General features: G+C 43.3%; 4 protein-coding genes and 2 long non-coding RNA genes across 16 annotated transcripts in view; 1 reads left to right on the top strand and 5 right to left on the bottom strand.

Annotated features, from left to right (window-relative positions):
• LOC309332549 overlaps window positions 1–26,759 on the bottom strand; it is a 28,107-nt gene extending 1,348 nt beyond the window's left edge. The window contains exons 1-2 of the long non-coding RNA XR_014152162.1: window positions 26,584–26,759; window positions 5,347–5,626 (exon numbers count right to left, since the gene is read on the bottom strand). This is a non-coding gene — a long non-coding RNA (uncharacterized lncRNA). The remainder of the gene's footprint in view (window positions 1–5,346; window positions 5,627–26,583) is intronic.
• LOC309332550 overlaps window positions 1–40,003 on the bottom strand; it is a 55,135-nt gene extending 15,132 nt beyond the window's left edge. Inside the window, exons 1-3 of one of the 4 annotated variants that reach the window (XR_014152164.1) lie at window positions 39,202–39,964; window positions 36,782–36,922; window positions 28,635–28,787 (exon numbers count right to left, since the gene is read on the bottom strand). This is a non-coding gene — a long non-coding RNA (uncharacterized lncRNA). Of the gene's footprint in view, window positions 1–28,634; window positions 28,788–30,980; window positions 31,245–36,720; window positions 36,923–39,201 lie in introns of those variants that run through there. The other 3 variants (XR_014152166.1, XR_014152165.1, XR_014152163.1) reach the window with 3 other exon arrangements.
• On the top strand, window positions 37,291–45,865 carry KCNV2 (potassium voltage-gated channel modifier subfamily V member 2). The gene is made up of 2 exons (XM_081845239.1): window positions 37,291–39,034; window positions 45,283–45,865. Exons 1-2 carry the CDS (start codon window positions 37,670–37,672, stop codon window positions 45,562–45,564), a joined length of 1,647 nt encoding a protein of 548 aa, XP_081701365.1. The 5' UTR covers window positions 37,291–37,669; the 3' UTR covers window positions 45,565–45,865.
• A 12,262-nt stretch (window positions 45,866–58,127) lies between these two features.
• PUM3 (pumilio RNA binding family member 3) lies at window positions 58,128–87,686 on the bottom strand. The gene is made up of 17 exons (XM_081845142.1): window positions 87,507–87,686; window positions 85,846–86,028; window positions 83,899–84,034; window positions 82,612–82,687; window positions 81,092–81,185; window positions 80,945–81,011; window positions 78,829–79,003; window positions 75,729–75,832; window positions 74,807–74,885; window positions 74,157–74,255; window positions 72,129–72,182; window positions 70,731–70,811; window positions 68,917–69,059; window positions 66,882–67,104; window positions 64,928–65,015; window positions 63,711–63,801; window positions 58,128–59,284 (listed from the first exon to the last, which is right to left on the bottom strand). Exons 1-17 carry the CDS (start codon window positions 87,592–87,594, stop codon window positions 59,149–59,151), a joined length of 1,917 nt encoding a protein of 638 aa, XP_081701268.1. The 5' UTR covers window positions 87,595–87,686; the 3' UTR covers window positions 58,128–59,148.
• A 10,677-nt stretch (window positions 87,687–98,363) lies between these two features.
• Window positions 98,364–155,843, bottom strand: LOC309332263 (histone-arginine methyltransferase CARM1-like; the record flags this gene model as incomplete). 4 transcript variants are annotated; one of them, XM_081845319.1, is made up of 13 exons in its annotated part: window positions 155,654–155,843; window positions 138,641–138,766; window positions 135,411–135,550; window positions 135,160–135,264; window positions 129,144–129,254; window positions 121,138–121,315; window positions 119,148–119,238; window positions 111,228–111,309; window positions 108,304–108,389; window positions 107,562–107,651; window positions 106,011–106,148; window positions 100,279–100,368; window positions 98,364–98,964 (listed from the first exon to the last, which is right to left on the bottom strand). In XM_081845319.1, the coding sequence occupies exons 1-13, from the start codon at window positions 155,826–155,828 to the stop codon at window positions 98,955–98,957; spliced, it is 1,422 nt and encodes a 473-aa protein (XP_081701445.1). In that variant the 5' UTR covers window positions 155,829–155,843. The 4 variants fall into 4 exon arrangements, with proteins under 4 accessions (XP_081701445.1, XP_081701447.1, XP_081701446.1 ...); XM_081845321.1 differs by having other exon boundaries at window positions 98,365–98,964; window positions 135,444–135,550; XM_081845320.1 differs by lacking the exon at window positions 98,364–98,964 and having other exon boundaries at window positions 100,275–100,368.
• Window positions 155,844–174,410: 18,567 nt separating this feature from the next.
• Window positions 174,411–287,803, bottom strand: RFX3 (regulatory factor X3). 5 transcript variants are annotated; one of them, XM_081845039.1, is made up of 17 exons: window positions 287,499–287,802; window positions 232,258–232,382; window positions 223,070–223,167; window positions 219,758–219,848; window positions 210,337–210,411; window positions 203,584–203,765; window positions 199,644–199,763; window positions 194,790–194,911; window positions 193,317–193,429; window positions 191,958–192,073; window positions 191,374–191,528; window positions 184,343–184,440; window positions 181,606–181,755; window positions 179,019–179,227; window positions 177,227–177,380; window positions 175,596–175,638; window positions 174,411–174,709 (listed from the first exon to the last, which is right to left on the bottom strand). In XM_081845039.1, exons 2-17 carry the CDS (start codon window positions 232,372–232,374, stop codon window positions 174,438–174,440), a joined length of 2,115 nt encoding a protein of 704 aa, XP_081701165.1. In that variant the 5' UTR covers window positions 232,375–232,382; window positions 287,499–287,802; the 3' UTR covers window positions 174,411–174,437. The 5 variants fall into 5 exon arrangements, with proteins under 5 accessions (XP_081701165.1, XP_081701161.1, XP_081701162.1 ...); XM_081845035.1 differs by having other exon boundaries at window positions 219,590–219,848; window positions 287,499–287,801; XM_081845036.1 differs by having other exon boundaries at window positions 174,411–174,676; window positions 219,590–219,848; window positions 287,499–287,799.
• Between the last annotated feature and the right edge of the window lie 555 nt (window positions 287,804–288,358).

Here is a 288,358-nt window from a genome sequence, read left to right as displayed (position 1 = left end):
AAAATCATCATTGTGGTCAGCATTGTGAAGTGCAGCATTATGGAAGAGTAAAACATCAGACCGAATTGAGGATTATTTTAGATTCCTCCTGAAATGGGGGCAATAACAGCAGATTAAAGGCTTGGGACATGCATATTTTTATGGTTGTTTTTTTTAAAAAAAATGACTGCCACAATTCTTCTGGGTAGTCTAGGGGGATATTTAACTTGAAACTTTGGCACCATCTGTTTTTGGGGAACTATAACTCCACAGAACATGAGAATTTCTGTTTTGGCATTTCATGGATATCCGTTCAACAATACTGATGTGCTGCAGAGCAGAAATAAAATACCTCGCTGCCTCTTGCTGACTTCTGAGCTGCAGGAGGCTGAGTAAAGTGGCATCTCACAAACAGCTGTTCTAGGGCAAGTGATATTGAGCACCATATGGACACACCCTCTTCACTATTAATCAAACGTATTCTCATCGAGAAGGACAGCGTTCTGCCCTGCTCTGTTGTATGGCGATGTCTGGAATTCATTCTTTCCCATTTAAATGAACATGTCTGGTCCAGGAATATTCTGAAACGTGCAAGTGTTCAAGGGAACAAAACACCCCGGTCCACAGTGTACTCTGAGAATGGAAATCCTTTCCTCTTTGCAAAAAAAAATTTTCTGTTTGCTTCTCTCGCATGCAGTCTCACTGACTCACTTTGATACAAGTTTCTTTATTGGTTAAAACTACTACTTTTTTCCCCATTCTGCAGCTCATTTTATAAAGTTCTTGGTAGCTATTATACAGAAGACATATCTGCTACTAGGTTATTCTTCCTTGTAGTGGACTCTAGTTGCGACTGCTCTTTTCTTCCATAGATGGATGTGGTGGTTTTCTTAAACTTGCTGGGGGCATTGATTTAGGGCTGGCTGGCTACCAGTTTGTTGTTCTTGTCTTGTCCGATTCCTGAACCTAAAAACCAAGCCCAGATGCTCACTGTTCTCTGTCCACATTTAATGTAACATCACATACTTCAATGGCACCTTCTACAGGTCGGTGAAAATGGTGCGGTTAAAATCAGCTGGGGGAGGATAGATTTATTATCTGAATTATCCTAGCACTATTGCAATAAATTAGGGACATGGGTGGCACTGTGGGTTAAACCACAGAACCTAGGACTTGCCGATCAGAAGGTCGGCGGTTCGAATCCCCGCGACGGGGTGAGCTCCCGTTGCTCGATCCCTGCTCCTGCCAACCTAGCAGTTCGAAAGCACGTCAAAGTGCAAGTAGATAAATAGGTACCGCTCTGGCGGGAAGGTAAACGGCGTTTCTGTGTGCTGCTCTGGTTCACCAGAAGTGGCTTAGTCCTGCTGGCCACATGATCCGGAGGCTGTATGCCGTCTCTCTCGGCCAATAAAGCGAGATGAGCACCGCAACCCCAGAGTCAGTCACGACTGGACCTAATGGTCAGGGCCCCTTTACCTTTACCTTATTGCAATAAATTACTTGTGTTCTTTATAAGACTAGCTGTCTTCCCTGACCCTGTCATTCTTTCTCCACTTTCCTGAGAATCCTGGTGATGTGGCCAAATGTTTGCAACCCTTTGGTTTTCTGGCGTGGTCTTCTGCCATGTTTAATAGCTGATTTATGTCTATTTTTCAGCACAGTAATAAAATGCCATTACAGTGCCTGCCTTTCCAACTTAGGCAGTGCTCTGAGGCTTTTCAAGGCTACTTAAATTAAAGTTGTAATTTGATTAGATAAAAGCTTCTTCCTTACCCACTCTTCCCCCTTTACTGCTTTCTCTTGTTCAATGCAGCTGAGGAATTAGTGATTAATTGCTCCTTGGTCAGTCAACTTGAGTTCCTCATTGGAGAAGTGGCCTTGGTTACTCGTTTCCTTTCAGATAAGTTTTATTTTGCTATAAGAGGGGGGGGAAATGCTATCAAATAAAAATTGATGGGGAAGAGAAAACAAGTAATAAAAGCTGCATGTTGGCAACAGATGCTGACTAAGGGGCGGTAAATTATAAATCCCCCAGATGCACTAAATTAAAAGCAAAAAATAATAATAATGGGCAGAATCTATAAGAAAGCTACTAATTAGCATTGCAGGGGGGCTTAGTTAAATGGGATTTGCGAGTGAACAATAAAAGGATTTTGGCCTTGGAAAACAGACTGCAGGATAAAATAGCACTATATGTAGTACTTTTTGAAACTACCATTTTAATTCTGCCATTAGGCAGCAGCAGCCAAGAAGTTGCTGCCACTGCTGCTGCAGCAAAACAAAACAAAAAATGCCTTCATTGGGAGCAGAATATTGGGGCAGTGAACTTTGGGGTTTCAGCAGCAGGGCCCATCAAGACCCACAGTCATCCTTAATGTACCATAGGGCACTTAACACACATAAAAATGCCCTTATTAGACAAATTGGCAGATCTAAAGGACTGCATAGCTCCCTCTGTTTCCACACAAGGCCTTTGTGACATGTGGGGTCCTCCTGCGCCACAAAGCACAGGTAAGTAGCGAGATTTGCCCAAGTACCGTATTTTTCGCTTCATAAGAAGCACTTTTTCCCTCCTAAAAAGCAAGGGGAAATTTGTGTGCATCTTATGGAGCGAATGCAGGGGGGAGGCAGGCAGGAAATGCCCCCAAGAGGGAGAAGGGACTGACGTGGCCAGTCAGTCCCTTCTCCCTTCTCGTAGAAAAGGCCACAGGAGCCGTGTGCTCCTTAAAGGGTGCGCGGCTCCTGTGGGCTTTGGCGGGAGGTGGGGGTATTGCCATAGCCACACGCAGCCCCTCTGGCCAGGAGAGGCTGCACGCAGCTATGGCTTCTTTGCTCTTTGGTGTAGGGGGGGAACCTGGGCTTCCCCTGGCAGCCCCAGAAGCTCTGGGAGAAGTGAATAGGCTGCGTACAGCCTGTCCGCTACTCTTTGGGGCTGGGGGGGGGATAAGATTTTTTTTCTTTATTTCCCCCTGTAAAAACTAGGTGCAGTGTGCCTTATGGTCCAGTGCGTCTTTTGAAGCGAAAAATATGGTAATTCTGGGGAGCCTGTCCAGAAACTCCCCAGCAATTGCGGGGGTGATCCTTTGTGCCCAGAAGCCTCCAGAGATCAGAAACCTGTGCTGGCTAATCAGTTCCTTTGTCATCCTAGACCTTGTGCCTGGTAAAATCCCGCCAGCAGCAAGACCCGGCTGAACCGCTTTGCCGACTTACAGAGAGGGAGGCCAGCACTGAATCTGGATGTACTGTACCGACCTGACCATCTGTTGCCACATTAAAAGAGGCCGCAAAGAGCAAAATCTGCCACCGGGTTAGCCCCCTAAAAACTCTGGTTAGCCCCCTAAAAACTCTGAGACCCCATTTTTAAAATATAATATACCCCCATAGAGACTCCTTGTTGTTGTTGTTTAGTCATTTAGTCGTGTCTGACTCTTCGTGACCCCATGAACCAGAGCACGCCAGGCACTTCTGTCTTCCACTGCCTCCCGCAGTTTGGTCAAACTCATGCTGGTAGCTTCAAGAACACTATCCAACCATCTCGTCCTCTGTCGTCCCCTTCTCCTTGTGCCCTCCATCTTTCCCAACATCAGGGTCACTACATTTTAAATGATTCTCCCAAGCTTGGTTGGTCAGAGTGTGGTGCTGATATTACCAAGGTTGCAGGTTCAAACCTTGTATGCGACAGTTGCATATTTCTGCATTGAAGGGGTTGGACTGGATGGTGCTCAGGGTCGCTTACAACTGTATTATTCTAAGTTACAGGTGAAACTCAGAAAGGCATTGCTCTGTCTCATGTCTCTCATCTGTCTCTTGGCAATGCCCCATAGATTCTCTATGGGGTTCAGGTCAGGTGACTTTGCTGGCCAATCAAGCACAGTAATCCCATGGGCACTGAACCAGGTTTTGGTACTTTGGGCAGTGTGGGCAGGTGCCAAAGTCCTGCTGGAAAATGAAGTCAGCATCCCCATAAAGCTCATCTGTGGAAGGAAGCATGAAGTGCTCCAAAATCTCCTGGTAGATGGCTCTGTTGACCCTAGACTGATGACATGGCTCCCCAAATCAACACAGACTGTGGAAACTTCACACTGGACTTCAAGCATCTCGCATTGTGTGCCTCACCATTCTTCCTCCAGACTCTGGGTCTTTGGTTTCCAAATGAGATGCAAAAGCTGCTCTCATCAGAAAAGAGATTTGGAGAGCCATGTCATCAGCTGGTGTTGGTCCACTGTGGTTCATCAGCTGTATGCCATGATCATCACAATTATAACAAATAAAGGCTTGACATATCTCGCTTTGCAAGTCATGAGTCTATCTCATATATTAGTTTCACCTTTTAAGTTGAATTACTGAAATAAATGAACTTTTCAACGATATTCTACTTTTCCGAGTGTCACCTGTATTTGCTGTATTTTAAGCTTTGCTGCCCAAATCAAGCATCTTCTGACATTCCCTCAGTCTTCAAGAGAAGCCTAGTTGGCAACCAAACTGCTTGTGCTGGACAAAGACGGCAACTGCCAGCAGAGTCTTGGCCTTGGGCTTCCTTTGGGCTCTAAAATCACGAGGAATAGAGGCCAGCATTAAATATTGAGAGCTTTTGACTGGCAGGTATTGCATTCATCTTCCAGCATGTCTCCTGTCTCCTTGCTCAGATGCCTTGCTGTTCTCGTTTCTTGTTTTAGAACCTGAAGACAATCTCCTTCCCATGTGATGGGCCCATGTGTTTCTTGGATCTCGGCCAATGCATTGACCTGTTATAAGAAGCCTCCACAACCATCACTGACTCTTTATCCATCTCATTGCTGCCTTCTGACCTTTCTCCCTTCACACATTTTCTTCAAAATGCCTCTGTTTATGCCTCTGTAAACTCACAGAAGTGCACAGCAATGGCTCCATAGCAGCTCTAAACCTTCGCTTTTTAGAGTATGCAGCACTTAAAAAAACGAAGACCCAGAATTGTGGTCCAGTAAGAAGCAGAAGAAGAAGGGTGGCGCTGTGGGTTAAACCTCAGAGCCTAGGACTTGCCGATCAGAAGGTCGGCGGTTCGAATTCCTGTGACAGGGTGAGCTTCCCTGCAGCTCTTGTTGCTCAGTCCCTGCTCCTGCCAACCTAGCAGTTCAAAAGCACCTCAAAGTGCAAGTAGATAAATAGGTACCGCTGCAGCGGGAAGGTAAACAGCATTTCCGTGCGCTGCTCTGGTTCGCCAGAAGCGGCTTAGTCATGCTGACCACATGACCCAGAAGCTGTACGCTGGCTCCCTCAGCCAATAAAGCGAGATGAGCGCCGCAACCCCAGAGTCGGTCACGACTGGACCTAATGGTCAGGGGTCCCTTTACCTTTAAGAAGCAGATGGAATAAGAAAAGATCCCTTACTTTCCTGTATAAATGGCATTGGATTCAGCTGCAGGCCCCCTTGGAGGAAACAGATTATCCGGACCTATGTTAGCAAAGATTTAGGACTGAGTTTGGTGAGGAATCGGCCTTGGTCACCCTGGCAGGTGACCTCCTTCAAGGGAGAGGTGGGAGGGGGCCACACGAAGTCTGGCTTGGAGATCTCTCAGCGGCTTTTGATGCCATGGACCACAGCATCTTCCTGGGGCCTCTCTGTGGGTTGGGAGTTGGAGGCCCCATGTTGCAGCAGTTCAGCTCCTACCTGTATGACCAGCACCAGAAAACAGCCTTGAGACACATGTCTACCTCTTGTCTACATCCTGGCAGTTTCCCTGTGACATGCCACCAAGTTTGATTCTGTCCCCACTGCTATTCAACATCTGTATGAAGCAGCCATCGGGCGTTGGGGGCACAGTGTTATCTGTATCAGTTTGCATCCCCCCCCCAAAAACCCCCGCACAATAATCCACCAGCATTTTAGTGTGTGTTACTCCTAGCATACCAATTTTTATTCAGTTTTGCCTAATATACACATTTTTACAAGTGCAGTGGTACCTCCGGTTGCAGACGGGATCCATTCCAGAGGTTTGGCCGGATCCCAATGTTTTCGCAACTGGATACACCGCTTCTGCGCATGCACACACGGCAGTAGAGCACTTCTGCGCATGCATGTGCAGCAAAACCCCGGAAATATACTTCTGTGTTTGCCGCTTATGTATCCTGAAGTTTACGCAACCGGAGGGATACATAAGCAGAGGTACCACTGTAATTTTACCTAATGTTTTTGAGGGTGTTATTTTAACCAATCTATGCATTTTTGTACACATTATTCAGCTGAGTAACTGCACTGCCAATTTCAGGGCAGTGTGAATTTTGAAGGATAGCTCCTTCTTCATGTGCTGCTTTAGAAAGTGCATATTGCATTAAAATGTGAATTAGACTGAATTTCTTCCCCACTGCTAATGATGTATTTCCAAACACATTTGTCTCTGTATAATTTATAGGTTTAGATCTATACATAAATTTTTAGGTGTGCATTTTTTTTAATGCAATATGTGAAACAGTTCCCAGGTTTGATTTCTGCTGTGATTATTGTGAACTGCACAAAATAGACTTTTGAGATTCAGCTTGTAATTCCATTGTATTTCTTAGAAGAGAGTATTACTTTTTTTAAACGCACCCCATGCAGTTTGAACCATTCTAGTGTTGCTGTAATATAAGGGCTGTGTAATACTTTAATTTCTACAAGAGATACATTATGTAAATGAGATCCTCATGACCTCTGGAATAGACCTCTTTGTTCCCTCATATAATAAAGTGAGTCATTAAAATGTCACTTAAATTTTACAGCATGCACTTCCTATCTTGTTTAATTATAAGAAATTTGGTTGAGTGTTCTGCGAGGGGTACAATGCAACCTTGTACAACAGGCAATTCTAGATTCAACTCTAAAAGGTCTGGAGAACATAGGGCTCATTGCCTAACCATTTAATCTGCTTGATTTGATAGGTTTTTAGAGGAGTTTAGGAAATCATCAAAGCTTTAAGGCCCTTATCTATAAAGCTGAACCATACATAAAATTTCCCTAGAATTTCATAGAATTGTAGCCTTGGAAGAGATCATGAGGGTCATCTGGTCCAGTGCAGGAATCTTTTGCCCAACGTGGGGCTTGAACCCACAACTCCGAAATGAGGAGTCTCCTACTCTACTGACTCTCAAAGGAAGGAAGGAAATTTCCATCTGCCTGAAGGCACGGAAAACAAAGATGTCATTTGAGATGTTAGTGACTTAGAAGAACGCGGATGGAATCATGGGGAAGAGGCATAGGCTCCAAGGCTGAAAATGCTGTTCTAGTTTATTGTTCTAGCATCTCAGATTTAATCAGTGGAATCAATGGAAGACAGCACTAGTCACAAGCTGATTTCTGGATTTCTCAGTACACTTTAAGGTTTTTTTCCCAAATCACTCCCTATAGAACACTGAATATAGGTTTCTTAATCTCTTCCAGTATAGTTGAGAAATGGGGCAGCGTATAAGCACGTTTATTTAGCTTGAAGGTTCTTTATTCACTGGGAAGCTAAACGAAATGTACTTCTTTTTATTTAAAGCAAAACAATTAGAACGGTAGATCAAAGATTACATTTATATTAACATCCAAGTTGAATTTCAGATTCATAAAATGAATAAATGGTAGCCAAGGTAGGGGGTTGTTAAGGATTTGCTCTTTCTTTCAGGATTTGCTTAATTAATAATAATAATGATGATAATAATAATACAATTTATTATTTATACCCCACCCATCTAGCTGGGTTTCATTTGGTTTGGTTTGTCTTGGCAAGTTTCCAAATTTTGATTCTTTCCATTAATAAATTCTGGATCAACTTTTGTTCTTTTTGTTCCATTCCATCCAAAAGCTAAGGACAATATTCAGTGGATTAAAGTTAAAGTTTAGTCATGACTAATTACAAATAAAATCTTTTTTTTTCCCAGAATTTTTCACTATATACATAAACAGTAGCTTTCAATTAGGCACACCTTCAACAAATAATAATAATAATAGTTTATTATTTACACCCCACCCATCTGGCTGGGTTTCCCCAGCCAGATGGGCAGCTTCCAACAAAATATTAAAATACAATATGCCATTTCTATCCCTGGTGGGTGAAGACCAGCTGAAGAAAGATATTTTCCACAACCAGAGCTGTGCTTTCCGAACAGCCCTGTGCATACACAGCTGGAGCAAAAGATAATCCTGTACTTATACACAGTCTAATAATTTACTTATCCTGTTCGCGTAGCAATTTCAATCAGCTGTGCCAGTGATGACCTTTGCATGCTAGTTTCTGCTGCTTTCCCCCATTTTACAAACCAAAGCCGAGTTTGAGCGTCCCTTATCTGGGTTGTGTGGTAGCACTCACAAAGCCACACCAGTGAAATCTCACCAGAAACCAGTGCTGCTGCTGGCGCCGCTTCTCTGCCGGGTGGGGCGAGTGGGGGCAGCAGTGGAGCAAGCTGATCAGGCATCTGCAGCAGGGCCAGACAGGGCAGGATGCTCCGCGGGGCCTCCAAGGAGTCTGCCTTCCTCCTCCCACTCAGCCACCCTACAGCTGAGGGGGAGGTGGCAGGCGGACCGTATAGGGCAGCGTGGAGCCTGGGGGTGCCCTAGCCACTGCGTCACTCCCAGGAGAGATGCATGGCTGAGGCGCACTTCAGGTCCTGCGGTGAGTGCCGCCCGGCATTTTGTCACCCCTCTCAGAGATGGCCTGGCCCCACCGCACCCCCCTTCCTCTGCCCCTGGGTGGGGGTCCCATGACTTCACTGCCCCTTTGGTTTCTGCCACCTGAGGCGGCTGCTTAACTCAGTCTTCATGGGTAGCCCAGCCCTGTTTCCCACCTCTCTGCACTTGGGCTGATAAGCACTGTACATTTATTAAAAAATAAATTTATTAGTATTTTCCACACAACAACAACACGAAAGATATCTAAAAATAACAGTACACAACACACAAAAATCAACATTCGAAAACTAAAGAAAGCAACAACAACAACACTATACATTTAAAGCCCAGTTCAAGCATCCTGCAAACTGTCGTTTCTTTTTTAAAAATATTTTTTATTGATTTTCTTTTCTCAGAACAAATATCCAATATCATTACTTAAAATTCATTTTCCTTTTTTATTAGGTTTTTTTTTAACATATCATTTTCAACGGTAATTAAACATACTTTTACATCTTATTCAAATATTTGACTTCCATCAATCCTGTCTGAAAATTTTCCAATCTAATCTCTCAGTATGCATTTCTTATTTTCCCTATTACATTTCAAACTCATAACCAATCTCTCTCTCTTTTTCTACTTTGTGACACTTCGTATATTTCTCCTTACAAAACTTCTTGTAGTCCTACTAGCGTAATTTGTTGATTACAGTTGCTCTTCAAATAACTCATACACTTCTTCCAATCTTCTGTAAATCTCTGGTCCCGCAGGTTTCGAATCCTTCCTGTCATTTTGTCCAATTCTGCATAGTCCATTAATTTTGTCTGCCATTCTTCTTTCGTCGGAATTTCTTCTTGTTTTCATTTCTGGACTAACAATACTCTTGCATTAACATTCATTTTCCAATTTCCCCCCTCCCTGTTGACTTCCCCCAACTTCCATTTCTGGTTTATTACATCAGTTGTTACATTCTACTCTTTGTACATAATACTTTGTTATCACCTGTTATATTTCTTGTTCTCGCAAACTGTCATTTCTTAAGGGTACTGGGAATTGCAGAGCTGAGGTGTCAACTACATTTCCCAGGATTCTTTGCAGGAGAAGTCACATGTTTTCAACATGTGGTGTGTGCAAAGCCCTGGTGTAAGGAAGGAAGCCCTTCTCGTCTGACAAGGCGATGCAGCTTGCCTGGATGTAATTTGTCTGGCATGGTCTGTTATCTTTCGGGTTTAAATAAAAATGTCTCATCCATGGCTCGACAGCGTTGCCATAGAAACATCTTGGTGTAGTGATGGCTGGAGTAGAAAGAGGCAAGGCATGCCAGGGGAGCAAAGTGATGGGGAGACAGAGACAGCAGAACAGACCGCTCACTGGCTGGCCAAAGTTGTTGAGCTTTTTGGGGGGTTACAGGGTTTGGGTCCTGAGTGTTTGTCTGCTTGTTTGCTCGCCTGCCTCCTTCCCTTCCCGTCCTCTCCCCGCCAGCCTCCTCCAGCAGCCCAGGAGCGCGGGGCTGTCAAAACGAAGAGGGGAAGGCTGCCAGCAAAGTGGCGCAGCTCCCCCTCTTCCCCCGATGGCTTGGGGTAGCAGGGAATCATGGGCAGGTGGCGCGCCGAATGTCACGCCCCTCGGAAATGGCACCGAGGAAATGTAATGAAAATGATGTATAGATAGTATATCACTCTGGTTAAGTTAGCGAAAATGTATAAATCTAGCAGTAAATGTTGGAAATGTAAAGCAAAAGAGGGAACATTCTATCATATGTGGTGGGAATGCAAAAAGGTGAAATGTTTCTGGGAGGTGATATACAATGAGTTGAAAAAAATGTTGAAATACACGTTTATAAAGAAACCAGAAGCATTCCTACTGGGAATGGTGGGAAGTGATATAAACATAAAAGAATGTAAAAAAAATTATATGCAGTAACAGCAGCTAGAATATTATTAGCCCAAAAATGGAAGCAAGAAGAATTGCCGACGATTGGAGAATAGAGAATGAAGTTGATGGACTATGCAGAATTAGATAAATTAACAGGAAGGATCCGAAACCGATGGGACCAGAAATTTACCGAAGACTGGAGTAAATTTATGAACCATATGAAAAGTATTTGTGATGATCAAATGACGTTTGTAGGTTTGCAAGAAGTTCTGTGAGGAGTATTGTTAGAAACATTGTAAAATTGGAGAAGGGGAGATGATATGTTAAGAGAGGTAAAGACAATATAAAATTAAGTAATGCATATAAAGTGATTAAGACGGAAGATCAGCGGAGGTGCTGAGGGAAGTCCAAAAAGACTGTATTTGTAATAATTTGTGTGGTACGTTTTATAAATTGTATGTCAAAACTAATAAAAATGTATTTTTTAAAAAAAGAAAAAGGAAATGACATCCAGGGGGGTCCGCACTCACCGCCCCCACCTTGCTCTGCCCCTGTTTTCAAGCTGCCACTGGAAAATGTAATCTGCAGCCTACTTGTTCCTAAGTCAGCATATGTTGGATGCTCCTTGACTTTCCCAGGTGGGGTCCCAAAGGCCACCCAGAGGTGCCCCGTCTCTGACACAGGTAACTGCTGCCTGCACCTATGAAATTCTCTTTGCCACCTGGCAGGATGCAAAGAGCCCAGAAAGCCAACTCTGTTCCAGGTTGAGCTCTGTTGGGCCATGGGAGTTGAGGCATCGGTGCTATTGGCTGCCAAGAGGATTTAAACACACATTAGATGCCAATACCTGGAGGAATGTGTGGTTAAACAGGGGTAGCCCACAGCTGGCCGGCCGAGGCAGCTGCTTCAGGTGGCAAAAGCTCCCAAGGCGGCAGCCCTGCAGCCTCCAGCACAGATTTGGGCCAAATTCACACCCCAAATTACACAAGTTCTTGCCCAAATTGGGTGACGTGTTGCCTGAAATTGGCACTGGTGCCAGGGACAATGCCAGCAAGTATGGCAGCAGTGGCAGCAGCAGGTGGCACTTCCTGTTTCGCCTCAGTGAAACAGAACACACTACTCCTGGAGCAGCCTGCAAAACTTGGGAAGATATATTTAGTGAATAGACCTGGCCTGCCGAACACAAGCAGCGTTAAAAGGATGGTTAAAATAAGCTAAAAATAGCTTGCAGAACTTTTGGACGCGATATATGTTCCAAAACCTCTGCAAGGATTATTGTTATTAGCTAATGTTGATGTTTCAGCACAGCCCGTCTGAACCCTTCCTCACCCCTGTCAGCTATAACTTGTCATGGAGCAAATATTGACAAGTGAGAGCATTATTACTTATCCTTAAAGCATTGCAGTCAACCATCAATCCGTTTAAAGGTCGCACTCTGGTGCTGCCGGAGACATAAATAAATATTTGTACAGCTCTGGTATTAAACCTATTACACAGCAAGGTGCTCTTACTATAGTCTGTGCATATCATTGCCAATAACGAATGCCAAGTACTGGTCAAAATCACTGCAGTTTTCCATAATAAGTTGCGGTGGGGGGGGGGGGGATGATGGCTGAAAAGCAAGAGGGTTTTGGTCTCTGAGAATGCACCATCACAAACGTCCATTCCACATGCACAAACAATTATTCAAATGGGAATTGGACAGTTTAAAGAGGGGGGTAGTTCTAAGAAAGAAGATATCTGAATACACGCAAGCAGAAGCAGAGGCAGACCCGAGCCATAGAACCCAAGGACCCTTCGCTCCTGCAATAAAATATTTGAGGAGACCAAGGTGCCCCCCCCCAGTTGATGGGCACTGCCATGCCAATGGGGTGTCTGTGAGCAACCTCTTGTGATCAATCGCTCTACAGTGGTACCTCGAGTTACATACGCTTCAGGTTACAGACTCCACTAACCCAGAAATAGTGCTTCAGGTTAGGAACTTTGCTTCAGGATGAGAACAGAAATCATGTTCCAGTGGTGCGGCAGCAGCAGGAGGGCCCATTAGCTAAAGTGGTGCTTCAGGTTAAGAACAGTTTCAGGTTAAGTACGGGCCTCCGGAATGAATTAAGTACTTATCCCGAGGTACCACTGTACATGCTAACCTCAGTTTGCTAGGTTGGGTGACATGACAAGCTACAACTGACCAAAAATGGAAGCAAAAATGGAAGCTTCTAAACTTCACCTTTTGCCTGTACCAGAGATTTCCACATATGAACCTCAAGGGAGGCTAAGCTTCTCACAACAAACTATGGTTTATCATTACACCCATCATACACCAGCCATAGTGTAGCACGGTGACTAAGGCTGCAGTTCTTTGCACGCTTAACTGGGACTAAGCCCCACTGAATGTGGCAGGACTTCCTTCCATTTATGGTCCAGAACACCTGCTGATACAGGAAACCCCCCGTCTTGCTTCTGCCTTCAATTCTTTATGCACTTTCAGGGAATCTGTTGCGACTCAGCCCCACCAGCTTCAGCATGCAGATAATAATCCCGATCTGCCTTACGAGGTTGTAAAGTTTTGTTTTTATTTAACAAAATGTACATATTGCTAGCCAGTAGTGATGTTTGGAAGTGAGAGCTGGACCATAAAGAAGGCTGATTGCCGAAGAACTGATGCTTTTTAATTGTGGTGCTGGAGGAGACTCTTGAGAGTCCCATGGACTGCAAGAAGATCAAACCTTTCCATTCTGAGGGAAATCAGCTCTGAGTGCTCACTGGAAGGACAGATCCTGAAGCTGAGGCTCCAATACTTTGGCCACCTCATGAGAAGAGAAGACTCCCTGGAAAAGACCCTGATGTTGGGAAAGATGGAGGGCACAAGGAGAAGGGGAGGACAGAGGACAAGATGGTTGGACAGTGTTCTCAAAGCTACCAGCATGAGTCTGACCAAACTGCGGGAGGCAGTGGAAGACAGGAGTGCCTGGCGTGCTCTGGTCCATGGGGTCACGAAGAGTCGGACATGACTAAACGACTAAACAACAACAACATATCACTAGATTGTAACCACCTAACGGTTTACAAAAATAGGAAACGAAACATTGAAATTATTGATAACAACAATTGATAACAACAAAAGATTGTTACAATCAACAGTAGCTAAAAAGAAATAACACACATGCAACTTCCACATGTCTGGAACAGCAAAGTACAGCGGTGTCAACAGGTAGGGAGTTCCAAAAGGTAGTTGCTGCCAGACTAAAATACTGATTTCTTACAAGTAAGGAACAAGCATTATGTCCAGAATTTCCCAGACATAGGTGTCAAAAATGGCATCTGGGCAGAATTTCTGAGAAGCAGTAAAAATGTGCGGGGAAACCCAGGCATATGGCAGCCCGTATAGGAAGTGTTGATTTTTGGGGTGATTTCCCTAAGAAATAGGGGAAAACTTCAATATTTTAAATGGAGATTTTCACAAAAAAAACTCAACAACTTTGCCAGAAAAAGCTCAAGCCTACATTTTGTGCACCTGTAACAGTGCCAGTTTTGCAAATTGAGTGTGCTCTTTTGGGGTAAGGCAATTCTGCAAAAGAAAACGTATGCAAAAGTACTTGGAGCACTCTAAATCACAATTCCCTGCCATAATCGTCCTTATTATCTCACTATTTTTTTACCACTCCTCAAAGGCAGAGATCCCCTCCCCCGATTGATTCATCTCACCACATTCATTCCGCCAAGTGCAAAAGACTATGTTGGGTCTCATCAACGTATTAAGTGTTTCATTGCACTGTGCACAATATAACTCCAGGGTGATTAATTAGCTGGAGTACTTCAGATCTCAGAAACACTGCAAACCGTTAATGTAATTGAACTTTACAGTCAGCACAACAAATTAAGAGGGAGAAGCAATTTCCCCCCCTCTCTTTGCAGTTCATTAGTTAGGGCAGAATCCCTCCTGAAAACAAGAGAGAGCCTCCTTATAAAATGGAGTGTGGCATTTTTTACACAGTTAAGAGCCCACCATCTTATTAGGAAACACACAAAGGAAAACGCCCACCCACCCCTTTTGTAAATACCCTTAGGATTCTTTGTTTGTCTTCCCACAAACACATGGGCTATGAGGAACCCGCAAATGTTGGTCTGTAGCACCAAAAAGAAGTTGTTTCATCCAGATGAGGACCTGGACAGAAGAGTCAGCAACAGCGAAAACTAAGAGGGCTGGGGCTGGAGGAGTTATTTTGTGCATTGAAATAATAGCTCAGTAAATGTTTTCCACTCCTTCAAATCAGTTTCTATCTTAGACGTGTACTTTTCTGAAATATACTCAGAGTCAAGAGTCGATTTCATTCTCTTTATTCAGCTCATAGTGGTGAAGAGGAATGGAAGTTCCCCCAGAATGTCTGCTTTATATACATTATTTACACAATGGGCCCCATGTGATTGGCTAATTCCGGGATTCTCCTGCAGGCCAATCAGGTTGCGGATTCACTTCCACTTGAGCTGGATTGGGTGGCTCCTGTGGACCAATCAGACTGCTGCATTATGGACCCTATTGTTTTAGGACCAATCAGACTGCTGCATTATGGACCCTATTGTTTTAGGACCAATCAGACTGCTGCATTCTGAATCCTATTGTTCTAGGGCCAATCAGACTGCTGCATTCTGAATCCTATTCAACGGGGGCAAGATGGCGACGAAGGTAGCAGCCTAGTTAACCTCGTCTGCTTTTAGATATAGTTTTAAGTAGTTTTAAGTAGTTTTTTCAAACCCTTTGGGGGTTTATCTTTTATCTTATCTTTTAATTGTAATGAGTTAGTGGCTGCGTCATCTCCTCAACACTGCCTTCGCTTTTCTTAGCATTAGCGTTTTTATTGTTTTATTGTTTTATCACCGGACTCGAGCTTTAGTCTTGCTGCCTTGCCGCACCCCCCGCCGTACTTTGGTGCTGTGGAGCTGAGTAATCTCTTGAAACGAGTGAGAGGGGAAGGAAAAGAGGTCTGGCCTGACTCCCCTGCCGTGAAGGGACCCCGTCACTGAGAAAGAAAAAACTCAAGGTGGGTGATCGGAAACACCGTAAAATGGGGTTGAAACAAGTCCCCGTTCGAGTCCTGCCGGAATGAGTAAGAGCGTCTTCAGCAAATTAGGCTGATAAGAGGCGCAGCTTGAAAAAACCCCCAGCTTCTATCAGCTTCTATCAGTAAAAGGACACTGGGAGCCGACGGAAGAACTCTCAAGCTTTCCTCCCTTCCTTCCCTATCCAGCCCCAGCAAAGCCCTTCTTGTTATCTTAATGTCCGGAGGGTTTACTCCCCACGCCGCCACTCTCCTCAAGTCTGTCCGATAATAAGGAAAACGGGTGACAGCTAATTTATTGCCAACTCCGTGTTATGCTATGAACTATAAGCTATCAAATTACAAACAGCCACCCCAAATCTTGCCTCAATTTGGACTTTAGTCTACAGCTGGGTGGAGTTTTTGACTTCCTAAGAGACATAGTTTCTGAAACAGGAAGAATAACCCCTGACTGGTAACAAAGATTTACAAATGGTACTTACTAGAAAGAAACGTAAGGACCTGGGGATAGCGACAAGTCCATTGTTCCAGGAGTGTTATGAGAAACAGAGTAAAATCACGCAATACTTTTCACATACAAGGGACAACGAGAATGGAAATGGAAATGAGCAAAAGATGGCTGAGATGATTGAGTTGAAGCAGGATGAGGCCCTTCTTTTTTCCTCTGCTGCTCAAGATCACTCAACCTTCTCTAGAGGAATACAGGACTCGGAGAATAACAACCAAAATAGAAATACAATGAGCCTGGCCCATGAAATAGTCCTGGCTGAGATATTATCCTCAGAGTTACAGGAAGAAACCCGAAACTCCCAGAAAACCCAGACTTCATCTATGGGCTCCCAGACGGAAAACAATGACTGCTATCCTCAGGACTGGCTGCTCTCTATAAATCTGGATCTGGCAGCTATGAAAAAATATTTAACAATAACAAATGGGCTGCTCCTGACACTAGTGGAAAATTATTCCCTCCAAGCTAGAGGCTCAGAATCTCATGGTGCTGACCCACCAACCATCCCTCAAGAGTCAGAATATACAAAGCAACCAGCAACCAGCAAGTGCACACAAGGATCATCAGTGGAAAATCATTTACACCAAGGAAAGGACATAGGGTTGTATGTCTCTGTCCCCAAAACTGAATCTCCTACCCAAGTAAATCAAAAGAAGCGAGGTATCAGTAAGAGATCCCATAAGAAGAAAGCTGAAACTAAAAAGAAAAGTAAGAACATAAAAACTACAAGGAAATCGGTCATAAACCGACGTGCATGTAAAGTATGTTGGAAAAGACTATATAAGCTGATTCCAACAAAATCAAAAACAAACTCTAACAAACCTGCTACACACGGCAGCAGAGAGAACAACAGTGTGGATCCAGGAAAAAAGATCCAGCTGAAGTCCTTGAAAGAAACACCATTGCTGCCTAACAAAACAAGTGAGGAAACGGAATCACTACCCGGGTGCTCTATGCTGAAACCTCAAGGACCCATAAATATTAAAGAAGACTCACCCCATACCATTGATTATGGCAGATCTCAAGATGAGCCAGTAGCAGGGCAAGATCTGTCCCAGGATAAAGGATGGAAACTGATACTGGCAGATAGGAAGTTGGCTTTTCTAAACTACCCGAAGCCAAAGGGCTTCCTCACACAGAAAGAACGCTCGGTGCATTTTGTGAATACTTTAGATGATATGCTGCCAGGGAAAATAAAATTAAATGACATTATCTCAGTAGATTTCATATTCTACAATGGATACTCTCTGCGAGTGATTGCCTCCTTCAAAGATCAAAACTTGGCTAAATATATATATAGATCAAGACATTTGCTGTTAAAGAAAAGGATAACGGTAACAAGATATTTTGAAAACAGCACATGTTTGAATTTGTTTTCTGATGATCTTACGACAGCTGAGACAAGATTTACTTGTAAAGCAAAGGAGGAGAGAGGACACTCAAAAGACAAACTGGAACATACTGAGCAAGGGTCCTTGAAACTAAGACAGGAGATGAGACTGCCTAATGAGGGGACTGATAACTTCTATCCAGAAGAAAAGGCATTAATAAATCAGTTCGGATTGTTGCCTTTCCTTGCCCAATCTGAGATCTTGGGAAGATTGGAGACCCTTAGAAATAAGCTAACAGAGATGAATGTTCAGGAAAAAGTAAGAGAGAAAGATCCGGCAACGGACCAATTAAAGAAAGAGAACCTCCCTGAAAAAGCCAAGACAGACCCCATGAAAGATTACTCCTATAATACCTCTGTAACTGCAGAGATAAACCTGTTAACAATAGATCTAACACAGAGCGCAAGGGACAACAACAAACTACCATCTAAGAAGGAAACCATCCCTATGGCAACCATGAAAGACTACCCTTACAATATCTCTGCAGCTGCAGAGATAAATCTGATAGCAACAGATCTAACACAGTGCGTAAGGGACAGCAACAAACTACCATCTAAGAAGGAAACCATCCCTATGACAACTACAACGCGCTCTTGGACTAGCATGAGATACCTGGATGAGGATGAACTTGGTATCAGACAAATAGAACACCCTAAGGTAGATTCGCCAAAAAAAGGAGTACTGATCACTAATGTTAGCACGTTGCACCCTTCAATCGATTTCATTGAGTATCTGGGCGATAATACATCTATGGACATTGCCAAAATGAACGAAATTCAACCAATAAATAAAAAGATAGGCCCTAAAAACCTTTTAAAGGCAAATTGACTAAGATCAACTTTTGGCAAGACAACGTGCAACCTTGCCCTGCTAACTTGGAATATTGCAGGTTGGCAAAAGAGGACTTCCGACCAATCCTTTGCTAAATATATTCAGAGACATGACATTGTGTTTCTCCAGGAGACCTGGAGCACAAGTGAAGTGGAGTTAAATGGCTTTTCTGCGTTCTCCCTCCCAGGTCTTTTAAGTACTAGAGGGGGGCGAGTTAAAGGTGGGTTAGTTACTTTAATCTCAACAAGGCTAAGGGCCATATTTAAAAAACTAGACCCACTAGACCATCTGGCCACAGCTGTGCAAGTACAGTGGAGAACCCACAGCTTGCTGCTGATTAACGTATACCTACCCCCACAAAGAGAGAAAAGATTGATAAGAAATACCTGGGCTCAGTTAGAACAGTATCTTGACAAACTATCAAATCAATTTCCTGATGCCTCTGTAGTGGTGGCAGGCGACCTAAATGCCAGAACTGGACAATCTGATGAGGCCTTGTATGCCCATTTCCATGAAACAGCCCCCATTATAGAGGAAGCCCACTCAATACCAGCCAGAACCTCAAAGGATAAAGGCTGCAATTATGCCGGCTTATGCCTATTACACTTGGTCAACAAGTTGGACTTGGTTATACTGAATGGCCGTACTGAGGGGGAGAAGGTTGGAGAATTTACATTTATATCTAATAATGGCGCCTCCACAATTGATTATATAATCGTGTCGTATGATCTTCAAAACAAAGTTTTGGAATGCAAAGTGGAGGAGCGCTTAGACAGTGACCATCTGCCATTAAGTGCACTCGTAGTTGCGGGAAAGGATTTATCCTGCGCTGAGAAAATCGAACATTCGAGCCCTACAGCTTTGGAGCTCAGATATTCTCGTATCAGATGGACAGATGAACTGCATAAGGAAATTTCAAGTAGGCTGTGTTCAAAGGAATTCCTCATTAAGAGAGATAACCTTATAACTTCCTCAAGCCATGAATTAAAAATAAATTTATTTCAGGAGTTAATTTCACTCCTTCAAGATTCCCTGAAGGAAAAAAGGAACAGCTCAAGTAGGCAATCCTCAGTATATAAAAACTCCAAACCCTGGTTTGATCAAGAATGTCAGGACATGAAGCTAAACTTACTGAAAAAATACAAGAATTATAGATCTGCCAACTTACCCCAACTCCCCACGGTCTGGTTTGAAGATAAACGAAATTATAAAATCCTGATCAAAAACAAAAAACTCCAGGCACAGAAAAGAGAATGGAAATGCCTAATAGATGCATCCAGAGAGAGAGACTCGGCCACCTTCTGGAGAATGGTAGCAAATGGAGTGCGATCTACCTCCTCAGAAGTGGAGTATACTATACCTGCAGGGACTTGGGAGGCATTTTTCCAATCTTCATATTCAGCTCTGCCTTTGACACAGCCACTAACACAGTGTGAGGCAGGTGACGAGTGGCCTCCGGTGTCGGTTGCGGAGGTCAGGAGGCTTATTCAGGCACTCAAACACAGAAAAGCCCCGGGAGCAGATAATATCTCTCCTGAGCTTCTTAAAGCCAATATTGACTGGTGGGCCCCAGTCCTTGCCAGCCTATTCACCAGCATAGATCAAACAGCAATAATACCAGAGGACTGGGGATTGGCAATCATCGTTCCCATATTCAAGAAAGGCTGTAAACTTGATCCAGCCAATTACAGACCAATCAGTCTCTTAAGCATCATCAGCAAACTCTATGCAACTCACTTACGTGAAAAGTTTGCGGACTGGCTGGAACGGGAGCACATCCTTAAGGAAGCCCAGGCTGGTTTCAGGGCACATAGATCAACTCTAGACCAAGGACTGGTATTGCAACATCTAGTGGAGAAATACACCTCAAAGAAAGGAGGCTCCCTCTATGTAGCCTTTATAGACTTCAAATCAGCTTTCGATTTGATACCCCGGCACAGACTTTGGGAAAAATTAAATGCCACAAACATCGACAGACGTCTTTTGCTTCTTATCCGTAGATTACATGAAAATACTCGGATCCGTGTTAGATGCGACCGTTATGGGAACCTATCAAAGGAAATCCAAAGTTTCCATGGTGTCAAGCAAGGCTGTGTTCTTGCCCCTATTCTATTTAATTTCTATATAAACTCCTTAGTCGGAAAGATGGAGGAAGCAAGTACTCACCCCCCAAACCTAAATAATATACCAATTCCAGTCCTTTTGTACGCAGATGATGCGGCACTTATTTCCTTCTCTTGTGTGGGCCTAAGAAAACTTTTACGAGCTCTTACAGAGTATTGCGAAGCTGAAGACCTAATAATAAATTACACTAAATCAAAAATTATGGTGTTCTCCAAGAGAAAACTCCGACATAAATGGAAAATTAATAACCAACCTATTGAGCAAGTAACATCTTTTAGATACCTTGGAATAATCTTTGACGAGAAGGGATCTTGGTGCCATCAGATTAAGAATTCCATTGCAAATGCGCAAAGATCTTCTAGAGCTATCATAAGATTCTTCTACAGAAAAGGAGGTCAATATGTTCCTGCTGCCTCCCAGGTCTTTGTCGCAAAAATACTTACACAACTGATGTATGGCACCCAGATATTTAATTGTCAAAAACTTAAGTCCCTGGAATCTGTACAAACTAAATTTTACCGCTCCCTACTAGGGTTACCTACCTGCGTTTCCAACGCAGCCATTAGGCTGGAGGTAGGTCAACTCTCTATTAATGCCAGGATATGGATCTTGAAGATTCACCTCTGGCTAAAACTCATATTTTTCCCAGTGGGAGTGGCTCCATTGACTCTATTAGACCCGTTCCAGTCTAAATGGAGATTGTCACTTTATGAAAAATTGAAGGGCCTGGGGCTTTCCTCACAAGAACTTATAGCCTCAGGTTTTGAAAAGGCTAAAAGGATGGTGAGCCAGCGAATAGGAGATGTAGAGCTTCAGGATCATATGAGCAAGATAGATAAATATCCAGCTATCCAAGATTATGGAAAAGGGTTTAATCTAACACCATATTTGCTGGATCTACAAATCGCAAAATACAGGCGGGCGTTTACCCTTACCAGATTTGATGTACTGCCATCTGCCTTACTAAAGGGCAGATACGAGGGCAAACCCTATGTTGAACGAGTTTGCCCATGTGGTCTGAAAGAGGTGGAAACGGCTTCACATGTGTTGCTACACTGCGACCTTTACGGGGATATTAGGTCACTGTTTATCTCCCCCATCGTTCAGAAATTTCCAGGTCGATCTGAACTTCAGCGGCTGAAAATTCTACTAGGAGATAAAAACCCAGAAGTAACACTGAAAGTGGCCAAATTTTCTGCGGCTGCGATCAAGCGGAGGGCATTAGCTGTAAAAAAGTAAAAGACTTGACCCCTGGACAAGCCCCCTTATCTTTTAAGCCTATACATATATTGCAGTGCATAAATGTGTATATATGTGTGTGTGCATATGTGTTGCTTTTTATGTATAATTTTACAATTTTTTAAATTGACACCATTATTCCCTTTGTAAACTATTGTTGTTTTATGTTTCTCTGGTCTATGACCGTAATAAACTCAATTCAATTCAATTCAATCCTATTCAACTCAGTACATAACATTTTCTCTCTTTCTTTAGTGGATCATGTGGGTCTCCATAAATCAGAAGCGCAGGGGACGGCGATTGAGCAAACAGACTGCCCTGGCTGAACAAATTTGCTTACAGACAGCACTATTTTATGATTAATTAATTAAATTTCTATATCGCCATTTGTCTGAGGATCACAAGGCAGTTCACAATATAAAAACACACAGCATAGTAACAAAAATAATAAAACTACCCCACTCCCCAGTTTAAAAGGCCACAGATGGTTATATTAGCCAAAGGCCTGGGAGAAACACCTGGCACCTTCAGATATGGAATGAAGGCGCCAGGCAAGCCTCATTGGGGAGAACATCACACAAATGGGGAGCCACCACAGAAAAGGCCCCTTTCTGTGTTGCCACCCTCCAAACCTCTCACAGAGAAGGCACATAAAGAAGGGCCTCAGATGATGATCTCAGGGTCTGGGTAGGTTCATATGGAAAGAGGTGGTCCTTGAGGTATTGTGGTCTTGAGTCATTTAAGGCTTTACAGGTCAAAACCAGCACTTTGAATTGCACCTGCAAATGAATTGGTAGCCTGTGCAGCTGGGCTCAGTTAGTGCAGTGTTATGTACTAAGGTTGGATCCTAGAACAATAGGCAGGTAGGGTCCTAGAATGCAACAACCAATCAGGCTCCAGGAGGGAAGCAGAATCAGCCAATTAAACGGAACTCATTGTGTAAATAATGTATATAAAGCCTGAGGGTTGCGGGGGGGGGTTCATTCACTGTTTTACGAGCTGCAATAAAAAGCATGAAATCACTACGCTGCTCCGAGTATATTTAATTCTGTATGCTCAAACCAGCTTGCCCAGGTGAGCAGCCTGGCTGCCGAATTCTGTACTAGCTGAAGCCCTATGTATAATGCACTGCAGTAATCTAACCTAGAGTTACCAGAGCATAGACAACAGAAGTTAGTCTGTCCCTGTCCAGATTGGGGCGCAGCTGGGCCACCAGATGAAGCTGATGGAAGGCACTCCGGGCCACTGAAGCCACCTGAATTTCAAGTCAGCAATGGATCTAGAAGCATCCCCAGGCTATGTCCCCGCTCCTTTGGAGGGATTGCAATCCCATCAAGAGCAGGCAAGCTTCCATCCTTCCGATTGAGGAAACGACCAACTAGCAGGGCCTTAGTCTTTTCTGGACTGAGCATCAGTTTGTTGGCTCTCATCCAGTCCATTACTGAGGCAAGACATCAGTTCAGCACTTCCACCTTGTTATGTACTGAGTTGAATAGGATCCAAAATGCAGCAGTCTGATTGGTCCTAGAACAATAGGATCCAAAATGCAGCACTCTGATTGGTCCTAGGATCCAAAATGCAGCACTCTGATTGGTCCTAGAACAATAGGATTCAGAATGCAGCAGTTTGATTGGTCCTAGAACAATGCAGCAGTATGATTGGTCTGCAGGAGCCACCCAATCCGGCTCCAGATGGAAGTGAATCCTCAACCTGATTGGCCTACAGGAGAATTCCGGAATTAGCCAATCACGTGCAGCCCATTGTGTAAATAATGTATATAAAGCAGATACATTGAGGGGACATTCATTCCTCCTCACCACTATGAGCTGAATAAAGAGCATGAAATCCACTCTCGACTCTGAGTATATTTCACACCTGCAGATCTGTCCATGGCAAGGGACTCCCCAAATCACAGGATATGTGCAGAGTTCCAGTTGAACTCAGCTAACTGGCAACAAGTCATCTGGACATGTGTTAACAAGTGTTTGTGTGCAGTTTACAGTTTCCTGCATGCAGCAGAAAAACCAGCCTTCCTAGTCCTTTACATATAATATTTCAGTTCTTCTTTTTCATTGACAGTTTGCCTTCAGTTCCTTCCTCTGTCTTATCTTGTATGCAATGTTGACAGCAGTTCCCTGGACGATGAGTTAACACAGAGAAGCTTCCCTCTTTTTGACTTCCACTTCAAATCCACCTCACAACACTTGCCCATTCAGAACCCTGGAGGTTTGGAGGCCCATCTGCTGAAATGGAGACCGACTGTCTAATCCAAACAATTGCTTCTTGTGGCAGCAAGCCCTGTGCCGCTCCATGAATGCAAAAACTCTCCCTCTCATGGCACCATCTGCACAGCCATCAGCTAATCCCCAGTCGCCTTTCTCTCCTTTGAATTTGCTCTCTAGAAAGATTTGCTAAGACCAGTCACCTGTGTTTATCTGTCTGGGCTTCACTCCCCTCTGGGCTTCTGGAGTTATGCGAGATTAGATCGCCTTTCTTTTTTCTCCCAGTGTACTTTATTCCGGCTTGAACGGAAACTGCAGCCAGAAATACCAGTCACTGTAGAGCATTAGAGGAAGACGCCTATTTGTGGGCTTTGGAGATGCATTTGTTTGGCCACTGTAGGGGCAAAGAGGGTGGAGAGGCGTCTGTTAAGTTGTGGGTGAACATATCAGACGACACAGCGATTCTCCAAACAGCTCTTGTTTATTCACAGGTCAGAACAGAACTGAACTGAAGGGTTCAGCCAGCCTGCTTATATAGAGCTCCAGTACAACGTAACTGTAACAACTTTCTGTAACTATCCAATCACTGAACGTCACTTTCGATCCCTTATTTGCATATGTGGACCTGAACTATATACATTATCCCCCTGCTGGCCCAGGGTGAGAACTTCAGTACATAACAGCATCCATGCCTTAGATGTGAGCAACAGGGTTCTACACCCAGCCTTGCTAAGGACATCTGCTTTCTAAACACCCAGAAAGCAACACATCATCACTTTAAAACACATTACACAATTCTGGTGACTTTTAAGGAAGCTCACATCAACATGAACTTCTTTAGCCTTTCTGCTTATTTAGCAGTTATAGATTTTTAAGGGGGGGGGAGACTTCTGAGAAATGAAAGATGAAACAAAGATCAATGCTTGTGATCCTAAGCATTTCTGCACCTGTAAAACAAGTGGTCCGGTATACAGGGATGCGGGTGACGCTGTGGGTTAACCCACAGAGCCTAGGACTTGCCGATCAGAAGGTCGGTGATTCGAATCCCCGCAACAGGGTAAGCTCCCGTTGCTCAGTCCCTGCTCCTGCCAACCTAGCAGTTTGAAAGCATGTCAAAGTGCAAGTAGATAAATAGGTACCGTTCCGGCGGGAAGGTAAACGGGGTTTCTGTGTGCTGCTCTGGTTCGCCAGAAGCGGCTGAGTCATGCTGGCCACATGACCTGGAAGCTCCCTCGGCCAATAAAACGAGATGAGCTCTGCAACCCCAGAGTCGGCCATGACTGGACCTAATGGTCAGGGGTCCCTTTACCTTTTACCTTATACAGGTTGAAGGGTATAATTGTTACTTAATTGTTACTGCACAGATGGGAGTGCTATAGAATGATCCTTGCTCAGAAGTAAGTCCCATTGAGTTAAGTCCCAGATAAGTTCAGTATCACTGTTTTTGTGTGGTTTTCCTGAAATATAAGTACAGTGGTACCTCAGGTTACATACGCTTCAGGTTACATACGCTTCAGGTTACACACTCCGCTAACCCAGAAATAGTGCTTCAGGTTAAGAACTTTGCTTCAGGATGAGAACAGAAATCAGGCTCCGGTGGCGCGGCAGCAGCAGGAGGCCCCATTAGCTAAAGTGGTGCTTCAGGTTAAGAACAGTTTCAGGTTAAGAACGGACCTCTGGAATGAATTAAGTACTTAACCCGAGGTACCACTGTGCTAGCCTCTTGTGGTAGAAGAGAAGTACACTATCTTGCCTCCTCACCCATTTAAAGTTGAGGTATTCCTCAATGAAATGACAAACCTACCTGCATGTACAAATACCATGAACTGAGCACTTCACAAACCTTCCCACGTGTTGCGATTATGAATGGAAGAGAAATTCAATTCAGTTCACATTTAAAGGTGAACTGACTTAATTCCTGCTTTCTGAAACATTATGCAAACCAAGCCACAGCCATCCTTCAATTTTGCCCTTACCTGAATTTTGCAAGGTTGTTCTGCAGTCATGTAACATGCACTGACATGCTACTAGGGTAGGATGTGTATTCAAAGGCATACAGGTTTATAAGTGAAAATAACATACAGAAATGCATTATATTAGGGGTAACTACTTTGCAAAATGTGAATATTAGGAGAAACTCACATTGAAAAGATGTAGAATTTTCATGTGATGATGTGGAAAACTAAACTTAAGGTTGGAGAAATGGGAAATGGAGAAAAGCCAAACTTGACATATTCCCCCACCCCTAGTTATGATACAGGGAGCTATCCCTTTCCTTATCTCCTGAAGTAAAGAAATTTATTTCTGGCAAGGCAAGGTACCCTGCCTCAAACAATTAGGGTTGCCTAATGAGAGGAGAAGACTCCCTGGAAAAGACCCTGATGTTGGGAAAGATGGAGGGCACAAGGAGAAGGGGACGACAGAGGACAAGATGGTTGGACGGTGTTCTCGAAGCTACCAACATGAGTTTGACCAAACTGCGGGAAGCAGTGGAAGACAGGAGTGCCTGGTGTGCTCTGGTCCATGGGGTCACGAAGAGGTGGACACAACTAAACGACTAAACAGCAACAACAACATGAAAGTGTCCATTGCTCAGCCATAACATCAAAAAGTCAGTTAGCTGTTTATTTCCTTGACAAAGGCAAGGGCCTCTAGATTACTTTTCCATAAAGTCATGCTAGAAGTCTCCAAAGAAATGACAATCTCCCGGGCAGCTCTCAGAAGCACTTCCAAATATCAAAATCCCATAGAATCTTACCACATTGCTTTCTGCATGGATAGGGCCCCTGTGACTTTCGGAGCAGCATGATTTGGATAAAACCCACCGGGGAAGCTTCCTTAGCCCTGCAGTCCTGGGCGAAGAGGCATCTGTCCGCGTCTGTCATGCCACTGGTAACAGGCACAAAACCTCTGACCTTTTTTTAAAAAAGGCAATGAGCCACATCTGCTAGTAGTTCAGCTGCAGGCTACCTAGAATTCAGGGGGTCCACATAACACACCACGTAACGTAACGTAACGTAACGTAACATGTCCTCTGGGAAGTGCAATTAGTTCTGGTGGCAGATTCCTAACAAATGCAGCCATTCTCCTTTGCTGAAGACAAATGCGAAGGAAACTTCTTTTTCATAAAAAAAAGAGATGTTTTACAAAAACTTTCTCTTCCCCTCCTTTCCATTAGGTGCATTCACTGATCCAGCCCATAATTAACAAAATGATAAGATTAAAGTTTTCCCAGCTTACTTGCTAAACGCTGTCTGTCAGGCAAGCTGTGAGTATTTAGCAGCGTGTGAGCGAAGGAGGTTTCTTCTTTAAATGTCAAGAAGCAGCTGCACCCACAGGCTGCAATCCTAAAGCCACTTACTTGGGAGTAAGCCCCATTGAATTCAGTAGGGCTTACTTCTGAGTAGACATGGTTAGCATTGCGCCCTTTGCTTTTAATGCCACAGCATGGAAACTAGCACTTCGTTGCATTAAAAGGACAAGGTTGGTGCCTTTCCCCAGCAAAGAAGAATTTTAAGTGGTTTCCCCCCCCCCTTGCATGCTGTTTGATAATATTAATAAACAAGCTGGCTTGGTATGCTAAGCCCAGACACTTTCCCATGACCTTGTGGAAGCATTTAAGCTGCAGCCCTGGAGCTGCCAATAACCACTGGCAGGTCCTGCTTACTGGACAGTCAGAGACGTCTTCTCTGAGTAGTGTTGTAAACAAAAAAATGCCCTTTTCCCTTATGGGGTATCCAAGAGCCCATATAGAGTCCTTACATAGGTTCCCTATTGGTAGGAGAGAATAACAGAGGCCAACCAGAGAATATTGAGAAGCAAAGCAGCTAGTAAGCTTGATCTTTATTGAACTGCTGCAACAGGGTGCTCCCCTCACCCGCAGGAGAGGAAGAGGAACCCAGAACAATGGTGCGCAAGGCGTTATAAAGACTTTTGAAATTGCCACCCTGTAGATCAAGACCACCCCTCAGATACATCATACCTACATCACAGAAAAGGTGGTCTAAAACAGAAATCTGAATGTTGTTTTTCTCTTGTCATTGTTTCTCTCCTGTCTGGCAGGTTACTTGATTGGATTGCCTGGGGAGCCTGGCCAGTCTTTTGTAATGATAAATACTTAGTTCCTGGGCCAGGTCACAGGCTCACACCCTATTCATATCTTAAATGTGCCCTTAAGACAGGATTTGTGAAGGAAAAGACAATGGGGAGGCTTTTCCATTTTCCTTGACCTTGCAGAGAAAACATTTGGTCAGTTTGGGACAGTTTGGAAATCAAAGATGGTTCCAGGTCAGTCTTCCTGTGCTGATCTATGTATGTGTTTGGTTGGTACACTTATGAACCTTACCATATATCTAAGACCTCAAAATTCCTATCACAGTAGACCCACTGAAATTCATGGATCTCAAGTGCCCACATTCCTTACTTTCCATGCGTCTTCTCTGAGTAGGACTAACTTTGGATGCAGCCCGGATCCAATGCAGGCTACCGTATTTTTTGCTCTATTAAGACTCACTTTTTCCCTTCGAAAAAGTAAGGGGAAATGTGTGTGTGTCTTATGGAGCAAAGGCAGGCTGCGCAGCTATCACAGAAGCCAGAACAGCAAGAGGGATTGCTGCTTTCACTGCGCAGCGATCCCTCTTGCTGTTCTGACTTCTGATATTCAGAGTATTTTTCTTCTTGTTTTCCTCCTCCAAAAACTACGTGCGTCTTGTGTCTGGTGCATCTTATAGGTATTTCAAAATAATGTAGAGGACCAGAAAGAACACCTCCAAAGGCTCTATGTGAATCCACAACACACATGTTTGCCTCTCTGCAAATTGATGCTTTGTGCTGCTGTCCGTATTGCTGTTCATTATGCAAGATTTGCTTCTCACTCTTGCGCTTTATAATTTATGTGTAAGCTGCCATGAGTTCGATTTCATCACAGCAAGGCAGGCAGGCTATCAGTGCCCAAGTCAACGCCTGCAGAAATGGAAGTATGAATGGAATTTCAGCAAAAAAAGAACCAGTTGTCCTTTAGCGTCTCCCCACCCCAACCCCCTTTCTTTGGCAGTGCCATGAGTGCAGAGGCATGGTGAATCCGACAGGGAACTTCTCAGAACAATGCTGTGGTCTAGCCTGAAAATCAGATAAGCAGCACAGGGTGTTCAAGCGAAGTCTGAACGATAATGCCAAAAACCTGTCTAAAGTGCAGGCTGACAAACTCCCATGAACACCATGGTCGGAGTATCGGCTGTTAAAGGGATTTGCAAACAGAGCATAGTTTTCCTGCTGATAATAATGCTGAGAACAGGTTTTATACAGTGCCGGATTTATGTATAAGCTAAACAAGCTCTAGCTTAGGGCCCCACTCTCTTGGGGTCCCCCCAAAAAATTTTAAGGAGGGAAAAACTGGATGTATATTTCCAAAATAAAGGATAAAAAAACAAATAAAATAAAAGCTACATACAGCAGCAGTTTTTTGTGTTGTGTATGGACCTATTAGGTCCATAAATTACCATATAGTTGTATTCATCACACAAAAACAGTGACAATTTGTTGTTGACAAAGGACAGCTGGACATATAAAGAAGAAGAAGAAGAGTTTGGATTTGATATCCCGCTTTATCGCTACCCGAAGGAGTCTCAAAGCGGCTAACATTCTCCTTTCCCTTCCTCCCCCACAAAAAACACTCTGTGAGGTGAGTGAGAGATGTGTGACTAGCCCAAGGACACCCAGCAGCTGCATGTGGAGGAGTGGAGACGTGAACCCGATTCCCCAGATTACGAATCTACCGCTCTTAACCACTACACCACACTGGCTATAAAGGGCCCCATTACCTTCAGGAGCTGCTGAGGGCCTCATCAAACCTCAATCTGGCCCTGGTTTTATATGCTGGTTTCCCCTTTCAGCAGGAGCCCTTTGTATCTCCTGGGATGCTGCTCTGCTGAGTCTCTTAGTACAAGGAGCCCCCTGTAGACGTGATCTCTGAAGATCTTCCAATCTCCTCTTTTGCTGTGCTGCTTACCTTCAATCTCCTCAATGGTCTTTCTGCTTTCCTTACACTTTTTCTCATGAACATCTCTCTCTTGATGGCTGTTCTCCACTGTTTGACAGTCGCTTGTTCTCTCGAATTCTTTGCCCTTTCTTCCTCACTGCCCCGTGGGCTTGGAAGTGCCTGCTAGGAGGCCTGCCCTCTCTCTCACGCCCTTCCAGTCCTTCTCCAAACCCCACCCTTTCCCCGAAATCTTGGACTCGACCCCCTTTGTGCCCATGCTCTGATTCCGGAAGCAGCCAGTGTTCTGCGCTACAGATGTTGCTGCCCTCTGCCTACCATCATCCCTGACCATTGGGCTTCCCAGCAGAGGCTGGGAGGTGTGGGGGACTCCCTGGTCCTGAATGGGGCAACTGTGTTCCTGAAGGACCAGGTGTGCAGCCTGGGAGTCATTCTGGACTCACAGCTGTCCATGGAGGCACAGATTAATTCTGTGTCCAGGGTGTTTGTCTACCAGCTCCATCTGGTACACAGGCTGAGACCCTCCCTGCCCGTAGACTGTTGCCAGATTGGTACATGCTCTGGTTATCTCCCGCTTAGACTACTGCAATGTGCTCTAAGTGGGGCTACCTTTGAAGGTGACCCAGAAACTGCAACTAAACCAGAATGCGGCAGCTAGACTGGTGACTGGGAGCAGCCACCGAGACCACATAACACTGGTCTTGAAAGGCCTACACTGGCTCCCAATATGTTTCCAGGCACAATTCAAAGTGTTGGTGCTGACCTTGAAAGCCCTAAACGGCCTCGGTCCAGTATACCTGAAGGAGTGTCTCCACCCCCATCATTCAGCCCGGACACTGAGATCCAGCGCCGAGGGCCTCTGGCAGTTCCCTCACTGCAAGAAGTGAGGTTACAGGGAGCCAGGCAGAGGGCCTTCTCAGTGGTGGCGCCTGCTCTGCAGAATACCCTCCCATCAGATGGCAAGGAGATAAACAACTATCTGACTTTTAGAAGACATCTGAAGGCAGCCTTGTTTAGGGAAGTTTTAAATGTTTGATCTTTTATTGTGTTTTTAATATTCTGTTGAGAGCCGCCCAGAGTGGGTGGGGTATAAATAACAAATTATTATTATTATTATTATTATTATTATTATTATTATTATTTATTAATATCATCATCATCATCATCATTGGAGCTGGAGTCCAGCATCACCTTGAGGATACCAACTGGGCACCCAGGCTCTGCTTCTGCGACTCAGCCTAAGGATTTGAGAAGGAAAGAAGCACAAGGTTCCCCTCTGCCTCTGCTTCTTCTGCTGTCTCCCCCCCCCCCCCGTGTCAAATTTTAGAGTTGATGGCTGCACACAGAACGATGACAAGCCACAAGTGGGACAGAGACCACATCTCTGCTTTGCCTGTTTTGCATTTCACACCGTCAGCCTCCCCCTGGTGGTAGGAAAAAGAGAGCAAAGCTGTATTTTCTTGAGTACTGCTTGGACAACGATTGCAGAAACAAGAAAGTCTCTCAGTGCACACCCTTAGATTAAATGGAGTAATTCTTCCTCCCACACAAATGTACATTTTTGAAGCCAAGTGTGAGGAACCTTTGGCCCTCCAAATGTTGCTGAGCTTCAGCTATTCTCAACCCCAGGAAGTCTGGCCAAAGGGCAGGGATTAAGGAGCTCGAGGCAGGAGACCTAGTGCCTCCTGATTCTATCCTCAAAACAACCGTGCAAGGTAGGTCAGGCTGAGGGAAGGTTTGAACCTTGGTCTCACCAAACTTTGGCCAGCACCCAGATCACTACCTCACAGGGTCCCTTGGAATGACAGTGCTATGTCGCTGTTTTCATACTGTTTGCAAACCCCGAAACACCCCAGAATGTTTGGAACTGCTGAAATGAAGAGCTTTATCTTTGCTGGAATTAAAAGGGACCAGTGTGTGATCTAGCAACTCAAAGCACGCAAGAAAATTAGAGAATTCTTCCCGGCATTTTCAGCTGCATAGAACTTAGAACTTTCTCAATTCTGACATTTTAAAGCTTCAGTTTTTATTTATTTGGCTTTTTTTACCTCTTCAGATCTACCTGACATTTTCAAATATTCCTCTTTTAAAATGGAGGAATCTGCTCTGTGGGAACATGCACTGACATTTGCAGTTCGGTTTATCGTCCTCTTGCACTGATGTAAGCTAATCATGTTTCTCAGCTGAATGGCAGTAGGGGAATATCCCATTTGCCCTGAGCCTTAATTCAGAGAAAGCAATGTATATATATTTTTTCCCTGGCTTCTTTAACACCTGCTCACAAGTGTTTGCTGGCTCTGTGTCCTGATTGGTGGGCCTTGTATTTGCCATCACCATGTAGATAACAAGCCTTCATGCAGAGAATGATGGATTGTCTGGCTCCCTGGCAGAGCTCATTTAAAACTCTGCAGGGCAAAGACAAGTGTGTTGGGCATTGGTCTACTGCCTTAGTAGAAGTTTATGCAACACTTAACAGAGAAGTTGTCACTTTCCAGAGTCTTTAGCTAGTGAGTAACAGGCAGGACGTGGGTGGCGCTATGGGTTAAACCACAGAGCCTAGGACTTGCCAATCAGAAGGTCGGCAGTTCGAATCCCTGCGACGGGGTGAACTCCCATTGCTTGGTCCCAGCTCCAGCCAACCTAGCCAACCTGCCAACCTAGCAGTTTGAAAGCACTTCAAGTGCAAGTAGATAAATAGGTACCGCTCTGGCAGGAAGGTAAATGGCATTTCCATGCGCTGCTCTGGTTCACCAGAAGTGGCTTAGTCATGCCACATGACCCAGAAGCTGTACGCCGGCTCCCTCGGCCAATAAAGCGAGATGAGCGCCACAACCCCAGAGTCATCCATGACTGGACCTAACAGTCAGGGCTCTCTTTACCTTTATCCTTTACCCCACTATAAAGAGACAAGTACACCAGTACAAGCCCATTGTATTTAGCTTGGTAGCGTATAGCCAGCCAGTGCCATTCTTTCCGCAGTGGTATAAAGAGTGTTTGGAGGTGGGACCCAGACAACTAGAATTGACTCACTTTGCTAGGTCATGGAAACATTATTCCAGTCATTGAAAGGCTACACACACACAGCTAGGGTAACAAAAGACCTCCCTTTGATGAGCATAAAGGTAAAGGGACCCCTGACCATTAGGTCCAGTCGTGGCCGACTCTGGGGTTGTGGCGCTCATCTCGCTTTATTGGCTGAGGAAGCAGGCGTACAGCTTCTGGATCATGTGGCCAGCATGACTAAGCCGCTTTTGGCGAACCAGAGCAGCACACGGAAACACCGTTTACCTTCCCGCTGGAGCAGTACCTATTTATCTACTTGCACTTTGACGTACTTTCGAACTGCTGGGTTGGCAGATGTGTAGGGTACTTTCAACAGTGACTTGCTGATTCAAATAGATACTGCTAGGAAGTGTTCGTAAGCAGCTGAGAAAAAGCCCTTTTTCTCCTTAGTTTTGTCGAGTGTGAATCTGCAGTGAAACTGTACACCGGCTCCCTCGGCCAATAAAGTGAGATGAGCGCCGCAACCCCAGAGTCAGCCATGACTGGACCTAATGGTCAGGGGTCCCTTTACCTTTTTAACAGGCAGAAATTCAACAGGCAGAGCTTTCCCATCCCTGAATTGCCACACTCAAAAGAGCTTTGTTTGTTGTCTTTCTCTTTGCTTGGCAGCAGCTAAAAGCACAAAATCTTTACTGGGAAGAGGCAGTCATGAGGGACAAGTGAATCTGTCAGTTTAGGCTTCTCTCGGCTTCCTCACTTTCCCAGCCTTCAGTTCAATTCATCACTTATCCACATCAGTTTGTAATATTATTTTTTAATTCAAATCAAATATCTTTATTGTGGTCCATAGACCCACAAAACAATTTCGAAACAAAATACAGTTAAAATTACCAAACAACAGGCAAAAGAGAGTGAGGTAGTCATTTTGTTATGTCTAGAGTGTGATGGTCTGTTTCTTGCGACCTCAGAAATAAACTTTGCCATGGTCAGTGTAATATCATTTGACCTATCCTCCAGAAGGTATTTACCAATATGGGAGGCTTCAGATTTTCCCGGCAAGTTTGCTGGTAAGGCCATGAAACATCAGTTAAAAACATCAGTCGCAGCAACTAAATCATTCACCCGGCAGCGTAGCAAGAAAACAAACAGAATAATTCAGCACTAGATAAAATAGCAAGATAATAAAACTGATAAATAAAGATGGGGGACACCCCATCTTACTCTCCAAAGCCTGCAGTTGAGCCCAGGATCTTAGGTCATTCCCACTATGCGTTTGAAGCTCACCACTTCCCCCAAAGAATCTTGGGAACTGTAGTTTTCCCCTTGCAGAGCTACAATTTCCAGCTGCCTTAACAAACTACTTTCCAGGAATCTTTGGAGGGAACGTGTGTGCTTTCCATGTATGCTGTGAATGTGCCCTTTGAATCACAGAAGATTCACTCTCTTTGGTGCAAATCTAACAGGCCAGCTTTCATGTGACCCAAGAGATCAAATCAGCACACTCATTTTATAGGCTTGTGTCCAGCCTGGAGGAAAACTGCCCTCCCCAAAGCAAATGTAAGAAAGCATATTTATCCCAGAAGGGGTTTGTGTGACGTTTGAAAGAGAGGGAAAACAGCAGGGAGCATCACGGCACATGAAACAAGCAATGGGAGAACTGTCCTCAGCTCAGCTGAGCTTTCATGAGCTTTCATTGCAAGCCTTTTTGGGGGTTGGGGAAAGAAACCTAAACTGTGTCAAATAATTCCTTCCCTCCTCATCCTCTTGACACTTCTGGTTCTGTCCGCATGGATCTTATGGGTTTTCTTCTTTCCTTTTCCCCACATCTTGCTGACAGATGGGGCTTCCAGAGGTCCGAGGAGCTGATCAGCTCTTCAGCTGCTTAGCAGTGCTTTAGTTTCTGATTCTCCGTAACTATTCACTAGGCCAGTGTGCACCTTCTTGAATTATTTCCATTGCCAAGTCACAGTTGCTTTATTTGAATAACGCTTCCCTATGTATACTACCCACAACAAAGCCAAGGGGGCAGGAAAACATCACCCATAAATCTCCCCACAATGCATTGTTATCTAGAGCATCTCTCTGGGGCAAAGAGCCACATGGAAATTCAATGCCTCCCCACCCAGCCCCACTGCCAAAACTAAACAAACACACCCAGGAGCGTTTTAAAATCTGAGCGGGGCAACAAAAACCAAGCAGACTCTTTGCAATGAACAATTCAACAAGAACTGGCCCAAACAGAGAGAAGATAGGCACCAAACAAAAGGGCACTTGCATGATCAGATATTACAGAGTTCCAGGTTGTTTGTTCATGGCAAGCATTTGGGGAATTGTGCCAGTAAATATTTGACATTCAGTCCAACCCACAAGTCAGATTTAAGCTGCCAGGGAGCCCAGTCTCCGCAAAGCAGCTGTGTCAGAGTGAGGGGGGAGAAGGAGAAAAGCTTGCCGTCCGCACTAAGTCCTCGTGCACAAATATAGTTTTCCATCAAAAGCAATGGGGTGGGAGAAAATTCCCTTCCAGCTTACTGTATTTTTTGCTCTATAAGACTCACTTTTCCCCTCCTAAAAAGTAAGGGGAAATGTGTGTGCATCTTATGGAGTGAATGCAGGCTGTGCAGCTATCACAGAAGCCAGAACAGCAAGAGGGATTGCTGCTTTCACTGCGCAGCGATCCCTCTTGCTGTTCTGGCTTCTGAGATTCAGAATATTTTTTTCCTTGTTTTCCTCCTCCAAAAACTAAGTGCGTCTTGTGGTCTGGTGCATCTTATAGAGCAAAAAATATGGTAATCCTATGACACACTCTGCTACTGCAAGCAGAATATCTTTGATAGAATATGGCATACAAGTTTTGACACAAAATTCCCCCTGAGCCAGAGCTCAGCAAAACAGCCTCATGCCACCAGTACCAGGACTTTCGCTAACCGAGATCTCCACCGAAATGGATCCCTAGAGGCAGCACTGCCAGGGATTCTCACCTGAGACTTTGGAGAGGCTCTGCTAGTTAGTGTAGAGCATCCTTTCCCAATCATAAATTCACTTCTCCACATTGCCACATCAGTTTGCAAAAATAATAATAATAATAATCAAATCCTCGTAAAAATTCTTCATGCAAATTTCTCCTTCTATAACTCAACGCTGTCTGCAATTCTGCTTAATGCACATGTTTGCAATTATATATATATATATATATATATATATATATATATATATATATATATATAATTTATATACCACCCTTCATCAAAAGATCTCAGGGCAGTTCCCAGAATAGAATACAGGATAAAAATAATGCATTTTTGTATTTACTCTCACTAATATATGGATTTTTATGCACAATCTGCCCCAGTGTATGCATTTTCGTGAGATTCTGCACTGCACTGCAGATTTCAAAAGATGTCTGCTCATGTAACTGCTTCAGAACGTGAAAATCTGGCAAGCTCACCTGTAAATGAAACCCAACTTAAATCCCCATCCCCTAGCTGCCATATACGGAGTCAGGCTGTTGGTTCATTGAGCTCCATACTTCCAGCTCTGGCCGGCAGCTGCTCTCCAGGGTTTCAAGGAAGAGTCTCTCCCAACCGGATCGGGAGATGCCAGGAATTGACCTTGGGACCTTGTGCCTTCAGAGTGTGTTCTCTGTCCATTGAGTTCTGGCCCTTCCCTTGTGCACGATGCTTGCCTGCCACTTCGGATGCTTCACCTTGAGGTGTTTTCTCCAGGTGGGCAACTTCATCTTTAAGCTCCGTTAGGTACACACAAGGGGTTGGATGATGATCAGAGCACTGTCTCCTCAGCACACAAACAGACACACACCCTGGAAATTCAGAAGCAAGTTAATCCAAATTCCGAGAAGCGGAATTGTAATCCTTTATAATTAAGCAAGGATGCATATAATGACATGCTTTGCATAATTTATTCACCCTTTTGCAAGTCAAAGCAGGGAGAAAAGAGCTACCTTTTTGCAGCTCCACCTGATGAATCTGACACTGGAAATTCTGGATCGTCGGCCTCTGGCCTCTGAGATTTGACCAGGCATTGTCAAATCGCTGTCAACTTCAAGTCTTGTCTTCATAGCCTTGACGTCTAGAAACCTGATCTAAAAACAAAAGAACGAAAGCTGGCATTTTGCAGTTGCTGAGTTCTGCAGTCAATGTCAATTTATGCGCAGCAATGTTTGCTACCCTTGTTTTACATAATATTTGACATTAACACTTGCACTGACTCTCAGGAACCCCAGCAAATTTAAGTGTTGGTTTTTCTGCCTGTAAAATGGGCTGTAAACATAAGGAACGGCTCTAAGAGCAGTTGATATACAGAAGAAGAAGACGAAGAGGAGGAGGAGGAGGATGAGGAGGAGGAGGAGGAGGAAGAAAAGATAGGAAATCGGGGATGAGATGAAAGTCTCTTGGATAATTCTGAAAAATATCCATTGTTGCTCCTTCTTAGGAAAGTCTTTTCTGAGTATATGCTATAGAAGCCCTTTGATTTTATTTTTATTAGCAGTAATGACTCTGCTACACTTATTATTATTTTTCGACTGATTATCCACAGATTTCTGGATCCATAATCATTCACGTCACAGATAGAGGGAGCGGAGGCTGAAACAGGATAATAGCCTTTAAATCCCCTTCTCTAAGCACTCAGATCTTCCCTGTCAGCAAGATTAAAGCGGTCAACAGCAGTCCCCATGTGCCTGGATCCCACACTGAGTTTTTGCAACAACTGGAGCTGCTGGTCGGTCGGAAAAGAAACGTAAAACGGCTCCGGCGGCAGATGCTTCGGGCAGGAAGGAGAAGGCAACCAGAAGAAGCTTCGCACCCACCACCGAACACTAAGGGGAAGCATGTGGAACCTTAAGCAAAGAAAGCAGCCTCTGATCTCGGACTATAAAACTGAATCTCGCCCGGGGGCCACCTGGGATGCAACCGTGGGAAGGAATGAAACTGGTCGGACTGGGGGCTTTGGTGCTTCTGACTGGGGATCCCCATTGCAGTTGCCCCAGGACGTTGAGAGCAGCTACTCCTGCTTGGAGGACGAGGAGGAAGAGGGCGAGGAAGAGGAGAAGGGGCTCCCCTCGATGTTTCCCTTCAGCCCAGCCTTCCCAGCTGGAGCCACCACGTCGTCCTCCGTCCTCAACATCAACGTGGGCGGGCAAAGCTACCGCCTGACGTACCAGGCAGTGGCCATCTACCCCACCACCCGCCTGGGCCGCTTGGCCACTTCCACCGACCGCTGGCACCAGCTGGGCCTCTGCGATGACTATGCGGCACAGGGAGACGAGTACTTCTTTGACCGGGACCCAGCCGTCTTCCAGCTGGTCTACAACTTCTACGCCTCCGGGGTGCTGCGGGTGCGGGACGAGCTGTGTCCCCGCAGCTTCCTGGAGGAGCTGAGCTACTGGGGGGTCCGCCTCAAGTACACGCCCCGCTGCTGCCGCATCTGCTTCGAGGAGAGGCGGGATGAGCTGAATGAGCAGCTCAAGGTGCAGCGGGAGCTGCGGGCCCAGGCGGCTGTGCAGGAGAGCGAGCACCTCTTCCGCCACATGCGCTACGCCGAGCATCGCTGGCGCCTGTGGAACCTCATGGAGAAGCCCTTCTCCTCCACCACGGCCAAAGCCATGGGGGTGGCCTCCAGCTTTTTCGTGCTCATCTCGGTGGTGGCGCTGGCTCTCAACACGGTGGAGGAGATGCAGCACAGGGACAAGGCCACCCAGGAGAGGAGGCCCTTGCTGGAGCACGTGGAGACCTTCTGCATCGCCTTCTTCACCCTAGAGTACGTGCTGCGGCTGGTCTCCACCCCGGACATCCGCTGCTTTGTCAGCAGCGCCCTCAACGCCGTGGACCTCATCGCCATCCTGCCCCTGTACCTCCAGCTCCTCCTGGAGCGCTTCGTGGATGAGGACCAGCCTCGCGGGCAAGGCTCCCAGCACGAAAATGACATAGAGAAAGTGGGGCGGGTGGGGAAGGTGGGGCAGGTGTTGCGCATCATGCGCCTCATGCGCATTTTCCGTATCCTGAAGCTGGCTCGCCATTCGACGGGCCTGCGTGCATTTGGCTTCACGCTGCGCCAGTGCTACCAGGAGGTGGGCTGCCTCCTGCTCTTCATTGCGCTGGGGATCTTTGCCTTCTCCGCCATGGTCTACACTGTGGAACACGATGTCTCCAGCACAAACTTCACCAGCATCCCCCATGCCTGGTGGTGGGCTGCCGTAAGTACCTCCCTGGCAATGTGATGCTCGTTCCTCCCCCCCCCCTCTCGCTTGCAAGCGTGCCTGTTTTGGAAGCGGCAGGGTCCCCCCCCCCCCATGCCTGGCTTTCCAAACATCTGTTCAGAGTGTTGACTTTACAGAACATGCATGCATGCACACACACACACCCGTCAGCTGGATGCTTTCCTATAGTAGATCAGGCTAAAATCAGTGCAGCTAAGCTTGAACCGGAGAGCTCTTTGCGGCTGTGCCACAGACTTTGTGCTGCTTCTCGCGGAGAAAGGGGAAGAAGGAAACGAGAAGGGCAAGCACATGTCTGCCTGGCCTTAACTTTGCCGTGACTTATCTGTGCCTACTTGACAGCTTGCTGCTGGTATTTTTGTAGCAGATACATAAGGGAGGCTGTGGGGGTGGTTTCACATTCCTTCCAAAGTGAGTTTACAAAAGCAGCTCTGCTCAGCGGTTTAGCGATGCAATCAGAAGGGGGCACATATTAGCTCACACCCAGCAGTTAAAAAGATGAGGCTGGGAATCTGGGAAAAAGGTGAGGCTGGGAATCTGTCCCTACAGAAGTTTTGTTTCATTTCCAAATGTGCCTGTGGATGAACAATTTCGAGATAGGAAAATAAGAGCAGCTGACCGTCACAAGGCTTTCCAGACAGCTGGTGATCGCAGCTACAGCAGATCCCAAAATGATTTTTTTAAAATTGCATTTGCCCTGAGCCAGCCACAGACAAAAATAACAAAACGGGAAGACCCTCTGGCTCAGTTGCTTGTAATGCAATATGGAGCTTATAATTTATAGGTCTCTAGTTGAAATGCATCCTAAGCCACCAGGGATGGGGAAATGGACATTCCTTCTAGCGCAGCTGGAGGAATCAGGAGGTCTTAGTAGCCCAAGGACAGAGGCTCATCCTGCAAATAGTTCAGCAATAAGAGCACAGGAACAAAGCCTTCCATTGACTGGGACATCGAGCTCAGGGTTGACTACACTGGCAGCTGATCTTCAGGCTTTCAAACAGGGTCTCTCCCCATTCCTACCTGGAGTTGCCAGCACCAAGCTGCATACAGAGCTCTGCCCCCTGAGTTTACGGATTTTCCATATTGCTTTGGTGTCCAAAGTCTTTGCTGAGTCACCAGCACTAATCAAATATGAAGGCAACAAGGCGACCACTTAACTAAAACAAAAAACCCTGTTCCTTGTGCCTGAGTCCACATTCTTCCCATGGGAACTTCCCTGCATATGGCAGAATGTTGGCACGTGTGAAAGATGGTGCATGGGATTCATATAGTTTTCAGCAGCACAAACAGCTCCTGTGATCAAACTCATTCTGTGTGACGTGACCTTGATTGACCCCTTTGGATAGGTAAATAAATCCAAGTTTGGAGCAGGTTCAGGGGGTGTTAACTTTGGACAGCAGATTATGTAAACAGACTTGTGAGCAGAAACTAGAAGTGCTACAGAAACTAGAGAAGCTATAGAATATAAATTGCATCCTGCCAATTTATGAAAGCATGTTAGAGCTTAGCTGGAAAGCTCTTCTAATAACCCTTCCCCTTTGAGGCTAATATATATGGTGTGTGGGGATAGATAGATGATAGAGATAGATAGATAGATATAGATAGATAGATAGATATAGATGATAGATAGAGATGATAGATAGATAGATAGATAGATAGATAGATAGATAGATAGATAGATGATAGATAGATAGATGATAGATAGATGATAGATAGATATAGATAGATGATAGATAGATAGATAGATAGATAGAGAAGAGAGAGAGATGATAGAAGAAGAAGAAGAGGAGGAGGAGGAGGAGTTTGTATTTGATATCCCGCTTTATCACTACCCGAAGGAGTCTCAAAGCGGCTAACATTCTCCTTTCCCTTCCTCCCCCACAACAAACACTCTGTGAGGTGAGTGGGGCTGAGAGACTTCAGAGAAGTGTGACTAGCCCAAGGTCACCCAGCAGCTGCATGTGGAGGAGCGGAGACACGAACCCGGTTCCCCAGATTACGAGTCTACCGCTCTTAACCACTACACAACACTAGATAGACGATAGATGATAGATAGATAGATGATAGATAGATAGATAGATAGATAGATAGATAGATAGATAGATGATAGATAGATGATAGATAGCTGATAGCTGATAGATAGATAGATGATAGATGATAGATAGGTAGATAGATAGATAGATAGATAGATAGATAGATAGATAGATAGATGATAGATAGATGATAGCTGATAGATAGATAGATGATAGATGATAGATAGATAGATAGATAGATAGATAGATAGATAGATAGATAGACAGATAGACAGAGATAAATGATAGATAGATAGATAGATAGATAGATAGATAGATAGATAGACAGATAGACAGAGATAAATGATAGATAGATAGATGATGATAGATAGATGAAAGAGAGAGAGAGAGAGAGAGAGATTATGAAAATGGTCATCCATTAGCTGCTAAGTATATTCATTTTAGGCAATTGTGATTAATCTAGAAAGAAGTATATTGTTTCCACAAATGAACCCTCAAGTCCTGCAACATCGGGGGGGGGGGCACTGTTCTAAAGGGAGTGGCCTGCTTGGAGGTCAAAGGTTTCCCACCTCTGGCTTAGCAGGTATTATTCTGGGAAGAAAAACGACAATCACACGGTAACTTGCAACCACCCCATACATTGAAAGCACTCTTGCACAACTTTTAACAGTCAAGGCTTCCCCCAAAGAATCAGGGTAGGAGATGCCCTCTTAGAACTGTGATTCCAGCACCTATAAACTGTTCCCGGGGTTCTTCGGGGGGAGGCAGCACTCTGAAAGTGGTAGAAGTGTTTCAAATGAATGTTGTGGGTGTGACCAATGAACACCAGCAATGGGAACAACTCCAGCATGAGGCTGCAGGCAGAGCTTTTCTTCTAGGAAAAAAAGTGCTGGTATTGCATGTCCTTGAGAAGCCCCAGAAAAAAGCACTGGTTGCAGGAATGTCTATCTATACCCATCTTCTCATGATAATCCTGCTGGTTGGTCTGGGCTGGTGGCTGTTGGCTGTTGGCATAACGAACCCTCCCAAACTCCAAATCCCACTCTCCTTCGTCTTCCCCATGCTCCAACAGTGGAGCAGATGCCCCTACCCCATGGTTGAATCCTGCACCGCTGCAGACACCTGTAGACAACAGCAGCACCTAGTTCTGCGTGCGTATTTTTCACTTGGCCCAGTCAAGGTGAGGAGGACCAAAGCAGGTGCCAAGAGCCGGGAGACAAGCTGGGAAAAGAGAGCGGTGCCCAAGTGGGGGAAAGTGGCTGGGGAGGGAGGCACCAACTTGCAGAAAATATTGGGGTCTAACCCCCCAAAATATTTTATTGGGAGGCAAAGGGACCAGGGCCCCACAGAGTTGATGCCTATCCTTCCTCCGATCCTCATCCCACCAAGGCATAAAGAAACACACATGAAAAATTCCCTACCAGGACTCCTGGCTCTTTCATCTGGCTGTTTATTTTCGGAGATCTCCTGCATTAACATTCAATTCCAGTGAGTTAATTTCCATCAGGCCACAAAACTAATCCCTTTTAGACCATCAAATGCGCCAGGTGCATCTGACAAATAAGCTTGCTTGCTGCAGGCTCAGGGAGGGAGCAGGACGTTTCACTCATCTGAAACATCAGGCTCCTTTTTTCTTTGGGGGGAAAGAGGAAAATGCCCTCCCCACTGTATGGCTGCCTTTCCAGTGAATATTGCACTGGATGCTGCCAGACAGAAGCCAAGGCACTAAAAAGGGAAGGAGAGCCCAATGCACATTCCATCTGGAGCCATTTCTTTCACTGTTTTCTCAATATCTCTATAATACCTTGGCATGGGCTATAATAACAATTGCAGGATAAGGTCAGCAGAAAGACAAATGCAAAGTGAGACGCCATTCTTCGGACAAAACAGGTCAGTGCCGGGTTCCCAACACTCGACTCTTCCACCACCATCCACCCATCTCTGCTTTCCCCCATCTCTTGCAGCTTTAAGGGTCCCTGAAAACAGGGGGGAAATTCAGCTCCTTGTTTTGTTCTGGCCTCGTCTTCCTCCACCAACCCCGTCCACCCTGCAAACATTCCTCCCATAGGTAGAGCAGAGGGGGAGAGCCCAACGTGTACTTAGGGAGACAGCAGAACCAAGAACCTTGACAGCCTGGATACGGTGACTGGGAGTGGCCACCGGGACCACATAACACCGGTCCTGAGAGATCTGCATTGGCTCCCAGTACGTTTTCAAGCACAATTCAAAGTGTTGGTGCTGATCTTTAAAGCCCTAAACGGCCTCAGTCCAGTATATCTGAAGGAGCGTCTCCACCCCCATCGTTCAGCCCGGACACGAGATCCAGCGCTGAGGGCCTTCTGGTGGTTCCCTCATTGCGAGAAGTGAGGTTACAGGGAACCAGACAGAGGGCCTTCTCGGTAGTGGCGCCCACTCTGTGGAACACCCTCCCTTCAGATGTGAAGGAAATAAGCAGCTATCTTCTCTTTAAAAGACATCTGAAGGCAGCCCTGTTTAGGGAAGTTTTTAATATTTAATGCTGTATTGTTTTTAACACTTGATGGGGAGCTGCCCAGAGTGGCTGGGGAAACTCAGCCAGAATGGCGGGGTATAAATAATAAATTATTATTATTATATTACGGGAAGGAGGCGCTGCTGCCCTGTCATTTTTCATGAATGAGAGACCAGGGAGAAACAAAAGGTGACTGGCTTGTTGTTTATTACATTCCTATGTGAATTGCCCTGTGGCCTTTTTGGCAAAAGGTGGCAAATAAATGTCTTAAAACAAATGACTCATAAAATAAACGAAGCTCCACCATAATTCTGAAACAGGCACATGGAGCAACATTGACTTCAATGCCAGCATGGAATTGGTTGCAGTTTTCAACCAGTATAGACCAAGGTAAAGGTAAAGGTAAAGGGACCCCTGACCATTAGGTCCAGTCGTGACTGACTCTGGGGTTGCGGCGCTCATCTCGCTTTATTGGCCGAGGGAGCCGGCGTACAGCTTCTGGGTCATGTGGCCAGCATGACTAAGCCGCTTCTGGCGAACCAGAGCAGCGCACAGAAATGCCGTTTACCTTCCCGCCAGAGTGATACTAGCACTTTGACGTGCTTTTGAACTGCTAGGTTGGCAGGAGCAGGGACCGAGCAATGGGAACTCACCCCGTCATGGGGATTCGAACTGCCGACCTCCTGATCAGCAAGTTCTAGGCTCTGTGGTTTAACCCACAGCGCCACCCGCGTCCCTACTCACCAAGGTACGGTGGTCCAAACCTAAACAATAGATCTTGAAAAAGACACTCGGGAAAGACATTCCTAGGACCACGGATGGGGGGGGGGGATAAATGGTCTGAGGGGCCTGCTCCTGTCACCCCCAGCCCCGTCCACCACTGCCTGCTTGCCAGAAAACCAAGGTGTCAAATCAGCAGCTGACAAGGAGCGATGGGGGGAACATTGGATTCAGTTCACATTTAAAGGCGAACTCACCAAACGAAAACACAGCTATCCTTCGACATTTGCATCAATCCGAATTTTGCAATGCAGTTCTCCAGCCAAGTAATTTGTGAAAATGGCATACAAAATGTGTTATATTAGTGGAAAAGGCTTAGTAAAAAACAAATGTAGATTAGGCAAGTTTGTATATGAAATGGTATCACACGAGAAAATTGCAGGGAAATGCTGGTGAATTTTCATGAGGATTTTGTTTGTTTGTTTGGAAAATTCACAAACTGATGTATAACTATAGAGAACTGAATTTAGGATTGGGGAAATGAGAAACCGACATTGACGTGCTTGGCCATCTTTACTGAGGACACTGCTGTGGCTCAGATGTTTCTCAGACACACCATCATTGATAGAAAGAGATCATTGTCACGTAAGGGAGAGAAAGGCAGCTAAATGGTGTGCAGTTTATGCATGCATGAGTTCACTGTGTTGGGAAGAAGTGGCAGTTTGAGAATCCCCCCCCCCCATGGGCAGCTTCCTCTGTGCAATCAGGACAAACGCCATCTCTGGTCTTCAGGGATGGGAAGAGCAGAGGCAGATTCTTATATCTATTGCAGAGGAATCTCTCTTTCCAGCACTGAAATGGAGAGGAACAAATTTCGCCTCTGTCCTTCAAAGACCAGTCTCTAAATGACCCCTCTGTCCTCAGCATAGAAAGGTAGCTTGGATGTTCTAAGTAACTGCCTTGTTTTGTGTTTGCTTTTCAAGGTAAGCATTTCTACGGTTGGATATGGAGACATGTGTCCAGAAACCCACCTCGGACGGCTCTTTGCTTTCCTCTGCATCGCTTTCGGGATCATTCTGAACGGAATGCCCATCTCCGTCCTGTACAACAAATTCTCAGACTATTACATCAAGCTGAAAGCCTACGAATACACAGCCATACGCAAAGACAGGGGCAAAGTGGATTTTGCACGGCGAGCCATAAAGAAAATGTCTGAGTGCTGTGGAAACAGGCCAAACCGATTACCAAGAAACAGATACAATTAATACGTTGGACAGAAAAGAGGGATTGGGAGTTGAGAGGTCAACAGATTCCCTCAGGTTTGTCCACAAGTTAACTGGGAGGAAAAGACTGACGGGGGTATAGTGCAAAACTTTTTCTTTTTTTAAAAAAGATACAAATGAAGATAATCCTTCTTAATATTTTGTCTGATAATTGTTATAGCCAGTGTCCAAGCAGCCTCTGGAATCAATTGTATTGTGATCCAGTGAGTGATTCCAAATAAGGATCCGCTTGAGGAAATGAGAAGGAATGCAGTCTTGTTTATTTGATCTGCAAATGCTGTACCACCACTTAGGCTAAGCACCATTACTAGGAAGCAAGAGCCAGTTGATCCTATGAGGCCTACATCTGAGTAAATGTGCAAAGAATTGTGCTGCTTTTTCTGGGTATTTACATATTTGCCAGCATGATGGATGTTGCCTCAAAATCAGAATTTAGTAGACGTTCAAGTAGGAATATATTTGTGTCCTGTACCAGAATTTTATTATTGTCTTGAGGGTGCGTCAAGCACCTTTTGTCTTGTAAATGGATCCGCAGGTACCAAAAACAAGTCATTGTATGAAACTTGAGTATTATTAATGCAGTGGGGAGAGAAGGAAGCAAGTGCTGGTAGCCTCCATTGAGTTGCCACTGCTTCACCCTTGTTCGTTCGTGGGGAGGTGGAGTGTGTCCATTTCAGCTTCTACTTTTCCCCATCTTAAGTTGCTTTCTCCCCATTTCCATATCGGTTTGCCATTAAAACAAACAAAAAAGAGCCCTGATGAAAATTCATCAGCGTTTTCGTTTTTCTTCTATTATACACATTTCTGCAAAGCAATTTCTCCTAATCGATTGCATGTTGTATGTTGTGTTATTTTCACTTGGCGTGTGAATTTTGTGCACACTACTTGGCTGGAGAATTGCATTGCAAGATCTGGAGAATTGTGAATTTTGAAGGACGGCTGTGGTTTGGTTTGCATTTTGTTCCATAAAGTGAAAATTCAGCAGATTTGTCTTTAACTGAAAACTGAATCGGATCCCCTCTCCCTGCCTGCCTGTGCTCCCATCCCAACTCTCTTAGACACCTCCAGCTGAGAGCAGCTTGTCTGTTGCAGCTTGGTGGCTTAAATCAGGATGATGAGAGCATTTCTGCAGATAATAAACAAATATTGTAGGGGCCAAAGACCCCTCGCCCCCCTAGAGTTGGGATGTCTGTCTCCATCATGTTATTTATCCCACAAAGCACAGGGCTGGGACTTGGTTTGTTCCACAAGACCTCCCAGTCAACAAGAACTGCACAACCTGAATTTGCCAGAATTTGATTGAATCCCACACAAATTTAGCCACAGTCTGGAGGCCCCCAGGGAGGGATCTTGTAGGCTAAGTCCTTCTGAGGAGCTGAGACATCAGGTTACAACTTGGGATTCTTGAAGGAAGATTGAAATATGGTTCCTATCCCTCATTTCTTTCTCTTTTTAAAAAAAGATGTCTGGCTTGTAACCCAGCTCTGTAAACTCTGTGATGAATATTACAACAGTCACATTGTAATTATTTTTATTTTTGAATACTCTCCAAGTGTCCATTTTCCACCCAGCTGCATCTCTGTCATTAACAGGAATTATGCTCATTGGTATCCAGTATCTTATGATGGGAGGGCAGTTCAGACATGACAAAGATGAGCATTGTGCTTCTACACTCCCTGCTCTTCTCCTTCCCACTGTAATTTCAAGGTTCACAGGACAGCCAAACAGAGGACTCTGTGGTTTAACTGTGAAACCAAGCCAGGATTCTTGCTAGTGGCCTAGCATGGGTTGCCAGTGCCCAGGGCAAGGCAAGTGCTTGGCAGGGGGTTGGACTCAATGGCCCTTGTGGTCTCTTCCAACTCTATGATTCTATTCTAAGTATCCTCAGTACCACCTGCCGGCGGGCTAGAACAAAGGGGCAATAGCTTGGCAACTGACCTGAGTGGCAACTGCGTCACCCCATGAGTGTTGAGTATGATGGAGAGCAGGATGAGGGACTGGTCGGGAGCGATCCTTCTAAACCCAATGCAGAGGGCACCCAAGCAACCATTCACCGTGCCCAATTCTGCTCCTCAGTCCATCCACATGGACATTAGGAGATTCCCCTTTGGAACTTTGTAGTGCCCCTAAGAAATTTGCATCCAGGGCAATTGCCTGTGTGGCCCCACTGATGCCCCCCTACTGTATTAGATATCTTGAGTTGCAAACAGAGGTTAAACCACAATTTCCTGATTTGGCTATAACAGAAACCGTGGTTTGACAAAACACAACGCTCCTTCTCTGTCTAAGAAATCCAGCCAATATTTATATAGTAAGAATTGCATGTTACCATCTCCCTGTCAAGCTAATAGATGGTTTTTGAAAGTAAAGAGCCTGAAAATCGCAACCCAAGAAAGAGGTAGCAAGTAGCCATTCCTTTGCATCGTTGCGGTATCACTAAAAACTGGGGTTTGTTTGCAACACACTCCTGTCCTCTAAAGTGCAACGGTGAAGGCACCATATAAGCTGTAGGAACTGATGATAAGCGAGAGTGCAAAGAACGGATGCAGAAAACTGATGGGGGGACAATTTGCCAGAAAGCAGGAGGGTGATTATAAACAGCCATTGTCTATTAATAAGCGCAGAAGCAGAACTGATAGGCAAGCAGCACAGGCAAGCCGTACGCATTTCACATTATTGAATTCACTTGGAGCTGCTGAATCTATGTCATCACATTCTAGAAATTAGAATGAAGCACCGTCCGGAAGCCGAGCAAAGACAAGAAATGATGCATCAAATGCAGAATCAAATGCTGTTTGGCAGACAGCGGGAGGCGACACTCGTCTATCAATGGGAAGCAATGAATTAAACCAGCATCACCTCTTGTTTTACCCCAAATATGGCCATCTGCTGTTTTTCATGTCAAAAACAGCACACGGAGGGATGTTTCTGACAGAAAGAGCTGGAGGACATCTTTGTGACAGACTGGGATCTTCTGAATGGGGGAGGATGGGTTTGCAAGCCGCAGTGACAAATATACATCTATGCAAGTGCTGATTTGATTTTGTTCACAGGCTAAGTTGTGCATTCATTTGCACCTGCAGGCACTGTAGAATCTGCACATGTGTTGTTAACTCCCCTTCCAGAACCTGCACGAAAAGGCTACAGAACTACTGTTATCCCCTCGAGTTTCACGGCTGTTTGGCATTACTGTTTATTATGCCCCACCCCATAATTATGTATATAGCTTTCTTGCCGCTGACGAGAGTGGGCTCCAGTCCACAGAAGATTATGCCGCAATAAAGCTTTTCATTTTTAAGGTGCCACAAGACTCTTCTGTTCTCAGATGAAGAAAGCAAAACTCTCTCTCTTAAAGCCCCTCTAGAGCAGCTTAAATGGAGGGAGAGCTGGTGTCTGTTTCAGCAGCTAGGTTCACATCTGGCACTCACATATTTTCGACAGACGAGAACAAAATGTTTGTGACTTTTCCTGAATATATTTCGGGTATTTATTCATTCATTTATTTATTTATTTATTTATACATACATACATACATACCCTGCCCTCTGGCTGGGTTTCCCCAGCCACTCTGGGCGGCTTCCAACAAAACACTAAAATACAATAACCTATTAAACATTAAAAGCTTCCCTAAACAGGGCTGCCTTTAGATGTCTTCTAAAAGTTTGGTAGTTATTTTTCTCTTTGACATCTGGTGGGAGGGCATTCCACAGGGTGGGTGCCACTACCGAGAAGGCCCTCTGCCTGGTTCCCTGTAACTTGGCTTCTCGCAGCGAGGGCGCTGGACTTCAGAGTCCGGGCAGAATGATGAGAGATTTGTCATTCTGCCCGGACATATAAGCTACTGGACAAGGATAACTGTGACTTTAAAGATGAATGGGAACCCTTTACAAAGTATTTGAAGACGCAACAAAGTGTGTGTGATTCGTCCCTAACCCCCAGTGTGAGCAGAAGCCCTGAGAAAGGACTTGCACAATGGGGGTGTCCACCAAGTGACTGGCAGGAGAGGGGAGCAGAGCAATCCCCAGAACAGCAAAGGGGGGGGGTGAAGATGGGGGCATCATTCCATGTGGTAAACCGGGATGCTTGTGCAAATGTAACAATTGGAAGAGTGAGACATTTGATTCCATCCACAGACAAAAGCATGAAATGAACAGTCTCCTGTAGTTGTTAAAGTTTTGGTCTAGGACTGGAAAGAGCAGGGTTTAAATGGTTGCTGAGCCATGAAGTTCACCGGGTGATCATGGACCAACTAGAGACTATCTCACACTATCTTACTGAACATCCTAAACACATTTTACAGCAGAAATTATTCTGAGTAAATATGCACAGAATTGCATATTGAGAAGTTGACAGTTCAGGTAGATTTTGGCATGTCCATCACAGCTTGCAAACACACAACCAAATTGTGGTATGCTGTGTTGTAGTTCAACCCTGCTTTGGAAAACTGTTCTGGGGCACAAAGGCAATTTGTTATGCCCCCCACCATGGAAAAAATGATTGTCATGAAATTTGGAAACTCTTCAGTCATGCATGGAACACACAAGGGTAATCTGTCAGATAGTGGGAAGGTACCAGCATGGTTTTTTCCCAGCACAGCACACCTGCACGTGTCCAATTTGAGAATCCACAAATGCGCCTACAAAGACCAAATTGATTTGCACTCGCAGACATTCTCATGGGGGTGGAATGATCGCATGTGCGGTGGCCCCAGCCTTCCTCTAAGGAGCTCAAAGGTAATTGCATGAGGATAGCTGCATACATTCTCACGAAAATGTCATGAACTTCCGGGCTGGGCAGGAGTTGAACCTGGATTTCTTCACGACTTTAATTGCTGCGTTAGGCTAGTCAATGTGTACATAGTGATTTCACAAAGTGTTCCTGTTTCACAGATCAAGGCTGGAGGATTGTTTGCTTGAAGAGCTTGGGAAATGTACCAGTCTGCAAAACAAGGAAATCCATGCCTCCTATCATAGTTTTGGGGAAAACCATGACTGACCTGTCTGCATTAAAAGTAAAATGGCCTGTTGAAAACAACACATTCCTATTTACTATTTTGCACAAATACAGTTAACATTGTGGATGGTTGATGCAGTGCAAAAAATGACATTAGTAGATAGGGTTTTCTTTTAAAAAATCAGCTATCCAGAGAAGCATTGGACAGGATGGAAAAGCACTGGGGTAAAAACAGCAACTGTAGTACAAAAATGTTGGGCTACAACTCCCATCATCCTTGGCTCTACCACTGGCAACTGAAACCCAACATGCAAGTGATAGACTACATGGAGATGGCAGAAATGACTGGCAGAATCCGAGACCTGGGAGAAGAGTCGGTGGAAGAGGACTGGAAGAAGTTCAAAGATTATCTACAGAAGTATTGTAAATTGTTTGAAAGTTAAAATGATGTTGGATATAAAAATAATTTGGCATTAGTGACATGGTTAAAAGGAGTATGCAAAGATGATTAAAAAGAAAAAGGGGGAAAGACCAGAGTAATATTATGTCAAACCTGATATAAAGTGGCACAAGGGATTAAGTTATAAAGAATAGGTAAACTTTGATGTGAAAAGAGGAGAAAAATTTGAGACATAATAGGTTGAAACTTATAATTATAAATGAGGTTTGAAAGAGGGTTAGAATTTGCTGAACTTGATTGGGTAAAGGGGAACACAAAAAAGGGAGATGTGAGGAAGTCAAGAAAGAGGGTTATAGAATTATGAAGTTGAAAATTGGATTTAATCTTTGTTTCTTTTTTAAATGTTTATACTGTCTCTTTTTTTGATATATCTGCTTTTGTTGTATTTTTGGCTCATGTATGTTTTTGTTTTAAAAAATTTGTTTTGTAAAATTTCAATAAATATTTATTTAAATAAATAAAAAAAGAAACCCAACATCATGTGGAGGAGAACATGCTCCCCCCCCCCCCGGCTGTTACAAACTGGAACTTACTGTAAGGTTGGAACAATGAGAAATGGAAAGACCAAAATGGACAAATCTGTCCACTCAGCAACCGGCATTCAGACATATTGCCTCCGACTGCCACAGATGTAAGGAATAGATGTGTAGGAACACAAAATGCAGTTTTGAAAAAGAGCTGGTGTGTAGGTTGGGTTGGGTTGGGTTGGGCAAAGGAATCTTCTACAGCAGATCACGACCAGGAGAGCAGTCCTTCATTTTCTGAGGCCGCGTCCAGAAGAGGAGGACTCAGACATTCTGGGACAGTCCTCTCTTTCCTGCAGTTCTTGTCATGGTGCCAGGATGAGTGCTGTGGCCCTTAATTCTTATCCTTAAGAAAGGAAAGCAGGCACCTAGTGTCAGGACCTGTGGTCCGGCCTTGATTCCGCTGGGTGCTGAGGAGGCCGGACTGAGCTGAACATACGAGTGAGAAAAATAGCGTTCTTGCCAAGGATTATTACCGTATTTTTTGCTCTAGAAGACTCACTCTTTCCCTCCTAAAAAGTAAGGGGAAATGTGTGTGTGTCTTATGGAGCGAATGCAGGCTGCGCAGCTATCCCAGAAGCCAGAACAGCAAGAGGGATCGCTGCTTTCGCTGCGCAGCGATCCCTCTTGCTGTTCTGGCTTCTGGGATTCAGAATATTTTTTTTCTTGTTTTCCTCCTCCAAAAACTAGGTGCATCTTGTAGTCTGGTGCATCTTATAGAGCGAAAAATACGGTAAATACTGACCAGTGATAAAAGTGTCCTGTCCCTTTGAAGAGGGAATCATTCTTAGAGCTTATCACAGTCTACACCATACAATCTACGACCCTTATATTCTCAGGGTCATCCATCAAACTACACAGGATGCAGAATGGACTGAAACATTTTGTGTGCGGAGGGAGAAACAACTTTGAATGCTCATGTGCAGGGAGAGAAGCCACACACCTTCAAAGGAAAAAGCAGCATATTCAAGCAGAAGGATAAGGCTGGGCATTCGCCCAACTCTGCTTGCAAGCAGCTTTTAATGGAGAGCATCCCAAAACATGATCCCCACCTGTGTTCTGAAATGGCGCACTCTATGTTACGTCCTCCTGCTGCAGGTGTAGAGCAAACCACCTCACAGGTGGGGTGGCAACCTGTGTCTGGAATGTACCACTTCAGATTGTGAGTAGGGTCTCTTGTAATGGGAAGAAAACCCCTGAAAAGCATTGACAGGCATAGAAAATGAGCATGCCAGAGTAAAGCTTAGGCTACCACCCTCCTCCAAAGCAGCTGGTTTTCTATATACAAGGATTTAAAAAGAAAAGTGGAAGAGCTTTTTATCATGTGATTACACGCCAGACACCGGTTTATTGCCATTTGATGTTGGGATTTAAAAACAAAAGATCAACATGAGATGCACAACATATGCAAGGCAATGCCTTTCATTAGTTCAGCTGCCAAATCTCCCTATTTCTCCCTGCCTCCCAAATAATACCCAAATATAACGTATTACTTCAGGCAAGCATGGTTACTGTCTCAGTGAACCAACAATGGAAAATTAACACTGTGATGCATTTTATGACCATAGTTAAGTTTGTTTGTTCTTTCTTTTCTTTTGCAGACTAATGAAACTCTTAAGAGACACTAAGATAATAAAGTCTAGCAATATAGCTCACTGATTCTGGCTGATCGTCTTCACTCCAGGCAAAAGGAGAAGACAGATGTGTTCACGATGGAAAACTTTCAGAAAGGATGAAATTACCGTATTTTTCGCTCTATAGGATGCACCGGACCATAGGAGGGGGACAACGGGGGGGGGGATTCTCCCCCTCTCTGCTCAGCGCCCCTTCAGCGAAGTGGCAGGAGAAACGGAGCCCCTTCCATTTCTCCTCCCACTTCGCTGAAGGGGCGCTGCGCAGAGAGGGGAAACTGTGCAGCGCCTCTCCAGCAAAGCGAAGCCTGGGGAACAAGAGGGATCGGTGTGCACTGACCCCTCTCGCTCTCCAGGCTTCAGGCAGCTATCCGCAAGCCTTCGGAGCGCAGCGGGAACTCCTGCTGCGCTCTGAAGGCTTGCAGATAGCTGCCTGAAGCCCCTGGAGCGAAGCCTTTGAAGCCTCCGCAAAGCAGCGGGGTGAAGGCACCCCACTGCCCTGCGGAGGCTTTGTGCAGCTAACCCTAAGCTAGAACAGCGAGACGGAGCGCTGCGCAGCACTCCGTCTCCCTGTTCTGGCTTTGGGCTTAGCCGCGCAGCCTGCATTCGCTCTATAGGATGCACACACATTTCCCCTTAATTTTTGGAGGGGAAAAAGTGCGTCCTATAGAGCGAAAAATACGGTAATGCATGTTGTCCTTTCCTGGTGGCGCCATTGGAAGCCCCCCTCTAAAAAGGGGCTGTGGCTGAACTGGGGTTTGCCTAGACACTGTACTGCAAAAACACCCCCCCAGGGGAAAGAGGAGGAGTGCATTAGGCATCCCAGTTTGGAAACCTGGCTGCTGAAGGAGTGCTTAAAGAGCAGCCACGGTTCACTGGGCATCTGGCTCTATCCGCAGAGCCCTGAGGCAAAGAGTAACATTTGATCCTAAATCCTGCATCATTTTTAGCTTCAGAACAGCAAAAGCAGCTGTGGCCTAAACACCAGGAACTTCAACACTCCGGACAGTGTCAGAATTCTGGGCTGCAATCTCATGCGCTTGTTTTAAACTTGGTTTAACAGCTATATTTAGAACCTTGGGTTTTTGTCCCATTTAACTTGCAATGCACAGAAATACTTGGCTTGCGCTGATCCCCTGTTTACATAACCTTTATTAACTTCTTTATGCAGTAGTACAGAAATTACACAACATACCAATGTAATCTGCCTTTTTTATCCCGGATTACGGCTTCCAAATGCTACAGGAATCATATTTTAGGAATATGTCTGTTAAGGCAATTTAAAACGGACACACAAATGAACAATGAGTTGTAAGAGCAGAGACAGAAGTGCCGGACATATTGCTTTAAAGCACACAACCAACTGCTGAGTGGTCTTTTTAAACTTACGTTCTCAGTTTCTGAAAATACATATTACAAATATGGCCCAACCCCAAGGCAACATTCCACGCCTATACATTAAGCAGGTTTGCAAAGAGCTTAGGGTTGGTGACACCAGTTAAGTGCCTTCTGCTCTCTGCCCTAACTGGTTGTCCCAGTGAGCCATGGGAAGCTGGCGGTGGGGAGACAACATTGTCCTTTCCAGTGGAATGAATGGACCATAAACGGCTGAACTCTGGGCTGCATCTCCATGCCCACGCAGCTCCCACCACCCACAACTCTTGCCAATAGCTTTTCACACCTAGTTTGTGATCTATTAAATCGGGCGCTTTCCCTTCTTACTCATTGCTATCATAATAACAATAAAAATTTTTTTTATTTATACCCTGCCCTCCCCAGCCAGAGCCGGGCACAGGGCGGCTAACACCAGTAAAATTACAATAAAATCATAATAGGAAAAAAAGACCAAATTAAAATACAGGTTAAAATGCAATTTCAAATGCAGCCTCCTTTTAACAGTAGCCCATAGATCAAAACCATAAGGGGAGGGAAACATAAGGGTCAGACTGAGTCCAAACCAAAGGCCCGGTGGAACAGCTCTGTCTTGCAGGCCCTGCAGAAAGATGTCAAGTCCCACAGGGCCCTAGTCTCCTGTGACAGAACATTCCACCAAGTCGGGGCCTGTGCTGAAAAGGCCCTGGCCCTAGTGGAGACCAATCTAACCACCTTGCGACTTGGGACCTCCAAAGTGTTGTCATTTGTGGACCTTAAGGTCCTCCATGCAGAGTGGTTACCCCATTATTCACCCTGGATAGCTCAGCTGGTGAGAGCGGGGTGCTGAGAACACCAAGGCTGCAGGTTCGATCCCTGTAAGACAGTGTTTCCCAACCTTGTGCCTCCAGCTGTTTGTGGACTACAATTCCCATCATCCCTTGCCACTGGTCTTGCTAGTCAGGGATGATGGGAGTTGTAGTTCAAAAACAGCTGGAGGCACAAGGTTGGGAAACACTGCTGTAAGAGACAGCTGCCTATCCCTGCACTGTCGGGGGCTGGACTGCATGACCCTCAGGGCCCCAACTCCACAATTCTGTGATTCTATGACCACAGTAGGGACACGGGTGGCGCTGTGGGTTAAACCACAGAGCCTAGGGCTTGCCGATCAGAAGGTCGGCGGTTCGAATCCCCGCGATGGGGTGAGCTCCCGTTGCTGGGTCCCTGCTCCTGCCAACCTAGCAGTTTGAAAGCACGAAATGCAAGTAGATAAATAGGTACTGCTCCGGCGGGAAGGTAAATGGTGTTTCCGTGCGCTGCTATGGTTCGCCAGAAGCGGCTTAGTCATGCTGGCCACATGACCGGGAAGCTGTACGCCAGCTCCCTCGGCCGATAAAGCGAGATGAGCGCCGCAACCGCAGAATCGGTCATGACTGGACCTAATAGTCAGAGGTCCCTTTACCTTTATGACCATGGTAAAGCTCCAGATCTGAAGTCACACAGGACGTATGCATGACACTGGCACGGTTGAGTCTTGTTGCAACTTTGCCATCTCAAAAGGAAAAATGGACGTATGCGTGACATTGGCACGGTTGAATCTTGTTGCGACTTTGCCATCTCAAAAGGAAAAATGGGTGGTCCAGAGATGGTCAATGGGTGCGGGGATTGACATGGCTAAGAAAGCATCCTAATGTCAGCAGCAGGATTCCTATTCCACCTGCATGGCGGCAGCACCAGAAATTTCTAGGACACAGCCCTGTACGTTTTCTCCCAACACCATGAGCTTCCATTTCACTTCTCTGACTAAGAGCAGTTCTTAAAGATATCTAAACCAGAGATATCCAACACAGCAAAAGAGTCACAGAATCAAGTCCATTGCTAAACACTGATGAAAACTGATCTATTCAAAACAAATAGTTTCATGTCCGTGTTTATGTCCGGGTAGATGGACAGATCATTCCATGATCGCAGAACAGACTTGCAAGTCCCACTTTGTCCACATCCAGATTTTGGAAGGCACAAAATGTACAATGCCAACATTTTTTCCTTGGATCTTTGATGTGTCTGTAGGAAAACTTATTTGGATTAAAGCAACATCTAAAAGGTAAATAAACACACGCTGCTTTCCTGAGTCTGGAAAGGGCAGAAAAAGCAGTTACAACAACAGACAACTGAGATAAGAGCTAATGAAAGCACACAAGTTAACCATCATTTAATTACTTGTTAACAAAACTGCATGTTCATAATCTGCTGTTTGAGAAGCACACCTCCAATATTTACTTTCGGCTAAATTAAACTTTATTTGGCTCCTCCACATAGGACGGGGCCACTGAGTAAACTTTATGTTGATATTTTGGAAAAACTGCATTTGCTCTGGGACTGCAAATCTGAAGGGGAGCTCAAAACTTCCTTCCTCAAAACTGCCGCCACCCTTTGTCCCAGCCAAGGCCATTTTTGCTGGCCTTTAAATTGGTTATCTGATGCTAATCAAAGTTATCTGTTTCACTGTCACAAGAGACAATCCTGTTAGGGGAACTGATGAGCCGCAAGAGCGGCTGTGTGGGCAAATGCTTTTTGTCACTGCCAATTAGATCGAGTTGAGATTAACCTTTAAGTGTGACACAGGGTAATGATGCTTAGGCGGATTGGGGGAGTGCAGTCGGCACCACACTGCCCCATCAGCAGACAAGGGCTTTCCCTGGTCCCCCTCCTTTTGGCAATGCAGCAGGTATATGTCAGGGTTCATTAGCAGACAGCTCTGAGCTTGTTAAGTGCCAAAGCAGCTCCAGCCAATCGCTTTGCAGGAAAGACCTCTCCCTTCCGTACTAAGAACTCCATCTACATGATCCACTTTGACAAGCTTTTAATATTTACTTCTAACTTACGGTATTTTTCCATGTATAAGACGAGGTTTCTTATTTTTTAAAAAATGCTAAACGGATAGTGCAGAGGTGGGACGGGCGATTGGTGGCTGCCGTGACACAGAGATTGTCAGCGGTATTTGGGCGGGTGATTGGTGTTTGTGGCAAGGTTTGTTGGTGAGTGGCTGCTGTGGGAATTGGGTGGGCGATTGGCGGCTGCTGGCGGTGAGTGGGCAGACGATTGGTGGATTCACTGATGCATGCGATTGTCAGTGGCAGTCTGGCAGGTGAGCCATTGTTAGCAACGCCCCCCCAAAAGCTCAACAACTCTGGGCAATCTCCCCCCATTTCCTCCCCCAAAATAGGGGTCTTATACACTGTTATACCCAGAAAAATACAGTACGTGCAGCACTACGGTCTGCAAGATAATATTTTCACATTATTAATTCTAAAACCACTGTGTTATTTCATATGTGTGAGTGCCAATTAAGCTTCTTTTGGACTCAAGTGGAATTGAATTGCTCCAGCTGAAGTATCGGGATTAAAGCCAGGCGTTCTCCTCTGTCCACTGAGTAAAGCAATTTTCCTCCAGGGAATTATGGCAAAGAGGGAGGAGAGTCACGTGTTGACACCTATGCATGATTAGTCCTAACTGGAGTACGGCACGCCCAAAGCTGTCAGCCAAACATTGAACTAGTTTTTAGCCTTACCATTCAAGTTCATTAACAGTCCACATACCTTCAGATTCAAGAAAGCAAATACTTTATTCCATAAAAGAACACTGCTAATAACAGTTATTCCACCAAACTCATCTTTTTAGAAATCTAGGAGCTGTGTTCAGCATTGTTTAAAAAGGTGTTTCCATAGGAACAGCATGTTTTTCTTCTGCTGAGATTGGAGAGGATTTTTTTGGCAACAGAGTGAAGAGGGACTTTAAACATGAACCACCTGCAAGCCTAGAGGAAGCCTATTCACTTAGTGCAAGCGTCATGCTCCTTGATTATTTGGGCAATCACCAGCACATGTCCTTCCTTGGCCTCCCGTTGCCCTTAGCTCTCCCTTCCCTGGTTAAGGAGAACCAGAGTTTACTGTGACAACTGAGTAAACTCAGGTTTCAGACTCCGAGTGTGTTGTAAGCGGATACCAACCACTCTCCCACTAAGGAGCATTCCAGTCCATCTCATAGCTCTGGCCTTGAAGAGCTCTTGGCTAAAGTGGGGCTCCTTTCACCTGAAATCGAGATGGAAAACGCGCAGCAGCCGTGGCACCAGTGGCAGAGACAGCAGAGTGGGAGGACGGGAAGCAGGCAACCAATGAAAAGGAGGAACTTGGAGACAGAAGGGGAATTTGCAATGCAGATCTGCAAGCATTGGAGGAAAGGTTGGCAGTCAAAAGGAGGAAAGCCAAACAGGTGGCTGGAACGATGGGAGACCAAAGGTGGGGAGGAAGAGAGAAGGAGAAGCAGTTGCTGCCTGCAGCTGAATGTGGACAAGGAGACTAAAATGATGACAGAAGGAAGGCACATGGTAATACAGTTTTCAGCTGCCCCTCTTCCCCTCCAGGGACAATTAAACTGATGCCAAAGAAGAGAAAAAAGATAACCAAACATTCTGAAAAAGCCTAAGTGCTTATTGACATATTGTGTGTTGTGTTGTTTTTTAAAAAGGTTAACTCATCTTTACCCCAAAAACCTGTCCTTTAGATGTATTAAAAGGAAGATTCACTTCCACAAACAGAAAAGTTGTCCACTTAATAACTTCTTTAGGTTATGACGATAATTTCTCCAGCAGTGCCTTTCCTCCTGCTGTGCCATCTTTAGTCCTTTTTTTAAGCTTTGGAATAATACTTTTTAGTCCGGCTTTTACTTCTGTTGCCACTTCCTGATTGGAGCTCTGAAGAAGGCTATAAACAAAAAGAAAATATCAAAAATCAGAATTACAATCGGAATGAAATGTGACAAGCAGACAGAGAAGTCAATGCTTGGCAGTCCATCTGCTTTGCCAAAGCATCCATTGGGATAATTGCCTAATAGCAAATAGCAGCAGTTTATTTTCTTAAATCCTGAAGCATTTAATTTTGACGTTGGCCATCTCAACACGGGCTAACATGGACACTGGGCTGTCAGAATACACAGGAAAGTGAGCAGCCAAAGAATTTACAAAATATAAATCATTGCTCTTCAAAACTGCAAAAAAGGGGGGAAAAGCTTCCAAGTATCTTACTTTTAATTCATCAAGGAAAATGGTTTTAAGAAGAAAATGTTTGCACTGACAGTAGTATTAATAGGGCTAAAACACAGCTGCAAAGGAAGATCCAGGCATAGTTCCAGGGAAAACCACACTGACCAGTTTGGAGAACTTTTTCTGTATCCCAGTTAGCGAGTGGCAGCCTCACATTTGACAAAGGAGCCCTGTGCCTTGATCGGAAGTTGGAGTGGCAGATTCATTTCGAACTGCAATGTTATTTTTATCATAACCTTCTGATTAAATGAGCACACCCACCCCGCCTTGCAGGGTTTTTTTTTTTTAGATACATAATAAGGATTATGTTGCCAAACCAAACAGAATGGGAGAAGAATTAATGTGGCTTGCGGAGTGATTAAAAATCTGTTTCTCAATGTGACCTAAAGCAGGATGGCAAGGGAGTCAAACTGTCCTGCCTTATCCCAAAAGCACAGCTTTGTTAGTTTGAAGTGCTATGCTGTGGAGTTTGCATGTCTTTAATGCCTTGGTACATTAGAGAACCTGCTTTGCCCTGGCCTGAGAAGAGCTCCTTCCATTTGTGGAAGTGACTCCAAGCTAGCAGAGGACCTCGCTGGAAGAAGGGCGGCAGGAAGCAAGGTGAAAGTCCGCTCCACAAAGTCCCCTTGCAGATCAGCGCACCACCTCCCCTTCTCTGACAGATCAACCCCTAACCCCCCAGGGCAGTTTCCCAGGGGGAAGCAGGAATTGTAAGCACCGCGAGCCTAAAGACCTGCTTCTAGTTTCACGTTATCCACTATTTGGGATCTTTTGGGGGGCGTTTGGGAGCGGATGAAAAAACCTGCTAATCAGAGGAAGCATTTCTGAATTCAACATTGGCATGCATGTCAGGCCACTATCCCAATAAACTCCCACAATGGCCTCGGTCCAGTATACTTGAAGGAGCATCTCCACCCCTATCCTTCTGCCCGGACACTGAGGTCCAGCTCCGAGGGCCTTCTGGCGATTCCCTCATTGCGAGAAGCCAAATTACAGGGAATCAGGCAGAGGGCCTTCTCAGTAGTGGCGTCCGCCCTGTGGAACACCCTCCCACCAGATGTCAAAGAAGAAAAAAACTACCAGACTTTTAGAAGACATCTGAAGGCAGCCCTCTTTAGGTAAGCTTTTAATGTTTAACAGACCACAGTATTTTAATACTTTGTTGGAAGTCGCCCGGAGTGGCTGGTGAAACCCAGCCAGATGGGTGGGGTATTAATAATAATAATAATAATAATAATAATAATAATAATAATAATAATAATTATTATTATTAACAACAGTTTTGCACACTGGTAACAAACACAGGCAAGAACCAGGTGCAGCAGCCCCAGAGAGAAGGTGGAAATGTGCCCCGCCATATGAGATATTGCAGCAGTTTTCCCCACCCCCCGCCATTGCCCCTTCTAGAGATTAACCGTCTCTTGCTAAGCAGAGGCAATGGGCACATCCAGGACGCCTGGTGCCTCTTTGGGCTTGCTATTAATCTTAGGGAAAGGGAAGCCAAAGCTGTAGGAAGCCAGCTGGTGACTTGAGCAGAGAGACAAGTTCACGTTCCCTTTTTGTGCCCTGGTGTCACCCCAAAGGAGAAACTGGCCTCTCTTCCAGAGGGCAGGAGGGGCGGGCTGAATCTGTACCTAGAGCCCACAGATTTCAAGCTCATGCTTCGAACCCTGTCATCAGTTCAGGATACTGCCCCAAGCCGTGCTGCCCTGCAGATCCTGCAATGAATTATGGTAAGGTTACCAGATTTTTTTCCAGTGAATCTGGGGACACTTTTCAACTTCAATAGGAATGGTAGGATTTTGCCAGGGGACTGATTTGTAAATCTGGGGACATCTGGTAACCTTAAATTATGGGCTGCGCCTCTGCTTGTGTTGCTCACCAACAGGCCCCTCACACCACACTGCACCCCCTCTATGGTGGCAGCAATACAGGGAGCAGCCAGGGGCTGGGGATGATGACAAAGGGGAGAAATACTTTCTTCCTTTCAACCCCCACCCTGCTGCCCCCCTGCCAGTGGTGGGGGTGTCTAGAGGAGTGTAGCTGTTGCTCTGGAAAGGCAAGGGAAAAGGCTGTGCTTTAAAATGCTGCCTTTTCTCGCTGCTTCCCAGAGGAGCAGCGGCAGAAGTTTCCTCCATCCCCTGCCTTACCAGCAGCAGCAACAGGGGCGTGGCAGCAAAGAAACACAACATGGTTCCTGCATTTCAGGGGGTTGGACTAGATGGCCCTTGGGGTCCCTTCCACAACTCTAAGATTCCAGGGTTCTATGGTCACAGAGGAACTGGCTTGGCCTGGCCTGCCTCTTCCTCTGTGGCTCACCTGGAGGGCCTGCCTTGGGACCCACCTGCTCATCAGACGTCACGCTGCAGTTCAAGCGTCGTACTGCAGTATAACAATCTTGAAATTTTATTATCTACTAACTAATGCATATGTACACACACACACACACACACACACACACACACACAGACAGACAGACACAGGTCCATTTGAAAACTAATATGACTTTCAGAAAAGCTGCTGCTCAGTCAATGGCAGCCCCTGCTAAGCTGCATCAGCAATCCACTGAAAGCAAGGAAGAAAGACTAGAGCTCTAAAAATGGAAAAGGAAACATTTGAGATGCAGCTGAACACCAAGAAACTCTGAAGACTGGCCAAATATCTTATGTGAATCAAAAATTGGGAGGATCACTCATTTAAAGCACACTCGACAGCCGTACTTGAAGAGGGCTGCAGGACAATAGGAATATACACATTCTAAGCAAAGTTCAGCATTTTTTAGCAGAGCAACTGAGCCATTCTATACCAGGATTTCCCACATCTCTGTAGAAGAAGAAAACTTCACAGTAAAGGTTGAAAGAGCTCTTCCCAAATCTTTATGCGACATCTGCATGCGGGATTAGAGATTTCAAAGGAATTAAGTGTGCTTGTCAAATGCAAGGGATCTGTTCCAAAGTGGCGTGCAAAAATCCCTATAGATCTATATTAGAAAGCCAGCAGCTGAGTGTTAAAACTCCACATTAATATAATAAACCTATCGGCAGACGCTTGATTTAAGCCTGCTGCATTTGTAGTGACCCAGGGAGTCAGGGAGGTTATTTTACTTTGTGTCAGAAGAAGCACTAAAAATGGGGGCGGTGAATTATGAGATAGGATACTGGAAAGCAAGGACTTATGCAGAAAGGGCCAGATCCGTTTACAGATGTCAGAGGAGCTGGTCACTTGAGGGCTTCAGTTCAACTGTCCCTCCAGCAGCACCTTTGCTGATTTGTGCCCTTTCAGTTTGCTTTTACCAGCTGACCCCTTAGACCTGAAGGCATCTATCTGCTTTGGGTAAAGAAGGGGCAAGTTAATAGAGGGAGCAATTAAGGAGCCTGCTTTAGTTGAAGGGGGCAGGAAGATGTGGCATTTAGTTCCCCTTCCATTCCTCCGTTTCTGTGATGCACTAAACACGTCCACCGATCGCTTTCATTTAACAGTACACGTTGCTATAGTGATCAACATCAGGAGCTGGGCTGCCAAATTAAGGCAAGGCAGAAATTAAGACCCAACTTGGAAACATCTTTGGCGGATTTGCTGTGAAAGGGAATTTCTGCACACAAAAGCAGGGGCTCATTAGCGCAAGTCATTCATGTGCCACCGATTACGGCTAAGACACTTTTGTGAGCGAGGAGGGGGCTCTAAATACTTCCGTTTAACTTGGCTGCCAAATGCAGTACCATAAAAAAAGCAAAGCGGCTCCTTTTGAGCTGCTTGCTTCAGGTGTGAGCCAACGATGGAAAGGGAACAGTTCAAAAAGGGCTGCAGCATCGCTCTGGGCGACACCCAAAGGTGCCCACCTGCTTGCACAATGAGAATCTACCGTATTTTTCGCTCTATAGGATGCACCCGGCAATAGGACGCACCTTGTTTTAGAGGCGGAGAACAAGGAAAAAAAATTCTCCCCCTCTCTGCTCAGCGCCGCTTCAGTGAAGCGGCAGGAGAAACGGAGCCCCTTCCATTTCTCCTCCCGCTTGGCTGAAGGGGCGCTGCGCAGCTCCCCCTCTCTGCTGAAGCCAGGAGAGTCTTGCATTAAATGCGGTACATACCGACACAAAATAATCGCACCACGATTGACGTTTGCCCAGGTCTTCAGAAGATCAATGCCCACGTGTTCTACGAGTATTTTTGCAAAACATTCTGTTAAAAATAAAGACCAGGTTAGACACCACACAAACTCATTTAAAACTTTTCATAAAGGGGTTTTAACACCTGTAAATTGTATATTCACAGATCACCTTAGAACCATTGACTATTCAATACATTTGTAATAAAGGTAAAGGGACCCCTGACCATTAGGTCCAGTCGTGACCGACTCTGGGGTTGCGGCGCTCATCTCGCTTTACTGGCCAAGGGAGCCGGCGTACAGCTTCTGGGTCATGTGGCCAGCATGACTAAGCCACTTCTGGCGAACCAGAGCAGTGCATGGAAACGGCGTTTACCTTCCCGCCAGAGCGGTACCTCTTTATCTACTTGCACTTTGATGCGCTTTCGAACTGCTAGGTTGGCAGGAGCAGGGACCAAGCAATGGGAGCTCACCCCGTTGCGGGGATTCGAACTGCCGACCTTCTGATCAGCAAGTCCTAGGCTCTGTGGTTTAACCCACAGCGCCACCCGCGTCCCACATTTGTAATAGTCAGGCCTTAATTTCTGAGTGATGCTAAGAAATAATCGAGACTGTAGCAGCAGAATCCTCTATCTCAATTTAATGGACAGGATACCAAGAGCTATTTCCGGTGTGGAGACCACTGAGACAAACTGAAACCTTCAGGCCCACAGAAGCGGCTTAGTCATGCTGGCCACATGACCCGGAAGCTGTATGCCGGGTCCCTCGGCCAATAAAGCGAGATGAGCGCCGCAACCCCAGAGTCAGCCATGACTGGACCTAATGGTCAGGGGTCTTTACCTTTAGGATGCAATCCTCTAAGCACGTTCCTGGGAGCAAGGACCACTGAACTCAGAGGGCCTTACTTCAGAACAGGTATATTGGGTTGCACTGCCACCAACATAACAGCTGTTTGGCCCACTAAGGGTGAAGGAGAGCCCCTTCCAAGCTGTGCTGCTTTTAAGCTTGGATGATGCGAAGTCTATAAAATCTCCTGGATGCTTCCAGGGCGGAAGCATGCATTTAAACACTTCAAGCAAAGCGATTCAAGGTTAACAGTTAGTGCAGACGAGCCTTTGCATCCCTCCCACATTGTCCCTTACGCATTTAGACAGACTGTGACGAGTGACTCCACTGTCTTTTGCAGAATTACTAGCATACCTTCCCGGCCGCTCTCCTTCATTTTCTTGTCTTGCTCAACCAGCCACTTCAGAACCAGGTGACCTGCTGGGTGCTCTGCAATATGAAGCTTTGAAAAGAACAGGAAAAGTCAAGTCCCTGCAGTGCTTTTACTTCCCTCGCTGTATCACAGTCTGTGCCTTTCGAAATGCCAGGAATCAGATAAAGGCTCAGGCATATTTAGAAATGCTGCCTACAAACAAAATCTGTTTTCTCCACATGACTATGTGGTACATTAAGTAATCAGGGGTGGCCAAATGGAAAGCCATTCAGAACATTTAAATAAGTTTAGAGGCCTGGCTGTTTGTTTAGACATTAAGCACTGGAGTTTCTACTAAATTTAAGCTACCCATCATCTTACTTTCACTTCATTAACTAGCTATCTTTCCTGCCTTTTGATTTCTTAAGCAATTTTAGTGCTGCAGAATTAAATATTTTAGGTGGTTAAAATACGCAAAAGTTTTATCTGCCAAGTGCTTACAATGACGTTACAAGCAGATATACCAATACAAAATTTAAGATATTGGGTATAAATTATATGCAATGCCCTCAGCTTCTTTTCTCCAAATGCGTTCCTAAAATGCCAGTGTGCTCCGAGGTTGTAGGAAAGTACCATTTAGGCAAGTGACAAAATATGCCACACGCTGAAATTATGGAAATAAATTGTATATTTGGCATAGTATAGTCAGTGGTTCACACAGGTGTAAAACCACAAAAGTAGTCTACTTACTCCAAGCTAGAACATTTACCTCATTTAACTACAAGAAACGATGTGGTTATCCTAAGTTTCAGGAACAGGTTAAAAATAATGGGTTCTACCCAATGCTGCATGAGCCGAGTTCCACTCGCACGACGGGGCTTCCGTTCCTTCTTCACCCCCACCCCTGTAAACCTTCTCCAGAGGGGCCCCCAGACCCGGTTTTGAGCAAGGGGAGAGGGTTACAAGAGAGAAAGAGGACCTTCTGTCACCTGCACAAAGCCTGCTGCCCAAGTGGAGCTGCAGTTCTGGACGCAGCCCAATAATTTGCTCCTTACAGATAGGTAGCCGTGTTGGTCTGCCATAGTCAAAACGAAAAATTCCTTCCAGTGTCCTTCAGCTCTCTATATTGGACAAACAGGCCAAACCTTACGCCAAAGGATGAACGGTCATAAATCTGACATCAGGAATCACAAGACAGAGAAATCAGTAGGAGAACACTTCAATCTCCCAGGACATTCTATACAAGATCTCAAAGTAGCTGTTCTATTACAAAGGAATTTCAGAAATAGACTGGAAAGAGAAGCTGCTGAATTGCAACTTATTACCAAACTTAAAACCATGGAGAGACCTGGTCTGAACAAAGACATTGGATTCTTATCTCATTATACATGACAAAGCCATTTTTCACCTTCTCACCCCTTGCTTTTTCCTGTAAGACCTATTGCAGTCGTTAAGAGTCGTCAACAGGCTCATCACCGCTATCTGCCAATCACCCATTCCCACCACCCTTCTGAGTAATACCCCTCCCCACCTTCTCACTATATAGAAGGGTCTGGTGACTTCTGTTTCAGTGTATCTGAAGAAGTGTGCATGCACACGAAAGCTCATACCTAGAACTAACTTAGTTGGTCTTTAAGGTGCCACTGGAAGGAATTTTTTGTTTCAATTTGCTCCTTATCATTTAAAAATGATCCAAAAATTGTACTTTTAAAAAATCTCATTATCTACTTATTATTCCTTCAGCATGGAAGAATTATTATGCAGTTCCTTCCAGCTGGATCCCAGGATCCTGCATGGGACTTGACAAGCCCTTCCCTGTAGTCCAGTGCTTGAATCAGGATAAATTGGTTTATCCCAATTTGATAGCCAAACTGCAGCACATCCCAGGGAGGGGCCCCCCAGAGAGGGATCCCCAATTCTTAACTCTACCGCTTGCTCCTTTTCAGGCACAGTTACCTCTCCATCTTTGCCCCCTGGAACCATCTCTCTTGCCGCGAGGCCAGCAATGGCCTTCATAGCTGGCTGGACATCGCCAACGGCAGCCTTGAGGATTCCCGTCACCACAATGAATGTTGCCTTGTCCATCACCATTTCTTCAGCATGTTCGTTCAGGTACTTTAACAAGGCGGGAGAAACAGCTTCCAGAAGTTCACGGCGGCGAACATCTACATCTTTTTTACTGTTAGAATAAAAAGTAGCTCTTTTACTGCCGGAATTTGGTTTGGTACAACATAATCCAGTCACTCCAAATTGTCCAATTTAAAATCCAAACATCTTGCTTTCGCCCCAGAACACACTAAATCTAACCTGCATAAATGGAAAATTGGTTACGCTTTTACACCTCAATTCAGAATGCCACAGAAGCATCGGTGATTATACACGTGGCAATGTTGCGATGAGAGGGAGCTGTTCAACAAGCACAAAATAAGCATGCAGAACTGCTCTTCTTTACATCGTAGCTGAGAGGTATGGGAGCTCCATGCCGACATTCCTTCCATCCCTTAAGAAATAGCTGGGTCTGAGGATTAACCTTCAGGAAATCATCAAAACACCTCCGGGTAGTCCTGTTCACATTAATAGCAGACCCTCGCCGACCTGCCACTGAGGGGGACAAGCCTGGCTGCATCTGCACAGAGAGGCCCCTTTTCTGAGAGCCAGCACTGGTTTTTTTTGGGGGGGGGGCTACACATGGGGCAGAGGCAAGTGCCATAATTGCAAGGGATGGAAAAACAGGCTGCCACACGCACACAGATCATGGTGGCTACATGTGGCCCTCATAGAGATAAACTAGTTATGGTTCCCTTATTCACAGGAGGGGACCTTCCACCTGTTGTTTGGGGGGGGGGTGCGCATACTCTGACGAGGGCAGCTTCCTTTTTTGTGTCTGGAGTACGTATTTTTCACTCCGTAAGACACACTTTTGTCTTCCTAAAAAGTAAGGGGAAATGTCTGTGCGTCTTATGGAGTGAATGTGTGGTCCTTGGAGCCGAACTGCCCAGGGGCAAAAAGGAAATCATGCTTTTTTTTTCTTTTTCTTTTTTTTGGAAAGAGGGAAGGGGGTGTTGAAACAAAGCCAATTGGGGAGAGAGATAAGGGACGCTAGAGATAAAGGAGGCTGCCTGGGAGTGGAGAGGTAAAGACAGTTGGTTTAACAAGGGGGAAAACAGGAAGACTAAAGCAATAAGGAGAGAAATTAGAAGAAGAGGAGGAGCAAAAAACTGCTCCACTAAGGAAAAGACACTTCACTAAGGCAAACAAGAGGGAAGGGAGTGTTGAAAGGAAACAGCTGGCCGGTGGGATAGGGAGAGAGATAAAGGAAGCTAGCAGAGGCTGCCTGGGAGGGGGGAGGTAAATGCCCATGGATCCTCAGGATTTTTACATTGGGTCACCACAAATTCACCATCAGATCATATAGCATGTCCATGGCTACATCCTGTACCAAAAAAATCACACACTCACTGTTGCGTGGGGCCGCAGTGGTGCAAAAACCTGGTTACAAAGCACGGATCCACAAGGATCCTCTGGATTTTTGCATTGGGTCACCCCAAATTCACCATCAGATCACATGTCTGTGGCCACAGCATGAAGCACAAAAATCATACATCCACTGTTTTGTTCAGAATATTTTTTTCTTGTTTTCCTCCTCTTAAAACTAGGTGCGAAAAATACGGTATTTCTAGCCATATTTATTGTGTTTAAATCATGGGTTAGCCACTCTTAAGGTGCAGCAGGGTAAACGTGTGCTCAATGCAAGACATTTCTACCTGGGTGCAGCCAGCCACTCCCACTCCCTGGGAGCAGATGCAAATGTACATAAGCAGTGTGAACAAATGATTATCTCATAGCCTTCCTCTCCAACCTCCACGGGCAAACAGGGAAAGCCCTGTTCTGCTAGTTTCCTTTCGTTCAAATAACTGCTTCTCTGCACAACTGGCAGACAATGTTAAATTTGAACGTCCACAAAACTGTGGAAATGGCATTTTCTGCTTACCTATAAGCATTTCCATCACCCTGTTCCAGGATTTTGATTATTGCTGGTGAGAAATACGCAGTATCCCTGGGACTTAACAGGTACAAGAGGACTTTCCTTCCATATTTGTTATTTACAATGCTGGTTAAGGAATCGCTAATTTCCTAAAAGAAGAGGAACCAAACACAGACAAAAACTGACTTAACCATGTGCACTAGACAGACAGTAGCCATTTCTTCCACCTCCTTCCCTTGTATTGTTCAGTAATTCTTCTCTTTTTATTTCTGCATGCTTAGAAAGGGGAGAGTGTATATATATAGAAAAACACCTTTAAGCATATCTGCAGGTACAGTTAGTATAAACTTTCTAGATGTGGATTAATGGGAAAATTATTTTGAGGAGTCCAGCTTTGTTCATCAATGCTTATTTTATTCTCAAGTTAGAGGAAAGGTGTTCATCCCATGTGCAAAGTCTAACAAGACATCTATTTTAACTTTTTCTATGAACACGTTCCTACAAGGCTCCAGCTTGTGATTGCTGCCTGACTTCCAGCCTACTTCCAGCCAGTGCTCTCTATTTTTCACAGAAGCCTGAGGCAGATGAAGTCACAACAGAACCGTGCCCCTTGACGTTGCCTGAAGATGGATTCATCCATTTAATCTAACACGGGTGGCAACGCTGCACTTATTAGACAGAGAGGTGAGGATAGTTTGGGAAATAGTGATGAAATATTGCAAAAGACATTCACGTTCCTTATTTTAATGAAGTAGCTGTCAATAGATTCATGCAGCGTTACCACCTTCTATGAATGATGTGGAGACCTCTTTGGGTGCATTTTGCAGTTATAAACTTGCCGAAGAAGTCAATGCACAGGAGAACTAGATTCTACATAACAAAATCATGGTCTGCGTGTAATGCTGACCCAAACCATGGCTTAGAACAAACAAGCAGGCTCCTGGAGAATCACAGCTTTGCTCCTCCTGCCTTGCAGGAGATCACTAGATGATCCCTGGGATGCTTCAAACTCTACAGTTCTGTGATTCTATGTAGGGGAGGGGAACCATGTGCTGCAACACCCTGTTTTTGATTGGGTGTACATTTATAGATAAGGGGCGCGGTTGGCGCTGTGGGTTAAACCGCAGAGCCTAGGACTTGCCGATCAGAAGGTCGGTGGTTCGAATCCCCACGACAGGGTGAGCTCCCATTACTCTGTCCCAGCTCCTGCCAACCTAGCAGTCCAAAAGCACACCAGTGCAAGTAGATAAATAGGTACCGCTCTGGTGGGAAGGTAAACGGCATTTCCGTGCGCTGCTCTGGTTCGCCAAAAGTGGCTCAGTCATGCTGGCCACATGACCTGGAAGCTGTATGCCAGTTCCCTTGGCCAATAAAGCGAGATGAGCGCCGCAACCCCAGAGTCGGCCACGACTGGACCTAATGGTCAGGGTTCCCTTTACCTTTATAGATAATGCACTACATCGGATCTTGAAATTTACCATATAGTCTGAAATGGTGCAAGCTGAAGTATCATGTATTTTGATACTGAAGAGCAGTATTGCCCCGGGAGGAATATTTTAATTCTTTGCATAATCACTCACTAGGCAGCCAAGCGATTCAGCATAGCTTGAGAGTTTCCAGCACACATACCATCTCAAATCAAAGCAGTGAGTAAATGGAGCAAAACCACCACAATGAAGTTAGTTTCGTCTTACAAGAAAATAAACCTGAAATGTTTGAAAACCAGGCCTAAAAACACGTGAGCATTTCCAGTGTAATTTACACCTTGTTACTAAGTGAAATGGGAAATCTTGAGAATTTTAGGAAGTCAGACTACTTACAGATACAGTTAGCTGTTTCACAAGTTTAGTGTCATCAATGCAGTCAAATGCCGCCAGTAAAACTAAGTGTGAGAATTCGCCCTGAAATAGGAACCATAAAGCAAGAACATCATAAGACATGGAAGCCCGATTAACCTGAAGGAAGACCAAATAGTGTATTTTGTGAAAATTGGTTAAAATTTGGATTGTATGATTATATTGGAAAACTAATAAAAATTAATTAAAAAAAAAAAGCCCGATTAACCAATCAGCTGGTCCAACATGTTCCAACAAGTTCATTTGCTAAAGATCAACAATGACTATTCATCTCACACAATAACAAGTTCCATCATACTAATTCTTATGCACAATTACTGGGAATTAAGCCTCACTATGCGGCAGCTAGACTGGTGACCGGGGGCGGCCGCCGAGACCACATAACACCGGTCTTGAAAGACCTACATTGGCTCCCAGTACCTTTCCAACCACAATTCAAGTGTTGGTGTTGACCTTTAAAGCCCATAACGGCCTCAGCCCAGTATACCTGAAGGAGCGTCTCCACCCCCATCGTTCTACCTGGACACTGAGGTCCAGCACCGAGGGCCTTCTGGCGGTTCCCTCATTGCGAGAAGCAAAGCTACAGCGAACCAGGCAGAGGGCCTTATCGGTAGTGGTGCCCACCCTGTGGAATGCCCTCCCACCAGATGTCAAAGCGATAAACAACTACCTGACATTCAGAAGACATCTTAAGGCAGCCCTGTTCAGGGAAGTTTTTAATGTATGACCTATTAGTGTATTTTTTGTATTTGTGGAAGCTGCCCAGAGTGGCTGGGAAACCCAGGCAGATGGGCAGGGTACAAATAATAAATTATTATTATTATTATTATTATTATTATTATTATTATTTAACTCTGAGAGACTTAGATCTGAGTAAATGTGCTGAAGGTTTCATTTGTGGGGAATGCTGTATTCCCTCAGTTGTTTCTGTGTAAAGCAGAGCTATTTCAAATGAAGAATTATCCCACAGAATAAAGTCTTATTTGGCATCAAGATTGGTAGAACACAAGTTTGTTTTAGTCGTGCCAAATGTCACAAACACAAGTTTTCAACAGAAGTGAATGTGTTTTCAACAGAAGTGAATGCTGCACAGAAGTCCTGCTTCTATTTTTGGCCCTTTGCTATGGAATTTGCTTTTTTGTCTAGGTTCAAATCTCTTCCTTAAAGTCATGTATATTGATGTTTCATACATAAGCCTGAACACTGGAGAATAAAACTTCTCAATCCGTGCAGTTCCAATTGAAAATAAGGCCACAACAGTGATATTTTTAAGCCGCACTCCTAAGACACACTTGCTTCTGAGTAAATATGCACAGGATTCTGCTGCTCAAAATTACCAAACACATCTTTAAAAATACTCACATTAGCTATTTTTTCAACATAAGTCTTCATGGTTTTCATAATGACTTTTCTGTCCTGACAAGAGAAATGAAGAAAAAGCAATAAATTAGCGTGTCAGGCCAACAAGCTTTAAAATGAACGCAGAGCCACTGCATAATGTCGGGTTTCTGACTTCAGAATGTGCAAATATACCCATTTGGAGGAGGCCAAAGAGTCCTTGAGAAGCTAGAGATCCTTTTGAACCCCACTTCTAAATGAAGGATGGAAAGCCGCCATGCAGATGACTGTTAAAGCAAAGCTTGCTGCAGAAGATCCCTTAGGTCACGGGTGTCAAACACAAGGCCTGCAGGCCGAATCCGGCCCACCAGACCTCGTCATGTGGCCCATGTAGCCGCCGCCGGCCTTCACCTTTTATTCTCGCTTTTTTTTTTTTTTGACACAAGAAAGCCGCCTCTTCAGCGCATGCGCGGCAGCCTACAAGCCAGAGAAGGTCTGCCCTCTAGCGGTGCCGGCCGTTCTACACAGGAAACCTCCACTTTACATGCATTCAGGAAACCTCCACTTGTTTTTATATTGAGCGCATGCCATCCTGTGATCCAACGGCTGCCTGAACCCTTCTCTCCTGTACTGTAAGTACATATGATGTATGGGGGGGGGGAGGGGGGTCTGCTTATTATTCTGCTTAAAAGTCTGAGCGGTAAACTTTGGATATACTGACCACTTCCGTGTCACTTTTGAGGGTGACCAAACTGCTGATGCGGCCCCCGATGTATTTGAGTTTGATACCCCTGCCTTAGGTGATCCCACTTGGATCAATTAAGCCTCCTGCGTCCATCAGGGTTCCGTAAGGAAGTACATCATGCAATATCCCATTTCTCCCCCCGCCCTCCCCATTCTCCTCTCTATTAACTGCCCCCCTTTCTCCATATTTCTCTGTAATCTCATCTCTGCTCCCACCTCCTCACTTCATTCTGTTTTTGTTGTTTATCGTCTCTTTACCTCCCCTTGTCCAGTTCAACTACAACATGCAATCTCTTCTCAGAAATTCACAGCAGGTCAAGGCAGCATGCCTGGCTGGCTGAGACATGCTGGAAAAAGACTGGGACCACGGCCCCGTTGCACCCCTGACCAGGGAGAGGAAGAGCACTGCAGACACAGAGGAAGACCTTCTTCTCCCATCTCTCCTCTCTTCGCTGATGGGCTTGGACACCTTTCAATGTTCCACAAAGAGGCATTTTAACTCCCTATGGCAGGAACATCCAACTCCCAAGAGACTGCAATCTACTCCCGGGGATGGGGTGGGAACTAGCAGTGATCTACCCATTTGGGGGGGATGGGGACCAATGTTGTTGAGCTTTTTTTATGGTAGCAAGCCAAAGGAGGCCAAACCAAAGTTGTTCAGCTGCTTGGGGGGGGGGGGACGGCAGACATTGCTAATCACCTGACTACAGTAACTCCCTCTTCCCTCTTTGCAATCGTGCGCAAATCAAGGACACAGGGAGTGGGTGGGGACAGATGCTCTCCCCCCCCCCACCAGAGGAAAATGAGCCCGCGATCTATTGCTAGCACCAGGGGATCGACCTGTCGATCGCAGTCGACCACTTGGACATCCCTGCCCTATGGGATGCAAAATAAGCAAGCTGAGTGCTGCAACCAGCCTGTAAGTCTTCAGTATTTTGGGAAAGCCCTGGAAGAGATCCTGACAGCACTTCAGCTTATGTACAAGTCTCAGCTTTAAGCATTTACATAATGAAGGCACAGCTCTCTCTCTCTGAAGTTTGAATTTTCAGCATGCTTGCCAAGGGACCATGATAAGCACTGTCATTTCATTTGAGGCGCAAGGCTAGTCATAAAGCCTCCTTAGTACCTTTTAGATACTAATTCTAACGAAAGGGTTGGGCATTTCCATTCTTTTATGTCTCACAGTCACATTTGTCAAAGTCAGACACAGCTAAGTAGCGAGGGGAAAAGGCTCCTCAGTGAAACTTTTTAGAAAGGTCTCACCAATTCTCATTTGATCCACACGGACCAGCGACTCTGCATACAAACCTTGGGGGTCCCGTGCCACAGGCAATGCATGGCGACTCTGGCTCCATCGTGCGTGTGTGCCAAGTAGATTACAGATTCTCTGATTGACTCAATCATTTCCTAGACAGATTTAAGGAGATGGTTTTAATGAATTTAACACAAATCAACTACCATAATATAAATGGTATTATTCTGATCAGCTCTGTGGGCCTGCGTTATCTTTCCTTACAACCAGGAATGGAAAGTATTTCAAATTCTCAGAACCAGAGTAACATAAGAGCAACTAAAGAGGAGAAGCCCGAGGCCACTGGCATGACAAAGAACAGTGTGCTTCGGTCACCATCATCCCAGGGCTACCAGCATTTAATAAGGAAGAATGTCTAACTTCAGGTATGCAAATGCAGCTGGAAGAAACTGAGTTGAGCACCCTGATTCAGCCCTGTCCTGCTTCAAGACATGATGCCTGGCAAGTTGTGCCAGGAAGTGGGAAGACCACGCAGATCCTCTGAAGTGCCTTCATTATGCTTCAGGTTCCTAATCCAGCTAGCGGAGGAGGCACATGAGCTGCTAAGAGGCACAGCTCTGCAGAGTAGACATGCCTGGCATGCACTTGTACTGTTTATTCGTTAACATGAAACCAGATCAAAACCCATAGCTGTGCCAATACTTACCGATCTCTGTTTTGGGGTAGCATGGATAAAGAAGTCCAGAAAGACTTTATGCACCAACGAATGCTTTATCACAGCCTCCCTGTAAGATGAAACAGGGGGGAAACAAACAGAAGTCTGTACTTACATAATACCATGACATGGAACTGCATGTGCAGAGAATTGTAAAGGAAGTTATAGATACATCTGCAGTTGCATCCAGAACAGGCTAGTTGTCAAGCCAGAGAACCAATCTGTGCACAGGAATTGGCTGCGTTCCTATGTGTCTCCTTCGCTCTCTCTCAGGCAGGGAGTCTGTGGCTCTCCAGATGTTGGCAGACCACAAGTCCCATCCGCCCCAACCCAATGGTCAGAGATCACGGGATTTGGGGCCCATCAACCTCTGGAGGGTCCCGTTTCCCCACTCCTTTTTTAAGGAGAGAGAGACCCAAAAGGCAAGAAGAAGCACTGGGGACTGATTTTGTTTTTGAAGAGCCTTCAATGTTCCCACATTAAATAAGCCATCTTGGAAAGATCTGCTGGGCTTTCACCAGCTTAAGTATTTACATTCAAAATGGAACAGTTTCAAAGTTATCTCAAAAGACGTTAAAAGTGATGAATTAATATGTTTAATTTTATAATCTGAAGATCTAAGGATGTTAATGTTTAAGTTAAATTTCATAAAAATTGGGATTTGGAAAACCGTTAAAAAGATATGCAATGAAATTCAACCAAGGGGAAGCGAGGAAGTCACTTAACAAAGTTAGTAACTGTAATTTTCAATAAGGCTATGATTTATGTTTGTTTGTCTTGTGTTTTTGTTTGTTTATAATATTGTGAAAAATAATAATTTTTTTGAAAAACAAAAGACGTTAAAAGGGATGAGAACACACTTTATGCTCCGCAGTTGGCTGTGATACGCCTCATGCTAAATTGTTGCCCTTACTTTTGCGCCATTGGAGTCAGGATCTGTTTCATTTCATCCAGAATGGCCTCCCGCTTCTCAGGCTGAGCCTTCAACACTTCCTCTAAAGTTGGGTGCTCTGATGACTGAAATTAAGAAAAGCCGCTACGATGAATTTTAATGACATTAAATAGCCAAAAGCACAATGAAGATTCTTCAGTATAAAGCAAGTCTGCCATCGTATCTTGACACTGTGGCCTCATTAGACTCAGTTGAGAGGTTCCATAAAGACACAGGACCTCTGATAAGCCACTGGCTTCCCTGTGACGGACCTCAGATGACCTGTGGATGGTCCAGCTGGCACCTCATATTTTACCATTTAAGAGGGAACTGAAGTCTCCAGAAAGATCTAGACGAAAGGCATTTTGTACCTAGTGACCAGAAAAGGACATTTTATGAACAGCCTTAACTGCACTCCATTTCCAAGGATACAGTGGTACCTCGGGTTAAGTAATTAATTCATTCCAGAGGTCCGTACTTAACCTGAAGCAATACCACTGTACATTTGAGAGAGTCTATCTTGAAGCCTGTGTTGATGCTCCACCTGGTCTTTCTGACATACTAGAGGTCCTGATGAAACATAATGTCAGGCTGGAGAGAAAGCAAGGTATATAAAACTATGCGACTAAAGGGTGAAACACACACACAGGTGTCAAATGCTCTGCCTGCCTATTTTAATACTGTAATTGGGACAAAAAGAAGGGAAATGCACTAATTCATTATATTTGTGCATTCATCCAGCCTCACTTTTGACCTTTTTTATCCATCCAGTTTTACCTATACAGAGGAGAATACTTCTGCAAATGAGAACTGCCCCATTATTACAGTGGTACCTCAGGTTACATACGTTTCAGGTTACATACGCTTCAGGTTACAGACTCCGCTAACCCAGAAATAGTACCTCAGGTTAAGAACTTTGCTTCAGGATGAGAACAGAAATCGTGCTCCGGCGGCATGGCAGCGGCAGAAGGGCCCCATTAGCTATAGTGGTGCTTCAGGTTAAGAAAAGTTTCAGGTTAAGAACGGAACCCAGAACAAATTAAGTACTTAACCAGAGGTACCACTGTATTTTGTTCAAGTGTGCTCTGCAAAGATCCATCCTAACTGGGTACAACTTTTTTTGTTCTGAAGAAATATGAGACACTCTTGCCTTATTGTTGCCTCTCAGTTCCAGCATAGAGACTTTGACTCATTCAGATGGTCAAACCTATGATATCCCAATTCAGAGCAATGCAGGGTTTGGCTTCCTACTCACACATCCCCAACAGAACTAGGGCAGCTGTGCCTGAAATTGAACTGATAGAGGAGCTGGCGGTTGCACTTGAGTGCCCATCAGCACCACAAATCAGGTAGTGACGAAATCTGACTTCTTTGCAAGCAGGTTAAGGATCACAGTGCAATTTGCAAAAGAGTCCAATTAAAAACGCTGAAGTAGCTCCTATTCACGCACAGCTTTTAAAAGGGTTAAAGCAGCAGGTATAACGGCTTCTTACATTCACTTTGAGCTACCGTTTCCAAAAGAAGGCAGTTTCTAATTAGTGTGCCAAGTAGAATTCCTGTTAATTGGTCTCTCATTAGCTATCCACAATGTGTGATCTGTGAGTCTTTAAGAGAATATGATGCAGCACATAATGAAAGGAGAATTCAAGTAATAGCGTATTAGTATTCGTGGTTTCAAAGCTTTTAAAAGAACTTCATTAAGCTTAATTTTTTAATAGGAATTGGAATGGCTCTATCCAGATTTTCAAACATGAAAATTCCTAATAAAACCACTCCCTTTCAAATGTAAGCTAATGATTACTTTTTAAATCCTTAAAAAGGGCAATGGGGGGCATGGAACTAGACCATCTCAAACTGAAGTCAAAAGTCAAACGTTGTATAGCAAGTTCAACTGTAAGACTTCTTTATACTGTACCTGAATAATCAATAATTGCAAACCAATCAACTTAAACAATGCTCTCCAGAGATCTCTAAATTCTGCAGGAATCAAATACCTATTTTTGTCTATAAAGCCTTTGCATTCAGAGTTTCACACCAGACAAATTAAAACATGGCGGCAGGCCTCTGTCATTTAAGCAGAACCAACTTCTCTTGATAAAGCCAACCCCCAGAGAAGGGACCAAGTAAACATGTGTTCAGATGCCAATACATTTTTGAAACAGCTAGCTTAGATCTATGCATCAGGTTGCTATGTATCCCTGTTTTAATGAAGCTATCAAGATGTTAACTAGAACCACGGGAATGCCAGGTTTGCTTATAAACAGAATTCCTAGTTTCCATAGTGGCAAAGTCAGCATTCCCAAGACCACCTCTTCATGGTGTAGATCAGACAGAGATCCTTTAGCCCCAAGTATGCTCTGCTCTGCTCTAGTGAAGGACTTCAAAGATAGGAAGAAAACTCTGTCGGGGCGAGACACAAACAGCACTGATTGCATGTAAAGGGCACAGATGCAGAGGGGCCCACCTTCAGAGCTCCAGCTCTGGAAATAAAACAGCAGTCCAGTGGTACTTTCCTGCCAACCTAGCAGTTCGAAAGCACAAAAGTGCAAGTAGATAAATAGGTACCACTCCGGTGGGAAGGTAAACGGCGTTTCCGTGTGCTGCTCTGGTTCACCAGAAGCGGCTTAGTCATGCTGGCCACATGACCTGGAAGCTGTACACTGGCTCCCTCGGCCAATAAAGTGAGATGAGCGCCGCAACCCCAGAGTCGGCCACGACTGGACCTAATGGTCAGGGGTCCCTTTACCTTTACCATGGTACCTCGGGTTAAGTACTTAATTCGTTCTGAAGGTCCATTCTTAACCTGAAACTGTTCTTAACCTGAAGCACCACTTTAGCTAATGCAGCCTCCCGCTGCCACCGCTGAGCAATTTCTGTTGTCATCCTGAAGCAAAGTTCATAACCCGAAGTACTATTTCTGGGTTAGCAGAGTCTGTAACCTGAAGCGTCTGTAACCCGAGGTACCACTGTATTTCCTTTCCCGTTGGCCACCCTTCCTTTTCTCTCCCACGGCACACTGCATCTAAAATCTAAAAACAATACTGTGGGGGAAAGCTGACAAAAAGCTGCCTTGATACACCACCTTGTAGACCTGGAATGTGTTCCCATACAGCTCCTCAGTCAGCATGTTCCTCTGCTCCAAAATGGCTTTGTCGTTATAGGCGTACTCCACCACAGCCGACGCTTCCGCATGGCGCAGCATCTTCCTGACCTCGCCTTTAAAGCTTTTGATTATCTCTGCAACTTGTGGCTTCGTTCTGTTTCAGGAATAAACACGGACAGCAGCTCAACGTATCGGAAAAGAAAAGCGGACCAGAGACTTCAAGCAATCACTTATTAAACGCAACCAATTTTTTAATTCTTTTTCAACGGTGGGGAGAAAAGAAAGACTCTGATCCAAACTTTTGACGCCACTAGCAAGGGGACTGAGCTGTCAGAAGGAGCGGCAACTTTTGCCACCTTCCTCTTCCTTTGCGGGACCCTGTGGAATAGTGTTGGGAGCCAGTGTGGTGTAGTGTGGTGTAGCGGTGGACTTGTAATCTGGTGAACTGTGTTCGATTCCCCGCTCCTCCACATGCAGCTGCTGGGTGACCTTGGGCCAGTCACACTTCTTTGAAGTCTCTCAGCCCCACTCACCTCACAGAGTGTTTGTTGTGGGGGAGGAAAGAAAAGGAGATTGTTAGCCGCTTTGAGACTCCTTCGGGTAGTGATAAAGCGGGATATCAAATCCAAACTCTTCTTCTTCTGCAGGGGGAGGGATGAAGCAGCAGCTGTTGCCTTCCCTTCTTGTGACAGCCGGATCCCTCTGCTGGATCAGAAGCTTTCTGTGAGCTGGAAGAGCCATTCCGTTCATGAAAGGCAGTCTAGATCCAGGCCACGTTTTATCTCACTGTGTGTGAGTGTCTTATGTGTATTAATATACATAGTTTCATAAGAGAGACAGAGACGCCAGCAGCAGGCCAATCACTGAGTGACAGTTTGGCTCTGCTTGGTAGCCAACCTTAGTTTTTGGTTGCTTGGTACAAATCCTGCCCCTCTCCAGGGCTTCCTGGCACTTGCACCAAACTTCAGGGAGAAGCAGAGTCTCATCCACTGAGCTAAGTCTTAGAGGTATTTGACTCCTGTAAAATTAGCAAAGATATATCACAACTGTGACAATCTATGTTGGAAATGTAAAGATAAGGAAGGAACCTTTTATCATATGTGGTGGACCTGTCCCCAGGTGAAAGACTTCTGGGAAAAGATTTATAATGAATTGAATAAAATGTTGAAATATACATTTATAAAGAAGCCAGAGGACTTTCTTCTTGGAATAACAGGTTTGGAATTGCACAAGAAAGAATGGCAGATGAAGATGATGGATTTTTCGGAGCTAGCTGACCTAACCGGAAGAGTCCGCAACCAGAAGGAGGAGTATCAGGAAGAGTAGATTAAATTTAATGATTACTTAGTTAAATATGTTAAGTTAAATTAACTGAAAACAACTTGAAGATACTTAATTGGCTTAGGCTTTTATTTATGTTAATGGATGAATTAATATGTTTAATTTCATAATCTGAAGATCTAAGGATGTTAATGTTTAAGTTAAATTATATAAGAACTGTGATTTGGAAAACTGTTAAAAGAATATGCAATGAAATTCAACAAAGGGGAAGCGAGGAAGTCACTTAACAATGCTAATAAGTGTAATTTTCAATAAGGCCATGTTTGTTTGTCTTATGTGTTTGTTTGTTTATAATGTTGTGAAAACCAATAAAAAAAATTTGGGGAAAAAAGAAAGCAGTTGCCTACAAATGACATGGCATGACTTTTTAACTTATGATGATGCTATGAGCTGCTTTAGATTCACATATCCAAGTCATATCAACCAAAATGGCATTTTTCAGACGTGGGACAGACATCAGTAGCATCCAGAGACTTGGAAGAGACGAAACCAATTTCTTTGTCTTTTGGAGCTAGAGGACTTTAGACACACAAGCATTTTCCAGAGCAGTGCCATGATCTCAGTGGGATCATTATCGCATTCTGTCAAAGCCCATCTCATCTTTTTGACAACAATGCGGCACAAGAGAGTAAGCTGAGCAAGGATTTGAAGCCAAGCACCACAGTCCAGCTCCCTCATTCTCTCCTTTACACTCCGTTCTCTGGCTTGACTTCCCTCAGAAGTGGAGAGAAGCGTAGGAAAAGGAAATACTTACCCATAGGCAAGAAGCTTCTTCACAATATTTCTGGAATACTTGGCTTTGCTTAGTTCGGTGAAACTATCTGTGGGATGAGAAACCACCATAAGAAGCTGTAAACACCAAGAGCTCTGAAGGCAAGCCATTTGTTTCTGGAAACTGTACCTTTCAGTTCTTCAAATACTTCTTGCCTTTGCTCTGTGTTGCCAAACTGAATGTAGCACTGGATGACACGGGTCGAATCGTGAGCAAACGCCATCTGTGGGGATAAACGGTTCCCTTGAGATGAATCCTTCCCCCTAAGTCATTTAGGCAGCATTGCATTTCAACAGATTTATCTTCACGGTTGGCTTTAATAAAATTCCTAAAATCTGTCTGCAGCTAACTAAAAGCTAAACATAATACACTCTCAAAAAAATGAACCATATGAGTGTGCTAGACACTAAACCAGCTAAACCAATTGGGGGGGGGAGAGAAATGCCTCTGTACTTTTTACCGTTCCAGCATTTGGCATTTCAAGGGCTCCTAAAGGTAAAGGGACCCCTGACCATTAGGTCCAGTCGTGGCCAACTCTGGGGTTGCGGCGCTCATCTCGCTTTATTGGCCAAGAGAACCGGCGCACAGTTTCCAGGTCATGTGGCCAGCACGACTAAGCCGCTTCTGGCGAACCGGAGCAGTACATGGAAACGGCGTTTACCTTCCCGCCGGAGCGGTACCTATTTATCTACTTGCACTCTGACATGCTTTCAAACTGCTAGGTTGGCAGGAGCAGGGACCGAGCTCACCCAGTCGCAGGGATTTGAACCACTGACCTTCTGATCGGCAAGTCCTAGGCTCTGTGGTTTAACCCACAGCACCACCCACATCCCTACAACCAAGGGCACCTACAACCTGCATTATTATTATGTATATGTAATAGAAACACTTGCAACACAGCAAAACATTTCCTTACAAGGTGCACCAGGCATCATGGGATCCGATTCTGGAGGGTTATTCTGGGGGGGGGGGGATGTTACTCGGTTGTTTTGTTTTGCTTTGTGTTTTTATATTGTGATTTCATCCTGTGAACAGCCCTGAGACCTGCAGGCATAGGGCGGTATACAAATTTAATAAATAAAAATAATACATTGATGATGGTGGTGGTAAAACAGGTGAAGCATTCCAGTACAATGCAATGAACTGGATCCAGAGAATGGGATACAGTGGTACCTCGGGTCACAGATGCTTCAGGTTACAAACTCCGCTAACCCAGAAATAGTACCTTGGATTAAGAACTTTGCTTCAGGACGAGAACAGAAATCATGCTCCGGCGGCGCAGCGGCAGCAGGAGGCCCCATTAGCTAAAGTGGTGCTTCAGGTTAACAGTTTCAGGTTAAGAACGGACCTCCGGAACGAATTAAGTACTTAACCCGAGGTAACACTGTATTCCTGCTTCCTCTTCCTACTACTGCTGAAAAGCTGTGTCCTGGGCTTGGAGACCTTTGAGATACTTGGCAGGTGATGCAACAGGTAGATGAACTTTTAGGATGACCCTTGGGCCTGGGAACAGACATTCCACTTGCCCCCCCCAGCCCCCATCACATGGAGGGGCAGCAGAACCAGACATGCCCTTTCCCCACCATTACAAAACCCCAACAAATCCAGCCATTTGAGAGTCATGTTTCACTGTATTCTATCCTTCTTACATTTTTTATTTTCCCACGAAGCAGCTCTTGGAGTTCACTCAACATCTTTTCCCGCTTCTCCTTCTCACATTTTTTCCTATAAAAACAAGAAAGTCTTTAGACAATGCAACAATTATTATTTTTCTTGATACAGTAACTGAATTATCTTGTACTTTAAGAAGCTAATTGGCATCTAATGTTGGAAGACTAACATGTTAAAGTGCCGTCCAGAAGCAACTGAGAGCAGCGTAAGAGATTACAGTATTTGCTTCTTGTCTGTTCCAAAGCTCATCCCCTTACTACAATCAAAAACTTTTTCTTTGGGGAGGCGGGGAATGCCTCCACGCAAATATGGCAGGTAAGAGGTTTGGTGCCCAACTTTATTAAGGACACAGTGCTGTATACCTTCCACGGGGAACTCTAATGACAAGGGCACCCACCCTTTTAGTGAAACACAGCATTGAGTCAAAGAATTGTAGAGTTGGAAGGGACCCCAAGGTCATCTAGTCCAACCCCCTATACCACATGACTGGATCCTTGCCACTTTGGTTGCAGAGTGGAGTGCAGCATGATCAGCGCAACGGATGGCTGAGGGAGGAGAGGAGAGCTCTCACAACCACCGAGTAAAGCAGATTAGGTGAAGAGATTGCCCTTTGACCAAGGCCATTTAGTGAGTTAAGACTGAGCAGAGATTTGACACCACACTTTTCAAGCAAAACCACTTGCAACAGGCATGGCTTCTGCCAATGAATTCTGGGAGCTGTAGCTTGTTAAGGGTGCTGGGCGTTGCCACGAGACCCTTATTCCCCTCTCCCGGAGTTACAATTCCCAGGGTTCTCTGGGAAGAGGGACGGGTTGTCAAACCACTTTGAGAACTGCAGCCCCCAGATTAGCTGGTGGGGAGCCATGGCTGTTTAAAACAGAATCATAGCCCTGCAAATGCAAGGTGTGGAGGCGGCCTGGGCTTCTACACTCAAGCCAAACACTTCACAGCAGGTGACAAACACTGCAGAGTGATCAACTCGCAGGTAGCTTCTTTGTCCAAAGGTTCTTTTGTAATATGTAATCCTTTATCCATGCTTTAATGAAGGACACATATTCATCTAGTTATGATTTTATTTTTTTAATGAACCTAAAACACTGACGTACAGCCTCAGTTTTATAATCCACACAGACAACTGCAGCAATAAACCATGTCTGTGTGCGCGTTATACTGAAGTCTAAGGCAGGACAAACTTTTTTCCTTCGTGAGGAGGAAAAACAAGTACAGTGTTAAGTTCAGGAAAATGCAGCGCAAGTCGTTCTTACTGCCTCAGAGATTCCCAAATCTGCTTTCCCTTAAGCACCACATCATAGTTGGCTTTGTCATTCAGCTGTCGGCTCTGCTTCAGCTCCTTCTTCTTCTTCTTGATGTCGTCCCATTTAGGCTTCTTAGGCGCCGACCCTGATGACAAAAATGCATTCATTTTGTAGCGCACTTTAAGACGCATCAAACGTCACACAAGTTAATTAACAAATAGCGCCAACTGTTGGATGCCGACTGCTCTGTCTCCGACAGCAATACTTCCCTAATCAATTTTGGTCAGCTGTGCCTTTGTTTAAAATTCCAAGAATGTCAGTCTGGAGGAAAGAACCAGCTTTTTAAAACTGTTACAGCTTATTCTGAAACAGCAGCTCGTTCATTTACATGATACCAAGTTGAACCATGGATACATATAGCCCAGTAGAGTAGACTCAGACAAAGGCTCTCCAGTGACTCTCCACCTTTTCTTAATCTCCAAATGCCAAAGGTTGAACTAGTAACCTTTTCCATACAAAACATCATGGAGCTCTGACCCATTTTATCCTGATATTGCAGGTGTGGGTTTTGCCCAAGGCAAGCTCTGAAAACTCAAGACGTAACTAAAATCTGAACCTCAGGCTCATAACTCATGCTCCTGACCATCCATCCTGCCATCAACCTTGGAGCCAAAATCGTGACTGGCTGGGTATTATTCCAGGAGTTGTGTGGCTATTGCTGCACCTTTCCTCACTCCCATGTTAGGAGGAAAGCTTGGGATGGTTTGGCTGCTGTGACACTGAGGCACAAAGATACAAGCCAAGCAGCAGCCAAACTGTCTAGTTCCCTGCAAGAAAGTCAGGCGGGGCCCGTCCTCACCCCCCCCCCCGTCCCCGTGGCCAAGCTAGGAGGAGGTGGGACCTACCAGTCAGTGTTAGAAACTCAGATATATAAGCTAGGTGCCAAATGGCTCCCTAAATCAAGGTTACAGCCACCCAAATGGAATGCCTAGTTGCCATTTGGGGGCAAGATGGCTCCAAAGTCTTATTTTTCAAAGGATGGACTGACTGTGATTGATTCTCATTTAAACAGCTGGCTAGTTCAGATGACAACCTTGAGCAGCGTTTAGAGCTTGGAGAAGCTAAAGAACAAAAGCCACGTGATCCAGGAACAGTCCACATATATATTGGCCTATTCCGACATCTTTTTCATAATGGTGACTGCTCCTGTTCAGGCGGCACAGAAAAAGCAGTTTGATTTCTGAAATTCCTTCTGCAGATAACATAACTGGTAGCATTCTACAGGATGTGTTGTTAGTGTGTGAAAACAGGTCAGATCCAATCAAGACGTCCAGGTACCCAGGCATCTTCACTGGGTTGCAAGTGGACAATATAATAATTTGAACACTGGGCGGGACCTACGAACCACAATGTTTTACTTCACTACCAAGGCCAGCATAGCACTGTGGGACCCTGCTTCAAACCACTGTCTCAGCTCTAAATGCAAGTTTTGTGCAGAGATGAATCTACAGCATGCAGGCTGGTCACAATTCACACATTCTTTAAAAGAAAACATTCATCATTAAGATGTGAACTACTTATAGCTCATCATCTGTATAGGTACCCGGGTGGATTGGAACACTTAAATTTTAAAAAATCACGCAATACAAAGTGATAAAACCATAAAAACACCTCAAATAGGAACAACTAAAGCTACTCAGTAAGCTAAACCAACTAGATAAAATACTCAAAAGCCTGAGCAAATAAGACAGGTCTTGAACTGGCACAAAAAAAAATGGCAACTTCTATGGGGATGGCATTCCACAAACAGGGCCAAGGGCAGAGAAGGCCCTGTCACATCATCAATAGATTGTGGACAGTAGACGCCTTCAAATATCTTAAAAGTAGCAGATTCACTGAGACATTTATCTTTCTTTGATCAATATATCTTTAAACAAACCCAAGTATTATTCTCACCTCCTTCTTTATCATCTTGAAGTTTGTGCTTCCTGGTAAATTTTTCTGATGGTTGTTTACTCTTGAATTGTTTCACTCCAGTTTTACCAGGCTTTTTGTTTCCTCTCTCAAATTTCTTACGTTTAAATTTCGGCTTGCCATCTTCACCACTTTTTCTATTTAATTTGGTTGGAGGACCAGTATCTATTTCAAGTTTTCAAAAGAGATAATTTCACAAAATCAACAACCAATCAGTTTGTATTCAATATGTATTATATTCTTCTCAGTCCAACTTTGAAATTTCAATTCAGGGAGGATTAATGGAAGGCAACATGCGACAAAAACCTTAAGATGGAAAATGCATAATGTACCTGTCTATTTTGTAAAAAATAAAATAAAATTACTTTTTTGGTAGAAACCGCTTGATTATTAGATTAGTTTTTATCTAACAATCCCTACCATTCGGTGGACTTACATACAGTACATAGCATACAGCTAATATGACAGAACTTTTTTCCAGCGGATATATTTTGAGTTACCCTTTATCCCTGCCACTGGTGTGCTTAAAGCAGAATTATATGCTAAAGTACAGGGAAGTGTTGTGAGCAACTTCACATCAAACAGTCTTCCACTTTGTTTGTAACAGTGATGTTAAAACAGTTATATGAAACATGTGGCTTGTCACTTCCTGGGGGTAGGGAACTGTATTGATTCTATACATTCATACCTTAATTTAATAAATAAAAAGTGCCTACATGATTTTTTAAAAAACAAAACAAAACACAGTCTTCCACTTTCCAAGTCAGGTTTCTTCATATAATTATGGTGACTAGAAAATGGCCCACCCTCTGTGAGAACGAATTCAAATTCCACACTGTCTATTCATCATTAGAAACGTAGAATACATAACAGGATACATTATTTAACAGGAACAGAATTTGGATCAAGTGGACATACTGCCACGCTGGAAAGAAATCAGCAAACAAAAACGCTGTCACTACTTCTGCTAAGGCAAAGAAAGGATTTTTAAAAAATAAAATCAGAGGGACTACAAATGTGGTATTCTATTATTATTATGGGATGTGGGTGGTGCTGTGGGTTAAACCACAGAGCCTAGGGCTTATTATTATTATTTGAATTTACCTACCAACCCCAGAGTCGGCCACGACTGGACCTAATGGTCAGGGGTCCCTTTACCTTATTATTATTATTATTATTATTATTAATTGAATTTATCTACCAACCCCAGAGTCGGCCACGACTGGACCTAATGGTCAGGGGTCCCTTTACCTTATTATTATTATTATTATTATTATTATTATTAATTGAATTTATCTACCAACCCCAGAGTCGGCCACGACTGGACCTAATGGTCAGGGGTCCCTTTCCCTTTACCCCACTATACCCGGAGGTCTGAAGGCGGTTCACAGAATTATTTCTGTATGTGTTAAATTTGTATTGCACTTTTCCACCAGATGGTACACAAAGCAATAATAATAATAGTAATAAAGCCTCCGCAAGATCTCGGCCTGCGACCCCCAACTCCCAGCAAGAAGTCTTCTCTCCCTCAGACCCGGGCGATGCGAGAGAGGAGCGGGCCCCATAAAACACACCCACGTCCCCCCCCCAACCCCTTTGCCTTCGCCCTCGGAGGGGAGGCCCGTTTCCCGCCCCCGCCTCACCCTCCTCCGCCTTCCTGGCCAGCTTCTTCTTCCCGGGGCCTCTTCCTCCTCCGCCTGCGGGTCCCCTCCGTCGGCGCTTGGCTTCCATGGGAGGGACAACTCGCTTCCTCGCTCAGCCCCACGTGCCGACCTCCCGGAGCAGCCTCCAGCCGCACTTCCGCTCTCTTCCCCAGCTCCTTCCGGCGGAAGCTCGCTCCCATTGGACAAGGGGCCTCGCGAGAACCGCGCAGCGGGACACATCTGCCAGCACTTCCGTTTCCCGTTGGAACGCCGGCGGGGTGGTCGGCAGGGGGCGCCTTCCGCCATTCTCCCGCTGTCCAAGGGGAAGCGGAAGTGACGGCCGTGGCTGCGGCTTCGGCGAGGCCCATAGACGTAGAAAGGAGACAGAGTGACACGCGCACGCCCGTCTTCCGGCTTCCCCCTTGCGCGGTCGCATCCCTTTGCGCGCTCCCTCCACGGGGAGGCTCCGCTCGGGGCTGCGTGGCGGCGGCGGCGGCGGCACCCTCAGGCGGCCGCGCTCGGAGCAATGGCTGCGCCTTCATCCCTATGCAGTTGAGCAGAGGAGGGAGCCTCCTCGGGAGTAGGGAGCCTTCAGGGGAGAGAGAGGAAGCACCTCTCCTGCATAGCTGTCAACTTTCAGATTTGAAAATAAGGGACCAGCAGCCTCGAAAATAAGGGATCAGCAGCCAAAATAAGGGATTTTAGTCAACCAAGTTAAAAGGGACCAGATACCGTGGTACCTCAGGTTACATACGCTTCAGGTTACAGACTCTGCTAATCCAGAAATAGTGCTTCAGGTTAAGAACTTTGCTTCAGGGTGAGAACAGAAATCGTGCTTCGGCAGCAGCAGGAGGCCCCATTAGCTAAAGTGGTGCCTCAGGTTAAGAACAGTTTGTGGTTAAGAATGGACCTCTGGAACGAATTGAGTACTTAACCCGAGGTACCACTGTAATTTAGGAGAGCAGCGCCGGTTTTTAGCCCTTCGTTTCCAGAGGTTGCTGCTCAAGACACCAGCTGATGAAACCCTGCAATTAAATAACTACAAGCAGCAACCACTTTTCGCGCAAAACCAAGTCCAAGCTACAAAGATGCGGCTGCAGTTCTGCATCTTTTCTCTCATGCTCCATCTGCAGCTCTCAGTTCCATCAGGCGGGGCGGGAGGAAGGGGGCGGAATAGCGCCCGAAGTACAGTGGTGCCCCGCAAGACGAACGCCTCGCAAGACGGAAAACCTGCTAGACGAAAGGGTTTCCCGTTTTGGAGGCGCTTCGCAAAACAAATTTCCCTATGGGCTTGCTTCGCAAGACGAAAATGTCTTGCGAGTTCCCACGGGGTTTTTTCCCTCCCCCCCCCCTTTTCTAAGCAGCTAAGCCGCTTATCAGCTGATCCGCTAAGCTGATAAGCCGCTAAACCGCTAATAGCGCTAATCCGCTAAGCTGTCAATGGGCTTGATTCGCAAGACGAAAAAACCGCTATACGAAGAGCCTCACGGAACGGATTAATTTCGTCTTGCGAGGCACCACTGTAAACCCGTAGATCAGACCATCTATGCTAGTTTACCACTACAAATCTATGAGAGAAGCGCTTGCGGTCCTTCCTCCGCTTTCCCCCTCTATGGTTAGTCCTTGGAACACCTTCCTGCGCCTCCACTTCTGCCTCCTCCTCTTCCTCCTCTCTCTGAACTGCTTTCTCTATGGCTGCCCTCGCTCTCCTCTCAAGGCTCCTCAGCAATGGCTGCCCATCTCATCCGGGTCCTTCGGCAGCGCAGCTGCAGTACAGCCTAGCGGGAGCGGCGGCGACAGGCAGAGGGGAGGCCTCAGGCAGAGATGCTCAGTTCAGCGGCTGCGAGGAGGATGGTGGCGGAAGGGCCTGAGGCTCCCGCCAGTCCTGGCGGGGAGGGGATCCCGGGGGCCGAGGCTGGTGAGAGGAGGCCGGAGGGGGGCGGGCCGGGCAGCCAAGAAACAAAGTTGGAGCCTCCCCCCTCCCTGGCCGGCAGGGAGGGAGGGAGAGGAGCTGCTTCCTTTGAAACCCGGGAAATTTAAGGGACAGCAGCAGGACACGGCACTGGGATAAGGGAGTTTCCCACCAAATAAGGGACGGTTGACAGCTATGCTCTCCTGTCAGCCAAGAGCCTCCTCCCCTTCATCCCAAAGGGGCCGAAGAAGGGGTCTTTTTTGGACTACAACTCCCATCATCAGCCCCAGCGGTGAGGGAGGATGGGAGTTGTAGTCCAAAAAAAAAAAAAAAAAGACAAACCCAGCTGGGAGTAGCAGATGGGCCCCCAAGGGGTGCCCAGCCTCGGATCGTGGCCATGGAGCCCAAGCAGGAGCTTCCAGCCGGCAGGCATCAGGTTCTGCCTTTGCATCGGATCCAGATCCCGGGATCCACTGGCTCATCTTTCAGGTGCTGCCGGACTCTCGGTCGCTTCTCCTGCCAGAGCCGAGGACACTGCCTTCCCTTCTGCAAAGCGGGTCTTGATTGCATCTGAAATCTCCTCTGGCTGCATCCAGACATTGAAAGTGCGTCCCTTCGTCCTCTCCTAGGATTTGTCGTTGGGTTGAGGGTGCTGGGAATTGTAGCTCTGGGAGGGGTGAACTACAGTTGCCAGGGAGGAAGATCAATGTATTCAGCCTTTCTTTTCATTATATTTAGATCCCAGCAGGAGCCATCCAAACAGAGGTGTGAAATAAACCATGACTAGAATTACCCAAGCTGGGGCATTAAGAGAAGGAGAAACTTGCCAGTTATTTATAAGTGTAAAGAAATATGGCTTATGTTAATGTAGGCTAATATCTGGACAATTAAAGCCACCTTCAGGTATAGGAAGATTCTCTTAAATGAAAAGTGTGGTGGGAAATTATCCAAAATAAACTTCTTGTTCATTGCTCTTTTGTTCTGCAGATGGCATCATTGGTAGTCAACCTTTAGAACCCTTCATTTCTTAGTAAACACTTTATATATTTATTTATAAGAATAAAGCAACCCCAGGATTCAATTTATAAGCTTCTAAAATTCTTCTGCAGCCTTCTCTACAGTGGGAAGAGAAAAGAGGATTAGTGGATTACTCACTTTGCTGTGATTATGTGCAGCCCTCTAGTACATGGCTTAAAGACACACACAAACACACCCCTTTGTGTTAATAGCACGCAGAACCAGCCAAGGCTGTAGCTGCATCAGACAAGGAAGACCCATGTACAGCAGACCTAGTTTTTATGGTTTTTTAAAAAATTATCATTAAGCAGTTCAGCAAATGTGAGGCCTTGGGCAAGATTGCACTGAAGACTAATGATTCCACATACTCCCTTTTGGTTGGCGGTGCAAAATATTGCCTGTTGTAGCTAGAAATGTAAATCGTTTGCACACTTTTGTCCCTTAGCAGGACAATCGGGCTGAGATTTCCTCTTCTTTTGCTTCATTTCTTGCTTAGTTTACAATTCACTGCAGATTCACACTCGACAAAACTAAGGAGAAAAAGGGCTTTTTCTCAGCTGCTTACGAACACTTCCTAGCAGTATCTATTTGAATCAGCAAGTCACTGTTGAAAGTACCCTACACATCTGCCAACCCAGCAGTTCGAAAGTACGTCAAAGTGCAAGTAGATAAATAGGTACTGCTCCAGCGGGAAGGTAAACGGTGTTTCCGTGTGCTGCTCTGGTTCGCCAAAAGCGGCTTAGTCATGCTGGCCACATGATCCAGAAGCTGTACGCCTGCTTCCTCAGCCAATAAAGCAAGATGAGCGCCACAACCCCAGAGTCGGCCACGACTGGACCTAATGGTCAGGGGTCCCTTTACCTTTATGCTCATCAAAGGGAGGTCTTTTGTTACCCTAGCTGTGTGTGTGTAGCCTTTCAATGACTGGAATAATGTTTCCATGACCTAGCAAAGTGAGTCAATTCTAGTTGTCTGGGTCCCACCTCCAAACACTCTTTATACCACTGCGGAAAGAATGGCACTGGCTGGCTATACGCTACCAAGCTAAATACAATGGGCTTGTACTGGTGTACTTGTCTCTTTATAGTGGGGTAAAGGATAAAGGTAAAGAGAGCCCTGACTGTTAGGTCCAGTCATGGATGACTCTGGGGTTGTGGCGCTCATCTCGCTTTATTGGCCGAGGGAGCCGACGTACAGCTTCTGGGTCATGTGGCATGACTAAGCCACTTCTGGTGAAACTAGAGCAGCGCACGGAAATGCTGTTTACCTTCCCACTGGAGCGGTACCTATTTATCTATTTGCACTTTGACGTGCTTTCGAACTGCTAGGTTGGCAGGAGTTGGGACAGAGCAATGGAAGCTCACTCCGTCACGGGGATTCGAACCACTGACCTTCTGATCAGCAAGCCTTAGGCTCTGTGGTTTAGACCACAGCGCCACCCACATCCCTTTATAGTGGGGTAGGAGAGTGGAAAATAATGTCGATATATTTAACATCTGGCAACCAAGGTGCCCCTTTTCTGTACATGGGTTGACAAGCCTAAAAAGCCCGGGATACAAATTTTTACAGCCCTCTACTGGGTATGTGGCCCATTCTCCAGAAGTCACGCATTTAGCGTTAACTCTGGAAGTGTCAACTCAATTCTGACCAAATTAAGCCTCCCGATGTATCTTTTGCTCTAGGAAGGCTTAATTTGGTCTCTCGGTAAGTAACATTTAACGAGCTCCAAAGACTGGTTTTGATGTGAAAAGGCCATTACACCCTCCTCACATGTACAATTTCTGTTGTTGCAAAGGCTGCTTCAGCAAATGAAATGTTCCTGATAGGTGCCTAGAAACGTCATGGTGCAGGCTTTTAGGTGCCGAAAGCTCTTTCAGTAGTCATTATTTGCCATTTTGATAGTCATTTTGATTGTGTTTTGAAAGCAATGCTTTTATACTTGATGGTGTGAGAGAACGCCCAGAGAGAGTTCTTGAAAGGGCACCTTCATAACACACCCAGATGTGGCGGCTGGTTGTGCTTTCTCTTGCAGCCATTCCATCTGTAGAGCTAAATATACTGTTTCAATCTTACCTAAAAGCTTTTGCAGGTTGCACTGAAATCAAAGTGCTATGGAAAGAATAACATGTTTGGGTGCCAAGGGCCTCCTTCACCCCATACATTTAAAGTGCTCTTACGCCACTTTAACAACCACGGCTTCCCACAAAGAATCATGGGGACTTGAGTTTGAAAAGGGGGTTGACTCCCCGGGGACCCAGTTCCCAGCTGCCTTAACTGCAGCTGCCAGGATTGCACCAGAATGCTTGGCATTTATGGTATGGGTGTGACCCTGGTGTCTCTTTTCCAAAGGAGAAGGTGGCTCCCTTTTTAATACAGCGGTACCTCGGGTTAAGTACTTAATTCGTTCCGGAGGTCTTAACCTGAAACTGTACTTAACCTGAAGCACCACTTTAGCTAATGGGGCCTCCTGCTGCTGCCGCATCGCCGGAGCACAATTTCTGTTCTCATCCTGAAGCAAAGTTCTTAACCCAAGGTACTATTTCTGGGTTAGCAGAGTCTGTAACCTGAAGCGTATGTAACCTGAAGCGTATGTAACCCGAGGTACCACTGTACACATTAGAAAAGGAAACCTCCTTTCTCAGAAGACTTTGAAACACAGCATAGACTCACGGCTCCCTTCGTACAATTAGCCAAATAATAAATGCAAATTGCATCATTTACTGAAGGTAAAAAAATGCAGCCCATCTGCTCTGGAGCTCATTATTCCAGGTCATTGCCTGTGGTGCTCACATTCCTGTTTTATGTCCCGGGATGTTTGTGATCAAAAGTGTACCTGTAGTTCTTTGGGGCACTTCATGCAGTTGCTGAATAGAGACAAAACAAGCTCACAGCAATGCTGTGTAACTGCCATGTGCCCCACTGAGGAGGGCAATGCCCATGGTAACTTGGATAAGGAAAACACACACGGATGGGGGGTGTGGAGAAAGAGGTGGAATGTGGATCTATCCATACAAACACCCTTGTACCAAGGGGTGAACATTTACTACTGGGGGGGAGCATGCAGCAAATTTCCCAAATTCACTACTAGCCCCCACCCTCCCCTTTTGCTCTCCCTTGGCACCTCCCTCTGGGTTCACGAGAGAACTTGGAGCAAGCCCAGTTCACACGCAGCCATTAAAGAATGCGACTCCAAAGGCAGGACTGGGGAGCTTGTGGTCCTCCGGATGTTGGGCTTCAGCCTCCCTCCGTCCAGGCTGCCATGGGGAGTGGTCAGGGATAATGGGAATAGCAGTCCAGTAACACCTCCCCCTGCCCTGAGCTATTTGTGGCTTTAAAGGGGGAGGCCATCTGCTTGCATGGTGCTGGAACATGGAGTGGCAGGCAGCGTGCTTGCTCAAAACAGGTGAGATATTATGCATCCAAAGGGACACGGGTGGCGCTGTGGGTTAAACCACAGAGCCTAGGACTTGCCGATCAGAAGGTCGGCAGTTCGAATCCCCGCGACGGGGTGAGCTCCCGTTGCTCGGTCCCTGCTCCTGCCAACCTAGCAGTTCGTCAAAGTGCAAGTAGATAAATAGGTACCACTCCGGCGGGAAGGTAAACAGCGTTTCCATGCGCTGCTCTGGTTTTGGTGTTCCGTTGCACCAGAAGTGGCTTAGTCCTGCTGGCCGCATGACCCGGAAAAACTGTCTGTGGACAAACGCCAGTTCCTTCGGCCTGTAAAGCGAGATGAGCGCCGCAAACCCAGAGTCGCCTGCGACTGGACTTAACTCTCAGGGGTACTTTACCTTTACCTATAATGCATCCAAGCAGTGATGTGCAGTGAAATTTTTCATGGGGAAGTGTTAGGGCCAGAGGCGCCAGCTTGCAAGAGTGACATGGAGAGGGGAACATTGCAGGTGATATATCACAACGAGCTGCATGTGAGCATTGCACCTCCTTCCCTAAGCCAGGCAGAAGCTTCCCAGAATTTGGGATGGAGGCGCCAGGAGAACATTCAGGGGCCTAGCCTAGCCCCCTAGTCCACTGATCTCACACCGCAACTACTAAGTAATTTAGACTCACAGGGCCTCAGAAGTTCTCAAGGGGGCAATTGTTCTTCAAAAAAGATTTGTATCCACCTACCTCCTGGTGACCAAGTTGATTCATGGGTTAAAATATGTATTGGGGTGTGTGAAGCCATTATTGAGCCGATACTTTCCTATAGATGAGTGATGCCGTGTTGACCCTATAGCCTAAGTGACCAACCACAGAGATACAGGACCAGTTTTCCCTTCAAAGCCAAGTTCTGAGGTTCACAGCTCGCAATCTGAACGGGAGGTAATCTCAGAAGGCCACGTCAAACTTCACTCAAAGAAATTCATCTTACAAAAGGTTCCTATGTTATTATTCTGGCTATAAATGTCAAGACAGAACCTAAGCTGGAGGAGCAAAAGTAGCTCAGCAAGGAATATGAAATGAAAGCTACAGCCTGGCTAGTTTCAGCTGCAGTCTTGCTCGCCTGTCTCCATTTTCAAAGCAATGAAGCTGAGACGGCAAGTTCTGCATCGGATTGAAAAAAGCAACTATGGAGCTGTGTCCTAAGCATATATAGATCTCACTAGATTGTGGATCAGATTGTAAAGGAGGAGAGAACAGTGGAGCTCATAGCGAAAGGGGAAGCAACATCAGCAGAACGTAAGACAAATTTATGGGCACCGCTACGAGTTGATATTAACTGTGATAACTGAATAAATTTCCAGGTACAGTTGCAGTATACCCCTGGACGCTAGTGGCTGGGGACCGGCTCTGAGCACTAGAGGGCCTAACTCTGAGCTTCCCAGAGGCATCTGGCTGGCTACTCTTTAGAAACAGAAGCGTGGACCGCATGGGCCCATAGCTAGCTCCAGAAGGGCTGCTCTTGTTTTTCTTTCTCATGTGTACAAAGAGGTAGCACATGGTTGGTGCCTACAGAAATGTTTGCTACGTAGCTCAGTTGGTTAGAGCATGGGACTGATAAGGCCACGGTTGCAGGTTCGAATCCCATTATGGGATTGCATTGAGGGGTTGGACTAGAAGATCCTCAGGGTCCCTTCCAACTCCACAATTCTATGATTCCATGAATGCTTCAACAATCCTAAAACAATTTACACCAGCACAACTGCCTATAATGCAGGGCCAGCGTGTCCCTGCAAAACTTCATGGTTTGCCTTATCATCCAGTGTCAGGGGTTCAGGGAGAGAGGCGCAGATGAGGGAGGAGACAGAGAGTGAGGGGGAAGGATTCCAGAGTGACGAGGAAGAGGATGACAATGACCCAAGATTGTCCATGAGTCCGTCCAGTGAATCGGAGGACTCCCAAAAGGGAGCCCCTCTGGTCAAGCCAAGGGAAGCTAGAGGGGGAAGCAGTCAGGAGCAGGGAAACGAAGGGGGAACCCCCAGTGGGAGTTGGAGAGCGAGACCGGCTGCTCCGCTGGAACGGAGTGAGGGGGGAGGAGTGACCAGTGTGTCAGAAGGAGCAGAACAGGAAGCAGAGAGGGGAAGGAGATCAGGGCAAAACGTCCTGCCGGAAGGGGAGGAAAGTAGTATCGAGGGCAGTGTAACTGTCGAAGGCAAGGTCAGGAGCAACGTACGCGCGCCAAGTTCAAAATGGGAGGCGCGCGGAAATGAAGAGAGTCCTGGGGAGGAGCCTGGTCCCAAAGCCCGAAGGAGGGGGGAGGAGGCGGCAGAGGATTCAGCCTCTGGAGAGTCCCGAAGGGAGAGAACACAGGGGGGCAGAAAGACCCTGCGGAAAAGGAAAGAGAGAAAGAGGTGGACCAGTACAAGCCTCTTAAACTGGTGTAGAGACGGTACTGACTCAGAGGGGACTTCAGCGGTCTAAGCGTAAAAGACGTAGAGTCACGGAGCTCGGATGTAAAGCTAATAATGTTCTTCAATAAAAGCTTTTGTACATAAGCTGGAGTGGACTTTGGTCTCTTGTGAGCTGGGACCACGGGTGACTCTGACATCCAGGAACAGTGCAGTGGATCTGCTGACTCCAAGGCCTTTAATATTCCAATCCATATTGAAGAATGTGCATCTTGATCCAGCAAGGAGACTCTAATGTGTAGGAAGGTTTCTGCATGAGGATCAGGAATTTGACTCTCTCTTTCTCCCTGGAGTTCCCCCCCTCCTGGTGCTGTGATCCAGTTCCAATCACAACACACGCAATGGCCACCAGGTCATCAGCCCTGTCAGCCAGCCAGGATACTGCCCATCATCCACTGAAAATAAACCAAACCCTCTCTTTCCTGCACAAATGATCAGCCATTTCAGAACTAACAACTGATCAGCAGACTAGCTGTAAGCAGCCCCCTGTTACATGTCTTTCAGTGGCTGCTCAGAGAGGCTGCAGCCGTGGCCGAGAATTCAAGCTCCCCAGAGTTAAGGCAGGCCAACAGACAAAGCACAATCTGCTACAGACTCCCAGAACAGTCCTAGGCAGATCCTAGGCAGAGATTAGGGAGAAAGAAGACAGGCTGTGGCTGACAGATGATGAATTATGGCTAGCTCTGGCAGCAATGAGCAACCTTCTCCTCATCTGCCACTGAAGAGCCAGTGGTGATTTTCATTGCGCTCCAAATGTGGTAACACAAGGGGTGCAAATGTATTCACTTCTCGGCACGTCCAGCGCTGCGTTTCCACTACAGGAGCCGGCTGGATCAAGTGGCACATAATTTAAAAGAGCAGGAAGACTGTTGAGCCTCGCTGCTCAAAGCCAATTCATTGTTCCTCCTTTGTGTAGATTTTCTTTTTTGTGTGCTGAGTGCTGCTGTAAATAACCGCTGGCAGGGTCCCAGGGAATGGCAGCACAGAGCTCATAAGGGTCACAGTTAAACACCTGAGCCCAGGAGAGATACTTGCCATCCTGTTTCATGTGTGGAATTAAAACAAAAAATCAGAAGCCCAACTAAATCACTGAGGTGAGAAGGCTGGGGCTGACCTGTGTCTTGCCTTACACTTCTTACAATGACCCCGCACAGAAAGCAACACCACAACCTCATTGTATTTCGTATTTAAATTTTATTGGAAAGATTAAATGTACAATTGCTGCTGTGCTATCTACAGAAAGCAGGAACCATACAGAAGGATTGGTGGCAGAGTCGTCTGCTGTTGCCCTTCTTCAAAGGGTTTGCCGAAAGAGGGTAACTGGCCGGAAGACGCAAGACTGTTCAGGATTGCTTGAAAACAATGCAGGTTAGAGGAGATGTTGGTTGGGTGGTGAGCCTAGTGCCTAGCGCTCTGAGGTGGAAAAGGTTCATTGTTGGCCAGTTGAAAATAAGCTCCCGATCTTTAAATACCTCTTGCAAATACTGAAACATTGAGTATGAGCTTGGTGTATTGTCCGCAGTATTCCCATACATCCTATGTATGTGTACAAACATGAGGTAGGCTTGGTTAAGAATATTCCTTAAGGGAGGGAAGGATGGGGGGGGGGGAGAGAAAAACAAGGAGCATCAGCCTTAGACAAACTGAGAAAAGGAAACCTCAGATACCAGTACTACCGTATTTTTCGCTCTATAGGATGCACTTTTCCCCCTCCGAAAATGAAGGGGAAATGTGTGTGCATCCTATGGAGTGAATCCAGGCTCCTTGGCTTCAGTGATAGCAACACAAAGCCTCTGAAGCGCAGAGAGAGAGCTCCCTCCGCACTCTGGAGGCTTTGCGTTGCTCTCGCTGAAGCCTGGAGAGTGAGAGGGGTCGGTGCGAACTGACCCCTCTCGCTCTCCAGGCTTTGCAGCACCTCTTCAGCGAAGTGAAGCCTGGAGAGCAAGAGGGATTGGTGTGCACCGACCCCTCTTGCTCTCCAGGCTTCAGGCGGCTATCCGCAAGCCTTCGGAGCGTGGCAGGAACTCCCGCTGTGCTCCTAAGGCTTGCGGATAGCTGCCTGAAGCGGGAGGAGAAATGGAAGGGGCTCTGTTTCTCCTACCGCTTTGCTGAAGGGGCGCTGAGCAGAGAGGACGAGAATGTTTTTTTCCCTGTTCTCCCCCTCCTATGGTTGAGTGCGTCCTATAGAGTGAAAAATACGGTATTTTGGTACCTCTGGAACAAAGGACAACGTCATTCAAAGATGTGACCAACATTCCCCTCCTGAAGGCCAGGAGGAGACCAGATGGGGCGCTTCAGATGCTGCCGGCTGCAACTCCCAGCAGCCCGGACCACTCGCCAGGCAGGAGAAGCGGGTGCGAATTGCAGCCCAGTTTCCATTGATTTAAGGGGGGAGGACTTCCAAATAAATGCGCTCACCAAGAAAATACCATTGGACGCAGTGAAAAATACTTCCAGGCAGACATGTTTAAAGATTGGGGTGCCCAACTTGGCGCGGGGGGGGGGAAGAAGGGTGTGTGTGTGAAATAGCACAAACATATTTTTATACAATTTGCATAAAATATTTCCTTTTGATATGTACAGTTAGGTTTCACAGAAGAAGGAACTTCAACTTCTCGTGGGCTACTTGGTTTGGTAATCCTGGTTTTTCTTCCAGCAGGTGCATATTGCAATCTAAGCATATCTACAAACAAAATATTTAAAGAATATGAGCTGTATGACATGCACAGTATTTTTTTAAAAAGTTGTAAGAGTACCAAATACTGAAGCTCTTTCTATGCATTTTTATTGTATTAATTTCTGTTGATGGAAAAGTGGCTGTTTTTTAAGTTGCAGAACACTTTGAGGCAGAATGGAATGGTGGAGGATTATCCATCACTTATTTAACCATGTTCGTAAATGCGGCACATTAAATGTTTTATATTTATATAAAATAACAAATAAACTAAATATCAATGTATGTAATTTTTATTTCTTAATTATATTTAGTGGTAGTATGGCTGTATTGTTTTTTGTAACATAAAATCATTCAATAAAAATTATTTATTAAATTGGCGGAAATGACTGGCAGAATCCGAGACCAGGGAGAAGAGTTGGTGGAAGAAGATTGGAAGAAATTTAAAGACTATTTACTGAAACATTGTAAAATTATTGAATGTTAAAATGATGTTGGAACGAAACGAAGTGGTCTTAGCAATAATGTTAAAAGGGATATGTAAAAAGGGATTGATATTAGATGAAAATTCGAAATTATAATATGTGAAGACAAAGAATTAAGAGAAAATAGAGAGGGTATGGATTTGCTGAATTAAATATCTGAATTGGAATACAAAAAAAGGGAGGTGTGAGGAAGTCATGAAAATAAGTAAATGAACTGTAAGATATAGAAAGAGGGATTTGTTTTTTTAAAAAACTATTTTTGTTTTTCTTAGTGTTTGTATTTTTTGTGTTTTTCTTTTTATCATTTTTGTAACCTTTTCTTTGTGGAAACTTTAATAAATATTACTTTAAAAAAAATATTTATTAAAAAATAAATAAATAATATTTTATATTTATATACAAAAGAGAACAGTCAGGCATGTCCATGTCTTCAATAGCCACTTAAAAGAACTGTAGTTCAATCATGTTTTTTATTCTGACCAGGTTGTTGTTGTTTTTGGTATCCCACCCACCTGACTGGGCTGCCCCAGCCACTCTGGGCAGCTTCCAACATTTCTATGCAAAGATCTTTGCATACAATTTTGGCCTTATTTCAAACACACTTCTTGCCTCAGACCAAGACCAGCAAAACTCCAGTTTTAGCACCGCGAGTCTCAGAAGCAAAATAAAAAATTGGGAGAGGGGTCTGTGGGAGATGCAGAGCACATAGGCTAGAATGTAGCATTCACTACAACAGATGGCAAAGGTTTGCGCTAAAGACTAAACATTCACAAGTAATGAATTATACAATTTTGCAGTTTGGTAATGATTACAAATCTTATCCAAGAGCATTTCTTACCTAAAAAATGGATTCTTTAAATCAAGGACATTGCCTGACTTAAAGCCCGTTTCATCCACTACAGCAACAATTTGGATGTCATAACTCTGCCTGTTGCATAAAAAAGAAATTTTGTTAAAAAACTAAAATCATGTCCATAACAAGTTTCGACGTTTCTGAATTAATACTAATACTCTCTTTTGCTTGTGTTTTTTCATGCATAATAAGGATTGAAAGCACTAACTTGTAAGTTGATCAACTGAACACAGGTGAATCAAAGCTTTACCCCATGAAAAAGTATTTAAAAGAGATGACATTGAGCACTGCTAGACTCCAACTAGTAAGTTTCAGTCACACGCCAGCAAATCCAGCCCAATTAAAGTTGATTTGATACACTTGCACAATGTGCCCGCTTCCCCACAAATAGGACGCCCTCAGATGATGATGATGATGATGATGATGATAATAATAATAATAATAATAATAATAATAATAATAATAATAATAATACCCTGCCCATCTGGCAGGGTTTCCCCAGCCACTCTGGGTGGCTTCCAACACAATATTAAAATAAAGTAATGCATCAAACATTAAAAGCTTCCCTAAACAGGGCTGCCTTCAGATGTCTGGTGGTAGTTGTTCTCTTTGACATCTGATGGGAGGGCGTTCCACAGGGTGGGTGCCACTACCAAAAAGGCCCTCTGCCTGGTTCCCTGTAACCTCACTTCTCGCAGCAAGGCCAGAAGGCCCTCAGAGATGGACCTAAGTGTCAGGGCTGAACGATGCAGGTGGAGACGCTCCTTCAGGTATACTGGACCAAGGCCATTTAGGGCTTTCAAGGTCAGCACCAACACTTTGAATTCTGCCCGGAAAGGTACTGGGAGCCAATGTAGGTCTTTCAGGAACAGTGTTATATGGTCCGAGTCACCAGTCACCAGTCTACCTGCCGCATTCTGGATTAGTTGTAGTTTCCGGGTCACCTTCCAAGGTAGCCCCACGTAGAGCGCATTGCAGTGGTCCAAACGGGAGATAACTAGAGCATGCACCACTCTGGCGAGACAGTCTGCGGGCAGGGAGGGTCTCATCCTGCATACCAGATGGAGCTGATAAACAGCTGCCTTGGACACAGAATTGACCTGTGCCTCCATGCACAGCTGTGAGTCCAAAACGACTCCCAGGGTGTGCACCTGGTCCTTCAGGGGCACAGTTACCCCATTCAGGACCAGGGAGTCCTCCACACCAGCCCACCTCCTGTCCCCCAAGAACAGTGCTTCTGTCTTGTCAGGATTCAACCTCAATCTGTTAGCCGCCATCCATCCTCCAAGGAAAGGGACAAGAAAAAAACAACTGTGTGAAGTCAAATTGTCTAACCTCCCCATAAACAAATTAGGATGAGTGCTCAACAAACCATTTGGGGGGTTTTTTTGGGGGGGGGGGAACCACACAGTTTAGCAATGGGGGCTTGCAATAAAAGTGTGTGGTGGTTTTTTGTTGCCCTACAGCAATAATAATAACAACAACAACAGGGTGTGTGTGTGAAGTGGGGCACCTCACCATCCTTAGTATTCAAACCATAGCATGACAAGCATATTCACAATGCTATCATCATTCATTTTACTACCTTTGAATTGATTCTGGGAGTTTTGTGGTAATTGGCTGTATCACTGTTTCTTTACAATGTGGCCTTAAGTAGCATTTAACTTACCATTCTGGAAAATAAAAAGTGGAACATGGATTTTTTAGTCCTGCCCCCACCCCACCCCCTCCATTTTTCTAGAATATCACACTGTTGGGCTCTGCATTTTCTCTCTCTCTCTCTCTCTCTCTCCCATTATTATGTTTTGGTCTTTCAAGAGTTGGAAACCAGGCCCTGCCTATGAGCCTCAGACTGAGATGTTGTGGAAATGACAACCCTATCAAGGATCCGGGAAATTTTGTTTTCTCGTATTTTGTTTTGGACGAAACACAGGCCAAAAGGCCTGCTAGTTTTTCTCTTAATCTGTGGAGCCCGTGTGCTCTTTTCCTCTGGATCAGGTTTGCAGGCAGCAGCGAGGCAGCCAAGAAGCCTGGCCTTTAATGAAGGCTTTGGCAACTGCATTTCATTGCTATAGAGACGGTGTTGTAAACAAGTGGGATTACAATAGCAATTGTGGCATGGTGCGATGGAAAACGCTGCCGCTGCTTCTCTCAACTCTGCAAGTAATTGATATACTTCACCTTTGAAGAGCAGGTATTGTAATATGAGCGAGAGGACTTCTTTACAGGAAAGCTATTAACCAGAAAACGGAAAAGTCACGTGTGGGGCACTTGCTGTCGATACAAATGAAGTATTTTGATCGCAACACTGGCGCCTCTGATTTGGGCACTCTGCCTCTGAAGAAGCTTGTGAAAATAAAAAGGCGAGAATGCTTTGCTTCCCATTGCAGACGGACATTTCTAAGAAGATGATAGCGCCGTTTCATACTGTATTGTAAGTGCCCTGCGGTGCCCATTCTGGGCACAAAGGGGAGGGGAAATTGACTGAGATGCACACACATGCAAACTAGCTATGTTGCATGCGCAAGGGTTGCCATGGCATTAAGACCCAGCTGTATCCTACCTTTCTGAGTCGCAGGCTCCCCAAAGCCCTATGAAGAAGCAGGAGGAGACCTATCAGGGAGCAGTTTTGTATTCTCAATTGCTCATTTTGCATATGTCCTTTACCTGCTCTAGGCTAAACCCATGACCTTTTCTGGGTTCTGTGGGAAATTTCCTTCCATTTGGGGCATTGGATCTGCAAGGAGAAGCTGCTAGAGTCTACACATCACAACGCCATGGTGGGAAGGGTTGGGCTTTAGAAAGCCTTATGAGGAACAGTGGAAGGAAGAATTGATGCTTTTGAATTATGGAGCTGGAGGAGACTCTTGAGAGTCCCATGGACTGCAAGAAGATCAAACCTCTCCATTCTTAAGGAAATCAGCCCTGAGTGCTGAGACTCCAATACTTTGGCCACTTCATGAGAAGAGAAGACTCCCTGGAAAAGACCCTGATGTTGGGAAAGATGGAGGGCACAAGAAGAAGGGGATGACAGAGGACGAGATGGTTGGACAGTGTTCTTGAAGCTACGAACATGAGTTTGACCAAACTGCGGGAGGCAGTGGAAGACAGAAGTGCCTGACGTGCTCTGGTCCATGGGGTCACGAAGAGTCGGACACGACTAAACAACAACAATAAGCCTGGAAAAGAGGAGATATCTCAAGGGATGTCACATGGAAGACGGAACAAGCTTGTTTCCTCCTGCTCTGGAGCGTGGGACTCAAACCAATAGCTTCAAGTTGTACAAGAAAGAAGACTCAGACTCAACATCAAGAAGAACTTTCTAACAGTAAGAGCTGTTTGGCAGTGGAAGAGACTTCCTTCCTTGGAGGCCTTTAAACAGAGGTTGGGTGGCCCTCTGTCATGGATGCTTCAGCTCAGATTCCTGCATCACAGGGGGTTAAACTAGAAGACCCTTGTAGTCACTTCCAACTCTGCAGTTCCATGATTCTAACAAAAAATATTAAATTTGACTATTCAGTCTTAAACAAGACCCAGCAGGTGAATGTTGTTATGTGCAGTGCATTTCTGCAGGTAATTCAGTGACTGGGCTGAGGACACCTTTTCCGCCACAGCCCAATTGGCCAAGCTTCTTCCTGGTGACTTTGCCATGTTGAAGGTGACAGGAAGTAACCAAGATTATCCCATGAGGAATAATTAAAGTGCCTGCAGACTGTGAAGAATAGTTGGATGGAATAGGAAAGTAAAAAAAAAAAATCTGGGAAATGATATATAATGAGATGAAAAAGATGTTGAAATATACATTTTTTAAAAAACCAGAAGCATTCTTACTTGGTATTATAAATGAGGATAATAATAGAGAGGATGTTAAATTGTTTTTATATGCAACAACAGCGGCAAGAGTATTGTTGGCCCAGAAATGGAAGCAAGAAGAAACACTGACAAAAGAAGAATGGCAGACAAAATCAATGGACTGTGCAGAATTGGACAAAATGATAGGAAGGATTCGAAATCTGCGGGACCAGAGATTTACAGAAGATTGGAAGAAGCATATGAATTATTTGAAGAGCAACTGTAATCAACAAATTACGCTAGTAGGACTACAAGAAGTTTTGTAAGGAGAAATACCGTATTTTTTGCTCTATAAGACTCACTTTTTCTCTCCTAAAAAGTAAGGGGAAATGTGTCTGGGTCTTATGGAGCGAATGCAGGCTGCGCAGCTATCCCAGAAGCCAGAACAGCAAGAGGGATCGCTGCTTTTGTGGCGCAGCGATCCCTCTTGTTGGTCTGGCTTCTGAGATTCAGAATATTTTTTTTCTTGTTTTCCTCTTCCAAAAACTAGGTGCGTCTTATGGTCTGGTGCATCTTATAGAGCGAAAAATACGGTATATGAAATATTGCAAAGAAGAGAAAGAAGAGAGATATTAGTTATGTGATTTAAATGTAATAGTGAAGGTAAGAAATGTAAATTAAGTGAAAAGATTGGAAAATTTTCAGATGTGATTGATGGAAGTAAAAAAAAAATTGTATAAGATATAAAAGTATGTTTAATAATTGTTGTAAATGATGTGTTAAAAAACATATATATATATATATATATAGGAATATAGAAAGAACTCCTGACGCAAGGACTTCTGATAGAGGACACTCAAGCCTGAGAGGGAGTCATGCTGATTGCTCTAAGATTCCCCTGCCCCCTCTCTTTTAATCTGCATTAACTCCAGCTTCTCATCTCATTTCTAGACAGTTACCGTAATTTTCGCTCTATAAGATGCACCAGACCACAAGATGCACCTAGTTTTTGGAAGAGGAAAACAAGAAAAAAAATATTCTGAATCTCAGAAGCCAGAACAGCAAGAGGGATTGCTGCGCAGTGAAAGCAGTGAGCCCTCTTGCTGTTCTGGCTTCTGGGATAGCTGCGCAGCCTGCATTCGCTCCATAAGATGCACACACATTTCCCCTTACTTTTTAGGAGGGAAAAAGTGAGTCTTATAGAGCAAAAAATACAGTATATTTTGCCCAGGTGTGTCATTCTGCAGAGGAAATACCACAGGAACCCTGAGAATCCTCTTTTCCAATATCCACCTAGTACACATGTTTAGGCTGGTGACCTGTAAACAGAGCAGTCTTAAAACAGGGATCAGAAATTGACCTCCCTGCTTTAATCCTGCTCTCAAGTACCAACAACGAATGCTAAAAGCCACCAAGGATTTATCATCAGCTGAAAAATAGGAGGTCACAGCATTTCATATACATTCACCCCTTTGCACAGCAAGCCTGAGACTGGGCAGATGTGTATGTTACTCTGAGGAGTGTTTATTGCCTATTTAAAATCATTACATTGAAGCTGCTTCAAAGAAAAGGAAATCTTGCTCTTGCTCATTATATTCCCTACAGCACAAATCAATATTGCTGTGCTAAATTTAGGAGCAAGTACATTGCTAATAGCAGCAAAACATCAGATCTCTGAAGGAAATTCACTTGGCACAACTGCTAAGACTGACCATTTTTTATGTTGTCTTTGCGATACTTGAACATACAAATGGATTTTCGGCACTGTGGTTTGAGATGCAAAGCATATTTTCTATTGTGGCTTCTGTTCGTTAACACAAATCTGCAGATGTTTCACATAATTAATTTTTAGTAATCTTCTCCCACATAAGCGCTTCGGAAACACTTTCACCAGCAAAGTGATTTGCCTGTGCTTTGCTGCTTACCGTTTATTTGCCACAAACAGGACTTTTCCTGAAAGAGTTTCCCCTTCTTTGGCAAAGAGAGGAGTTTGGAGAAGGCAGCGGACTTGATACCAGTGAGTCAGAGGCTCCGTAGGGGCAGTCGAGAGCCAAACAGTCACCCTTGAAAGAAGAAATCCAGTAAATACGCAAACATTTATTTATGCCTTGAATTTTGATCTGAAGATCACAGGGCCGTTAGCAACACGAAAGCACAAAATGAGAACACAAAGTACATAATAAAATGGAAACAGAAATAAACCAATCGCCCCTACCTCCCACAAGCCCCTTTAAAAGGCCATAGGTATTTTACTCATTTATTAAATTTGCATCAAGAAGGCAGACCTAGTACATCTGCAAAACAGCTTCAGAGAAGACCAAGACAAAGGTGCTCACATCACAAATTCTTGGTCCATGAACATAGCAGCTTCTCTTCATGGATGGAGAGATGCACTCAGAGAAGGCTGTGGAAAAAACCCTTTTAGGAGCGCATCTCTCTTCTGTGCACAAAGCAAAAAGTTTAAGGATTCAAGCCAATTTTATTCTCCCTGGCTTCTGCAAACTTCAGCTGAATCTGGTTTTATTCAACCCCTAGGATGTTCATGTGTTTTACTGCTTCTGCTGTTTTAATTTAAACTGCACTGCCCCCCCCCCATTTTTGACACATTGTTTTAATTATTTTAATTGGTGGCCACACTGAGAGCCTATGGCTGAAAGGCAGGATGTAATTTAAAAACCCAAAAGGCCAGTCTTATGCATTGCAGTTCTGACTACATGATATGGGCAGGGTTGAAAAAACCATCACCCAGGATGCTCATCTGTGTGGTGAAGCTGGAGGTGCCCTTTTATTACTGGTTTGTTTTTCAGGTGCTTTATGATGAGTTATGGGACCCGGGTGGCGCTGTGGGTTAAACCACAGAGCCTAGGGCTTGCCGATCAGAAGGTTGACAGTTCGAATCCCCGTGATGGGGTGAACTTCCGTTGCTCGGTCCCTGCTCCTGCCAACCTAGCAGTTCAAAAGCACGTCAAAGTGCAAGTAGATCAATAGGTACCGCTCCGGCGGGAAAGTAAACAGCGTTTCCGTGTGCTGCTCTGGTTCGCCAGAGCGGCTTTGTCATGCTGGCCACATGACCCGGAAGCTGTACGCCGGCTCCCTCAGCCAATAAAGTGAGATGAGCACCGGAACCCCAGAGTCGGTCACGACTGGACCTAATGGTCAGGGGTTCCTTTACCTATGATGAACTACCACATCACGTTCATACATTCAAGTGACAAAAACCCAACACATGAGTGGCTTTTTCATGCAAAGTCTGTTTTCTCCAGATGGGCCCTCCTGCAAAAATAACACGGTGAGATCCCTCCATGAGAATCCGACTATCTCTACAACAAAGATGTATAAAATGAACTTGTTCCTCCATGTAACAGGCAAGAGAAGAACTTGAGCAAGGTTCAGAATTTGGCCAGATTAAAAGGGTCATTTCCCTTTAAAGCGAAGTTCCAAGGTTACTTTTGGGAGCGAGGAAGAAGAATACGTACAGTGAGCCGACAAATGCCACATCAAACCAGAAGGCCAAACCATGAATTAGCCCAGACTGCATCATTTGGAAAACAAAGGGGATTTCCACTCTGTAGAAGAAGAAAGTTGCCAGTGTGGCATTTGAAATCCATGGTTAAAAATTACAAATATCACCATTCATTTAGACACTGGTCCGCTAAGCACAACACATTTACCAGAAATAAGGTAGAATGGATTTTTATCCAAGATAATTTATTATAACAAAATCTAGCTATGTACTCAATTATTATACCTTGTACAGTGGATGCTCGGGTTGTGAACGTGATCCGTGCGGGAGGCACGTTCGCAACCCGCAGTGCCATGTCTGCGCAGGTCGCAATTTGGGGTTTCTGCGCATGCGCATAGTGCGATTTAGTGCTTTTGCGCATACGCAAGCACCGAAACCCGAAAACGTGCAACCTGAAGCGTCTGGAACCCAAGGTATGACTGTATTTCATTTTATTTACTAGGATTATCTTGACAGATGTCATTACTCTTAAAACAACAAAAACTTCACACCAAGTTATATTTTACCCTAAATACTGTGCTTAGTCGCCTGCAGCAATTTGCAAGGCTAAAATGCCATTAAGGATTAGAGGCTTAAAATACCCTGGATGGGATCCACACACATGCTGTGAAGTCCCTCACTTGCTTGTAAGCGGAAAAGTGTAGAAAGAAACAATTATTTGACATGGAAAGGCAGGACTTTTTCCAGACACTTACCTATGCAAATCTTCCTCTTCTGCGTCTGTAAAATTGACCGTGTACTTCACTGTCCGGGCCATTAAAATTCTTATGTCAAATGTATCCTGAGGGTTGAAGAGGAGAAAAAAAGAGAATCAGACCCCTGCTCTCCTCTAGCGCTGCAGGCTTACAAAACAGAAAATTCCTCCTCCCACAATAATATACCTTCTCTTGGTCCCTTTGATATGCTATTTTAGTTGTTCCTCTCTCTGTTAAAAGAAATTTGCACCGCATACACATTGCTTATATCTGGAACCCTGAGGGATTTCTATATTGAGGGGCATTTCTGACCTTCATACTACGCCCAGTTAATGCTTCAGGAAAGCCAGTGCTTTTTTTCTGGGGGGATGCATACCCCTAAACATTTTGTGAATCTTTGTACTTTTGTCCATTTACTGTATTTATTTCCCCCGATTTGAACTATGAAATGGTGATTTTCTTGCGTCAAAATGAGAGTACCACTAAACATTTTAAAGGGAAAAAAGCACTGAGGAATGCAGTACCAATTCTATCAGGGAGAGACAATATGGTGCCCTCCAGCTGTTGTCGGGGCTCCCATCATCCCTGACTCCTGGTCCTGCTGACTGGGGTTGATGGGAGTGGAGTCCGGCAACACAGGAAGGCACCCCACTGGCTGCCCAGTTAAAGCTGGCAAGCCATGAATTTAAGTTTCCTTCCTTGCACTTACAACCAACCCACAAAACCTGCTCATGGTTATGCACTGGTCAATGGAATAATATTTGCCTCAGAACAACTCCAAACAGACTTTTACATTTCTGTTTACTCAGATGCTCTCAGAAAAAAATGACTTGGCTGTGATCAAAAGAATTACCAGTTAATTCATGGGTAGGCAAACCAAGGCCCGGGGGCCGGATGTGGCCCAATCGCCTTCTAAATCCGGCCTGCGGACGGTCCAGGAATCAGCGTGTTTTTACATGAGTAGAATGTGTGCTTTTCTTTAAAATGCATCTCTGAGTTATTTGTGGGGCGTAGGAATTCGTTCATTTTTTCTCTCCAAAATATAGTCCGGCCCCCCACAAGGTCTGAGGGACAGTGGACTGGCCCCCTGCTGAAAAAGTTTGCTGACCCCTGAGAATTACGAGGTATGACCCATTCACTGATGTTGACCTTAAGGGAAAGCAAAGCAAAAACAAACACATGTGACATGCTGCTCTGTTCCACATGGATGCCACCTCTGTTCTATAGCATTATTGCTCCTGCTATTGTTATTATTATGAGCTGCCAGGGACTGGCTGGATGAGGAAGAATGGTGGCTGTCTCCCACCCAAGAGCCCCCAGGGAGGACACAGAAGAAGAAGACTTAGACCTCGGGATGTGGTGGTGGGACACTGAAGAGCAGTCCAGGGAAGGGAGGAGGAGGAGGAGGAGGAGGAGGAGGAGGAGGAGGAGGAGGAGGAGGAGAAGAAGAAGAAGAAGAAGAAGAAGAAGAAGAAGAAGAGTAGTAGTAGTAGTAGTAGTTTGGATTTGATATCCTGCTTTATCACTACCCTAAGGAGTCTCAAAGTGGCTAACATTCTCCTTTCCCTTCCTCCCCCACAACAAGCACTCTGTGAGGTGAGTGGGGCTGAGAGACTTCAAGAAGCGTGACTGGCCCAAGGTCACCCAGCAGCTGCATGTGGAAGACCAGGGAAGCGAACCCGGTTCACCAGATTACGAGATTACCGCTCTTAACCACTACACCACACTGGCTCTCGGGGAGGTGCTAGAAGACGCGTGTCAAGAGAGGGAGATCCTTCCAGGACAGGGGTAGAGGTTGAGAGTCACAGTGTGAGCGCAGACTCAGGCAGAGAGGAGCCAGAGGTTGCCCTGCTATCCTGCAGCAGGACAGTCCCAGTCGAGGAGAGTCCTGTATGTTGCTGAACAGCAGGCAAGAAGAGCCCAGAGGAGGAGCTCGCCCTTCAACGCAGCCTTTGTCTGCTGGGGAGTGATCTGGAGTAAGATCGACTGGAAGGGGAGGGGGGGGGACAGTGGTCCATTTCAGCCATACCTCAAGCTGAACGAGTTGAGCTGGTATTTTCTGTTAAGAAAAAGCTAATTGCCTTCCATGCCTCACAGTCTTTCTTGCCCTGTGGTCAACCTGGGCTCACTTGACAGCTTGAAAGACCTTCATTGGCTCCCAGTATGTTTCCGAGCACCATTTAAAGTGTTGGTGCTGACCTTGAAAGCCTTAAACGGCCTCGGCCCAGTAGACCTGAAGGAGCGTCTCCACCCCCATCATTCTGCCCAGACACTGAGGTGCAGCACCGAGGGCCTTCTGGCGGTTCCCTCATTGTGAGAAGCAAAGTTACAGGGAACCAGGCAGAGGGGCTCGCTCCTCAGTGGTGGCACCTGCCTTGTGGAACGCCCTCCCATCAGATGTCAAAGAAATAAACTATCTGACATTTAGAAGATATCTGAAGGCAGCCCTGTTTAGGGAAGTTTTTAATGACTGATGTTTTAATGTATTTTTAATCTCCTGTTGGAAGCTACCCAGAGTGGCTGGGGAAACCCAGCCAGATGGGCAGGGTATGTATGTACGTATAAATAAATATTATTATTATTATTATTATTATTATTATTATTATTATTATTATTGACATTAACCCACGTGTCACCCCAGGTCTCAGGGCAGAGAAAAATACAACATTACAACACACAAACAGTTTAAAACAACTTACAATTACAGAAGTAAGGTGGGTTCTACAAATATACGCCCCCTAGTGTCAAAAGCCTGGGCGAAGAGGTGTCCCTTCCACATTCACCAGATGCTACATAATGAAGGGGCCAGATGCACCTCCGTGGGGAGGCAGTTCTGCAACTTAGGGACCCCCCCCCAGCCCCTGAGCTCCTGAAGGTGGAGGAAGAAGGCAAAGGAAAAAGCGAGGAAATAAAAAATGACTTACTACAATAGGTTGCCTAAAGTATTCATCTACAGCTGCATTGCGGAGACTGGACAGATTGACTCCATAAAAACACTGCTGGTACCTAGAAGAAATAATGCAGTTGTAAAGAAAAGAAAAGAAAATTGCACAACGAAATCTCTATAAGCTGCATGTAACAGCCACAGATCCATGCACATTCTTCAAACCGCCTATGAAACCCGATCAAAGCCTATTTTTTGATATGCAAAGATACTGTCTTTCCATTCAGCTAACCTCTTCAAATAGCATGCAGCGTGTGGGTTATTCATTGTGTACTGGATTAATGAGCTCAGCAAACAAGGGTGAGAGATTGCTGCTTAATTCTCCCAAGGAAGAGCCCTCCGTTGGCGCCTCTTTCATGTTTCAATGTACCGGAAGTCTTTGAAAACCTTACGCCCCACGTGAGGGCAGCACACACAGCTGAGAAACCCAACAGACCACAGAACTCCCCACCATTGTTGCTATCCTACAACTATTTCCCAAGGCCCCGAGAGGGACCAGTTTTTGAGGCCCAACTAGCTTCAACCAGGAACTGACGACCGAGAGGAAGAACTTGAAATTTACGTGCATTCATCAGCCTTAAGCAACACAACAGCAAATGCACTTTTCTCAGGCGCAAGTGTCATCCAGATGTAAAGCTCATGTTTCAAAGCAAACTCTGATTTAAAGAAGTGCCCGGGAGCTCCGAAATTGGAGCCCTGACTGAAAGGCTGCCGGGCAATGGAAGGCGGGTTAAGCCAGGGGTCTTGGGAGGTGACGCAATGGACCCTTGCCCCTCTTGGCTGATAAAATTCAGCAGAGAGACGACGGCTGCCTGGGCAAAGGAGGTGGTTGTCAGGCAACTGCCACTGGCTCAGAGGCGAGAGGGGAAAAGCCGGGTGGATTACAGAGAGCCCCCGAAGATCGTGGGAAGCAGCACCTCCTCCGCGGAGGAGAGTAACCACGCCTCCAATGGAGAGGAGCTTCAGGGCTCGGAGGAGGCGAGGCAGTGCCAGAACACCTTGCCTGGGCAAAGCGGGGAGGAGGGAGGTCCTCTGTTACTCACGCCCTCCTTGCGCAGTAAGCTTTCGCACTGAGAGGGAGGCGCAGACTGGGCGTCAAGAAACTACTCTGCTGGGGAAGGTTTAAGGACCGCCCACCAGTGGCGTAGCGTGGGGAGTGCAGGGGGGCCGGCCGCACTGGGCGCAACATCTGGGGGTTAGGGTTAGGGGGCGCAAATCCATGGGTTAGGGGGCGCAAATTACTTGCCTTGCCCCGGGTGCTGACAACCCACGCTACGCCACTGCCGCCCACTCTCAGATTCTGCCAGTGAATGAGCCAGCCACGGGAGAGTGGCGCTCTGGGCAGATAAAGTTTATTTTGGCATCAAAAGCAAGGCTTCACAGCCGACCAGGGAGGCATTTGCCTGCTTGCTCTCGAGCAACCCCTTGGAACCCTAACAGTGGTTGATGCCCTTTTACAAGGGGGGGGGGGGAGCGTCGTACCTGTTTGAAGGGGGTAGCGATAAGACCGCTCCTTAAGAAACACCCCCTAGACAGTATTCTGAGAATCTATGCAACTACCAACCATTGCCAAACTCCCTTTTGGGACAAGGTGTTTGTGCTGCTGATTGTTGATCAACTGCATGCAAAGCGACCTAGACCCGGCGCTTTTCACCAGAGACCCTTCTCATCGTCCCCCTTCCCCGAGAGGATGGCAACCCGAGAACAGACCTTTTCTGTGGTGGCTCCCTGTTTGTGGAATGCTCTCGCCGTGTCTTTAGGTGCCACGTGGAAAAATCCTCTTTACCCAGGCCTTTGGCTATTAAACAGTCTGTGTCATTTTAAATGTGGAAGGATTGATTTGGGACATTCAGATTCAAAAGGACTAAGAAACAAAATTTGAGTTTTACTCCTGAACATAGAGATCTGGATGGAAAAAATGGACCTTCTTGAGATAGAGTTTTTATAAGATTGGGTGTTTGAAACCAAAGACTATCAAAAAGATGGCAAAGACTATCAAAAAGACGGCAAAGTGGAGCTGAGTGAGATTTGGACATGGATGTGGGGTCTCCGGGCTGAGAGCAGACTTGATGGACATTGGGGATCGAAACCGGGAAAGGGGGGAGGAAATTCGGAATCCAAAGGGTGTAAAACTATACTTTGTTCTTTATTTTTTTTACTTTGTTCTGTTTTGCGTACTAAAGAGGGGAATTCGTGGAAGGGAACAGGGGTCGATCTTTGGGGGGAAAAAATATTTTTACGGTTTGAACATTGGGTCAAGGATAAATAAGCTTAAAATTTGGGGTAAGAACTTGTTGAATTAATTTAATGGAAATGGAATACAAGAGGGGGTGGGGTGGGGAAGTCCTGGAAGGATGTTAATGAAAGTAAGGCCTAAATGTAAATGTTTCTTCTTTTTTCTTTTTCTTTCTTTCTTTTTTCTTTTATATTTTGGAAACCTCAATAAATATTATTTTTTTAAAAAAATTAAATGTGGAAGGATTGTTATCACGAAATTTTCTGTGATTGTTCTGTTGTTGTTGTTGTTATGCCATGTAAATTATGTTTTTAATGTTGTACACCATCCTGGGATCCTTGGTTAAAGGGCAGTATACACGGGTTAAGTACTTAATTCGTTCCGGAGGTCCGTTCTTAACCTGAAACTGTTCTTAACCTGAAGCACCACTTTACCTAATGGGGCCTCCTGCTGCCGCCGCACCACCAGAGCAAGATTTCTGTTCTTATCCTGAAGCAAAGTTCTTAACCTGAAGCACTATTTCTGGGTTAGTGGAGTCTGTAACCTGAAGCGTATGTAACCTGAAGCGTATGTAACCCGAGGTACCACTGTAGATTGAACTACTACTAATAATAATAGCTACTGATGTACATCACACAGCTAAGAAGGATTTAAAGGGAGCTGGTTGTGCTATAAGAATCCAAAATACAAAAAAAGGGAAAAACACAGCCTAAGCCTGGTTTGGAGAACCCGCCATTCTTGCCTTTGTGTCGCGAGGCCTGAAGTGATGTGGTGGCAGATGTGGTGCATCATCCTGCAGGGCTGGCAAACACTTGGTCGCTGGTCCCTGACGGACTTTCAGGGGCAAAGGAAAGGGCAAAAGGTTCCCCACTCCCGCTGTCCTTGGCCGCTTTTCCACAGTCAAATCAAGCAGCAAACACCCGGTCAAACATACTTCAAGACGCAAGTCAAACGCATGCCAGGCATCCAACCAGGCAGTGCATGAAGGATGTCCCTGCTTTTCCCAATACAGAAATTATATCCAGAAAGGAAAGGAAAACAGCTCTTAGAACACATCTAAGACAACATTCTTGTCTTAAAAACAGAACTGACCACTCGTGGGATTGAAAAGCTGATGCCTTGGACATTTACAGTCACTACTCAGTGCAAAAGAGCAGAATACACAGAGGCGCCAAGTGACAGGAGTCATCACTGCACAGCCCTATGACGTCTGGAGAAATATTTAACTCAAATCTGATTGAATCTGATCTCTATTGTCTTCAATGGATAAGAAATTATAACATACCTGGGATTTAAAAAACAAAACAAAACCCCCATTGGGGTAAACAAATGTTGCTGTGGAGGTCACCAGGAGTGCAAATTCACCATGTGGTGTTGCAGTGGCACCACTTTCTGAAAGATTTAGCAAAAGTTTGTACAACATCTAGCTCTGTCCCAGACCTGGCAAAATGGAGCAGTATGGCTAAAATCAAGTGAAACTCAATACACTCCATATAATCTTAGAATCACAAAACCACTGAGTTGGAAGGGACCCCAACGGACATCTATTCCAACCCCCTGCAATGCAGGCATCTTAACTAAAGCATCCATGACAGATGGCCATCCAAACCTCAGAATTAATAGCTAAGGAGGTTTCAGGAGCCTTTATTTACATCAGGCCATTCTCCTTTGTCATGTTCATCTGGTTTGGGGAGAAAATCTGCAAAAAACCCCACACGATTTCCCTGCAAAACCCACATTTTCTACGTTTCAGTTTGGTACCCCTCCTGCAAATTGTCCAAATCTCGTTCTGACTTCGTAACGAGGCACGTAGATAGTATCATGGCTTTCATTGGCTTTCTGAAAACTAATGGAGTAACGGCTTTCTGACTTTGTTTCTTTGCTTATAAAGTACATGACTCGTTACTCTCTGGTAGCTACAAATGCCTAATACAGTGGACCCTTGTGTAACGTAATCTTCGGGTTGTAAATGTGGCAACCCCGGAAGTGGGTTTGCCACTCGCACATGCACAGAAGTGCTCTGCGGCGCTGCACGCATGCGCAGAAAGCAGTCCTCCGGTTATGAAATTTTCGGGATATGGCCAGGCCTCCAGAACGGATCCCGTTCCTAACCAGAAGTACCACTGTACTGTACATCAATGTAAGTTACTTTCCTTAAGGGCAGGAGTAAGAAGATTTCATCCCTGCCAGTACAGTGGTACCTCAGGTCAAGTACCTAATTCATTCCGGAGGTCCGTTCTTAACCTGAAACTGTTCTTAACCTGAAGCACCACTTTAGCTAATGGGGCCTCCTGCTGCTGCTGCGCTGCCGGAGCATGATTTCTGTTCTCATCCTGAAGCAAAATTCTTAACCTGAAGCACTATTTCTGGGTTAGCGGAGACTGTAACCTGAAGCGTAAGTAATTTGAAGCGTATGTAACCTGAGGTACCACTGTATAAATGTTAAGAACATACTCAAAACACAGGCAAAACCAATGGTGAAGTCTCTCTCACTTTCTTACAAAATCTTTACTTGTTTTAAAAAAACCTCTGAAATCCAAGTCTCACATTTTCTCCACCTGAAGACCCAAAGGCCACAAGACGGCACAATGCGTTGATACTACCAGAGAGGCTTCTAACCTGCCAAAGCTTACAAGGAAACTGTTGTGCTTCTGCCTCAGGCTGCTCATTAGGATTACGAAGCATGAACTATCCGTACGCAACAAATATCTGAGTTGCTTATTTGGCTTGCTGGGACACAGAAACGGTGCACACACAAAACGACAAAATGATGGGCTGGCACCATTCCATTTCAGCTTATCATTGTTATTACAGGAACTGGAAATAGAAAGAATGACAAAGATGGAGAAAAACAGCTCATACAGAAGACAAGTTTTGCAAACCCACCAGTGCAGAAAACAAGCTTTGAGTATAAATAAGTCTAAGTTGGGTCTATGAAGGTGCAGCCACATGGTGCTGCTGAAACCAAGAGATGCAGGTTCAGTTCCACAAAGAACACATCTTCCAGTGGTTTGTGTCCTCTTCTGCCAGTGAACACAGCAATTGGCACCCAAGGCCAATGCAAACGCTAAGTGCCAATGGCTTCCTCCTTCCACAAGGAAGCCCTGCTTGTCTGCACTACTATGGGATGACCACCAAAAATAAGCAACATGCACAGAGCAGGAGTCATCTCTGGAGCTTGCCTGCACACGTCATAGTCTGCCACTTGGACGCATCCAGAAGCAAATGTCAGTTTGAATGGACATAAAAATGCAATCCCCAAATCCAAATTAAAGCAGCACTTTATAGGCCAACCAAAATGCCACCAAACAGTGTGAAAGATTTCAAGTTCTCCAGAAATCTTAATCAGGCTACATGTTAAAACACACACACACGGGGCAAGGAGAGAGGGGAAAGAATGGATGATGGGCAACCAATCAGAGTCTGCCAAGAGGAGGTAACAGACATTCAAAATGAGGCTCCTTTAGATGCTATGCAGGTGAGAGGCTGCTGCGTCAAGTCTTCTTGGGAAGGAGAAACATGTGTTTGACCACCTGTATTTCTTCTCACCTCTTCTCCCCCCTTGGTTCTTTTTCTTTTTTGTGACATCTTGTTGGTCCAACAGATACTGTCCTAATATGGGATTTGGATTGTTTTCTATGGACCAGCATGACTACCTTTAGGTAAAGGTAAAGGGACCCCTGACCATTAGGTCCAGTCATGGCCGACTCTGGGGTTGTGGCGCTCATCTCGATTTATTGGCCGAGGGAGCCGGCGTACAGCTTCTGGGTCATGTGGCCAGCATGACTAAGCCGCTTCTGGCAAACCAGAGCAGTGCATGGAAACGCCGTTTACCTTCCCGCCAGAGTGGTACCTATTTATCTACTTGCATTTTGACATGCTTTTGAACTGCTAGGTTGGCAGGAGCAGGGACCGAACAATGGGAGCTCACCCCGTCATGGGGATTTGAACCACTAACCTTCTGATCAGCAAGCCTAGACTCTGTGGTTTAACCCACAGCGCCACCCGCGTCCCATGACTACCTTTATATTTGCATAAAATAGAATATTCTAGTTACAGTTCAATGTGTTAGCTAAGAATGAATGGTTCAAAGCAGGAATGACAAATCATCGTCTCTATGTAGCATCTCCCAGATGTTGCTGGATTACAGCTTCCATGACCCCTGGCCATTGGCCAAGCTGGCTGGGGCTGGCAGGAGGGGTGGTCCAGCAATATCTGGAGGGCCATAGGTTCCTCACCATGCAAGCAGGGTTTCAAAACCCCGTGGATTAGCATTTCATAAATCACAACCTCTCTTCTGATGGTGTAAACTCAAATCTGAACAATTCAACCAGATCCTCAGGTAGAAATGGAAGAAAAATCTGCATGATCTAATAATAAACAGTGGCTCAATTCATTTTACAGCAGTTTTTGGTTCCATCTGCATTAGGAAAAGTGCAAGAAATGGGAATTTGCAAAGCAGAAAGTGGGCAACCAATGTATACGGAGGTCACAGAGGATATTCCTATTGCATTGTAACTAGATTTCACAAGTGATATGAAGCTCTCGCCACTGTGCATCTTCCCTACAGCCCCCTTGTAATGTCTGATTTAAAACAACATTTTAGAAGATGCTACTTCATAGCATGCTGCCTCAAACTCCTGCCTCCCGCCCTCCCCCCAATATTACATAATAGGTTGGGAAAGAGGAGCAATGTACAGTGCGATGGCACACAGAGTTAAATTAGATCTTATGGTATGGGAAAGGGGAGGAAAGATCAAGTCAAATCTCAGATCATGTTGTGATTGGTACCCTGACTTAATTCTCAGGTATCCCCTAATACAAAGCCAAAAGGCAGTGGCACGGAAGAGGGAAGGGTCATCATGAGAACATGAGCAAGGCACACTTAGTTCTGTGACTACGTAAGCGATGTGGCCACATCCACCCAGTCCTCAATTTGAGCCAGGATAGAACCCCAAGACCTTCTGATTGTAGCCCCAAGAACCCTTTTCAATCTCAGGAATCAGCGTTGCTGCATGTGACTGACATACAAGTAACATGAAGCCTAAGGCATTCTGGACACCACAAGATGGCAACTCTAATCCCAACACTGCCTTGGCCAATTCTGAGATTCGTTTTTGCTTGATGGGAGCATCCTTGCCCTTCGACGGCTGCATCATCCTGATGCCATGCCCCTCTTGCCACCCCTTGAATGCAGGGCAAAGAGTTCTCTCATCGCATCTATCTCTCTGCTTGGAGCAGGACTGCATGGTACCATGTCTCCTGTTGTAGGCTATATTTGCGGAGACAATCTCATCGAATGAAGCCATTCTCTTTCCTAGACAGGTCCTGCCTCTGCCTCGTAATGAAAAAGCCATCAAGTGAAGAGCCACCACACGACGAATGCTTCAAAGTGCCAAGCCATCACATGAGAACAGTTATCAATGCACAAACAACATGGCCACACGAATCAGCTGTAAGCGCCATGGTTGCAGATCAACAAAACAGAAATGGGTTAGGAAATTAGGAAGTTTCTTTTGACAGATACAATTCACCACTGCATTGTGATTCCAAGAAGCAGTTTCATTTTGAGACCTCTGTTATGCTGCAGAGCAAAAGACATTTTCTTTTCCTTTCCTTTTTTTTTTTTTTTTTTTTTTTTGAAAAAAGTGAAATAATCATTACCAAAAATTGGCTCTGGAGTAGTGTTCCATGTAGAGCTGTTCATCGGAAAAAGGAGCCAAATGAATGTCACTAAATGTTGGAAACATCATTCCTAGTGAACAAAAGATAATATACAGTAGCAAAGTTCAAATCTTCTGTGTAGCCCTACTTAAACATTTGTTGGAAACATCCAGTAAACATCATCCACTCTCCATCTCAAACAGTTTATCTCTTTATAATTCTGGAGTGGATAATAATTTATGCTCTAATTCTTGATCACATTTCAGTAAGCCCATTAGCAACAATAAAGAACTTAAGACGGCAAGTCAAATATGCTGCCATGAGTGATAAAACCTTGCAGTTTTTAACTCATTTGTGATTAGGTATTTAAATAATTTCTTCCTTAAAAACAAAGGCAATATTATATCCTCATTCATCTTCTACAGCTGGAGGAAAAGGATAATATTTCTGAACAACTATCTACAGACTCAACGTATAATTGTTAATACATTGCCACTAAACAAACCATCAACAGTTTCAGATGTTCACTAAGCATACTTCAAGGCTGACAATATAAAGGAACTGGTAATGATGTTGTGTGTTTATCAATGATATCAAAAGACTGCAAAACATTTTACAAACCTTATGCCCATTTCACAGACTATCTAATGCAAAACACACAAGCATGAGCACATTACAGACTTGTACTGCAAACAGAGAAGGACAAGGAATCAGTCATCCATACCTCCATTAAATAAGGTCTTAACCTACCCAACAACTATGGAAATAAGTCCGGATAATATATTTTTATAAGTGAATTGGTTAAAACCAGTGCACCTGGCAATGCAGAAATGAACTAGCCTATGAAGGAGATGCAGGAAATGTATAGGAAATTATACTTCTACTTAATGAATAATACAGTGTTAGGTAGGAGGAAAATTGTTCCATTTCTGCAAACACAGTTTGAGATGGGGAGTTGCATTGTCAAAAGGCAATGCCATTGTAAAGAATGTAGAGATTACAGACTGAAATCCTAAAACTCTTTACTCCCAAGTAGTCACTGAATTCAGTATTCATTTAGAGTAAATTGTTTCATGATAGCAATCTCACAGTGCATAGATTTAAAATGCTTTATAAACAGAAATCATTAACCAAGGGGAGTGCAGCTCCATTGCATTTATATCATGAACAAAAAAAGACTTAACATTAGTACAAACGGCATTGCCATTAAAGCAGGATTTGAATCAGAAGCACAGAGATTAAGACATCTATTACAATAAGAAACACTAACTTTTAAAGCAGCAAAGTGTACCACCGGAGGAGGACAAAGAATCTGAACCTTTAGGCTGAGAGAGATATTTGCTGCATCCCGAGGAAGACTTGGCTTAAAGTCAAACATCTTGCCAGCCTTTCCTATTCCACGCTGCACCCAACTCCCTCTTAGTTTATGCTAGTTTTGTTTTTGCAAAATCCAGACATAATTGTCCAGACATTCTCTACAAAGCATTCTAAACAGGTGCTCTGTAGAGAAGCCCCCCCCCCTCCTGCATTTTAATTTAAATGGGCTGTAAATTTTTCCCATCCTGTCATTTCCCTAGTCCAGATGCTTCCCAGGACAAAAGTTGTTTTAGAATGAAATCATCTTGAAAGTTTCAGAGTGAAAGCCTTGCTTCTAATATTAATTCAGCTGTCTCTTAGCGGACTTGTGTCAGGGATTCTCTCTAGTAGCGAGTCCAAGACTGTATTTGGAGACAAAAGTGGAAACAGAACTCTTTGGTGATGCATGGTCTCATCTGCGGATTATTGCATTGAGCTTATTGTGGAGGATATAAGGCATGAATCGAGAAGCAATCAGGAATATTAAATATGCCAGAAAGACGCTAACATGAGCTCTGACAGTGGTGGGAGGCGGGGGGTTGTATTCCAAAGACCCTACGAAATCACCACTACTCTGATCCAAGTTGGCAAATTCTTATTTCCTCCAGTTCATTCCTGTGGAACACAGACTCACCATTTGACTTGAGCCACTTCTTGGAGTGGAGGTAACTTTCCAGCATTCTCTCGTTAAACAGCATATAACCCATTGGCTCAGAAACAATGACGTCGACATTCTCAGGCAAGGAGATTTCCTCAATTTTCCCCGTCAAAACGCTGATCTTATCAGAGAGATTGTTACTTTGTACTAGAATCTGTAACGGGGAGGCATAAAAAAAACACACAAACAAACTGCATTAGCTTCTTTCATCTATAAATAATATGTATTTATTAAATAGTTCTTCATTTGATTTACAGCCCAGAGTGGCTGGGGAAACCCAGCCAGATGGGTGGGGTATAAATAAATAAATATAATAATAATAATAATAATAATAATAATAATAATAATAATAATAATAATTATCCCACCCAAAGGAGCTCAGGATGGCAAACAAGTGATAAGGCGATAAAAACAATTACAATGCAGATGTGGATCAGGAAGGATCTCAACCTAAAAGGCTGGTTGAAGGAGGAAGGTCTTCCAGAGGCCTCCAAAAGACAACAGACGGCCCCTGTCAAATATTCAAGAGGAGGAATTTCAAAAGGCAGGTGCCACAGTACTGAAGACCCTGAAAAAAGTGCATCTAGACATGATGGCACCTGCAGAAGCCTCTCACCTGCAGAACGCTGTGATCAATGGAATGTTAACAAAGAAGCAGCGCTAGTATCATCTGTGCACTGATGACACCTGTCCCCAGAGCTCCCAGGGTTTGAAATTAGCCAGGCACCAGGCACATTTTGTACCTATGAGCCCCTGGAGACCAAGTGAAGACACCCAGGTGCAGGGCCGTATTGAGGTTTGATGAGGCCCTCAGCTCCTGAAGGTAATGGGGCCCTTTCTATGTCCAGCCATCCTTTGTCAACAACAAAATGTTGCTGTTTTTTGTGTTGAATATATGCTATATGGTCATTTATGGTATCTCAAGCCACTTGCACATGTTGCCATGCAACCAGTCATACAGAATGTAAGCACCCTGTATATAAAGGTAAAGGGACCCCTGACCATTAGGTCCAGTCGTGGCCGACTCTGGGGTTGTGGTGCTCATCTCGCTTTATTGGCTGAGGGAGTCGGCGTACAGCTTCCGGGTCATGTAGCCAGAATGACTAAGCCACTTCTGGCGAACCAGAGCAGTGCACGGAAACGCTGTTTACCTTCCCGCCAGAGCGGTACCTATTTATCTACTTGCACTTTGATGTGCTTTCGAACTGCTAAGTTGGCAGGAGCTGGGACCGAGCAATGGGAGCTCACCCCATCGCGGGGATTCAACCCGCCGACCTTCTGATCAGCAAGTCCTAGGCTCTGTGGTTTAACCCACAGCGCCACCCGCACCCTTCACCCTGTATATAGAAAGGAGACAACCAGGGATATTTGAGGGAGCAGGCTAGCAGGCGGGGCCCATGACAACAAAACACTGTTGCTGTCTGTAGGTTTTATTTTACTTGTTTTTTATCTTTTATCTTTTTCCCCTTTAAATTTTTTTTGGGGGGGGGCAAGAGAGTGGGGCCCTAAGAAGAAGAAGAGTTTGGATTTGATATCCTGCTTTATCACTACCCGAAGGAGTCTCAAAGCGACTAACCTTCTCCTTTCCCTTCCTCCCCACCCTGTGAGGTGAGTGGGGCTGAGAGACTTCAAAGAAGTGTGACTAGCCCAAGGTCACCCAGTAGCTGCGTGTGGGGAAGCAAACCCGGTTCACCAGATTACAAATCTACTGCTCTTAACCGCTACACCACGCTGGCTTCACTAAGCTTTAGCTTGTTTAGTTTCTACAGTGGAACCTCTATTTGCAACCATAATCCATTCGGTCGAAACAGGTCCCTGGGAGAGACGCTGTTGTGAGCAGATGCGGGTGGCGGTCACCACTCCTGCGCATGTGCGAAGGGCGTCAAACCCGCCAGTTACTTCTGGGTTTGCCGTGGTCACGACTTGGAATGACTGTAAGAAGAGGCGGTGGTAAGTAGAGGTTCGACTGTTATAAATCCGGCACTGTCCAGGGGTCAGGATGGTGCCTGACGTCTCCTGCCCCGCCCCCCTGGAGGTGCCTGCCTGGGGATCCTTGGATCTGGACTGTTTTCACACACTAGCAACACATCCTGTAGAATTCTATCCATTATATTTTATCTACACAATCAAAACAGATTGCAGGAACCAAAAGGTCATATTGAAAAATAAGACTTTAGAGCCATCTTGTCCAAAAATGGCAACCAGGCATTCCGTTTAGGCACCCGTAACCCTGGTTGAGGGATGCAGGTGGCTCTGTGGATTAAACCACAGAGCCTAGGACTTGCCGATCAGAAGGTCAGTGGTTCGAATCCCCGCGACGGGGTGAGCTCCCGTTGCTCGGTTCCTGCTCCTGCCAACCTAGCAATTTGAAAGCACGTCAAAGTGCAAGTAGATAAATAGGTACCGCTCCAGCGGAAAGGTAAATGGTGTTTCCATGTGCTGCTCTGGTTAGCCAGAAGCAGCTTAGTCATGCTGGCCACATGACCCGGAAGCTGTATGCTGGCTCCCTCGGCCAATAAAGCGAGATGAGCGCGCAAGCCCAGAGTCGGCCATGACTGGACCTAATGGTCAGGGGTCCCTTTACCTTTAACCCTGGTTGAAGGAGCCGTTTGGCACCTAGCTTAGATATCTGAATTTCTAACACTCAAATCTCCTAATACAAGGGGGTATCAAGTAGGCAAATTCAGAACAACTGTAGAAGCCCACAAGAATAATGCCTTAAGCCACCTATGTCGTCGTGTTTCCTTCCACACCTGCTAAAAACAAATAGAATCTTGATGTTGTAGTTTATCTGTTTTGATCATTTGTTGTTTTATTTGTGTTTCCATTTTTGTTGTACATTTTACGTTGTACATTGGCTAGAAGACTGGGATAATAAGTGACTAATTAATATAAAAAACTAAATTCTGCCCTTAACCAGAATTTCCAGAGCAGTATCTATTTTACTGACAGGCAAAACAAGCTAGAGAAGCACTGTACTCTAATAAAATAGCACTGAAGCAGTTTGATCACATGCCTGACCTTAAGCAGGCAAAATTCAACGCATTTCAGTTTAAAATGCTCAAGATTTTAAGGATTATGATTGCAGCCGAATCACTTGCTGAAACAAGGCCACAGACTTTTTAAGAATTTGCTTGGGATGAGGGAAACAAACTAGAAAATCTCATCAGATGTTGAAATGCAGAGGCTGGGAAAATATTGCTTTTTGTAGTGCTTCATAAAGCAGCTAGAAATTGGTTATTTTATCTGGCATGACGATGCACTTGGAACCACTAATCCTATGACTGCCAGATGGGCCACCCAAGGACTTGCGGCGTTACGTGACCCTTCTCCCCTCCTCTTTCTCTTGGGATGTAGCCCAATGTGGACCGCTTCTGGTGTACATAACTGGTAATTTTAGTGGACTTACAAACAAATCTCGATCTTTTCCAACTGGTGTTGAAGGAGTTGGCCCCTGCCGAGAATGGCTTCTACTACCTGATCTTGTGAGCTTCTAGTAATTGTGATTGTCCTCAGCAATGATCCTCCATCATTTTCACTGTTATTATATGGAAATAAAATGCAGAGCAACTAATATTTTAATATTTTAATGTTTCAATATTTTAATGTTGTATTTTAATTTTGTTTTTAAGTTGTATTCATTCAACTTGTTTTTATTATTGCTTGTTAGCCGCCCTGAGCCCGGCCTTGGCTGGGGTATAAATAATATATTATTATTATTATTATTATTATTATTATTATTATTATTATTATTATTATTATTATTATTTTATTATTATTATTATTATTATTATTATTATTATTATTATTATTATTAAAGGGCATTGACTGGATGCAGCACATTACACTGCACAATCTCTGACGGAGTGGTCCTTAGCTACCTGTAGGAGCACCATCTCTTGAACAATTATGTCCGTGTCCTAAAGTCATCTTCAGAGACTCTCTTCTGGGAGCTCCTATAATCTGGGGGCAGATGGGGGTGACTAGGAAGTACCAGAGTTTCCCATGATGTGTGAACCAGAAAACTATGGTTAATAGTTTCCAGCTATGCCAGGATATGAACCTGGCTTTCAAATTGGCTTAGGAATCCTGGGTTGTGTAGAAGCCATAAGCCATAGCTCCTCATTCGCACACAACAGGAAGCCGTGGTTTAACTGTGGCTTTCTGGTGTGTTTCCTCACACACATGGAAGGAAAGAGCAAAGGAGCTGTGGGTGGGGACTTAGTTCGCGTACACAGGCATTGTCTTATTAAGACAGGATTCGATCACGTAAACCAGGTCAATGTGGTGAAGGAAGGGAGATGAAATATATTAAATCAAGAAGACTGCTCTGAAAAAGCGGCTTAACAGAACAAAACTAGCAACTTAATTCCCTTTTCCATTTCCAAATTTCACCTTTTGTTCAGTAGAAACCATCATCCTAACCCTCATCCACAATGACATTAGCATCTATAAGAACAATCACTTCTTGTCTTTGGGCCCCTTTGGAAAATAAAGGCTCCTATATAGATCCCACCCCCTTCCACCAGCCTCAGATATTCCTCTGTATTCCTAGCAGCCTCTGTATTCCTCAAGGGCCAATTTTTTATTTCTAATGATCCCCAGCGCAAGTTGACCTCTTCCCCATAGACAACTGTTCCTCATGCATAGCTGCTCCCATGTCCTGTTTGTTCAAGTGCTCGCCATAAACTCCCTTCAGCTTGACACAAAATTCTTCCTTAATCTTTATACAAGTAACTGAAATCTCAGTCCTAAACACGTTTGTCTGAAAACACCCCATTTGTTTCAGTAGAGCACATTTCCAACTGAGCTTAGGATCGCAGCATTTCAACTGTAAGTCTAAATTAGGGAGTTGTGCGGGGGGAAACTTGGCACACTGAACTGAAAACACCAGCTGGTCATTTATAATTTTCTATGTTCAACCAAATGATGTCTGTGGCATGACAACATAGCACATAATTTAAAATCTAATCCAAATTATTTTGCATTCTATTACAGTCCATATAACTTCAGGAACAGCCAATATATTAAGATATCCAGAGTTTTGGATAAACGGCAGAGCCATTTAATTGAATGGCATCTATATACAGTGGTACCTTAGGTTAAGTACTTAATTCGTTCCCGAGGTCCGTACTTAACCTGAAACTGTTCTTAACCTGAAGGACCACTTTGGCTAATGGGGCCTCCTGCTGCTGCTGCGCCGCCAGAGCCTGATTTCTGTTCTCATCCTGAAGCAAAGTTCTTAACCTGAGGTACTATTTCTGGGTTAGCGGAGTCTGTAACCTGAAGCGTATGTAACCTGAGATACCACTGAATAGCTTTTTTAAAAAGTGAAGGGTAGTAACCACTATGTGCAGATTTCAGTTCTTCCCATTCCTAAACTCCAGATTTGGGTAACTTTTCAGTCTACTGATCTGTCCCTACTGGGCTGGTCTACAAAACTGGCAATAAGGACATCATTCGTTTCCTGAAGAAAGTTGTTGGGGATGACCCAGGAGCACCCAGCTGGGGGACATGTCACTCATTCCTGGTTGATGTTTTTAAGTCCAACAAGGACCAGGAGAGGCAGCTGCCTGGTTGTGGCCTCCAATATTGGTGCTTCAGACAGTAATGCTTTCACTGGGTTTCAGGTACAGCAAAAATATCATAGTCATGTAATGGGAGGTTCTAAATAAATTTAGTTTTTTACATTATTGAGCCATATGCAACTCTTGTTGACTAGGACTAATTCAGTGAAATTTTTGCATCTTCAGTGGACTTTCCCAATGAACAGACTTGTCAAAGCAGCTCTTTGTAAAATTTCAGTTACATTTGTTATGGGAGACACATGACCTTTCCAGATTTGCATCTGTTGTATGGGTTGTTTTACAGATTGATGGGCTGACTGTCTACCTTTCATTTCACTTTTAATCTGTATACGGCCTTTCTAGATTACTGCACACAAGGCAGTTTACAAGCCAAAGAAGCAGCAAAGATCACACACCTTATAAAAATCTGATCCAATACAGAAATGCCACTATAAAAACGTAGCTTTAAATAAACAACTAATAACAAATAAAAGTAATATTCAACAATCCATTAGAATATAATAGCACACAATAAAATTAAATATCAGCAAATGACAATTAAACAGAAATTCACTCTTAATTGCAATGAATAATTTCTAAACTATAATCAATAAAAGTAACAGCGAGTCACAGTGCATAAAATAACACATAACAAACTGAGAAGCCAAGACACACAATTGACAAAATTATTTTTTTAAAAATATCTCTGAACTCCTCTTGTCTCTTCTCTGCTGCTTCTGTCTGTTCCCCTTCCCTGCACCTCTCTGAAAACAGAACTGGGACTCCTGGACTAAAGGAAAGGTAAAGTTAAAAGGTAAAGGACCCCTGGATGGTTAAGTCCAGTCAAAGGCGACTATGGGGTTGCGGTGTCCATCTTGCCTTTCGGGCCGAGGGAGCCAGCGTTTGTCTGCAGACACCTTTTCTGGGTCATGTGGCCAGCAGGACTAAACCGCTTGTGGTGCAACAGAACACCGTGACGAAAACCAGAGCACACGGATATGCCATTTACCTTCCCACCGCAGAGGTACCTATTTATCTACTTGCACTGGTGTGCTTTCGAACTGCTAGGTTGGCAGGAGCCAGGACAGAGCAACGGGAGCTCACCCCGTCATGTGGATTTGGACTGCCAACCTTCCGATCAGCAAGCCCAAGAGGTTCAGTGGTTTAGACCACAGCGCCACCCGCGTCCCACTAGAAAAGTTCTTTAGTCGTAGACTAAAGAACCAGAATCAGAGCTGGAGGGAGGGGGCTTTCGAGACCATCCATCCCAACTCCTTGATCCAGGAAGGAAATCCAGAGCTGGAGGATCTGCCACTGATAATACAAATAAATTTTTATTTATATCCCACCCTCCTCAGCCGAAGCAGGCCTCAGGGCGGCTAACAACAATAAAATAATACAACATTCTAAAATCATTTCATTAATTAATTAATTCAAATTAATTCAAATCAAGGGGGTTGGACTCGATGGCCCTTGTGGTCTCTTCCGATTCTATGATTCTATGATTCTATGATTCTATGATTCAAATCAAATTGATGGCAACCATTGGGCTAGAGTTCTATGAAGATTGCCAAAGGAGGGAGTCAGGCTGTGCCCTGGCCAAAGCCTTGGTGGAACAGCTCTGTCTTGCAGGCCCTGAGGAAAGATGTCAAGTCCTGCAGGGCCCTAATCTCTTGTGGCAGAGCGTTCCACCAGATTGGAGCCACAGCCGAAAAGACCCTAGCTCTGGTTGAGGGCAGCCTAACCTCTCTGTGGCCTGGGACCTTCAAGATGTTTTTGTTTGAAGATCGTATGTTCCTCCGTGGGACATACCAGGAGCGGCAGTCCTGTAGGTACGAGGGTCCTAGGCCATATAGGGCTTTAAAGGTTAAAACCAGCACCTTAAACCTGATCCTGTACTCCACCGGGAGCCAGTGCAGCTGGTATAGCACTGGGTGAATGTGATTCCACAGCGAGGACCCCGTAAGGAGTCTCGCCGCGGCATTCTGCACCCGCTGGAGTTTCTGGGTCAGTCTCAAGGGCAGCCCCATGTAGAGCTAGTTACAACAATCCAGTCTGGAGGTGACCGTCACGTGGATCACAGTGGCTAGGTCAGGGCGAGAGAGGTAAGGAGCCAACTACTTAGCTTGGCGGAGATGAAAAATGGCTGCCTAACCTCTGCTTAAAGACCTTGAGGGAGGGAGAGAATTGCCCTCTCCTGGTAACAGAGGTCCTGCAGTGAAAGCAAGTCTAGGCTCCACCCCAAAACAAAGAGGACTAATAAGGAGTGCACAGAAGCAGCACTTCATGGGCAACAGGGACTCAAACTGCTTGGCCCCCCTCAATTTGCAGCACACCGATGCAGATCTCTTTCTCTTGCGCACAGCAAAGCGTGCCAAACTCATTCAGCCGCGGGACCCAATCCAATGTGCTCACCTCAGCATATTTGGCCACAGAGCTGGCTTCCACTGCATAGACTTTTCTCGCTCCAGCCTGCACAGCAAAAAACGAAAGGATTCCTGACCCACAGCCAACATCTAGGATCACCTTGAAACAAAAGAAGGGGAGAAATAATCTCTGCTTGTGATCCAAGATTTAAATTTATTGTATTCACTAAATAGAAAACACACGCAGTTGAGCCTACAGTGGTGCCTCGCAAGACAAAATTAATTCGTTCCACAAGTTTTTTCTTCTTGCGAGTTTTTCGTCTTGCGAAGCACGGTTTCCCATAGGAATGCATTGAAAATCAATTAATGCGTTCCTAGGGAGACCGCCTTCAGACCAGGTCCGGGGACAATCTGTCCCCGGACCTCTTCTGAAGGCTGGCGGGGGGGGGGGGAAGGACTTTTCTCCCCACCGCCAGCCTTCAGAACAGCCTTCTGAAGGTTGGCGGTGGGAAGAAAAGCCCTTCTCCCGCTGCCAGCCTTCAGAAGAGTTCCTGCAGGGCTGCCTAGGCTGCAGATAGCAGCCTGCTGCCCGGTGCGAGGGACGTCGCGCAGGGCAGACATCTGCAGCTTGGGGAGTCCTGCAGGACTTCCCCGCAGGGCTCTCCAAGCTGCGGGTAGCAGCCTGCTGCCCCGCACGAGGGGCACTCTTAAGCAGAGCGCCCCTCGCGCGGGGCAGACATTCACAGCTTGGGGAGCCCCGCAGGACTTCCCCGCAGGGCTCTCCAAGCTGCGGATAGGGGCAGCAGGCTGCTATCCGCAGCCTGGAGAGCCCTGCGGGGAACTCTTCTGAAGGCTGGCGGGGGAGAAGGGCTTTTCTTCCCACCTCCAGCCTTCAGAACAGCCTTCTGAATGTTGGCGGTGGGGAGGAAAACCTTCCTCCCACCGCAAGTCTTCAAGACAGGTCCGGGAACAGAGGAGAAGCGCTGCGTGCCTTCCCCTCTGTTCCCGGACCTGTCCTGAAGGCTTGCGGCGGGAGGAGGGCTTTCCTCCCCACCGCCAACATTCAGAATGCTGTTCTGAATGTTGGCGGTGGGGAGGAAAAACCCTCCTCCCACCGCAAGCCCCGGGAAGAGAGGAGAAGCTGCGCGCCTTCCCCTCTGTTCCAGGACCTGTCCTGAAGGTTTGCGGTGGGAGGTCCGGGAACAGAGGAGAAGGCGCAGCGCTTCTCCTCTCTTCCCGGGGCTTGCGGTGGGAGGAGGGTTTTTCCTCCCCACCGCCAACATTCAGAACAGCATTCTGAATGTTGGCAGTGGGGAGGAAAGCCCTCCTCCCGCCGCAAGCCTTCAGGACAGGTCCGGGAACAGAGGGGAAGGCACGCAGCTTCTCCTCTGTTCCCGGGGCTTGCGGTGGGAGGAGGGTTCCCCGCTGTCCCCGGAGATTTCCCTATGGGCTTTCGTCTTGCGAAGCAAGCCCATAGGGAAATTCGTCTTGCGAAGCCGCTAAAAAATCGGAAAACCCTTTCGTCTTGCGGGTTTTTCGTTTAGCGAGGCATTCGTCTTGCGGGGCACCACTGTATTAGATTCTTGAATGATGCAGAATCAGAGAAAAGCAGATAAACTGGCTTAGGTGGCCAGATCTGTTCACCTGAAGAAAGATTTAAAGGAGTATGCTGGAGGGCACAAGAGATAAATGCTTTCCATAATGAAGATTTTCCACTCTAGAAGGGATTCCAAGGTATTCTTTCCTTGCTATATGGGCCACAGCCTGGGGAAAAACCTTCTGGCATACACGAGAAAGCTATAATAGTATATATTTTTACAATACTATATAGTATTTCTTTAAGCCAAGCATCCATTTTCTTTGAAGAGGAAGTGTGCTTCTGGTTGTGATGTGCACAATCAAGTTTTACAACAAAACCCAACAGTATCAAAGTACACCTTTATATATATATGTGTGTGTGTGCGTGTGTGTGCGTGTGTGTGTGTGTGTGTATACACACAGACGCTTGTTCTGATACAAACATGGTAAATTAAATTTAAACAGAAAATTGCTTAATTCTGAAAACCACTAAAGCAAAACTGGTCACCTTTCAGTCATTAAATGGATCTAACTTAGGTAATAAAGGTAAAGGGACCCCTGACCATTAGGTCCAGTTGTGGCTGACTCTGGGGTTGCGGCACTCATCTCGCTTTATTGGCCAAGGGAGCCAGCGTACAGCTTCCGGGTCATGTGGCCAGCATGACTAAGCCGCTTCTGGCAAACCAGAGCAGCGCACAGAAACGCCAAATACCTTCCCGCTATTTATCTACTTGCACTTTGACGTGCTTTCGAACTGCTAGGTTGGCAGGAGCAGGGGCCAAGCAACAGGAGTTCACCCTGTCACGGGGATTCGAACCGCCGACCTTCTGGTTGGCAAGTCCTAGGCTCTGTGGTTTAACCCACAGCGCCACCCACGTCCCAACTTATGTAATAAACCCACGTTATAAGCTTCAAGTGACTGCTGCAAAATTTCTGCCAGCATCTCAGAATCCCACTTAATTGCTTGCACCTCCCTACGAAAGAGCAATAAAATTTGTAAAGTGGTAAATCACCAAGACTCTTGTTCCAGGGAAATACATAGCCTTACCATGGGGGGCGGGGAGAGAGAATACAACTGGCTCTGTTGGGGGGGGGTGTTGGGATGTGTTTCTGACATGCAGAATGTTCTACTTTGGTTCCTCATAAAAGTTGACAGCAGGGCTGAGTTAATGGCCTTAAAAAGCGAGTCATTAGGTTGGTTCAAGACCAAAGCAATAAAGGACTAATTTCTCCTCATGCGCCAGAAAATTAATGTTACCGTGGAAACCATGTACCACATGCCAGTCTTAAAGTGTACTTTTGATAAAAAGGAGTCTAGTCTAATGAAAATAATCCTGTTGCATTTCCGCAGCTCCAACTATAACCACTCCAATTTTGTTACAGTGGTACCTTAGTTCCTAAACGCTGAAAACCTGCAAGTGTTCCGGTTTTTGAATGTTTTTTGGAAGCTGGATGTCTGACGCAGCTGTCAGCTATTGTTTCCGGGACGCCTACACCAATCAGAAGCTGCACCTTCGTTTTCAAATATTTCAGAACTCAAACAAACTGCCAGAACAGATTAAGTTTGGCACTTTTGTTTCTGCTGTTTATTTTATTATTGTTTTTGAGGCTTTTTCAATTAATTTGTTTTTGTGATTGTGTGGAACCCAGTTCAGCTACTGATTGATTGATTGATTGATTGTGTGACTGCAGAAATGGATAAAAGCCCCCCATCCAAACAATGACTGTCATCAGTGCAGGTAAAGAAAAAAATGAATTTTTATTTTTATCATCTACAATACTGCCTTCTTTATTTTATAGTACAGTACATTGATTATTGCTTTCGTTTTATGGAAATGGTCTTGTTAAATAGTAAAATGTTAAATGGCTGTTTCAGGGGTTGCTTTTAAAAATCTGGAATGGATTAATTTGTTTTGCATTACTTTCTATGGGAAAGTGTGCCTTGGTTTTGGAACGCCTTGGTTTTGGAACGGACTTCTGGAACGGATGAAGTTTGAGAACCAAGGTACAGAGATTCAGGGGATACTCAAACTTGCAAACTACTACAGGATTGAATGAGCTCTCTTTTATATCACCGACGGAAAACTGCAACAGCCTGTTTCAACCCGTTTGTGTGCTTGAAACCATTAACCCCACAGAGCAGCTGTGATACTGTCAGGCTTTTAAAAATAAAAAAATGCAGATATGGGTGGGAGTTAATAATAAAGATCAAAAAACAAGAACCAAACCGATTTCTTAGCCAAGTAATATAAGAACATAGGAAACAGGAGATCATGATACTGTCAAAAATTCCTCAGAGGTGGGCAAAAGCAGAAGGAGCCTTCAAAGAAACCGCGAGGTTTCGTTTTCCTGTATGTTTAAAGATTCTGACTTCAATGATGCTTCCCGTCTATTGACTTGGGAAAGAGGTGAGGAGAGCCACTTTCTGGCCCCTGACGGGAGGCTGTGGGGCTCACAGAGATCCAGGATCCGCCCCTTTCTGTGCTGGGCATGTCTCCTAGGGCAGCCCTTGGGAAAGAAAGGGGCTGTAGCTGAGGGGCAGAAGACACGCTTTGCACGCAGAAGAAGACGCCTGTTTCTTGTGAAAAATATCTGAAGCAGCTGGAAGAGATCTGAGCCTCAGATCCTCAGGAGCTCCTGGCGGTCAGAGCAGATCCTGTGCTCACTGAATGTCACCAGGTTCAAACATATGTCTGAATTATATGTAGGGATGGGCAAAATCTGTCCATTTCAGTTTTCCTATGTTTCTCATTTTCCAATCTAAACTTCACTTCTCCACAATTCCACATAGCTTGCAATTTTTAAAAGGAGTGAAAATTCGCAAGCATTTTACAGTGAATTTCTTCTTTGTAAGCAATTTTGCCTCCTATATACATTTTTGCAAGGCAATTTTCAAGAATATAATGCATCTATGTATGTTATTTTCCACTAATGGACACTTTACGGCAGTATATGCTTTTCTGTGCATATTACCGTATTTTTCGCTCTATAGGACGCACTTTTCCCCCTCCAAAATTTAAGGGGAAATGTGTGTGCGTCCTATAGAGTGAATGCAGGCTGCGCGGCTAAGCCCAAAGCCTCTGCAGGGCAGCGGGGTGAAGGCACCCCACTGCCCTGTGGAGGCTACAAAGGCTGTCCTTGAAGCCAGAACAGCGAGACGGAGCGCTGTGGAGTGCTCCGTCTCGCTCTTCTAGCTTGGGGATGGCTGCGCAAAGCCTCCACTTTGCGGACGCTCCAAAGGCTGTCCCTGAAGCCTGAAGCCTTTGGAGCGCAGCGGGAACTTGCGCTGCGCTCCAAAGGCTTCAGGGATCTTTGAGGCACAAGCTCGGGGGGCAGCGGGAAGGCGACCTGGTCTTTGAGGCTAGCTTCCCCCCACCGCCAGCCCCAAATAGCAGGTCAAAAGGAACTGAAGCCTCCAGAGAGGGAACTCTCGCAGCACTCCAGAGGCTTCGAGTTGCCTTCACTGAAGCCTGGCGAGTGAGACGGGTCAGTGCACACCAACCCCTCTCGCTCTCCAGGCTTCCAAGGTAGCCGCCTGAAGCCTTCAGAGTGCAGTGGGAACTCCCGCTGCGCTCCGGAGGCTTTGGGTGAATGCACCTTGAACACACCTTGTTTTAGAGGGAGAGAACAAGAAAAAAAAAATTCCTGTTCTCCCCCTCCTATGGTCCGGTGCGTCCTATGGTCCGGTGCATCCTATAGAGCGAAAAATATGGTATTTGCCTGGCAAACTGCACTGCAGCATTGGGGGAAATGGTGTAATAGTTAGAGTGTTGGACTAGGGCCTGGGAGAGAACAGGGTTCGAATCCTCACTTAGGTACAAAAGTCACTGGGTGACCTTGGAGGCAGTCACCATCCCTTAGCCTAATCTGCTTCACAGGGTTGTTGTGAGGGTGAAATGGGGAGGAGGAGAACCACATACACCACTTTGAGCTCCTTGGAAGATAAAAGTGGTCCATAAATGTAATACATAAATGAAAAATAAAAGAGGTCTGAGTTTTGGTTTGTGTATTGTACCGGGCACTACAAATTAGGAAGGCGCACATTTAGATGCAAACTATACTGAATGTCTCTCCCATCTCTAATTATAACAATAGTATGAAGAAGACTGTAGGCAGGTGGGCCAGTGCAAATATTTAGAATCGGGGTGCCAACATAACTGATTATTCGCTTCCAGAATTAAGCCACAAAGAGGAAGACTGGCCAACTAATACAAGACTGATCCTTTTTTACAATAATCATTTTGTCTTCTATGCCTTCTCTAAGGATGCTTATTTAACATGTAACACTGTCTTCTTCCTGTATTCCTTCTGTAATCTTTTCTGTTTGGTTTTTCTTCGGTAGTTTTGTAGTTTTGGCTTGTTGCAATGTCTGTTATAACGGAAAATTCAATAAAAATATTTTACAGAGAGAGAAAGAGAGAGAGAGAGAGAGAGAGAGAGAGAGAGAGAGAGAGAATTGGGATGGGCAGACTTTTAACAGGGCTTACCTTATCCTTAAAATCTATATGGTTCTGTAGTATTGCTCTGTGATATGTGGCCGTCCTCACAAAATCCTGCATCATGTTCTGTTGCTGGGATAAGCAGCCATAAAACTAAACAGGAAAAACAGGAACAAATATATAAAATTGTGCCCTTCCCCCCTTGCCTGCTGCACTTCACACAAGAAGGGCAAAGTCATGGCTGCAGAAACCAGCTCTGAGCAGGAAGTGCAGAAACACAGGGAAAGTAATGAATTTACCTCTTCTAGGTTTGTGATGCAATGGACCTCTACCTGAAAATATTGAGCTGCAGAGGATTCTTCGGTTCTCTGGTTGAACACGGAGTGCTCCTTATTCCAATTCCTGCAGTTCTTCAGCACATTTGAAAACATGCTATATTCTGAAACAGAAACGGTGAATTTAATTAAATACAGAGGCCTGAGAGGCAGGCCACTCAGATTCACAGCAGGTTTGGCTAGGGTACCTGGGGGGCGGGGGGGAATGGTATTGGCTGTGCAAAACTACAGCTGTTTATATTAAAGTAAACAGCATCATGCGAAATGGTAGGCAGTGAAAGGAACGAAACTGAACGATCACTGAGCTGCTCTCTACCCTCTGCAAAACATAATGTAACATTCTGCTGAACTAAATGTGCAAAGGTAAAAAGGTAAAGGGACCCCTGACCATTAGGTCCAGTCATGGCCGACTCTGGGGTTGCGGCACACATCTCGCTTTATTGGCCGAGGGAGCCGGTGTACAGCTTCCGGGTCATGTGGCCAGCATGACTAAGCCGCTTCTGGTGAACCAGAGCAACGCACGGAAACGCCGTTTACCTTCCCGCCAGAGTGGTACCTATTTATCTACCTGCACTTTGACGTGCTTTTGAACTGCTAGGTTGGCTGGAGCAGGGACCGAGCAACGGGAGCTCACCCCGTTTTGGGGATTCGAACCGCCGACCTTCTGCTCGGCAAGTCCTAGGCTCTGTGGTTTAACCCACAGCACCACCTGCGTCCCAGTGTGCAAAGAGCAAGCCACAAATTATACTCTGTGCTCTTTCATCTGCCTGTTCCTTCCCTTAAGACAGGTTAACTCACTGGGGTGAAGTGCTCTTAAGGAAAGCAGACCGCCATTGATTTATGTGTCACTAGAACAGCTGGGGAATCCACCAAGATGAGCACCCCCCCTTCACTCTGCAGCCCGACTCACCCGACCCGTGCAGCAGCCATGCAGCTCCTGCCAAATGATACACGCTGTGGTGAAGGGGGCTGTGGTGGAGGGGGGCAGAATCTTAAAAATAGCATGGACCTGCATATAGAAGATGCATCCATTTGCTCTCTAGAACTCCTCCTCTGCTCTCTCAGCCACCCTTGCCACAGCCCAGGCTGGCATTTCTCTGGTGCCAACCCAATGCCCACAACACAGTAGCATAAATGAAAGAGATCAGTACTGCAAGATTTGACCCAGTCTTCCTGAAACCAGTGTGGACACCAATCCTCTTGTTTTTCAACTGAACTGTGCTCCTCTCAAGATGGCAGCAAGTACCCCGCATGAGACGGCGGGCAAAATATTCCTCGGATGAGCTGCTCTAAATAGACGGCCATTGTTTGGGAAAGACAAGACGATATGCGCAAGACACACTGGCAGCCGATTTTATGGCTTGCTTGATGCAACTCAGATGCCGCACACATGTTCTTCGGGAAACAGAGACAACCATCTAGGATTTATAGCTGTCTAAATGGTGGAACGGAAGGAATGAGGAGAGCTCTGTCCTCTGCATGAATTCAGGGCAGGCATCCATTCGCCACCAGAAAGACGGGTGAAACAGGGGTCTGGAAATCTAAATAGGCATAACTCTCAAGTAATACGCAATGGTAAGTTTAGACTTCGTTCTAAACAATCAGAAGATTGTAGACCCTGCTCTTCAAAGATGCCTTGTTCAACTAGAAGCTTAAACTGGGTGGAAGATGCAAAGCAGTTGAAGCCCAATCTCTGACTGAGGACTAAACTGGAGCTCTGCACCCAAGGCCCTGTTGTCCAAGGCACTTGGACCCCAGCATCTTTGACTGCTGGGGAAAGTCTGCTGCCCAAAAGAGCAACCCTGAATACCTACCCTGCAATATCCAGGACATAAGAACATGATGCACCACTTTGCTGAAGCTAAGCAGGTTCCGGCCTGGTCAGTGCAAGAATGGGAGACCCACTGAGAACCCTCCTTCCCACTGCCTTGAGTCCCAGGACAGAAGAAGGAGAGCTATAGATCTACCAATTAACTAACAAATCATGTTTGAGCCTTCCTATTCATGCAAGTGGCAGCCAATTAAGTCAAATGGGGGCCTGGAAATTCAAAAACATGGGCTCATAGACATTACAATAAACTCACAGCAGCTGCTTTAGACAGAAGGCACATGTTTCTTGTGATTTCAAGTTTTGTCTGAAACATCTTCAAGTTGTCAGAAAAACATTTTGATCTTGATACCTATACTCTATAGGCTGACATCTGAGAATATCTGACACCCTTGGGTATTCTTAAAAAGCAACATATATTCAACACAATGTTGCCCAGTTGTTTGGTTCCAACACAGTATGATGGTGTAAAACTTTGAAACAGTTTTGAAGGAATTTGCCACCATTACGGAGAAGCATGAAACCCTTTCTGTTAAATTCTCCATGGAGCAACAGATGTCAAAGGCTGTCCAATGTGCAAAATATTTCAGACATAGAGGCAAACAAGGAAAGCCTACAGTGAGATGTTGCAGGACATGGGTGGCACTGTGGTCTAAACCACTGAGCCGCTTGGGCTTGCCGATCGGAAGGTCGGCAGTTCAAATCCCCACGACGGAGTAAGCTCCCATTGCTCAGTCCCAGCTCCTGCCAACCTAGCAGTTCAAAAGCAAGCCAGTGCAAGTAGATAAACAGGTACCACTGTGGTGGGAAGGTAAACGGCATTTCCATGTGCTCTGGATCTGTCACAGTGTCCCACTGCGCCAGAAGTGGTTTAGTCATGCTGGACACACGACCTGGAAAGCTGTCTGTGGACAAACGCTGGCCTGAAAGCGAGATGAGCTCCCACAACGCCATAGTTGCCTTTGACTGGATTTAAACCATCCAGGGGTCCTTTACCTTTTACCATTCTCCCCAAACTAAATGTGTGTAGAATATTTAAACTATACCAAACTGTGTTTTTTTCAATTTTCCCAAAAACAAACGGCTTTGGAAAAAAATGGGGGTGGGGTGGGTGAGGGTTATTATTCTGCTTTCCCCCCAGGCCTTCCCATGTCTAGTTGTACTTCTGCAAACCTCAATATCTTGGACTGGTTGATCCTCAGGGTCTCTTCCAACTCTACAACTCTATAGTTCTATGAACTCAGAGCATGCAAAATAGTGTAGAAGAAAGTGCACCCAAGTTACTGGTTGGGGGGGGGGTGGAAGTGTACAGAGGGGGAGAAACTTTGAGACATGTACAGAACTATGAATGCCACCAATCACTTACCAGAATGGGACCTGAATTGAAGTAAGGCATTGTTATAGCCAAGCGATATCAAGATTGATTCTTTTCCCACACGGCAATATTCGGTATCTTTGTTGACCAAGCATTTAAACACACAAACGCCATCAGCTGCAGGGAGGGGAAAAACATGTTAGCGCTTATTAAAAAACACAGAGACAGGTACATACATATGTATATATTACTGGCGGATGATCCACAGCTTGCCTTGCTGGATGGCATTTTTAATTCAGATATATTTCTCATTATTTATCTGCCCCTTGTTTTGTTTTGAATTCATGCCAACAGCTCCATCTTTACCTAATTGTTTTGGGAATGCAAAAGTTCTCTGTAAAAGAAGTACTGTGAAGCACCAGCTCGGAGCTGTTCCTGGTGCAATTGCCTCCAGAAAGGACAATGTTCTCCTTTAGGAAGTCTCTAAGGAAGTTTCCGGACACGGGTGGCGCTGTGGATTAAACCACAGAGCCTAGGACTTGCCGATCAGAAGGTCGGCGTTTCGAATCCCCGCGACGGGGTGAGCTCCCGTTGTTCGGTCCCTGCTCCTGCCAACCTAGCAGTTCGAAAGCACGTCAAAGTGCAAGTGGATAAATAGGTACCGCTCCAGCGGGAAGGTAAACGGCGTTTCCGTGCGCTGCTCTGGTTCGCCAGAAGCGGCTTAGTCCTGCTGGTCACATGACCCGGAAGCTGTATGCCGGCTCCCTTGGCCGATAAAGCGAGATGTGCGCCGCAACCCCAGAGTTGGCCATGGCTGGACCTAATGGTCAGGGGTCCCTTTACCTTTAAGGAAGTTTCACCTCTCCCCCCCCACCCCCGATGCTCAGAGGTGTGGAAAACAACAAGAATGGATGTTTTAAAGAAGAGGATTAATCTCTGGATATGCGTAGATCAGCAGCCAGGAGAAGGAATTAGCAACCAAATAAGAACTATTTTTAAAATCTATGTGGACACAGCAAACATAGCAGCAAAGAAGAGTTTAAGTGATGAATTGGATTTGGAAGAATAAACTCCCAATTTGGGCATCTGGAGATATATGTTGAAGAAATTGCAGGCGGGACTAAATTATGTGCAGCAGACAGAAAATAAAATAGTAATGAAAGAATTGTGGAATAGATAAAAATAAAATGCAGCATAGAAGGGTTCTTTTCAGAGGGCCAGGAAACCTTTTATAAGGGGAAGCATCATTAGGGGTGTTATTTTTATAATGAAATGATTTTAGAATGTTGTATCATTTTACTGTTGTTAGCCGCTCTGAGCCCGGCTTTGGCTGGGGAGGGCGGGATATAAATAAATTATTATTATTATTATTATTATTATTATTATTATTACTACAGCTGTTTTAATCCTTCATGGCACATCAGGAGAAATGTCTAATCTGACACACCGTCATCTAACTGCTTGCCATCTATGCTGCTTTTCTTCCCCCGGTACTTTTCTAATAATAAAACTGCCATTTGTTGTCCTGCAGTTCTAATAATAATAATACTAATACTTCCCAAAAAATATTAAAATACTGTAATACATCAAACATTAAAAGCTTCCCTAAACAGGGCTGCCTTCAGATGTCTTCTAAAAGTCTGGTAGTTGTTGTTCTCTTTGACATCTGGTGGGAGGGCGTTCCACAGGGCGGGCACCACCACCGAGAAGGCCCTCTGCCTGGTTCCCTGAAACTTGGCTTCTCGCTGGGGGGGGGGGGGAACCACCAGAAGGCCCTCAGCGCTGGACCTCAGTGTCCGGGTAAAACGATGGGGGTGGAGACGCTCCTTCAGATATACTGGACCGAGGCCGTTTAGGGCTTTAAAGGTCAGCTGACATGGAGCTGCTGCTCCAGAATAGTGTAAAAGTTTCTGCATTCCCCCAACCACCAGAAGAAGGAACAACGTCTTCAAAAAAGAAGCTCAACGTTGCACTCATGATTTGGTCTTCATGGGACAATAATACGACAATACATAATTCACAGGTCTTTTTCTCAATCTTGCTTAGTGAATGCGTATGGTCATAAAATCTACTGATATTTTATCACCACTATAATAAAAGGGGTGGAGACATAATAGCTATAACTATCTGCAAATGGTTTTACAAGATGCAAAGCTAGCACGTAATTTGAGACACATAGATGCAACCCATCATGTTGCTTACTTATTTTGGGCAGAAAGAAGAAGATATATGTTTAGTTCACCATGCAAAATCTATTTTTCCTATTCTATAGGAAAAGAACTGTCATAGTTGAATGCTAGAATATGTAATTAACTTGTCTGAATATCCACTAATTTACCAGGCGCACAAAAGCAGGGGGGACAAAAGGAATTTTTGCACAAAAGTGACATCTGATTAAGACACTAATATTTTGCATAGCTGCTGTCAAACTGTCTGTCTGGATTCAAAATCCATTAGAGCTTTGATATCCTGTTCAAATGCTACAGAAAACCAGAGATTTCTGTGTGGGTGGTCAGGCTGCAGAAAAGGAGCCTCACTCATTGATCAAGAGAGCAGCCCTATGGAAATAGGTTACAACTAACCTAAGAGAAGGATGAGATGGCAAGCACCAAGATCTACAGTGATACCTCAGGTTACATACACTTCAGGTTACATACGCTTCAGGTTACAGACTCTGCTAACCCAGAAATAGTGTTCAGGTTAAGAACTTTGCTTCAGGATGAGAACAGAAATCGTGCTCCAGCGACACAGCAGCAGCAGGAGGCCCCATTAGCTAAAGTGGTGCTTCAGGTTAAGAACAGTTTCAGGTTAAGAACAGACCTCCAAAACGAATTAAGTACTTAACCCGAGGTACCACTGTATTACTGCCGACTGTGTTAGAAACTCCTATCTATAAGCTAAGTGCCAAATGGCTCCTTAAACCAGGGTTACAGCTGCCAAAACGGAATATCTAGTTGCCATCTTGGGACCAGACGGCTCAAAAGTTATATTTTTCAATGTGACTTTTTAGTTCCTGAAATTCATACTGATTGTGCAGATAAAATATGGGAGTTGGAATTCTACAAGATGTGTTGCTGGGGTGTGAAAACAGTCCAGATCCATGGATCCCCAGGCACGCACCTCAGGTGCAATCCTGGTGCCTGGACATCTTCCCTTGCTTGCAAGTGGACAATAAAAGGTAAAGGTAAGGGGACCCCTGACCATTAGGTCCAGTCATGGCCGACTCTGGGGTTGCAGTGCTCATCTCGCTTTATTGGCCGAGGGAGCCGGCGTACAGCTTCCGGGTCATGTGGCCAGCATGACTAAGCCACTTCTGGCGAACCAGAGCAGCGCACAGAAACGCCATTTACCTTTCCGCCGGAGCGGTACCTATTTATCTACTTGCACTTTTGTGCTTTCGAACTGCTAGGTTGGCAGGAGCAGGGACCAAGCAACAGGAGTTCACCCTGTCACAGGGATTCGAACTGCCGACCTTCTGATCGGCAAGTCCTAGGCTCTGTGGTTTAACCCACAGCGCCACCCGCATCCCCCAAGTGGACAATAGCCAGGTACAAAATGCTCCTGGCGAATTTCAAACTCTGCTGGACAAAACAGAATGTGATTTTGTAGTTTTTTCTCTGTGCTGCATGGTATAATAGTATGCCATGTTAGATAGCAGCTGAATCTACCCAGATTGGGTCTCTGATCTGAACTGCCAAACCTGATTACAAAGCAAGTCTTGGATCTGCCAATCACTCATCAAAGCGGTGGGCGGGGTTTGCAACCCGGTGCGGGTTTCCTGTGCCTGGGTTTGCTTGCTGGCCGTTGCTCCACACCCTCTCCGCCTAGCCAATTGGTTGGGGGGGCGGAACGAGGGCCAGGTGGGGCAGGCTCCAGCCAACCATCTCTCCAGCTGGTCTTTGGAGCCAATGCTTCTGCTGTTGACATGCTGCTGCCAACCCCACCTGCGAACACATTAGCTGAATGTGAATATCTAACTGCATCTGTAACATTGGCTCAACCTACACAGGCCTGGCTGGTGGATGTCAGGTGCCAATGGGGAAGAACTCCAGCAGCGCCTGGGCTGCAAGGAGCGCTGTGGCGTGCCGCCAGAGTCGCACATGTTAACCTTTGCATGAAGGCATAACCCCAATAAATAAGTAGAGCTTCTTTTCCTCCCAAAGGAGCTTTCATTTACAGGAGAAAACTGGCAGAAGCCTTTTAGCGTAAGAGCTACGGACCATGTCTGGCGGGAGACTGGAAATCATTACAAGGCTGGGGTGGGGAGTAATAAACTCGACAGAGAGGCCCCCAAGCGCCACCTGCTTCCTGCCGCACAGTGTCGGACAACCAAGATTAAAAGAAAGCAATGAATATGCATTGCTGGTTTTAAAATTAAACATTGATCAGGCAAAAAAAAAGAAAAATGATTCGAAGAAAAGGGGAAGGTGGAATTTTAGAATAGGAACACAGCACTGCTTCAGATGGTTCAATGAATAATCCATCTGCTCTACACCAGGCCTCATCTGCACCAATGGCAAAAGAAAATATAAGTAAGAGCAGCCTGAGTCTCAAGGCAAGGCCACCAGCACAGGGCCCTGACAGCAAAGCTTGCCAGTGTTATTAGCTTCACCAGATTCAAACACAAAAGTAGCTTAAAACACATATTTTAATGTGCAATGGCATCATTTGCAGTATCTTAATATCCTTCACTGCAAATGGCATATATTAATGGGGGAGGGGGGATGTTGTTCTGCTACACACATAGAAGCACTGATAAATATTTGCCAAATAGGCTAAAATGGATAAACACATTTGTGTGCCAGTGATCTATGCTGCAAATTTAGTAACTCGAAAATCAGGGGGGTATTTGCAGCCACAGAGTACAAAAATTGAGCATATGTTTCAGCAACAACAGTGCTCAGTTTTCTTACAGGAGGGTAAGAAGACACACAACACACAGCTTCATTTTCTAAAAATTGAAGTTGACACTTTTTTTATTAATACTAAATGCTGATGTTTGCGTGTAATAAAAACCTTAATGCGAAACTCCTGAGGAACAAGTTGTGTCTAACTTTGCTTTCACAGCTCAATGATATTTGAAATGAAAACTCTTTATCCCTTTGCTGAAAGTCTGTCTAGACTGCGCTTGTTTACTTGAAAAACAGATTTATCTGCAAGATCTATACTTCCATACACATGTCTCCACTTTATTTTCCAATAAGAACTGGTTATTTCTCTTACTCTCCTCTGGGCTCCATGTATTATGATGTCATGTGTGCTATAGCAGACTTAACTGTGATTAAACAAATACCATATGCACATGGGCAACAAAAGAGAACAAAAATTTCAGCCAGACATAGCAAAGCCCCAAGTCAGATATATCACAAGCTGCAAGAACTGTAGCTTTCAAAATGTGTTTGTCTGTTTAACTTTTTGTTCATTTTATATATCCACAACAAACGCAATGGGATAAACAGATGAATTTACCATCACCAGAATAAAAAGCTTAACACATACACATTATGTTCTATGACTTCATTTACTTCTCTCTCTCTTACATTTTTTCCCCTTCCTTACAACGCGTTTTTAAAATGGGAGAAAATCTAAAATGAGGCATAATCGCAAAGAAAATTATTCAAACCTTTTAAATAATAATAAAGAGATTGGATAGAGGCAAACAAGTACCCAGTACTTGTCATGGAATGTGGGACTCATATCTGAAGTTAGTACAGTGGTACCTCGGGTTAAGTGCTTAATTCATTCCAGAGGTCCATTCTTAACCTGAAACTGTTCTTAACCTGAAGCACCACTTTAGCTAATGGGGCCTCCTGCTGCCACGCTGCGCTGCAGGAGCACAATTTCTGTTCTCATCCTGAAGCAAAGTTCTTTACCCGAGGTACTATTTCTGGGTTAGCGGAGTCTGTAACCTGAAGTGTATGTAACCTGAAGTGTATGTAACCCAAGGTACCACTGTAGTTGCAAAAGACACACACCTAAGGAAATCAATTTGTCTGATATTCTTGAAATAAGGGTTATTAAATGTTGTCACCCAATAAGGTAGGGATCATAGTGCTCTAATAACCCTGAGATAACTGGAGACATGCTCAGCCTTGTAAAAAGAGAATTGCAAGGGGTCACCAACATCGGCCTCTCCAGATATTGGACTGCCACTTCCATCATCCCTAACCATGGGCCAAGGCGGGGGAGAGATATTGAGGACTTGCTATTTGAGATTGTTATTGTGACATTACTGATGTATTTTTATGTCACTTGTAAGCCACATTGAAAGGATGTGTGTCCTGGAAGGCAGAATACTGTTAAATAAACGTGTGCCTCTAAAAATAATGTGCTATTTGCATCCACAACAGTGTGTTTGTGTGTGTGTGTGTTGGGGGCTTTTAGAAGGAAAGGATTAACCACCGCAGCCTGGCCCAATCGGAATTGCCATGCCCAACAATCACTGGGTATATTTTTAAAAGAATTAAGACTAGATCAAGTATTTGCATATCTCCTAGTTTGACCCCATACTGTACATCTTGAAATGAATCTTAAATATGTATCCAGTTTGTGTCACTGGCTGCTTCTTCCCCTAGTTTCCACAATAACATTCTGACAAACATTACAAAAAGAAGCAGCAAATATGTAACACTCTCCACTGGTAGTGTTTTAATGATTGAAAGCTTCTGCCCAGAGAAAACAGTGGATTTGCCAGACACAACTGGTGTTTGTGGTATGATTAGCATTAGATTAGCATGATTTTGACATGCACTTCTACTCTGTGGTTACACATCAAATCCCTACTTTCCTTTAGGCAGATTTTGCAAGAAAGCGCGTTAAAGGAGCTCTCCAAAAATAGGAAACAGTGACAGGAAGAGCGCGTCTTGCTGCAAAAATCTTAAGACACCACAGCTCTTGCTTACAAAGGAATATGATGAAGCTGTTTCATGCAGGAAAATAAACGCTAAAATGCGGCACAACAGCAGGGCAAGTTTGGCATGGTTCTGCAGAAAAACTAGCAGCTCGTATGCAAGCAGCAAGAACAAAGCTGCAGGACAAAAGATTTCCAGTATAGGAGAGACAAAGTTCTATCATCCAGATTTTTATATTATGTTTTCTTTCTCCTGTGATCCAATTTAGGTTAGGAGGATGAACAGTTTAGACGAGCTGCAGTCAATGCTAGTCCTACTCACAGTCAATCCACTGAAAAGTCTAACTTACTGTAGGTCCACTGATTTCAGTGGGTCTACTCTTGAGTAGAGACACGGGTGGTGCTGTGGGTTAAACCACAGAGCCTAGGGCTTGCTGATCAGAAGGTCAGTGGTTCGAATCCCCACGACGGGGTGAGCTCCCCTTGCTCAGTCCTGCTTGGCAGGGGGTTGGACTTGATGGCCCTTGTGGTCTCTTCCAACTCTATGATTCTATGATTCTATGAGTCCCAGCTCCTGCCAATCTAGCAGTTCGAAAGCACGTCAAAGTACAAGTAGATAAATAGGTACCACTCTGGCGGGAAGGTAAACGGCATTTCCATGCGCTGCTCTGGTTCTCCAGAAGCGGCTTAGTCATGCTGGCCACATGACCCGGAAGCTGTATGCCGGTTCCCTCTGCCAATAAAACGAGATGAGCGCCGCAACCCCAGAGTCGGTCACGACTGGACCTAATGGTCAGGGGTCCCTTTACCTTTACCTTACTCTTGAGTAAAACCTAGTTGGCTACAAACTAGGAGTTTTATGGCTGCTATCCCAGCATATACAATTTACTAGGGAAAGTCTCACTGAATGCCATGTGGGGCTGATGTTCAAGGCAGATGTGCACAGAATTGCAGGACCTGGGAGTGAAGCCCACTGGACTCTGTTGAACTTCTCAGCCGGCACAAATAAGAGTGTATTGCTATTCAAATTTCATGTAAGACTTCAATAGGATCTGAAAGTGATCTTCCTTTATCTGATTTTGTCTACTTCTGTACATCATTTTTTTTCTTCTAAAAATATAAGGTTCTCAGCCAACATTAATATGTGCTCCAAAGACAGAAGCACATGGAATCTGTTGACCCTTACATTTATTTACTCTTCATTATGATATTAAAGATCAAAGCACGTTTATGCCCTTCAAGAGATTATGATACTGTACTTTAAGAAGAAGAAAATCTATTTTCTCCTACAATTCTCATATACCACCAGAAGAGGAAACTACAGTGGTACCTCGGGTTACATACGCTTCAGGTTACAGACTCCGCTAACCCAGAAATAGTGCTTCAGGTTAAGAACTTTGCTTCAGGATGAGAACAGAAATTGTGTTCCGGTAGCATGGCAGCAGCAGGAGGCCCCATTAGCTAAAGTGGTGCTTCAGGTTAAGAACAGCTTCAGGTTAAGTACGGACCTCTGGAACGAATTAAGTACTTAACCTGAGGTACCACTGTACATCCTTCCTGAAGTCTGACTAAATTCAACCACACATAGCTCTAAAATTGATTTTCTTTCCCTGCAACAGATTGACAGCTCAGTTATGCAGACGCTGCTTCACTGACTTTAATCGGACAACACCTGGTTAAATGTAGCCAAGAGAAGGCACTTTCTTGCCTAGGCTGGCCAGTTCACAGAGATCCTTTGCTGAGTTGCTCTGCAGTCTGCACTCATCCTTCAGGTGACACCCAAAGGAAGGGCCTTCTCTGCCCTGGGAGAAGTCAGGCAAGCAGCCACCCTGGACTGCTTTCGGGCACTTACTAAAGCCTTGTTTATGTGCTCATGCAATTGCTATGTTATCACCTAAAGGTAAAGGTAAAGGGACCCCTGACCATTAGGTCCAGTCGTGGCCGACTCTGGGGTTGCGGCACTCATCTCGCTTTACTGGCTGAGGGAGCCGGCGTACAGCTTCCAGGTCATGTGGCCAGCATGTCTAAGCCACTTCTGGCGAACCAGAGCAGCACATGGAAACGCCGTTTACCTTCCCGCCAGCACTGTGACGTGGTTTCAAACTGCTAGGTTGGCAGGAGCTGGGACTGAGCAACGGGAGCTCACCCCATCGCGGGGATTCGAACCGCCGACCTTCTGATCGGCAAGTCCTAGGCTCTGTGGTTTAACCCATAGCGCCACCCACATCCCTCATGTTATCACCTAGCTCTTAGCATTTGCATTTTCCTACTGTGGATTTCCCATTTTATTAGTTTTATTGCACTGAAAGGTGTTACCAGTGTCTACATAAATCCCGTACGGATGCAGTTGCCAGACAGAGACTTTTTGGTCCTCTCAGGCACATAACTGCCTTGTGGGCTTTCTACCGGCCCAAAATGAGCTGTTTTCAATGTTTTGTATCACTGGGGGTTACTATTGTTTCCTTGGTATATGTTTTGAATCCAGCACGTTATGAGCAGCCTAGACAAGATGACAACACCGTGTAAAAATATAACAACTAACAGTAAACTGAGCGAGGCACCCACGCTCCCCAAATGAAAAGTCTGCTAATTGCTGGGTACAAAGTATATTTTACACGGATGGGAGGAAAGTGACTCCCACCATTATTCCAGAGCATCCTGAAGAACAGCCCTGCCAAGGGATCAAGAGAGAATGAGCAGAACGTTGAAGACTGGGAAAGAATGTGGAAAACTGACTTGAAATTTACAGATTGTTGAAAGAAAATTATATGAAAATGATGTACAGATGGTACATAACACCAGTGCAAATAGGAAGAATGTACAAAACTGCTTCAAATATATGTTGGAAATGTATGGAAAAAGGAGGGACCTTTTATCATATGTGGTGGGATTGCTGTAAAATTTAAAAATTCTGGGAAATGATATTGAAGAATTGGGATGAATTGGGATGAACTGAAGAAAGTGTTCCCATTAACATTTGTTAAAAAAAAACCTGAAGCCTTTCTGTTAGGGATTGTAGGAAAAGACCTGCCAAGGAAGTTGAAAAACATTTTCATGTGTGCGACAATGGCGGCAAGAGTCTTAATAGCACAGGGATGGAAGAATGAAGAAGTCCTGACCAAAGAGAAACTGATGGACTATGCGGAATTGGCAAAACTGACATATAAACCAGTGTTTCCCAACCTTGGGCCTCCAGCTGTTTTTGAACTACAATTCCCATCATCCCTGACCACTGGTCTTGCTAGCTAGGGATGATGGGAGTTGTAGGCCAAAAACATCTGGAGGCCCAAGGTTGGGAAACACTGATATAAACTACGTGATAAGGACAACTGTGATTTTAAGGAAGAATGGGAACCCTTTACAAAGTACCTAAAGAAACAACAGAACGAACTGGACTCCTTGGCAGGTTTTGAATAAACACTCACAAACTTTTTAGTGATAATAGCCAGTCAGATAAATTAAGGATCTATACAATTTTGTAACATGCAGAGAATAACATGTGTTGATAAACAAGAGAGAGGAGCTGAAGGAAGTCGGGGGGGGGTTACTTTATGGGGAGGGGGGAAATGGGGGGGTTAAGGATATGTTTTTTGATAAAATGTTTTGTTGAAATTCCTAATAAAAATATTTTTTTAAAAAAAAAAAGAGAGAGGATGAGCAGAATGATTTGGAAAGTCATCGGCGGAGGATGAAAATGTTGCATGTGAACATGTCCTGTGTGAGACATGCAAATAATAGTTTTCGACTATACTATACAATGAAGATAAAACACTTTCACATGTTTAGCCTGGAAAACTAACAATCTAATCATAAATACGGACATCTGTGTACAGATGGTGACAAACCACCTTGCCAACAGCCCCCCCCCCACACACACTGGGTAATTCAAGAGGTGAGACAGGCATGACCTTTAAAAACTTATGTTTACCTAAGCTTTTCTGGGCACAAGCTTTCCTTTCCTTTTGTGATATAACGCTGTGGTTTTAATCTTGTTTTTATCCACTTTTAAAGATAATTTTACTGAATGTTGTTTGCATTTTTACTGCTACTGAAATTAATTGTAAATTGCTTGGAGATCTGTTTGCTATACCTATGTAAAATTTCTTGAAATAAATAAGAGAACTGAATGCCGAATGAGCAAGTCATAACCGCTCTTGCACACACAGAGTCTGTGAACATAGCATAAGCCATGAGCTTACTGCGCAGAGACCACGTACAAAAGAGATGAGTAGCTTGCTTTTTCTTATTATGTACTTCACCACAAACCATTTTTGCATAGTGTGCATTGGCTGGTCTTTGTATCCATCACAAATTTAGCTCCCCCCATTCTCCAAACAGTTTTAAAGTGTTTTAAACTGTGTAGAAAACAAACAAACAGCGTCTGACAAAATTTCCATGTGTTTGCTGCACTGGGAGTGAGGGGCATTGTGATTCTTCTTCAGAAGAGAACCATATGTAGGCAGAAAGACATCTATTACCAGCCACATGCTTGAATAAATCATATGATGGGTTGGTACAATACTCACATGAAGAATGTAAGCCCATAAAGGAATTTATTCCAGCACATCAGCTTAACACATAGTATTATTTCAATTTTTTGCATTGAAATATACCTTTTAATGTGCTGGCTGAATCGTTTTAAGTTGGCAATCAGTGATGAGGCTGAACATTACAACGCAAAATAATATTGCCAAAATAATAATTTCCATTCTGTTTAATGACAGTTTTGTTCTTAATAATAATAATAATAATAATAATAATAATTTTATTGTTTATACCTCACCCTTCTGGCTGGGTTTCCCCAGCAACTCTGGGCAGCTCACAGCATATATTGAAACATAATAAAACACACATTGAAAACTTTCCTAAACAGGGCTGCCTTCAGATGTCTTCTAAAAGTCAGATAGTTGTTTAATTCCTTGACATCTGGTGGGAGGGCATTCCACAGGGCGGGCGCCACCACCGAGAAGGCCCAGTACTGAGAAGGCCCTGCCTGGTTCCCTGTAACCTCACTTCTCACAGGGAGGGAACCGCCAGAAGGCCCTCAGCGCTGGACCTCCATGTCTGGGGCGGACAACAGGGGTGCTTAATGTGTTTAATTTGTTGGAAGCCACCTGGAGTGGCTGGGGCAACCCAGTCAGATGGGCAAATAATGATGATGATGATGATGATGATGATGATGATGATATCAGGGCTTCTTTTTAGGGGTACTAAATGGTACGCAGTACTGGTAACTCTTTTGTTGTTAAAAAGTGTGGCACTTACTGTAACAACTTTAGGTAATTTAGATACCTCCTCATATTTAAAATAAATCTCTAAGAAATTTACAATGTTATTGAAATATTTCAAATGCAATAAATTACAATTTTAATACCCACATTGTAAAGCAGCACAGATAAATTACACCAGATCCTCATAAACAATAACCATACTTTAGATATGGGCAGGAATATTAGCAAAAGACATAAGCCACTGCCATTTTGCCTTAAGGTTCATTTATTCTGGTTTTCTCAGCAGAAGTTTTGTATTTATTTCCATTTTTATTGCTTATTTCTTCATGGGAAATGCACAGAGATTAAAATGGGAAGTATCAAAAGAAGATTCTTAACAGACAGGCAGTTAAGAAAAGGATATAATGATACATTCACTACAAAACAGATGCTACAAACAAGGTTTTGTAGCCAATGCTAGTCCTACTCAGAGGAGACCCAGAGAAATGAATGAGCCTCAGCTAGAAATGCCCATTATTTTCACTGGCTCTGCTAGGACAGCCCAAGGTAAAGGGCCCTGCGTTCACAGGAATGTCACAGATCAGGCACCAAGAGTGTCCCTGAACACACAGATATACAACGTGATCAAAATAATGTTGCTAAAGGATAGTTTAATCTCATCCTCACGGCTTTTATTATCAACGCAACTTTCCCTTGGGACGAATTAATGTCTCATCCACCTGACAGCGACAACAATTTAAAACAGACTTCATCTGTGTGAAGAATCCCATGGCTCCTATGAATTCAGGCGAAACCAAGAGCTCCAGCATCAGGATCAATATTTGCCTCTGAGACACAAATTCTCTTTCTCCCCCTCCACACTTAGTACTCAAAAGCACAAAACAGCCGCTGTGTTTTCTCCTAAAGCCTTGGAAAGGCTGGCGCTGAAGTTTTCTGAAACACTTCCTGGTAAGATCACTGCTTCCATCATCTTGTGAAAGAGCCGGCAAAGCATTTGGCATCCGCACGGCCGGATCCTGAGCATCAGAGCAGCATCCCAGGAGAAGCCGCTACAGGCCAGGTGGGGAGAGACACCTCAGCTGCCACCCAGGGGCAGATTCTGCAGAAAAGGACTAGATCAGCAGGTCTTGGGGGTTCGTTTCCAGAACCTTTGAAGAAAACCTTCCCAAGTCACACGCACATAATAATCCAGAAAACATTTCAGCTTTCTTCCTTAGCACAGAGAAGAGCCCCCTTCTTAGGGAGCATCTGCACTGATCACAAAATTAGGTTTGGCCTCCATTAAGCACTTCAGAAAAACAGCCCACCTTGGCCAAAGGCACTTTGCTCCAATACAGCTCAGGGCTGCTATCCCCTTTGCTACAGAGGATTTTTAAAAAAGCGAATCCCCCCTGCAATCATTTCTCAAAAATTATCCCACATTTTTGAATTATTATTTTTTATATATAATAAAATGTTTTGTACAAATCTTGATGCTGGTAGGGAATCAACTTTAAAAAAGAAAAAAAGAATTCTTTTTAGAAAACAATCCAGTCTTCTTTGGCAACATATAAAAATTGCTCTAGTGTTGGGCATGCAGCTTATTTTTCTTGTTCAAACTAAAAGGATAATGCAACACACATGGCTGAAATTCTGCCTTTTAATGTCTGACATCTTAAAATATTATTCCGTTTATTTGCAATGTTTATATCCTGCTGTATACTCAAGTATAGCTCAATATGGTTATTTTAAGCCTCTAATGTTCCCCTAATAATGCTTTTGAGTATCAACTGTCATTTCTGCTATATTTTTAGCACAATCTTGATATTAGTAATGGAACATATTTTATTTCTCGCACATTTCAGAAGTCAAAAAGATTTCCCCAGCAGCAGTGGCAGTCGAAGATAGTGCCGGCCCCAAGGAAAGACAAGTTGTGGCATGAAGTTGAACTGAACTTGTTTTCCTCAACCTGAGTCAAAACTTTTTGAAAGTCTTGCAACGCCTTTTAGGGACCCCTACCTGCCTTTAACCACCAAAGGATTCCCTCCCCCATCCGATTTCTGCCCTCTGCATCAGGTCGCTTCACCCTGTTGCATAGCGGGATCTACTCTGGACAAGAGGAGCCATAAATGGAGCTGAGTTATGAATACGGCTGAGCGATATCAGTCTTTTAAATACAGTGGTGCCCCGCAAGACGAACGCCTCGCAAGATGGAAAACCCGCTAGACGAAAGGGTTTTCCGTTTTGGAGGCGCTTCGCAAAACGAATTTCCCTATGGGCTTGCTTCGCAAGACGAAAATGTCTTGCGAGTTCCTGCGGGTTTCCCCCCCCTTCCCCCCCTTTTCCTAAGCCCTAAGCCGCTTATCAGCTGATCCGCTAAAAGCCGCTAAACCGCTAATAGCGCTAATCCGCTAAGCTGTCAATGGGCTTGCTTCGCAAGACGAGAAAACCGCTATACGAAGAGCCTCACGGAACGGATTAATTTCGTCTTGCGAGGCACCACTGTAACAGTGTATCACTATATCACCAGCTAAACATCATGCTATAGTGATACATTGCTATGTTGAAAAGGAAGGAACATCGGCCCTGCGAGGCTCTGGGGTGAAACTGCCACAGCTCCACCTCCTGTGCAACTCCAGGGGCAGGGAGAAAACAGGCAAGCCTCACCAGCTGAAGGCTTCATCCTGCTCTGGGCCTCAAACTGGTCCTGGACATTGATGCATCGCCCAGGCCTAGTTACAAGCAGGCCGTAAGGGATGTACCCAATTTGCAAAGCTCACCTGGCACCTTTGGCAGCCACTTACGACCAAGCAAAGAAGCCCAGGCGCCAGGACGTGGCCTGATGTCTTCCCTGCCTGGAGGCACCTGCCTGGGGATCCATGAATCTGGACTGTTTTCACACCCCAGCAACACATCCTGTAGAATTCCAACTCTCATATTTTATCTGCACAATCAGGAAGCAAAAAGTCGCATTGGAAAATACGACTTTTGAGCCGTCTGCCCCCCCCAAACGGCAACCAGGCATGCCGTTTTGGCACCTAGCTTATAGATCTGAGTTTCTCCCACTGCCTGTGTGCCTCTTGAGGGTCCCTCCCCCCCCCTTTGCCAGGGGTCCACTCCATTTCTAGCCCCTTCACTTGTCTCCTTGGCTCTGAGGCTCATCCGCCACTTGGGACACGATGAACAGAAGATCCACAAAATATCTCTAACCCACTATAGTACCTTAATGCAAAAGCCCTGTGCTCTAGACAACAGAGAAAGCCCAGGTTCCCCATGTGCCAGAATGTTCTCAGGCCCGTGACTGCCAGACAGCTGAAGTCCAGAGCAAAGGAAACACACTAAGAAAAAGGCACAGTAACTTCTTCTAAACTGTGTTGCTTTCATTCACTCGTAAAATATACTCATAAGCCACGTTTTGGCCCTAGCAGCCGAAAATAAAAAAATAAAACACTAATACGAAAATTAAGCAACAAACCAAATAAAGAACATGAACCCCCCCCCCCACACAAACATATACATTAAGACCAAGAGGAATGGAATCAAACCTCCACCTATTAAAAACAAGTAAAAGCTGCCTGGAAGAGTAGGGGAGAGTCTAGGACAGGCATCCCCAACCTGTGCCCCTCCAGATGTTTTGGCCTACAACTCCCATGATCCCTTGCTAATAGGACCAGTGGTCAGGGATAAGGGGAACTGTAGTCCAAAACATCTGGAGGGCCAAATGTTGGGGATGCCTGGTCTAGGAAATGCCTTGGTAGGGCATTCACAGCTGGGGTGCTGCCACAAAAAAGGCCCTGCTCTGTGTTTCCACCAACCTCAGCTCTCTAGAGGACAGAAGAAACTAAGAAGTCGACTAGAACACAGCACTTTCCCTCCTGCTCCCCCCTGGGGGTCCTTCCACAGCCCACCCACCACCAAGGCCTACACACTTAAGCTCAAAGCTTGCTTATGGGCTTCCCAGGAGTAACTGGCTGGCCACTGTGAGACCAGAATGCAGAACTAGGTGGACCTTTGGCCTCATTCAGCTGCTCTCTTCTGTTCCTGGCTAGTCAAGAAGGCAGGGCATCCTTAGCAAGCCATGATGGCCAGGAAAAAGCCCCCAGCGGAGGCTGGGCTGCCTGCCCTTTCCCCTGCCCTTCTCTCCCGCTTTGCAGCAGGCAAAAGCAGGTGCTCCTCTTGTTCCAAGCTGCTGTGATTGCTCTATTTGTTCACTTTTTAGAATGCAGTTAAGATAGGTGCCTCCTTAATGCAGGAGCAATCAAGTGCAAGTCCTCCATCTCTGACAGAAGCTCTCTGTTCAATGTCAGAACTCAAGCAGGAATCCTTCTGCAGGAGGGGTTAAGCCAAGTGAGGACTCACTAAGCTTTGAACCCAGAACATTCTGCACGACGGAGCTCCACAAACAGACTCCTTTAACCCTGCACATTTGTGTCATGCCATTCAGTCAGATAATAATAATAATAATAATAATAATAATAATAATAATAATAATAATATATTTATATGCTGCCTATCTGACTCAGGGTGGCTTCCAACACATTAAACCATTTGCCAGAACTGCAAAGAGATCACCGGAGATCACCTAGCTATCTCTGAGCATGGGCAGACTGCCTTTCAGTCCCCGGGAGTTACAAAACGCAGAGGGACCCTCTCCGATTCGGGATGGCAGAGCAGGGCTTCCGGGGAGAGTCTGCCTCTCCTTCGCTCGTCCCTTCCTTCTCCTGCCTCCCAGCTTCCCGGAGTGAAGACGCAACTCCGCGGGTGCGAGCTCAGCTCATCCTCCTCCATTCCACGGGAATAGCGTAACGTGTGAACGGCTCCCCCCCTTCCCCAGACACGCGTTTGATTACTCCGAGCGCCTTTCAGACGTGCCCCGCGAGGCAGCCCTTGCCGGTGCCTTCGGGGGACGAGGGAGCCGCGCGCCTGGCCCTGCTGCAGCCCGCCCTTCCCTCCCTCCCCCCCTCCCCGCGCGCCCTTCCGCGCCCCTCCGCGCTGCTACTTCACCGTCGGTCACGGCCAGCTCGGCTTCTCCGTCTCTGGGCTGCAGCTGCAGGCGGAGCGCCTTGGCCCCGGCGCGGAGCAGGAGCGGCCCCTGCGCCAGCTGCTCCTCGCTCACCAGCCGCAGCTGCACCGCGAAGCGCGGCGCCGTCGGACAGGCCGACCCCGCCGGGGCAGCCATGCCGCCTCCTGCCCCGCGCACAGCCCAGGCGGCCGTGGCTCCTCCTCGCGCCAGACCCGAGGCAGCAGCGGGCGGGCACGCGCCTGGCGGGCACGCGCCGGCCGGGCTCCCCGTCGGAGGCGCCTCGCGCGGCCACGCAAAGCAAAGCAGCCTGCTCCGCTCCCCCCCCCCCAGCTAAGAAGCCCCGCGCGCGCCCGCACGAGCGCGCCCGACCCGTCCAGCGCTGCCCAAGTTGCGCTCCGTCGAGCTCCGCGTTGGCAAGCAGCGACGCCCGGCGGCAGCCCCGGGAAGCGCGCTCTCGTTCTCTCGCTCGCTCTCGTGCGCCCCGCCGGACTGCAGCCGCGCAGGAGATGCGCCTTCTTGGCGGGGGTCGCGGCAGCGCCCTCGGGCACTGGCGTAGCGTGGGGGGTGCAGGGGGGGGCGGCCGCACCTGGCGCAACATCTGGGGGTTAGGGTTAGGGGGCGCAAATCCACGGGTTTGGGGGCGCAAATCCACGGGCTAGGGGGCGCAAATTACTTGCCTTGCCCCGGGTGCTGACAACCCACGCTACGCCACTGCCTTCGGGGGACGGACGTGGCGCAGCAACGCCGGGGAGGACGAGGGGCAGCTGACCTTTGGCTTTCCTTGGCTTCTGAGCTTTGAGAAAGGAGGCATGAGAAATGAGGACATAATATAATGTTTGAGGATTGGGAAAGATTGTGGAAGAAAGGGGTCAAGTTCAAGGCATGTACTGTGTTAAAGGAAAATATAATGAAAATGATGTACAGATGGTATTTGACTCCTGTAAAATTAGCAAAGATATATCACAACTGTGACAATCTATGTTGGAAATGTAAAGAAAAGGAAGGAACTTGTTATCATATATGGTGGATCTGTCCCAAGGTGAAAGACTTCTGGGAAAAGATTTATAACGAATTGAAAAAAATGTTGAAATATACATTTGTAAAAAAACCAGAGGCCTTTCTTCTTGGAATAACAGGTTTGGAATTGCCCAAGAAAGATGTTAAATTATTTCTGTATGCCACAACTGCTGCACATATTCTGTTAGCTAAAAACTGGAAAACCCAGGAATTACCAACGATAGAAGAATGGCAGATGAAGATGATGGATTTTTCGGAGCTAGCCGACCTAACCGGAAGAGTCCGCAACCAGAAGGAGGAGGAGTATCAGGAAGAGTGGATTAAATTTAATGATTACTTAGTTAAATATGCCAAGTTAAATTAACTGAAAACAGCTTGCAGACACTTAATTGGCTTAGGATTTTATTTATGTTAAGTGTTGAATTAATATGTTTAATTTCATAATGTGAAGATCTAAGGATGTTAATGTTGAAGTTAAATTTTATAAGAACTGTGATTTGGAAAACCGTTAAAAGGATATGCAATGAAATTCAACCAAGAGGAAGTCACTTAACAATGTTAACAAGTGTAATTTTCAATAAGGCTATGATTTATGTTTGTTTGTCTTATGTGTTTGTTTGTTTATAATGTTGTGAAAACCAATAAAAAAAATTGGGAGGGGGAGAGAGAAATGAGGCCGGGGGCCAAGAAGGGTTTGCCCCTGGCTGGGGGCCCGTGGGACCAGGAGGGCTCATCCCCAACCCCCACTGGACGCTCCTGCTCTTCCACCCCCAAGTCAGTTCTAATGCAAAAGACACCTTTGATTTGTTGGCGTGTCTCCTTCCTTGTTGCAGGCTGCAATGCAGAAGAAAGCAGGAGAGGAGCAACAGAAACCAGAATGAAAATAAATACATAAAGCATTCCATAAATTCTGCAAAGCAAACAGAGTAAATGTTCCAGGTCTGCCTCAGGGTTCATTTTCCCTCCGGTAAACTTAAAGGTAAAGGGATCCCTGACCGCGGACGACTCTGGGGTTGTGGCGCTCATCTCGCTTTATTGGCTGAGGGAGCTGGCGTACAGCTTCCGGGTCAGGTGGCCAGCATGACGAAGCCGCTATGGCGGGTCAGAGCAGTGCACGGAAACGCCGTTTACCTTCCCACCAGAGCGGTACCTATTTATCTACTTGCACTTTGACGTGCTTTCGAACTGCTAGGTTGACAGGAGCAGGGACCGAGCAACGGGAGCTCACCCTGTCGCAGGGATTCGAACCGCCGACCTTCTGATCGGCAAGTCCTAGGCTCTGTGGCTTAACCCACAGTGCCACCCGCGTCCCCTGGTAAACTTAGTTGGGGTCTATAGCATCCTCTTTAGTTTTTCCCCTTCTGGTATCTTCCAAACCTGCTGTACCTAGAGAAGGAAACATCTTGAATGACCCTGCAGAGGAACAACTGATACACTCATAGGAAGCAGCTCCCAGGGGCCACTGGACCCCCAATAAAATGTCTGAGGGGGCTCTCTGCCCCCAAGTTGATGAGCATCGCCATTCAGATGGTAGACATGTGCTGCATGTATAGATTATGCAGAGTGGGACTCCCCCCCCCATTTTTTTTATTCAAGTTGGTACCCCTGATTGCACTTCTGTGTGTGTGTGTGTGTGTGTGTGTGTGTGTGTGTGTGTGTGTGTTGCTACATTTTGGTCTGGGGATGGGGAAAATCAATGAGAATGTGAATTTACATGCCTCTTATAAAATCATCTACACTGTTATTTTTCTTAGGACACTATTTTAAAAAGTGCTAGATTATAAATGCACCTTGGCATTCCTTCTGGGGTGCTTTTGATCATAAAAGGGTCCCAGTTTCATACAGATTTACCAAGGAATGCCCTAAATCCCTTAAACTTATTTTAATGCCCCCCCTAATATTTAATACAGTTTTATTGAGAGTGGACCCTTTGAAATTAATGGGCCCAAAGTAGTCGTGTTCATCAACACACTGTTGGGTCCACACTGCATAAAACTTAGTTGAATACCACCCTGTATTCCAAAAGATGGAGAAGGAATCATTTCAGTTATCACCCTGGAAAATGCTTTCATGCAGATTAAAAATAAATAACACCTAAAGTCAATAGCAAATGGAACAAAGAGTCACAAAGAACCTGTGTGTGTGTTTTGGAAGCCTCCCAAATCCAGATCCATTTTTTTAGACTTCAAATGAAACAATTAAATTCTTGGTATAAATTGGTGAATTTTATTTTCTAGTGCTTGGCTGCTTGGCAATCTCTTTTAGACCATTTCCCTTAAACAGTCTGTATGAAAACAATTGCCCAGGAGATGTCACTGTTAAGGTGTTTTCATCTAGTAGCTTTTAAAAAAAGAACTAACAACAAAATCTGTTAAGTGAAGCGTTCTAGAAGTGGTTAGTTATCTTTCAGGCCAGAAGGGGCACTGACATTATTAAAACCCACACTGGAAAAACCTACAGTGCAAAACAGCCCTAATTAGTGACTATCTAGGGAGCATCTTGCTATTAAAGTATTATGAAGGTAATTTTGGGTCCTAGTCTTCTTGAGAGCAAGGGTATACCCTCATAAAAAAATGCTCAGGGTATTCCTTCCTTGCATAATATGAAATGCTGTAAGAAAAACATACAAAATCTGCATTTGTAGATTAACATGGAAGCATCAGCCGGCTATGCTATATTAAATAGCAAGTAAAAATATATATATATTCATGTGTTATGCAGCTAATAGTAATTGGAAATAGTGAAATGAAAAATGAACAAGTACTTGTGCTTGACTAACTGCTGTTAGTCAAGCCGTTTTCTACTGAGAAACTGCCTACCCAAGGGCAATGCCTCTTAATGCTGTTTGGAGAAGTTTTTGGCTTCTGCTGACTGGTGCAGTGCGATTCCTGCATTTCAGGCAACTGCACATGGGCATCTTCCCTGGAAGGCCTTGCAGGCACAACCAGAATGAGAAGGGAAGCTGCCCTAGCATGGAGAGACTGTATAATCAGTTTGGCTTTTTCACACCATGCACTGATAAAGCAGATCATTGTGCTCCAGTCCTTGTCTCACCAGCCTCCTGGGCTCTCCTGAAATGCAGAAGCTGCAGTTCTGTGCAGTGGAAATTTTCATAGGGAAAGTTAGGGCCAGAGGTGGCAGCTTGTGAGAGTGATGGGGGGGGGATGCATGTGAGGTCTCATGTGCCTTTTAAATATGAATTTGACTTAACTACCATGAGATTTTTATTTATTCATTTATTTCCATACCTCCCTTCAGATGTCAGGGAGATAAAGAATTACACAACTTTTAGAAGACATCTGAAGGCAGCCCTGTATTGGGAGGTTTTTACCACTCAATTTTTTTTATGATGTTTTTAGATATGCTGTAAACCACCCAGATGGGATGCGGGTGGCGCTGTGGGTTAAACCACAGGTCGGCGGTTCAAATCCCCGTGACAGGGTAAGCTTCCGTTGCTCTGTCCCAGCTCCTGCCAACCTAGCAGTTCGAAAGCACGTCAAAGTGCAAGTAGATAAATAGGTACCACTCCGGCGGGAAGGTAAACAGCGTTTCTATGCGCTGCTCTGGTTCGCCAGAAGCGGCTTAGTCATGCTGGCCACATGACCTGGAAGCTGTACGCCGGCTCCCTCGGCCAGTAAAGCGAGATGAGCGCCGCAACCCCAGAGTCGGCCACGAGTGGACCTAATGGTCAGGGGTCCCTTTACCTTTACAAGCCACCCAGAGTGCCTGGGGAAACCCAGCCAGATGGGCGGGGTATAATAATAATAATAATAATAATAATAATAATAATAATAATACCACCGCTGGGTTAAAAAAGCACACCTCCAAGCAGTTTACAAAAAAAATCTGGAAAAATCCACAACACTGTAAAGCATACAAAAAGTTAAAACAGATTAAAATTCACAGCAGCATTTCTAAGCATCTCAGCCATGAGCCAGGTTCCATGCTTGAAAATGCTCAATAGTTTATTCTCACTTGTCCATGAGAACAAAGAACTGAATGGTGATAAGTACACAACTGTAATTTTCTTCAAGGACATCATCGTGTCACGATGACATGAATCAGGACGGCCACCCTTTTCCCCCAGCAGCTAAGCACAGCTCTATTCTGCAGCTGCTGCTGCAGTTTTTATCGTAGCCTTTGCACACAGGAGAGTCCAGTTCATTCGCCAGCCTCTCCAAGGAGGGCTGCCGATGTCTCCCTGCCTGAATCCATAGAATGCCGCTGCCAGTCCGTGCATGCACTACTGAGCTCCATGGACCAATGGTCTGACTCAGTAGAGGGAGGGCAGAAACGGGGCCATCCAGGCACCTGGCTGCCAGGGATGCAGGCAGAAGGTGCAGCAAATGCCCTGAAATGGGCTGGCTGGCTTCTAGTGCTGTATCAATCTGCAGAACAGGGAGAGAAATTCATTTTCCCTCCTCTCACTGCAGCCCTTTGTACATCCATCTCCAATCTGCTCCAGAAGGTCTCTCAACTCTCCCGGAGCAGATTTTGGGAGGGATGGGCAGCTGCAAGGGGGAGGGGGAACTGCCAAAAACTGTCTCCCTTCCTCTTCTGCCAGTGGCTGCCTTCTGCCATCTGAGAAGACAGCTTTGGATAAAAGTATCTCTGGCTTGTTAGCCATCCGGGGTAGCTCTAGTACAGGTGAATTGGATATATAATCAGTGCTATTTTTCTAGCACTGATCCCATCACCTCCTGGCAAATAGAAGGGGAAGAAAGATCCCTCCATGCAGGGATTAACTGAATTTTGGGTCATGGACTTGGGTCAGGAGGAGACTGGAGTTCTGGGGGCCTTTGGATTTGGAGGAATCTTGAAACATGTCCTGAAATACTTTATGGATCTTAGCTTTAACTATGGAAATCTGGCTGACCTGTCGAGGAGGAATAAAAATATTGTTGGGTCGGAGTTTTCCCGAGATCTGCTCTATAGCATCAAAGAATATGAAGAAGACCTGCAGAAGGGACTTGGAAAAGAGTTAAGAGCCTCGGACATAAGATCTCCAGGTTGATGGACTGTATGGAGTTGACGGAAGTGACTGGCAGAGTCCGAGACCGGGGAGAGGAGATGGTGGAAGAGAATTGGAAAATTTAAAGTCTGTATATAGAAATACTGTAAAATTAATGATAGAAAAATGTTGGAATGAAATTTTATGGCCTTAGTAGAAATGTTATAAGGAGTTAAGCTTAAATATGTATATTAGTTTTAATGGAAATAAGATTAAAAATATGTTAAGACATTTATATGACAGAAAATAGAGAAAGATGGAAAGGAATTCCTGAAACAATGAATAGAAGTGGAATACAAAAAGGGAGGTGAGGGGAGGTCGATGAAACAAGGGAATGAAAGATAGAGTATGGAAAAGGTATGATGTATGTTTTTAAATTGTTTTTGTTTAGTTTAGTTTATTGTGTTTAGTTTAATGTGTTAAGGTTGTGTTTTGTATTGTTTATATATTGTACTGTATAGTTTTTCTCTTTTTTGTTTTCTTTCTCCTGTCTTTTTTCTTTTCTTTCTTTTTTGTAAGCTTTAAAAGTAATAAATATTATTTAAAAAGAAAGAAAGAAAGAAATGGAGGCAGTGAGAGATTTCACTTTCTTAGGCTCCATGATCACTGCAGACGGTGACAGCAGTCACGAAATTAAAAGACGCCTGCTTCTTGGGAGGAAAGCAATGACAAACCTAGACAGCATCTTAAAAAGCAGAGACATCACCTTGCCAACAAAGGTCCGTATAGTTAAAGCTATGGTTTTCCCAGTAGTGATGTATGGAAGTGAGAGCTGGACCATAAAGAAGGCTGATCGCCGAAGAATTGATGCTTTTGAATTCTGGTGCTGGCGGAGACACTTGAGAGTCCCATGGACTGCAAGAAGATCAAACCTCTCCATTCTGAAGGAAATCAGCCCTGAGTGCTCACTGGGACAGATCATGAAGCTGAGGCTCCAAGACTTTGGCCACCTCATGAGAAGAGAAGACTCCCTGGAATGTTGGAAGAGAAGACCCTGATGTTGGGAAAGATGGGGGGCACAAGAAGGGGACGACAGAGGACGAGATGGCTGGACAGTGTTCTCGAAGCTACCAGTGTGAGTTTGACCAAACTGCGGGAGGCAGTGGAAGACAGGAGTGCCTGGCGTGCTCTGCTCCATGGGGTCACGAAGAGTCAGACACGACTAAACAACAACAAATTTTTCTAGAAAAAGAGGTGCTAGAACTCACCATGAACGCCTCCCTTGTTCTCTCATGATGGCAATGGCACCCACCTGAGAGTTGCTGGAACCGAGTTGTGGCTGAAAAGAACCCCTGAATATAATCCAAAATAAATCCCTATGTGCCCTTTGTGGGAGATTCACAGAGTACATATTTGCATATAAGAAGAATTCCAAGTTCTCATTTCAGTATATTAAAATTAAATCTGACTATAAAAGGGCTGCCAATCTGAGGGAATTAATTTATTTCCCCCCTGTTAGGCATGCATTTAGTCATCTTAGATTTTAAATGATGCCCACATAATATGAGCAGTAAATTCTTTAATAGGTCAACAAATGACCAGTCTTTGTGTATGTCGATTAGGACAGATTGAAGACATTATGCAGCCTATTCGGTATTGCCTTTTACACATAAGGCTGCTATTCATTTCAGAATCTTTTAGATGGCTGCAGATGATCTATTGAGGACAAATGCATCACCTGTAGAAGATCTTTGTATGTTCCAGCAGCAAGAAAGTTAAGGGCTACTATATTGACTAGGGCTTGCTTATGTCCAGATTTTTTAAAAAATAAAATAAAAATAATTTGAAGAACTTTACAATTTCATATTTTAAAAGCATGCATTCCTGAAAATTGACAGGTTTGATTTATTCTTGGATTGTTTTGCTTGTTTTTGTGACTTGCACTGGAATGGCCATTGGCTACAAACTAAAAATCTAACTGACTGATTCCACACTTCAGTTAATCTTCACAGCAGGATGCCTGAGGACTAAACAACTGCTGGGCTAAAGTCCTGGGGGTAGGAAGCCTAGTCCAATTCACATTTCTGCAGAAGGAAGCTCTACTGAGTTCAGATGAATACTGTATTTTTTGCTCTATAAGATTCACTTTTTCCCTCCTAAAAAGTAAGGGGAAAAGTGTGTGCATCTTATGGAGCGAATGCAGGCTGCGCAGCTATCACAGAAGCCAGAACAGCAAGAGGGATTGCTGCTTTCACTGCGCATATTCAGAATATTTTTTTTTCTTGTTTTCCTCCTCCAAAAACTAGGTGCGTCTTGTGGTCTGGTGCGTCTTACAGATTGAAAAATACGGTATATGTCCACTAAGCTGGTACAGGATTGCAACCAGTCAGCTTAGACTTGCTCACTTCAGTGGTACTAAACTGGGTTAAACCCAAGCACTCTAGCTGCAGTTATTTCCATTTATCAAAATTCATGGCCCGACTGTGTAGATCTACATCTTCTGATAACATTTTACAAAAGACCTATTTATTCATCTTTCATAGTCTTAGGAATTTATTAGTTAGAAGTTCCAAAAGCTTAAATTTAATAGGCAGTAGTGCAGAATGTGTGACTGAACTTTCAGTTGTGGCTTTAATCCATGCGGATCAAGAATACATGTCAGATATTCCTATTAACAAGTGTTTTGCTTCTTCAAAAGACCTCGCAATTCCATAGTGCTACTCGGTTTTCAAATGTTTCATAACAATGAATAAGGCGCTGACACTGCACGCCCAAGAAAAGGATTGCTCTGTTATTTTGCTGTGATCCAGTTAGCATTTAGATTACTTGTAGGAGTTCAGAACAAGATATTATGGCACTTCCCAATTTTCTACAGTGTCAGAGATAAACTGCTGCAAAGTGGCAAAGTAAAACATAATCCTACAGAGCACATACAAAAGAATATTGGATTAACATTAGATGCATGAATTAATGTTAGAAACTAAATATTTGCACTAGCGAGGGAGCGGTTGGACCTTTGGATGAGGAAAAGGAGATTGCAGAGAAGCTGCATGAATTCTCTGCATATGTCTTTGCAGCAGCAGATGTGGCGCTTTCATGGGAAGGGAATCTGAGGAACTGAGACACAGGACAATTGAATGGAGATACTAGGTCAAGTTTCTAGGCGTCCCTGACAAATTAAAAACTGACAAATCACTGGGGCTGGGATGTCATCCACCCTTAACAACGCAAATGTAAAATTTGTGATCTAACAAAAACATGTCTCCAAGATCAGCCTCTGTACCTGAGGACTGGTATGAATGTAATACCAATATTTTAAAAAGCAATCCAGGAGGAATTTGGGGAATTATATACCTGCTAGTTTAATGCCTATTCTGGGAAAGCTAGTGTTAAAAGTAGAATTACCAAGCATACAGAAGAACAAGTTTTGATGAAGCAGAACTAGCATGACCCGCCCCCAATGATCTATTTAATGTTTGTTTTAAATTTATTTTTGCTTTTAACTTTCCTTTATTATTATTATTTTTTAACTTGTTAACTTGTTTTAAACTTTTTTTGATTTTGAAGTTTAGTTTTAGGTTTTTATATTGTTATAAACCATTGTGATGCCGTACCCCTCTATAAAAATGGAAACATTTGAAATATATTTGTAACAAGAAAACAAATTTATTGATTTTAAAAGACAAGACACAATTTTGTTTTGAAAAACACAAGAAAGCTAGCCTGAGTTCAAGTCTGAAATATTCAGAAAAATCCTACTATCTTTAGTATGTTCCAGTCATTTGTTTAAACAACACACTAAAAGTTAATATATATTTTTATAATTATAAAAGTTCCCCAGTTATTGTACAGTACACAATACAAATTGCCCACAAACTATTATTTAGCTCCTGCCAATTTTGAGAGGACATGATATACTAAAAGATTTAGCATTTTCACAAAAATCACATCAGGAAATACGTATTTACAAAATCAAATACATTATACAAAACCCATCACGTTATTCTGTAAAGATGTTTTCTTTAAATAATTAAAAAGTATATTCAACTGTAATCCAAAAACTGGAAAAGAACATTACATTATCTCACACATACAATCTACAAAAAGTTGCTTACCTCATTTACATTATATATTCAGTCAATTTTGAAAATAAAAAGATCCAATATGCTCTATGAGTGTTTCCTGCATTTCTGTGCTTGTGGGACTGAAAAGCATGACCTGCCACTTACTAAGTGAAATTTAAATGATGGCACGTAACGAAGAACAAAAACAAATTGTAAAATAAAACAATGAAATAACTTATATCAAAGGTAAGAAAGCCCTGAGTGATAGTAGAGTTAGCAATGGTAAGAACTAAATTTAACCGCATTAGACAGGCACAAATTCCCCAAGTTTTTAAGAAGGCACACAAATGTTTGTTTTGTTTTTTTACAGCCTCACTAGCTATTATTAAAAAAGTCAAATTTCAAATGGGAAAATTAAGTTATAAAAGGAGAAACCTGCTTTGGTTAGACTTTTGTTTTTGATAACTGCACGTTGAAAATTATTTGGTTACTTTGAAACTATAATTAAGATTTAAAATGTAAGGGTATAATTCCCTAAACTACCTGGGACTGTACTTCTTGTGCAAGAAATCTATATCAGAATTTCAATAGGCTGCTTTTGAAAGTTGCCATGAGGCTGCAGAGCCAAAGGCAGAACTCCAGGATCTCTGAAATTGGGCAGGGGGGCCAGGGGGAACTTGGGGGCCAGAGGAAGACCGGCCTGGCCCCTCCACTGGTCCAGGAAGAAGGTGGCTTCCCTCGCTGGCTGCCCTGCGACGGCTGGAGCCAAGCAAAGAAGAGCCATAGCAGAACAGGAAGATCGCTTCCCTTGCATGTCATGTTTTTTTAGTTCATAAGTCTGATTACAGGGCCTGAATCTCACTTTTATTGATGTGAGATGCTTAGGGAGATAGGAATGTAGTAATGAAATAACACAGAAGTACTAAATAGGGTCCTTCTTTATAATCGGTATTATACTGGGTTCCATACTTCCTATGCTGTTTTGCAATAATACATACCGTATTTTTTGCTCTATAAGACGCACCAGACCATAAGACACACCTTGTTTTTGGAGGAGGAAAACAAGAAAAAAAATATTCTGAATCTCAGAAGCCAGAACAACAAGAGGGATCGATGTGCAGTGAAAGCAGCAATCCCTCTTGATGTTCTGGCTTCTGGGATAGCTGCGCAGCCTGCATTCACTCCACAAGACGCACACACATTTTCCCTTACTTTTTAGGAGGGAAAAAGTGAGTCTTATAGAGCAAAAAATACAGTATAGCCTAATGTGGACAACCCATTCAAGCCATATATCTTGTTAAAATTTCAATTTTGGAAATGAAATGATTCCTATTTATATAGTACTTGCATGCATGCTGAAGATTTGTCTCTTACCTGGCCACAAAAGGTGACCGGTCATTGCAAAAGTGGCGCGCAAGCAAGTGGAAAGGACCACACACTTGTCTTGCTTGACAGTTTTGCTTCCCTCTGGATCGCAACCTGTTGCCCCATCCCGTTCTCATTGCAGTTAAACCAGATCTCCCTGATTTCCGCTAAGTCTAGGTACAGAAGGCACAATCCACAAGGCATTGCTGCTGGGCAATTTCAACTCGTTTCCTATGTGATTTGTATGGAAGGCTGCCCAGCATCAGTGCTTGGTGAAATGTACAGAGATGAGGCTTAGTAGGATGATGGTTTGCATTCAATGGGTATTCTGGTGTATTTCATTTTAACATAATCAATTGAACTGAGAATTCTTACCAAATATTACTCAGGGCTTCATATATATATCAAAAGAAAAAGAAAGGAGGGGACTAAAAAAAAGAGGAGAGAGAAATCATTTAAAAAAACCACAAATTGTTTTGAAATCAAGGCATGTTACTTCAATCAAAAGACCCCAGGCAGTCACTTTGTAAGTGGCTTTAACTATTAAGTAAAATTGGTAACGTAAACTCAGTTCTACTGGCACATAAAATCACTAGCAGCAATGATCAAGGCATGCAAACTGAGAAGCATTTACAGTAAAATTATTATGAATAATAAATTCATAAACCCTTTGAGTATTGCATTCGTTTTTAATTATACATTAATTTGAATAACTTGTCAGAATAAGGGAAGGCTGGTTAGAGGCTTGTGTTAGAGAACCGTAGCGCTCCCAAGTCCCTTCCAGAATAACCACAGCTCCAGTGCAAACTGCTTATTAGTGATGATGCATTGAACCAATGGACAAGAATCTTGCAGAACTCTATCGAGAGCAGGCCAGAGCTCCTGGAGACTCTCCAAGAGAAAGGCAGCTCACCAGCCACCTACTGGGAGCTGCTGGGCGCTCTGCACCCTGGTGACTGGGGCAGGGCCAGTCCAGCAGCAACAAGGGGAGGTTGGTGGAGCCTCAGCTACAACAGGATTCATAACTTGGGGGGTCACAGGCTGGATCTAGAGACTGGGCTGGTTTGGCAAATGCGACTACGTAAAAAACAACCATCTACTGCCCACAGCCTATTTTTATCTCCACAATGTCTGAAGTTTGGAATTCCTTATAAATACTGTATGCCACTCTGCATTCAGTAACAAACCGACTTGGGAATGGGGAAATGGGGTGAATCAAGGCTTCAGCTCAACAAAACTACATGCCTAGCGGGAAAACTAGGTGCGCAGCCAAAGGCTTCTCTGAGCACCACAAGAGCTCACCATGTGGGCGGGGAAAGCCATTTCCACTCTCAAAATGCAGCCTGCCTTCAGCTTTACAGTGGTTGCAAAAGAAAATCCAAAGACCCCTGTAATTCCACCCACTTCTCTCCCAGGAACACCTGTAGAGGCTCCTTGGACTGTAGTCACAGCAATACCCTGGAGGAGACCGTCTACAGCACAGCCGTCTCAACTGTGGCCCTCCATATTTCGATGGACAATGACTCCCCTAATGGCTGGGGCTGATAGGACTTGGGTCCCAACATCTGGAGGGTCATGGGCCAGCCCCCCTGGTTTATAGGATGGGGGCATGTATAACTGAACCGCAAATGTCTTATAAAATTCAGGTCTCTGAGATACATTTCCTATTTACACATGCTCATATACTAGCCTAGCAAGATTTCCCCACTACAGTGGTACCTCGGGTTAAGAACTTAGTTTGTTCTGGAGGTCCGTTCTTAACCTGAAACTGTTCTTAACCTGAAGCACCACTTTAGCTAATGGGGCCTCCTGATGCCGCTACACCGCCGGAGCATGATTTCTGTTCTCATCCTGAAGCAAAGTTCTTAACCCGAGGTAATATTTCTGGGTTAGTGGAGTCTGCAACCTGAAGCGTCTGTAACCCGAGGTACCACTGTATTCTCAAATAAAGTTATTTTCTTGTTAAGTATCTAATTTTAAGACCATATAGGTACTTTTCAATTCATGTTTTTTGGATCAAATAATTTCCCCCTAAACTAGTAGCAATATTAGTTTGCTGTAGGCAGTAAATAGCATAAATGCTAGTTTGCTGTAGGCAGTATTCTAAATGTATTCAGCAGAGATGTCCTCCTCAAATTCAAGTATTGAAATTGTGAAGAACATTTACAATGCATCCAGATCTTTGATGCTTAAAATGTCTAATAGGGAAGGGCCATAACTCAGTGGCAGGGCATGTGCTTTGCATGCAGAAGTCTGTTTCAATCCCTGACATATCCAGGCAGGGCTGGGAATGTTCCCTGCCCCAAACCCTGGAGAGCTGCTGGGTAGACCAGTGTTCATCAACTTCAGGTCCCCAGATGTTGTTAGACTACAACTCCCATCATCCCTGACCACAGGCAAAGCTGGCTGAGGATGATGAGAGTTGTGGTCCAGCAACAGACCAAGGTTGAAGAACCCTGGGACAGACAATTCTGAGCTCGGTGTACCCCTGGTCTGACTTTGTATAAGGCAACTTCCAATGTTCCTATGACACACCTATTTAAGTGCAAACCAGGGTTGGATCCTAACTTAGTCATACTTTAAGCAGACCTATTGAAACCAAGTCCCACAAACTTCCCTGGGCTGACTTGAAGAATGACTATGGCTAGATTCAACCCTATGCATGACAAAATTTAAAATAAAAATATCCACCCCCCCCAAAGGTAATTGCTTCAGTAGGATTTGGGGAGCATTCAGAGTTCTCTGAAGTAGGGCACAACTCCTTAGATTTTCTTAGAGTTCTTGGGACCTGTTCCCCTGCAAAACTGTGCACATGGTGTTCATTATCTCAGATAATGGTTAGGGCTGGGGCCACGGCACTCCTCCTCTTGCCAGTGGTCTCTGAAATATTTGTACCAATCACATTAGCTTACAATGCTCAAAGGGTTAATGCAAGGCATTACTATCAAAATAATTTCCTATCACTAGAACTAAGCACTGCATTTATGCTTCTATTCCAGTTTTCTTCAGTCACCAAACAACCTTGCAACAGTACTAACATTCCTCTTCCTCTTAACTCATTTTAACCATATAGATAAAAGAGACTGACCTGTAATGCAGGAATAAGGGCCCAATTTTCACGTAGGGGTACTACTCTCACCAATCAGGGTTACATATTCCGAAATTAGTGTTATATGAAAGTTAAAAAAAAAATTCCTATAGGTATTCCTTATATAAAATTATTCCATTACTGAAACAAGGTTGCAATTAAAAGTCAAACTTATGTATTTCCTTGCTGATTTGTCTTGAGAAAACTATGCAGTTATTTACTGTTTTACTGAAAATTATTTGAGAGAAGTGTTTCTGATGCTTAAAAATACCTCGTTTTAAATTAAAGAAATTGTATGTAGATCTGTACATTCCTGAATGACGGTACCATTAGTACAAGTCCTGTTTAAATTATCACCACGCACGGTGAACCAAATGTGGTAACATTGCACATTGGTAACTTTTTAAAAGGTGATCCATTTCTAAAGTAGTGTCGTAATTCCAAGTTGTAATACAAAAATAAGCACAAAGCAAATAATTTCGACAAGACAGTACAAACATTTGTAAGTTTAAAGTGACAGCACCAACTATTTTGCATTCCTGAAGAGCTTATGAAAACTGGGCCTGGCCTCTGAGTAGGAAGTTTCCAGAGTAGCATCTACATTGATCACTGCATTACTTCTACAAGAGCCAAAAAGTCCTATTTTAAAAACTTATTATTCCTTAAACCAACTTTTAAAGACAGGAGCCACACAAATCCTATGAGTCTATTCTCCTGCAATGCCATCAAGAGTTAGTAATGTCCAGTTCTTTTTTTCTAAAAAAAATAAATGTTTAGGGGTACTCTCATTTTCCTATTCATATTGAAATAGTGCCCCTCAATGAGGCCAAAGTTAGATTCACAAAATGTTGAGGGGTATGCGTACGCTTGCGTCCCCCCAGAAAAAAAAGTACTGGTAATGTCAGTGCTAAGACATAATATTAATATTTGTGTTGTGAATGATGGTTAAATTGTGATTATTTTGTTTAAATTCATCTCCAAGATTCAAAGCCCTCTATGGGTCTGAGGTTTCCTCCCCAAAGCAAGTTGGGGGGATTCTGGGGCAACAGAATCTAAGGTCCAAAGGATCTAGGGTGGGAAGAGGGACTTGGGGGAGCCCTCTGGGTTAGGGGCACAGATACACTTGGGCACAAGCAGGGGAGTCTGGGAATCCCAGCCACATTTTGCAAGGAATGCTGAAAGGATATAGGCACAAAGAGTGGAGTGTCAGAAAGCTCCCTTGATGAGGCTTCGTGATTACGCGGAAGGGTCTGTGGGGACAATGCAGGGCAGAGGACTCACCCGATTTGTGAGACCAATAAATAGAAAAGCAGAAATGATCAACTGCCACTAAATTAAGTGATAAAAATACGCACATTTGGATTGATCAAAACTAGTATTCCATTTTTTAAAAATATTAACTTATCAGAGCATTTTTGGATGAATCTGGGGCAATATGTGGCTGCAGAGATCCATCTTATTTACCTGGTTCCATTACAGACTAGAATGTCACCTTTTAATCAGAAAACTTGACATAAGATAAAATTATATATTGATCTTTTTGGCACCTTGAATACAGTGATCAACTAAGGTGGGAAGGCGAAAAGAGTTGACTTACAGAGGATTTACAAGGCCTGTCTCTCTCAGAAAACTAAATTTGCATCTTTGTCATTTCGCTGCATGAACAAAATTCAACAATAATGAAAAGGACAATGATTAGAAAACATACAAGTTTGCCATCTCAAAGGATTATTATCAGTAAATAAATCTAATCTCCTTACTAGAGCCTTAAAAAACTATGCTGAAAAGTGTTTCTTTGTTTTTACATTTAATTTCACTGTATTTAAGTGTAAACATTTCATAATGCACAATGAGAGGGAGTAAGTATCACAGCTTAGATTTCTTTAAAAAATGGTGAGGGGTACAGACGTGATGGATTTTGAGCGGGGGGGATGGGGACACATTTAAATAACAGAGGAAACAGAATGATCATGGAATCATATCAGCATAAGTTAAACAATGTGGCAGGAATGACCAGGCACAAGATCTTGCCTGGCCGCTCTGCCAGTGGGCCTCCAATTCTGCAACTTTAAGAAAATTCATAAAGCTTGGTTTAGAAGTATAAATGTTTAAATTAAAAAATTAGTAAATCTTTAGAAATTCTTGAAACATGAAAAACCTAGGATCAAACTTGTGTGCTATAAATATACCAACAATTTCTCCTTGCTGTTCAAGCATATGGTGACTCTAACCTTAAATATCGTCTTTCAGACAAATGACAAACAAGGCTCTGAATATTTGACATGGGCCTTGCGCTATAGAGTCTGTGAATTTTCTTTGTGCTTTCCTTCATTTTTGGTTTGTTTTGATCAAACTAAGGAAATTCAGGTATATTTTCAACCAATGACATGTTTAATCCATTATACTTGTAACAGGTCATTAGACAAAAGCAAAACGAAAAACCCCCACATATAGTATGATTTAACCAGTAAATGAAACAGCAGACTGACCCCCCACATGTGCACAAATTGTAACTATATGCTGCTTTTAAAAGTTTTGCTTACTTTACTTTTTAAAAATTAAAAGTAGATAAGGGTTTAGAAATATATATAAATTCTTGTTTGGAAATTGGCTAACCTATTTTGTTGACCTTTGACATTGTTAAAGCTAGTTTTGTTTTTCATACACTCCCCTCCCCACCAAGAAAATCTGATTAGTAATAAAGTGAAATTCAGCTATAAAGAAGAAATATGCCGTCACTCTAAGCGGGATAGTGTATCTAATAAATAAATAAAGAAAATCTTGATTTTTGAAAACTATGTAACCTGCCCTTCTACTGTTTGGGGACTTGGGGGAGGAGGGGAGAAAGAAAGAAGACAGGCACACTTTGCTGAATCAATGCAAGAGTTATTAACAAGAAAATCTTAGCTTCAGTTCTGTTTAAGGCACCATGTAATAGCCGAGGTACAATGATCCCTGATGTACATTCTTAAATGGCAATGGTCCGTCTAGCCACCTATTCAAATTCTACGCAATTGGGAAATAAGTACAAGTGACATGTGCCAGTTTCACTGCCTTTTAAACATTTTTGTATAAAATGAAATCCACTTAAGAACCAGGAATTATTTTGAGCAAAATTACAAGGCAGGTTGCTACATTCCTTGCATCCTATAAACTATCTTTAACAAGAGCAGCAGATTGAACTATCACGGGGAAAAGGACATGGAATAAAAAAAGTCATCTGAAAGGAATGGTTTCCTGCATGTCCAGTTCAGCATAAGTAGTACGTACACTTAAAAAATAATAATCAAGATGCTTTTCTTTTCTTTTTCTAGCTTCAGTCTCTAGCATCGACAGTCCCACTGAAGAGCAGAAAGCATCTGGGTGGTGGTCCCCTGTGTATACAAGGTGCATCATCCCCCCAGGACAGGCTCCAAATCTGGTGCAAGCTCAACTGAAGTCAGTGGAGGTTGCACAGAGTTGGCCGCTTGGGCAGACGGCACCTGAAATCAGTAGTCTTAAAAGAGAGGAGTTGGTACGCAAATAACTGATTCTTTTTTGAAAAGGAAGCTTGCATTGTCTGTAATGGTGTCCTGTGTACATGAATTAAGTACACATTATTACCACATGTGATCAGAGCTCTCATTTATCCTGCAACCGTGAGAATCGCTCTTCCTCTGAGAAAGACGACAGTCTATGTTCTCTAGCGTCATAATAAAATTTCCAATATAACCCCTGAACACTCTGAAATGTATCAAAATAGCATCTTCCAGTTCTGTCCAATGAAAGCTGCCTTTCCTATAACAAGTTTAATGCAGCTGCTATCAAATGAGCAGGCCTCCAGTGTAAATCAAAGAGGAAAATTCTTGATATTTCAGAGTGCAATTAATTAAAACCCTATTTATACGAAATCACCATGACTAACAGTTAACATTAAAATATTTTGTAAAAACTATGAAAAATTAAATTACTTTTAATTATAAAGAGGACAAAAACATTAACATTAAGCTTCTCAAAAACGCTTCTTGACTCTTGAAACTAAGAAAACTCTTTATATTAAGCGGCCAGTGTAAAATGATTGTATTTACCAATTTTTTTTTTTTCTTTTCCAAAAGAGACCTGGAGAAATACATACACTCATTTCATTTCACAACTCCAGTAAAAGTAATGTTCAAGCACAGATAAAATTTGACAACAGTCAACCTTCAGACTTCTTTTTTTGCATCCCTCCCCTCCCCCATGATAAGCCCAACATCAACAGGGCTAATATAATCTGGAAAAAAAAAGAGCTTTAATATCTGTTAGACTGCAGTATACGTGTTTCCAGTGGCACTGCATTGTCTGATCGTTTGCGTGGCTGTCACAATGTGCTCGTTGTGCAGGGGGCTCAGCAGGCTCTGCTGAACTCCGCTCTCCAGGACGGGTTGCAGGCAGCCCACCTGGAAGGCCTGGCTCAGGTCACTCTTCTCTCTCTTGGCTTGCGGCTCTCCGGAGTCATCCAGCTCTTCGTCCATTTCACTTTCCACTTCACTACCTTCATCTGCACAAATAAAACCACCATGAATCCTGCAATCTGAAAGAGCCAGATGATTGGGAGATGGAATTGTTTAGCAACCCGACCATTTCCCTAAGTATCAACTGTTCCCAGTTTGGGACCCCGGCAAAGAATAATGAGGCAAACTTGCAGGTGCATCTGTGTACCCAGTTAGTCAAATAATTCATTATTTCCTAAATTTGCAGGTGCAGGGGGTTGGACTAGGTGACTCTCCAGGCCCCTCCCAACTCGACAATTCTATGATTCTGTTATTCTACTTTCAGTCATCCTAACTATCATACTGCGGATTCTGTCCATGTTTCATGGTAATCAAGATTTCCTATAATCTACATGCCTATTATACTTCCGGTTTCAGAACTATATTATCTCAGTGTATACCGATCTCTCATTCTCATAACCTCTGACCAGGGTTTAAACTGGTTTAAACAGGGTTCAGCATTGTGTCATACTGGTTTCATTAAGCCTGATTTGTCCATTATTCTGGAGCAGTTTTAAATATTACACGGTACACACGTTTCACAACTTCACCTGTTCCTGGATCCAGTGGTGCTTTGTATCAGAAGGTACTGCTGGTACTCCCCTGAGAGGTGTTTCTAAGGGGACGCTAGAACACTACCAGTTTGCTATTTCTGCCTTTCAAACAAGGCAAGAATAACGATATCCCACTTGGTGGGGTTCTAGTCTCCAATGGAGAAATGCATTTCTGTTCATGCAAGATGTCCCACCCCTACCCCCCACAATCCTGTTGATTTCCAGAGGGTTCTCTGATCCTCCAAATGGATTTTTGGAGAGAAAAGAGAGCTGTAGCAGGGAGGTGAGATTAAGAAAGCACCACTGCGCAAGCCAAATTCTACTTGCAATTCTCTGGATGCAACCCAAGATCTAGAACAAACTTCCTACTGACCTTTGTCCATATTTCCAGGAGACACAGCATTTAAATCACCAAACTGCAGAGGAGGAAAGCATAACAAATAGATAAATATTATTGTTAAAATTCCTATACTGCCCTTCACCCGAGCATCACAGCGCAGTTTACAATATAAAAACACAACAATACATAATGCAGTAACAAAAAAAACCCCAATGTCCCACAGGCATATTTAAAAGGCCACAGATTGTTTAACAGGATAAAAGGAATGTTTCTGCCTGGCGCCTAAAGATATCTACTGAAGGCATCAGACTAACGTCGCCAGGCAGAACATTCCACAAATGAGGAGCCACTGCGGAAAAGACCCCTTCTTGGGCTCCGATCCTCTGAACTTCTTGTGGAGAGGGCACATGAAGAAGGGCCTCGGATCACACACACACTCTCTCTCTCTCTCTCTCTCTCTCTCTCACACACACACACACACACACACACACTGCATTATCTGAACATTTTCTCTTGCAGTCAAATCCTTTGACCCATCTAGTCGTCCCCTTGGCTCCACAGGAACAACACAAGCAGCGATTGACCCCTACGTTCAGATTTTGGGTCTTCATCCCTCAGTCCTCTGGGCTTCTCCAAGGTTCGAAGATGTCAGGGATGGTAAGGAAATGTTTATACTAACACAAAGCACAAAGTCTTTTAATCTGACTCTGACTTATAAAAAGTATTTGAGACCAAGCGTGAGGAAAGAATGAGAAAGTGGACGACAGCATTCAAAAGGAAGCATTTGACAACAGAAAAGGCAACAACAATGGTTGTGACACTTGGTGAATGGAGGCAAGGCACACTCTTTGCCTACTTGGCACCTTTCCTCACAAGACACTCTTGCGGATTTTAGCCCAAGAAATAGAAATAATTATTGTGCGGTATAGAAGACAAGCAAGAAGTTCCTTGGATAAGCTTTGATATGTCGAGAAAAGCCACAGTAAGCAAACAGGATGCAGGCGTTCTATTTTAAGGCTTATTATTACTTTCAATTAAAAAGGCAGGCAGCACATTTTCTCAAGTTCTCATCATGCACAATTTTGATACAAAATCTCTGAGGGTGATTAGGAGTTAACTAATAAGAAGATCACTATTAGGATGATAAGACAGACCAATTTTGAGAGGAAAACAAGAACTTTCTTTACTCTAGGAAGAAGCAAAGGAAGGATGTGAATGATCTAACTTCATTCACTGATGTGCCATGCCAGGGTGACAGCACAAATTGTATTATTATTATTATTATTATTATTATTATTATTATTTATATACCACCCTATACCCGGAGGTCTCAAATATGAATTCTGGATATTGGAAAATTATAGACTCAAAGAGCAAATTTTGAGGTTTGGTACTTATGGAAAAACTCAGCATGAACAGATACATTCTGACAAACTAGAATGAGCAATTCAGCATGGTTTCAGGAACTAAAGTATTAGATACTACAACTGAAAATTGGATTTTACATCTGTCACACCCAAATCTTACATAAAGATATTTCAGTCCAACAATTATCCCATGTATTCCCCACAAGACACATTTATTTCTTAACTGAATACACTTTAGAGAAAATTATTTCTAATTCAATTTTATCAGCTGGAAAAGTGTTCTGGCTGTGGACTTACTTCTCCCATAACCGCAATAGGTGTCTCTCCTGTGGCTTGAGCAACACGATGTTCAACTAAGTAAAACATGTATTCGTCATACAATAGACGGATCAGATGAAAAGAACCAAAGCTAGCAGCACTGCGCAAGGTTAAATCTCGAATAACCATTGAGCTGTATAAAAATAAAAATGGGAAATATGATCATTCCATAATTACTTCAGAAACCTCTGACTTAATTTCCAAAGTTATCCAAAATAATTCTGAAAAATCAAACCACTTAGGAAAATATGCTTATTTACATTGCATTTAGAAAGTTCTATTAATGTGTAAATGGCTCAGTTGGGTACCATTAATGTGTAAATGGCTCAGTTGGGAGGTAACATTTTTGCTTCCTGATTTAAGCTAACCACAGTTTCTTGTTACACCCAAACTGGGAACTCTGGTTAACTTAAACTACAACAAACCATTCTTTGATCCCAGCGTGTTTTAATAAACCATAGTTTAAGCTAAAAACAGTCTGTCCTTTTGGGGCATTATAATAAACTGCAGCTAGGAAACAGATGGTTCAAGTTTCCTCATTTTATCTGTGCTGGAGAGGAAGAGAGAAGGGCAAGGTGTGAACATGAGGCTTATTCGAATAATGATAAACTACAATTTACTGTACTGTTATATCCATTTTCTTGGTCAAATTCAATTTTTGTTGGTATGACCATCATGGTCATTTCAAGCACCAGCAGAAAGAATTGTACATCCTATACATACTATATAGAATGTGCAGAAATACACTGTTAAAAAGCTGAGTTAACCAATGTATACAGATATATCTTAAAATACAGACCAACACGAATCAGTTTCTATATTACATTGCCAATCAAACTTTACAGTCCACCATAATATCTTTAATGAACATTCTTCTGTTTCTGGGCTGCAAATCTCGCAACATTGTTGGTCACAAACTTCTCCGTGCCAGACAATAACTACACGATTTTCACTCAGTCGTCCACATCAGGCTCCTCACACATTAATTCCAGAATATACTTAGCTCTCCATTCAGGATACAGAGGGCAATATAGTACATAATGATAGAGGTCTTCTACTGCTTGTGTACAAAGCCAGAATTTTCCTGCAGCGTCCCTTCCATTGTGTGGGTCAATATCACTTATCGTAGGCATATGGGTGAAATGATGCAGCAAATATATAGCCATGGCTTTGGTTACTCAGTGCTGTGCTTAGAAGCCCCATGTATTACAACTCAGAATAGAGTCCCATGCCTAATATATACAGCCTTTTTAACGGAAGCAACCTACAGCCAGCGCAGTCAACAGAAAGGCCCAGCCTGGAAAAATCACCCCGCAGAAAAGTCACCCTACAGTGGCTGCCACAAACGGTAGAACTAGATTGACAATACCTATTCGTTAACCACAAGGATCACATTACCTATATCAAAAATTGAGTTCTGATCTTAAGTATGAGGTTAATAATTATCTCAGCAATAACTGACTCATTTTGGGGACCCACAAAGATAGCTCCAAGGAAGGAAGGTATAATAGTTAATAATACTTCAAAGTTGTAATTCCCAAACACAACAAAGCCTAAGTATATGTAACTGCACTTGCTCATGTTTCTCTCTTGTTACTCTCCTCCACCTCTGAAAAAAACTTTTAGGTGGTAAGCACCCTCAAACTTTATTTTTTAGGTGGTGGCGGCATATATGGTAAATGCCACAAAGTTTACTTGTGTTGTTAGCAAGATAAGAGACTGTGTGCTCGTGACCGAGCACCAATTGTTCAGAGTCTCCTAAGGCACTGACCTGTAGAAAGACCACTTTAAGAGAAATTGCCGTGCTGCTTTAGGAAAACTCGGCCTTCCTTCGTACGGTTTCAGTGCTTGCATCATGACGTTGTCAAGCCAGGCCGCCCACTGCTCCAGAGTGCTCTGCTGCTGAAGAGTCATCTTGAAATCTGTTTCCAACCTCTGCACCATGTTGTCATCACACTGGCACACCCAGGAAGCCTGCTCCTGTCCCAGTACAAAAAAGGCACAAGAAGAATCCAGTTATGGGAACTTAGAGATGGCAGAGAAGGAAAGCAGCCCATGAGCACATCAAGGGACAGCAGGTTTGGTTTTTTAATCTGCAGGGTTGGCAGCAGGCTCAGAGCTGCTGATTTGTCAGGGCTGTTCATCTCTCAGGAAACGTTCTCAGCTTGTGCTGCACCAGAACAAAGGGAGTCCGGAAGAGAGCGCTGCTACTGCTGCGACTGCTGCCATCACACTTGCTCTCCATTTCCAGCTTCAAGCACATAGACACAGCTCTGGCTGTGTCTGCAAACAGCAAACCACACAACCTCACAAGCAGGTGAGGAGGCAGAGGTGATTAATAGCAACAGCAGCAACAGCATCACTGCCGTGAAGCTAGAGAGAAGAGGATGGGGACCAAGGGCGGCTGTGCAGTTGACAAGGCCAGGTTGGCGGCTGCAGCTGTGCTGTGGCAGCCAGGGGAGGAAGTGAGGCAGAGGCCGAGGAGCTGCTCACCTGCACCTCAACCCTCGTAATGCTGATGATGCTTCAAGTTGGGTGTGAGAAAGCGAGGACGAGGAAGGCATGGCATCAAAGGAAGGACACCCAACATTGAGCTTGCAAGTGAAGTAAGGGCTGCATTTTAAGAAGTGACATTTTGCATTCTTTTTCGTCCAAGGTCTGCTTTTTTCTTCCAACTCTTAACTATAGGGTAGCACTTTTGAAGTCAAGAAATAGGTACAAAAAATATAAAGCTACATGATCTCCAGCTTCTTCCTGGACAAAACAGACAGCACAGTCCTATAGCTGTCTTTTTGCCTCCTAAAACTACCAGCAAGGAAGAAAAGTGATACTAGACAAAAGCAATGTCGTACTTTAGATCTCCCTCCATCAAGGCACACTCCCTTGGTTGCAGTGCTTGTGCTCTTCCTTTCTGAATGGACTTTCTAACTTATTTTTATGTTAATGTTCAGGAAGGTTTAGTTGTCCACAGGCCTAAGCCTGAGACTGAACTTGTCTTCATTTGCTCTCAAGTTAGAACTTCAAGAACTAAATTGGCTTTTGGTGGATCAATTTGTGACAAGTTTGCCAAATCTTATGAGTAATTTGTACTGCAATTCCAATGTGGTTCTAGTTTGTCGTTCTCACTGGTGCAAAAGGCTGCACATCTTAGTTAACATTTGATATCATGTGCTTCAGAAGAACCACAGGCAAATGCTAATCTTTGTCATCCTTAGCTGCTAGAGGTGGGTTTATGGCAGCTCTGATCTACAGGAAAATCTCAGGGAGATTTCCAGTATATCACCTTGGATGTCTTATTCCCAATTTTTTACTAACAGCAGGGGGCAATGACTTTCCCCTCACCCAAACCTATACTATTGAAATGAAAAAAGCCTGGAGTAACCAGGCATTGTTTCGTGTGTGGAAGGATTGTAAGTCTCAATCAAAGCCAATTCTTTGGCTTAACATTCTTTAATTTTATTTTTTGGTCATTTGCACTGGGCTCTGGTCTAATCTCAATCTCAGGACTAAAAAAATGACCTCACAAGTCTCAAGTCTGATCACTGTGTGGTAGCAGGTCTAATGTAAGATCCAGTGAGAAAGGGATAGATTTGGGGGTGATACAGCTGGAGAGAGAAGGGTGGAAATGGGCATTTAATTTTTGTTTTTGATTCTCATCTCATGTGTATGGGCTATTTTAAGTAACTTATTTTATCATTTCAAATGCTCTTCTAAACATTTTCTTATGACCTTGGCTTAGAGGATCCTTGTCTATAGACAACAGATGCACGGATACTGATACTGGGAGACACCCCAGTACTTTGTCAACGATCCATATGTTTTCTAAAAGTATGAGATTGGAACACCTGAAAGATTCCAAGCTGAAGAAATGTTTCACAATTATTTTTTTGCAAGGAGGCTGAGCTATAAGCTGACATGTTTCAGTTATGTACAGTGGTGCCCCGCAAGATGAATGCCTCGCAAGACGAAAAACTCGCTAGACGAAAGAGTTTTCCGTTTTTTGAGTCATTCCACAAGACAAATTTCCCTATGGGCTTGCTTCGCAAGACGAAACGTCTTGCGAGTTCTTGCGAGTTTGTTTCCTTTTTCTTAAAGCCGCTAAGCCGTTAATAGCCGCTAAGCCGCTAATAGCCACTAAGCCGCTAATAGCCATGCTTCGCAAGACGAAAAAACCGCAAGACGAAGAGACTCGCGGAATGGATTAATTTCGTCTTGCGAGGCACCACTGTATACCTTTTCTATAGAAATGAAACATTTTTGCAGCCATTTTTGTAGATGAAACTGGCACTGCAAACTCAGACGCAAGAGAAGGAGAAACAAGAGCAGTCATATATGCTTCTTGCAAACATTCTGCCTACCTGGACATTGGCAAAATCTACACGGTTGAGGTCATTAAGCATCTGGTTGATTTGAGACGTGTTCTGCAGTACAGCCCGTGCTGCCTGAGCCAGATGATTCAGAGATGTGTATCTTCGCAGAGTCTGAGCAAAGGCACTTACAGCGGCAACCTAAGGAGAAGGAAGACTAGAGCCTCACACACCACACAAACGCACAGAGATGAGACAGACCAGGACATTTCACTCAGGTCTTATCTTCACTGAGATAGACCATGTTCACTCCTGTCTATCAACCTTTTCTTAGAAAGTAAGCTAATGAGAATGTGGCAGGTCCTGCTTGTGGGATACAGCAGTGCAAGAATAATACAGCCACACATCGCAAAAGGTTTTCACTGCCCTGCTCACGGGATAAGGCAGAGAAGCAGGTAAAGGCAAGGCAAGAGTTCTGCATAGGAGATGGAAATTGGAGAGACCCGGGAGGGATAGTTCTACTAGAATTCATATAATTGTCTCCCATTCTCTGACAAGTACATAAAACCCTCTCTTGGACCTTCAGCATACAATGAAGAAGTACACAAGAAAATAAAGTGTTCAACACCATGTCATTTAAAGTGCCTAGTTTATTATTATTATTATTTATTAATTTTTTTCTTGTTTTACAGAAGTAAGTGTAATGTCTCTCGTATTTTTTCCATGTAACATTTTTACAAATCCGTTTCATTTGTTGAGACATTACGGGGAGAGAAAAAAGGGGTGGAGGGAGGGAAGATGGGTGGGGGTGGGGTTGGTGGTGATGCTTCTATTATGCTTAATGTATGTAGGGTTTGGTGTCAGCGTTGCTTGTGCTGTTCACTTGTGTTCCTTTGGTGGTGAGAGAGGTTGGGGTTGGCCTAGGGTGCGATTGTTTGTTTGTGATTGGCTGTGGCGATCTTTGTTTTCGTGTGTGAGTGGGGTGGGTGGGTGTTTTGGATCAGGTTAGCCAAAAGCACCTAGTTTTTGACATCCGTAGAAAACTATGTATGTTGTCAGTTATACTGAAGCTCCCTTGAGTCCCTGTCAGGGAAAAAGGCAGGGTATAAATCAATATACAGTGGTGCCCCGCAAGACGAATGCCTCGCTAAACGAAAAACCCGCAAGACGAAAGGGTTTTCCGTTTTTTTTGCGGCTTCGCAAGACGAATTTCCCTATGGGCTTGCTTCGCAAGACGAAAGCCCATAGGGAAATCTCCGGGGACAGCGGGGAAGCGCAGCACCTGTCCTGAAGGCTTGCGGTGGGAGGTCCGGGAACAGAGGAGAAGGCGCGCAGCGATTCTCCTCTGTTCCCGGGGCTTGCGGTGGGAGGAGGGTTTTTCCTCCCCACCGCCAACCTTCAGAACAGCCTTCTGAATGTTGGCGGTGGGGAGGAAAGCCCTCCTCCCACCGCAAGCCTTCAGGACAGGTCCGGGAACAGAGGAGAAGGCGCGCAGCGATTCTCCTCTGTTCCCGGGGCTTGCGGTGGGAGGAAGGTTTTCCTCCCCACCACCAACATTCAGAAGGCTGTTCTGAAGGCTGGCGGTGGGAAGAAAAGCCCTTCTCCCGCCTCCAGCCTTCAGAAGAGTTCCCCGCAGGGCCCCCCAAGCTGTGAATGTCTGCCCCACGCGAGGGGCGCTCTGCTTAAGAGCGCCCCTCGTGCGGGGCAGCAGGCTGCTACCCGCAGCTTGGGTTTTGCACTTATGTTAAGTCCTGCAGGGCTCCCCAAGCTGCAGATGTCTGCCCCGCGCGAGGGGCGCTCTGCTTCAGAGCGTCCCTCGCACTGGGCAGCAGGCTGCTATCCGCAGCCTAGGCAGCCCTGCAGGAACTCTTCTGAAGGCTGGCAGCGGGAGAAGGGCTTTTCTTCCCACCGCCAGCCTTCAGAAGGCTGTTCTGAAGGCTGGCGGTGGGGAGAAAAGTCCTTCTCCCCCCGCCAGCCTTCAGAAGAGGTCCGGGGACAGACTGTCCCCGGATCTGGTCTGAAGGCGGTCTCCCTAGGAACGCATTAATTGATTTTCAATGCATTCCTATGGGAAATCGTGCTTCGCAAGACAAACAACTCGCAAGAAGAAAAAACTTGCGGAACGAATTAATTTCGTCTTGCGAGGCACCACTGTATACAGGTGCCCCCCCCCACATGGGGGTTATGTTCTGGGCGTATAAGTGAAATGCGTAAAGTGGGGAGCACCTTCCAAATACCCTTTAAACACCCTCTCTGTCGCTCTCTCTTCAATCCATACCAAAAATACTGTATCTAGAAACATCCACAACGAGAGTTGAAGCTCTCGGGCCAGCAGGAGGCTGAAGGACAAGAGGGAAAGCAGGGGTGGCAGCTGCTGGGCTCCTCTGCACACCAGCTGTTAGGCAGGAAGGCTGAGCAGGCAAAAAAAACCCCCGCTGAGCCTCTGGTCTCTTACTCCACCCTTCCTGACATCCTCTTCAGGCTCCAGGAAGGGTCTTATTGCGAGCCAAAAGGACTCTCCAGCTCTCTGCTGCCATTGACAGGTTTGAATCAAATTATTTATTTATTTCCCAGCACCATGCATATATGTGGTCATGTGCAAGTTGATCACACGTAAGGGGGGGGGGACACTAATACTAATACTACTAATAATAATGCAGTTAAATGAAGGCTAAATTTTGCATAGTCTTCTTTAAAGAGATACTTCTGGCACTGACTCTTAACAATTATGTTTTATTCGTGTCTTTGTAATGTCATTTTTGTTCCATATCGTGTAGAAGGCATTTACCTTGGTTTGAATCATTCTCTGTGGAATATTGTTCATGGCATTGGATAGCCAACCTTCAAGGCTTTTTGCAAAATTGCGAATGGCTTGGGTCAAGGCACCTATGCATAAAAGAATACAAAACAAATGAAAAAAAGTCAAGGCATGTAGGTATTTAAAGATCAACGTCCTTGACTATTACAACTACAGAGAACAGCGAGGGAGCAAATGATAACCATGATAGGAACAATTAGTATAAATCCCACATAGAATTAAAGGTAGTGCTGTAGCCATCAAACAATGACTATCTAATGTTCATGGTTCCAGTTCTCACCGAGGCAGTAAACCTCTATCTTGACTGTGCCACTTCAGATGGGAAGAAAGCACCATTTTGGGGGAGGAACACTCCGTCATGGGAGTCAGCACCAGTACAGCTCACTCTCACAGGTTCACTCTTGCACTAAAGACTAGGCCTAAAAAGGGGAAGCAACAGAACACTGCCTAACTGCACAGCAGGTAGGAGAGAACAAGCATTGCAAGATCCACTTTAGACTGTAAGTACATCGTCAGATAAAGGCCTAGATCTTGCTGCTGCTGTGCAGTTACAGTGCAACATGGCAATGCTGGGTTTGTACCTAACAGTAACTTGTGATTTGAAGTTGTACCGTTTAGAAACTAAGCATTCTTTTATCATAAACTATGATCCGCAGTTTGTACGTAAATCTAAACTGAGATTCTTTGAAAGGACTCAACTTGGCAGAAGTCATCCTGCTGCTGAGAGGAGGACAATGTGTGAGTTTGGTGTTTGGCTTGAGCTCCTGATGGCTCATCCACACAGTGCTAAATCATGGCTGAGTGTTACATGTGATCCAGGCCAGTGACTCTTCTCTGAAATATTGATATTCACTCTGGGAGAGGGAAAGTACAACGTTTTAGATTGGTACTGACACAATTATGCGAACTGATTTTTATGCAGTATTTCCACTGATTGTTTCAATACAGATCTGTGTTATGCATTCTAATTTGAATTTTTATTGACACTCTTTTAAACCAAGCGCTCCTAACATTCTCAGGCAGTTGTTAGATTTTTGGGTGTCGCTTGAATGTCAGTCAACCTCACTGAAATTCTCTGCTTTTCTTAGAGTTTATTGATGCTTTAAAACACCAAGGGGACATATTTCATGATTTCAATTCAGACACTTTTAACTAAGGACACATTTATAAACTAGAACTAGTCAACAGCATAAAGTATGCAGTTTGCCTATAAAATTATAACCATACACCCAACCGATGGAAATGGGAGTCAACTCCCATCATGGAATGGCATTAGAATCTGCCTTGCTGTTTGTCATGCCCTAATTAAGCATGCACACTGTCTTAATTAAAGAGCTGGGAAGTTTATAAAATTTTCAGTAGGTTTCTGGCTTAAGAATAGTGGTGGAACAAGGATATATGCTGAGACATCTAGAACTGGGATAAAGACATAGGAAATTTGTAATTAAAATTTGACTTTCCCTGTATCTTATTTGCTTTCATTGATATGGGAGTTAGTAAAACTACTGTTTTAACATCTGAAAGAAGCAATGTCAAAAGAATAAGGTAAGCAGATCATTCCCCCTTTTCCAAATGTTCCTGTATAAGAGCCATTGCTGATGCGCTCAAATGACACCATCCATGCATAATGCGGACGGATCAGTCTGCTGCAGGTGTATGTAGAAGCACAAAAAGAAAGCTTGAGGAAAAAACACTAAGCTCTCTCCCTGCAGCAAAAAGCTGAATGAGAATGGGCCATTGAATGGTGACTGTTAGGGTGAAAAAAATGAATCTGAGGTGGGACAACATGGCTCACTAACACTAGCACAGAAAGCAGGAACACTATTTTGTTGCATGTCTGACTTGTGTAACTTTCTAGGACTAAAATGGAAAGGGCAGGCTTCTCCATCCTTCTTCCCACATGTCCCAAGACTATCTCCAAGACTATGGGGAGGGGGCTCTCATAAACACACCATAAGTCACAAGAGCCATTTCAGCGAAAGAGCAGGCACACACAGCACCTCTGAAGATGCACAAGGTTCCTAGATTCTGGCTCATGTAGATGACCAAGGGCAGCATCCTGTCAATTGCACACCTCAACACATGGTGCTAAATAAATGTGAAACACTAGCTAAATATTAATTACTAGTACTAAAACCGGTCATAGTAGTTATCCATAAAAAGCTCTGTGCTCTTTTAAAATAGAATGAATCATATTGAAGTTCAATTACAAATGAGGCTTGAACAGCTCCATAACACCTACCTATGAAATAATCAGTCTGTTAAAACACACAGCACATTTCTTTCTACAGAGATATCAGACTTATATAAGGGAATCATGATTCCATTGCTCTTCTGTTCTTTTCTAATGTTTTAAATTGGAGTGTGTGTGTTGGGGATGAAAAGCAGGATATAAATATTTAAATAAATCAACCAAAATTACAATCTGCAGACATGACTATCCTCAATCACTGCAGGGGAATAAATAGTTTTTAGATGTGTGTTTGTCTATGCGATAGAAAGATAAGCAAACACACAGGTAATGTTAGATAGCTGAGGATTATTTAAGCCCCACACATATATGAGTACTGAACAAAATATCTCTAACGTGATTTCAAATTGTACCTGCATAGTGGTACTAACATATGATACCAAAAAAGCAAGAAAATATTTGTATCAAGATTTTAGCACTCACAAAGAAGTCCCCCCCCCAAAAAAACTACCAGAAATAAACTATACGAAAAGCACAAACTGAATTTCCAGGTTTCTGAAGATTTCAGAAGGGGTTCCAATTTGAATTTCATAATTCCTCTAGATTTGTACCAAATCTTTACAATAAAAGTTTATTTCGGTAACAACTATATGAAAAACGGTCTGTTTTCTTTTAAGCATTTATGAAGCTAAGTATTAGAAAGAAAGATACTCTGCAGGACACAGTGTTTATCTGGGGTGACTACAGAACCCTGCACAATCAGGGTCAAAAACTGCACAGGGAGACTCTAGAAGAGGAGATTTGTTGCTGCTAACCTTTGCCTTCTAACTTATGGCAGGCTCTTAATGAAGGAACATGAGGGTGCTGGGGGGCAGGACTTGGCTGTGTGCCCCCCCCCTTTGCATGAGAAAACTAGTGCCCTGGTGCTCTCCCAAAACCTGCTCAGACATGGTTATCGGTCCAACCTCTTCATTTCTGTGCAATTTCACTGTCCTCCTTGCACACCATTGTTGTCTAACAGTCCAACCACCTCTCTTGCAGGATTTGGGTTTTGATTTACCGGTATTTAGAGGGGTTTGGGGTTGTTGTTGTTTTTAATCATTCTAACACCCTAATGTTTTTAGCCATGTATTCTTCAAAAAAATATAGCCAGAGAACACTGACACATTTTCCTGTAATGGTAACGGACAATTGGTCAGAAATGTAGGAGAGGAAGATCTACAGAACTACAGAGGGAGGCCTCCTTTGGCACCAGCCATCTCTCGTTGAGGGGGGAGTCTGAGCAGGGCTTTGAAGCACCTTCAGCTGGACATGCTTGCAAGCCCCCTTCCGCCCTTCCCAATGTGCAGGGGCCTCTGCCCTCCCTCTAGCTTAAGCTCTCACGCTTTCTTTGGAATGCAGAAATAGGACTTAATACTATAACCAACAAAAAGCTCAAAAACGTTGACAAGGCAACAAATAAAGTTACTTCTCTGGTGTTCAAAGAGCAGTATTTGGGGCCTAGGCTTTCGACAATATTTTGTCGCATTTGCAAGGTTCCGTTACATATGTAAATTTATTGTGAATCAAATGTGGCAACCATATTGAGGGTAAAACCAGTATAGGGTCAAAAGGCAGTGATTTTTGGACCACTCTATCCTCTGCTCTCAATGCTGAACAATTCTTCATTTTTCTATGCTGTACCTTTGAATCTAAACTAGTATTTTCTATCAGAAACTCATTTACTTAAAACATTTAATAGCCATCACTTTGCTTTGAGATGGTTTAGAAGTAGAGCAACAATAAAAACAACGTATTTTTTAAAAAAACATGCTCCATCATGGCAGCTTTGGTTCAGTTAACAAGACTTCAGTTTCCTCAAAGGACTAAATGCAAGAGTGTGAAACTCAAATAGACTGCAGGACCAAACTCTCCACCTGGCAAATACCCAAAGGCCACATTCGTACTCTTTCGACAGAAGTCAACTGCACTTGAGTTCAGCACCAAAGGGTCGTAAATTCCATCTCAGTTGGACACTAACATCTGAAAAATGGCTTCAGGCCCTGCCATCTAAGCTCCCTGCCCACATGCGACCAACTGCCCTCCTCCATCCACCACTTGGCAACTTGGCCTGACTTTCCCCATCTACTCCATGCACTTTCACAAGGGGGCCCCATCTGGCAAATGGCCAGGGCTCCGCTCCGCTCCATGCCAAGGCACTGCACCCCCCGCCACGCCCCCTGTTGGCACTGTTACCACTCAACTAGAGGCAGGAAGAAAGGCTGCTGCCATTTGCAAACCAGCCCATTTGCCCTTCAAGGGCACCAATGTCCAACCTTTGAAGACAGTTCACTGGCTTATATAATGTGGCAGGAATCCCCAATGTGGTCAAAGGCACACTTCAAGGGTCTCTCAGTGCTTCCCAACCTTACATTTGACCCCTCTGATGTAAGAAATAGGTATGACAGTCCAATATTTTGAAAAGGAAATTTGCCCTGAAGAATGGAGTATTGCCTGACAATGTTGATCTCATTACACATCCATCTTGCTTATAAATTGGGGGGGGGGGGGGGCTTTTTCTGCAATATTGATTGAGGTAACTATGATTCTTTGATCTTTAAGACAGGAACTCAAACTACTATTTCATAATTCAAGAGGAAATCAAATCAGTAGTTAAAATGCAACTTTCAAATATCCCAGAAATTCTTTTCTTGGATCAATCTCTGTTCTCCTTTGCCGTTCCTGACTACTGCTGAAAATGGCTTTGTATTTTACAAAGGAAACAAGCAGAAGGTTGGCAAACCACCTATAAAGTAGTGAGAGGATAGCCAAGGAACATTGACGCCCCCCCCCAGCCCCCAGTGAGGAGTTGTTGGTAGCTATCTGAATTAAACCTGGTTGGCTTTGTCTTATTCAAGAACGGTTCTGAGGGTGTCGAATTGTCACCCAGAAGAGTCTCCGTTTCACAACCCATGCTACTACACAAATTTCAAACAAAATCCTTTCATGCCTGTTGCTTTCACTGCATGTTTCAAAAGCTAAGCAATTGTCACACATCTGCATATATCAACCCTCTGAATTTCAGAAAAATGTAGAAGGCATTATTGACATTTAGACTGTGTTTTATAAGAACACTCAGGTTTGCGCCACAAGTGATATAAATAGTAAGGTTCCTTCTGTCTTGTTTGCAGGTGAAGGGCAGTAGCGTGTACTTGCAAAATTGGATATGCATTTTTTCTGAACATTTTGTAACAACTATAACAACTCAGTAGCTTTTATAATCCCTTCAAGAGAAAATAGTTTTGTTCGCTCCTGGTCTCTTTGAGGCATGAGTACATCTAACTGAACTACAAAATAATTGTTCACAGAAAGAACACAATGCTTGTGCAGTTATATGGATTTCCTCCCCCGCAGAAACCGTTAACCTTTATTGTTAATGGGAAATAAATTCCTAAGTATTTATCACAGTGCCCAGAACACATATAATGTTTTATAATGGAAATCAGCTTTGCTAGAACCCAAAGTAAATCACTTTCTATACCAAACAAGAACAAACTACACTGCAACAATCTGAATAATTCTATGTCTAAAAGGGAAATTTTCATAAGTATAACTATTTGATAATGGCTGTCTAGCTGAAGTGTAATATTTACAATTAGATGGTGAGTCTACCCTGTTAGACACTCCTGGCTTTTTAAAATAAAAGACTGAGTGACTAGAGAAATGAATGAGGAAAATAAAATGTTAGTCTCATATTTCTTACAATACAGTTAACTAATAAGATTTGCAACCAACTAATTCCGGTAAATCTTTTATAAGTAATATGTTCAAGTGGATTCAAATGCTCAGCTAATACCGTGTTTAGCACGGTATTCCTCTATAGGCACCAGGGCAAACTCTGATCCAACCATACAAATGTGCAATCAGGTTATATGTCAGTAAAACCAGGCCACTGAAAAGCTACTTTTCAGTTCTGATTACTTATTACCCTGACATGTTACACAACTGCACAAGTGCCACTATGTGCTTGGTCTTCACCTTGTTGAATTCAGTGTAAAACAAAAGTTGACATAGACATAGACCGTCATGCATAGATCATAGTTCCTGATGAGAATAAGGGGCAACGGACCTTGGGCTAGCCCTCTCTCTCTCTCCTGCTTCTCTGGTGTGTCTTTGAGGGGGAGTTTGGGAGCCTTTATTTCCAATTTCAACTAACCTCCATTTAGCACATCATCCAAACTCTAAACTATGGCTTGTTAAACCATACCCGTTTAAGAACAAATGGTTTGAAGTTTGCTATTTTCAACTGACAACAGACTGGGATGACAGGGAAAGCTACAATTACTCTAAACAAGAAACAAAAGCTTCTGAATTCCATGGCCACAAAGCAGGAGGATTGGGCACCCAAGCCCAGAGCTCATTGTGGCTTATTCCCATCACATTTAAGCTACAGCTTAGTGTGTCATTTGAACAGAACTACGTACTCAAGCCTTCAACGTTTTAATGTTATCATGCGGACTAGAGGAATAGCTCAAAGGAATGAGGGGATTTTCGTTATGACAAAGCGTGCATTGCCAGGGCAGCCAAAAACAGATAAATATATACCACAAGCATGTTGAAAGCTACTTTTTTCAAAACCACAGAGTTATATTTTAAGCAGTATTTATTATTTTAAGGTATACCTTTATAACATGTAAATAAAGTGAGCACACCCACGCTACTTCTGAAGTCTTTAAAGTCACTCCTACAGGTTTCCTTGGGAGGCACTGAAGTCACAAGATCACCAGAAGAAAAAGAAATCCTTACAAGACGTCATCTATAGTCAACTTACTAGGAATAGGTCTAAGGACGTCAGGAATGAGAATCTCCACCAAAGTCTGGTACATCACATGGTCACAGTTACACATCCATTTCAGAATTGACTCATTTTTGCACAGAGTAATCAGCTTTGCTTTCGGAAGTCGACTTTCTATTTCACTCAGATTGCTGGTGTGAACAAATGTATCAAATGAATAAATGAAAATGCATTTACATGAAGATAAAAAAGAAGAACAATGGAATTCAAAGTTTTTAAAAATAAACATTAGGAATGTCTGAAACGCATCCAACTGCCCTGAGGCACTTAGTGTTGTAATAATGGCTGGTACATGGCCTCCAGAGCTTTAGTCAAAGAGCAGCAGTGATAAGAATGGTCTTTGGATTGGATATTATTTCATGAGAAAATAACTGGGCCTCTTCCCATAAAATAAAATGGTATGCGTACAAATATAAACTGCAGTTATCATAACATGGCAATTTAATCTAGTAACGAACTGCAGAGATAGCATTCCTATTTAATATGTAAATTTTAGATTTCTAGTTTATTTGAAAACAGCACTAAAACTATTCACAAACTTTGAATAAAAGATTACCAACCTTGGTTCAGTAATGGTAGTGCCATCGGTTGTTGTTGAGGGAGAATAGCGCCAGAAAGTCTGCCACAATTTTTCTATTAGGCTAAACTGAAGGTTCACTACAACATCCAATATTGCCTAAAAATACAACACAGATACTGGTATTCTTTAACAGAATGCATGAAAAATATTGAGCAGTCTGTCTGCAATCCTGAATACTTAAGGGAGCATGATCTATTAAATTTGGCGGGACTTCTTTCTGAGTAAACATGCTTAAAGGTAAAGGTAAAGGGACCCCTGAACATTAGGTCCAGTCGTGGCCGACTCTGGGGTTGCGGCGCTCATCCCGCTTTATTGGCCAAGGGAGCCGGCGTACAGCTTCCGGGTCATGGGGCCAGCATGACGAAGCCGCTTCTGGAGAACCAGAGCAGTGCACGGAAACGCCGTTTACCTTCCCACCAGAGTGGTACCTATTTATCTACTTGCACCTGATGTGCTTTTGAACTGCTAGGTTGGCAGGAGCAGGGACCGAGCAACGGGAGCTCACCCCGTCGCAGGGATTCGAACCGCCGACCTTCTGATTGGCAAGTCCTAGGCTCTGTGGTTTAACCCACAGCGCCACCCGCGTCCCCATGCTTAAAGGTAAAGGTAAAGGTACCCCTGCCCGTACGGGCCAGTCTTGACAGACTCTAGGGTTGTGCGCTCATCTCACTCTATAGGCTGGGAGCCAGCGCTGTCCGCAGACACTTCCGGGTCACGTGGCCAGCGTGACAAGCTGCATCTGGCGAGCCAGCGCAGCACACGGAACACCGTTTACCTTCCCGCTGGTAAGCGGTCCCTATTTATCTACTTGCACCCGGGGGTGCTTTCGAACTGCTAGGTTGGCAGGCGCTGGGACTGAACGAAGGGAGCGCACCCCGCCGTGGGGATTCGAACCGCCGACCATGCAATCGGCAAGTCCTAGGCGCTGAGGTTTTACCCACAGCGCCACCCGCGTCCCCTGTCCCCATGCTTAGGATGTATCAAAAGACTTATCAATTGTCCAGGACTGTGTATTTTGAATTTAGTTAATAGCATGTTCGTAACTAAAATTTTAACACAACAGTAAACCAAAGACACATTTGGCATTGGCATATTGCTGATCTACTCTCAACTGTCCTGGGTGGGTGAAAGCAAGCCTACAGAAACGCTCTGTATTTTGGCCCACAACCACATTTTCCAAACACACACAAATTTAGCAAGCATAATGTTAATTCTCTTCACAATATTCTGCTTTGCAGGCAATGGAGATCCTCCTGTATCTGATGTATTCCTGTGTATCATCACATCATGAACCCTTGACAGCATGAGAGGAAGCCATTGTCAAATCCTCCTTTCTTACCTCACAGTGCTCTCGATAGAGACTCTGCAATGACTTAATATCCTCAAAAGTAGTACCATCTGGCAGAGAAGAGATTTCAACTTCTCCGAACTCTGGAAGTGCTCGAGATGCATCTGTTTCCATGGCAACACAATGAAAGAAAAATATTGTAGAGTGTGTCAATCCCACTTTAATTAGGGAAACATTTAATGATACAAAGAAATAAATATCAGAAAGGTCACAAAGTGTTGGACTAAAAATTGAGAAGGTGTAAGGTTTTTATGTTTAATAGGTCGCAATTAAAAAGGAATCAAAATTTTATTCTTCTAAATTAAAATTCTTAAGCGAAGGGAGCCAGATCTGCTAAATTGTATGTGCTCGATCCATAGGAATTAAGAAATACTTACACAAATTCTAGGATTTCTGACTGAATGTGAGGCTTACTTCTTTGAATGTTTAAACCAGCTGTAATCATACTAAGAACGAGTGGTGCATAACTTACCTGTCTGAAAACCTAGTTAAAATTGTGAATAGACAAGAGGCCTGAATTTAGAGATAGACAAGCAGAGCTCTGTGGGTTCAATGGGACTTCCTGGTCGTCGTCGTCCCGCAGCCCCCTGAAAAGCCCCTCCGGAAGGTGGGGGGTGGAAGGGGGCAGGGGAAGGGCAGGCGGCAGTGTCATGGGGAAATGGGGAGAACTCACAAGGGCTGCCTTCCATAAGTGCTTTCCCACCTGCTCACATAAGGCACCTGGATCCAATGCAGTGAATACACACATTTTAATATACCAGTTGATCTTTGCTTCTTTTAATTTAGTAAGGTGCCTTTTGCCTATGTAGTTATATTTCCAGACATATCTACGTATTATTGCATATTATACAAGGTCTTTAGGGAAAACGATGAGCAAATTATAGCTGGATTTTACCTAATTATAGGTGGTTTCACTATTACATGTGAAGTTCCATTGTGTCTTAATTCAATGACAATTATGTTAGCAATATTAAATAAGTATACTTCATGTATGTATGGTAGTAGTTTTTGGAACATATACCCAGTCTATATCCATGTAGTAGCCATTGTGACACTAGCCTGGCTCAGCAAGGGATTCCAAGATGCCCCCCATCAGAGGTGTGATCAGGCCACACGGGTTGAGGGTACAGATAAATAAGTCTGGAGTATTTCATCCCATATATTGTCAAAATAGTATGTATGTGCAAAGACAACAGTCCCACCTATTCTTTGTATGAGACTTGGCTGCAAAGTCATGGTAAGGTTATAAATTTCTTTGTTTCTAGAATGAATGACAGCTTTAATTAAGATCAATACCCTTGTTAGAAACTTAACATTTGCATAATGTTAAACTCATACAAATGGTTACACTCCACAGTTAGTTAACTCTGGATCAGCTTCAAGAAAACCTTTGTTCTGATTCTTAACTAACAACTATACAAGTTATTTTTCTTTGGACCCGAGTACAATACTCTTCCTACATACCCAAAAACTGTTGATGATGTTGACTTTGAGCAATTACAGTTTGTTCAACAGATGTGCCTGTCTGTTGACCACTTGTTGTGAAACCGTCTGTGACTCCATCCACTTTCTGCATAGGCTTGTACCTAGAATATATCACATGCAACAAAGGACAAATTTATCCTTTTCTTTCTCCATCTCTCAGACTATAAAGTTGATTTTAGCAACACCTTGTGACATAGCTGGCAAACTTTGGTTAAAAATTTATCAAGAAACTCAAATTTATGCTGGGGGGAGGGGAGAGAATTATGATTATCCGAAGCCGTACTTTGATGTTCTGATCAATCCACAGAACTACACCTTACATAATTTTTCAGTAACAGTCCAAACACTTGGATGCTGAACTTGTTTATGTATTAGGTAAAAACAAAACCCAAAAAGCATAGATGATTTGTATTTCTGGCTCACTTTTTTTTTAGTACACAAAGTTAGCAGTAAAAGTAAAGGTGACTATCTCAGTTTTCTCAATTCCTACTCATTTTCTGTACCACTTTTCCTTAGCCTGTTTAACCTAAGCAACTGCATTTGATTTCCTGGAAATTAAATCTGGGAAGAAGCAACACACACATAACTTAAAGTGCGTGTAGCCATGACAGTTTGCATTCACTTAACTCTGCACTATATTACACACATATGGACAATTACTTAATTAACATAGTACTGAATGAGTCCAGATTTTTGGCAGCCACCCAAATTGCACATGATGATTCTAACACAAACATCATTGGGCTGTTTATTTTAAAAGGATGGTGCTATACAATTTGCTGCTTTCCATCATCTGACTTACTGATTAATGTAGTTAGTCTAATAAGGAAGTCAACCCATGAACATGAACTCAGCAACAGGAACCATGAAATAAAAACAAAACTGTCTGAGAGCTACAACTATATATTGCAATGAAGGGTTTTAAGAAAGGAATAAAAGTGACTTGCAGTACCACAGTCAGCTGAATCTTGTACATTTGCATGCCCATCCCACTGCTTCCACCTCAAATCTTTCTCTATGTGAGGAACGTTCTGAACTTTGCAAATTAAAGGCACTCACAGATAAAAACTGGTGGTCGTCATATGAAACAGGCAGCTAATTTTAGTAATTTAGTAACACTGAGCAAAAACATTAGAGCGAAGCATAGTGATCAATAAAACAATGTTGACTCAATATGAATCTTTGTGGGAAGACAGAAACTAAATTAGCAATGAATCATCATTTCAGAACTATTTCTCACAAGTAGGGCACAAAAGAATGTTTGTCATCATTTGCAGTTGTCGTAGATATTAAGATGTTAATTACTGAATGTTAGCTCTCAATATGTACTGATTTATTATTACAATAAAGTAGCACCTGAACATCAGGAAGTGCAGTATTTGAATAATGAGAGACCTCTATATAACTAATTTGACAGAACTATTATTCAGATTATTTTCCAGGCATTTTGACTACCTACAACAATTTAAAAAGTTGGGAGTAGTAAAGCATCTGAGATTTAAAATGCCTTTTCGAGTAAATTTTCTAAGAAACAGCTGGTAAAGAAGCATGTGGAATTTGTCTCCTATGCACATTACGGTGGTCTCTAATTGCAGAGTCGCTGAGAAAGAAAGTTAAAATGCTCCAAATTTAAAATAGTTGTGCTTGCTTTCTCCAGTGAAACAAAGGAACATCTGCACTTTCCACTGAAGATGCTGCTCCCAGCAGTGCAGGAAGAAATAAAAAATAATGTTCTCCCAAACAGATCATTGGTTTCAGGATGCACTTCTTTTGTTGTTGTTGTTGTTTAGTCGTTTAGTCGTGTCCGACTCTTCGTGACCCCATGGACCAGAGCACGCCAGGCACTTCTGTCTTCCACTGCCTCCTGAAGTTTGGTCAAACTCATGCTGGTAGCTTCGAGAACACTGTCCAACCATCTCGTCCTCTGTCGTCCCCTTCTCCTTGTGTCTTTCTCAACATCAGGGTCTTTTCCAGGGAGTCTTCTCTTCTCATGAGGTGGCCAAAGTCTTTGAGCCTCAGCCTCACGATCTGTCCTTCGAGGGAGCACTCAGGGCTGATTTCTTTCAAGAATGGATAGGTTTGTTCTTCTTGCAGTCCATGGGACTCTCAAGAGTCTCCTCCAGCACCAGAATTCAAAAGCATAAATTCTTCGGCGATCAGCCTTCTTTATGGCCCAGCTCTCACTTCTTTTATCTTCCACCTAATGGCTATTCCAACATTACTAGAGCCCTGCCTGAAGTGGCCATTGCAAATCGATCTGTTCTGCCATTGGCCTCCATGAGCTTTCAGGTTCCACCGATATTTTCCCATAACCCCCATGGAAGAAAGTTTGCCTCCCCATCTCATTCTCCCCATTCCTTCTACTCTCTGGATGTTCTGCTGGTCTTTCTCGGATCTCTCGTTTCTTCACCCTGCCTTGGCTTTCTTCCTTGGACCTCCGACTGGGGCCTGACGTTTCTCTGCTCCTTTAGTCACTAGGCATCTTGGTCTTGTTTTTCTCAACTTTCTCATAACCCCCACCCCCATCTTCAGACTCTTCTTCCTACCTGCAGCAACACTGAATGCAACACTTGCACAAGAATGAAGACCTTCTCTCCTTCCTTCCTTCCGTCCCTGCTCTGTGGCACTTAAGTAGATTCAAATATAAAGTCAATCCATGCACTGGGGTTTCATCAGAGCCTAAAAACGCCCAGCTCTTTACAGCATTGCCTTTCTAACAATGGCCAGTGAGATACCATCCCAAAAGAAAATATCTACTGCCCAATAAAACTGCCATGGCATAATCTGCTGAACAGGGCTGACCTGCAAAAAGAGATGGACAGATTTGCCTACTTTGAGTCAATATCACATTTGCATGTATTGATTCATAAGTCAGCAATTGAAATCTGTCCGGAAAAAGGTGCATTTAAATACATTTAAATACATACTTGCATGTATTTTCTCATGAAATACCCTCAGGTTTAGGGTGATATATAAATTCAATAAATAACAATAAATAACGTTTTCTCATAAAATACAACATTTCTAAACTTATTTTATCTTAAAATATTAATCTTAAAATCTTTTTCTGCATGTTTTTTGAGCTGAGAGCTGCATCACAAAATTGGGAAATGTGCAAACTTTGAAGGATATTTACTCGTTTGGGAGATACAGCTAAGTTCTTACTGGAATTTGCAAAGTGCTAATGTCTTAAGCATTCCTTGTTTTTAGAAACTTGAGTTTCGATACACTCTAGACTCAATTGTTCCATTAGGCATGTTCTGTTTCTTAGTTCCCCTGACAAACCAGTTACAGGAAGGAACACTTGAAAATGTTATTTGGTGTTATTGCTGCATATTTATTCACTCTAGAAACATAGTGGAAGTGCACAAGTATGGCTGAGAGAAGTGGGTGCTAGCTTTTAAAACACGGAAAATGGCAATCCTCCTATTTGCCTTGCTACAAATGTTACAATTTGCCTTCCTACAAATGTTACATGCTGTCTCTAGTTGCTTTGTAAGAGTATCTCAAAAAATAATAATTTGACAAGTAAATGGATATGTGCTACTTGAAAAAAGCAAAATGTTCCGAAAGTGCTCCTCAGCTCACTGAGGGAACTGGCTCAGAAGTACATCAACCCAGTTTGGAAATAACGCGAGGAATTAGGCTAGATTCGCCCACGGCTATACCAGATGCGTTCAAGTGGAGATTCTGGCCAGAATCCAGTGACCACTTTAGGTAGGATGGAGTCATGCTGCTCTTTTACAAAGCTAAATAAAATTATGGTTGTATACATGAATCTCTCCTTCATTCCTACACCCTGCATTAAGGCTTCTGACCAGACCTGGAATTAATATGTTCAAAGGACTTGTTTTGAATAACATTTCCCTTTTAGATGTAAGCAGTTTATTCCACAACACAACAAGCAATTCAACTCATCCTTCATAATTTCAAATGGTGCATCACAAATTTTGTATACTGCGCATTAATGCTCTAAGTTAAGAGCAGCACAAAGCATTCATAAAGTTGTGTTTACTTTACTCCCTTCCTGACCCATCCTGCTTCCACAACGAACATCCACTTGTGCAAATGAGAGTTACCCTCCCTGCCCTCCTGGTTTGCAGCCCCCCAGGCACCCCCAAAATCTGCTCTGGAGCACTGGAAGGCCTTCCACAACAGATTTTTTTCGCCGGGGGGGGGGGAGCAGGGAGGAAAGGAGGAAGGGAAATGTTGTCATGTCTGCTGGCATGGCATTGGATCTCAGCTTTTTTTAAAAAAAAAATAGCATTCCAAACTTGGCCATAGGGTGGCACACATAATTCTATCTCCTCTCATTAAAGGCCAAATTCTCTTCTTAAGTTTAGAAGATTCTAGAAACACAAAAGCTTTTACATTTAACCACTCCTCACTCAATTTTGATATAAAAATATGAGATAATACCCTTTAGCAAAACTATTTTTGTCCAGATAAAAGGTGGTTGGTTGGTTTGTATGTTTTTATACCAACCTTCATGAATAATAGTCACAAGCCAGCTTTTGAAAATAAGGTAATATAAAAACTTAACACAAAATAAACAGAAATATGAAAATAATTCTCAGAAATTACATAATTAACAACATTACAAAAACGACTTAACGCATCAGCATCTAAAAGCCCAACCCAAAAGGTAAGGTTTTACGTAGTGTCTAAAAGGGTGGAAGATTGAGGCAACTGCAGGTAAACTTTCAGCTAGAGAAGTTATGTGGTCTAATAAAAGGAGAGGTTACTGCTCCCTGACTAAACACTCCCGCGATAGAGAAATGCAGAAAAAGATGCTGGATTCTAAGGGGTCTGGCCAGCTTGGCAGGACTGTACCTTTGTTTCTGCTGCATGGGTTGCTGTCTCATAGCCATATATTGCATGTCCTCTTGTAGCCGATTTAGAGGGGAGTCTGGCTTGACACGAATCCCATAGTAATGATATTTGGAGTTCCCCCTTTGGGAAAAAGCAAATATTAAAAACGAGGGAATGTACACAACCTAAACACAAATGTGATCCCTTTGGGTTGTTCTTAAATATTTTAGATCTGAATTGTATCTCAGACTGTTGTTCAATTTGGCTGTTTTCCTCTGAACTGTGCAAAAATAATCCTATGCAGCCAATTTAGTCCCAGCAGAATGGAAAGCTAGCTGAGTATTAGATATTCACTTAGTTACAACTGCAAATATTTCACAATCATTTCACATATTGGTCTCTTGACAAGGTTTTTACCACTCAAATAGAAAATGGCCCAAACAGCAGGGGACTGTAGATTACTCTAATGATTAAGGAATGTATTTAGCTTTGTACATAGTTAGTTGGCATGATCTCAGAATGTCAATAGAATTTAAGGAGGCTAAGTGCGTATAGGATTTCAACCAGTGTTACTGATTTGTGAAAGAGAAGGGGTGGGGTGGGGGAGAGAAATTGCAATTATTTTGTCTTTAACTATTTATTGTAAGTTTCCTTTTATGACAAAAACTTAAGATCAAAAGGAAGTTGCTCACACTGGGCAAAAAATTCGCAAGCAATAATGCAAGGACACCATTTTCACGGGGACCCACTTTGTGCCCCCCCCCAAGTGGGATGAACAAATGCTGTGTATATGGTGGCCACCCAAAAGCAGCCACCTTTGCATATGCTTGGCACAGCTCTCCTCTCTCTCTCTCCTCTGAGGGTGGTACGAGGGACTGAGCCTGGGAGACCAGAGGGAGATTTACTCACTGCCTATATACCGTATTTTTCGCTCTATAGGACGCACTTACCCCCCTCCAAAAATGAAGGGGAAATGTGTGTGTGTCCTATGGAGCGAATACAGGCTTTCGCTGAAGCCTGGAGAGCGAGAGGGGTCGGTGCGCACTGACCCCACTCGCTCTCCAGGCTTCAGGAAGCTATCCGCAAGCCTTTGAAGCACGACGGGAATTTTTTTTTCTTTATTTCCCCCCCTAAAAACTAGATGCGCCCTATAGTCCGGTGCGCCCTATGGGGCGAAAAATACGGTAATTATAACTGTTGCTGTGTTCTGGATATGGGGCATCATCTCCAGGTGTCAGCCTGGATCCTTAAAGAGGTGTGGGGTGAGCACACCACCCTCTAACTCAAGAAGAGCCACCTTAGTCAAGAGGTCTGGTTCAAGACCAGTGCCATGTCCTCAAATGTTCAGGTACAGTGCTGGGGGCACTCTTATACAGTGGTTTCGCTCCTTCCTCCTGGACCATGTCCAGAAAAGGGGGGGGGAATGAGTGTTCAGACCCCTGGGCGCTCACTTGTGGGGTGCCTCAGGGTTCCATCCTCTTTCCCATGCTTTTTAACATCTATATGAGGCCGCTAGGAGAGATCATCAGGGGGTTTGGGCTGGGTGTTCATCAATATGTGGATGATACCCAGCTCTACCTCTCTTTTAAATTGAAAACAGTGAAGGCTATGAAGGGCCTGGAGGAGGTTGGAGGATGGATGGCAGCTAATAGATTGAGGTTGAATCCTGACAAGACAGAAGTACTGTTTTGGGGGGACAGGGGGCGGGCAAGTGTGGAGGACTCCCTGGTCTTGAATGGGGTAACTGTGCCCCTGAAGGACCAGGTGCACAGCCTGGGAGTCATTCTGGATTCACAGCTGTCAATGGAGGCACAGGTCAATTCTGTGTCCAGGGCAGCTGTTTACCAGCTCCATCTGGTACGCAGGCTGAGACCCTACCTGCCCGCAGACTGTCTCGCCAGAGTGGTGCATGCTCTAGTTATCTCCCGCTTGGACTACTGCAATGCGTTCTACATGGGGCTACCTTTGAAGGTGACCTGGAAACTGCAACTAATTCAGAATGTGGCTGTTAGACTAGGGACTGGGAGTGGCTGCCGAGACTACATAACACCAGTCTTGAAAGACCTACATTGGCTCCCACTTCGAGCACAATTCAAAGTTTTGGTGCTGACCTTTCAAGCCCTAAATGGCCTCAGCCCAGTAGACCTCAAGCAGCATCTCCACCCACATTGTTCAGCCCGGACACTGAGGTCCTGCGCCGAGGGCCTTCTGGCAGTTCCCTCACTGTGAGAAGTGAAGTTACAGGGAACCAGGCAGAGGGACTTCTCAGTAGTGGTGCCCACCCTGTGGAATGCCCTCCCATCAGATGTCAAAGAAATAAACAACTATATGACATTGAGAAGACATCTGAAGGCAGTCCTCTTTAGGGAAGCTTTTAATGACTGATTTTTAATATATTTTTAATCTTTTGTTGGAAGCCGCCCAGAGTGGCTGGGGAAACCCGGCCAGACGGGCGGGGTAGAAATTAGTAACAACAACAACAACAACAACAACAACAACTGTCAGAGGAACATATAAATGGACTGCAGTTGTTGCTTTCCATCCTGCAGCATCTACCCACAGGCAGGCTGAACAAAGCACTTCTTAGGACATGCCTATTATCAGAAGCAGAATCCCTGTCTGTGTGCCATGCCTTCCTACAACCAGCTGTATCCAAAGAAGCTGTGGGCTGCCTTTCTTCAGTTCATGATCCTGCCTGAATCTGGCACTACAGGCACCAGTAGCTCATAAGTCCTTCACTATTATTCTATGTAAGTTTGTTCACATTCTACATGCTGCTGGTTTCATCCATATGGCAGCAATTGAAACATTTACTGTAGAGCATTCAAGGCATACAATCAGCTGTGACAATACACAAAGTACTCTTGTATTCTGAAATGCATGTTATCTGGGCTGTTGACGTTTCTCACACAGGCTGAATCTGCAAACCGTACACCTTTGTTCCAAGGACAGCTTGCTTGAAAGGGGGCTGATTCATTCAGAAAAATGAGGTGCAACATTTGGAAAAATGGACAGAAGCATTTTGTCCGTATTTAATCTAAGGCCCTTTGTTAAATGAAGCACCTTACATGCTGCAATGGATAACATAGCTTGCATGTACTAATTAATATATGTACCTCTTAGAATGCTTGATAGAAGCTGGTGCTTTGGCAATGTCTTAAAGAGCAATATGGGAGAAGAAAGTGCTTAATACACATTTTAATGAACTAGGCAGTATATTTAGACAATTGCACAAACTTTGTTTTTACAGCACTTTGTTGTGGGAGTTGTACCACAACCTTATTCCAAACAGCAGTGTTATAGTTTAGAGTTCTAGGTGGACTCTCTCTCAGTCTAACCTACTTCACAGGGTTGCTGTGAAGATAAAAAGGAGGAGGGACGAGGGGGAACCATGTAAACTACCCTGAGCAAGAAGGAATATATAGCTAATAAGTAATATTACAATTAATATACAGTTAATAAGCAGTCATTAATAGCCTTATCCTGCAAGAACAAATTAGTGGTGGTGAACACAGATACTGTGATTGAAAATTCCATGGTTTAATTCTGTGCTATGTTAAAAGACCTTGCCTGTCCTGAATCTCCCACCATAAGGTTCACAGAATTGCCCTTTGCTCTAATATTATGAGGGCAAGAAAAACATCTCTTCATCCACTTTCTCCACTCATGTATCACATCTCCTCTGACTAACCACCAGACTGCCAATCACTGGCCAGTCACTGCAAACTGAGACTGGAGGGAAGTGGGGCTTTGGGTCTTTAAAAAAACAAAAAAACAAAAAAAAGCCAACATTTTTTGTACTTCTGCAATTTGGGGTTTTCATGAACATGCAGATTCCCACCTTTTGTTTCTCAATGATCATGTTTTTGCTTCATGTCTATTGTCACGAGAGCACTAAATTTGCTATTAGAGGGAGTACACTCTGTCCCGTTAACTCAGAACTTTGCTTCCTTACACTAACCTGGTTCCCAATCTTCTGGTTCGTAGGCCCATGAAAATTGACCTTATTAGTTTTCCAAAAGAGGCAGCATTGACTGGGTCCAATTTATGCTCCTGACAGTGTCTCAAGTAGTGGTTGTAGAGGGTACTTCTGGGGAGACTCACTCCTTCTGCTGTTTCATAGTTGTCTAAAAGCCACTGGAGCTATTTTAAATTGGGAACAAAGAAGAAAAATGAGCTCAACATAACTTTGCAGAACAGTTATGCCTTCATTAGTGTTGAAATAATGTAAGAACAAAAATAATTTTCTCTGTTTAGCTGGACACATCTTTCTTTAGCTCCAGGTAATTCTCCACAGAAATTTTAAAAGCATTACATCATCTTAAAATAGCTTTACAAATAGAGAAACAGCAGAATTCTTAAGACTTGTGGCCTCAGGCAATATAAATTACTTTATATTGTAGCAACATGTTAATTCCATGTGCACTGACCTAGACTTTCAGGCAAAGTATTAGCACTTGAGAAAATAAGAGCAACACTGAAAATAAGTCACACAATCAAAAAGGAAAATATTCTTATGAAGTACTGGTAACATTTATCCATGCTTCTGTATCATTAGATTACCAAGATAACAAATATTGCAGTATTTACTGGATTAACTTTTGTTTTTATAAGAGCTGAAGATTCTGGATCAGATCCTGCTCCTACTAGTGAAAGAGAGAGGGGGAAAGGGAGAGAGAGAGGTCCAATTTCACTGAAAACCAAACTGGGTCTTGTGAAGAAGCTAGGCTTCCTTTGGACCAAGTATGGACAACCAATGTACAACTCCCCCCATCCCTTTCCATTGGCCCTGCTGGCTTGAGCTGGGGGGAGCTGGGAGTCCATCCCGAGGGCCAGAGGTTTCCCTATCCCTGATTTAGGCTACTTTATTTGGGATTTACATGATCACTCATGGTCTTCTGTTGAGGGGCACATGGCAGCTATGTCAAAATTATACAATGTATGCAGAGAAGATTGCAAGGTACTGAGACAGAAACAAAGTATCGTGTTCCAAATAATCAAACCACAATTTGTTACAGTTTCAATGGCAAAAAAACTTTTACAGCACAAATTTACACATTCCTATTTAGAAGTGAACTCCACTTACATTCTAGTGGAGGGGGGAAATGTTCAACCAGTCTTTGAGGATTGGTAGTTTTTAGTAAGATATATAGAAATGGGAGTGATACACATAGCTAGGTATATTTATTGATTAACTGTTCCAAGCTGTTTGGTTTAGAAGAGTGATTTTCAACCAGTGTGCTGTGGCACCCTGGGGTGCCTTGAAGGATGGTCAGGGGTGCCATGGCAACACTGGTCTCTGTCCCTCTTCCCTTCCCTCCCTCCTCTGATGCCCTCTGGTGCCTCTGGCTCCCCAAGACAGCTGTTTATTTCAGCAGCCCTTGCTATAAGCTCCACAGGCGAATTTTGGGGCAGCTCAGAGACCAGGGGCAGCAGCAGTGGCTGCCCAGAGGAGAGGGGAGAGGAGAGGAGGCTGAGGAAACACTCCACAAGGGAAGGTGTTTGAAAAAGGGTGAGAGGCTGCCAGCCCTGCAGGCATAACTGGACTCCTGAGCCCCACAGGAAAGCTGCAAAAAAGAATGTAGCTGGTCAAGGAAGTCATGGAGTCAGAAGGGTTGAAAACCTCTGGTGTAGACAGCAAGGTTTGGGGGCTGTAGTAACCAGGCCATCTGCTGAACAAACTATAAATCAAGCAGAAGACATGCCCCCTGTCATTAGCCATCTCCCTATTAGTGCACTCTAGTTACCAGACCAGCTTGAATGACAAAAGCCCCAGCAGAAACCTTCAGCAGAAACCCAACCCCCAAGAAATGCCTCCTGTAATGACTATTCAGAGGTTAAAATCTTCCTGCAGTGCTGCTGTAAATGAAGGCAGTGGAAAGGCTATCAGGATCAGCAGGCGAAGGAAAGGTTCCTCTGGCCACCAGCAGCCAGAATGAGACTTTCTCATAGAAATCAAGTTAACAGGGCAGGCAGATAAGAGGTCCCGGGGGCGACCAGGACTGCTTTCTCCCTTTGGCCCATCATGCTTGGCATCTTGTCTCCCAGCCAACACAGCAACAAAATGAAGGATGCTAGCCAGTCCACTTCTTATCCTAAGTGGTGTTCCTCTGGCTTCCCTGACACCCTGTTCCCATGTCAGACTGGATTAGATGTTTCCTCAAAAAGTAGAGGCAGATGGCCCTCTGAAGTTAGTCATAAATCTGCTTTTGGGTTCAAATTTCATCTTAGGCCTAAGGCATGCCACCAACTCTCAGCTTCAGCCACTCATTATTATCAAAGGATAATAACACTGACCTGAGTTACAGTGCTGTTGTAAAGAATGTTATAAACACTACGAACTCTCTAAAAAGCTGTATACATTGTATATTTCTTGATGCTGTTCTTATTGCTGCTGTTCTTGCTAATATAAAAATGGAAATAGTTGTGCTGTGCCTGGGAATTCCACGCAACTGAGATATGGCTTGTTTGTTTGTTCAAAGCCTATCAAACAAGAGATCCAGAGTGTCCCTTTCACGAACAGAACTGAGATCCCGGGGAGGGCAGGCTATTTCCCACAACTACCATTTTCCGCTGCAGCCTCCTGCAACATCCCCACTGTTCTGGATTGTGCCCCCAAAGCAGTGTTTTAGGAAACAGAGAGAGAGGGAAGTGGGGACATGGCCTCTGCAGAGGGGAACTCTGGATCCGGCCTGTTCTTTCTTCCTTGTTTTAGTTCATGTACCCAATATCATTTCAAGATATCTCATTTGTCACAAATCTCTTTCAAATTAGTGATGTACCATTATGATCATATAACGTATGACGGCATGTCAAGGGAAATGGTAACCTTTACCTTGGTGTATTAAAAACACTTATTTATTTCACTAATGAGCTAACATAAGCATATCTGAGGACAGGAACCATCATAGCTTTCAAACTTTGCACTTAACTCATTAGAATTAATCAGCATAGATTAAAGCAGATATTCTATTGCTATTTATCCCAAAGGGAAATACCGAAATGGAATTGCAAAAACCACAGAACACTTCCCAATTAAATTATAAATGTAACATTTGACATTTCCCCCCATAGATGAATTACAAAATACTATGATTAATTTTAAATACATTTTACAAAAAAACCTTACTTTTGACATAATATGTTACTTGCAATAGTCATTGCTGGCAGTGCAGTCAATGTTCTGAATAAAGACTTTTGCTTTAGGACACACACATTTCACGGACAAAGGTCCAGTTGTTTTGGATTATAAAACTGGGGGTGGAGCAGAGGATGATGATTTAGGCCACAGAAAATGTTACAGTGGAAATAATAAATTTAAGTTCTACAAATTTGGAAGCATGGACCTCCAAAAATGAGCAAGGCTACAGCTCTCTTGCATGTATGCTAGTAATGGGTGGGTAGGATTATTATGATGATTATTTTGATATACCGCTCTTCATCTGAAGATCACAGGGCGGTATGTAGCATAAAAAGCTTAAACTTGCCTTTGAAACAGTAAGAGATGATGCCCCTCTAGTAACCAGCAACTACTCCGACACAAATTCATGCAGAATAGGTCTAGCAATGACCATTAGCATTATAGCTATACAGAATTTTCATGCTCAGATGCCTATGCCTCCAAATATCTGATGCTGGGTACAAACAGGGGATGGGCATCAAAATAATGAGAAAGCCACAAAAATAAGAAAGCATTAATACTTGGCCCAACATACAAATAATTTAAAGAAAACACAAGCTAATAGCATTAAGACCATGTTGTAAAACCATGCCATACAACCATAAAGTGCTAAGCATTGTAATTATAAGTCACCATTATAATAGTCTGTTTCAAAGTAGTTATGAATTTAAATTTTAGTCAAATATTGTTATGATGTGCAAAAATAAGTTAATCCAATAAATTTCCCTCCCTTCACCCAATTTCAACCTTCACCCTTCCACCTAATTCTCAGCCACACTGGCAATTCCCATACACATAAAAAGAGGTCAGGTGAGATAAAAACAGAGATTTAAAATACTATTAAACTAAGTGCTGGTATCCCATCTACTGAATGTCATCCTACTATAACCGCTAAGTCTAAAAGATCTCTACATTCAAAACTTAATATTAAGGAGGGGTCTGGATCAGGTTTCTAGACACATCAATGAATTTTGGGATTATAAAATTGGGGGGGGGGGGGAGTATTTATTTCATACATGTTGTATTTTTGAGACAAGTAACCATTCTTTCACTAATAAAAATGGCATCCTTTTTATATATCCTAATGGTCCATTTCCAAAAGGAAACATTCAAATAATATTCAAACAAAGAATTTTGAAAACTTTATGGATTATGTAAACTATGAAATGTAATGTTAGGTATATTGCTTTATTTTTCTGGAAATAGATGTTCACATAAAGCTGTGAGATTTTCAGTCATGGATTATATGGGCCACACTACTACAAAACAGAACTTCACAAAATACCCTGCTTTGGAACAATGACTTAGCTTTGCTTTCCTTTACCCTGGAAATAGCACAGCAAGGCACAGGGTATAATTATTTTTCTGCATACTTATTCTGTGAAACAAGGAAACACAGAAAAATAACAAATAATATATTTTTGTCAGATTTACCAACACATTTCAGGAAATGTGGTGGCAGTTTACTTATACGCCAGCAGGTAAATTCTTGAATAAATTGAACCAGCTTTTTATATACAGTCATACCTTGGTTTACAGACATTTCAGGTTGTGCATTTTGGGGTTGCACACTGCGCCAAACCCGGAAGTACCAGAACAGGTTACTTCCTGGGTTTGGCGCTCACACATGCGCAAAAGTGCGAAATCGCGCTTTGCGCATGCGCAGAAGTGCGACCCACGTGTGCGCAGACACGGCGCTGCGGGTTGCGAACGTGCCTCCCGCACGGATCACGTTCGCAACCCTAGTGTCCACTGTATACACAATTAGTTAATTTTGAGACAATCACATATTTGGAAATTTCATTTCCATAGTTATGCTTCTTTTAAGATACTTTTTCATGCAAACATATGCTGGAAAAGCATTCATTCATCTGCAAGACTTGAAACATACAAGCTTTGTGATTTAACAATAATGAGATGGCATGATGAGAGCTGAACAATATTTACAGATTTTTGAGTGGGGCCAACTTGTGGGATGGAGGAGTGGGAAAACACAAGGGTAGGAAAACAGCACTGAGGATAAAAATACGTTAGGCCGACTCAAAAGGTCATGGGTTTATGAGCATACAGAAACGACAAGCATATGGACCCCATGAACCAAGCCCTTGACTCTCCTTGGTTGTTCCCCAGAGGCAGCCTGGGTCAAATCACCCTGGGCTCAGTCCGACACTCAGAGGAGGCATCAGGAAGTACAGAACCTGACGCTAGGTCACCAAAGCTCAACAATGCATTTCTTCCTGAAGAAACAGAAGCTGGTTTACCTGTGAGACACCAGACATGCCGTTTTCCATATCTATGGCTCTCCTCCAGGTGCACAATTTTGTATATATAAAAAGAAAGTGTTTAAGATGCCAATTGATTAAAAGACTGGCTTTTGTGTAATGAATATATGGGAATTAACGCCATTTTACCAAGTGGCAAAACACTTGCCATTTTGAGAGGCAGGCTGTATATGAAAACAGTCCTCATATGGCAAGGACTCTCTGCAGGAGGATGTTGGAGTCCCACTACAGAATTCCAGGTGACCCGTCTGGCTGGGGGGGGAGGCTGTTGCTCCACCACAAGAGCATCACCACTTGGTTGCATGGGAGGGAGATTGCATGGGAAATAATGAAGGGAGATACTCAGAACATGGCTGTGACAGGGGCCAGATCTGCTTCCTCCCTCTAGTAGTGTCAGCTCTGAAAGTCATATCTGCTCTTATCTATATCTAGGTCTTCGCCTAAAGAGTCATATTGTGTTTCTTGTTCGTACTGGAGCATAGTGGAGTACAGTGGTGCCCCGCAAGACGAATGCCTCGCAAGACGGAAAACTCGCTAGACGAAAGAGTTTTCCGTTTTGGAGGTGCTTCGCAAAACAAATTTCCTATGGGCTTGCTTCACAAGACAAAAATGTCATGCGAGTTCCTGTGGGTTTTTTCCCTTTCCCCCCTTTTTCTAAGCCGCTAAGCTGCTTGTCGGCTTATCCGCTAAGCCGCTAAAAGCCGCTAATAGCACTAATCTGCTAAGCCGTCAATGGGCTTGCTTCGCAAGACGAAAAAACCGCTAGACGAAGAGACTCGCGGAATGGATTCTTTTCGTCTTGCGAGGCACCACTGTATTAGGAACTGGCAACGAAGAAGCATAAAGCAGTGAAATTATTTCTTTGCTTAAAAAAATCTTAAGTCACAACTGTGACATCTTACCCTTGTCAAATGAGAACAGAATACACATTTTGTTTAACAGTATGAAGCCTATGTTAACAATCCAAATAAAACTGGGTTGTTGTTTTTTTAAAAAAATTGCTCATGGTGGTTTGAGCAATGCTATAAGGGCGATGAAATCAAACAACTCAACAATTTTGCTGCACTGTCATTGTGTCTGAAAAAAGATAGTGAGGAGTTGCTATGAGAGCTTAAAAGTAGAAAGGAAGATTCAGGAGGCAAAAGAAGAAAAGGAAAATGAAAAAAGCAGCAACCAAAACAAGCATTTAGAAGGCAAGCTAGGCATGCAAATCAAGCAAGGGATTAGTTTACATGAAGAAGAGGCAACTTACATGGCTGTTGAGAAGAGAGCTTCTGTGAGTGGACAGACCATCAGACTTTTGCAGTGTCTCAATCGCCATTTCAATCTGATAATAGATGTCATTAAAAAAAGGGCTCAAGACAAGATAGTAATAAAAGACTGACCACAGAAATTTTGATAGATTGCCAAAGTTCAAAAGAAAACTTTAGTTCAAAGCTATTACAATTTATTGGGGGCATAGTCTTCAAATCTTTACCCCAGCAAATTTTGCAGCAACAACTGCTTCAACAAAACTGAAAGAGCAAGTTATCAAAAAGGCCACCCCCCACTCCTGCTCATTCCATAAAAAGAAAGAAAGAAAAACACGGTTTATTGTTAAGCCACAATGCAAACATTTCAGAATCCTGAGCATGGTATAATATCCATAGAAAACAGATAAGCATGCTAGAAAATAAGTATACAAAGAACTTGAAGCACTTGATTGAGCCTGCAACCCTCTGCTCTGTTCTGGGAGCAGGTCTCCCTGACCTTAGTGAGACATACTTCCAATTAAACATGAACAGGATGGCACCAGGAGGGTTTATTCTTTGGACCTACAATTTCATATTATGTGTCTCTTGCCTGCTGATACTTGAAAAATGATTGAACAACTTTAATTAATCTCATGATTTAAATGGGTACCAAACCACCACAATTTATTCGCTGGGCTAGCACCCTGGCCTTCCAAAGACAAATGCAGATGAGAAGGAGAGAACTACACTCAGATCTGGTCCTTTGCTGAAATGCTTTTGCAAGAGCAGTTCCCAATGCAGAAATGTAGGCCGCTGCTCAGTTTAAACAGGGCGATGGGTTCCGAAATGGGGGGGAAAGACAAGACAAATCTCCCGATGTGCCTGATGGAACATATGCTTCAAGCACATCTGTTCTTTCTTTGCATCCTGGCCTTCTGTAGATGTCCTTACATTGTGTAGATGTCCTTGCATTTGCACCTATAAATAAATTCTGTATGTGGGAATATATAAAAACAGAAGCATTTTGATAGGACTTCCCATTTCCCTCTTAAGTTGCTCAGAGAGATAGTAACAAATAAGCTACTGTCATTCAGGGGGTTGGACTCGATGGCCCTTGGGTCTCTTCCAACTCTATGATTCTATGATTCTATGATTCTGAGTGAAATAAAAACAGCATGAAATCAATTAGTTGTTGAGGAAAAAAACACTACAGAATAGACAAAAACATAAACATGTTTTTATCTTTATGAATTGAGTCTTTTTAGAGAGCATTCTACACTGATCAGATTATGAGGAGACCAATTGAAGATGGTATTTGTCTGTGTCAAACCATTGTCCAATTCAGCCAATTCTTGTCTATTCTAACAAGTGGAAGTCTTTCCTAGCCCTCTACCTTTTTAACTAGAAATGCCAGGGGTTGAAATGAGACCATTTACGCCTGTACAGCATGTCCCCTTCCACTGAACTTCAGGCCCTTCTCATAGGACACAGAAAACTGTAAAATACTTTATTTAGTATAACATTCTCCAGGAAATCTATTTAATTATTATTTTTATTATTTTAAACCATGATCTCAGTGAAGAATCGTCAAGGTCTCTAACAAAGTATATTAAACATGTAAATCAAGTCAAATTTGAAAAACACCCCAGAGAAACAAATTAGCAGCGATGTTGATCAGAAAAGCAGAAGCAGGAAAAAGATAACCAGGGCAACTCAAAAGCCTGCCAGAAGAGGACCACTTTGGCATGATGTCTAAAAAACCAGAAAGAGGGGAGCGAGATGGACTTCCCTAGAGAGAATTCTGCAGCTTTAGAGAAGAAATTGCCTGCATGTTGCAACTCACTGCAATGAAGATCCCAACACCCCGTCCTTATGGCGTTAGGGACCCAGACACTTTAGGGTATTAAAGCTCAAAAGCAGCACTTCAAGCTGAGCCTGGAAGCAAACTGGCCACCAACGATGTACAGTAATTGCAAAATTGGTCTGTATGTGCTGCCATTTCCAGAACATACACCATAGGGAGACACATGTAAAGTACTGTATTGTACAGTGGTCTAACCTAGAATGCCAAAGATACAAGGAACTTTTAAATGCAAGTGATTCCAGATTTGAACCTCTTTCCTGATCCAGTACAGCTCTTCTAATGTTCTTGTATTCTTAATAGCATTTTATATCAAAGGAAAATTAATTGTTATGGGGAGTGTTTTAGCCCCAGTCAAGTCTGGACAGAGGAGGAGGAGATGTTTAAAATAGATGAGAACACAGTAACATAAAGTATTGTACTATACTCTTAAGTAAACAAATGACTTATCAAAGAGCAAAGAACATATCACTAAGCTCATATTAATAGACTAATAGCTATACACCCTAGTTTTATCTAAATTCATGCAGACTAAAATGGTTGCAAACCTCAGTACACATGAAGCATTGCATGAATCGTCCATATTCAAACCTTCAGTCTACAACAGGACTAATGCGAGTGTACAAATAATTTTAGATCTCCAGAAATAATGTCCTCCTAATAATAATCTGTTTACACCTGCAATGTGCACAAATATAAATAAATCTTCTGCTTGCCAATAAAAGGCTACAATGGCAAATAAACAATTGAAATTTGCCTGTCATGTTGACTTTCCATATTCTCACAAAAGGCAGCTTCTATTTAAGATTACTCTTCCAAACGTTTGGGGAAAGTTGGGATAACAATGTATTGGAATATGCAACTGTATGAATGTGCTAATTGCGTCTTTTAATGATCAAGTCCCTATTCTCCCCCCCCCCCCCACACATTGTTTTAGAGAATATGCATGCCTATTCAAACAGGAGAGTGAACAGATATTTTTTTTCCACACAGAGACATTGATTTAACATTTGTGCACAACATACCACCACATGTTAAGGAAACAATTCACTACAAATTGCGTGTGTTATATTATCAGTATGTACAATGTGCTTTCTGCTTAGAACAAAAAAAAGTGTGCTTTCTGCTTTAAAAAAAATGTTCTCAACAGAACAGTTGTTTAGTTATTGGGTGGTACATGGAATATCTTGCATTTGAAAAGGCAAATGTTGTGCTACAGTAACTCATAATTATGGAGTTGGCATATAATTATGCAAATTAAGAAAATTTGCATAATTTGTTTCTAGTATGTCTAAGCAACCATTTCACTGCTCTTTTAAGGGCCTTTTCTTGTATTACTCTGGTGACATGGAAGTGATTGCAGCATTTGTATTTGAAAAATACTTGCTCTTCCCCACACCAATAAATGTCTTGGGAAATGCAGAAAGAGACCAAACTGTGGCTTTCCTCTGTACCAGTGGTTTCCAATTGGTGGTCTGTGGACCCTCTGGGGGTCTGCATAACCCACCCAAGGGGCCTGTGGCACCATCCACATAACAAAAACCACCAGAGAGATATCAAAATTTTCACAAGTAGGAGGTCTAGGGCTTGGCTTATGAAAAAACAAGGGGCCTGCAGCACTTAGCTAATTGGGAACCAGTGCTTTACACCAAAGCTACCCTTCCCATCCTGCCAGTTTAATTTAAGAAGGAGCCCTTAGCGGTCTCTTTCTTTTTTCCAGTTTCCACACAAGGCGAAACCATGATTTAGTGCCACATGCATAAACTGAAAGAAACCCAACATAGAATCTTTCCGAAACACAAATATATAAAAGACTCTTAGTAAAATGTCAGCTTGCGTCAATATTCACACAGAATTCTCAAAATAGTAAATACAGTTATTCCTGATGTATCAATGTTTTACTTGACTCCTTGATTAGTTTTTGCGATCAAACGTAATCAGCAGAGAAGGAAATTGAAATAATTTTAGAAGCCCACCTTCATAAATATGAGCTCCTGTCTGGCCTGTTTTAAATCAGTGATCACTGGGTGACAAGTGATTGCTCACTGATGGATGAGAATTTGTCTGCAGAGCAGGAAGTGAGGCAAATTTCAGCAGTCGCCCTCTGCCCTGCTGTGGCCCATGCATTCTCTCAATCTGTCCAGTCCAGTCTGCTCCCAGTCCCCCAGTGGGGTGTGTGTGTGGCCAAAATGGATTCCCTTCCATCAGTGGGCAGTTACCACTCAATATCACTATCATTATCTCAGGTATGCAAATGAAGTGAAACATTGATTGCAGGGAGACCCGGTTTTGGGGATCCGGAGCGACGTGGGGTGAGCGGTGCGGTGCTTCGAATTGATTGCTTCTTTCACGGAGTGAAGCTGCATTGCTGTTGCCGGAGAGCGCTGATTTTTTCCTGTGGACAATTCGATTTTAAACAACTACCTGTGAGTGGAACGGAAAATTGGATCTATAAATGTCTTAATTTGGCACCGAAACGGGAAGGTTTCAAACAGGAAGTCTGCCTTCCCCTTTTGTAAATAGATTAAAGCAAAGACGCTGCAAGCTAAGGTCTTGGAAAGTCTTTCGCAAAGGATTAAACTTCCATCGATTAAAACTATTAAACCCCCCTTGGAAGCAGGAGAAGAGGGGGGAAATTTTGGATCGCGCAAACCTGCAGGAGAGAGTGATGAAAATTAAATCACCACCGCTCGGAACCTGGAAAGGGGCTGCCAGTAAGATTGACGTTTTGAAGTTCATTGGCTGTGAATAGAATGTATCTTGACAGTTAGCTAAATAAGAAAAATATATTGTTTCCATTGTCCTCTTCTGCATTTAAAAAGGAGGAAAAGTAACTGAAAATTGAAACTATATTTACTGTTTGAACTGTGCTTAAAAGGATTGACACAAATAGAAACTGTTTCCCTCTAGAGGGAGCCTTTGAAACTGTTATAAGAGCTGAGCTGGGGGAACCAGCTGCAAGATAAGAGTCTGTGAGAATCAGGGATTGACCTTGGACTATTTGAGAATGTCGACAGAAGAAGCTTTAGTGATTGCATTATGCAAGGTAAGTCACTCGTTGGAACAACTCCACAAGAAGACAGATGTTATGACTACTAAAATTTATAACTTGGGACAAAAGGTGACTAACTTGGGACAAAAAGTGAACATCAATACAGAAATTATTCAGGATCTGATACAGGAATCTACTTTGACAGGGCAAATTGTCGAGAAGGCGAAGGAGAAAGTTGCTGTTGTTGAACCTAAAGTAATACAAGTGGGAGCCCCAGCCTTACAGAGGCAAATTGAGGACTATAAGTTGAGGCCTTTTATGATTGAATTTAGAAAAAGTCAGATTTTGAGGATCGGAGCCCTGCCTGGACTGGAGAAGGAAAGTTGGATAGATCCCTTCATGCAGGGATTTACTGACTTTTGGGATTTGGACTTGGGTCGTGAGGAGATTGGAGCTGTGGGGGCCGTTGGATTTGGAGGAATTTTGAAACATGTCCTGAAATACCTTATGGATTTTAGATTTAACCATGGAGATTTGGTTGACCTGTCGAGAAGGAATAAAAACATTGCTAGGTTGGAGCTTCCCCGAGATCTGCTCTTCAGTATCAAAGGAAGGAAAATAAGAACAAGATCAGTAGAAGACAAAGTAAAGTGCATGTATAAATATGAAGAAGACCTGCAGAAGGGACTTGGAAAAGAGTTAAGAGCCTCGGACAGAAGATCACCAGGTTGATGGACTATATGGAATTGACAAATGACTGGCAGTATCCGAGACCAGGGAGAAGAGATGGCAGAAGAAGATTGGAAAAAGTTTAAAGTTTATTTTTAGAAATAGAAATATTGTAAAATTACTGAGTGTTAGAAAAATGTTGGAATGAAATCTTATGGCTTTAGTAGAAATGTTATAAGGAGTTAAGTATAAATAAGCATTATAGTATTAATGGAAAATAAGGGTAAAAATAAGGTAAGATATTTATATGACAGAAAATAGAGAAAGATGGAAAGGAATTGCTGAAACAATTAATAGAAGTGGAATACAAAAAGGGAGGTGAGAGGAGGTCGATGAAACAAGGGTATGGAAGATAGAGTACTGAAATGGTATGATGTATGTTTTTAAGTTGTTTTTGTTTTGTTTAGGTCAATGTGTCAATGTTGTGTTTTGTATTGTTTATATATTTGTATTGTATTGTTTTTTCCCGTTCTTGTTTTTTTCCCTTTTTGTCTTTTTTCTTCTCTTTCTTTTTTGTAAGTTTTAAAAGTAATAAATATTATTTTTTAAAGAAATATGAAATACAACGCTGAGAACTAACTCAAGAGAAATCCATCCTTTCTAAAGTAAATACAATTCTAATCTGGTTCACAGTGACAAAATGTAATAAAAGACTATCATAATATCAATGAATTCAAACATCTGATTTCAACATAAGCCTTGTCTTTCATATCACTCATGTCACTCATTTCTATGTATAAATCAACAGCTTTTCCCATTTTGTAACTATTTCACATTGTGATTTTCAAAAAAATGCACTTGTAATAGGTGACAGAAATACTGCCATCAATCTCCAAATATAATACTGATGTCATCAAGTGGTTAGTGAAACTGGCATACAGAGAGTTTGGCGGATTTCTTTTTCTTGTAAACTCATAATAAAACACTTAGCAGAGTAAGCTTCCATGGCATATTGTTAGAACAAGATACGCAAAGAACTTCTGGAATCTTGAAACAGCTTATTTTCCACTACATCATAGGGGTTTTTTTTTGGGGGGGGGGTTGCTGTTGCAAAAATAATGAGGAAGAATACAGTAATTATGCAGTTCAAAATAGGGACAGTATTTCACATTGCAGAACAAATATAAAATTTGAATTTACCAGCCACTCTTTTGTCTTTTGCTATTTTAACACCAATTAGTCATAATATTAAAAAGCACACAAGCTGCTTGAAAGTTTCTCTTTCAAGCGCCTCAGTTTTTTAAAATTCTCTCTTTTTAATTTGCCAAAACAGATGGTACATGCAACAATTATGGATATTGCTGTGTATGGCATCAGCAGTTGAAAAGTATGCTCTACAATTCCTACAATTTAAGAGTTATTTTAAAAAACAAAACAAAACTAGAAGTATTTTTAAATAAAAGTTTCTAGCTGTAAAGAGGAAGAGCAATGTACCTACAATTTATATGTAAACTATTAATAGTTTATATGTAAACTATTTTTTAAAAACCCTAAAGAAAATACACACAGAGATTAAAAACCCTCATTTAAAAAAATTAATCTGATTTTCAATATATTCATGGTTGGTGAACCTTCTACATCAAGGGGTCAACATTTGAAATGTATGAAATTTCCTTTCTTAAAACTTGCCTTTCCTAGTCTGCATCCCAAAATCCATATACAGTGGAACCTCGGGTTGCGAACGTGATCTGTGCAGGAGGGACGTTCGCAACCTGCACCGTTCGCAACCCACAGTGCCGCGTCTGCGCACGCGCAGGTCACAATTCGGCGCTTCTGCGCATGCGCAAAGCGTGAGTTAGTGTTTTTGCACATGTGCGAGCGCCAAAACCAGGAAGTAACCCGTTCCAGTACTTCCCTGTTTGGCGTGGTGCGCAACCCGAAATCGCATAACCTGAAGCGTCTGTAACCCGAGGTACCACTGTACATTATAATCTGAACTTGACGTAACTACACAATGCCATATGAGATTTCCTCCTTAAACTTAAGTTCTCTTGAATGCCAATCTACAAGATCCACTGACTTTACAGAGTGGCTTTACTGGCAAGGCAGAGAGAGTAGAAAAGGAACCTCAGAAACCTTCGCTCCCTACAAGGCTTTCTGGGTTTCGTTCCCAATGTTTAACATTTCTCTCATTAATCTCATAATGCTGTTTATTTTGGGGTTTTTTTTCTCCTTTCCCCACTGCCTCTGTATTTTAACATGGCTGCTACAAGCAGGTCTATTTAATTTGTATGTTCTCCTCCATTTTGCACAGTCCTCCAGATATTGCAGGACCACAACTCCCATCACTCCTGACCATTAGCCATGCTGGCTGGAGCTGATATGAGTTCAATAACACCTAGAACACCACAGGTTCTCATAACATAATGGCCTTGTACAGATGCAATGTTAAACCTTGGTTTGTCAAGCTCAACACTGGTTTGTTTGTATGTCTTAAGCTGACTAAGATCACTCATCATGGTTTGTTTGGAGCAATTTACACTATTGCACTTTGTGGGAGACCTGGATCACCCAAGTTGTGCGTGGGCAGGGTGAGGAGGCTGTCAGAGCAAGTGTGCTGGGTGGGTGAATGTGAAACGGAGAAGTTTAATGTCTCCCTTCCCCACTGAACAATCACCGTTGAGAGGAGCAAAAGACAGCCTCGCCTGATAGCAAACTACATAATCTGGGTACAAGCAGAAGACTTTCAGAAGGAAAGGACTTTTTCTTCAAAAGGATTGTGGGAGGAGGATGTTTTACTGCTTAGGAGCTTTCTGGAGAGGCCAAAGATCTCCAAGGCAAGTGTTTATGTTCACTGCCCCGTTTCTGTAACCAGCCAAAGGTAAGACAGCTGGTGATGCCTTGCCAGTCTCCAGATGCCACAAAGAGCTTCAGCGTAGCAGCAGGGTATTTGCAGAGGAGCTCAAGGAATAGCAAGCCAACACTAGACCAAACAAGCCATGGTTTGGCTGAATATCAGTAAGCTGGACCCTGGACTATTCAACAAACCATGATTAAAACAAACGATCATTTACTGCTACAATTTATATTAACCAGGAATGGGATTGGTTGTTTTTAAGGAATAAAAAGTTCTCAAACATTGAGTTCATTTGCATCCACCTGCCATTTAGCAACTTTACATGCAGTTGCTAATCTCTGTGATACATACCTCTAATGCAGTCAAATGCCTGCTCACATGGAAACTACAACTGTGACTGAAGCTGCTATCAATATCAAGAAAGCTAAAATACGAATGACAACCACATGGAGAACTATCTAGAGCGACCCATACAGGAGACATGAAATCCAGAACTGAAAAGAATGCAGTGAAAGAAGCTGTGATACTGTCATTATATTTAACTAAATTTCTGCAATTTTATTTCCCCACAAAGTAAATTTACTGAACATAGGTTTGAGAGAAAGCCATCTGAAAGTCTGAATCTGTTCGAATAAATCTGAGTAAAAGAATGGAAGAGAATGAGACTCATACTTTTCCTTTTTTGCATGGTGGGCGTCAATTATTTGGGGCAAAAACCCCTGCGACCCATTGCTGTGAAGCTTTTGTTCATTTCAATGTCCTTGTGGAAGCGACACAAAAATGAATAGAGGTTGCATGGCAACAGGGCCAGGTAGTCCATGCCTTCATTAAGCAAACCTGGAATTTCTGCTCCTGAAAACAAACAAGAGAGACGGAAGCGTCTGCGCTACTTACTGTGGCTGGGGAGGCGCGCGTGGTGTGCGTCACTGAATGGCCAGAGTTCTCCATGGAGTTGCCAATCAGGTAGGTGCCTCCCGTGCTGCTGATGAGCTGTCCTCCCGTGACACCCATCTGAATGCCTCCAGTGCCCACCATACTATGAGAAGAGACCACAGTAGTCACCTGTGCAGAACTGCCTTGGGTATCAAAGTAATTCCCTCCAGTGTTTTGGCTGTACATCTGAGTTTCTGTGTAAGGATACGTGGTTGTTCGTCTTCAGGGAAAAAGAGAGAAAAGACAAAGTTGTTTAGATGCATCCTTTTACTAGAGGAAGACAACTGTTTCACCACAATGGCTTGCATCGAGCTAAATATTATTTCTCATTTCTAACAGCATTTTCTATTGCACAAAGTCTTTTAAATTTATTAGTTTATAATCTAAGATGAATCTCTTTTCCTGGAAAAAAAAACTATAAACTATTTACTACAAAAGTTGCAACACAGCAAACTGTTATTCCCAATGTTTAGAAGTGGAGATGACACACCCTTTGCTAAGACAAAAAACACAACAAGTGTGTAACTACCGAGTCCATCTGTTTCAAATGCTCACTCTCAGTGATGTCAACTCCAAGTACTTCTGAGCTCAGAATACAAAATATTAATTCACAGTAGAAAGATGACATACACTTACGGGCAGAAAAAAATGGCTCAGCTTAGATGCCGAAAACTTGATCAAGCACGGAAAGTGTGTTGCCGTGTTTGCCCATATGTATTCAAACTTGTGTGAAATCACGAGAGCTATACAATAACTTTAAAAAGAAACAAAAGCAGATTCTGCAGATATCAGCATGTCCAAGGGAAAGCACAAGCGATGTATACAGGAACTGGGCTCTGTGTGTGTGTGTGTGTGTCCCTGTGGACACAAACATAAAATCATAGAGTTGTCCAACGCCAGTTACCATTTTCATGTGCTCAAGATGTTTTGTGTCCTTCTGACATTTCCCTGTGGGAAAGAAGTCAGGTAGCAGTATTTCTGATGAAAGAGAATGGCATTGAAAGGGTAAGTCTTTTATATTTTCTGAAGTTTCAAAGGTGGTGTGCACATGGCACACTCCCACACATTGATTTATTCCCAGCTGACTCTATTAGGTTCTATGGAAATGTCATGACAATGATCTGTCACCTTTTATAAATTAGTACTTCTGCCACCTCATCTTGCCTCAGCATGTACCTGAGCTGAATGCGACCCTAAATTTTCTTTCATCTGCTCATTCAATAGGCTTCGTTTACCTGGAGCACACTGATCTTTCCATGCAAAAGTTGCTCTTAGGTTTAGTACTGTTTTACAGGTGCTTTTCACTCCATCAAGAAAAGGCTTTTCCTAGCAATTATTTTCTACTCAGTTAAGTGTTATTTCCTTACAGGCAGCCTAATTGCTATAAAAATTTGAACGCACAGAAGAACCTCGATTCAAACACCTGTTCTTACTACTGTAGTGTTTAACTTCGCCATCTATTTACATAGGGTTCATTTATTATTGTTATTTCAACAGTATGTAGTGATAGTAATAGAATTTAATAACATTAATACATTTAATCATATTAGCTAATATTACTGTGGGGAAAGTAGACAAGATTTCTTAGCTAAAAATTAAGGAAGCTGCTTACACCCATCAATATTTATGAGAACGAACACAAGTTGTTATAGGTTTTTAAATTATTTATTCCTGCAAAGCAGAGATGTTGAAGACATTAACCACAATGTTATTTGAAGACAATATATTTGGAATTATTATGGAGAGGAGATGGGAGAACAACAACACAACCCTGGGCTTTCATTTTTGGCAGCACCACATGTCCTTCCTGAGCGTCTGGTTCACACATCACACTAACTAGGCCAAACCAGTGCTTCGTGCAAATGCATGAGGGTGCAAGTTCTCAAAGGGAAATGGCAGCCACCTTGCTCCTCCCCAGTTATTCTGCTGGTGGTTTGATTTAGGGTGCTGCCCAAACCATAGGACAAACCATGGTTACAGCTTGGAGCTAGTTTAGAGAGAGCTAAACCATGGCCTTGGGCTTAGATGACATGGCTTGGCTCAGCACAGCAGCAGAACCAAGCGGCAATGCGGCCACATTCCCCTCTCCCAGAGCCTGCATGCTTGCATGTTCACGGTAATGTGCAAGCCAGGCAAATGTCTAATTCTGCCCTTAGAAAACAGCTTTTGCAACACGGGGAATGAACAAATGCATCTAGAAGGCTGGCTGTATGAGAAATAAGGAACATAAGAGTCACAATACTAGAGACCTATAATTATTTAGAGATATCTAACATAAAACTGAAGTAGTAAACTTGATTACTCTTCCACTCAAAATGATACAGTGGTGCCCCGCAAGACGAATGCCTCGCAAGACGGAAAACCCGCTAGACGAAAGGGTTTTCCGTTTTGGAGGCGCTTCGCAAAACGAATTTCCCTATGGGCTTGCTTCTCAAGACGAAATGTCTTGTGAGTTTTTCCAACTTTTTTTTCCTCCCCCCCTTTTCTAAGCCGCTAAGCCGCTTATCAGCTGATCCGCTAAGCCGCTAAAAGCCGCTAAGCTGCTAATAGCGCTAATCCGATAAGCCGTCAATGGGCTTGCTTCGCAAGACGAAAAAACCGTTAGACGAAGAGAATCGCGGAACGGATTCTTTTCGTCTTGCGAGGCACCACTGTAATTATAAAAATTCAGGCGCTAAACGAATCGCTTTCTGTCTGCACACTGCAGGTGACATATCATGGTCACATTCATCTATGAGAAGTACATTACAATGGTAGAGAACAGGCAATACAACCTCAAGAGTCATCCACTTAAAACTGTACTCTTTGTACCTCACTACTCATAGATCAACCGTCTGAAAACTCACAGATCTGTGATGTGCATAATATACTGACTAGAATGCTGCTTCCGCCTCACTGAAAATTTCCATATGAGCATGGCAAAGATTCTCTACCATAAGGCAGTTTTATTTATCACCCAGTATTGTAATGACGTATGCACCACTTTAAGGACACTGCTTGCTTGCGCTCTCTCTCTTCTTTCAAAATTCCTAGACTGTGTAATTATCACATACTCCCAAGACCGTGTAATTATCACACACTCCCATAATCAGAACTGTTCAGCTTATTTGTGGCATTAGCTTATTTATGTTTCCTGTGTCTACTGAAAAGAAAAATACCAACCATGGTTTTTATCTCAACATGGGCTTCACCTATATCATGTGACAAAGAAACACCCCCCCCCCTCAAGATCTACGCCAACCACCAGGTGTCAACTGTGATGGAGCTTTAAAAAACAAAACAAAACAAAACAAACACAGAATGAATGATGGGGGTCCATCATTCACAATTGGTGAGGATAGTTTCATATGTTCACTTTCTCACACATTTTTCCATCTTCGGTCCTATGTGCATGTAGAAGACCTGCATGTATGAGTGGGGTGTCCAAGATGAAGGACTTACATAGCTCCGTTTGTGTAGACGGTGTCACTTCCCTCCACATACTGCACCTGGGCTGGGTAGACATGCTGGACCTGTTGCACCGTTTGCACTTGCTGAACCTGCAAAGAAATCAGTCACATGATGAGATGCGTTTCCCTCTCGGCCATTCAGAACCTAATCTCTACTGTTGCTAATTATTAGTGAGCAATAAACAAACAGTGAAGCACTGGAGCTTCCTAAACAGATTACAAAACAAACCCACAGTAGGGTGACTGAGGACAGGCTCCCCATGGCATGCTTGCCTTATTTATCTGTACATTATTAAAGTAATAATATTTTAATAACTTTATTATTTATACCCTGCCCACCTGACTGGGTTCCCCCAGCCACTCTGGGAAACTTGCAGCATATATAAAACATAGTAAAATATGAAACATTAAAAAGCCACATTTCAGCAGGTGTCCACATAACATAACATAACATGACATTTAGAAGAGATTCAATCTTGTTCTGTAAATATACTTGAATTATCAAAAAGTGACTTAGCAATGTTAGCTTCATGGCTAAAAAAATTTAAAGAAGGGGGAAAGAATATTGTGAACTGTTCAGATGCCATGACAAACCATGGTTTGTGCTAAAATAATAATTTAAACCAAAACTATAGGCTGTGCTTGGACAGAACAATGAAATAAGGTTTATTGTTACAGGAATGAGTGCAGTGAAGCCTTGGGCTCATGTATCTTCCCCTCTCCTCTCAGCTTCCATTATGGCTGCAAGGAACTCAAAGAATTCTGTTTGCCTTTTTGAGGAAAGCACCATTCAGCAGGAAACGCGAAGCCGTGCAAGCCGTGGATAGTCTTCATTATGGTTTGCTGAAACAAGCCAACTGCAGACTGTGGTTTATGAAGCTGGCTTGTTTCAATAAATCATAGTATGACCCCAGTTTATGATTCAGATGCAACACCAGACTGCTGTTAATCTGAAATGGAAGTGAATCCCACTCCTCTCCTCCTCAGGCTGTGATGGAAGAGCAGGACAGTACAAAACCAGAGAGGGTGAAGCTGAGGCCCAGTGCCTTTGGGGGACGGGGGACGGGGGGGTGATGGTATTCACCAGCAGCTTCTCCCCCTGCCCTGCAACAGCCACTGTGAGCACCGCCAGTGAGGTGACCAGGGGGCACCCAGCCAGCAGCTGAGCCCAGGGCACGCGGGGAAGCACATCACAAGCTGCACCCCCCATTCTTGCACCCCTTGGGGAGTGGGACTTGGGTACTCCGGTCAGCCCCGGGGAGAAGGTGCCCAGGCCCCGGAGGGGCTTTGTTCATGCCATGGCTCCCCACGCAGCTGAGCGTCTCTGGGGGTGGCGGTGGTGGGACTGTGTGCCACTGAGTAGCACAAGAAAAAGCACTGCTGAGGCCGACACTCATTCCTATGTCTAACACAGCAATATCTTAAGTGCTGACACAATCAAGCAAACCATGGTTTAGAGTTACTTTCCTGCTCAATAATCTTGTCCCTGGATGCAATGGCCTCTGGAAGCAAGGGACTTAACTGTGGGTTTTCTATTCAGACCACATACCAAACCATAACTTGTACAAACCACAGCTTGTTTTCCAATTCTCCTTTGCCAGCCTATTGCGTAGCATGGTTTGTGTCAAACAACAGTTCTACTTCCCTAAGCATGGTTTGCTGCAAGTTGGAACTTAATTCTGACAGCAAATTCTGCCTTTGAATAATTGTCTATTTCCTTCAGGTGCATTGCAGATGTCTGGACAAATTCATGCTATTTCCTGTCAAATGGATTCTGAACTCTTGATAACATAACAAAAATGCAGCTTACGCTATCTTTTATCCTGACCGCTCTGCTGCATGATATCTGTTTTCAAACAAAATTACCCTGGAATTTATGTCCATATTGTCCATATTTATACATTCTATAGATTTATATGTGGATCTTCAGATGTTATCCTTGAAGATAATAGAATGAGTAAATATGAAGCAGATCTGCCAGTAGTCTATTACTCAGACTACTTTGGGGACTGGCAGGGGGTACTGTTTATCCACACATTGAGAGAGGATGAAAGATATTCTAGTCCTTAAGTGCTTTTCAATTATATGTCTCTGCTACTCTCATTGGACTGTGTAAAGCTGTTACCAGCAAATTAAATATCTTCTTTTTTTGCTATTCACATAAATCTTTGAAAAGCCACCAGTACAAATTCTTCATTTGAATCAATACAAATACCTTCACTTTAAAAACAAATCATATACTTTTAGTGAAAAACTGAGGCCTTGTCATCCACTAACCCAGATATTGTAGGGAATGACTTCTGTGCAATTATATTAATTTATTTCTATTATTCTCAACTGTGAAGTCTTTCCATTTTGAATCTGCTTACAAACCTATGTGAGGATTTAAGAACTGTCACAATGTGCTTTTTAAAAACACCAGGCCATTTTCATTCTTGCAGTTTTGAGCTTCTGCAAACTATAAGGTGCTTTGACTACTTCGTTCCAGCTGGGGCTGATTTCATAAAATCCTAATTTGTAGAGTTGGAAGGGAGCTTGAGGGTCACCTAGTCCAACCCCCTGCAATGCAGGAATCTCAACTAAGGCATCCATGATGATCTCCTCCCCGTCTAGGTCATCTAAGACTTATAACTTGGCAAGGGCACAAGCCAACGGGGGGAGAGTACCAAGGCATTTGTCCTCCCCATCTCAGACGAGGGCAAGCAGCCAGCAGGAGTCAGGAAGAGAAGTTGCCAGAGCAGGAGAGGCAGCAGGAGACGGAGGGCAACCAGAAGGCAACTTCTTCCTCTCGCCCATCACTGAGATCAGTCATCCAACACCCCCCTCCCCAATCTCATTTCCCCAAGACACATCATGGATACAATTTATGTAGACAATTTATCTCACCACCAGGCCAGGCCAGCATCAATCCACAATAGTCAGATCACAGAAGGCTCACTGTAAATAAGCCCACCACCCACTTAAGCAAAAAACAAAAAACAAAACAACCCCCCCCCCCAAAAAAAAACCACCCTGTGATTTATTCTTTGGGCATTCTACCCCATCCAGGGTATAAACCATCTCTTCTCTACCCTGTTGCACACCCAGATGATATAACTCTCAAAGGCATAAAACTTATGTATATCATGCATTCAGCCTCTCATACACCCCAAATTGTGTATGCTACATACAATAAGCAATATATACAATATGTGTACCTAGGGGGTTGTTGGGACTAGTAACTACTGAGAGTGAGGGAATTTGTGCATTTGTACGTGCGGGTGAATGTGTGCAGCTGTAATATAATGAGGCATGAATATATTTGTCGTTATAGTTCCCAATTCAGACTGCATTAAACCTAATGACTCATCAACAGGTTTTAAGTTAACCAAGCCAGACTTAGAACTGTAAGATTTTCCATCTCCAGCTTGCCTGTACAATGCACAAGATCTCAATATATGAAAGGAGTTGAACAGGTGTGTTTTCTGTTTACAAGTCTATAAATGGCAAGACTGTATGGGCAGTTTCAATATAAAATTCTGTTAACTGTGTGAATCAAGTAAACAGGTTTTCAATCTGTAAATCAGTAAATGGGAAAAGAGTAAGCCTTTAACAGATTTGTGAAAAAAAGACAAAATGGAATTACAGTACTAATATCCTAAGTATTTTTACAAAACCCCAAACTTATTTTACCTAGACTTACATATCAATAAGAGACCTGATTTAAGAGAACTCGCCATGCTAGGATTCTTTTCTAAAACAAGAATTGTATAATGGTGGTTGCCTCACTGCGAGAAGTGAAGTTACAGGGAACCTGACAGAGGGCCATCTTGGTAGTTACACCCTGTGGAATGCCCTCCCATCAGATGTCAAGGAGATAAATAATTACACAACCTTCTGTAGACATCTGAAGGCAGCCTTGCATTGAGAAGCTTTTAACGTGCGATGTTCTGTTGTGCTTTTGCATATTCTCTTGGAAGTTGCTCAGAGTGGCTGGGGCAACCCAAAATAAGCTGTACTTGTAGTTGTTATTGTAACAAGGAATCTATCTATCTAGCTCACATCACTCAGCTATATTTCATGGGCAAACCAGTTAAATATCAAATTTTAAAGACCCAATTCTAGATATCTGAGGAAGGGGGGGGATTAAACTCACAAAATTAGTTTGGAGAACCAAAGTAAATGAGGTATAGGTGGGCATCCTAGCATATTTCAATCTTCTTCCAGCAACCTCATTTGAACAAGCCCCTCATCTCAAATTCTCAAGCTACCACTAGTGACATGGGTATTCCGGGGGGTGGGGGGGGAGTCCTGCACAAATTAGGTAGTGTACATAGGGTAGTCACTCTGCATTGGAAAATTTGCAAGAGCTGCCATGACAGAACACAGGATGTGGCATAATTCACCACACACTCATAGAACATCACCACCAATGGATAACCCTATAAAGGAACCCTATAAAGGAAGACCACAAGTCAGACAGCCGACGGCATAGCCTGGGGCAAGATCATCCTGGCCTCATGTCTTGCTGGTTGACGAATGCAGGAGACAAGCCCACGATGCTCCTGATTCAGTGGGGGGGACTGGGGTAGTTTGGTGGGAGACCCTTACCTTTCCCTACTGATATACACATGTTAGGTAAGGTAAAGGGACCCCTGACCATTAGGTCCAGTCGTGGCCAACTCTGGGGTTGTGGCGCTCATCTCGCTCTATAGGCCGAGGGAGCTGGCGTACAGCTTCCGGGTCATGTGGCCAGCATGACTAAGCCACTTCTGGCGAACCAGAGCAGTGCACGGAAACACCGTTTACCTTCCCGCCGGAGCGGTACCTATTTATCTACTTGCACTTTGACATGCTTTCGAACTGCTAAGTTGGCAGGAGCAGGGACCGAGCAACAGGAGCTCACCCTATCATGGGGATTCATTACATTTATTTAGCTACAGGTGGTTGTTTTAAATATTTTTCCTTTAAAATCTATTATCAAACTGCCAAAATGTTTTGTTACTGTTATTGTTCTTACCCTAACTTGAGTCCTTCACATTGTTTAGGGTTGGCACTGGGGAGAGATGTGCTCTTGTGCCTTTTACAGCTGTGTGGAAGGCAGAAATTAAGCAGGACAAGACTTTTATTGCGGAGAAATACAATTACACAGAAAGCTTCACCTACTGTCAGTCTAAGCGTCAATACATCTTATTACCTGTTTGTGGAGTTCAATTTATTTTAGGGCCCTCCATTCCCATTTACAAAAGAGGGTACAAAATTGCATCTACTATTTATTTTTGGAACTGATTTGTCTGTGTGTTCTCTATGAATCTAATGCCTCTCAAGATATTGTCGCCAAACTTGGCACCGGGATTTCTGACACAGGAGCATGGATTTTCATCAACACTGGACCACCTGCTGCCATTCTGAACCAAGATGGTGGACTGAAACATGAGTTTGGTATGCCTTTGCCTGATTTTTGGCGTGACTGGTCCAAACTGTATTGATTTGGACACCTCTGAAGATACTGTTACCCCATCTGTTGTGATTTTGACAAATTTGGCATCACAGGCCCAATCTGCACCAATATGGATGGTTCTGAAGATATTGCTGCCCAAGTCTGCATGAAGGTTAATGAGGTGGTCCCCATCTACTTTTGGATGCTAGATGCCATGTTGAATGAATATGGTGGACCACAATTAAACATTAGCATCTCCCCCAATTGGGGTTGTGTCAAGCCTTTCCTGGGTTAGGTTGAAGCTTTGGCACAGTGTGTGAGAGGACATAGCCCAAAACTCATAAAAACACTATCCATATAAAAACCCATTTCTTTGAATTCCTGGGCACAACCAGGCACCCCTAAGCAGTTGAACATAAACAGTGTTTAAATCTTATGCAAATGTGTGTTTTGTAAGTGCAGCAGGAGACCCAGTCAACACACAGTTTATGAGGCCCAAACAAACTTGTTGGCACCTCTGGAGGGACTGGGGGTCAGAATCAGTATAATGCAGCTTCCTATGCCTTTTAAGGTCAAAACCCAAAGCAAAAAAGGAAGACACCCAATGGTACAGTAAACAGCAGCAAGGAAAGATAAATAACCTGAATTTACAAAGGAAAAAGTGAGCACTACAAGACTGGCAAGATAATGAAAGAACAAGATCAACCTCACCACCACAGTCGTCAGGGAAAGCAGAATGTCAAAAAGAAATACCAAAAGAAGGAGCAGCAGGGGTAACTGTTTCAAAAGAAGATAACCAAGTTATCTTCTTTCTTTCCAGCAAAAAGAAACATGTTTTGAAATAAAAAGATCCTAAAAACTGCAGATTTATTGAACACCAAATGACAGTTCAAAGACCCCCTACAAGAAGATGCGATGCAGGAAAACCTACATGGAATAGAAATGAGAGTAGAATGAGAATTAAAAACTGAGCAGGGGGACTCTGATTAAGACAAAAATGTCACCAGGTTTTCAAAAGCAGCAAGCTGAAAAATGGAAGACAGCAGAGGAGAAACGAAAGAAAAGACAGCCCTTCAAACAAGAAAACTGAACAGAGCAAGAAACGCCAGTGCCAAAAACTGACAGTGAGTGTACTCCCCACTGATGCCCCCCAACAGAAGAGGGTCAAGCAGGTTGGTTCCTGTATTATATGAGAAGCATCCCTGAAGGTAAGAAGTGCTGCAGGTAAATCTTTAGCTCATCTTCACTGGTTCTTTATTTTCTAAAGAAACTCAATTTGGAGGAGCACTCTCCACTTAGCTGGAAAGTCTCTACTTACGTAATGTGGAAACTCTGTTGAACATTGAGATAGAAAAAGTAAATTGGGCAGATACATGATTCAAGTCTGAATACCAGCATAGTCTTCATATGTTTTCAAAGGATGGGGAAAAGAAAATGCAAAATACATTCTCATGGGACATCTGCCTTGAAGAGCAGGCTTCCTCAACCTCGGCCCACCAGATGTTTTGAGACTACAATTCCCAGCATCCCTGAACACTGGTCCTGCTAGCTACGGATCATGGGAGTTGTAGGCCAAAAACATCTGGAAGGCTGAGGTTGAGGAAGCCTGTATTACAGTAACCACTGGTAAATATGTGCAGGACACCATTCTATGTTTCAAGTTAAAGCTCCTGCACCCATTTTCAAGGTCAGGAAAGATGTGGCACACATCCCAATTCAGCCCATCTTTTTTAAAATGGAGACATCAGAATTAATGATCCAGCACATTTAGGAACCTAATCTGCGTTTCAGTCTTAGATTCCCGTTTAACGACCACAAGCCGTTTCCATGAGGTTATAGAAAATGTTGAACAAATGAACCAAAATAAAAGGTTGAAATATCAGAATGTAAGTTGGTGACCAAGGTTAGCACACCATTCAACTTTTCAAGCCTGACCCTCTGGCTGGTTTCCAAGACGGTAAAGAAAGACACAACACACAACTGTAAGAGTTTCCTTTGAGCACTGAGATATCCAGTTGAACAGCAAGGGCTCAAGGGCAGATGAGGCAAAAGATATCGCAATGTGGTAGCTGAAGCCTCTCAAAACACTGTCTTTTATTAGTCATTATTTTCATTGTCATTTGCAGAAGAAAGGCATACCAAAACAAATTACATGCTTCTGTAAAATCTGCTGCCTCACAGGAACAAATGGAGCATCAATTTATACAGCATGCTGCTATTCAATGTTTGTCAACAACATCAAAAGTGGATAAAAACATTCAGCGCAAAATTAAAAGCCACCTTGAATGAGAAAAACGAAGCATTATACAAGGGAAGGTATTGCTCCAGACAATATGCTTTTCAAACAGAAGACTAAGAGGAGCAAAACCAGCTCAATTCACTCAGATTTATAAATCCTATTTGAAATTTTAATTATAGCACTTTCAAATAAAGTAGACTAAATACTGTATTTTTTCAAGTAGCAAAAACATGTAGAGAGTAATAAAACTGTTAACAACAAAAACTGGGTACGTCTAGTTATGTAATACAATCTCCACAACTAACATTACATTGAGCATGTAGTGTCATTTCATGCATATTCTTGAGGTATTAATGGTTAATATAAGACAAATCTGATTAGTTGCTGGGTGAGAATTGTTATCTTCTTCCCCATTACATATGAAAAGACAGGAGACCAAATTTCCACAAAGGTATTTCTCTTCGTTATACCTTCTGCCCCTCTTCTAAGACTAGTGAGTCACTCTGAGACAGTCACATCCCACAAAGGGTAGCTCAGCCTGAGAATGCCAAACAGAAGCTTTCACCAAATGTGCAGTTATCAATAGGGGGTAAAAAACCCTAAATCTTGATGTCAAATAATGAGGTCATAATCTATGTTCAATGAAAGAACGCTAAAGCTGGGTTTGGCAAGAGTTGTTCAATTATTTTAGAAATGGTATTAAAGACCCTGGTATTCTACGTAGCATGGAAAAAGGTTCCAAGATTCCCACATCCCTCCAGCAAAGAGGATTTATTGATTTTAAGTGAACCAGAGTCCAATGTCACCCAAGAAAGACCTTCAGAGAAGCTTCATGAAGACAAAATGGTTTTTTAAGGTGGGGACCTTCACAAGCCTTCACTTATTTTCATTCATTTCTTTGCCTGTTTTGGTCTCCTATACGAAACATAAACCTTTTGCATTTCCCATACAATATTCCACAAACATACAATAAATCAATGAAGCACCCCCTTTTCATGTCACAATGAGATTTAGAACACACGGATTAGAATACTGTAAGGGAACAAAGTCCTTCCCTTCTTCATTCTAAACATTTTGCGAATGAACCAACACTGGAGAAGCTGGGGCCAATTAGGGTGCATTTTTTAAAGATTTTCCTTCAACCCTTGACCCACCCAGCCTTTGTATGAAGCTAACACCATTTACATACTAATTATGAATCTCCCTCTAGAGCTACATACAGAGCTGTGATAAACACAGATGGTTCTAACCCTGCACTTGGACTCCATGACTCTGCAACTGAAGACAGGAGGCCAGTAGGGAGGCTGCATTTGGGGAGGGAGCAGCCTGGATGAGGGGAGAAGAGGTGCAGCAACACCCTGAATAAAGGCTATTAGGGGGCCATTTTAGCTGGAGTAAAATTGAAACACAGAACTTTTTTGGGTGATCCAGATAGATAGATGGATAGAGAGACTACTTTGGCTTTGCACGAAAATGACTTGTTTTCCATGTTTCATCCATATCTGACAAGCAAGCACTTTACCTGTTGTTGCACTGGTAATTGCTGTACCACCTGGGTGGGCACGGCTGCTTGGCCAGCTACAGAAGTCTGTAAAGTCACTGTCGAACCTGTGTCCGAACCAGTCTCTGATGTCTGCATTGTCGTTTCTGCATGAAATTGAAAAATAAGCATGTTAAGGGTTGTGCTCTCTTTTAAAGACTGGCCACTTCAAATGGCCACGTTCCCTTCATAATCCAGTAGCTCCCTCCTCTGGTGAGAACTTCACCACAGACTCCTGAGGAAGCTTATCAGACATGGAAGAAGAGAAAAGGTCCGACTATAGAGCAGTAACTGGTGAAGAAACAAAAGGGATGAATAATGGGAAAATGTAAAACAGGGACCCTCCCAAGGACACGTATTTGAACCTGGGCTTTTAAACTTGTTCTTTAATGATCTAGTGTGATCTGGATACCAAACTGATGATACCAAATTGTTCAGAGTGGTTAAAACAAAAAGGGATTGCAAGGAGCTCCAAAAGGATCTCTCCAAACTGAGTGAATGTGCAGTAAAATGGCAAATGCAATTCAACGTCAGCAAATGTAAAGTGATGCACACTGGGCAAAACAAAATGAATAATAATAATAATAACAACCCTATACTCCACAAAAACATTCATGGGGTCTGAACTGGTAGTTAGTGACTGGGAGTAAGATCTTGGGTTTGTAATGGATAGTTCCATGAAGATATCAACCCAAAGTGTGCCAGCTGCGAAAAAGGTGAATTCCATATGAGGGATCATTAAGAAAGGAACTGAAAATAATATCGTTATATAAATATATGGCAATGCTGCACTTGGAGCGCTGCGTACATTGCTGGTCCCATTGCCTCAAAAAGGATATTGTAGAGCTCAAAATGGTTCAGAAAAGGGCAACAAAAATTATCAGAGGATTGGAGCAATTCCCCTGCGAGGAAAGGTTAGAACATTGGGGGGCTTTTGAGTTTAGATGTGTCTTGGGGGGTGGCGGCGTGGAGATGATACGAGGTATATCAAATTATGCATAGTGCGAAGAAAGCAGAGGTAAGCTTTTCTCCCCCTCTCATAACACGAGAATTTGGGAACATCCAATGAAGCTGAATGTTGGAAGCTTCAGGACAGACAAAAGAAAGAACTCCTTCATATAAGACACAGCTAAAGTATGGAACACACTCCCTATTCAGGACTCTTGCCCACCCCATCCCCCAGAAACAGCCCTTCAGTCTTGACAGGATTCAACCTCAATCTGCTAACCTCCATTCCTCCTCCAACTGCCTCCACTCACACAGGACCTTCACCGCCTTCGCTGGTTCCAATTCAAAGAAGAGGTAGGGATCTTGGTGAACACCCAGCCCAACCCCCTGGTGCTCTCTCCCAGTGGCTTCATATAGACATTGAATAGCATGGGGGAGAGGACAGAGCCCAGAGGCACTCCACAAGTGGGAGCCCAGGGGGCCAAACACTTGCCACCCAATACCATTTTCTGGACATGACCCAGAAGGAAGAAGCAAAACCATTGCCCAACACGGCTCCCAACTCCCCTAGATGGTCCAGAAGGATACCATGGTCTATGGTATCAAAGAGGCATTCATAGATCAGCATTTAAGAAATGTACAGTTGGGTGGCTCACAGGGGCACTCACAACTAAAAACTGAGACCAAAATAAAAGTAAGGAGGAGTTTACAGGAATTCTTCACCTCACTCCCAGCCAAGGATGGCACATGGACAATAGGGATACAGGCATATTTCTCTAATTTGTACATTTTCAGCAAGAAAAATAAAAGTCATGAAATAAATGACTGAGTTTAATTAAGTAAATGACTGGTTGTAGCAACAAAAAAAGTTACATTTTGAATAGTATTTTAACTGTTTGATTGTTTTGAAGGCTTCTTTAGTACTTTAAAATACTAAACCATAAATCCTTCTTGCTATTTCTTATTAAAACACAAAATTTAACTCTAATAGCAACATGCACTTTCTGTTGTTTTGATGAACTGATCTTTTTTAAAGCGATAGATCCAGAAAAGCATCAGTGGATGGGGATGGATGGAAAGTTCTTCTTCTTGGTAGCTACCTTAGCCTTTCCTAAGGATTGGGGGGCCTACTGAAAAGGGGTGGATTTTGTATAGGATGCTGCAGAGGAAAGGGATTGCTAAAAATCAGGTTGAGGCAGCTTTCATGAGTGGAAGGTGCCCAATTTTCAGCAAGCCCTCCTTTTCCTTAGCCCCTATGTTGCAGCCCACCTCATTCGGCAGGGTCACCATCTCTGGCCTCCAGAAGAGGCTAAGGAGGGGCTCAGGAACGTTGGCGGGGAGGGGCAGAAAGATAATCTTCTGGCACGGCCCTTCAGTGGGTGTTTCTCTGGATCTAACATAGCTACCTTTATTTTTGTGTGTATCACAATGATTGTTAAAGACATTCTGTGTGCTGGTAATACTGCAGAAGACAGAACGCAGCATGCTCAATATTTTCCATATACCTGCTTGATCCATCAATGGATACCGAGATGTAGTACTTCAAAGTAATTGTAGTATAGTACTTTTACAGTGCTCTTTTCAAGTGTTTTGCTTATCACACAACAAAGGCAGTCAGATTAATCTCTTCTGAAAAGCTAAATAGCCCTCTACTGCCTCATAAGAACACTGCCCCTATGGAAATTAACTGTATATGACGGAAGGAGAGATGGGCCCAACTTCCGTCTAGCCATCCTTGCCTAATGTGACTGTCAGGTGTGTCACCAACAACAGATGCTTGTTTGACAAAGGACCTTTTTATTCTGGCTAATTAAGCAGTTGGACACACCCGCCTGTTAACAGGTCTGCTTTGTACAACCAGCACTAGCTGAATCATGTGAATCTACAGATAAATAGGGCACATTTTGAAAGAAGCCTAATTAACCTCTAAGAGAGGAAAATAATATTGCAGTAACCCAGCTGCTGATTGTGACAAGATTAGCATTTCTTCAATTTAAGAAATGGTGTTTAGAACACAGCTTTTATTACAAAATTTATTTTCCCCCAATGTTCTTTGCAAAAGTTGTTCAGGGTTATTTAATACGCTCTAGATGCACAGTAGGGCTCCTTCTGTCTTCTGTGCTGCGCATACCAGAATGAATGGTTTAACAATCTGATCCATCAATTACCTAGCAAATCACACAGTGCAAATATGCCATCTTAATAGTAACTATTTTTAGCAAGCACTTTCATCAGCAACTAATTTGCTATTCTAAACACTACAGTTTGCAAAATCTTGTTACACTGCATCTGCTTTCATGTCTACACAAAATGATGTCACACGTTCTTAATTCAGTACAATTCAGTATAAAAACATAAATGCCTGTAATTTACTTTCAAGACATCAGGCGATCTCCAAGTCCTCAAAACACTCCATCAACGGTGTCTCCGAAAATTTTTACGTAGCACTTGCGAAGACAGGGGAATTAACTAAAGCCAGTGTACTGGAAGAAGCAAAGATCACCAGTGTTGAAGCAATGATTCTTCAGCCTCAACTTTGTTGGACTTGTCATGTTGCGTGGATGCCTGATTATCGTCTTCCAAAGCAACTATTCTATTCCGAACTTAAAAATGGGAAGCGTAATGCTGGTGGGTCAACAAAAGAGGTTTAAAGACTTGTCTCAAGGCAAATCTTAAAAAGTGTAGTATAAACACTGACAACTAGGAAGCACTGGCCTGCGAGTGCTCCAACTGGAGAACAGCCTTGACCAAAGGTGTCATGGGCTTTGAAGACGCTCAAACTCAGGACAAAAGGGAGAAATGTGCTAAGAGGAAGGCATGCTTGGCAAACCCTCAGCGTGATCAACTCCCACTCGGAAACCAATGTCTCCACTGTGGAAGGATGTGTGGATCCAGAATTGGCCTCCACAATCAAGTACGGACTCACTATTAAGACCGTGCTCATGGAAGACAATCTTACTCGGCTACGAGGGATCACATAATAATAATAATAATAATAGTAATAATTTATTCCCCGCCCACCTGGCTGGGCTTCCCCAGCCACTCTGGGCAGCTTCCAACAAAGTATTAAAATACAGTAATCTGTTAAACATTAAAAGCTTCCCTAAAGAAGGTTGCTTTTCTTTTTTTCCTCCCAAGAAAAATATCTCTAGCTAGGAAATGATCTTATAGAAGGAAGGGATTTTTAAAAATAACTTGCCTATGTAACTGTGAATGGCCACATTTTCATATGGTGGATTTGTTTCTTAACAGCATAATTCTTAAAATTTTTAACAGTGTCTTTGTGTGAGTGAGTGCGTGCAAACACACACACACACACACACACACACAACCAGTACAAAGCACTAAGTTCCTATTCTATAAAACAAATGAATTACTAAGATTGACAATAAAACCTTTATGAGAACTGGGGAAGTATTTTATAAATATGAAATGAATAGTCTAAATGGCTTAGCATTTCATAGATGTATCAGAGAAACTGGCCTGTTGCCTGTCCTGGATGGGTTTCAGGTATGCAGCCTGGGAGTGCTTGCGGATACAGGTCTGTCTCAGTAGCTAGATAATAACAATCATTTTATTATTTATATGAGTTCCCCCAGCCACTCCGGGCAATGGTGCCTTTTACCGGCTGCGCCTATCCTGAAAGCGATGGCCATTCCTGGACCAGGAGAGCTTGCCCAGAGCAGTTCAGGCAGTCGTGATTTCAAGATTGGTTTACTGCAATGCACTCCCGAGTGGGACTTCCTTTGGGCTTGACCCGGAAACAGCCCGAGTGCAGAGCACGGCCGCAGGGTTGCTGACAGGAGGGACACCCAATGAGCACAGAACACCTCCGCTCAGAAATCTGCACTGAATCCTTTGGTTTCATTCACAAGAAACTTGTTAGATGTTTTTAAAGTAAATAAGTAAGCAAATACTTTTTTTCTTGCTGATTCAGAAAGGTCGTATTGCATACAGTGGTCAAAACAGATTCCTTGACCGTATTACTTGTATGGGAAACAAAATAGCTTTGACCATATCATTGCAGAACTGTTTTACACAATAAAATGAACAAGGGCTCTGAGACGTATTCTGTTTTATTAAATTTTTAAGATATATCAGATGACACTGTAATATAAGAGGGTACAATTTTAACTATCCTCACAAATGTGTGAGTTATTTCAGGCTCAAAGAGACCTTTAACATGTACAAAATCAAAAAAATTACTTCGAAATCTATTTTATAACCACAAAAACACCCTCCTTATTTTTAAAACATAACAAATACATGGTTAGCCCATTCTACACAAACACACACAAAAGTATGATACACGTGTTAGTTGTGGTTTGCGCACAATGGCTTATCAAACCTACCGGGAATGACAAAAATTCACTTTGAATGGTTGATGACCTTTTTCTGTGGCACGTAATACCATTTGTATGCCTTCTTTTGAAAGAGACCACATTTAGCTTTAATTTGATACCAAAATAAGCCCAATTGGTTGAAAAATAAGCGAAACGGGAGGTTTTTTTCTAAACTGACGCAGAAATTGGATTAGCCTATATTGCGCGAATATTGGGGGGGGGATTTAAAAAAATTCTCCTGTGCCCAATTTTGGACCAAAAAATCCTTAAAAAATGATTTGAGGTTATCTCATCTTGGGATGTGGGTGGCGCTGTGGGTTAAACCACAGAGCCTAGGACTTGCCAATCAGAAGGTCAGGGTGAGCTCCCATTGCTCAGTCCCAGCTCCTGCCCACCTAGCAGTTCGAAAGCACATCAAAGTGCAAGTAGATAAATAGGTACCGCTCCAGCGGGAAGGTAAACAGCATTTCTGTGCACTGGTCTGGTTCACCAGAAGCGGCTTAGTCCTGCTGGCCACATGACCCGGAAGCTGTACGCCGGCTCCCTCGGCCAATAAAGCGAGATGAGTGCCGCAATCCCAGAGTCAGCCACGACTGAACCTAATTATCTACACATAATTTTTCTTGGGAGAAAATCTAAGTCGTCAGAGCACATGGCACCGGGTGATTTGGCATGGAATGACCCCATAGCTCCCAAACTCAGCAGAACAAGGGAGGCTGAGAAGGGAGAGGGAATGGACTGGTCTCAGCCTAGGGAGCTGGGCTAGGGGCGGGAGGAGGGGACCTCTTCCAGGTCCTTCTTACTGGCTCAGTGTACTGGGGCAAGCAACAGGGGACTGGTCAAGATGGGGGGCAGAAACTCAGCTGATTTTTATTGATTTAGGAGGGGGCAGCTGCCCCTCCCTGCCCCCCCGGCTACACCCATGGGTTGTTCCCTTGTATAGCGGGGAAAAAATAAAGTTAAATACATCCACACACTTAGAAAACTGCATTAAAATTATGTTTTTAAATTGCAATGATTTCCTTTAAGTACTTGTGCTGAAGTTATTTTTAGAGTCAAAAAAGGAGAATAGTAATTGTGTAGACTTTCCATAGTTATCCTTCTACAAAAAGAGATAGTAGTAATTAATACTGGCAATTAGTAATTGGCTGTGTACTGGTAACATGAGAAGCTGCCTGAATAACTCCTTTCAACAGAAAAGATATTTTGTACTCACTTGTCCTGCATAAGGTTATTTAAAATCCAGTTCTATTAAAAATTGTTTTAAATGAGATGCTAACAGAGATCAAAATAAAGAACAATTAAACTACAGTGTATGCTAAAACACAAATTAGGTAATTCAGTATACAACAGAATCAGCAGAAACCACATTATTTAAATTATGACAAATCTATCCCACTTTCCTTCTGTCATGTAAACCAAGGCAGCATCCATGGGACCCCCAAACTGTCTCCCATCCAGCCACTGATCAGACAACAACAGCCCTGCTTCGCTTCAGCAAGGCGGCAACTTTATGTCCCTTCCAACCAAGCCCAATAGAGAACGGTTTTATAATATTTTGAATTCCCCATCCTAGAAAAAAGGATCAAAATATTTCTTTTTTTTATAGAATATTTATTAAAATTTTCAGAAATAATACAATATAAAATAAAAAGAAAAAATAACAAAATACTAAAATACTAAAATAAAAACAATTAAAAACACATAGAATTTCCATTACTTATTTTCTTTTAACTTATTTCCCAGACCTCCTCATACCTCCCTTTTTTGTATTCCAATTCAGATTGTTAGTTCAGCAAATCCTCACCATTAGTTTTTACTTATTTCTAAACCTTTTTTTCATATTCTCTTAAGCATTACAGCTGGAAACCACTTAATTTCTGTCCAACATCATTCTAACATTCATTAATTTTACAATATTTCTGTAAATAATCTTTAAATTTCTTCCAGTCTACTTCCGCCGAATCTTTTCCCTGGTCTCGGATTCTGCCAGTCATTTCTGCCAGTCCCATATAGTCCATCACCTTCATCTGCCATTCTTCCAGAGTGGGTAGATCTTGTGTCTCATACTCTGGTTTCACCTCAGATCGTATAAATCTTTCGCCTTTTACAAAATATTTCTTTTTGCAGAATTGCTGTACAGACACAGATTTAGAATATTCTTTATCCTGCAAGCTTAATTTTTAAAAATTCTGATTATAAGAGAGAGAGACTTCATTTTTTAAAGGAAGGAGTAGCACAGCACTGATGAAAGGGGTACTAAAGCAGGAACAGGAAACCTGTAGCCCTCCAGGTGTAGGCCCTACTCACTGACTTAAGATACTCTTATTCTTCAATAAATGGTGGGGTGTTGGGGTTGGGATGGAGAGTATGCTTTACTGTATTATGTCACATTAAAAAAGGGAAGTTCTCTCTAGAATACTAGATTGCCAATGCTAATCCCCTAGAAGTGGGAACAGTTCTGCAAGGTGATAAATATACATTGTTCAAGGGTCCCCACCAATTAAGCTGCCAATGGAGTGCCTAATGTGTTGATCAAATTATATGAAAAAGAAGTTTCGGTTCTTCCAGTGGTGACTTTCTTAGGAAGTTACAGGATTCTGATTCTATGATCAGCAAATGTGTATTCAAAAATAGTTACAGACCATTGCATAAGATGCAAAAATAAATCTGTATATTATAATAGAAATTTCCAGTTCCACATCCACTTTCTTCAGTTTCCAAAATATCAATGGAATCAGTTTGGGTTATCCAATAAAAAAAGTCTATTTACAAAGTTTTACATATTATTTATTTGTTAATGACCTATTGTTCATGCACAACTAAAACAATTTCAGTTACAGTGGTACCTTGACTCCCAAAACTGTTCGAAAACCAAGGCATGGCTTCTAGTTGGCTGCAGGAGCTTCCTGCACTCAATCAGAAGCCGCAGAAGCTGCAACGGATGTTCGGCTTCTGAAAAATGTTTGCAAACCGGAACACTCACTTCCGGATTTGCAGCGTTTGGGAACTGATTGGTTCAGGAACCAACCCGTTCAAGTACCAAGGGACCACTGTATATTATGTGAGCTGTCCTATTAGGTAAGAATGGTAAAAAGGTAAAGGTAAAGGACCCCTGGATGGTTAAGTCCAGTTAGAGGTGACTATGAGGTGCGGAGCTCATCTCGTTTCAGGCCGATGGAGCCAGTGTTTGTCCACAGACAACTTTCCGGGTCATGTGGCCAGCAGGACTAAACTGCTTCTGGCACAACAGGACACCGTACGGAAACCAGAGCGCACGGAAACGCTGTTTACCTTCCCGCCGCTTGGAAGTGGTGATGCACTGGATGCGGACCAGTAAATTGAAGCTGAATCCAGAAAAGGTAGAGGGGCTACGTATTCTCAAACAACAGGAGGTGGGAAAAGAGCCTGTTCTGGACAGAGTGACCCTCTCCTGGAAGGAGAAGTCCATAGCTCCAGGATACTTCTGGGTCCAACATTGTCACTAGATGTTCAGGTGGCCTTCGTGGCAATGAGTGCCTGTTCCCAATCATGGCTAGTTTGGCACCTATAGCCCCTTTAGGACAGAGATGAGCCCATACATTGTCACATTCATTCACCGCAGAAGTGTGTCTGGCACCTTCATTATATAGCTTCCATCAAATGCCAACGACAGCTGCTGCCAGCTGCACAGGGGGAAACATGCAGACACAATAGGTGGTTATATGTGTTTGTCTTTACTGCTAAAAAGCAGCTCCTGGACTGGGAGATTTGCATCAGGGCACCAAGTGTTGAGGGACAAGGCGATACCAGCTCCAGCCTATCCTTTTCCCTCTGCTGCCAGTCCAAGCTAAATTCCTCCCATCACTTGCAGCTTTTAGCAACAAAATAAACAAAGTACAAGACAAATGCATTCCCCATCTCCAATGCCATTTCTAGGTTGTCCCTAAAGAGGGACAACGATCTTATGAAATACAGCTTGAGTGAATACAGTGAGCTTTTTTTCCTTCTCTGGTCATGTGGATGAAGCAACTGCATCATTGCTCTATCATGTTATTAGATTCCAATTTTCACCAAACAAATCACCTTGTACTATGTCACTACTCTGCTAAGCTTTGGAGCAGTTTCTAAAGCAGAGAAATTAGTTTACTAGGTTATTGCCTACAAAATATTCCTGTTATCTCACTCATTTTTAAGTTGCCACAACACTTTTTGTCACTTCATGCACAAACTGTTATGCTGATTACATACTTTCAGGCCCACTTCTATGCAGGTATGCAACCACATCCACTGATGTATGAGTTTAATAAAAGATGGGAGGAGAGAAGGCAGGGAAGCAGAGATTGAAGTGTTACAGCCACTCAAGGGGATGTGTTATGCTACATCTGACAAGTGTATTTACATGGCTTCTGTACCTGGAGTTTTTTGACAGGGAAAATGACATTAGTTCTCACCCCTAAGAAAAGTTCAAGTGACAACCATTATTCAAATATTACCAGGACCTGGCAGTTTTAAGTTTTATATATCTAGGCCATTTTAAAGTACTCCAATATTCCTGACTCTCATGAAAAAAAAGACCTTGGCTGTCAATCATGCCTGCTTTTGCAGCACAAAAATGCTTGTCACTTTCATTGCCTGTACTGTAAGCAATTGGCACTAAATCAGTTTAAGGAACTGCAGAAGTTAAACACATTTTACATTATTGTGATGACTGAAAATGCAATGAATGTCTTATCTGTTTTTCTAAAAAACAGAGAAAAGCTAATTACCTTCAGCAGTCAACTAAGATGACCTATATGTCAATATTATGTCTGGACAATGTAAAAAATTCTAATATTTTGCCATGATAGATTGCTTTCTGCTGAAAAATAGAATGTTATTGTGTAAAGCTAAACATAAGCTTTGTTTCACTGTTACACATTTATGTGAAACATGCCTCACATTTTCAGATGCTAAAACAAGATTACATCCTTTAATTAGAAGTTTTCTAATGCAAACAAATACAAACTTAAATGAGAGACATCTTTGCATGCGGCCCTGAAGACTGGAAAGGGAGACCATAACAATTAAGAACACAAGAATCGAAGAAGAGCCGGCTGGATCAGACCAACAGCCCATCTAGTCCAGCATCCTATTCTCACTGTGGCCAATCAGAAGCCAGTGGGAAACCTGCACACAGGATGCAAGCGCAAGCACACTCTTCCCTTCTGTGGTTTCCTGCAAGTGGTATTCAGAAGCTCTCTTGCTGGCAATTGTGGAGACAGAGCCGAGACATTTTGGCTAGCAGTCACAGACAGCCCTCTCCTCTATGGATCTGTCTAATCCTCTTTTAAAGTCATCTGGCTTAGTGGCTTCACTGGATGTCCACTATTCTCCAGCTCAGGGTGCAAAACGGGAGCCCAACTCAATCCCTTTTGTTCCTTTGCACCACAACACCCATATATTACACCTCTTTGCCAGACTTGTTGGCAGAAGAGCACAGGGTTACCACAAAGGCTACAGCCTTCCTCTCTTGCCTTTCTCAACATATACTGCCTCTGTACAATTAAGTTCCCTTTACTGATGATGACTGATTTCCATTGCTCTAGTATAACGCCCCCCCCCCATTTTTTAAATACCATAGCAACCTTAAAGGTTCCAAACCTTCCCGTATCTGAAGATTTCAGAATTTCTGATATATATTTGCTATGTCTTTGTGGCACATGGAAAATTGACATGGTATGAAATTATGTGCTTCACGACTCTATTTGTTCTGATCCTATATCAATATAAAATGAACGTTGTTACTTATCATGATAAATAAGTTCCTTATCTGTAGGGAGAACTGGGATCCATGATATGGGGTTGTCTCCGTCCATCTCACCAGTGGCAGGAAGTCTTTAAAAAAAAGCTATGAGGATATTTCAGGAGAGAGACAAGTCCCTTGTTCCAGTTCCACTCCTGCTTAAGCAAGTATATGTACAGCCATAAATAACAACTAAGGAACAGGAGAGGAACAAAGTGATTTCAATGGAACATGCCCCTCTGTTCACTGCATGAAAGGAAAAATTCCTACTGGCCCCTGTAACTAGCACAGGTGAAGGGGAGAAGGGAAATAACCCTGATATGGGTTGAGGAAGAAAAGCTGGGAAGGAAAGATCGGAGGCCCCTGGACCTTGGGGCAAAGTCTCAGCCCACTCTGGGCAACCCTTTGAAATGCAGCGTCCAATAGCCTCCCCTGTGCACACAGCCGCACCTGGGAGGGCCGGATCCCAATTCTCCCTACAGAGAAGAAACTTATCACAGTAAGTACCAACGTTCGCTTGTCTTGTAGGGGATAACTGGGATCCATGACATAGAATGTATCTCTGCAATGCCCAGGTCAGGTGGGAGCATAGCTGTCAACTTACAGATTTGAAAATAAGGGACCAGCAGCCTCGAAAATAAGGGATCATCAGCCAAAATAAGGGATTTTCCAAGCACAGGTATGATCAACTTCTGAACCCCTCCAAGCCAAAGGCAGAAAGCCCAGCCAGCAGCCAAACGAAGCCTCAAGCGGTGGTTCCCACAGCGCAGCAACCCAGCAAAGGGGATGCAGCAAGGAAAACCACAGTCACCTCTACGCTGGGAAGCGCTGAGCAAAGGCGAGTCCCCAGGCAACGTGGCCGATTTGATCAGCACAAGGCATGCAAGCTCCACCCCCCAGTCATTCTTAGACTCCTTATTGGATGAGCAACGCAGCCAAGCATCACAGTTGGAGCCTCCCTCCTCCCTGGCCGGCAGGGAGGGAGGGAGAGGAGCTGCTTCCTTTGAAACCTGGGAAATTTAAGGGACATCATCAATAAAGGACACGGCGTTGGGATAAGGGACTTTCTCGCCAAATAAGGGACGGTTGACATCTATGAGTGGGAGCCCCTGTGGGCCCAACCTCCTCCTTGAGCACTCTTCTCCCAAAGGTCGCCTTTGCTGAGGCTTCTGTGTTTTTGGGGAATGAAGGGAGGAAATGAAGTGAGGAGGAGGGAATTGGTCAAACTCTATCCTGTAACCCTCCCTTCTGGTGAAGGCCAGAAATGGAACTGAGGCAAGGGGCTTGTCTCCCCCTAGAAGTATCCTCAAAGTTTTTTTTAAAAAAGAGTTCCTGCCAGTGGCAAGATGGGCGGAGACAGTTCCATATCATGGATCCCAATTCTCAGCTACAGGAGAATCTGATGATTTGGTTAAGACAGACTTTCAATCTTTATGAGTGGCAGTATTTGTGGTAGCCATCAAGAAACTGAGCAGGTTCATAGAAGCCTATACCGTAAACAGTGCATTTGCAAGAGGTTGCTTTATCCTTGTTGTGGCTGTGGGGACTCATTTTAGTTACAACAATAAAATGTTTGATTGGTTTAAAAACAACATCGCTAGCCCCACTAGATCAAACCATGGAGTCACTGGCTGATAGCTAAAGAACTATGAAACTATTTTGAGATATTCAAGGGGGAATGGGTTTCTCTTTCCCCAAACACCAGTTTGATTCATACCCACTAACCGGCTATGTTCAAATTACTTTTCTACTAAGCAGCCTTTCAAAAGCAGTTTGTGGTGTGGTAGCGTTTTGTTTTTGAAGGAGCACTGTGTACACTAAATCCCATGGTGTTTCTAAAATAGCTCTTTGGATCCCAGCCGTTCTGTTTATCTATGATAATTTCCCCAGTCCTCAGCGGTGTTGGTAACAACTCAAAGTTGGCAAACCCATTAAGTTTCACCGAAACCACTCCTACTATAAAAGCTTCAAATGAAAATATTAACTAGTCTGGTCACGGAACTGTTTCTTGAAGAATTCAATAGGTCTAATGTGTAGTGTGAACCTTGAGGTATTCTTAAAGAAAAATGTCTAAAAATAAGAATGCTCCAACATTTCATCATCTTATCACCCTCAATTAATACAGAATGACCAATGTGAGCTGGGGGTGGTGGTGCGCGAATCAGATACATTTTGTTTAATTGCTTAATTTAACAGAACTCTCAAAACCACTCTGCTGGCCATATTCCATTTCTAGTGCAATTAAATTCATTTTTGCAGTAGATTTTCAGTGGAAAACAGAGACAAGATTTAATCAGATTTTCTTAAAACAGATCTTCCACTAAATTATAAGATTAGACTGTAATTCTATTATAATTTTTTTTATACGTTGGTCCTATCTAGAGAGGATATATAATTTTAATGCTACATTTAGAACTGTTACACATATTCAATCAGAAACAGTTATTTAACCCTTCTAATTGTTAACAGCTTCAGTGAAATGCTAATAAAAGAACTTTCCAGGAGTATTACAAGGCAGTTTTGCAACCACATAACATAGGCAACATACAGTCATATTAAACAATAACAGTGACGCAGATAGTTTGGTAACAAAATGTGATCTCTTATTTAATATGGAATAATAAAACTGATTACCGGTAGAACAAAACTGTACCTAATAGCAGCCCCTGATAAACGATAGAAATGCAGTAAGATTCTATTAGAGGTAAAATTATAAATTTGCCCACCAGGTGGCAGAAGAGAGACAGCAAGAAAAAATAGCAAAACCATGAAAGTTTAAGATAGCCTCATTTACACATCATGCAAGTCAAATATGGGTAGATAATTAAACGTTTATCATTCTGTTTGAAACATAAATACATATATTTCTTAAAAGATTGTGTTTTCCTTAAAGAGAGCACTGCGTACTAAAACCTCTTAAGGACAAACATGTGCTCTTTAAATGTTTTTTTTTTAAAAAAACTTTATTACCATAATATCAGAGTAGAAATAAGAAAAAGAAGGGCATGCATCACTGCTGGGCAGAATATCAAGATCTACTGGAAGATCTCTGCTAGATCTGCCATGTTTCAGCTTGGGTTTCTGATTCCCAAGAACGGTAAGCAAAATTGTCAGCAACAACCAATACTGCCCTACCTGACCTTGAGCTAATTGCCTACAACACCGGTAAAATACAAGCACAGTGGAATTCCACCTCCCAAAGAGATCTGATGTCGTACATCATATAAGGGATGTAGATGAGGATAAACAGATATGATGTGGAGCATGGCGTGGAAAAATGCTTATGTTCCTGTTTGGAATGGAAAAACGTTCTGTGACAGTTTGAAACCTCGTGTCGTTATAATACTGCAAGCCTGTGTAGCAGCAGTTCTTGGTGACAGGTTCTGACAGGCGAGAGAGAGGGAGTATCGCTTTAAGATTTTATCAGGCAGTGCCTGAGCCAGGTAAATTCAGTCTGATTGGTCGGGGTGACAGCAGACTCTGATTGGCCAGAGACACCAGGTGTGAAGCTAACTGTCCCTTGGGAGTTAAGAGTCAGCCAGAGAGACAGCTGGGAGGGGAACAGCTAAGATGCTGGGTCAATGAAGACGACCAGAGAACAACTGAAGGAAAAACTGAGGCCCATGTATTAATATCCAGTCCGGTACTGCTATTTGTCTGTGGAAGATCAGGGAAGGTGTCCGGTGGCAGAGTTAGTCAGAGAGGCTGAAATGCATAAAGGTCCCACCAGAGGAAGATGACACAGTGGTTTCTGGTCCAGGCAGCCGGTGTACAAACAGAGGAGTTTTGGGATACAGGACAGATTGTCCCCAGGAGCTCAACTTGGCTGTGGCTGGGGCAGAGGTTTAGGCAATCTGGTCTGAGCTAAAAGAGGTGAGGATCAGCAACAGTGTCTCTTGAGTTTTTAGAAATAGCCATCGAGCACATCTAAGACCCAGCTACAAGTACCAGCTTTCCCTTATGAATACATTTAGTATCCCTTTAATAAACCAACCATTTTAGTTTAACTGTCATCCTTTCTCTTGTGCTGGTGTCCACTTCATGCCTAAGCCTACTTTACCTGGAGGCTTCAAAGGTATTCTGAGTGAACTGGTGGCATCAGAAAATTGAAGTAGTAAAGATACCTAAACTTGGGTTTATACAAGGAAGGCTGAGGGACCCAGTAACTGCTGGCACATAACTATTAAGAATTCTCCTGAGACCTGGGTTCGGAGGGTTTTTGGAATTGGCAAAGCTAAAATCACATACAGGTGATATACTACTTGATTAGGGTCTGCATATTTGGGCTGGTCTTCATAACCATCCCTTTTTTTCCAGTAACCAGTGATGCTTAGCTGCCTTGCTTCCTGCTCCACAAAGGCACTGTGACCTCCCCCCCCCCCCCGTTTTCTAGTGCAATCATTTTATAGGGAAAGAGCAGAAGGTGTAGTGTGTTTACTCTTACACCTCCACTCCAACGCATCACGCTGAGTGCAACAGCTTGCCATCATTACAAAACAGGCACACTCTGCTTCCCGGGATCACTGGTGGCTTTTATGAAACCTGGGATAAACTAGTGACTTCCCCTGCAAGTTGCCCAAATAGAAATGTTTGGCTGCCAAGGCATCACCACATTTAGGGGTATCTGTTTTACTCACTTGAGTTACTGAACTACAGCACCCTCTCTCCCTTTATAGAACAATAAGCTTTCTCTCATCTTCAAAGTCCCCTCTATTGGGAAGCAATAAAAACTGGGTGGGCCTGGGAAAATTCAAGGGAGATGGCAGGGTGAGTGGATGAAATAGCAAGACAGGGGGGTCAGAATATGGGATTAAGAAGAAGTGGTTCAGGGTCAGCCTCGAGGAATGTCGTGGGGGGAAAGTTGGCCTTATGAGCCATAATAGGGTGGAGAAGTGTTAGGCAAAAGAAGAAGAAAAGTAGGATCTATGGATATATAGTAAGGATTGGATGTGGGCTAAGCTAGGGTTGCCATATGTCCTCTGATCGCATTTGATCTGCATTGGTTACCAGCTCAAATCAAGGTACTGTTTCTTAATTTTAAAGCCCTAAGCAGCTTGCAACCTGGGTAGTTTAAAGACCACCTTCTCCCCCATGTGCCCTCTGATATACAAAGAATACCTGGCACTTTAAAGAGGCCTTTAGGGAAAGCTAACTGTTCTGTTTGCTGATTCTATTCAAATGTTTTATCATGCTATTTGATGTTGTATGGATTATTTGTATTCTATTGCCTTGAGCTACTTTGAATTCTCTTTGTGGAAGAAAAACAAAACAAATATTTCTAAAATAAGAGGAAAAGAAATCAAAGATATGCATTTCAATCAACAGCATATATATTCACTTTCAAATGTGAATACAAACAAATACACAAAATTCACAAAGATGTGAAACAAAAGAGCTGTAACTGTAACAAGAGAACCCACTTTAAAAGAATGGCAGAAGAGGAGGGGCTAGATTTTTCTTCAATGGAAGACAGCATCCTGTAGCAGCAGGACACTCCTCTCATTGATACCAGAGGTCCTGCTCAGATGGCTTCTCAGCGTTCTACCATGTTTACAGACTGTAAAGTATGTTGCATCCTAGGCTCAGTCCTGCCTCATCCTGCTCTCATTCACCTAAACATGACAGTTTGGCTTGGAAGACGAGCTAGGACATGACAAAATGCACATTACAGTAATGTCCTACAAAGCCATCTCAGACTCCTTTCCTAATTAAAGGTAAAAGGTAAAAAGGTAAAGGACTTGGACTCTTAAGTCCAGTTAAAGGCGACTATGGGGTTGCAGTGCTCAGCTCATTTTCAGGCCGAGGGAGCCGCTGTTTGTCCAGACAGCTTTCCAAGTCATGTGGCCAGCAGGACTAAACTGCTTCTGGCGCAACAGAACACTGTAACAGAAACCAGAGCGCACAGAAATGCCGTTTACCTTCCCGCCACAGTAGTACCTATTTATCTACTTGCACTGGTGTGCTTTCAAACTGCTAGGTTGGCAGGAGCTTCGACAGAGAAATGGCAGTTCATGGTAGTAAATGGTAGAAATGGTAGAAATTCAGTGCAGAACTGCCAACCTTCCAATCGGCAAGCCAGAGACTACAATAGTAAGAACTGATACACAAACTCTACGTTAGCCCACATGTAACACAGTGAGGCAATCTGCCATAAGATAGCTTGGCTTTTCTGGAAGTGTTGTGAAGAGCATCATATAATGCCACCTTTAAATAGATTTTAAAACGGAGAGAAAATACAACATGAGCCATTAACTTCATAGCATGACTAAAAAGGAATGGGATGAATCAGAAATTCTGCATGAACCGCTTTGTATGCCACAGAACTATAGGCTTAGCTATGTTTGTGCTGCAATATCTTTATGCTCAGCTCCAATTCATTATTTCAAATCAATGTGTAAGTTCCACAGAAAACCTAATGTCATTTGAAGCATTAAAACACAATTAAACATTTCATATCACCTTAGCTATGGTTCTTGCTTAGTCATAATAAAATTATGACTTGTATTATTTTGTTAGAAAATTAGAGTAAGCTCAACTTGTAAATAAAAATAAACTAATTAGGTATTATTTCCTCAGACACTTGGGGGGGGTGTTCCTAGCCATATGCCTATAAAACACAGGTATCTAAAATAAGAGAAAATATTATCAGATGTAGTTTAGTCCACTGGTAAATCTTATTTTATTAATAACTTTTTCAAACCTGGGCATGAGAAGACTAAGAACTAATGTCATAGACTGAAAGTTTATGATAGATTATGACTCATTTGTTACCATGCTAATAGCTATACAAGGAAGTGTCCTACATATTCACCAAAGCAGCCTTAATCTATGTATACCAAGTAAATGACTACAGTGGTACCTCAGTTTACAAACTTAATTTGTTACCGAAGTCCATTCTTAAACCAAAACCGTTCTTAAACCAATGCATGCTTTCCCTAATGAGGCCTCCCACTGCCAGTGCCCTTCCACAGTTCGGCTTCCATTCTTAGACCAAGGTCAAGTTCGCAAAGTGGGACACTACTTGCGGTTTTGCAGCATTCGTAAACTGAATAGTTCGTAAATAGGGCTGTTCTTAAACCGAGGTACCACTGTATTCCCACTCTCTACTGCAGTTTGGAGTTTTTGGAAGATATGGCCCCTTTTATCCAGAAAGGCTTTCTAAACTGAGAATTCTGCTATTTATGTTTAAAACCAACACCAAGTATTGAAATTTTGAGGTCATATTGCTACAGTCAATTACCATGAAGCTGAGTTGATACTATAATTTTATAGTCTAAGGGGTGCTGTTTTTCTCCAGTTGGATACTCTACTGAAGTAACAAGGAGCCCATCGGAAAAAGTTTGGAAACTACTGATCTAACCCCCTTTTAAGATTAAAGTTGGAGGCCATCACGTAATCTTGTGGTAGCAAACTTGTCAGTTTAACTCAGACAGATGGGATTTGATTCCCAGAGCCAGTGCAGGGAGAGTGTGCCAGCAAGAGAAAGATAAGCAAGTCTGAGTTAGGTTCCAGTGAGACATAGTAGTCAGCTTCTGATAAGAAAAAGTCCAAGCAAAGTAGGTAGCACCTTGGACAGCTCCATTTGTAGCTCAGGCTGGAGAGCCACACAGACAGGCAGGTTCAAATGTTGCTTAAGGAAGAAACAGCACTTTAAGTTGAGCTACCAGGACATGTCTAACTGTTGGCTATGTTATCTCTGCCTTGAAGAAGATGCCAACGTCAGGCATACAAGCCATAACTGATGAAAGGTGCCAGGAAAGCCACTTGAGCTTCTAAAGACAGGGCCTAACACCTGCAAAGTCTGAACCCAATTATTGTGTAGAAGCGCAATGCTATTCAGAGAAGGCAAAACATCAGTTCCCAGGTGAGACAAGTCACACTCCAGCAGTTCTTCTGGTTTGTTTGGATTTAACTTCAATTTAATGCCCCTTATCGAATCCACTAACTACTCCAGGCACCGTTAGAATCCCTACAGCCTCAGCAACCCTTAAAAGGGGGACCACCGTTATGACTCCCAGATACTGAATGGGGCTCAAGGGTTGTGCAATGCCACCCAAGGAAGAGATGAGTTTCCAACAGAGAAATTTAGTTCATGCTATTTCCCACTGTATCCTGAGCTCCATAGGAATGTGATAGGCAAAAAAGTAGGAAGCATAGAGGTGCAAAAGATAATGAAGAAGAAGTGAGAAAGACAGCAATATATGTTGGGAGAGGATGCAAGGAGCTATGGGGAGTTATTACAGCTCATATCAACTTAGAAAAATAATGCAGACAATTGCAGAAATGCTGACTATGTAGATCACTAAAAGATTAATACATTTGTACTAGTACTCCCGATACATTTAGTAATGCTAATATGCCGTTTGTTGAATGAGGCTAGACCAAATCAAAAACCACAACTACAAGTGGAAGCAGAAAAGAATTTATAACAGAAGGGTATTAGAAAGAAAAAAATGTAATTCTTATGGAGTGGTACTTGTGGACAATGCAAATAAATTAAAGCAGTAATGAGAGGGAGAAGTAGTGTGCATGGAAAGGAATGAGGGTAAGTGTCAGGACACCAAAGGAGTATTAGAAAATAATTGGATGGTATTTCCAGTTTCACTCCAAGTTCACAAGAAAGTTGTTAAGCCCATCTATACACATTTTCATCATAATCCTTAAATATGCAGAAGACTCATATTTTCAGTTTACTAATGTGCCGACATCAAACTTTTAAAAAGTTACCACAAAAACAAAACCACTTATCACAAGACCAAGTATTCAAGGATAGAGTTCAATGCATTCATTCCATCAGTGCGAGAACTTCTGGCTGCAGAACGGAATTGCCCTTCGCTCTCTTCTCCCTGTCCACCCCCTCAATTTGTTCTGGGTTTCCCCCCAACCCTTTGAAACAAATTTGGTGTGAGCACAGTGGGGAAAAAGAGGTTCCACTGCACAAACATAAAGCTTGGCGCAAATGAACAGGTGCATTTGATACCACCTCAAAGTTTTTAGAAGATAAACTCCCCATAGTATTTGGTAGAGCAGTAATTTCCCATCCCAACTGTTCTCACCTTTGTATCATTGAAACAAAGAACCTGGGTAAAAAGAAGACATAGCAGAGCCCCATCTCACTGAATGCCTATGATTTCAATCAACTGATAAATATAAATACAATTCTGCAAAGTTTCAAGTCTCTTTCCTGATCTCATTCTATGCCACATGCCAAGAAAGTTACGGAAGGAGCTTAATAGTGAAAGACAAACAATATTTTAAAAATTGAAAAAATATTTTAAACAATTTGAATTATTTAATACTCATCGGAAGTTATTTGTGTGGATTGGTTTATTACTAAATTAAGCTTTTATGTTTATACTGCTAGGACAACTGTCAACTAATCATAGAAAGTTGTGTCATTTTAATAAGGAATGAAATGTAATTGGGTAAAAGTAACACTTGCTCTATAAATTAATTGCCAGCCTTTAAACTACTATTTTACATTTTCCCTAAAATAACAATAATGAGCAAATGGTGTATGAATGTGCATTTACAGCCTATGGCTGTCAAAAGAGACGATTCAATCCTCAGCATAACTAGCCATGTCAGGAAATGTAACCATGGACAGGTATACCCAAGTTTCTATCATTTTTGCCATTCTCAGCCTCCCACCTCCTCAGCCTCCCACCCACGTCCCTGCACTTTTCACACTGCAGACTTGACAGGAGAACAGCATGACAGACTTATGACACTGAACTAAATTTGTCTAGCCGCCACTGGCAACTTATTCATAGCCACTGTCTCTAGATGAATGCGCAATTAATAGCTATCAAACTCTCTCCTCATCATGTGATTCTAGGGTTTTCAATTATTCTCTTTTCTTGCACTTTTTATTAATTTTTTAAAAAAAACTTTAGCAAAGAATGCATTTCCAAACTCAAAAAAAGTGAACAGCTGCTGCAGAAATGATTGAATCTAAAATGAACAAACAAAAAGCTAATAAGATACTGACTGTACATAGATTGAAACAACAACATTTTTGATCTCACTGTACCTAGCCTAGGGAAGCTTCTCCTTAAACCTGTTAATAGTTGGCTGATGTTCTACTGCTTACAGTACATTCACTCCATAACTTTGTTTACCATGGTTATTTTTCTTTGGTCTATGTAACAACCAGGTTTGAATTAATTTCTGAAGTAAGCAGGGAATTAGAATTCAGGCAGATATTGCACATTGCCCACCCCTGATAATCTAGCTAACCTTTGTTTGTTTTTCTGCTACCTTTCCTGCTGCTGCATTTTAAAACAAAAATGCCCAACACATTTTTAAAGGATTCTCTTCACATTTGGGTACCAGAACTATTAGGTACTTTTACCACAAAACTGGGGTTTTTATTTGGAAATGACAAAAGATCTCTGAATGGAGACAAGTTTACTGCAAAAAGAAAACCATGACAACTATTTGTACTCTTGCTTCATTATTACATCTGGCATGGTCACTCTTGGAAGTTCAATCTATTATCGTTGCTAGGCATCTGTTGCTGTGCAACCTAAAAGGGTATGTTGTGCGTTCAGGCTAAGAAGCATTAATAAACCTGTAGGCCTCCGTCTACAGTTATAAACAGTATGTCCAAAGACCTGAAACTGCTTCTTGCCTAGTCAGTACTCCTTCCAAAGCAAGGGTAATTAATGGAATCTAACAAAATTAAAACAATGAAAACAGGAAAACTACTCTGAAGTATTCAAGACCAATGAGTTCTAAATAAGCTATTCTAATAAAGCTTTTTTTAAAATAAAATAAAATAAAAATGGGGGAAAATAGTGGTCCACTGCACAGGCCTGATGTGAGATTTATATAGTTATATAATACATGACACATATTTTGTAACCTTAAAAAAGCACTACATTAAGAAAGGAAGGAAGGACGGACCCTTTAATATATTGGTCACCATCCTCTGCACAAATTCCAGCTTATCAATATCCTTCTGTCACCCTATAGCACGTATCCATCTTCTCTATGCAAGGGACCTATAACTTGCGTGTTCTTCCTCTTGCTTCACACATAGCCAAAGAAACATTTTGTATTATTTATCATCTCTCTTGCATGGCCCACCTGACCTTCTGGGACATACTGAGAAATGGCAACAGAAATTCTCAAAGCTTCTGACACCTCCCAGACAAGTGTCACCAGAGGGAACTTTACCTTGTAGCTCATGTGAGGGGCAGAATCAACTTCATACCTGGTTAACATCCTTTGGCATGCCTCTCAGCCTGGTGTAAAGTGAAAGGCTGATCCATCCTTTCATTTCTCTCTCCCTCTTTCTGGAAGGATGGGCTTGTTCACTCACCACATGCTGAGCTCACTTTCTCTGTGTTGACCAAAGTGAGTAAAATAAATTGCCACTTCTCTAAAGAAAGTGCCTCACCCTACAATGGGAAGCACTCAGAAGAAACAATAATCTCTCCTGCTGCCTAGCTGTGTCTCAGCCAGCTTTAGGTGAAGAGAGGACCCAAAGAGAAATAATCTTCTAGATAAACGTAGCTTCATTATGATTTTTTTAATTCTATTTGTGTGTCAAAGAAAGCCAATGATTATTCACATCCTTCACAGAATTGTAAAGAATAATTCCAAATCAATCCAATTTCCTTTCTCTGTAAGAATATATGATTTGACAGATATCAGAAAATGCAGTTGATTTATGTCTTGATTTCAACAGGCATCTGACAATGTTCCACATGATAGTTGCCTAAGTATGCTAGAGAAAAGTAATTAAAAAGTGCTATCATAAGATGGGCACACAGCTGGCTGAAAAGCTGCAGTGCCCAAGAGGAGTAATTAATGGATCAGTGTCAAGCTGGGAGGAAGTAAAAAGTGATGCTTCAGTTCACAGGGATCTGTCCTGGGTCCAATGCTGTTCAACATCTTCATTAATTACTCTGATAAAGATTTGGAGAACACTCATTAAATTTTCAGAAGACACAGAAATGGGAAGAATTGCAAACATTGGAAGGATATGATTATAATTCAAAATCAGCTTTAACAATATTGGAGCACTGGGCTGTAAGCCACAAAACAAAATTTAACAACACATGTTAAATATTTCACATTGGAAAGCAAATGCAAATATATAAATACAAAATGGAGAAATACTGACAATATTCTAGCACTTTTCAAAAGGATTTGGGGGTAACAGTGTCCTAAATATGAATCAAAATTATGCTGCACAAAAGATGAAAGCTGATTTATGTTGAATTATTAGCACTACACCAGATCACAAGCCTAGATCAGTACCTATCACTGGTCAGATACAAAATATACAATATCACTGTTAATCAAGCACAAGTCACATTGCAAAGATATGTTAATATGAAGATTGGCTTTAATTTTCTAGCAATTCATATAATCTCCATATACTTAGATATATTTATATTATGATTATAAATCACTAATACCTAATCACCAACTAGTTATCTTTTTTTCATAACAATCAAGCCTACTATGAAATGGCAAAGAAGCCGAACGTGTGTCCAAAAGCATGACTGCTTAAAAGCAGGATTACAAACCAGCAAATATGAGATAAAGTCTTGAGAAGTTGCACTATCAAGTCTGAGAAACAAATAGAGAAAACAACGTATTTGCTTACATTCTGTGGGATGCATAACAGTGCCCCCAACTCCCAACCCTCTGTCTAGACAGTCCAGAAGGGCCACGAATCTCCTGACTTCAGGTAATGCTGGCAACACCAGAAGGGCCTCACTAATAGACCTTAAAGCCCAGGTAGAGTGAGATGCTCTTTCAGGTAAGTCGATCACAAGTTGGTTGTGGCTTTATATTATCAAAAGTAGCACGATGAATTGAGCTCAGTAGCAAACAGTACAGATCTTTGAGGACCCTTGAGATCATACAGCTATGTCTATTCACAATCTGGCTGTTGCATCCTTCAACAGCAGCCCACATGCAGCCAATTGCAGTCATCAAAGCAGGTGGTTACTAGAGCAAGGATGACTGTGATCCAGCGACCCACCTTCCTATTTTCCAGACCAGACCTAAGAACCTTCAGCCCACAGCCCCTCTGTCCTGTCAGGACTCAGCTTCAGTTTATCAGCCTTCATTCAAGCCCTTACTGACTACAAGCACTGATCCAGCACCTATATGGCTTGACTTCATTCAGATGGTAAAAAGAAAAAGGGGTGGCCATCATCTGCATACGGACAATCCCTGAGCCCAAATCTCATGATTTCCACTCACAACAACTTTTTATAGATGTTAAATCTTGGCTGTGAGTCTTGTGCTCCCTGCCTTGCTAGTCCTTTTCACCTGGCCTGGGAGGGCAGGGCTCTCACAGACTCCAGCTACAAGAGCTGAGGCTGCTGAACAAACTCTTGGATTGGGGTATCACTTGGGGGGGGGCATTGTTGCTGTTACTGATAATCATTTTTGTATCATTATTTCCAGATCTTATAATGATTTATGTGGAAATTACTCAATTTGGGCTGTATACTTTTGGATGTGTTTATTGTGACTATTTGTTCTGTTTGTAATTTTCTTCGTGGTTGTAACTATGGAAAGGCATCATACAAAAAAAAAAGGATGTATGTATGTACAGAGTGTAGGAGACAGAATCATGCTTTGTGGGTCTCCGTGATGCAGCTGCCATGGGGCCTTTCACTACTAGGGGGGAGCAAAAACATGGCAATGACATGCCTCCAGCTCCCTCAAAGTAATAAAAGTCATTTCAGTGCTACAATCAGGCCTGAAGGTAGATTAAAATGTATCGAGATAATCTACTTCTTCTAAATTCATCTGAAGAGGAATGGCCAACACCAAGCACCTTGCTCAACAAGGGGTTATTTGTGACTGGACAGCAGCAGTTACACTTTGGGGTTCAGCGATGGCTCCTTAAGGCAAGGCAGCACCACTGCTCTTGAAATAGGGCCAGAACAGTCCCCTGCTGCAAGGAAGGAAGCATTGGACCCAACACACACAGCAGCTACATCTCAAAAATCAAGAAGAGAAAGAGCCAAGATCACAGGAGGTAGACGGGTGTGCACATTCACCACTCAGACATCATCACAACCTGAAAGCTATAAAACCTAAGCAATACACTCTTTGCATGCACCGTGTGGAAAGTATAACAATACCAAATGCTGGCCAGAATCCAAAGAGCTAATCTAGGCACACCCAATAGCTTTTGCATACCTATAGGCTTTTAAAGCCATTTTTTAATCTGAACTGCCAGACTCCATGCTCAGAACTGATCTGCAAACTCCCTTCTATTTCAAAAGCATTTTTTCCATCTTGCTTGAGGAGCTGCTGCTGTTCAAGCTTAAGGATATGCATGTTGGCCCAGGCCACCCATGAGAGGAAGCTATGCTGCTATTCTCCTGCAGAACTAGATACATGCAGGAACACCCACCTTACTGATAATATTGACAAGGGAATGCATGCTTCTCTAGTTTTAAAAAGTGTCTTAAACTTAGCTTTTTGCATGTGCTCTTTCTTCTATTATTACTCCAACTTTTCCTTTCTTGTTTGACTCTGATTTGATCTATTCTTCTCAGGTACATAATCATGGTGTTATGAAGAATTCTTTTGTTCTTTTATTCAGGCAACTGCCAACCCTTGTCATTTTTAACTCTTGAATCTCTCCAAGCTGCACTCTCTTATAGATCTGCTATGAAAATTTGGCTGTTTTCATGGCGTTTCCGTGCACTCTGGCTTCCGTCACGGTGTTCTGTTGTGCTAGAAGCAGTTTAGTCCTACTGGCCGCATGAGCCGGAAAGCTGTCTGTGGACAAACGCTGGCTCCCTCGGCCTGAAATTGGAGATGAACTCTGCATCCCATAGTCTCCTTTGACTGGACTTCACTGTCCAGGGGTCCTTTACTTTACCTTTACCAATACCTCTAACACCGTTCTTCCTAGTCTTCCTGTTTCTCATCTTTAGTAACTTTCAGTAACTTTTGTGGAACACCACCCTGAACTTCAAAGTGGATAAAGAGTGGTATACAAATGTTTTAATACAATTTTATTTCACCATTTACAACTCTGCTCAGTTTGTTCCTTGTTCTGTTCCATTATAAACACACCACTCCCCCCCCCAACCTATGGACTTCTTTTTCATGTTAAGCCCCCACTTTTGTCTGCAGATGTTTATATTGCTCTCTCTTATCTTTCACCTCTTCTTTACCCGCACACCCACCATCTGCTACATTCTCCAATTCTTTGTTATTCTCTTTTCATAACTGCCCTTTCCTCTATCAGTTCCTTCTCTTTGGAATTCCCTCCCTTCTGACATTTGAAAAACTCAATCAATTCCAGCTTAAAATAAAAATAAAAATCATGGAATTACGCTTCTTAGTTCCACATTTAGCATCTGGCAACACCAATGAGGCCATTTAATCTCACTTGCTGCCACAAGTGATGGGCTTAAAACTTAATACATTTCTGCTTTATGCAACAGTTACAATGATACCTTCAATGCAATAAATATAATTAGCCCAATTTATTTAGGTAAATTACTATGTGAAATATTTGGAAAAAGCAGGTGTTATTAATTTTAAAAATGCAGATTCCCAACATAGGAGAATGTATTGTTAGTAAGATGCAATGTTTAACTAACATTTCATCATGCCACTGTTTATCATATTGCTTTTTTTAAATTTCAAAGTAAAGTCAAATCCAGAGGGATCAGTTTAACAATGCAGGCAGATCCCTAAGGGAATAACCTTGCCATGAGCAAGTTAGCTCTGTACACTCAATAGAAAGGATGGCACTTTCAAGTAAGTAACTTTACATGTCCTCCAACATGCACCATATGGCCACGCTACAGCAGTCGCAGAAGACTGACATGTTATTATTACTCAGTTCTCTGGTCAGACAAAGAGTTAAAACCATTTATCATCATGTTGTAATTCATGCTTTCTAAACTCAAACTATGCTAATTCAAAAAGAATCAAAATGGAATCAAACAAGATTACAAAACAGGCTTGATATTATTTTAAAAGAAAATATCTGGAAAATAAAATTTATATTGCATCTTTATTTTCATAAACATGAAAAGTATCAAAAGACCACCTAGTCCAACATCAAGCTGAAAGTAAAAACCATCATTCCCCAGCTCTACCAACCCCAATTTATTCAGAAGCAGTACGTCATAAACAGAGATCAGATGCTCAAGATGGCATGCATGAAGAATAGTAGCTCCGCCTGACATACAATAAGGCATGTCTTACGTTTTTAAAAAGAAGTGCTTTAAACATTAAACAAAAATTCAATTTTTTATTTTGTTCTTGTTCTTAATCATTGGCTTCGACTTAACCTAGTGGCTCCACAAAGGGTGCACACTGCTTCGTTTTCTTTACTTACTTAATCATCTGTAACACCTTAAAAGGTAATCAACATATGCAAGCCTCAGCTTGTCCTGTTCACTGCAGGGTGCCAAAGCCGTATTATTGATGAAAAAGTACAACCTATCAGAACAAGTATTTCCATTTTTGTCTGTTACATGCACTCATAACAAAAAGTATTTCGTGATATTATATTTCCACGTCTCCCTAAAAAGCAAACACATATTGAAATCTGTGAATTCTTTCCACTAAGTGTATAAAAGAACATAAAACAAACAGTTCTTGATTTCAATAAAACTTCCTTCCATGTAAGTATACTTAGGATTCTTTAAAAAACAAGATACTTCTCTTAAACAAAGCTATTTGTGGTAATAGTCACCATTTGAAATTATTTTAACTAAAATCTTCCTCATGATTGGTGTAAATGGCAACTATATGAAATGTTATTTTCTTTAGTTTCCTTGGTGGATAATACACTGAAGAGTCCAAGTTATGCTCAGTTATAATATTTGGATCACTTAGTCTGGCTATTACGAAAGCTATAAATAAGAAGAAAAAATGATTTATGGTAAAGAGCTGCATAAGGAGGAGCGGATCATTTCAGGCATCATTTCATGTTTCTCTGTGCATTTAAGCTATTCAGCATGGAATGGTAACACTATTATACAAAAAGCATTATTGCAAAGTACCTTACTAAGTCACATGGGTCCTTCTACAAAACCTCTTAAATCAGACATAAGCAGTTTTAATAGTTTTGAATATAACTAAAATGATGGCTCTGTATAATGCATTTTCTAGTTCAGGCCTTGATTGTTTAATTAGATTTAAACCAACAAAGAAGCATCTGCCTTTGAATCAAGAGATTAAGTCTCAATAGCATCTTGATTATTAAAACACTATTTATTACAACTGATGTTACGTTCAACTGAAAATCTGTTCATCCCAAGATCAGCAATTTTGCTGTGCACATTAGACATTTGAAAGTGGGCTTGTAATGTCTATTTCATTTATTAAAAAAAAGCTCAAAAAGAAATTCTTACAGTCTTAAAGAAGAAGAACCCAACTATTATGAACCATTATATCATGTTTTCAGACCTTGTGTCTCATGACCGTGATCTTGAGGAACAGCTAGAACTCTGACACAGAAGTGAGAGAACCAACAGCATCAGGAAGACCCATGCAAAGGATGAAGTCAGACACAGACAGTAACAGTCAGGTTCGGAGCCTGTCAACCAACAGCCCCCTGAGTGAGAGGCGACCGAACTCTGAGCCCCAGAGGCAGAGCCCCTGGATCAAACTGACCTCAGGAACCAAGAGCCTTGCACTTCCCAATGCCTGATTGCCAGCACAAGCAACACACAGGTGGGAGCTGACAACAGATGCAGGGCTAGGCTGCAGGCCAAATAACTTTCCATTTAAGGATCTTCACTCTTCAGTCAGAGGAACAATCTGGCTGCAACAAGACTAAAAGCCTCAGTTGAGCTTCAGACTTCAAAGCAAGTTATCTCCTTAGAAACACAGGAAGCTGTCAGGCCACAGAGTCATCTTGCCTAGTGCCATCTACACTGACTAGCCATGGTCTCCCACCTTTTCAGACAGGAGTCTATTCTTGTTCTACCAGGAGATGCTGGTGCTCAAACCTGGGACATTTTGCTTGCAAGGTATGTTCTCAATTGCTGAACAATGGTGTTTCCCAAATAACTAATGTTCTGAAACTCTAGCCTGTGCTGTACATTGTCTAGACAGGGCATAACATCCATTCACATAGTTGACATAGACAGTGACTGTTTTCATTGTTCCGTCTTGGGTATTTCTCTACTGTAGTTTTATGGAACCAATGGCACACAGACCTCAGTGTTTGTATGTAAATATGAAAGTGATTTTAAAACAGACCCTAATAAGTGTTCAAGGAAGACTTGCTCCAAACAACTTTGAATGACAGTACTGTACAATCCAAGCTCAGTGAGAATCTTTCAGTGTCCAAAGTGAGTTAGCTCTGGCTGAAATAGTCCAAAATCATTTATCCTATTACACTTGAAAACTGCCCTTACCTATCCAAGAAACAATCAGCTGTGTTCCTAAGGCACCTGAACCAGCATGAGCAAAGTAGGATTGATTAGGTATTTTAAGATGACAACTGTTTCCTTGCCAAGAAATCAAGATCCTACCTGCATCACTATTTTGTCTTTTAAAAGTATTTTGCCATCTAACAAAAAACAGGGACGTTTGTCCTCTGCTTCTTTATTTTAAGTGAGTGTGTGCAGTGAGTGTATGTGTGCATGCCTGTGTGTGTGTACACGCACACACACACAAGTTGTTAACCATTAAGGCATAAAATACATTTGTCATGACTGTAACTTTATTTCAATCTATTGTCTAAAAGATTACAATCACCAAAAATTCAGTGCTCTTGGGTAATTTTTTTAAAAGTGTACTTAAAATACTAATCCTCAGAAGAGTTAGCTGGAAATAAAGTAACACTGCCACTAGAACTTATTGCAAAGTAACTATGCTTATTTGGTACTGCAATGTAGGAGGATAACTTTGACGTTTTTAATTCAAAGCATACCCATTTCCAGAAGTTGGGTTTTTTTTAAGGCACTGAGTTGGATCCAGACTTCACTTCTGTAAATGGGAGCAACTAGTTCTTTGTTCCTTAAATATTCATTGGGACTGTACATTACTGAGAGATTCATTCCTAAACCAAGAATGGGAAATCTGTAGCCCTCAGTAGGTTGTTAGACTCCAACTCCCATCTGTCCCAAATAGATATTAATACTTTTGTCCTCAAACATAACACTTAGGGATCTAGGCTTAGAATAAAACATGGCTGCCCCCTTTCTTTCCACTCCAAATATACCACACCACTTTTTACTCAAATGCAGCCAAGCCAGCTTAAAGTATATACTTCAAATGCACTCCAAGTATCATGGCTGGATCCAGGTTCTCAGCAAGCCCAGGCTTGTAACTAGCTTCATTTTAGTGTTGGTTAACAATGCTCAGCTAGCCCTGAAGCCGGGGGGGGGGGATTTGTACACAACAGGGAAGAGCATACATCCAACCCCAGTGTGAGCAATGATGGGAAGTCATACTTCTTGTTCTAACATTCTCTAATCGTCAACATTTTGTTTTTCTGTAGAAATTTCTCCTGAATTTTGACGAAGGGGTGCCCTCCCATTCATTCCACTCGCCAACACCCCCCACTGCCCCCACCATGGTAGCCCCATGGACCTTCTCCTTTCCACCTCATGCAACTACTAAGCCCCATTTTCACCTCCTCAACCCTATTTCTGAAGCTACTCCTCTTACATTCTGCATTCACTTTGTATGTCCATTTTCACCCCTTCAAGAAACCAAGTGTAATCCTAGCTGCCTCCCTGACTGTCTCCAGTCCTCTGGGTTGCCACACAGATCTCTTCCTTGCTTTCACATACATCCTTTGCAAACACCGAAAACCCTTCCCAGTGCCCTTCCAGAACCCCACATTTCCAGCAGCAGTTCTCACATATGTATTACTCTTACCCTCCTCAGGGACCTGTCCCCATATCCCCCCCCCCTTGTTTATTCGAATGCCTCCTCTTGTTCCCCCACAGCACACCTGCCCTTGCCCTTCCTTTCAAACGCCCTCTTAACCCCAGACACTTTCACCTGCACCTCCCTAATCCTTGTCCTCTCAAGCTTCCCCCAACCCTGCTGTGTCAACAGTCATACAACTATCACACCGACACTTCTCTCTGCCTCCCCTTAACTCCCCTTATTCACTAAAGATACAACCCATTTCAAGGATTTGCCTTCCTCCCAGCTCCCCGTCATTCCTCCAAATGGCCCCTTGGTGGGATGATCAACATGATCAGCGTTCAAAATTAGCCCGGTGCTAGTTGCATTTTGCGACAGGCAACTGGTCTTTTGCAAGATGTCCAGGTTTGGCGCCTAACATCTCCAGCTGGCTAGCTGGTGTGGCTGCAATGCCGTGCCAGTCAACTGGTCTGTGGGGCAGCAGGGGACCAATATACACACTACTTTTGGTGCTGCGCTGCTGCATGAATCACCTGGTCTGTGGGTTGGCACAGACTTCTGGTGCTGCACGAGCAAGGTGATTCATGCACATGTAGCATGAGGAGGCGGAAGCCAGTCAGAAGTGGCAGCCCATCAGCTCTAGATGAAAAACCACCATCTCTGGGGCCAACTGCTCCTCCGTGACTCCTCTGGGTAGCCCCTCAACATGGCTGTGATGGCCCAGCAGCAGGGGAGCAGCTCTCAGAAGTCTGTTGTCGTGCTGTAGTTTGCAGCGCCATCTGTCAGCAGCCAGGCAAACTGCAGCATGATAACACTTACATTTCTATATATAAGTAAGATATTAATATATCTCATGAATACCCAAAATTTCAAAAACATGCTGTGGAAACTCAGTAGGTCTCAAAGTCACAGAAAGGGAGAGCTTTTAAGCCATGCTGAAATGCTTTTTCTCTTTGTTATCATATCTTTTGGCACCATTGTACTCACCAGAAAAGCCTTTAAAATTGTTTTCCTCCTTCATACATGCATGTTGAATTGCTAATTTATGCCACCTCAGTATTCAAGTGGAAATGAATTTTTTTAATAAACAAACTACCACATACTCAGTATACAGAAAGCTGAAAAGCATGTAGTACTGAAAAAAACTAAAACGATAAAATAGAAAAACAACTATAGTAAAACTACATTCAGTTGTCAAAATAAGCCAGCCTTCCCCAACCTCCACCAACTCCCATCAACCCCAGCCAGTATGGGAACTTGTCCACGCTGATGGAAGTTGTAGTCCACAATCTGATGGTCACCAGATTAAGGAGGGCTCTGATAAACCATGGTTTGTTGCAATGGAAATGGGCCACAGCAAGCCTCGTGTTCATTTGCTTTCCCCTCACAAACAAAACAAAACTTTCTTCCAGTGATGTGGCTTTGAGGAGGAGATTGCATGGTTTATTTTTGTTTTTTATTAAGAGTAGTTTAGCATTACACTTAGCTGAAACATGCTAGCTTCATAATCCATGGTTTGAAGATGAACTATTTCAAACAAATCCCTGTTTAGATGAACTCCAGTTCACTGGATTTGGATAAAACAACCAACTGCAATTAATAAAAATATGGAAACAAAAGTTTCCAAAGTCCTCCTTTGTGCCATACCAGAGGCAAGGAGGAAGTATGCAAATCTGAGACTTGCTACAACTTCCTATCCCTATAAACATAAGCATAAGGGTGCAAGGACAGAGCATTTAAATAGCTCCTTTTGCACATCAAAATAACTGTTATGCACCAATCATGCAACAGTTGTCCTTACTCTTTTTCATGTCAACTGACAAGTTAAATTTCAGCTAGTCATAGGCAATAAAAACTACATACTAGCTACTAAAAGAAACAAGGAAAGTGCTAAAACAATTTTTAATGCAGAAAAATTGATAAAACATTAATGTTAATTAAAATTTTTTTAAAAAAATAATGTTTTATAAAATGTCAGCTTATGCTTATGAGGAATGACTTAGATACTTGTTGCTGGAGCTATGTCCAAATATGAAATCTCATTTGTCTAAATAGTCCTGAGGCTGTGTATACTCCTGAGGCTTTCTGCTATATGATCTCCACTTCAGAATGGAACAACATACAAGCTGCACCGACTTAACAAACAGATCACAGCACACACAATGAGCAATGGTTTCTCTTTAATGCACCAGCACACAAAGCTACTTCCTTGTATAACAGCATGCTATATGCTCCTACAAAATTCAGCTTTCGTTCCCAATTTTGGACAAACTTGAATTAGATGTTAATCATTAAGGGGTAGGGAATCTGTGGGCCATTCTATATTATCTTCAAAAAAACAATCTTGTGAGGTAGATTAGACTGAGAGTTGCAACATGCCCAAGAAGACTGGTTTAGAAGGACCAGGCTAAACTGGGTTTACCCCAACTAAGTCCAATACTATCCATTAAACATAGTAGCTCTCATGTTAGAGCAATGCACTATTTGTATTTAAAACGGGGCGGGGGGGGGCAGACAATAATAAATATCTATCAACTGTGTACCTGAATATATGTAGTTCAAAACACCACAACTAGGAAAAGATACTGGGCTAGAAAATTGCAGAAGGGAACAATGGTGGTCAGGAATAATAAAAAGTTAGAATAGTATGTTAGACCGTTTTACTAATTTCTTTAGAATTTATACCGAGAGCCAGCAAAGTGGGCATATGAGTGAAATATATAAAATCTAATGTTTGTTAGTTATTTTCATAAAGCACCAACAATGTGCTTACAAGGATAGAGGAGAACATGTCCCTTTCCAGTGTTTACAATCTAAGAAACACAGGAGGAAGAGTACAGAAGTGGAAGCAAGAAGAAATATTGAAGAATAAGCAAATTACTTCTGTTAAACATTCACATCAACGATCCTATACACATACTTACTTGAAAGTAGGTCCCATTGAATTCTGTGGGCTTATTTTTCAGTAGAAATGAACTGTTAAGCTTAGTTACAGCAGAGCATAAAAACAAAACAGCAAATTCTGGGATAAAGAAAGAACTCATGGGTGTCATCTGGCATGCATCACCTCCTGTTTTACACTAGCCACTTTCTCCTAGACAGTTTCATTACATGTTTAAGAAAGACCTCCATGCCCTCCATCATTGCCGCAACTAACAATATCTCTAGGAGAAGACTTTGTTGAATTGTAGGAGCATGCAGAGTACTGTGTGTTGCTGATACACAGGTCTATCAACCTTTCCTCTGAATTCATTAATTTACCTTGTTATTTTTCAACTAAGTTTGTGCTATGAAAAGCAACCCTGGCGTGCTAATGCTACATCGTGTAGCAGCTGAGAGCCTGATTTAAACACAAAGCCAGCCACGTGGAACGCTGCACAGGTAAGCAATTTTAGTCTGCCTAGCATCACATTTAAATTGGGCCCAATTCCAGGGTAGTGAAGCCACATTGCTTATACTAGCTTTACGTTCAGAAACCTGACTTTCTCATTATATTGCACTTGAAGCTGAAAAAAGCTAAACGCTATACTTGGGGGGGGGGAGTAAAATACATTTTGAAAACTTGGACTGCCAGCCTAATCATGGCCCCACCTGGATCCATTTTTATACATTTCATAGGCAGAAGAAAATGTTCAAGTGCTACTGCAAATTGTCCTGTACAAAATATTGGTATCTATGATGGGCACTAACACATGTGAAGACCAAAACATTCACAGTGTAATCCTATGCATGTTCACTCAGAAGTATATCACATTGCATTTAATGGCCCTTTCTCCCTAGTATGAGCTACGAGACTAGATATTAAATTGGCTACATGTAAGACAATTATGTTTCTTAACAAACTGGAGGCAGCTACTAAATCTTTAAAACCATTTTAATCTATGGTAAGAGGGGGCATGGTTTCTACTATATACTTCCTCTTATTAAACCTTCAATTTTCTCCCCTCAGTTTGGATAGTGGATAGTGGACAGATGTGGATAGTGAACTATGTTGTTCTCAAGCAACCAGCTCTGAAACAGTCTTAAGTTGTATAAAGATGTCCCATATGAAGCAAAAGGTATACTCATCTGCAAACCAGATATTATAGATACTTCTATGCTTATAAGGCTCAATTCCATTTTTATAAACCTCACATGATGTCTCCATGCACTTATCAATACAGGCTGAATAAACATCATATACACCAAATTAACACCTCACCCAAAATGAAATAAATATTGTACAAGGACTGGTAAACCTAACCAAGGTGTTATCTACATTACACCGATTGAAGATGGACACCAGGCAATGGGTTGTAAGTACTAGGAAATCAATTTTAAGCCTGTGATCCATTGCAATGACGGGCACCCAACTAGGGTCTGCTGATCACCATTTTGTCCCAACTTTAAAATTCACAAGTATGTTGACTTTGTATCTGTTATCACAGTGGTTAACAGAAGGAAACCTATTCTATGTATCCTGCAGTAATATTCAGAGGTCCCATAAAACTTAAGATCCTATCATACAATATACGTTTAACATCTAGAAAGATACTGTCTCTGAAGAGCCTGTTACAGTGGTGCCCTGCAAGACGAATGCCTCGCTAAACGAAAAACCCGCAAGACGAAAGGGTTTTCCGATTTTTTAGCGGCTTCGCAAGACGAATTTCCCTATGGGCTTGCTTCGCAAGACGAAAGCCCATAGGGAAATCTCCGGGGACAGCGGGGAAGCGCAGCACCTGTCCTGAAGGCTTGCGGTGGGAGGTCCGGGAACAGAGGAGAAGGCGCGCAGCGATTCTCCTCTGTTCCCGGGGCTTGCAGTGGGAGGAGGGTTTTTCCTCCCCACCGCCAACCTTCAGAACAGCCTTCTGAATGTTGGCGGTGGGGAGGAAAGCCCTCCTCCCACCGCAAGCCTTCAGGACAGGTCCGGGAACAGAGGAGAAGGCGCGCAGCGATTCTCCTCTGTTCCCGGGGCTTGCGGTGGGAGGAAGGTTTTCCTCTCCACTGCCAACATTCAGAAGGCTGTTCTGAAGGCTGGCGGTGGGAAGAAAAGCCCTTCTCCCGCCTCCAGCCTTCAGAAGAGTTCCCCGCAGGGCCCCCCAAGCTGTGAATGTCTGCCCCGCGCGAGGGGCGCTCTGCTTAAGAGCGCCCCTCGTGCGGGGCAGCAGGCTGCTACCCGCAGCTTGGAGAGCCCTGCGGGGAAGTCCTGCAGGGCTCCCCAAGCTGCAGATGTCTGCCCCGCGCGAGGGGCGCTCTGCTTCAGAGCGTCCCTCGCACCGGGCAGCAGGCTGCTATCCGCAGCCTAGGCAGCCCTGCAGGAACTCTTCTGAAGGCTGGCGGCGGGAGAAGGGCTTTTCTTCCCACCGCCAGCCTTCAGAAGGCTGTTCTGAAGGCTGGCGGTGGGGAGAAAAGTCCTTCTCCCCCCGCCAGCCTTCAGAAGAGGTCCGGGGACAGACTGTCCCCGGATCTGGTCTGAAGGCGGTCTCCCTAGGAACACATTAATTGATTTTCAATGCATTCCTATGGGAAACCGTGCTTCGCAAGACGAAAAACTCGCAAGAAGAAAAAAACTTGCGGAACGAATTAATTTCGTCTTGCGAGGCACCACTGTATCTAATTCAACACATCACATTAAATGTAGTGAACATCAGGTGAGATGACAGAATAAAGAAAAGCCTACTAACAGCCTGCTTATATTCTTTAACTCTGGAAGCAGTTGAGATTTCACCTCTATTTAAGTTCATGAATACTTAATGAATCTTACAGGTTGTGTCAACCTAAAGAATCAATGAACAAACAGGGGATGGGCAGCTGACCAGGCCAAAAAAGCTGTGACCAACAGACCAATCAAATATTGCCAAATTGGAATTGAATTTAAAGCATTAACTTATTTTATTTTAATCAAAGGGTTTTGCACTTATGTTAATTACAAAAACAAAATTAAGCTACTGCTATTGTGAAACAATGACTTCAAATTTAAAAAAAATTGTAATGAACTAACACTCGGGACGTGGGTGGCGCTGTGGGTTAAATCACAGAGCCTAGGGCTTGCCGATCAGAAGGTCGGCGGTTCGAATCCCTGCGACGGGGTGAGCTCCTGTTGCTCGGTCCCTGCTTCTGCCAACCTAGCAGTTCGAAAGCACGTCAAAGTGCAAGTAAATAAATAGGTACCGCTCCAGCGGGAAGGTAAACGGCGTTTCCGTGCGTTGCTCTGGTTCGCCAAAAGTGGCTCAGTCATGCTGGCCACATGACCCAGAAGCTGTACACCGGCTCCCTCAGCCAATAAAGCGAGATGTGCGCCGCGGCCCCAGAGTCGGTCACGACTGGACCTAATGGTCAGGGGCCCCTTTACCTTTAACTTAACAGTGGATGTTAAGATTTCTATTAATGTATTTCATACAGATGTCAGTTTTGTATGGATACCTATTTTGACATCTGGAGGACTTAAATATTTAACTTAAGATGCATGTATTGGAAGGGGCCACTAGGGGCGCATCAGAAGATGGCTGACAATAACATCTCTCTGACCCACACGAGGTAATTTGGAGGCTCTGATGGGAGTAATAGCCTCCCTACCCCCCCAGGATTGTGGGGGGGGGCCTGCCTTTGCCTGCTGTGCCCTATACCACCCCCGAATTTGAGGGGATGGGGGCACTAGGCAGAATGCCCTTCTGTGGATATCGGCGCTCCTGGACGCTGCCTCTGATCCGCTCCTCTAGCTGCAAGAACTTCAAAAGAAACGATTAGGATGAAGCAAATGCACATATTTCAAGGAAGGAGGGGGAGTAAAGACTGCTAACAGAAGAGATCTCTGATAAACGAGACGAGTAGGAAGAACAAGAATTAACCAGATGAAGACACACCAAGACTCGGTATGGCAAAAGGACTGGATGGGGGAGGGGAAAAAAACTTTCCTTTCTTTCCTCTATGTGATTAAACAAGAATCCCCCCCCCCCACAAGTCAGAAATGTCGTTTGAAGGACTTAAGCTGTGGATTTATGTCTGTGTGGAGATAAACTTTCTAACCAAAGCATGTTTTAAGAAGAGCGTGGAATGTATAAGGGCTTTGGAATGACGCAATTAAAAATACTGTCACCATATTGGGAAGTTCTGTCGGAGGACTTAAGTCTGGGAGGAGAAATAGAGAAATAGAGCTGTTTTTATACTGTGGGTGAAACTTATCAGAGGGACTTAAGAACAACAGTTCTGTGATTAATGATGGAAAGAGCGATGTTATCTATGAATGCGAGGATATATGGAAACCATCTCGATTTGAGGATTGGATGAACGGAAAATTCACACAGGATTATTATTGGTGTTTATCGGCTTAAGGAGATTATCAGAAGAGATCATAAAGAAAAAAGAGAAAATATACGAACAAGATGAGATGCGGAAACAGCAAGATAAGACTAGATAGAATTATGAACTTTTGCTTTCGTAGATTTTCACGGGTACAGGAATGCAGGTTTTGGTGTCCTCGGGTGTCTTCCCGTGTAAAAGTTGGGGTGTCTAGGCGACGTTTCGACGAGGTCTCACTCGTCATCTTCAGGCTGGTGCTGTACAGTACAGCCATCTTCTCAGGAAAACTCTTCACAAAGTTCAAGAGGTCAAGACACAAAGACTTTAACAACTAATCCACACCTAATGACCCACCTAAGTGGTACTCAGGATATCACTCAAGAAATCACTCAAGATATCTCTCAAGCAATTAAGGAACAAAAGAAGAAAAGGCACACTAGCCTGGGAACTTCCTCTCTGCCCAGAACATTGGAGGCTATACACCACACCCCCTCTACAGTATTTATAGGAACTCAAACACTGAGATCCTGCTCTGTTCCAGTAACAAGAAGCCGAAAGCACCAGCCTGAAGATGACGAGTGAGACCTCGTCGAAACGTCGCCTAGACACCCCAACTTTTACACGGGAAGACACCCGAGGACACCAAAACCTGCAATTATGAACTTTGTTTGGACTGATTCGGACATTAACGCAGTAGCAAGAAGATGATCAGAATCCCCCTTCGGATCTTGAAATATGGGTCCCCTCAACAAAATTTAAAATTCGGCTTTGTAATTCGGAATTTATGTGATGTGATTTGATTTGATTGGTCGGTTAATAAAAATTATTTATTAAAAAAAATATGCATGTATTGATAGTTACTGTAACCGTAACATGAACTGATAGTGTTTCTTGGTTACTATTAGTATTATTCAATGCATATATATTCTTCGCCTTCCCTTCTTTGTTAAAATTGCATATATATTTTTTAAAATGTTTCCTATAAATGTGAATGATTGGCTGAACAGTTCTTCCATTTGGCTTTTATCTTGACAGACTAGGTCAGTCTACAGATACATTTTTTAAAGCAAATTAAAATAGAAAAAAGAAGGGAAGTAACAGCAACTATTACAAAACAAAAGCCATTTTAAAAGGCACATGCTAAATAGGCAGCATAACAATTCTTAAAGCATTATCATGATTTCTTTGAAAATATGACAGGCAAATAATATGTGGTCAATAGCTAATATATGAGCAGTCCATTGCCTGGCATGGCAACCTAGTACAGATTTGAGAATTGTGAAACTTAAGTATAAGGTCTGAGTTTTGAATTTAACACAGAAATAAATCATGCTTCAAGGAGACGAATGACAATGTTTTTTACACACATTTCAAAAAAGCAACCCATGTCTTATATTTCCACAATTCATGCTTCTCTTTTCTTTCTTTTTTTTTTTTTTTTACACATCATGTTAGCTTAGTTTGTCAGCAACTTATAACTGTCAGGTAACTTTTGAACATCATAGCCAAGACAGATTAGCATTCATGCCTGTGCAAAGCTCTACACCTGCAGAAGGTTCTTATTTTTTTTATTTTTCCATGCAAGGCAATTACTGGGTTGGGGCAATGATAAATACTAGAAACAAGCATCTCTCACTCTAAGAAAATGGGAAACGCTGATGCATGAATTCTAGATTACAGTTTATATTCCAATTGGATATAATGAATCCAGTTGTGATGCCAAGAGAACAAAGCTCTGCTACCATTTTTCTAGCTCCTCCACACAATTCTGAAGAGTTTCATTTGGAGGTTGAGCCTCATGCAGAAATGGCCAGACAAAGCACAGTAGGTTGTAACTACACCCAGCTTTTGTGCGGAAACACTTCCACTGATCTAGACAAGGGGTGATGCCAGGAGATATTCAGCTAAAGTCACCTCCTGAGACTGTATGGCATCAACCCTATTCCAGGCATCTGGCCTCATCACTCAGTTACCAAATTGGTTAGGAGAATCTCAATTAGCAAAGGGCACTTTACACTAAGGACCAGGCCAACGAGAAGCCAAATGATACCTTTTGTTAACTGGTAGAAGACTATCGTCTTTCCTGTGTTTGGAAGCACCATTCCAGGACCATCCTTTGATACCTCAAGCATCTATTTGCTCTGATTTATAACTCCTTGTATGGCCAGGATTCCCCAGAGTTCTCACCCATCCTCCACAAGTTCAAAAACTTCTTTCTTGACAGATCACAAATGGGGAAGTTGAGTATTGAACTAATTTTATAATGAATTGATTTTAGAATGCTGTATTATTTTATTGTTGTTAGCCGCTCTGAGCCCGGCTTCGGCTGGGGAGGGCGGGATATGAATAAAATATTATTATTATTATTATTATTATTATTATTATTATTATTATTATTTCTTCCCTACTTTTAACTTTTATTCTTTCCAAGTGTTCTGTTGACAGCAGCTCCCCTCCCTCCCTTCAAAGCCAAAAGACACACGACAGACATATCAGTCAACACACACCCCTCCTCTCCCCACCCCACCATCTTTCTGGGAAACATCATGGTTAAACATTTAATTGCTACATTGTTATATTTTCTCAACAAAACCTCAATTAAAAAAACAACAACTAAATTGTCTCCATTGCTACTCTAGTACCTTCCAAGAGCATTCATCTACTCATAGTAACTTATATTAATGTTACCTATTCTCAGATCTTTGTTCGTTATGACAAAGGATGCTAATTACCAGACTGCTAGTTATTAGACCAGCCCTACCAGACCCCATCAGCCTGTCCTCCAGGACAAGAGTCCTGGTCAGATTGGGAAGTTGCTCCCCTGCACATCATTTAAACCAAATTTCCCTAAGCATTCATATTCCAGAAGGACTTGTTTCCAAAATATGTTTTACAGTTATGTGTCCTGAGCAAGTGCAGTAGCAAATGTTTATTTTAAAGAACTTCATCATAAATTATGTCCCTCCCACAAACTTCATACAAATTAGGCAAACTGATGGATTAGTCTTCCCTTGAACATGAAAACCAAAAGCCAAAATATTTCCATGACTTATGCGTCAACTGCTAATTTTGTGAATTTAGCAAGTCTAAAGCCTCTGAAGTACTGAGATATAACAATTTCTTAATGTAGAAAATACTGGTTTTCAATCTGGATGACCCATAGAAAAATAAATACATGAAAGAAAACAAGAAACCTGGGCAAATTAGATTCAACTTTTAAAAAATGTTTTCTTCTTCCGTTTATGCAAGTTACAATGAATCAGCTACATTGTGTCCACCTGCTGCAAATTTAAGAGGGTATAAAACTGTACCTCTTTCTATCAATCTGCTCCATAAATGTTATTAAAAAAACCAAAAATCTTTTTAAAGCCATAGGAAAGAGAAGTGTTGTGTAAGCATGACTATAAAATATTAGTATACCTGGAAGGTGTTTGGAACATTTACTGCCGATTTGATAGTTCTACTCATGGAAATCTTACATTAACTTAACCAATGCAAAACCATAAACGTTAGACTCCCAAATTGTCTGTAGCTCTAGAGATGCACGTTGATTCATTTAACAGAAAAGCTCTGCTGCAAAGCCTTCTTGCATTGGGGAAGATATACAGATGGCGCTGGAGGCGGAATGGGGAGCAGTGGCAATGGGGTGTCAACAGAATCCTATGCTCCTACTTCAAAGATCATACTTGTGCAATCCTAAGGTAGTTTTAGTAATTTAATTTTCGCATGTTTTCAAGTAGGGTTAAACATTTTTCTTCATTTTTCTGTTTTATCTTTTGTAAACTGTTTTGAGGTGTATTAATTTTGTGAAAATAAAGTAAACATCATCTTAATGTTACATCAACCAAAGATGTGATGTAGATTGGTGTTAGAAACTCAGATATATAAGCTAGGTGCAAAATGGCTCCTTAAACTGGGTTACAGTTGCCAAAACAGAATGCCTAGTTGCCATTTTGAAAGTTGTATTTTTCAATATGACTTTTTCCTTCCTGAAATTGCTTCTGATTGTGCAGATAAAATATAACTGAGGGTGGATGGTGGCACCATTGCAGAGATATAGGGAAATTGTCCGTTAGTGCTCTTCTGTGAACTTCTAGAGCAATTGTGCTTCGAAGCACACAAAATATCATTTATGACTATATTCTGCTGGTAGAAGAGCTGGCATCACAGCACCGTCAGATCAGCCTACTACTTGGCTGTGATTTGAAGTATGCTTTAAACAACCAAAATTCAGAGGACAAGAGCTGATATTTCAGATCACACCTGTTTTCTTCAGTGAGGAAAGAAATAAAGCAGTAAGTTGTTCTCTTTAGACCCTCAGTTAACGCAGCCCGAAGCACAAACACTGAGAGTAAGTAGAGGAAAGTCTTTCGATGATTAATGTTTTATTATGTTTTTATATATGTTGGAAGCTGCCCAGATTTTATATATGTTGGAAGCTGCTGGGGCAACCCAGTCAGATGGGCAGGGTACAAATAATAAAATTAGTAGTAGTAGTAGGGGGGGGTGAGGGATCAACATGATAAATGTTACATTTTAAAGAGATTAGGATGCGGGTGGTGCTGTGGTCTAAACTACAGAGTCTAGGGCTTACTGATCAGAAGGTCGGCAGTTCGAATCCCCGCAACAGTGTGAGCTCCCGTTGCTCGGTCCCTGCTCCTGCCAACCTAGCAGTTCGAAAGCACGACAAAGTGCAAGTAGATAAATAGGTACCGCTCCAGCGGGAAGGTAAACGGCATTTCCGTGCGCTGCTCTGGTTTCGCCAGAAGTGGCTTAGTCATGCTGGCCACATGACCTGGAAAAAGTGTTTGCGGACAAATGTCGGCTTCCTCAGCCGGTAAAGCGAGATGAGTGCCGCAACCCCAGAGTTGTCTACGACTGGACATAATGGTCAGGGGTCCCTTTACCTTTACCTTTTTACAATCCATTGTATGTTTTCTAATGGGTAAATCACATTCTACACAGTTTTATTTTACATAAACAGGACTGGACTGCAATTCTCCTTTCAAATTATGACAACCAATCATTGAACACAGACATTGATCTTCCTAACAGAAATGTATACATATTTAAGAACTACATAGAAGAATAGTCCACAGATTAGTAGTTTGCTGAATTATGTAGGAACATAGAACAACTGTAAAAAAAAATCACTTAGTATATTGCATGACACAGTTACGTTTATCACACAAATGTAAGAATATAATCTCTGGGCAAATTGTGCATATTGACAGCAGCATAAAAATAAGTCAAAGTCCTGCAGCTGCCGATTTTATGTGCACAGAACCTATACTATTTAGACATTCTGTTTAGTATTTAGTTAGTTAGCGCCCCCTACCCTAGTCTAATGGATTCAGCGTACACTACGCAAAAAATAATCGTAAAACCAAACTTTTCACCACCCCCCCCAAAGCCTGCGGGCTCACAAAGGTGTGAACCTGGCCACACACTCCACCTTCCCATCTTACAATTGAAGTGTGCTTTAGTATATAAACTTTAATAGGATACACACATTAGATGGTGAAAGAGTAACAATGACAAATTAGCCTACATATTTTGCTCTCAGGCCAAAAATCAACAACCCACCCACCCACTGAAGAATAACCACCACTTCAAAAGACACTGTGTGGAAATTTGACCTGTAAATTTAGTTTATAGTTTGACTTTAACCAATACTCGGAGCAATATATGTTCAGAGTGGCTGTCATTAATTTTATATCAAAATGAATGTTAATAAAAGTAGTACTGTTCTTTGCTTTATAAAGCAAATTACTAGGATCACCTCTACCTGCATAGACTGAAACACTGCTAAATTACATTTCTAATGCACACATGCACACTCCTTTTTATTAAAAACAACCACCTCCTAAGAGGATTAGGGCTTTTTTTAAAGTATAAGAATGTGCTCCGAAAAGTGTGAGACTAATAAAACATTCAGCCAAGTAAAATGCTTCCCAAAGAAAAGTAAAACATAAGATTACATTTTGCTAATTAAAAATGCAGATGATGCCATTGCCACATGCTTTTGGCAGTCCTTTTGTTAGCCACTGGAAGTCCCAACACAATACATGAGAAATAAAAGTGACACCTGTTTCAAGCAACCATCTGTCCCTCACCAGCTGAAGAAACCGGAGTCTTTCCACCTAATCTTAGATCTTCAAAATACCGAGCTACACTGCACCTGGGAACCCTTGCACAAATACTGCTCACATCCACCAGTGCTTAAATCCCATAAATAATGCCATCAACTGATTAATGTACATGTTGGGAAAACATTACTTTTGAATGTAAACATGCAGTTTTCTCCCTTTATTCTTAGATAAGATGAATAGCATCATTCATAACTAAAAATTACACTTTGGGGTACTTAAAGTAAGCCTTTATTCCTCTGACAAAGAACCCAGCTTTAAAAAAACCAACAACAGCATGCTATCTTCTTAATAATCAGTTTGAAAGTTTGTTTTAGTTCCATCAATATTTCTGATTAATTTATAACTTGTCAGATTAAATGCAAGAGAATTTCCCTCAAAATTAGCATTGAAAATAAGTATCTTAAATACTTTAAAAGCTTGTTCTTTTTGTTTGTTTCATATCAGTCTGCTGCTGTTAAAACTCATTTCTGATCGTAACTCCACAGTTAAAATATGGCAATGGCAAATTGAAAGTGGAAAAAGAACAACTTTAATAACGATCTCCAAAGCTACCAATTATCCATATCAGAGAAGAGACCTTATTTTAACATTTCCTCCATTTTGAAAAGTCTGCTTTCTATCACCTGTACTGTAGGTCTTAGATAATATTTCTTTCCCTATCCTCAAACATGTAGGGAACTTTTCTGCCACATTCCCTTGGAGATATTCTGGGGGCAACACACCAGTGGTTGGTCAGAGCCAGAATTGTGGGATTTATTTGAAGGAATCATTCCATTAGTTCATAATTAAAACTACTTTTTGAAACAAACAGTATTAAAAAGATGTTCTGCTAGTTGTTCACCAGAATTAAATGACGGCTTCATTTCTTCCCCCTTTAATAGAAGGCTGTGGAATTCAGAACACAAGAACAGGGATGCAAGGATGAGAAAGGAACCGGAGTCTGATAGCTCTTGGGACCATTTAAAATGAGGCTGAGGAACACATGTAGCCGCCAAGGTCAGAGGTCTCCCACGCCCACTGTAGGCAATCAGGTCTTGGGCTTTTGGGTTCATTCCTCCACCTTGCCCTCTCTGCACACACAGGACACAAACACTTGAAACGGGAGACACCACAAATGGTTGAACACAAGATGTGATAAAATCATAGAACTGTAGAGCTGAAAGGGACCACAAGGGTCATCTACTTCACCCTCCCCCCTGCAATGCAGTAATCTTTTGCGCAACGTGGGGCTTGAACCCACGACACTGAGATTAAGAGTCTCTTACTCTACCAGCTGAGCTATCCCAGCTGAGACAAGGGAGGGGGGAAATGATCCCAGTTTGGTATCCTGCCTTTGACAGCCTTTAAACTAGTTTCCCAGTTCAGACCTCACAGGAAACTGTGGTTTAAACAAACCAGGAAAGGTTCAGTGAAGTTGGATACACAAGGGAAGAGATCATTATAGCTCAGCCAAGCCAATGTGTTTGATGAAGGTCATATTTTAAATTTTCAGAGATTATAACCATATGTAAATGTGTTTGTATCATATTAGCAAATTATTTTGGACCAGGATTTATTTTATTTTATTTTTTATTTCATCCACCTTTCCTTCAAGTTGCTAAGGGGGCATATTTGATTCTCTTACCTTCCCCATTTAATCCTCATAACCATGTGAAGTAGATTAGGCTAAAAGACAGCGAAAGACCTATTGTCACCCAGTGAGCTTCATACCTGAGTGAGGATCTGAACCCTAATTTCCCATGTTATTTCTATACCACACTAGCATTCCCTCCCGTGCAATCTAGAATATTTCATTTTATTTTGGCAGGTAGGGAGGCTAACATTCACTCTGTTCCACCACAAAGCAGTGATCTAAATAGTTCTAGCCTCCCGTGTTTTAACTCAGAGACATGTATATATAATTTCCCTCTTCAGAATTACTTCTCCCAGTTCACACAATTCAATTTTCACTTCCTAATGATGAACCAGAAGAACTCACTTGTGACTGTAATCAAATACTGCAACTCCACAGCAATTGAGAACTTTTAAAGATCAAGTCTATGGTAGCAGACTACAGGAATTGTAAGATTTCCAGGAAAAGCAGCACAAACAGCCTATATAACTTCCAAGACATTCAAATTCAGTCACAGATAGTTCTAGAATAGTAGACTTTATACTTCCATGATTCCACAAATGTTAAGAGTGGAACAGGTGAATCTTACCAGCCTTATTTTGAGTTTCTAAAGTAACATTGTGAAATGTTGACCCTCTGGTGGCAGATTGAAAAGGGAATGAAAACCACAGCAAATATCAAAATTGAGGTGTTATATAACAGCCTGAGAATTCATTAAAACTTTTGCTAAATTTCAGCTGCTGACACTGATAGTTTGGCAAAGGTGACCTGCTCTTAGCATGTTTTTACGCATGATCCTTCCAAAGCTTAGAACTTACCAAGTAGAATAATGATTCAAGTTACCTTAAAGTTTAGGAACATTAGAGATGGGATGTGGGCCACTTGGTGGACTTCAAAGTCAAGTGGGGGACCCTTCCAGAAGAGGTCAAGTCCTTAAGTTATGATTTTGCAGCTGTCATTCCAAACATGCACAAGACTGGACTATGTAACAAGTTGGCTCAGTTTAAAATAAATAAATTCTTAGAATTTATAAGCATAACAAGTTTGATGTTTTGATAAGAGTAAATTAGTTAATCACTTTGCTGGTTTAACTTGTAGGTAAACATGTACAAAGTTGCATTTGGGAGACTAAAATAAGGTTTGCAAGGGATTGGCTGTCAAAATTAAAATTTGGAATTTATACACCAAAACAATTTGTTGTGAAACACTGATAGAACTGTGTTCTGTATCTAGGAAAGAAGTTACGATAATCAGAATTTAGAATTTAAAAGCATATTAAGAACTGATATAGCACTGGCTCCTTTTACGTGTGTCAACTGCAGAGAAAAACAATTTAGGATAGAAGTCCAAGGCAGAACATGTATGCAGGGAAGCTAAACTGTAAGCAAGCACAATAAGTGTGTTTACTCTTTACATGTTGCAGAAGTTAAGATTAGGCACGTAAAATAATAATTTCTTTCTTTCTCTTTTTCCTTCTTTTGGTGCATGATTAAATTTTTAACTTTCTTACCTCTTCTGATTTTGAGTTCATAACTCTATTGTTTGTTTGTTTTTTTAAAAAAGAAGGAGCAGGGAGCAGGAAGGGGTAGGTCTAACAATGAACTACCAAAAGTGATTATTCAGACAATGGCAGTTCAGTTCTGTGTTTAGCCATGACACACTCCATTATTATTATTATTATTATTATTATTATTATTATTATCATCATCATCATCATCACCACCACCACCACCACCACCACCAGCATTTACTAGATGAAGACCAAGTTGGTATCTTTATTTAGCTATCAAGATCTCTTGGACTTGTTTGAGTCCATTCATTGTCGGTCCAACCTCCTACAGGCACTTAGCACAATCCCCACACGTAGAGCTGAGTACTTCACAATCAATCTGTTGCACACATACAATCCCACTCACTCCCCCTCTTTCGACATCCTCCTAGTTTCATTAGCTTTACACCTCCTCAGTATGGTGGCAATCAGTGTTCTTTTGAGAACAGATTTTACTCAAGAAGAGTCAATCTGGCCCTAAGCATATGTAGCAATATACCTTGCATTTACTTAATTGGCTGATTTAAAACTGAAATTCGAGTCTTAACTAAAATCTCATATTGTTATGAACACAGGTTGTATTCCATCAGAATCCTTGCACAAGCAGAATAGACCTCTGCCAGCACAACAGTACTTCCCCTTCCACTCCTTCCACCCTCCCATATCTGCTCCAGATTTGTACAATGTTGGATTATAATGACCATGACTGTTTCATCAAACAAGGAAAAGTTAAAATCCCTTAAATTTTCTACATTTATTTATTTATTTATACTATTTAATCCAGTAGAAATGGTAGACGGCACGTTACAGGAGCAAAAAATGATAACAAACAGGACAGCACTTCAGATGATAAACATTAAACTGTTGCATCCTGAACAGTTTCAAAAGATTTTTTTGAACCTTATAAAGTCCACCACATAGACTATTTATGCCAAATTTAATGTGACTAGAACCACTTGATTTAAAGTGGTTACCTTAAGGTTTCATAATGGTAGGGTGCTGTTTGATGCCTCTCCCTGACCTATAACGAGTGCTCTCAGGCTTGTATATTATACAAGATTATTCTACTTTATTCTACCTTTTTGAGTAGTACCTTGTATTTAACGAAACACTAACATTTCCGGTAATTCAATCACACTGTTAATCCTTTTTGAAAATTTATAACTTGGCATTTACATGACGACTTTTTTCCCAGGCTCAAGGTGACTTTTAGCCATCTTTAGCCGAGAGCCACATACCTTGTCAATCATTTCACTAGCTTTGCAAGTCATAGCCCAAAAATACACTTACATTTACTATACGCAAACATACTCATGCAAAATATCTGATGCACACCAAGAGCTGTAGGAGGTGGTTAAGAGGAAGATTTTGTAAACTGCCTTGGGAATGCTGGTTGACCATTGAGGGAGAAAATTTATCTGTTATTACTAATTATTGTATAACTGATTTGTTATCCAATACAAAAAGTCTCTAGGCAACTAACATATACAATTTTAAAACCCATCACATTTAACAAAAAGAGAATTATAAAAAACACAGAGAAACCAACAATAAGCATGATGATCATATTCCCTCCAAAGCCTGTGAAAAATATAAATTTGGGGGAAAAACTCTAATTTACAAAAGCACCCCAACATGCAGAAAATTCCTACTCATCTTAGGTGACAAATAAAGTGACTTTTTCTACCATAGGTTTGATGCATGTTCAGCCCAATGTAAGCTCAGCAAACTTTAAAATGTATGCATGCACAACTTGCATTGGCTTTTCACATGAATACATGTCAGTTATTCACTAGACTATATTGACTTCACAAAATAGCAGTGTTCCAGAATTAAGTGTCCATGTGAATCCAAAGATATAGCAGATAGGATAATAATGTAAACTTTCTCTCATAATCATTGTCAAGTAAAAGATAATTTAAACACAGCAAAGTCTAGGAGAATATTCCTACTTTAGTGCTTGAGTATGCAGTTCTGCAAGCCAATTATACATTAGTTGGGTGGTGCTGGAACAATTAAGTATTAGTCTATCCTATGCTCCAAATTACAACAAATCTTTAGGATCAGGCTTTTAAGACTCCTACCTTGCTTTTTATTTATACCACATGGAAAAATCCATTTAAAATATTGTGAACATGAAGAGAGCACCAGTGCCTAAAATCCAAAGTTTTAATGAGGTTATAACACCAGATGAATTTAAATCCATCCTTAATCACACTTTTTCAGCTATGTACTCTAGGCTGCACGTATTTTTAAAAATACCAACTGTTCTTGTCAGGACCGGCTAGCATAACATCTGCTATTCTGCTGGATAAGTCATTAGGAATATACAAAAGTATAATGAATATACAGGAACAATTTTTTAAAAGTAAGTAGAAAACAATGTGTTAAATAGTACTTGCAAAAGAAATGGGGCGGGCAATAACAGAATCAGCATAATCAGGCACTAAATGTTCATATAGTTTCTCAACAAGAAGGCCTAAAATGCCTACTAACATTCTTTTTCCTGCCCAAACGAGCAGCTCCCAAAAATCAAACTCACTTATGAGAGATCAGTAACCAGTCTGCAGTCCAATGTACCTTTAGGCATCATGGTAGTGGTACAGAGCTTCACACAGAGAGGGATTTTCCATTCTCGTCCATAAAGACAAAATACTATACCCCTGATGTACGCAACTGCACACAGAGCATTTCTCACCCCTAGAACAGAGTTTTAAATACTGCTGCTCCCCAATTATGCTAAAGGGTTTCTTTACAGACACCATGATCATATCAGAAATGTACCTGCAACTTGCTGCCTTTCTAGATGCATGATCTCACAAATAGCACATTCACAATATAAACATTAACAAAGAAATAACAAGACTACAGCAAGATAAATTTAAGTTAGGCGTCTGGAGAAAAACATCAAAAACTATTCAGCGATGGAGTAAGATACTTGGACAGCTTAAACAATCCTCTTGGAGATTTCTAAGTTGGACATTTTTATTTTTGAAATGCTCAAAGTATAGTTTATCCTATTTCTTTTCAGAATGCTAATCTAATGAATATTATTATTTAATCAAAATTATTTATTTAAATCATAAAAGTGATTTTAAGCGGCTTACACAAGGGCTGTCACATTCCTGCAATGAATGTATGACTTGTCTCTTAAATTATTCAGAAGTGACTGTCCCATAAAAACCAGACCCCACTTATTTTGTCCTATTGCAGATGTCCCTTGGCGCATTCCCATCCCACAGTTGTTTTATGGCTCTTTCTTCCTCACCACAGGACAGGTCTACATGCCACAGGAACTTATCTCCATTAGGCTTCCAGGAGAAGGAGGAAGTGAAAACGCTATAGGAAGCCAGGAGAAAGGTCTTCCACTTTCACTGGCCCAACAGATACTACTAACTGAACTCCACCACTCAGCATTCCTAGCTACTGCCACAGACTGGGCCTGAAGGCAGCTGGAGTCCAATAACGGCAGAGCTACAAGTCCACCACCCCTGCAGCAGCAGCTTCCTTCTTGTAGATGGTGACAACCAAGACCCAAATCATATTTACAATGTGTATTTCAGTAACTATTTGGTATCCTGTGGAAGGGGACTGTATCACTTCCAGCAGGCTCCAGCACAGGTGAAGATCTAAGAAGAGGCTAACAAGATATGGGAAGATCAATGACCTTGGCTTACACAAAGGAGCAGCAACTTTTTGCTGCTGCTGCTCCTCCTCGCACGTACACACACACACACAGACCCCTTCCACCCAAGTGAAGTCCTAAACAGTAGTTGCAGAACTGAGGTTTGAGGGAAACGTTGAGTATTCCTTACATGGGAAGAGCAATCACTCTCTGAGTAAGCAAGATTCAACTGTTTCCCCCAAGGTTTGAAGTTACAGCTGGTGACCCATATGGATGCAGTGGTTCCTCTTTAGTGTGAGGCACTTCCGTAAACTACCCACTTTCTATCAGCCTTCTCCATTCAAGCTGAACCAAGGGGAAAGTGATGCTGCTCCCCTCCACAAAATTCCACAGCAAGCCAAGGATTACTTGAATACAGTGTTAACTGTATGCGCAAATCAGGTGCTACACGATGCTAAAGAAAGGGCAAGAACTGTTTGCATGTCAGATGTATACACATGATAAAGAGTACAAAAGAGAGGGAATGTACTTGTGTGCATGTATGTATAATATATATGTAAGAGGGGGTAGGGGATATGCCTACATGTGAGACTATACAAATGCACCCTTATGTGCAATTCCTAGTAACTGAACATTGGCTATGCAGCCCCAGAAGAGTTTTTCCAGTTTTATAATAATATTAATAATTTATTATTTAAACCACGCTCATCTGGCTGGGTTTTCCCAGCCACCCTGGGAGGCTTCCAACAAAATATTAAAATACAGTAGTCTGTTAAACATTAAAAGCTTCCCTAATCAGGGATGCCTTCAGATGTCTTCTAAAAGTCTGGTAGTTGTTCTTCTCTTTGACATCTGGTGGGAGGGCGTTCCACAGGGCAGGTGCCACTACCATGAAGGCCCTCTGCCTGGTTCCCTGTAACTTGGCTTCTCGCAGTGAGGGAACCACCAGAAGGCCCTCAGCGCTGGACCTCAGTGTCCAGGCTGAACGATGGGGGTGCTGACACTCCTTCAGTTTCAGTTCTACTTAATAATATGTAGACATCCATATCACAACCATGTAGTATACAAACACGGCAGTAAATAAAAACATGGATCTTTGCTATAATAGTGGGTAAACATTACACTTCTCTTGGAAAGGGGGTATTTATACCCTCAAATAGGTGCAAGCATCAGATAAGCAAGGAAACGTGGGCCATTGGTGGGAGTACTAAATTTGGTTGGAAGCTGCAGCTCTCGTTAGTTAGGAAATTGGGAAATTGGAATAAGAACAAAAACATGGATTTAATGTATGTTCAGATGTTTGTCTTTTGAACTATCATCTCATGAAATGCCCTTAGCTCTTGGGATAGGATAGAACAAAAACTGTACACAGTATCTCAAGAAGCACAGGAAGAACAAAAACTAATTTGTTTTATAAATACACAAGATAAATAAATTAAAATTGATACACACTCAGGGGTATGCTGGTCATGCGGGGGGGGGGGTCAAGGAAGAAGGTTCCCTTTTTAAAAAATCATAGGAGGAAAGGGCATTTCTGATTCACAATGCCATAGATTTGACTCTTGAGCAGGCAAACAAATCTACTCTGCCTCCTAGGGATCAACTCAGTAAGTATCAGAGCACCAATTCTGGTATCTTATACCTAACAGTGATACCACAGGAATTATATATGGCTAAGAGTAATTTAGCAACATTTGTGAACCGAAGTAGCAGTAACAAGAATGGCTACTGAACCTGTCATTAGAAGACACAAATATTCCATTCCCTCCCCCTCCCCCCAAAAAACAACCCTAATCTGTTTAGTTGGGGGATTGTAGTGGGTGGGGAAAGGGTTCCCTCCTTGAACTATCAGATCATAAGGTATCTTACTAAACTTTCCAGACTAGACAAATATGCTATCCTATTGCTTTCTGCCTTTGGAAGACTAATCTCGCTGATCAAGGACTGCACTGTTGTATTAAATGTGCTAGAGAGAAGACAATCATCAGATCCGTTTCCTAGCTATAAACATCTAAAATAAGACAACAGGTGGATGCAACCAATAGGAGGAATGAAGAAAATCACTGTCACCCTGAAAGACTATAAACAGGTAAACTATATTCTGAAGTGGCTTTATCTTCTGCACAAACAAAATAATTGTATTCAATATTCAAATGTTAATGTGTAATAGGAGAATGATGTATTGCTTCTCCTGTTCAATCTTCATTGAATTATCATGTACCTTTAGTATAGAAGGTGTAAGATATGTTTATGGAATAAAACTATGTGGCACACAAATAGTCAGAAAATAGTCCCAGCTTTACCAAAGCATCAATTATCTAACCTAATCTGCTCTGCACTTGACAATTCAAGGAATAATAGACACTGCCACATTCTTCAGGGGTTGCTCTGTCAAATAAATCAATATCTTTCTGTTGGCACTGCTACAAACAACAACCAGTTCCATGCAGGTTTCACAAATGAGAGGAATAACAATTATTAACAATTAAATTAGGGTTCTTTATAAAGAATCAACAAAATTTACAGGACTCCAGTTAAGAAACATTAGCACCTCTCCAAAAATCATAATAATTAAAAGCAGTGAAGTAACAAGACTTTTCATGTCATTAGTATCCATGCAGATCAATCCTATGCATGTTTACACAGAAGTAAGTCCTATTTAACTGAGTTAAATTGAGCATACACATAGGTACAGACGCTTATAATCTAAATAATACATTGACTCCAATGACTAGCATTACTCATTGAAAGGTGATTTGGGGCTATATTAAAAGGGAGTGGGGTCAGGTGCAAAGTAACTGAACATCAACATCAACAAGCAGTCCCACTGAGGAAGAGGCATCACAAATGTTACCTTTTGTCCAGAAAGAAAAAGTGATTACCCTATGCTCTAAGTACTAATCTGCAGATCTTAACTAACAACAAGAAAATGATTAAATACACAGATATTTCAAGTTCAGAAGATTCATAATTCTTTATGGTTGATCAGTTTCAGAATTTGGGGGAATTAAAAAGTTGCAAGTAAAAACAGTAAGATACCACTAAAAACTACATTAATAAAAATTCTAGGTACATGTTTCCCCCCTCTTTAATTCATGCCCATGTTTAATAAGTCTCATAAATAAAATGAAATTTAATTTCTTTACTTGAGTGCCCTCTAATCCCAAAGCACCAGTTAATAAAACATAAAATGCAGATTCTCTACCAGCCACAGGCACACTCCAGGTGGGCAAGCTACAGTATAGCCAAGTTACGCACAGGCAGTCAATTTGGATTAAAACTCGAGCATGCAAAAACTGAATTTCTGCAAGATTTCTCCCACTAAACCTGTGTTTATGTAGCGAGGTGTTTAAAGCAGGAGAGTGATTTGCAGCCCAAGGAGGGTTGTTTGCACGCCAATGACCAAGGCACAGGAGCAACCTGCTCCCCCCAAGGCCCAGAAGAGGTTAAAGAGGCAGCAAGGGGAGGAGGAGGAGGAGGATCAGGAGAGAAAAGTTCACCCAGAGCCTCGCAACCCCGACGGGAGCCCGAGGTCCGCACGCGAGTTCCGAGAGCGCGAGCGGGATCTGGGCTGCTGAATCCGAAGCGAGAGCGCAGCGAGACCCGGAGGGAGATGCGGACCGCCCGCCGCTGCACCTGACTCCCCCCGCGACACCACCATCGCAGCTCCCGAGGATCTCGGCAGGGCAAACAGCAGGCAAGTACCAAAAGGGTTTTTTTTTCCCTGCATTGCTGCCAATGATGATTATTATTGCAAACCCCACGCAGAGTTGTTTAGTTTGTGACCTTACTCCACCCCCCCCCAAAAAATAATAAAACCCCACACCAAGCCGGCAGGTCGAAGCAAACAAAAAGCTCTGCCCCCCCCCGGCGCCCCCTCCCTTCCCCCCTCCAAACTCCTCCGCGGGGGGAGGGGGCGCCGCCGCGAGGAGGACGCCAAGCAGGCCGGGCGGGCGGGGGGGGGCGCCGCCGCCGCGGGGATTTCTCTTCCACGCGCGCGTCGCTCTCGCGGGGCAGCCGGCCTTCGCTTCTCTCCCCCCCCCGCCCCCGGGCAGAGCCAGGCCGGGAAAGGGAGGGGGCGAGGGAGGGGGGCGCGAGCGGCATATTCACCTGGGCTGAGGGGGGCTGCCGGGGCGCCGCCGCTGCTGTGGCCGCTGGCTGTGGTGGTGGTGGCGGTGGTGGTGGGCGAGGCTGAGGCGCCGCGGGGCGAGGAGGAGGAGGAGGAGGACGGGGGTGAGGAGGAGCCGCGGCGGGAGGAGGAGGAGGCGGCGGCGGCGGCGGCGGAGTCGGAGCGGAGCCGTTGTTGTTGGTGGGTAACAGTCGCCAGGACTACGGTGACTATGGCGCCTGGCTCTCAAGGCAACCGTTGCTATAACTCACAAAAGGGAGAGAGACACAGAGAGGGAGGAGACCAGCAGGCGCCGGCCCAGCCTCGCGCGCCGGAAGGGGCGGCGCCAAGACCCTGACGGACAGCCCGCCGCCCACTCCCGGGACAGAGACGCGCGCGGGGGAGGGGGGGGGTTCGGCCGGCGCGTCACCGCGCGTGCGCGAGTCAGGCACCCGACGGGAGACCGTTGGCCCGCGCGGCGCTTGGCGCACTCGGCCCGCCCGGCCGCCTTCTCCTCGGCGCGCGCGGGCGCCCCACACGCTCCCCCCCCCCCCGCTCTCCGAGCGCGCGAGCAGGGAGGGGCACGCGACGCCTCGCTCCCGCCCGCCCGCCCGCGTGGGGGAAACCTGGCCGTCGTCACTTCCGGCCCAGGGGGGGGGGCTCGGGAGGAGGCAAGCGCGAGGCCAGGGCGGCGGCGGGTCCCGGATGTACGGCGGCGCGGCTGAGGCGGGAGGCGCCCGGCCGGCAGGAGGAGGAGAAGCGCCAAGTTCGCGCCTCGCCGCTCCGTCCGCGCGCGCTCCCTTGGGGACTGGGGGGGGGGGGAGAGGACGGAGCCCCTTCCAGGTGGGGGGGAGGGGGCGCC

This window comes from Podarcis erhardii (genome assembly GCF_964252035.2).
Source record: "Podarcis erhardii genome assembly, chromosome: 17".
Classification (NCBI taxonomy): domain Eukaryota; kingdom Metazoa; phylum Chordata; class Lepidosauria; order Squamata; family Lacertidae; genus Podarcis; species Podarcis erhardii.
Note: the sequence above shows the minus strand (reverse complement) of the source record. Positions and strands in the feature narration are given on the sequence as shown.

Coding starts and splice junctions, on each gene's coding strand:
- PUM3 (XM_081845142.1), bottom strand. CDS start 87,594: ATGGAAGCCAAGCGCCGACGGAGGGGACCCGCAGGCGGAGGAGGAAGA. Junction 65,016..66,881: donor CAGGGGGCAAAGATGGAGAG/GTAACTGTGCCT, acceptor TTCTTTTCAAAG/CTTCATATTGCAGAGCACCC. Junction 63,802..64,927: donor GAAGGAGAGCGGCCGGGAAG/GTATGCTAGTAA, acceptor TATTTTTAACAG/AATGTTTTGCAAAAATACTC.
- KCNV2 (XM_081845239.1), top strand. CDS start 37,670: ATGTGGAACCTTAAGCAAAGAAAGCAGCCTCTGATCTCGGACTATAAA. Junction 39,035..45,282: donor ATGCCTGGTGGTGGGCTGCC/GTAAGTACCTCC, acceptor TTGCTTTTCAAG/GTAAGCATTTCTACGGTTGG.
- RFX3 (XM_081845035.1), bottom strand. CDS start 232,374: ATGCAGACATCAGAGACTGGTTCGGACACAGGTTCGACAGTGACTTTA. Junction 203,766..210,336: donor GCTCTCTTCTCAACAGCCAT/GTAAGTTGCCTC, acceptor AATTTAAAATAG/CTCCAGTGGCTTTTAGACAA. Junction 193,430..194,789: donor ACATCATCAACAGTTTTTGG/GTATGTAGGAAG, acceptor CCATGGAAACAG/ATGCATCTCGAGCACTTCCA.